This window comes from Cavia porcellus, unplaced genomic scaffold (assembly GCF_034190915.1).
Source record: "Cavia porcellus strain 051 isolate PalLab524CR breed Dunkin Hartley unplaced genomic scaffold, mCavPor4.1 scaffold_19, whole genome shotgun sequence".
Taxonomy (NCBI): domain Eukaryota; kingdom Metazoa; phylum Chordata; class Mammalia; order Rodentia; family Caviidae; genus Cavia; species Cavia porcellus.
The window spans coordinates 30,722,721-30,966,284 of NW_026947502.1; the positions used below are offsets into that span (position 1 = coordinate 30,722,721).

General features: G+C 39.8%; 3 protein-coding genes, 1 non-coding gene and 1 pseudogene across 23 annotated transcripts; 4 read left to right on the forward strand and 1 right to left on the reverse strand.

Annotated features, from left to right (window-relative positions):
* Positions 1–9,913: 9,913 nt before the first annotated feature.
* On the reverse strand, positions 9,914–144,943 carry Uimc1 (ubiquitin interaction motif containing 1). 8 transcript variants are annotated; one of them, XM_063230831.1, is made up of 16 exons: positions 144,758–144,943; positions 119,012–119,163; positions 111,029–111,113; positions 77,781–77,905; positions 76,889–76,994; positions 75,846–76,582; positions 69,114–69,178; positions 67,068–67,144; positions 52,440–52,543; positions 45,886–46,039; positions 17,457–17,535; positions 13,735–13,897; positions 12,161–12,224; positions 11,086–11,128; positions 10,883–10,909; positions 9,914–10,369 (listed from the first exon to the last, which is right to left on the reverse strand). In XM_063230831.1, the coding sequence occupies exons 2-16, from the start codon at positions 119,153–119,155 to the stop codon at positions 10,165–10,167; spliced, it is 2,178 nt and encodes a 725-aa protein (XP_063086901.1). In that variant the 5' UTR covers positions 119,156–119,163; positions 144,758–144,943; the 3' UTR covers positions 9,914–10,164. The 8 variants fall into 8 exon arrangements, 7 of the variants coding, with proteins under 7 accessions (XP_063086901.1, XP_063086903.1, XP_063086902.1 ...); XM_063230833.1 differs by having other exon boundaries at positions 144,677–144,911; XM_063230832.1 differs by lacking the exon at positions 144,758–144,943 and adding an exon at positions 144,345–144,670.
* Positions 144,944–157,823: 12,880 nt separating this feature from the next.
* On the forward strand, positions 157,824–157,960 carry LOC111757852 (small nucleolar RNA SNORA2/SNORA34 family). Its single transcript, XR_002792113.1, has one exon. It is a non-coding gene; the product is annotated as a small nucleolar RNA SNORA2/SNORA34 family (small nucleolar RNA).
* A 12,484-nt stretch (positions 157,961–170,444) lies between these two features.
* Positions 170,445–221,314, forward strand: Znf346 (zinc finger protein 346). Of its 10 annotated transcripts, XR_010041123.1 has the most exons (9): positions 170,445–170,650; positions 178,867–178,950; positions 180,945–181,048; positions 181,726–181,818; positions 184,040–184,184; positions 188,939–189,124; positions 189,662–189,704; positions 199,130–199,223; positions 202,124–202,171. XR_010041123.1 is itself a non-coding variant. In XM_063230838.1 (8 exons), the coding sequence occupies exons 1-7, from the start codon at positions 170,476–170,478 to the stop codon at positions 189,685–189,687; spliced, it is 813 nt and encodes a 270-aa protein (XP_063086908.1). In that variant the 5' UTR covers positions 170,445–170,475; the 3' UTR covers positions 189,688–189,704; positions 202,124–202,171. The 10 variants fall into 10 exon arrangements, 9 of the variants coding, with proteins under 9 accessions (XP_063086908.1, XP_063086907.1, XP_013011646.2 ...); XM_063230838.1 differs by lacking the exon at positions 199,130–199,223; XM_023566459.2 differs by lacking the exons at positions 189,662–189,704; positions 202,124–202,171 and adding an exon at positions 202,487–203,647 and having other exon boundaries at positions 170,447–170,650.
* Positions 200,540–200,636, forward strand: LOC111757840 (U6 spliceosomal RNA; annotated as a pseudogene).
* A 3,908-nt stretch (positions 221,315–225,222) lies between the features above and the next one.
* Positions 225,223–237,879, forward strand: Fgfr4 (fibroblast growth factor receptor 4). Of its 4 annotated transcripts, XM_063230841.1 has the most exons (18): positions 225,223–225,362; positions 228,579–228,722; positions 229,355–229,618; positions 229,698–229,778; positions 229,880–230,046; positions 230,841–230,964; positions 231,504–231,694; positions 231,803–231,941; positions 232,831–233,024; positions 233,109–233,254; positions 233,337–233,458; positions 234,614–234,724; positions 234,817–235,007; positions 235,414–235,536; positions 235,623–235,693; positions 236,233–236,370; positions 236,804–236,909; positions 237,036–237,879. In XM_063230841.1, exons 2-18 carry the CDS (start codon positions 228,632–228,634, stop codon positions 237,180–237,182), a joined length of 2,406 nt encoding a protein of 801 aa, XP_063086911.1. In that variant the 5' UTR covers positions 225,223–225,362; positions 228,579–228,631; the 3' UTR covers positions 237,183–237,879. The 4 variants fall into 4 exon arrangements, with proteins under 4 accessions (XP_063086911.1, XP_063086910.1, XP_023422247.1 ...); XM_023566479.2 differs by lacking the exons at positions 225,223–225,362; positions 228,579–228,722 and having other exon boundaries at positions 228,748–229,618; positions 237,036–237,208; positions 237,549–237,879; XM_063230840.1 differs by lacking the exons at positions 225,223–225,362; positions 228,579–228,722 and having other exon boundaries at positions 228,746–229,618; positions 233,121–233,254.
* Positions 237,880–243,564: the final 5,685 nt, after the last annotated feature.

The following is a 243,564-nucleotide window of genomic DNA, read 5'->3' on the forward strand; positions in this document are numbered from 1 at the left end:
CTTGAAAGTACAAAACCACTGTAGATCAGACACTCTGCAACCATACAGGCACTTAGGGAAGTGAAGCGTGGTGCTGTGGAAGGAAAGCAGAGTGGTTTCCACCCACAACAAAGCACTCCGCCTAGCCTAGGGGACTAATCTCTCAGCTTCTGTTTAGTTGGGGGAAAGACTATGAAACTGAATACAAAAAGCCTTGTGATTCATGCAGCAACATCTGTATTCTCTTGGGCCACAGGGAGGATATGATTCTGAAAAGCATTGCAGGGTCATCTTGTGACTGTCTTGGAAGTGCTACGTAGATTCATCACTAGGAATTGGGTATCCTGACCCCTAGTCACACTGTCAGTAAAGGTTTGGCTCAAGATTGGTAAAGGGAGGCTGGCCTTGGTGGCACACACCCGTAATTCCAGTACTCAGGAAGCTGAGGCAGGAGGATCATCATGAGTTCGAGGGCAATCTGGGCTACATAAGCAAGTTCAAGGCAATTTTCACTACATAGTGACACTGTCTCAAAAAAGAAAGAAAGAGGAAGAAAGGAAAAAAGGAAGGCAGGCAGGCAGAGAAAGCTGAAAGGATTTTGCCCTAGGTAGGATACTACAGCAGTGGGAGGCCAAACCAAGGGGCTTTATCCTGAGGTCATCTTCCCTGCCCCTAGGCAATTTACCTGTGGCTCGAAATGGGTTCCAGTTGGCTGCTGACACATCAGTAATGCCCCTTTAGGTACCACCCCAGACCAAAGCTGTATGTGTTCCCCCATACCACGTGTCTGACAGAGAAAGCCAGGCCCCAGTGGTCATGGAACTTCTCTCTGCATCTTTAAAATAAAGGCCACTTTACTTTATATTCTGTCTTCTAACCGTGCCGAAAATCCTTTCATAATGGTGCCGTGACTCGGATGGCAGGGTGAGTGGCTCCTGGGAATCCCTCCCAGTTTGAGTCCCACTGCCTAAGAACCACCTTTTTCTTCCTCCAGGACTGCTTCCTTGCCGCCGCTAATCTGCATGCAACAGGGACTTTCCTTACTCCACACAGGTGAGCTGCCATCAGGGTTTTTTGTTTCCATCCCTTAGCAAGCTTGTGACAAAAAACCCATCCTGCGATCCCCAAACAGGGGTACCAGTTTTCACACTCTTTAGGCTGCACGGCTTGAGACAAGACTGGCATTTTTGTTCACTGGGATCCGCCCCGTACCCTTCGGTGACCAGGCCAAAGAGAACGGGTGTGAATGTTCAGTGTCAAGCTTACAAGACAGGTGACGACCTCTTTTGTTATGTGACCCAGAACAGCTTCCAGGCTCCTTGGGGGGAGACATTACTTCCCAAGGCTAAGTTGGTCTCTCAGCTCACTTATAATTCAGTCATGGGGACCACTTCTTGTCCCCCAAAAAACACACCTGTGGGGTGCCTGGTTCAAAAGGCTACCAAAAACCAAAAAGTTGACCTTTTATTTATGCTTTTATCACAATGGCGGCAAGTTGGCAGAAACGCTCCATCTTTAGGCCTTTGTTTTGAGGATGTGTCCTTTTCTCACTCTGCTCCTCCAGGATCCCTCCCCTTCCCCACACTTAGGAGGCTCCTTTCTTTACAACTTCTCCCCCATGTCGCACACACCAAATCCCGCAGCTTTCCCAGGCAAAGGCTGGGACCCTTACATCATCCTCTCCACCCGCTTCACCCACTTCTCCCCTGCTGTACGCCAGCCTGCCTCTCCCGAGCACGTGCAGCCAGGATGGGGGGATCTGTGCGCGGACAGTGGTGGGCTGCGCGTAAGCAGGGCACAGTGTGCACGGACTGGCCCAGCGGGCTGCTCTGGGCTCTCACACCACACGCTGGCTCCGCACCCCTACTGCCGGCTCCGCATGCCTCCCAGGAGACTCCATCCCCTGAGTGTGACTTGACTCAGGCCAGACCCTGCAGTGAAGGAGGCGTCAGGATGTGGCGGAGGAAAAGGCGCCATGGCTGCCCGGCGAGGAGGCAAGGCGGGGGCACCTGGCCATTCCTTCTTAACTCTCTCCGCTAACTAGGTTCCTTTCTGGTACTCTTATTTAAAGAGATCTCTATTAACTGATCTACATAAAAGTTTCATACTAGTCTTATTTATTATAGTTCAAATTGGCCAAATATATTTGAGTGCACTTTAATTTTATAAGATGATCGTCAGTCTATATATCTGTGGTCTGTTTGTTCAGTCCATTTATAATGTACAGAACATCTGTCCATGTTTGTCCATTTGCCTGCTCTGTAAACAGCTGCTCCTTTTTATTTTAGCTCAACAATCATTTTTCCTTTTTTTACATTTTCAAACCACTTAATCAAGGTTTATTTCCATTACAGATTTAAAAAACATGCTTCCACCTAGTTTGCCAGCTGATCAAAATGGTGCTAACATTGGTTAAACAAAATCTCTTGGGGTGAGGAGACATTGGACAAGACTTCAATTAATAAACAGGAAAAGTGGCCACCTGGTAATTTTATCAGCTCTTGTTTATTAATTGAAACCTCCAATAATCTCCATAGCCTTATGGGAGACACCTCAACTAAAGTTCATAGGACTAAGACAATTCATTGTTGCTGATCTGATGATATATTCATGCCTTCAAATATAAAATTGGGATTATTTCTACTGCCTTTTTCTTGTGTTCCAGCTAAGAGATTCAGATCAAACCAACATGAGGTCACCAGTCAAATAATAACTTTTAAACAAAAATTTATGTAATGTATAATGACAAGTGTTTTCTTTCCGATCCAGACGTATGCTTAGAGATGCTTCACAAATTTCTTCAGCGCTCAAATGTTAAAACACCCATGGTTAATAGCCACTTAATGTTCTATGTTAAGCTACTGTTATCAATCTTCTGGATGTTCAACAACTGAAATTAAGAGATAATTATAAATTCCTTTTGGACTTCTTTTGCTGGGATCCACCAGATCTTTTCCAGAAAAAAGGTTATATGATACACACAGAACAACGAGAGCAGCACTGGGGCAGAGGCCAGGTTTGAGCCTTTCCCAGCCTGTCTGCCGGCCCTGGCTCAGCCCTCTGCCAAGCCATAATTAACTATACTCAACTGGCGTTAAATGACACCATAGCTGATCTTTCTCCTAAATAAAAAGGTAAAATTAATAAAACAGGCCATCCTCCAAAAATCAGATGGCTTTACACATTCTAACAGCATAAAGAGGTACTTATATATGACAAATAAATGACATGTCAGTTCCTAAAATTCCCTGGACCTTATCTTCTTATGGGAAGCCATTACTAAAGTTATGATCATAAATACCCTGTTGATTATATTACTTGACTCCTGCATACTTAATTGATTCTATAGATATCTTCTACTGTGGGCCAGATCCCAAGACAAAAGGCTAAAGTTGGCCCTCAAACCCCACAAGGAGACCTTCTTAATATAGCTTTTTGTGTTTTCAACAACAGAGTTAAAAAATTACAATCTGATCTTTTAGCAGTGACACTTGGAGCTCTGAGACAGGTAAACCAACACAAGGTGGAGCTGCCTTAGCCCCTCCTGGACCATGCTTCAAATGCAGCAAAAAGGAATGTTGGGCAAGAGAATGCCCCAATCTTGGAGTTCCTTTTCCCAGGGCCATTAAAAGAGCAACTGTCCTAGCCACCAGGGTTGGCAAGCCATCCTCTTAACTTCTAGCCCTCACAGGAAACACCATCACTGCCAGATTCATCGCTGACTGCGTGGACTTGCTGCTGAAGACTGACAGGGCTCAGGGCCCAAGGCTCCATTAAGGTGTCCTTCTCGGAGCCCCAAGTCCAACTAGAGGTTTCAGGTAAGACATTCTCTATACTTGTGGACATAGAGGCCATGTATAGGGTTCTTCCTGAATTTTCAGGCCACTATGTTAAGTCCTCAGTCTCTATAGACGGTGTTGATGGCCATCCTATGCAGCCTTTATAGACAGGGCCTATTTCATGCAGGTTCCAGACTTGCTTCTCCTCTGTTGATACCATAGTTTGAGATACCTCCAATCCCACCTACGCTACCCATGCCATCCCTATTTTAATTTGTCTCAGGGATTTTTCAATTTTTCCTTGTGTTCCCCAATATCCCATAGCTCCCAAACATTTATAGGGACTTAAACCTATAATTAGGTGCCCTTTAGACAATGGTTTTCTTAAGCCTACCCATTCACCCTATAATACTCCCATTCTCCTGGTACTCAAGCCTGATGGGTTTTACCTTCTAATACAAGACCTTAGGGTACTCAATAGTGCTGTTACCCCAATCCACCCAGTGGTGCCAAACCCTTATACCATGCTCTCCCATATCCCTTCCTCCACCACTCACTTTACAGTCTTAGATCTTCAAAATGCCTTTTTATTCCTTTGGTTTATGCAGACTGACCCAGACACTCAGAGGTCTCAACAGCTTACACCTGCTATGTCTAGTAAATGCTCTCCTCAGGGATACTTAGCACCCCCTTTCTTTCCTATTCATCAGTTTCTCAGACACAACCCTGGTCAAGACTGACAGATAAGTTTTATACACATGTTTTGACACAAAACTCTCAAATATCTTCCCACCTCTGTTTGTACTTTTTCAGGGTAGGTTAAAGCCTTTCCCACAACCAAGGAGACTGCTGATATACTTACTAAAGTCCTGTTAGAGCAAATCATCCCAAGGACTAAAACCAAGGTGGAGCAGCCCATACCTGGTCTTCTTGGCAACCCCAACAGCGGTCAAAGTTGCCAGACTGCCATCCTGGTTCCACATCACTCAAGTGGTGCTCTCCCAGCCCTAAATCTAACCATCTTTTTTGCCCACTCATTTCTGCCTCACCAAGGCCTCACAGCCACAACTCTCAGGCTAAGTCATGTTTTTTGTTATCCAATTTGGTTCCTAATTTCTTACATTCTATTAATTATCCTTTTTATAGCAGGACTCTCAGCAGTCTTTCCTAAAGACTCCCCCATCATGTGTAAGATCGTCTACATACTGTTCTACGTGACAACTGCCTTAGTTCTCTCTACCCTCAGCTGTTTGGTCAAACGTGACATCCCTAAAAGCCTAGGCTCTTATCTTCCTTCTAGTGACCACAGCACGGCCATCCCACCCCTCCTATTTCCAGCTCAATTCCTAGACCAGAGACAAGCCCTACCTACCTACCCTCTTAACTTTTACCCTTTCAGATGGGGAAATAATCACCTCTCATAACTTCACTCCTCTTAACCCCACACTTATTTTTCAGAATTCTACCTCACCCTGGTAATGATTTTACATATCTAAATCAAAGGCACCTTTTCTTCTTCCTCATTTGGGTCTTTAAATATGATAGTGGCCTGCCTCCTCATGACACCTTGTCTCTTTGTTTTTCCAATCTAACTTGCAGGCATTCATCAATGATAAAATTGTCCTGGCTAAACACCCGACACCAGCTTCTGCATGGGCATCAATTGTCATCCCGTCAACCTTCCTAAACCGCAATATGGTGCCCCGCCTCTCAGCAGGAAGTAGTAAGAGAGAAAAAACTTCACCCTTTTCCTAACAATAAAAAGATGGGAATGAAAGGATTTTGCCCTAGATAGGATACTACAGCAGTGGGAGGCCAAACCAAGGGGCTTTATCTTGAGGTCATCTTCCCCGCCCCTAAGCAATTTACCTGTGGTGCAGAATGGATTCCAATCAGCTGCAGGCACATCAGTAATGCCCCTCTAGGCACCACCCCAGACCAAAACTATATGTATGCCCCCCACACCACATGTCTGACAGAAAGCCAGGCCCTGGCAGTCATGGAGCTTCTCTCTGCACCTTTAAAATAAAGGCCACTTTACTTTATATTCTGTCTTCTGTGCCAAAAACTCTTTCAAAAGCAAAGCAAAGTAAAGAAAGAAAAAATTAAAAAACAAAGATTAGTAAAAGGAGGAGGCTGGCTGGACTTGGTCTTGGGGGAGTGAGGGAACTGGGACAGACCCAGGCATAGCAGAGGCACAGAGCTGCCAGCAGTAGTCAGGCACACACCAGATGGCCACTGATCAACAAGGGGAAGGACAATCAAGACAAAGTTCCCTCATCGTTTCTTAGTGCAATCTTCAGCAGTCCAGAACAATGGAATGGGAAAAGGTACGCACAGCAGTGTAAGGCACCACTGCTGAGCTGGGAGCCCAGGCCCTGCCTGTCAGGAGTGTGCCCTTCTCTACGCAGGTCCTGCAGGCAGGCACAGGGCTCTCAGCAACACCCCCCCCCCCACACACACACACATTACGGCACCCTTTATATTCAGCTTTATACTGAGCTGCTTGTTCTGTTTTTGTTCATGCTAATTTGTCTAGAAAGATTCTCTCTTTGACCTCTCCAAGTTTTTCACCTAATTTTCCCTCTATTAAATTACAGCTCAGTCGTCAGTAACAGTGGGAAGCCCTTCCCTGACAAGCTCCTCTAGGCCTTGATCCCAGCTGGGAGCCTGAATACTGATTCCTTAGTACTTTGGATTTGCTAGTTATCATTGTACTTACAAATTTATTAAAATCATGTATTTATGTGTTCTTATCATGTGCACAGGTGAGTCCTAGATAATGTTTCTTATTCACCTTTGGAGCCCCAATACAGAATAGACACAAGTAATTTTTGTTGACTGTGAAGCACTACCATATCACAACCACTTCAGTAGTTCAGGACTTTTGAAATGGAAAGGTAGTAAGTAATCTCCTGCTTTCTTGGTGCACATGGTTTCATCAGTCTTTACGCCCGGGTGACCATATTCTTCCATCTTTCCCTACCAACCCTCCCATCTGTTTATTCTGTGTCTTCTACTCTAAATTCCCACTTGGCATCAAAGCTGCCCTGCCTCATAGGCCAGAATGAGTCCATCTACACCTAAACTTTCCATGGAGTTTTGTGACTCAAATAGGAGGCTGAAGGAGTGGGTTTAGCACACACAGTATCTGCTCTAGTATCAGATCTGGGTTCAAATTCCAGCCCATTTACCAGCTTTGTGACCAAATTCTTCGTAACTCTGAGCTTCATATCTCTGCAGTTTTCAATGCAGATTTGTGTTAAGTTGAATCTCCTAGAAGCAGCTCTAACTTGAATACATATATGTGGGAAGGATCCAGGACAGCACCAGAATCAGAGTGGAGCAAGTGAGATGTTTAGGATGCAGAATTCTCTCAGATACACTCAAGTGCTAATTGTAAACTTTCATGAACCCAACAAAAAAGGAGGCCCCTTACCTAGTTCTGGTGCTAACAGGGAAACTGGATTCAAGTAGCAAGGGAAAGAAGCCAACAGAGTGTTTACAATTAAACTATTGCTGGCAGCTATTGTGTTTCAATCCCACAGGGAATCCTGAGAGAAGGATACAATGTGCCTCACTTATTCTACCTGAGGGGTAGTAAGGAAGATGAACTTACCTTCCAAATTCCTTCACTGGCTAAGTGTTACCCTAGGACATTTCTTCCCTGGCACTTCAGTGTCTTTGCCAACATTACCCAATTTCTCAGGCAGTCACAGGTATTTGCAATAAGTCCAGGTAGACATGGCCAAGAATGAACGACTAAGTGAAATAAGCTAGGCACGGCCTCTGCTGCAGGGTTATTATAAAGATGAAACGAAATAATAACACAACTGCCACACCGAACACAAGTCCCCATATCTCACCCAATCTATAGCAATACACTATAAAGTTCATGGAGCTTCCCAACTTTCCATGAGTTAACAATACCAGCACACACCTCCTCGGGGCCTTCAGAGAGCTCTAAATGTCTAGGATCGAAACTTCCTGGGGACGGTCCACAAGGTTAGGGTAGATACTTTTAAATGTTAACTCAAAAGGACTGTCTCCTCTTGCACCTGGTACTTCACCTTTCTGGCCCTCACTGCAATCAATACTACTTATGACTCATCAGACTAGCATCATATTAGTAACCACTCCTGCCACTAATTTACCATCTTCTATGTGAGAGATATTGTGCTACAGCCATTATACACATTATGTTAGTTCTTAGGAGCCCATAAGGTTGAGTAACTTCCATCAGACACAGTGCAGACTTGGGTAGCTCTGACACACTTTCTACTTCATATTCATTCTTTCACTAATGCTCCAGGTCCACAGCATGGGGAGCATAAGACTGGACAAACAAGTAGCCTTTACCAAAAAACAACAAAAAACAAAAAACAACGGGTGAGCTAGAAAGGAAGTGCTGTTCCCTTAACTCACATTAGCTAATAATTAAGACTGTAGTTTCTGGTCTGGCTGATTCATACGATGGGCCCCTGATCCACATTGTATAGACTGTTCAATGCTAAGCCAAATAATTCACCTTGCAGAAATAGCGTTTTCCTTTTTCTTATCTTCAGTTGGACAGATAAACACACTGTTTATAGAGCTCCCTGTTTATAGAGCTCTTTCTCTAATAAATTGCCATTTAATAAGAGAGGAGGTGAGCCAGGGTTAAGCTGATGGGACATAACTGATAAACTACTTTCCCTTAGAAAGCAAAACAGGAAAATAATCAATACTAAGAGTCAAAATATAGCATTTCCTGTGTAAAGAACAATGTGGTCCTTAGAAAGGAAAACAGGAAAAAAATAATATTAAGAGTCAAAATATAGCATTTCCTGTGAAAGAACAATGTGGTCTTGCTGCCATGGACAAACAGTGGCTTTATTTGTACCTCTAGTCTTTTGTTTCCTCATTTAAAATTAGTTGTAATACTTATGCAGGCATTTCACTGCCTACAATATATAGCTACTATTTAAAAAAAAAAAAAAGGCTACTACACAAGTGATGCTAAACTGGGTGTGGTAGCTTACACCTATAAACCCAGCACTTGGGAGGTTAGACAGGAGGATCACTTTGAGTTCAAGACCAGCCTGGGCTACCAAGTGAGCTCAAAGCCAACCTGAACTGTACAGTGAGACCCTGTCTTAAAAAGACAAACAAACAAACAAAAAAGTGATGCTGGCTGTAATTATCAGTGTCATACAACAGCAAAACATCTATGCAAGAAACAGACAGTGAGCCTGGGAGCGTAGGTCCTAGGCAGGACCCAGAGTGCCAAGAGTGCCCTAGTGTCTTTCCTGGGTGTTCTACCCTGTCCTGTGAACTCCTCAGACTCACACATACCTCATTTTCAATTTAAAATCAAGGAATAGGTAACTCTGGACATGAAAGATCAGAAATTAGGATAATCTGAGTTGTGTGGGAATTTATTCTGGCCTAAGATCCTCTCCCGTCAATAGGCACCTCCCACACACTTTTGCTACATCTTCAAATCAGCTAGCTCTTTTAACACTTTTATTTGGTCATCTCCTTCAGTTATTCATTCCCTTCTCCCATTTGACCACCCCTCAGCTTTGGAATCTTCCCATGTGCTGAGGACAGACCACCCTGCATGCTCCCAGGTGACACAGTGTAGAAAGTGTACTGCTCTGGTAATGTTACTGAAATAGAAGCTGCTGCTGTGGCTATGACCTTTGGCATCAAGAGAACCAACCTTGGTTTCAACAGATGATTACGCATAGCACCCCAACTGGCTAATCTACAGTATTCTGAAAATAATAATTACATAGACACTTATATCCAGACTGGTCATTTACAAATCTTGGGGAGAATGGTAGGATACATCTCGCAAAGGTCCTATGCTCTGCTTGAAAATTTTTCTTCAGGACAACAAAATGAAGTAACAGGTCACTGAATGAAAGAAATAGAATAAGTAGTGAGAATCAACATCCCAGAACCTTCCAGAATAATGTAAGGAACAGTGATGGGAGTAACTGCACAGTGTTCAGAACTGTAACTATAGACTAAGTGAATATAGGTGCTGTGTCAAAGATTAGTAATGAAAGTCCATCAGAACCATGAGTCTAAGAACTTTCTCTACAATTAAAATATTCCCACTCCAAATTCCATGACACACAGAAAATAAAAATCTCCATTAATTGAAATAAGATTTCATACATAGATAAATATATTTAAACTTTCTTTTTAACTGTAAGTAAACAGAATGTTACAAAACACAATACTGTTGTCTGTACAGATCACAGAAAACAAAGAACAGGATGACTGATGAGTGGGTACTGGTGACAAAAATGGTACAATCAAAACTTGCTCAATAATTAACTGGAGGATGCTATGGCTTTATGAACATGGCCTGCCCTTATTATTAACGGTTTTGTCAATGCTTGGATCCAAAAAGTCAGTATTTTCTCCTTCTTCCTCTGCTTGCTTTGGTCCGTGTCCGCCCACCTGGCCGGACTGTAAGCTGCTTTTTGAAGTCTACTAAGCAATCTTTAGCTTCTGAAATGGAAACAAAAGACTTGATGGGCGATTCATTTAAGTTGAGACGTATGAGGGAACTCTGCATCTCTCTGCTGCAGCCTGCCTCTTCCTCTGAAAGTAACCTAGAAGGCAAAACCCAGGTTCAATATATGCACTAAGAACATATTATGCACTAAACCAGGACTTTAACATAATCTTTACAGTAATCCAACCACATAAGTACTATCATTTTGCTTTTACAGACAAAGACACTGGGTAAATCACATAACCTAAAGCCACATGAGGGTTGAGAGAATGAAGATTCACACTTAAATTCCTGATCTGTCTGTAATCTAGGTCAGAAGATCAGGGTTGGATGGTGACAGAGGTACAGAGGAGAAAGGCATAGCTTCTGCTCTACTTGTTTTTAACACCGGAGTAAATGGAGCTATCCATATTAAAAGTACAGGAACACTAGAGAGGAACACTGGAAAGGGAGAGGGGGGAGACAACGGAGTGGGCGGGACAGAGGAGGAGGGAAAAGAATAAATAAACAGACTGCTCATTTACAAATTTCTAGGAAGAATGGAAGGACAGATCTCTCAAAGGTGCTACACTCTGGTTGAAAACTCTAACTGGCTGAGAATGCTCCTTACCTAAGACCATTGCCTGTGGAGAATAGACTGTGGAGAGAAAAGAATACAGGGAAGAGGAGGGAGAAGAGAAGAGATAGTAAGGAAAAGGGAAGAGCAGGAGAGGAAAAGTTATCTTTATATGAACAGTTTTTAAAGTATTACATTACACACAGAATCCAGGACCAAGCCTAAAAGAACTACACTTCAGTGCACACCCCACTCACCTGAAGGTTCCTATTTCTGAAGACTTGGTTTTTATCTCTGCATCTGTGACAAGACAGAAAGTAACAATGGTAATCACACCATACTTTTCTGGTGCTTCCTATGTCCTAGGCACTGCTTTCTATCAGGCCTATTCAAGTAACTCAAATCTTCAATTGTCAGATCAGTGGAATGTGAGTACTAGCATACAACAGATTCAGGTGCTATGAGGTGAACACTTCTGAGTAAAACACTTCTGAATAAATCTGCAAATCTGGACATGAGCAATAAGTACTTGACAATGGGAAATCTGCCACCTGCAGAAGTTCACAACCTGGTGATCTACAGGCAGAAGATTATGCATGGACAGGCTGTTGCCTTTTCATAATTAGGAGAAGACACAACAGATTTGTTTTGTGGGAATAAACTATTAGAACTAGACAGTAAGCAAATCTCATTGCACTCAAGCAAAAGCTCCCTTTCTATAGTCATCTGGTGAATATTAACAGCAACTAGTAACAACAGCAATAATAGCCAATAACATTTATCATGAGCTTACTTATATCAGGGAATAGTTTTTGAGTTTTACTAGATATAACTCTTGTAGTCCGTAAAGTTGGTATTACTAACTCTCAATGTTCTCAATCCACTCTTAACGCTATTTAGAAATAACAGGCACAAGGAGGAGTTACTTTCTCCAACTCCTCAGGAACATACGCTGGAACACTAAACTAAAAGCTGATAATAAAGAAACATCAGGAGGAGATAGTAATGTTTGAATGTCTGCTTTTCCACTCCTGTTCCTTCAGAAAGTCTCCCTGGGGCTTGTATCATTCCCTTGTGATTTAGAAATGTTTTTTCGCAGTTCAACAGGCAGTCCCAATCCCAGGTTTATAAAGCCTGAAATAAAACACATGATGAATAAGGCAGGGTTATGTCTCATCTTCTTTAGGGAATGATGACCTAGATGAGTCTCAAAAGCTGGCCAACTGGGTCAAAAACATACTTACATAACCCTAATAAAGAAGGATTGACAGTGGGTATCTCCACTGGAAGACCTTACACAGAAGCCTAGAAAATCCATCATGGGAGTCTCACCTGTGGTCTTACGCTCAGACTGCTCCAAAAGACTAAGGAGTCGGCCTTCATTGTGGCCTTTTTCCTGTATTCAAAAAAAATAGATGAAAAAGTTACTTACGGCAGAGTCTAAAATATAACTGCCCTTTCTCAGATCACATCTTTTTCCAGAAGAGAAGAGGTGTGGTAGCACAGTTCTAGAGAAGTTTTTCAGTTTCTAATAAATGAAGGTAGACAATCCCAAAAAAGCAAACTATAATGCAGATAATTATATCCCTATGCCAAGACTACATTCCAAGAATATATAGCAGCATCAAGCCAAAACAGTTCACCAAAATCATGTCAAAGAACAGCAGCTTCTAATCTATGACAGATTGGTGGAGATTTAAAATACAGAATAACAGTTTGAGACAGCTTCTTCAGACAGTGACACCAGAAGAACAAACTGCCTCTTTGGTATAAGTAAGCACACACTGATAAACACCAACTCCACATCACCACCTCAAAATCCTCTCATTCACTGAGAAGTCCCCCTTTTCTGGCATGACAGAGGATGGTGTCCTATCTTAGTGCATGCAGTGATTGCTACATTAGTAATCCTAACATGGAATTGCTGGTTTATTTTTCATCTCTAAACCAAGACTTAGTTTTTCTGTTCTCTAATCACAAGGCCCATCTTCCAAATGACAAGGGCCCATACTCTGCAGTTTCCTAAGGCTGGGGACACAAGAAATTCAACAGAATTGATTTCACATGTGTTCCTAGCAGTGTGGGTATGAATTTAATATCCTTTTGGGAAAGAAACTTGGCAGTAATTCCAAAAGATTTTAAAACATTTATATTCATTGGCCTAACAGTTCCACTTCAGGAAATCTAGTCTAAGGAAATAACTGCTGGTAGCAAGTTGACTAATGCTTGCTTGTTTGGTACTGGGAGTCAAACCCAAGACCTTATGCTTGCCAGACAAGCGCTGTGCTACTGAGCTACATCCCCAGCCTGACTGATGTTTTAAATAATCCTATGATACAGAAATATGGTAGAAAAAAACCTGTATCTTAAATACTATTATAATGATTAAGTTACAGTCTATGTGATACAAACAGTAATTTTTGAAAAGGTCTAAAACTAAAACCAGAAAGATGTTTATACTAATAGTAAAATTTTATAAACCCAAGATGGAAAATTATACAAGTACAGTTCATATAGTATGTACTGTGTATGTATGTTAGAGAGAGAGACAGAGAGAGAGAGAGGGAGAGAGAGTATAAAGATAGCACGAGGAAAGAAAGAAAAAGTCTGTGAGAAAGATACAGAGAAAATGAATTACATTAAAATGCATAGGAAAAGGCTGGAAGAAAATAGGCCAAATATTAAAAGCTATTATCTTTGAGTAGCTAAACTATGGGCAATGATTTCCCCTGGTTCTTCAGATTTTTGAAAAATTTTCCTTTTTTGTTTTTTACAATGAACATATATTGCCTTTTAAAATAAAGAGGAAGAAGGCTGAAAGGGAGGGGAAAAACAAAAGCCCAGAATAGAACTTTGGTCTCTTAAATGAAGACAGTTAAGTAGCCTTTTCTCCAAATAACACATACCTTTGGATTCTTCAGCCTCTTCCCTTTCACAGTTGGATATGCTTTGCCACTCCCTTCAGGCCCATCTCCTTGGTCACCTCTTGCAAGCTGGAGACAGGAGTCAACATGACATTGATACTCTCCAAATGGGACCAGGGATTTACAGAGGTAACACTTCTCAAGCCTAGCCAATCAGAAGGGAGAAAAAGCAGTTTTAAAATTTGCTTTTGCCTCTGGGCTCCTGAACATGCCTTAAATTGCCTTTCTACATCTCGAAGTCATTCTAAGGAGGAGACATGTCAACCAATGCAGATTCACTCAGCAGGATCACCAATAAAACTAACCCAACGCCAATCAAAAGGACTGAGTGATTAGCAGTTTCCCTGGCTGTTTCTCTGTACCCTGCTGTTGCAGCAGTGGGATGGTAATGAAATCAGCTCTTCTAACTATCTCAAACAATGCCTACTGCTCCTCAGACATAAAATATTCTGTCAAACTTCTAAAATTAAGTGTAATAGTTTTTTCAAAGGGAAGTTAAAATTTCAACTGAAAAGAGAATACAAAGAGCATTTAGCCAAAATGACACTTCTACTGGGATGGATGAAACTGTATGATTAGTAAATCAAGCCTATCTATATGCTAACTTCTTACAACAACTAGGTGGTTACTAAAAGCGTTGTGTCTGCCACAGACTTTTACATAGTTTCACTAGAGTTATTTTTGCTGTTTTACAACACACAGTTTTGGGAAAGAAGGTGTGTCCTTGAAGTGAGGTTTATTGAGTATTAGTGAAAACAAAATTTTGGGGGCAAAAGAAAAAAAACTGACACTAAGTGTTCACTTTCTCTATGGTCAGTATATGTGTAAGGCCTTTTGAACATAATTTATCAATTAATTCTTCAACACTATTAATAAAGAACTATTTTCCCTAAAATACTTTAGCTATGAATTATCAGAATCTACACATACTTGACTAGTAAGATCATGACTATATTAAACACCTACAGAAAACTTTCTGAAGCATGCCATCTTAGCCATCACTATTCACTAACTACAGCAAGATAGCACTAAGGAAGAATTTCTCTGGAGGTCTTTAAAATAAGAGAAACAAGCCACTCAAGTACTTAATTATCTGGAAGAATGCAACCAAATTCTGCCTTATGAGAAAAGCAACGTAAGTATCCTTCTTCATGTTTTATTAATGAATGCAAAAGGCATTTATTGATTCCTACTACTTGAGAGACAAAGAGAAAAAATTTTAGCCAGTCAGGCTTTGCCACTTTGGTCCACATGATCTTAAAACAGTTAAACATAATTTATCTTTATTTCTTGAAAAAAGAAGAGGAGGAGGGAAGAGGGGAGGAGGAGGAGGAAGAAGAGGAGGAGGAAGCAGGAATAGCTGGGCATAGTGGTGCAATGCCTATCATCCCACCTAAGGAGGATGAAGCAGGAGAATCACAAGTTTGAAGGCAGCTTGGACAATTTTGCGAGACATTGCAAGGATGGAGAGGACAGGGACAGGCACAGGGATGGGACAGATCAGACCAAACCAGATCAGACCAGGTGACAAAATGAGGATATGATTTGCAGTCCCAGTATTGTAAAACTACATAAATTTAAATAAATAGCTAAACTGCTATTGTTGTCTCACACATTTTATTAGATACAGAAGATATAAACATGAATGAAGGCAAATGCATGCCTACAAATAATTCACAGCCTAGTCAGGGATACAAAAATGTTAAAAACAAACAAATCTGCACACAGTCCTAAAAGAGTGTTTACAATACAGTAGAATTCCAAAGAAAGAAGTGATAAGTTCTGCACAACTGGATTAGGGATGACAACTCTGTAATTTAGGGTCTAAGGTCTTTGTTTCAAATATAAAAGTTTCTAGAATATCTGCAAACTATATATGATAAAAGGCTCAAAATTCAACAGCAAAAAGACAAAAAATTTGATTAAAAATTGGGTAATAAGCCCCATTAGACATTTGTCACAAGACATATAAAGCAAGGTCTGATGGCGTATGATGGTAATCTCAGTGCTGAGGAGGCTGAAGCAGGGGGATCACCCTGAATTCAAGGCCAGCCTGGGCTACATAGTGAGTTTAAAGCCATAGCAAGACCCTTCCTCAAAAAACAAAGGCATACAAATGGCCAACGAAGTACATGAAAATATATTCAATGTTACTAATAATCAAGAAAACGCAAATGTATAAACATGAAGAGATACTACTTCACTCTAGTAAGGATGGCATTATCAAAAAGATAAAAGATGATAAATGCTGGAAAGGATATGGAGAAAAACAGAACCCTTGCTCATTTTTTTTTTTTCCTGTCTTTTTCCTTTTTATCGGTACCGAACTCACAATTGCCTGCTTGCAAGGCAGGCACTTATGCGGCTGAGCTAAATCCCCAGCCAGAACCCTTGCTCACTGCTGGTGGGAAAGCAAATTAGTAAATACCATTATGGAAAAGAGTATGGCGGTTCCTCAAAAAAACAAAAATAAACTTCCATATGATCCAGCAATTGTACTTCTGGGTATATGGTTAAGGAAATAAAATCAGTATGGCAAAAAGACATCATTCAGTATGGCACTCTCAGGTTTACTACAGCATTATTTATAATAGCTAAGAAATGTAAATGACCTAAGAATTCAGCAAAGAATGAATGGACAAAGAAAATGTGGTGTATATACACAGTAGCATACTATTCAGTCATAAAAAATAAAATCCTGTCTTTCATGACAACATAAACAGAACTGGAGAGCATTGTATTAAGTGAAATAAGACAAGTCCAGGGGCGAGAAATACAGCTCAGCAATACAGTGCCTGCCAGCCAAATGTGAAGCCCTGAGTTCAATTCCCAGTACTCAAAATAAAATAAGATGAGACAAAGCCCAGAAAAACAAACATATAATAAACTTAGAATACAAAAAAGTTGATCTCATACAAGTTGAGAACAGAACAGTGGTTACCACAACCTGGGGAGAGTAGGCAGTGGAAGGATGAGAGAAGTTGATCGATGGTCACTAAATAATAGGAGTAGGAAGTTCTAGTACACTATTGCACAGTAGCTGACTACAGATAATGCACTACACATTTCAAAAAACTAGAAGAAAGGAAATTAAATGTGTTCACTAAAAAAGAAATGAACATTTGAGGAAATATGTTTATTTGACTTCAACATTTTACAATGTATATATGTATCAAAATACCACGTTTTCATTTATCAATTTTGAAAAATGAAAAAAACTGAAAGTTTCCGCTCTAATATACTATTGATAAAATCTTTGCTTTTAGGAAGCACAACCTACATCTGATCCTTTCCTTAGAAAGGGTTTTCTTAAGTCAAGCTGTAACCAGCAGCCCAAGGAAGTCTGTGTTGCCCAACCTTTCACAACTCAACTTCTGCACCATTGCACAATACGTTCACTGCTTCCCCAAAGCACTAAAAACCAATTTACAAGTTTAACAAAAACAGAAACTTGAGGGCAATGTGGAACTCGAGTAGGTGGCAGGATCATTTTTAGTATTTTAGTTTCATTTTTAGAGAAAAGGGTTACAGACATGAACTATGCTGCCATAAACTGGGAAGGAGAAAAAGAAATTCAGGCATCCACGCAATGCAGCGAATGGCAGGCCAAAGAAATACACGATGAGATAGGCAGTGGGGTCTTTATTTGGTTCAAGCAATGACATGTTAAACAAGAGTTCAGTGAAGGCAGCACAATTACTTACTTGTCAATGTCTAGGGAAGTCTGTGCAGATGTCCCTTTGTCAGTCTTGCTCCTAGCCTCTCTTTGTCTCCGAGTCAACACTTTAAAAAAATACATATTTATATATATTGTTAGCCAGGAAGAGACTCTGAATATAAAAGACAAAAATGTATAGGAAAAAGCAAAGTTAAAGCGTTATTCTGTGAGAAGATGCACACTGCCTGCAAAGCCTCAATCTTTCAGTATTTGAGGATAATACCTGTAATACCTATACTGAAATTGCCAAACACAAGACATTCTCCTATTTGCTAAGCCTTGAGATCTAAATATCTCGTTCACTCCAAGAAAGGATTTTGTGTACTACCTCAACCTGCAGCAATCAAAGGAAAGATCTGTACTTTTCCAAGCAGTATTCTACTTGGTATGACACAATGCAATGAAGTACTCTACAAGATACAGTAATGCTAGCTACATCTGAGTACCTACATAAACTCCAATCTACAAAATTCTGACAAGTGCTCCATTTGTAAGTGAGAAAACTGCCCTATGGAAGGGCAGTTTAACACTACCAGTCTCTTTGACTATACTAATCCAACCTTCTACTTCTAGCAGATACAGATGGCTTTAGCCCAGATAATACACAAATACTTTGTCTTCCACCAAACAATACCTATTTATAAAATCAATTCCTTAAGGGATCTTGAAATTTATTTAATCAATTGTTTTCCAAGATTTATTCCTTGCCATAACAAGGAAACTGATCATTTCACTTGAAATCCAGGTATGTTATCCCCCTAATATGTGAAATGCCCACAACAGAGAACTTAGAAAGGCACCAGTTCACAGAATAACTTAGGCTGTGAATTATTTAGCTAGTCATGGATACAGCAAACTTTTTCTGTGGGTCCACATGGCAAATATTTTATGCTCAGAAAGTCTCTATTACAACTATTCAATTCTACATGGCAATGGGAAGTACTGACTTGGAGACAATGGGTGTGACTGCATTCCAGTCAAGATTTATTTACTTATTGATTGTCTTTTTCAGACAGGGTCTCCATATGCAGCTCAAACTGGCTCAGGCTTGTCTTGAACTTGTAATGATCCTCTTGCCTCAGCCTCCTGAATGTGCCACCATGCCTGGTTCAGACTTTATTTATAATAACCAGTCTCTGGCTGGGTTTGGCTCATGGCCGGTCATAGCTTTTTAGTCATAGAAAAAATACATTTTATAAATATCCCTGACAAACAATCACATAGTCTAATCTTGAGTATGAAGGAAATTCACTTTCTCCTAGGACAGTGGTGGAGAATCTATGGCACATGTATTTTCTTTTAAGACAAACATGTTTAACGTATTTAGTTTTTTTTTTTTTAAACTAAAACTTCAGTATGAATACTGAAGGTTTAGTAGCAGTGATGGCACTTTGTGATAAATAAGTGGGTTTTGAGTTGCACTTTCAATATCTGTCTCTGAAAAGTTCACCATCACTGTTTTAGGGAAGCCCAGTATATTACTATATGGCAATCTGGTTCATTATGCATTTACTGGGGGATGTATCAATAAATTTACTACCTTTTCCATAAGTTACAAGTTTCATTATAATCTTGAATTTACTCAGTTGTCTGATCCTCTAAAATGTAACCTCTTGCAGAGATGAGACTGTATCTAATCCCTATTAAAATTTGAACTATAGAACCTTAAATTGCCTGTGTTGGCTCTAATCCTTACAATGATCCTCCAATTGGTATTACTACTTATGCTAAGGGATGGAAACAAAATGAAAAGGCTGACTTTCTCAAGCATTCACAAATGTTAAGTAGTAAAACCAGAACAGAACCTATATTCATGCTTTCCTTTCTTAAATTATCTTGACATACGCAAATTTTTCCATTTTTCTCTGAAAGTGTACCCAAACTGAACCCAATACTCAACAAGGAGTCTGACTAGTAAGGAGAACAGAAGAGCCATAAGCTACCCATCTGGATTCACATTCTACTAACCCAGTCACAGCTCTGCTTGCTTTACTGACAATCCTAGTATTCTATTAGCTTTAACTGAATTTAAAGATAATTAAAATCCATTCACTACCCTTCTAAATCATCTTCAAAAAAGTGTTAGCAAGAGAGCTTAGTTCTAGAGGTAACTAAGCTGCTAGGTATTTTTATTATATTAAATACAGTACTATGTATTTGTCCCTATTCTTTTCAGCATATGATCATCTGCATTGAGATTAGTTCTTTTCCAGCTTTGTGTCAACTGCATACATGATAAACATGCTTTCTACATCTTCATCTATCACTGGGAAAAAATGATTGTAAAGAATACAGTCAAAGGACTGGGGATTTAGCTCAGTGGCATAAGCGCCTGCCTAGCAAGTGCAAGATCCTAAGTTCAATCCCCGGTACTGCAAAAAAAAAAAAAAAAAAAAAAAAAAAAAAAAAAAAAAAGAATACAGTCAAGGACAGAAAACTATGGCATGTTATAAGAGAAGCCTGTCTTCTCTCTGGTGTAAATTTCCTTTCTGCAATGAATCTTCAATGTGCAAGTAATTTGGGGAGGTATAGAAAAACTGAAGCGGGGCCCTTCCTTTCAAGGAGCTTACAGTTTACTGAAGATAGTACGTACACTCAAATAACTATAACATATATAAACAATAGGCACAATAAGCACAAATATGAGATATACATGATAAATAAATATTACACATAAAAGTAGTTAATGTTTATGCTACTGGGAAGAATGACAGGAACACTTGGGGATTAGAAGAGGAAGAAACATTTTTACTTTGTACTCTTTGTACTGTTGAATTAAAAATTAAAAGGGGAAAGACAGTATTAAGCACAGGTTAGAGTATGGGATCTATTTCTAAGGTTCTTTCCAATTCACAAATTTTATAAGAAAAATTAAAGTACTACAAGAAAAAAACATCCATAACACAGATGTAGAACCAGCTTCAAATCCATCTTCTATCAGCCAGCCTATACTTCTCTATGATATGTGTAAGAAATTCATGAGAGATTCATCAAGTGCTTTCCTGAAACCAATTCTTAAAAGCCTGGCATATGAAAGATTACTGAATCTCTTAAGGACTTTCTCCTTGCCCCTTTATATTTGTCCTCCATCTTTACTACCAAGTATTAAAAACAAAATTGGAAACTACAGACAGGGCTGGAGAAAGAAATAATTGCTTTTAGCACCTTACATATTCCTCCATTGCACTTAGCACATTTCTGTTCTTACTCACTCACATGTCATTCTCCCTTCTTACACCATGCCATTTCTGAATTCAGAGATGCTGTTTTTGTTAAAACGAAAAGTATGTGATCAGTGTCCTCTCAGCAGAGGCTAGGCCAGATTAGATGCTAATAAATACTTGCCCAATTAAATTGTATCAATAAAGTCTAGAGAAAAAAGTTCATTTTATGAAGACCTACCCCATGCCAGAGAATTAGAAACGTAAGCTCTAATCTTTACAACAAATCCCAGCATTTCTATTTTATGAATTATAAAATATTAAATAACTTGATCAAGGTCACAAAGCTAAAAACAACTAACAAGCACAGGGAATGTTACACAAGTCTGACTGGAAAAAAGATATTCTACCACAGTGGGCTGCCTCTTCTGGGAAAGAAGGTAAAGGATGGGAAAAGAAAAAGTGGTAAATGGTAAGTGACTAGTCAAGTAGAAAAGAATCTGCCAGGACAGGCTTGGCAGATGGCTAGGAACTACACAGCAACTGTTATTAAATGTTATGATTCAGAATAGCCTGGACCAGTCTTTGCAGTACTATTCCTTTGAAATTGTTTCTTCAAAACTGAAAAAAAAATTAGCTGTTCTAAAGGAGCCACCTACTGTGGTTTCTGAAGGCTGAGATAGACATGTCATATAGATGTATGCAGAGAATTCAGTATGAAATCTAGTCAGGCACTGTTAAGAGAGATTGGGCAGAATGACGGTGGTTAAACTCATCCTCAACCTCAAAACCACCTCAGAAGAAAACAACAAGAAGCATATTCTAGCAAGGGGGAGTATTTTAAGAGGGGTTAATGGTAATGTTCCTTTTATTATAACAAAACTTGAAATTTTAACATTCACTGTATTTTTGGAATAGTCTTCATATTTTATCATAGATGGTAATAAAGTTTTAGTGAAAAAAAAAAGGTAACAAGTAGCTACAGAGTTGTGTGTGTTCCTACAATGACCACTGCTCCTCCAGCATAGCACTTCCTCTGTGGGACAGAGGGAAGAAGGGTAAGTGCCCATCACCAGTACCTACTGAGGCACTTAACTCCCTCCCTGCCCCTCCTTCCTATACAGTCTACAGAGACTAGTTTCAACACAAAGGCTATTAAGAGAGGTAATTATCCACCACTCCTTTAGCATGTGGCTACTTTAATCCCAATTAGAATTAAATATAATTTAAAACTGAACTACTCAGTCCCATGAGCCACATTTCAAGTACTCAACAGCCACAGGTAGCTACCTTATTTGACAGCATAGATACAGAAATTTTCTATCATTGCAAAAGTCCTACTATAGTGTTTCTCCTTTAAGAGATAACTAGTACTAATCTTAGCATGCCTTAAAGCCATTTACTTTGGTTACTACAAGAAATCCGAGATATTTTTGACATACCCTCATTATCTGAATACTTAAGAGTTCATTTTGTTCTAGTGGACCTTTTATGATTTACCACAATCATTTGACTGAGTTTCTGTCTTTCAAATATGTATGTTTTGGGGGCTGGGGTTTTAGCTCAGCGGCATAAGCGCCTGCCTTGCAAGCAAGCAGTTGTGAGTTTGATCCCCGGTACCAATAAAAAGGAAAAAGAAAAAAAAAATGTATGTTTTTATGTCATTTTTTCCAAATTGTTCTATCTACAATCTCCAGTGCCATGTTGAACAGAAATTCCAAGAAAGGACAACCTTATCCTATTCCTGATCTTATGAAAAGCTTTTAGTCTTTCACCATTAAATACAATAAGAGCGTGAGTTGTTCACAGATGTTCTCTATCAAGTTAAGAAGTTCCTATACAGTTCTACTTTACTGAGTATTTTATCACAAAGATATGTGTAATCTATCAAATATCTTTTCTGTGTCCATTTACTTGATCACCGGGGATTCTGTCCCTTATTTTATGATACAGTGTATTATATTAACTGACTTCCAATATTAAACCACCTTTTCAGACATTTTTGATAACAAAAAGAGAAATACTTTGGAAAACTTCTATATCATTCCACTACCTGAACTATTAATCTACCTGAATGTATTCCCATATACTCTATCTTCTCTCCTTTTCATAAGATGAACTGCCCACAAGGGTATTTAAGGCCCCAACTTTTCCACTTGACCCTGGCTCCTAATACCTCTTGCTTTGTTAAAGATACCTTTCTTGCTATCTATCTTACTTTTCTTGTTGCTGGGAAAAAACCCAACACCCAAAGTTAAAGGAGGAAATGTTTATTTGGTCAGTTTGTAGAGGTTTCAGTCCATAAGTGACTGGCTCCAACGTAGAGTGTCATAGCAGACAGAACTCACAGAGGACAAACAGTTCACAGCAGGTAGAAGGTAGCCAAACAAGAGATGACCATAGCTCTTTCCCTTCCTTATATGTTATCCAGGCTGCTTAGAGGAGGTACCACTCACACCCTTAATCCTAGTGCCCTTGATCCAAGCACTGCACCATGAATTAATCCCATCATCACAAATCCAGCCACCTCTGAAATGTTCCACCTATGACTGCATGAAGCTTGGGGGTACATGTAGACACAAACCATATCATCATCTCTCCTGAAACATTAATTGCTCCATTTTTTGTTTTTAGTAATTCCCATTAGCATACAAAGATGCACCAATATTTCTCACTTGGTTATTTCTAGACTTGTATATCACTATTCAATATCGCTAGTCATTCATTACAGCATACTAAACTGATGCATGAAACCAAAATTTTAATTTCTTCCTCCAAACCTGATACTGCCCCAGTATTCCCAGTCTCAGGAAATGAAAACATAATAATCCAGTTCCTTAGGGGTAAAACCTCAATTTTACCTAAGTCATCTCTTTTTCTCATATTCCATGGATTTTACAACGTATCAGCCTTTAAAATGTTCCCAATCTTCAACTCACAGTTACTACCATGAACAAGCAAACATCAGATCTTGTCAGGAATAATGCAACCCACCCCTGCTGGGTCTCTCCAATTCTATTTCTGATCCTGTTTCTCTAGACTATTTTCCATACATTTACCAGAGTTAGATTACATCACTCTTATTTGCAACCTCAAGAGGGCTTTTCATCACATTTAGAATAAAGTACAAAAGTGCCACATGATCTGACCACTGCTTATCGCTTCTTTTTTACCTGTTGCCCTTTCTAATTCAGTCACTGTGGCTTCCCAGCAGCTCTGAAAAACATGCAAAACATTGCTTTAGGACTTTTATATTTATTCTTTTTTTACCTAGAATGACTTGATTTAAATGTCACCTTTTCATCCTTGAGTTTCTACTTAAAATAGTCCCCCCAGCCTCCGGTCAGCTCTAGCCATTCTCTATCCTCTGTGCTGGCTTCATTTTTCTTAATTTTATTATCTGCTTTCCTCACAAGAATATAAGCTTCATGACACAACAAACTTCTCTTTTGTTGAAGAAATTCTCAGTTTATACAACAGCATCTGGGTCTCCCTGTTTTTACTCTCAACCCCTCAAATCTACCCTTTCATACTGCTCCATAAATAATCTGGGGCTAGCATACCACAGATAGTACCAGAAAGGCTTCTCTAACCAAAGAAGTCCTCAATTTCTATATTTGATAGGACCCCATGTGCACATCTCACACAATGTAATAATTATTGCTTTACTTGTTTATCTCTTCTCGCAGACTATCTTTTCTTTTTTGTCTTTTTCGTTTTTATCTGTACCAGGGATCGAACTCACAACCACACACTTGCAAGGAAGACACTTATGTGAAGGAAGACACTTTAGCTCACTTACGCTGAGCTAAATCCCCAGCCCTCAGACTATCTTTTCAATATTCTACATATCTGGGCATAAAACTGGTAATGAATATAAATATATATTTAATTAATCAATTGGTCAAGGTAACTTCTTATTCACAAATCTGCTGGAGTATGTCCTTGGTTTTAAGAGCAACAGAATATTTTTATAACTTAGATGAAAATGCCTCTAGAGCTCAATCTAAAATAGAAAGATCCTATTTGCCTCAATCCATTCAAAAAATAAATTCTTGTTGTTCTTTCAGGTACTAGACTAGATAGTCTTATTCTACTAGAGAGAGATTTTAACTTGGGAATCTGATATAACTATATTGAATTTCTAAATATAAATGCTTACTGCAAAGCCAAATTGTATTCTTTGCTGCAGGGAATCTATCTAAGCTATCCCTCCATAAATTATAACAATTCCCTTTCAAATTTAGATGGGTTTGTGTTATGGTTTGTGTCTAGATGTCCCCCAAAGCCACATGCAGTCATAAGGGTTTTTTGGAGGTGGCTGAATCAAGAATGTGTGATTGATCTGTATTGCAACTCTGGGATTAAGGGTGCTGGGATGAAGGATGGGTGACTGCTGGATCAGTCCGCTGGACTGGCACCACCCTAATCCTGGTAGACAGGATACAACATAAGAAACAGCAAAAGGGCTGGGGATTTAGCTCAGTGGTTCAAGCTCTTGCTTGGTAAGCAAGCATAAGGTCACGAGTTTGATCTCTGCTACAAAAAAAAAAAAAAAAAAAGAACAAGAATAAAAGCTTGTCTTTTCTCCCTCTCTTGTTGCTTTTGCTGGAACTAATTATCTACTACATGGTTACTTAAATTTAAATCTCAGTAAGAATCAAATAAACCTGAATAAAGCTTTTGAGATCCAGCCATGGTGGGGCTTAGGCAGCTTATTCTTCTGCCCTCTTGGTAAGTACCCTCACCAGGAGGAGAACCAGCGCTCCAAGATCCAGCCATGGTGGGACTTAGGCAGCTTATTCTTCTACCCTCTTGGTAAGTGCTCCAGCCTGGGCCAGGAGGAGAACCCGTGGCTCCGAGAAGCCTACCAGCACGTGGGTTGAGAATCAAATACACTCCCCCACCCCACCCCACAGCTACTGGGGATAGATGTCTCAGCATCTCTTGGGAGGATGACCACATGCAATACAGCAAATATGGAGGATTTCCTTCTATCTTCTGTTTGAAGGCAAAGGTTGTTTTCACTGTTTTGTTTTGCTGTTTCTTTTGCTCTATTCAATACTCTCAATTGGTTTTATAATGTTCTGGGTTTTTTAAACTTTGCTATAACTAATTGACTGGACAACTATTGTGAAGATAATGATATACCAAAGTACCTATTACTACCATCCCAGTATCCTACTGTGACGTTCTGTACCAATTTCACTGCATTGTCTTGACTGGCTTTGTTCTGTCTTGTTCTGTTGTATTTTTACTACTTTCAAAATAAAACTTTAAAAGAAACCTAAATAAAATAAAACCACTGGAAAATAAAACTGATAATCAGACTACCTTAACACTTTTGTTCATGAGGTATAATTAGGAAAACAGACAAGTAAAGCACCATATCTGAGTATTTGTATAATATATAGTTAACAAAACTAATTGGTACTCAGGCTCTATGAGGAAATCCTGTCTCAATAATAAGTCAATCGATTTAAAAACACAAAACATCTGAATACTCTGCAAAAAATATACAAATAAATCAATAATCACATGAAAAACTGCTCAATTTTATTAGTCAAATTAAGACAATTAAAATTATGGTGTGGAAACCCAGCAAATACCAAATGTCAGCAGAGAGTTCTATAATTCTCACATACTGTTTGTGGGAAGTTATGTAAAAAATGTCATGCTAAATGGAAGAAGCATTACACAAAAGAATATGCACTGACCCTCATTTCTCACCAGTTACAAAAATCAAGTAAACATGCAGTTTAGACTTAAGCGCAAGACCTGAAACAATGAAAACTTTTAGAGGAAAATGTAAGGGAGATGCTTCAGTACCTTGGAAAAAGTAAGGATTTAAATGGCAATACTCTAAAAGCATAGGAAACAAAAGCAAACACAGACAAATGGGATTACGTCAAACAAAAAGGCTCCCGCACAGCAAATAAAATAAGCATACAAATGTGGAAACATACTACAGAATGGAAGATATTTTGCAAACAGAGAAAAAGAGGTTAACAATTCAGAATGTATAGGGAACTCACCATAACAGCAACAACAACTATTCTAATAATAATTTGATTAAAAACAGAGCTATATATCGTAAGTAGACATTTCTTTTAAAAAAAGACATACAAATAGTCAATAAGTACATGAAATATGTTCAATGTCAGTAATAATCAGAGAAACGTAAATCAAAACTACAAAGTGCTATCACTTTATTCTAGTTAAAAATGGCTATTATCAAAAAGACAAACAACAACAAGTGTTGGCAAAGATTTGGAGAAAAGAATCCTTGCTCACTGTTGATGGGAATATAAATTAATAAAGCCATTACAAAAAACAGGATGGAGATTTCTCAAAAATTAAAAAATACATCTACTGTGTGATTCAGGGATCTTACTCCTGGGTATATGGTCAAAGGAAATATGAGGCATGACTAAAAAATAGAGTATGTCTAAATTTTAAAAAATTATTAGTAGGGGCTGGGGATTTAGCTCAGCGGCATAAGCACCTGCCTTGCAAGCAGGAGGTCGTGAGTTCGATCCCTGGTACCGATGATTAAAAAAAATAATAATAAAATAAAAAAAAATAAATAAAAAATTATTAGTAGAAGATAGTTGCTATGAATCCCCTTCAAAATACTCTTCCTTGCTTTGGTCACACTTATCCCATCATTCTTGCCACTTCCTAAAGATGTTCTGAAAGTTCTTTCTTACAAATGAAGTTCTTCCTTAAAGTTCTTTCTTTAGTTGTACTGTATTGACAGTCTTGATGTCCTGAATTGATTCAAAATATTTACCTTCCATGGTCATTTTGACTTTGGAGAAGAGCCAGAAGTCACACAGTGCCAAATCTAGTGAATAAGGTGGTTAAGTACATATCACATTTTCAGGAGCCTGTCTTTCTTTGCATAACACTCAGCAGAAGTATTCACCATATTTTTTTTATCAGTTTTACCTTTAAAGACACACACAAAATAGGACTTCCAGAACTGCCTCAGACAGTGGCAAGAATGACGGGATAAGTGTGTTGGAAGTTAGGAGGATTAATAACAACATGTCTTTAACTGCAATAAGTTTTTAATTTAAACATTCACCATAATTTTTTTATCACTTCTTGTAAAATTAGTATGTCAAAGACACATCTATATTCACTGCAGTACTATTCCTAACAACTTAGAAATGGAAACAGTCTAGTATTCATCAAAGGATGAATGGATAAAGAAAATGTGGTACATATTCATAGTGGAATACTATTCAGCCATAAAAATAAAATCCTGTTCTTTCTGACAATGGGAATGGAACTGGAGATTATTATGTTAAGTGAAATAAATCAGACACAGAAAAATATATAATACACATACTTGACATATTAAAAAAAAAGCTTACCTCATACAAGTTGAGGGGTAGAACAGTAGTTATCAAAGACCAGTGAGAATAGTAAAGAGGAAGGGTTGGGAGAGGTTCGACAATGGGCACTAAGTGATAATTAAGATGGCAGTAAAAAAAAGTTCTTTGTGCTATTGCATAGTAAGGTGACCACAGACAATGTATTTTTAAAGATTACATGATAATTTCATTTTTATTATAGAGAAATAATAAATATTTAAGGAAATAGGTAATTTAAATCTGATAGAAGTGTTACACAATGTATACATGCATCAAAACATGGTGGGGGGAACAGAAGTATATTTCTGTGGTAGAATCCTTGCCCAACATGAGCAAGACTCTAGGTCTTATTCCCAACACTCAAAGACAAAACAAAGATACCTCATACTTGATTAGTATATATAATTTTTATGTTTGTATGCATCAGTTAAATTAAATCTTAAAAGAATATAAGGATACAAATCCATTTTTGTGAAATTCTAGAATAGATAAAAACTAGAATTTTTATAGAAACAAAACAGAACAATGGTTGCCTTTGGGTGAAGGAAGAGATGAAGAATATCTAGGAATAGGTCTGAGAGAACCTTCTGGGGGTGATACTAATATTCTATTATGTTTTGCAAATACTTGGGCAAATTTGTATTTAATGCATTTCACAGAAATATTGTTCATGATTTTCATGCTTAAGTAGTTCAGGGAAAATGAACTGCTATTTATAATTAATTCTCAAAATCACCAAAACATAACCCAGATTAAAGGAGGGCTATAGACAGATAGACATAGATGTGATAAAATATTAATGACAGGCTCTAAAACAGTTACTGTACAACTTTATTGAATAGTCAAAATGTTTAAAAATAAAATATTAAGAAAAATATCTGAAGAACCTTCTAAAGATGACTAAAATAGTATGATGACTAAGTGAAATGATCCTAAAGTAGATACCTAAGAAAAACAGTAAAAGGTATTTTGAAGATAATCAAGAAAATATGAACTTAAGATGTACCTTAGATAGCAGTATTATATTAACATTAAATTCCTTGAATAACGATATTATGATTTTGTGGGGAAACAATCTTGCTATTAAGTGACACATGCTAATTAAAGTATTTAGAGGTAAAGTGTCATAATGTCTACAACCACTATCATAAAGGAAAAAAAATGTATAAAAACGTACTACACAAAAAAGAGAACAGGAATAAAATATTCTACTATTGTTTCCTGTACTTTTGAAATTTGAAAAATTTCAAAATAAAGAGAAAATACAGGCCCCAAATAAAACAGTTTAAAGTCCTAATTCCTACTTTACCTTACTAGCTTAGTGATTTTGAGCAAGTTACTTATTTGTCCCTCAGGATAGCAAGGCTAACTTGTAAGCTTGCTGCAAAGATACATGAGATAGTGTATGGTACAAAGCAATAGTAAGAGTAGTAACTGTTATTATAAAGACTAGGTCTGTATCATAAATCCATAAATTTCAACTTTAAAAAATAAGGAGTACTGTTTTTAAATAAAATCTCATATAAATGGCAATACCCTATATATAAAATAGTAAAAGGCTGAGTGTTCACTGTGGTGGACAGTGATGCTGGAATGTTATGCTAGTACTCATTCTGCCCACTCTCCCTCCCTTTCCCTTAACTTCTCAGAAGCCTAGTGATACATAGAACACATTCTGAAAACCATGCTGTACAACAAGGATAGTCAAACTACAGGCTGGCTTCTTGTTTTCCTAAGTAAACGTTCATTGGACATATTGTCTGACTCACAAATCATCTATCATGCTTTCATATTACTAAGGCAAAACTGAATAGATGTGTGCAGAGACTTAAACAGTTATGACAGAGATCATAAATATGGAAAGCCCAAACTATTTACTATCCATTCTTTTGAGGATAAGCTTTGATCACCCTGTACTGGGAACTGATCCCAGGGCTTCACATTGAGCTACATCCCCAGCCCTTTTAAAATTTATTTTAATTTTTTTTTTCAATGGAGGGTCCTAAGTTACTAAGTTACTTAAACTTGTGATCCTCTTGCCTTGGACCCCAAGAGTGCTGGTATTACATGCCTGCACCACCAATATTCAGGATAACAACTGTTTTAAAGTGTACTAGTTTTGGAGTCTTACCTGCATAGTGTGGAATCAGATGCTTTAGAGGGAATAAAAAATTATGACAATTTCTGCTAACAATAAAATTAAAAACTTACGTGTGAATGGTTCAGTCTTAAAAACTTGAAGTTTGATTCTTCCATAAATTAAGGAGCCTGACATTTTAGCATCAAAGTTTATGAAATGTGTGACTTCATTTGGATCCTGATTTCAACAAACCAATTATAAAAATAATTAGGAGACTCGAGGAGATATAAACAGACTGGATAGTAGATAATATTAAGGAAATAATCATCAGTTCTTTAGGTATAATAATGGCATTATGGTTAGTTTTTCTTTTTTTTAAAGATTTTATCTTTTTGGGATACAAAGTAAAATAATAAAATGATTATCTGGGATGTGATTTGAAGTAATCAGGGGAGGTTCTAGATGGAGTGTACTGTAGGTAAACGACAGTGGCTAGGAACATGCCGGTTCAAGATGCTACAATCCTCTCAATTTTAGTGTTCAGGATTTCTGTAATTAAAACATTTCTTCCATGTAACTAAAAAAGCTGACAAGGTCAATTCTGAGAGATCAGATCTCATATCTGTGCTCAGAAGTAAAAGATTCTACTACTCTGCCTCCCTGAAATTAAGGGAGGCTTCTGTAACTTCACAAACTTTTCCTATGTGGGTTTACCTCTATATAAGGGTAGCAGAACAATGAACTGCTATGAAAAAGAACGCCAGTTATGAAGTTAGGCAAGCTAGGCTTGGGCCCCAACTTTACCCCCTATTAAGTTCTAGGCAAGTAGTAAACCTCTCTGATAGTAGTTTCATCACTGTTAATCAGGATAATAATACTTATTTTACTAAGAAATCATAGCCCTTTCTGTGGCTCTAAGATAGTTCAATTCACATCACTGATCTAATAGTAATTCCTTGAACTTTGCTGTTTCTTAAAATGCTCTAAATGCCTGAATTAAAAAGTGTGACTAGATCCTAAAATGAGAGAACTCTTCTAAAATGGTTTTCAACTGTTGGTACTCCTTCACCACATAATGCTTTGGTATTAATTCAGGTGTTAAAAAGAACTACTTTATTTTTCAAGAAAGGAATACAAACATCTGGCAGCAGAAAACTGCTAAAAGAATTTTAAGCCTGCGTCTCTGACACAGGCACAAAGAGCAGAAGTTAAAAGGAACAGAGAGGAAGAGCAAATACACTGAAAACTCAAGCAGGTACCAGCAGCAGGCAGTCTACCATTTCATATCCTACACCACACACTATTTCATTAATGCAGCATAGTGGAGCTAACATGAGGAAATATTCACTAAAAGGTTGAAAGCTGTCAGAAGATAAATGAGACCATAGTGAGGGTGCTGCAGTTCTACACTCAATCCACGTTACATGTGTAACACATGTGTGGGCTGGAAGTACTGGTTTAAAGTTTATCCAGTAATTTAGCTATGAGTGAGGATATATTTCTATGTCCAATAGCATGGACATTCAAATATGATGTCTCTCTAGAAAACAATGAATAGGTCTGAGGTGAAGCCTGTTAGAAAGTAATGTACTTTATAGCTGATAAGACAGCCTAGGCTGTATTCCAAACATCCTTTTCTTAAATGTCCTTTGTTTTATCTGCTGCTCCTGCCTTGGGACAATAATGTGAATTGAAATAAACCAGATACACAAGGTTAAATATCAAATGGTTTCTCTTCTATGAGAAATCCAAAGTATAAATAATGTAAAGATCAAAATAAAAGACAGATAATAAGAAACAGGAAGATAGATATTTTGTAACTGGGAAGAGGACCAAGAGATGGAAGGGGCAGAAGGGGAGGAGAAGGTGAAGTAAAAGGAAGTAAAATGTGTTATGTACATGCACGAATTCTCCAAAATGAATGTAGTCATTATGCACTGTAAACATGTACTAAAGGGCCAGGCTTGGCAGCATATGTCTGCAATCCCAGCACCCAAGAGGCTGAGACAGGAGGACTGCCATGAGTTCCAAGCCAGTCTGGGCTACACGGTGAACTCAAGGCCAAGCCTGAACTACACAGCAAGACCTTATCTCAAAAAAAAAATTATTTTTAGAAAACTGCTTGTCATTTTGTTTTTCTCTGTCAAAAATATAATGAATTAAGTGCATTTATATAAAGTTAAAAATCATAAATAAGCTTATGAACATAAAGGATTTCTAACCAAATGAGACACTTGATAAATGTTTATGATACTGGGATTGGGAGGAACCAAATGTAAAACCAGAACACACAAACATACTAGTATCCCTTTTCCAGAATGCTCTGAACCAGAAATATTTACGATTTGGTATTTTTTCAACTTTTGGAACATGTACATCTTAGGCAAAGAAGCAAAATTCATTTATGTTTTATATACACCTTATGTACTGAGCCTGACACCTTATTACCCAGCCTAAGTCATTTTATATAGTTTTAGTGTGCCTATGGTTAGACTGTAACCTGTTACATCATGTCAGGTGTGTAATTTTGTACCTGTGGCATCATGTTGGTGTTCAAAAAGTTTCAAATTTTGGAGCCATTTCAGGTTTTGGAGTTTTGAATTAGGAATAGCTAACTATGTGTGTGGGGGTGCTTGCTCCAAGTGCCCTCAAAATAAATAAATATACCAAAATATGTATGGTGGTATCAGTAGCTGGTTTTCTTTCTTTTACTTTTATGTTTGGGAGCGGGGCATGTGTTTTTAAATCTCCAGTTGCTCTAGAGATACAGTATGTCCCAATTCCCTTAAATATACCACTTCAGACATGCAACTCTCACTGACCTCTGGACTAGCCCACCTCTTCTTACTTCTCCAGCTTCCTCATTTCATCATCAGTGGCAATGAAGTCTATTCTTTTTACTTACTGCCCACACAGTATCTCCTTAATTCTACATGATTCTAGTGCTCTTTCCCCCATATCACTGCCATTTTTGTTCACAATGTTTAGATTTTTTTCCAGGATCAGCACTGCTTCTGCTTCAAGAATAAAAACTTTGACAGTGTTCCCTAAAGCAGGCACAATGGTACACGCCTGTGATCCTCCTGAGGCAAGAGGATTAAAAATTCAAGACCAGACTGGGCAACTCAGTGAAACCTAGTCTCAAAAAGGTCTGGGGATATAGCACCGTGATAAGAGTGCTTGTCTAGCATGCGTAAGGCCATGGGTTCCATCCCCAGGTTTGTTTCCCCACCCTACCCCCCAAAAAAAGAGGAGGAAGGGATGATTATTGATTGCTGTCTATTCTCGGCTGTATAAATCGAGAAACTTGGTAAGTAAGTAGAAAAAACCTGGAAAGCATCTTTGAGGCAAAAAGTAAATAATTAAAAAGAATTTATACACACTGGTAAGGACTATATTCAGATCCCAAGAAATGCTAGGGCAAACTTCAGAGAATACAGCTATCTTGGATGTTTACCTTTTTTTATCGGTACTGGGGATTAAATTCATAACCACCTGCTTGCAAGGCAGGTGCTTATGCCGCTGAGCTAAATTCCCAGCCCGGATGTTTACTTTTAATACAAAATGTTAAAAAGTATATGCCCATTATTAGGGAACAACTAATTAAGAAACTCTTATCATAGTAATTGGAATTAAACTCTAATATTGTAGGTGGTCATCACCTTTTTTTTTTTTTCTTTTTTTGCGGTACCGGGGATCAGACTCACGACCTCACGCGTGCCAGAGAGGCACTTATGCTACTGAGCTAAATCTATGGTCCCATCACTTCTATTTTAGTATATCAACCAAACTGTATTATACTTAATCGTGCCCATGTCTGTCTCCTCATTGGACTGTAAATTCCCTGAGTATAAATTTAAGATCCCATGAATCACATTCCTACTACTTTTGACACCCTCATTCCCAGCATCTATCACAAGACTGAAGCAGGAATGTTGGATAATGCTAGCTGTGAAAAGAGGTGTGACAAGATCCTGAGGGACACATACAGAGCAATTCTCAGGATCCTGCATGGTCTTCTTGCAAGAACTTGACAGGACAGCCTGGATGTTGTATCCATGTGGGAAATACACAAAAACGATTAAGCACTCACTATCATACCTCTTCATGTCAGCCCATCCTACACTATTGGCTGTATTTTTATTTTTTTTTTTCTTCCCTTTTTACTTGGCTCAAAGTCCCTCTGCAGAGCCAGTTTTTCCCTATCTTTCTGGTTTTCTCCTACCTGTAATAAATATGAAAATGCGGCACTATTTATGTTTGCTTTGTATAATTCTTTGTCCCGGACAGAAATAACCTAAAAGCCTGGTACCTATCTACTGAGGGGTTAACAATCGTGTAGGATAGATTTAATAGAAATAACATGGATTTTGGAGACAGGCTGACCTGTCAGGGGATATATAAATCAAAGGAAACTGCAGCACCCCAAAACTTAGGAACAATATTTCACTAAAAGAAGTATTTAAGAAAAATTTTAAGTTGAATCACTTGTAAAAAGTGACTTCAGAGACAATATAGTTTCACAGACAAAAAAGACATAAATATATCTAAATAATAGGAACAAACATTAAATTTAGAACTGACTCAATTCAACCATAATTTAGAATAAGCCAAATTCCATGAGATTGCAAGGAATAAAAAACAGATCAAAGTAGTCAGAATCAGCAGTCATATCCTATAGGATTTCTCCTTTCTGCCCAGAACACAGATATGACGGCTAGAGATCCTGCAGGTCATCTTGAAACCATACAGTCTCAAATTCAGGACTGGGAAGCCAAAGGGCAAAAACCTAACTAGATCACTGAGCCACTACCTCTTTTCAGACTTCCTATGTAAGAAAAAAGAAATCCCATGTATCAAACCCATTGTTAATGTTTTCTGTTATTGTGACTACTGATAGAATTTTCTAATATTGTAATACTAAAGAATTTCAAATAGTTTTTACTTGTTTTGACTCATAAATGACACCTATCTATCAACTTGGTTTATAGTGCCTAGCCCAGGAGTAGATAAGTACATCAGGTAAGGTGTGTCACATTCTTCTCCTACCAGTGGTAGTGAAACCTATGATGCATGTTGGTTTTTCTTTTTAGGATAAAGGATGTTAACGTATGAGTTATTTTTTTTTAAACTAAAACCCCAGTATTCAGGTTTAAGGTTTAATGGCAGTATTGGCACAATTTGTAATAAATAAATGGGTTTTGGGTTGCAATTTGGGCATTCCTCTCTAAAGGGTTCACCATCACTGCTCTACACTCACCTATGGCCTTAGGGAAAAAGAATTCCTACTTTCCACTAAAAGCAAAAAGTCTGTAGCTGGTAGCATACATTTTAGTTGCTCTTCAAAAAAGCCTAATAGTGACAAAAGTAGTCAAAAGATAGAGATATCACCTAAAATCCAGCATTACATAAACCTAAACAAGGTTTCTCAGTTATGCAAACTAAATTATGACACATACAAAAGTTCTGTAAACAACAGTGGGTAAAACACAAATAATTCTCTTAAGAGTTAAAAAAAAGTGCCCTATACTAACAAATATAATTACATTTGTCATTCTTTAATTACCTACTCTTTCCTTTCACAATGCTTACACTACAATCACACTGAATTGCTACATACCACATTTTTCGATATATGTGATTTTTGCCTACTGTCCTTTTACACTGATATCCTTCTCTCTCAATCTTTAATCACATTTTCTCTGAAACAACACAGATTTTATTTGTATATGCTTTAGTAGTTTTGACCTTGTTTTATAAGTATTCATGTGCATGTCTTATCTACCCAACCAAACTATAATCTCAATTATATCAGAGCCTGTATTTGATTTAAATATTCCCTGACAGGGTAGCCTGTCTCCAAAACCCACGTTATTTCTATTAAATCTATCCTACTTCATGACTTTAACCTCTCAATAGACTGGCACCAACAGCAATCTCTTACTCTTACTCTAATCATCTTGGTTACCATAAAAGCCACAATAATACAAGTGAGAAAACTGAATAGTATACAAACTGCAATCAGTTAGGCAAATACACATACTATATACACATACTGTATATAAAACAGGAAAGGTCACTGCTTTGAGAAGTAAGTCTTACTTACAAATGTTCAGGCCCTACACATTTTTGCTGAGTCACCAAAGTCAAATCTATGCTAGACCTTAGTCCTCTCTGTTACCTCCCAGGCATGTCTATAAGAAGGATCTCTACCTCCCCAAACCAATCCAGCCTCCCATCATTACTTTTCTGGAGATAACCCTGAAGAATCAATCCATTCCTCTCCTAGCAATATCTGAACTCTAAGGTACAACCCTCTACGTAGGCCTGAAGCATATACAGTTAAAGTATTCAGCTTCCCTAGCTCTTCTATGATCTATTTCTCACTAACTTTTTTTACTGCTTTCACTCTTATGCACTGCATTTCATCTTCCTCTTAGATCTACCTAGCTGATGGCTTACTTTTATGTACTAGCAGACAAAAACACAAACCTTACAAAACTATATGGATAGTTTTAAATAGTCAATAATAACAGCTACCATTTATTATTTAGGCACAGTACAAAGTATTTTATAAAATATCTTGAATTATTATGGCTTTCTTGATACTGTCAGATAAATTTTATTAATGAGGAAACTAATCCTCAAAGAGATAAGATAATCTGTTGAATATTACTCAGTTAGTAAACAGTATAGGTGAAATTTAAGTCCAGATCTACCTACATTCAAAGCCCACATTTTTCCTACTCTATCATATTGCCAAAAATTAAGTGTTAACTTTGTTCTCCCAGCTTTCACCCTTGTCCTCTACCTCAATATTCTACTTTCCATACATCCAGAATGATTCTTTGCTTGCATACGCATTCTCTGTTCAAATCTCTCCAATAGTTACTCTTCCCTAACAGTCCTGTGCTCTGTTCACCACCTGTCCCTTACCCAGTTATCTCTGGAATCACCGTTCATTTTCCCCACATTTCCTTCAACCATATTCAAATCTGTTCATAGCTCAGGGTCCTTGAATTTACTGTATTACTCTCTGCTTACATTACTTTCTCATTTTCACTGAAATTCTCTAACTTCCTGCAGGTCCCTGCCCAAATGCTATCTCCTAAATGGAACCTTCCTGACAATCTATTTTAAACTGCTATCTCCTAAACTCAGTGCTCCTATACCCCTCGTTATTATATTTTTTCTTCTAAATTATTTATTACTACTTGATGCATTGTGTATTTATTTTTTTCACTATTTGTCTCCCACTACTAGAACTTAATTTAAACCCCATGAAAACAAGGACTCTGTATATTCTGTTCACTGTATCTGGTATACAGCAAGTATTAATAAATATTTATTGAATGAATAAATCAGAAGTTTTATTTTTATAGGTATTTAAATAAAAATAATCTCAAATATACTTTACAGAAAACAAGGCAACTTTCCTTTGTTCCAGTTTAGAACAACTTAGTGACTCTTATCCCTTCAAACACTACCTTTTTATTTTTGGTATCGAGGACTGAACATATATAACTTTGCACTTGCCAGGCAGGTGTTTACCCCACTGAGCTAAATTCCAGGCCCCTCAAACACCTATCATTAAACAATATTTCCTCAGCCAGGCGTGGTGGCTCATGCCTGTAATCCCAGCACTCGGAAGGCTGAGGCAGGAGGATTGTTGTGAGTTCGAGACCAGCCTGGGCTACAAAGTGATCTCAAGGCCAGCCTGAATTGCATAGTGAGACCCTGTCTCAAAAAGACAAAAAATAAAAAATATTTCCTCTGTTTTTTCCTAGTTCTGGACACCTGTGTCATCAAGCAAACTGAGCAGATAAGCCAACTTAACCAGACTGTAGTATTATGATCAAATAAAACTTACAGCAAAATCAAGCAGACACATAATTAATTATATGCATAACTGATATTGTACTATATGATAACTAGGCATAAATAGTACACATTTCATGTAAATGACTCTAATTACTATTTCTTTTACACAGCCAAACCAAGCATGTCTACAATCAGCTTCAGGGGGAAAACAGGAACGAGAGGACCTAACTTAGAGATAAGTCTGTTGTAATCAGGGGTTGTACACAAAGAATAATTAGGATCAAGACATGGAGTTTATAATATTATTTTTATAATGGTCACCGGGACTTAACACAGGAAAACGTAGGAAATCTATCCCCAACACCAAAGACATAGAATATTTAGTCAAGAGCCTAAATCCCACAGCAATGTCCCATATGAGTCCAGATAAAAACCCAGAGCTCAGGACAGTGCCTCCCATGAGTCCAACTGGAGGTCCAGAGCCCACAAGAAGGACTCATGCCAGTCTCTTTTACGGATTCGTGCGGGGAAGACCCAAGGATCAGCGGTGGAAGCCAGAAAGTCCATGCCAGCAGGATGAAGGAGCTGTGCTAGTGGGATGAGGGTTCTACGCTGGAGCTGAGAAGTCACACTCACAACAAAGACCAGGGCTATCCTGAAAGGCACCACAGCCATACTCAGCGACACAGAGGCCCCGAGCTCCTCCGACGACAAGTACAGTCGGGTACATGCAAGGAAGCAGCGTGACGAGTTCATCCTGGAGACCAAGCGACACACGTCTTCGCCTCCGGAGCCATGAAGCAATGCTCGATGTAAGAACCAAAGCTTCTCCAGAAGAACCAACAGCTCAAACAGCAACTCATAGGAGAACCCACAATGCCTCCACACAACAATGCATTAACGCCTCAACCCTCAACACCTCCCTTCTTCTCTACCTATTTATCCTGGCAACTTTCCTCAGGCGGAGCATCTTCGCTCAATGCCATGCTGTGTAATCCAGCTGGTGTTAAGTTGACCACCAGTTTTTAATACATAACAAAGTCCTCCTTTATTCTACCCCCTAGGAATTGGGCCAATGGTCTCCTAGCCTAGGTTATGTGTCTTCAAAAACAAAAACAATTCCCTTCTGCAAAAGGAGAGATTTCCTTTAACCTAAGATTCAGAAATGAGGGTGGGGGCCTGGCCTCTATTTCCAGTCATAAAAAGTAAAAGGAACAAGAAACAGTCTCTAATTTGTATTTCTGGCAAGGAAGATGAGGGCAGCTAAGCTGATGTTATGTCCCCCTAAAAGCCTCATGCACTCATAGGTGGAGCTTTAGAAAGGTGATCAAATCACAGGGGCACTATAGTTAAATGTGATCTAAGAAGAGTTGGCTCATTGAGGTCATGACCTAGAAGGATATTTCTCCCTCCCAATTTCTTTGCCCTCTGCTTCCTGGTTGTGATGATTTAAGCCACTTTCCTCTGCCCAGGCCCTTTCACTACCTGCTGAACTTTCTAGGACTGAAACTTCTGAAACATAAGCTCAAGTAAACCTCTTCTCCTTTAAGTTGTGTTAAGTATTGTGTCTCGATGATATGGAAAGTGACTAAGACAGAAGTCAAATTTACTAAGGACATACTATATGCCACACACACTAATAGATACCTCATATACTAATAAATGCCTCACTCAAACTCTATTCCCAAGAAAGTAAAAGATTAAGAAGACCAGGAGAGGGAAAGAAGGAAAAGAGGATGAAAAAGGAATTAAGCATTATGTACCTAATCCAACTTCCCACAAGGCATGTAAACATGTGCTATGCCCATGTACTAATAAACTACAATTTTCAAAATTTTTTTAACTCTAAATTTTTTTAAAAAGAAAAAAAAAAAGACTAAGCAGACATTGGAGTCAAGGATTCGCTGTGGACCTAAAATGTTACCAAGACAGTTATTGAGAATAGGAGAAACTTACTGATTAATGGTTGTTTCCCTGATGTCTATCTTTTTGAAACCCACAGGAGGATAAAGGGACTACTTGCCTTCCTACGCATTTATCCAATCCTACCAAGTTTTCATAGTCTAGACTACACTCACCGTATCTCTGGGTCATCATCCCAATTCACTGTACTATTTTCTCTCCTACTATATTTACTGTTGGGACACACACTTGGGTATAAACCATTTGTATGATACATATATCATACTGCAATCAATTTCTTAGATAAATGTTTATTTCCCCCAATGAGATCACAAGCCCCATAAATCTTACCTAACTTAAACGTCTTTAGTAAGTCACGTAACGCCCATCACCATTAAAAACAAAAGATAATACATAAGTATCTGGATACATTCAAGGAATATAAGAATAAGTAGTAGAAACGAATCACATTTCTCATTCAATAAAGCCTTGTGTTTGCAAACAATTTAGTTTGCAAATGTAATTGTTTAGCAAAATTTGTTTTGTTTACAAACTGCATTGGATGACAAACACAACTGTGGCCATCTTTCCCACACAAATATGGTCATATTTTTTTTAAAAAATCATAAAACAAATTAAGTTTGTGAACTGAGGTACCACTGTTACCTGTGGGAAATAACCCCAGAATAACTATTCTTGTTAAATAATCCCAAAATAGGGGGATTTTGGGCTGTCAGTGGAGAGCTGAGTTCCAGCACACTGGTGATGGGCCAAGGAGAGTTTAAGATCATCGCTCCCTGTGGTTAAGAACCCACCCAGCTTGGAGCCACACTAGACTGGGCTCTGCAGGTTTCAAGCCTGCCTGGGCCACGCACAGTAAAATTCTTTCAATCCTGGGAACTATGCTGCCAGCAGTGAGTTTCTGCACCCCAGCAAGGGGGTGGAGTTTAAGATCATCACTCCCAGTGGTCAAGGACCCGCCCAACTTCCAGCCACACTAGACTGGGCTCTACAGGTTTCTCTGCCTGGCTGGGCCATGTCCAGTGACCTCCTTTCAATCCAGGAAACTGGGCTACCAGAGCAAGAGAAAAGAAGCATATCACCTATAAAGGAAAGCTCATCAGAATCATAGCAGACTTCTCAACACAGACCCTCAAATCAAGGAAAGCTTGGAGTGAGGTTTCTCAAGCCCTAAAGAAAAACAGTCTTCAACCCACAATGACATACTCTGCAAAACCGTCTTTCAAAATTGATAGAGATAAGCCGGGCATAGTGGTTCACACCTGTAATCCCAGCACTCGGAAGGCTGAAGCAGGAGGATCGTTGTAAATTCAAGACCAGTCTCAGCTACAAAGTGAGCTCAAGGCCAGCCTGAACTGCATAGAGAGACCCTGTCTTGACAAGACAAAAAAAAAAAAAAAAAAAAAATTGATAGAGATATAAGAAACTTCCATGACAAAAAACAACTGAAAAAATTTATGGCCACTGTAATTGCTCAACCTAATTCTTGGAGAGACATATTAGTAGGAGAAAACAAGGACCACAAACACATGAACCCCAATACAAAGAAGCTACTATGCAATCAAAGCAGTTAAACAGAAGAAAAACAGGGAACAAACAACAGGAAATCAACATGAAACAGAAAAGCTAATACATATCAGTTATAATCATCAGCAGAAATAGTCTCAACTCACCAACTGAAAGAAGCAGACTAGCAGAATAGACCAAGAAGCAAGATCCAACAATATGCTGCACTCAAGAAACACATTTAACCCCTGAAGAAATTCGTAGATTAAAAGTCAAAGGATGAAGAACAACACTCCATGCCACAGGGACCCAGAAAAAAGTAGGGATAACCATCACATTTGCTTGATGCAACAAATCATCAAGATTATACATCCTTATCAAGTAGGATCCATCCAGGGATGCAAGGATCATTCAACGTATTACAAATCAGTAAATATAAAACACCATATTAACAAAACCAAAGACAAAAATCAAATGATCACATCAATAGATGCAGAAAAAGCATTTGAAAAAACTCCAACACTCATGCATGATAAAAAAAAAAACCTACAGAAAATCAGAATAGATAGTATTGACCTAAATCATATAAAAATTCATCTATGACAAAGCAACAAATAACATTATATTAAATGGTCAAAAAATAAAACATTTAACTGTAAAATCAGGAACAATAGAGGATGTCCCTTATCATCATTCCTATTCAATATAGTTCTGGAAACTTCAGCCAGAGCAATTAGATAAGAGAATACAAATGAAGTAAAGATATGAAAGGAAGAAGTCAAATTATCATTATTTGCAGGTGCCATGACACTCTATAAAGAAGATCTCTCAAAAATTCACCAAAATAACTCCTAGATTTAATATCCAAATTCAGTAGTATAGAGGGATATAAAGTCAATACTCAAAAATCAATAGCATTATTGTACATAAGCAACCAAGTCACAGAGACAGAAATTAGGGAAGGCATACCCTCCTTCATGGTAGCATCTAAACAAATGAAATACACTTTGGAATCTATTTAACAAAGGATATGAAAGATTTCTATACTGAAAATTACAGTAACCCAGTTTCTCTTATTATACTGAAAAGAAAGGTTTGTGTTAATATTTTTGGACAGATATTTTGCCTATGTCTTGTGCTCTGAGTAACTACTATGAAGACAACAATACACAATATATTAATTATTGTAACTGTCCAACTAACCTGATTTGAAACTATTTTTTTATTTTTACCTTTTTTCTCTTTAAAATAAAATAAATTTTTAAAAATCCCCAAATACAGCAACAACTTGAGGCTCAATACCATCTAATTATATAAGGCAACATGGAAGCATTCTAACTAAATATACAACAGTTAAGTAAATGGACACAATTCATACCATAGAATATTATGCAGATATTAAAAACATTTTTATAAATAACTAGTAAGGTGAGAAAGTTTCTGTTAAAAGTTTAAAAGCATGGGGGCAGAGAGAACGATGGCTGCACCAGCAAACAAGTTCAGTCTGGGAACCTGTGCCATGCACAGGCCACCGCTGGAATGGAAACCAAGCCTTGCCCTGTGAGTCAGTGCCATTCATGGACTGGGGGGAGAGAGAACATTGGCTGTACCAGCAAAGAAGCCCAGTGTGGAAACCAGTGCCATGCACAGGCTGCCACCAGACAGGAACAGTCAGACCCCAGCCCCTTCCAGCACACAGGCTGGCAAATAAGAAGTATCAATCTCCCCACTACCTACCCCAAAAGCAACCAGCTTATCTGGAGAAACACAACCTGAGATGATAACTATTGAGGTGAAGTGCAATTGGATGCATGTGGTGCTTTGGTGTTTCATTAACATTGCAGATGTAGGGCCAGTGATCTGATCACAGGTTCAGAGGATATCGGTATGCAGTGTGACATCTAGGGGGGATTTCCTTCAGAGGGATGTAGACATTGTTGTTTCCTATGGTCTTGCCATTGTTTTATTGGGTTAGGTTTTATTCTCTTTTGTTTAGTTAAATCTAATAGTAGGAGAAGCTATTTCAAAGATAGCAAGATATATTATGGTAGCAATTTTGGATTTATTATTGGTTTGTTTTGAAGTCCTTTGCTGCTTTCATTATTTTGTTTTTATTGTTTCTATTCTATTGTGTTCTGTTTGTTTCTACTATATCTGAAGGTATCTACAACTATTTTGAAGACATTAAAAGGCATTATGATAACTGTTGTTGATTTCATAATGTTTTGAAGTTCTTTATTTCTTACACTGGTTTGTTTTGATTGATTTTATTGTTTTATCCTCTTTAAAATAAAATTTAAAATATAAATAAAAGTTTAAAAAGTAAAGTACAAAACTTGACAATTACATTTCAACTACATAAAAAACACATCTGCAATAGAAAGATCTAAAAGCATATACACACAAAAAAAAGGGCCTGGGGTTTAGCTCAGCAGTGTAAGTGCCTGCTTGGCAAACAGGAGATTGTGAGTTCAATCTCTGGTACCCAAAAAAAAAAAAAAAAAAAAAAAGAGCCATCTTTCCTGGTAAGTGGCACAAGTGAACCACAGGTGCGACAGGGACAGAACAAGTCCGCATCTTCTGAGAATCAGCCATGCTAGAACTTGGGGAACTGAGCAAGAAAGCAACGAGCCAGCCTTCCTGGTAAGTGGCGCAAGCAAGCCCGCAAGCATGCCAGGGAGAGAATAAGTCAGCGTCTCCTGTAAGCCTATTGACATGCAGGCTGAGTATCTAACATTCCGTGTTCTCCGCAACACCCACTAGCAACTGGATAGTTTCAAGGTCAGCCAGAGTTGATAGCAACTAAGGCACATAGAGCAACCAAGTGCTTGTATTGTTAGGTTGACTTTGCTGACCTGGGGCCAGAGGTCTGAGCATCTCTTGGGAGGATGACCCTATGCAATGTAGCAAATATGGAGGATTTCCTTCTGTCTTGTCTTTGAAGGCCAATATTGTTTTCACTGTTTTGCTTTGTTCTGATGAATTGTTTTGCTCTATTCAATATTCTGTTTTGATTGGTTTTATAGTGTTCTGTTTTTGTTTGATTTTGCTACACCTGATTGATTGGACAACTACTGTGAAGGTAACAAGACATACTATGGTACCCATTACTGTTATCCCGGTATCCTGCTCTGAAGTTCTGTACCAACTTCATTGCATTGTCTTGATTGGCTTTGTTTTGTTGTACTTTACTATCTTTAAAATAAAAAAGGGGGGCTAGGGATTTAGCTCAGTGGCATAAGCGCCTGCCTTGCAAGCAGGCAGTCGAGAGTTCAATCCCCGGTACCGATAAAAAGGAAAAGACAAAAAAAAAAAAAGATCTAAATGTACTTTTTAAAAAAGTGGTTTTCAGAATTTCATAGGAATATAGATATATAGGTATATATAGAGAGATAGGTGTATATAGATATAAATGTATATATATATATTGCCTGGTCCTATTTATACAAACAGTGCCTACCAGTGCCTAACTCTAATTTAATAAATGTAAGCCGCTGTTACTACAATTAACATGTACCACTTTATAATCAGAAAAATCAAACTATTAAATTATAAGTTCAGGTATTTAATAACTAAAATGTGTGTTACTTCAGAAAAATAAATAACATGTGCCTTTTGTTCTGGCAATTTTAACTTATAAAATAATTTGCAATTGTTAGGCATCTCAGCATTTGGGAAGCTGAGGCAGGGGGATCACTGAGTTTGAGGCCTGACTGAACCATACAATGAGGTCCTACCTCCAAAAAGCCCACAAAAAACCTAATAAACAAAAAACTTCACAACTATACAATTTTAAACACATCTAAACTGTGGGAACTGAGTAGCACTAAGAATGTTGCAACCCTTCCAGTTACCTAAAGGTTACATTCAGTGTGTTGGATGTAGATAGCCAGCTATGGTGATACTATTATATTTAGAAGTTAAATTCATAAACTGTACAGAAAGGCAAGATCAGGGTTTTCAATGGATATAATTAATAGGATTTTCTTACTATCTTACAATATACCAAAACTCTATTTTGTTATACTCATAGAGAAGATAAACCAATGCTCCAGGGTAATTCAGCAGACATATAGGACAAGAAAGTAAATTCATTATATTTTTCAGCTGCACACTGTTCTAGGAAAAAAGACACTTATTTTGAGTGAAAAATACACAACTCTAGAATTTAAGTCCTCAAAAGTTCTGTAAGAGTCTCAGTATTGCAAGCATATAAATTAAAAGGCAAAATCCATTGCTTTGTACTAGCTTTTAGCCTACCTATACCAAAATATAAATTAAAAAATTAAAAAAGGGAAAGACTTTCCCTTTCCTCTTTTCCTGTGGTACATGTAATAACAAGATAATATATCTACTAAAAGTAATAAAGAACATGAAAATGAAACATCAAAAAGAACATGAAATGTTCTTAAAGAACTAGAATTAGACAGAAAACAAAACTTTAATTTTGAAGAGTTGTCCGTTTCTCTGTATTATATTGCATAAACCACTAACACACACACAAAAATAGTAAGAATTTGTCTGTCATGATGAATCTTTTACCTGCATCTTGTTCCATTAGACCATTGCAGTACATAGCATGTTGCTCAATCTTTGTGGGTGGGAAGCCTTGGTCACACAGTGGACATGATACTTGGTTAGTAGATGAAAAGGTAGAAGTAGGTGTTTCCTTCTCAGCATCTTTCCTGTTACCAACCTGAAGAATACATCAAATGGCAATTGTATATGTATGTTTTTGTCCAAAAACCTGCAAAAGACTGCATCCCCCATTTCATTTACTTTCAAAGGACCTACCAATCAAAATGACAAATTCAGGACAATATTAGCACAGTTAATATTCATGTTTTCAATGCCTGCTCACTATACATATTAAGTACTATGTATATACTATACGTGTAATCCTCATAATCTTACAAAGGTACTGGTATACTCTTTTTATAGATAAAAAGTATTATCCAAAATAATAAAATAATTTGCACAAAGTCACAAACAAATAAGTGGGTAAACCTTAAATTCACACCAAGAACTATGTGGATCCAAAACACGAGGATACTGTTCTCTGCCACATTGCAAGGCACAGTCCTCATTACAAAAGTGCATCACACTTTGGTTCTCAATAGCATCTTAAAGATAATTTCTCAATCACATGCACATGCATGTATGCACATGCACACACACACAGTGATCACTGTGATTAAGATATAAAGAATTCAAAAACAAAAGAGCTCTAAGTCAAAAGGAACACAAGCAGGATTTAACTTAAGTTAGATCTGTGCTTAGACCAAGAGAAACATAACACTTCTTGTGTTTTGTGATTTTCTTTTTAAATTAAAAGCAGAAACTAAGGCCTAAATGTTTAAAAACCTAAAGAAATGTCATCAGTTAAAACAATCAATTCTATGAAGTTACTCTTAAGCTCAATGTTTTTTATATAATTTTCCCTACAACTGCTTGTGTCTCTCAGAGGCAGCTGTATTTTACCTGTACTGGTCAGTTAACGCCAAAAACTCTGCAGTGATTAATTCAACAGTATGCATGAACACTGCAGCACTGCTGCCTACTCTTGCTTCAAAGGACAGCACGTCCTATCCAATCAATGTGAAACTGCTCTGCACAGATACTGCTTCATTTAAAAGCAAAGAGCACCTAGACTATCATCACACCTTTTTTACAGTGGGAGAAAAAATTCTCTCCTGGTTAAGAACAAAACAGGACTAAAACTGCAATGGGTAGATAACTTCTAAGCCAATTAGGTTTTTGTTTGTTTTGGTCCATAAGTATAGACCATCCCTAAATCAACCACTTTTAAGTGTGAGGCAGCAGAGAGGCAAAATGGCCACAAATAACAAGTCAAACAGTTTCTACAACTGCCAGAATATATCCTATTTTTAATACATTCACTTTTTAAAAAAACTCATACTCTAACAAGAGGGAAAATAAGACTGGTTAAGTTCTTACAGCATACCAGGCTCTGCCAACCACTTTCCTCATGATACCCAACTGGACAGAAGTATCACTAGCTTTGGTGTTACAGAAGGAGAAACTGAGGCTTGGGAAGGCAAAATAAACTGCTGATCACAAAGTTAAAAAGTAAACAATCTAGACTCAAAATGGGCTTGTTTCACATCAAAATTTTCAATACTTCCATTCTATTGAGAAAGAAAATCCTTCCTTCCACTTCCATTTCAGATTCTGAAAGCTGACCTTACAGGTCCTGGGAGTCTATCTGGCTTTACTTTTCTCTAGGAGGTGAAGAGTTAAGAGGTTGGAAGGTCTAAGTGCTATTATGCCAAGCTTAGTCATAGAGTTTCTCCCAAAACCAGGTTCTTCTTATACATAGAGCTTATATGAAAAAATTTATCTTGTGTACACAAAGCTTTTTGACCAGAGGGGAGGAAATCAATATATTATCTCCCAAAATCACAAGCAGTCTTGAGTTACTGAAAGTTACGGTGACTCATTAGTTACTTATTGTCTTACTTTTCTTGTTGCTGGGACAAAATATTTGACACCCAAAGTTAGAGGACGAAAGGCTTATTTCAGCTTACAGTTTGTAGAGGTTTCAGTTCATAATCGTCTGATTCCAAGGCAGGGTGGATGGCAGAAGGGCATCGCAAAGGACAAACACTTCATGAGAGGGAGAAGACAGCAAAAGCAAGCAAGAGACAAGCAACAGGCTTTTTACTGTCCCTTACATCTTACCAGGGCAGGCAGCACTCATACCCTCAATCCTAGCACCCTTAATCTGAACACTGAACCATGAATCAATCCCAGCATCACACACTCTAGAAACAGCCACCTATGAAAAGCACCACCTATGACTGCATGAGGATTTGGGAAGACATCTAAATATAAGCCATAACACTTAAAATTTAAGATTCTCTAAGCACAGAAATATAACAAGAATGTCACCGGCGCTCACAGCAGCCATATACTCCTCTGTACTTATCACCGGCTCTATAAAATATAGAATGTACTTATAACTATTAATGTATTCAAGAAGCAGTCTTTCTGTTACCACCTTATTGTGACTATGAGATCAACCACATTCATAAAGAATCCAAAAAGTTTCTGAAAATTCTTATATTAAAAATATTTTCCTCAACATCATTAAAAAGGTCTATTTAAACATTAACTTCTACAGAAGAACCTCAAGAGGGAAAATACAAACAAAACGCCTTCTACTAGTACAAGTCAGAAATCTGGTCTCTGCAGAGCTGCTTTTTCTTTTAAAATACTATACAGTGATTCCTCAAAAGTGATAGACTCACAAATTTCTTAACCACTGAACAGTTTAACCTGAGCATCATGGGCAGCATGTTTGTTTACATACTGACTATCCTAAGTACCACTCAGGCAGGTGTCATTTCAATCATGTGATTCTTGTTTGTAGGCCATACATTTGTACATCTGCTGATTTGTAGTGTATCAACTACATTTTGCATACTTTTTTATTTAGAATACTGTATTTGCCTTTGATGTTTTTCTAGTGAAATCTAATAATAACTGCTGGTGATTTTCTTTTATTAATTCATATTTATTTTATTTGTAGAAAATAACATAATTTTGTGCTACAATCTATAAAAACTCTTATTGCAAGTACATTAGATATAATTTTTATACTTCCTCAGAAGTAAGTAATATTTTTTTATAATATAAAACGGACACATTTGGGTCATGGAGACTGAATAAGATGGAAGTGCCAAAAGATCTGCAAGAGAAAAAACTGAAAAAGAGAGAAATGTTAACACACCAGACAAAGAAAGTCTGTGCTATGAAATGGAAAGACAGGGCTGGAGATTTAGCTCAGTGGCATAAGCGCCTGCTTTGCAAGTGCATGGTCGTAAGTTCAATCCCCGGTACTGATAAAAAAAGAAATGGAAAGACAAAAAAGATGTCTTCCTTCCTGTCAACTATTTATAATACAGAAATGATAAAACTTGAAAGGAAAAAATGAAACTGAAAGAATTTCAATAGTGGTCAATGATTATAATTCCACAGCTGGTGTTGACAGAGTTGACTAACATTTAATAAGCTATCAAATAGTGAAGGAAAATATTTTAACAAAATATTTATGTACTTTCTGGACCAAAAAAAATATGGTGCTCACTTGTTATTTATTCAAAACAATGGGGTTTAAAAAGTTATTTACAATTTATATTAGGTATAATAGACCAAATAATTGAAAAATATGGGGTAGCAAAAATGCCAACCAGGACATCCATCACTGACATCACCATTTAGTTAGGTAGGGAGATAATTTATTGAAATTATACCACCCACAGAACAAAAGAAAAGACCAACATAACAGTGTAAAGTGTGTTGTTCAAATAAAGACAATGTTGCAAAAAGAGTTCAGAAAGACTCAATACTACTGTGCAGATTATAATGATTATATTGTGTATTGAATGTTTAAAATATACCATACATAGAAAAATTATTGAATAAATTTGGTAAAATTCTCATTTTTATATTTCCTGTTATCTTATAAAAATTAATGAAAAAATATGTGATTGTTGATGACCTTGTGTTTAATAACTGACTGGTGACACCAGGATCAGTCTTTACCTTCTTGCCTCGAAAGAAACCTCATCTCAAGAAACAAACCTAGTGAAAACAATACCGTGTTTCAAAAATTACCAAACCCTCTAGCCTGCCTCCATCCAGTGTATATGTAGCTAGACATTTGTTTAGAACTTTCGCCTTACTATAGTACTCAACACAATTAATTTATAACTTACTGACTAAACTCATTGCTTGACTCTGAGTAACTTTTATGAACTCTTCAAAGGACAGAATCCAGCTAACCATGTAAAAGTCTAAGGGAAACTTTCAGATATGGTATTGAAAAAAAACATTTTTTCAAAGAAAAGAATAAATTGATTACTATGGGAAGTCAAACCAAGAGGGACTACAGTTCTGCCATGATTAGCCAGGACTAGTAAACTATTCTTACTAAATAGCCACAATATGTGTAAAGCAGTAAAATAACTATTTCCACATGCATACTTTTACTTATGCTATTATGTATTTTATATTCTTTACCTAATTTAATCTGAGCAACCCAGTAAAATAAGTAATTACATATCCATTTTACATATGAAGAGCTGAAATTCAGAAGAGTTCTTTTGTGATGCTCTAATGCCAAGGAATCTACCTTGACATTTATCAAACCACATTATAATTATCTACTTAGGTGTCAGTCTTCTTCCTTTACAGAACCATGTGAGGGCAGGGACTGTGTTATCTTGGCATCCTAAAACTACAGATAGCACCAAGTATACAAATTATAAATATCTGCCTAATAAATGGATAAAACATTTGCCCAACATTACAAAGTAGAAGACTGGGATTCAAAGCCATGTCTTTTAATTCCAGTGGGCAAGTACACTACATTATGCCGTGCCATCTCCTAAGAAACAGTATTTTAAGACAAGTGACAATCCTCTTCAGACTCCATGAGTAAGGGCACACAGCCTTTTATGATACTACTTTCATACACATAAAATATTCATTTCTACCTTTCCAATAAATGACTTATAAGTAGTAAGTAGTTATTACTCAGGACTTAAATATACAATACTTCTAACTTAAAGGAAATTTGTAAGAGTACTTAAAAGAGACATCTACAGTGAACAATGATGAAAAGAGGACACCTATGTAGAAAATTCCACCTATCTGATGTGCAATAGTATAGACATGCACACTATAAATTCTAAATAGGGTTCATGTTCTTTCACTCAACAAAGAATAATATCCTTTGCAATCATGGATGGTAAGAAATCAGTCTAATTAACTAAAGCCTTTAGGGTTTCTTCATACATTAGAATGACTGTGTTAATAATACTTTGTCCTCACAATGCCATTGAGAAGGCCCTGATCCTTCTCTAGGAAAAAGGACCCAAAAGCCATTTTGACATTATCTAGCAGGATCCGTCCTCAGTGGCTTTACTGCAGGGAGTGTCATCATCTTTCCTACCACCACTGGCATCAGGAAATCCTAGTCTGTTGGTTGTGAAGGATGAGGCTCCAGGAAATCAGGGAGTATGCATGACTGCTCAAAGCAGAACTTCAACCCAGTTACCTGCAGTGCAGAGACTAGAGAGGGGACCTAACTTCTACTGCAAAAATTGTTTTCAGAAAACCTAAAGTATAAAAAGGAGTACATAAGTTTCAGGTGCTCAGATAAGATAATAAACACAAATATACCAAAATCTTATTTCAAACAGAAAAAGCTGTTTAACTCTTAAACAGTTTAAACACTTTAAAAGAATTTCTAAGCGCCTGCCTTGCAAGCGCACAGTTGTGAGTTCGATCCCTGGTACCGATAAAAAAAAAAGAAAAGAAAAAAAAAGAATTTCTGATATTTAAATTGTTTTGTTAGCCTAAACATAAAAATACACACGAATATCTTAATCAGGAGCGTGAACTTCTACCAATCAGTTTTATGGCTGTTGCCAGACATGGGGAGTTAGTTAGGAAAGATAATGATACAAATAGGGATCTGCCTGTTTTAACTTGGTTTTGTATTTAACATTTAGAAATCAGAGCTGAAAATTATGTTTGTTACATAATGATTTTTCCCCAAGTCTAAATCTCTGTTACTTATCAGTATTTAATGGAAAATGTCTTAGAAATACAGAAACAAATCTAAGTTCAACTCTATTTCTACCGCTAGTAGCAGTATGAATTATTACAAATTCGCCAGGTATAGTGGCTGATGCCTGTAATCCCAGCACTCGGGAGGCTGAGACAGGAGGATCGTTGTGAATTCAAGACCAGCCTCGGCTACAAAGTGAGCTCAAGGCCAGCCTGAACTGCATAGCGAGACCCTGTCTCAAAAAGACAAATAAAAAAAAGAATTATTACAAATTACTTCAATGTCCTCAGCCTCTGTTTCGCCATCTGTAGTAGAAATAATGATGCATATTAAGGTCAGTGCTGAACTGACCTTAACTATAAAAATTTCTCCCCAAGTGTCCCCAAAGCTAAAATCCTAAGCCATGTAAATCTTTTCAGCCAAGGTCAACACTGCATTTGAGAAGACAACCACCAGAAAAAAATGACTGAGAAAAATTATAATGGAAAATATTCACCTCTTTTTTCCCCATTATTATTTGTACTTCATCCCGAGTCTCCCCGCCACCTGAAGAGTCTTCTCTTTCAAGATCAAAAGTTTCAGGGGAACTTAACTGTGTCTCTGTAATTTCAGAAAATTAAAATATCATTAATTTTCATTTTGGGTTTCCATAATTTAAAAAAATTCTACTTTCCCCTCTAGTTGAGAGTTCTGATAGTGCTGCAAATGATAATGCTGCAATAACAATGTAGGTCTACTCAGCCTTTTTTTTTTTTTTTTTTTTTGGTACCAGAAATTGAACTCAAGGCCTCATGCTTGCCAGGAAGGTGCTATGCTATGGAGCTGTATAGGACTGGTGCTGTTTCTTCTTAAAGCACTACAGAGTTCACCACATAATTGCTTGAGTTTTTACAAATATAAACCATTTTTACATGGTACCATTTATACCATGTCACTATCACCGTAGTAACAATAAAGAAGAAATAATTTCTTGCAACTCAGAAAGTTTTTCTTGAACACTTTAGCCGCCAATCATTTGTTTTATTTTGTTTCGTTTTTTAAAATTTTATATAAAAGGAAAAAGAGAAAAGACAAAACCAAACAAAACAGTGTAAGGGTACAAGTAATACACAACTACCAAAAAAAAAAAAAAAACCAGTAAGAAATCACCAGTTAATAGATTACACAGTATCATCTTAGAGATAGTTGCTCAAGTCACAGGATCAAAGCATACAAAGTGGACAAACAGCGAGACTGCAAACAGTTGTGTTCAATGATCCAACCAAAAACGTTAATACGGTCAGCTATTTAACACCCCTAAACACACTTGCTGTTGTATCCTTTAGAGCACTTTTTTTTCCCTCTCTTTTTTACAACAAAATTTACACATTTTGGGTTTTATTACTCCATAGTTCTTATTACTTTTTTTTGGAAGACAATAAAGTCAAATATGACAAAACAAAGCTGTCAGTCAAAACCAAGGATAGACATAGTACATGATGTAAAAACAGAGTACAAGGTTATCAACAATGTGCCTCTTGCTTCCTTAAAAAGAATTGTCTATCTCATTAGGTATTATAAACTTGAACAAGGGGCTGGAGATTTAGCTCAGCGGCACAAGCACCTGCCTTGCAAGCAGGCAGTCATGAGTTCGATCCCCGGTACCGATAAAAAGGAAAAAGACAAATAAATAAATAAATAAATAAAGTTGAACAAAACAGTAGAGAACAAGACCAATAAAACCTAAACCTTGTAAACATTACAAGACTTCAAAAGAAGATAATAGTCAAACCAGAATGGGCATCATAGTGAATCTTATTGCCTTCAAAGTAGTTGCCTATACCCTCAAACTTGATACTATCATTCAGAACGGAACAGAGTCTAATCAGTCAAAACAAGATAGTGGGAGTATTACAGGACTTCAAATCAAGTTAATAGGAAATCAAAAAAGTTACTATAATATATCCTGCTAATTTTTTTGATTTTTCCCCTTAATTAAAAAATCATAAAAAATAACTGATTTTTTTTAATGAATAAGGGAGAGATTGAGATAGAAGAGGACATAACAACATAACAATGCAGGTCAAAGCATGACAGTTTCAGCAACCTAGTGCTTCACCACCAAATAACCTGACTTAATAGTAGTTACCATAGTGTCCTTTTCCTTGAAATATTTGAATATAACTTCATATACTATAGCATCAAATATATCAAGTCAGTGTAAAACCATTCAAGTGGATGAAAGCATTGTAGGGTAATTAGAACCAGCTAACAGAAAACGAACAATGGTTTCTATATTATCTCTTTGCCTATAACAATTTTTGTTTATACTATCACATATAATAAAATCCAGCAAGATACATCATTATAAAACCAATGGAGACAGGCTGGGGATTTAGCTCAGCAGCATAAGCGCCTGCCTTGCAAGCAGGCAGTCGTGAGTTCGATCCCTGGTACCGATAAAAACGAAAAAGACCAAAAAAAAAAAAAAAAAAAACCAATGGAGACAGAAGAATCAATAGTTTGGTGGGGCTTCAAAACAAGATGATAGTAAATCAGCACTAGCTATTATGATGACTTGTTTTCTTCAAAATAGCTGTTCATTTCATCACAGGCAATAATATCAAGCAGCCAGAATAAAGCCTTTCCAATTAATAAGCGAAAACTTTATAAGGCTTCAAGGCCACATAATGGGGAATCATGATTACCACACACTTTTATATATTTGAATCATTTCTTACATTGGGGAAACTATTCGGTATTCACACATGCAAGATTGATTTATTTCACTTATGAGTATGGTCTCAAGCTGCGCCCATTTATTGATAAATATCTCAATGTGATCCTTCTTTATAGCTGAGTAGTACTCCATTGTATAGAAATACCACAACTTTTTTATCCATTCCTCAGTTGATGGACACTTGGGTTGTTTCCAAGATCTGGGGATTACAAATCGTGTTGCTATAAACATAGGTGCACATATATCACTGTGTTTATGATGCTTTCAATTCTTCTGGGAATATGCCTAGAAGTGGAATAGCTGGAACAAATGGGGCTTCCAATCCCAGCTTTTTGAGAAATCTCCAGACTGACCTCCACAAAGGTTGTACCAGTCTATACTCCCACCAACAGTGTAGGAGAGTTCCTTTTTCCCCACAGCCTCTCCAGCCTTTGTTGGTGGTGGTTTTCTTGATCTTGGCCATTCTTTCAGGAGTGAGATGGAATCTCACTGTGGTTTTAATTTGCATTTCTCTAATCTCAATGATGATGAACATTTTTTCATGTATTTGTCATTTGTATTTCTTCATCTGAGAAGTGCATATTCATCTCAGATGCCCATTTTTGGATTGGATCTTTGAATTTTGGGGGTCTGAGGTTTTTTTACTTCTTTATATGTTTTAGACAAAAGTCCCTTGTCTGAGGGAGAGTTCACTAAGATCTTTTCCCAGTTTGTGGGTTTTCTTTTCACTATGCTGGAGATTTCTTTTGACATGCAGAAACTTTTTAATAAGAGGTGGTCCCAGTTATTGATTCTGGGAAATATTTCCCGTGCGGTTTGAGTCCTGTTCATGAATTCTCTACCTACTCCTATGTCTTCAAGGTTTCTACCCAATTTATCTTCCAATAGATTTAGTGTTTCTGTTTTAATATTCAGATCTTTGATCCATTTAGATTTTAATTTAGTACATGGTGATAGGCATGGGTCTAGTTTTAATTTTCGGCAAATGGAGAGCCAGTTTTTCCAACACCATTTTATTAAAGAGACTGTTGTTCTTCCAGTGAACCTGCTTGGCTCCTTTATCAAAGATAAGATGGTTGAGTGTGATTGTACTTGTGGTTGTATCTTCTAATCTATTCCATTGATCTTTGGCTCTGTTTTGATTCCAGTTCCATGTTGATTTTACTACTGTTGCTTTGTAGTATAACTTCAAGTCAGGGATTGTGATGTCTCCTGCCTTGCCTTTGAGCAGCCAATCATTCGAATCTACTTTATGCTCCTATAGTTTTACCTTTTACTTATTTATTTATTTTGGAGACATGGTCTTGCTTTGTAGTCCAGACTGGCCTCAAACTCATAGCAATCCTTCTGCCTCAGCCTCCCCAGTACTGGATTAAAGGTGTGCACCACCACATTCATCCAGTTTTATCTTTTCTTTAATGTCATCTCAATGTAATTGCACAGTGTATAGTCTTTGGTGTCCATATTCTTTCACTTTACAGATGTCATATTATCACATATTATTATATGTCATTCATATTATCAAATATATCAGTGGTTCATTTCTTTACACAAATAAGTAGTTCTCTATGATATGGATATAACATAGTTTTGTTTATCTGGTCATCAGCTGATCTAGTTGGCTTATTTCCCTGTTAGTTCTAGTTTCAAAATACATTAGTTTTGACAGAAAATAAAAACCTGCCAAAGTTAATGCTAAGGTTAAAGGGATGTTTTTAGGGAAAACAGAAACTAGGAACAGAAATAGATGTGTATTCTACACAAAGATATACTTTTTTTTTTTTTTTTAAAGATACAGTCTAACTGCATAGCCCAGGCCAGCCTCAAACTTGTAGTGATCCTCTGCCTCAGCCTCCCAAATGTTAGGATTACAGGTGTACACCATGCCCAACTTCTTCAGTATATTCTTTAAGCAGCATTACTAATTCCAAATTAATTCAACAAATATTGTATTAATTAAACAAGGCCCAAGCATTGTTCTGGCTACTGTTAATTTGGAGATATCAAATGGAGGAATTCTGTAGTCTAGTTTAGGGACCAACAAGTTATGGCCAAATCCAGCTAGCTGTCTGTTTTGTAAATAAGGTTCTACTATAACACAGTCACTTTCATTGTTTGTGGCTGCTTTTGTACTAAAATGGCAGAGATGAGTAGTTTCAAGAAACTATAACCCCAAAAGCCTAAAATACTTATTAGTCTTTTATTTGAAAGTTTAGGGGATAAGGGTTGAAAGTGGAGGGAAATAAATGAAAAAAAAATCTTTTAAAATTTGCTAACCTCTGCTCTAAGGACCTATTCCTTAATATAATAAATAAATAGTAATTATATTTCAACAATAAATCTAGAAAAGAAATGTTACAAAACTAAATGTTTGTGTCTCTCTTCCAAACTTCCAAACTTGAAATTATATGATAGCATTAGGAAGTGGGCTTTTCAGGAGAAATTTGGTCATAAAGATGGAGACCTCAAGAATGTAATTAGAATCCTTATAAAACAGACCCAGAAAAACTGTCTTGCCATCTTTCTATCATGTGAGGACCAGAGAAAAGGTACCATCTATGAACCAGGAAGGGGGTTCTCACCAGACACTGAATCTGCTGCTGCTCTGATCTTGGATTCCCCAGTCTCTAGAACTGTGAGAAATAAATTTCTGTTGTTTACAAGCCACAGTCTATGGTACATTGTATTGCAGCCGAACTAATATAAGATACTTATCTGAGAAGGCAAACCCTGTAAGTTCTGCTGTTTGACCCTGTATCTACTACATCTTTATCTGGTACTTTTGTGCTTCACAAAAACAATGAATGGAGTTCAGCAGGGCTTGGGCCTGCCTGCACCAACTTTCTGGCGGCTGTGCTTGGCCAGCTCCAGGGATTTGGATCTGCCTGAGCCCTGGGAGGAAGTTTAAGATCTTTGTTCCCACTGGCCAGGGAACTTTGCAGCTTCCTGCCACACTGGACCAGCTCAGCAAGGCTTGAGCCTACCTGCCCCACCCCCAGTTACCCTATCTCAATCCGGGGAGCTGGGTGGCCAGAATCCCAGAAGCTGAGAACATAGAAGATTTCTATGAAGGCCCAGGGGAAACCTTGGAGTAACACTTGAAACACGGAAATGTGGGAAAATGACAAAACGAAAGACCAAAATACAATCTCAAGTCTCCAGTCCATTCCAAGAAACCTTAGGAGCTATGTACATAGAAGAAAACATATGTCATATACCTGAAATAACTGAAATAATAGCAACTGAAATAAAGAAGCAACTCCGGGAAGCTTTAAAGGAATTCAAACTCAAAATAATCTCCCAGGTAAAAGAAGAAAAGATAAAAGAAATGAAAGAGATGCTGAACATATCTAAAGAAGACACAGTTAAAAAATTGGAGGAACTAAACAAAAAGATAGAATCCCTGGATGAACAATATAAGAAACAAACAGAATACATGAAGCAGGTACAAAGAGATATACAGGAAATCAAAAATTCCATTGAAAGTTGTAAAAACTGCCAATGAAAGTGAAGATAGAATTTAGACCTTGAAAACAAGATTGCAGCTAGTGAACAGGAAGGGAAAGATCTTTTAAAAATAACAAGGAATCAGGAAATAACAATTCAACAGCTGCAAGATGATACAAAGAAAAACAACGTAAGATTGATAGGGATAAATAAAAAAGAAGGGGACAACATAAAAGATGTCAAGAGGATATTTAGAGAAGTAATAGCTGAAAATTTCCCTGATATGAGGATCAGTGAAGCCTATAGAACTCCAAATAGCCATAACCAAAATAAAACTACACCCGGACATATAATAATCACCATCCCAGAAATCCAACTTAAGAATAAAATATTAAAAGCCTTCAGAGAGAAAAGACAGATCATCTATAAAGGAAAACCTATCAGAATCACAGCAGACTTCTCAGCACAAACAATAAAGTCAAGAAGAGCATGGAGTGAAGTATTTCAGATCCTAAAGAAAAATGATTTCCAACCTAGACTGATGTACCCTGTAAAACTGTCCTTCAAAATGGATGGAGAAATAAGATTCTTCCATGACAAAGATCAGCTGAAGAACTTCATGATCACCAAGTCAACCCTGCAAAGAATACTAAAAGACAGTTTAGATACACTTAGGAAAAAACCATAAGCAAAGCAAACAATTAAACGGAACAGAAAGATAAAGATGCAATAGCAGAAAGATAACATGTCAACAATAAACCAACATATAGCAGTTATAACCATTAATGTAAATGGTCTCAATGCATCAATTAAAAGAAACAGACTGGCAGAATGGATCAAGAAACAACATCCAACCATATGCTGTTTATAAGAAACCCATCTAACACAAACGGATACTCACAGACTGAAAGTCAAAGGATGGAGAACAATACTTCATGCAACAGAAACCCCAAAAAAAGCAGGGGTAGCTTTATGTTTGCAGACAAGGTGAACTTCAAACCAAGAATGATCAGAAGAGATAAAGAAGTTTATTACATACTAGTAAGGGGAAAACTTCAAGAGGAAGAGATAACAATCTTAAATATATATGCACCAAATTCCAGAGCACCCAGTTATATAAAGTAAGTATTAATAGAAATGAAAAACCAAATTAGCAATAACACAATTGTAACAGGAGACCTTAACACACCATTGACACTAAGGGACAGATCAACCAGACAGAAAATTAGCAAAGAAATAACAGAACTGAATCACACCTGTGAACAAATGGACTTCATAGACATATATAGAGTGTTCCATCCAACAACATCAGAATACACATTCTTCTCAGCAGTACATGGGTCATTCCCTAAAATAGGCCATATCCTAGCCCACAGAACATATTTAAATAAATGCAAAAGAGTTGAAATTATCCCATGCATATTATTGGATCATAGCACCATGAAACTAGAAATTAATTGATAAAAGACACTGCAAAATTCCCACAAACACATGGAAACTGAATAACACACTCTTGACTAATCATTGAGTCACAGGAGAAATTAAAGAAGAAATTAAACAATGCCTACAAGCAAACAAAAATACAAATACAACTTACCGGAATCTGTGGGATACAATGAAAGCTGTCCTCAGAGGAAAATTTATTGCACTGAGTTCCCACATCAGGAAAACAGAACAAATACAAATAAATAACCTGATGTTCCACCTCAAACATCTAGAAAAAGAAGAGCAAGTCAAGCCCAAAGCCAAAAGAAGGAAGGAAATTATAAAAATGAGAGCAGAAATTAATGCAATAGAAACTAAGAAAACAATCCAAAGAATCAATGAATCAAATAGTTGATTCTTTGAAACAATAAAAAAAATTGTTAAGCCCCTAGTCAACCTTATTTAAAAAAGGGAAGAAAAAGCTCAAATTCATGCGATAAGGAATGAAAAAGGTGAAATCACTACAGACTCTTTAGAAATACAGAAGATCATCAACACCTATTTCGAAAACCTCTACTCTCATAGTATGATAATACAGAAGAGATTGACAGATTCCTAGAAACATTTGAAGTACCAAAGCTAGATCAAGAGGATGCAAAACTGTTGAATAACCCAATTTCTATTAATGAAATTGAAAATGTAATTAAGTCCTTACCTACAAAGAAGAGCCCAGGCCCAGACAGATTCACTGCAGCATTCTACAAAAAATACAAAGAAGACCTAATGCCAACACTCCTCAAATACTTCAATGAAATTGAAAGGGAAGCAGTCTTTCCTAAGTCATTCCTGGAAGCAAATATTACTCTAGTAACAAAACCTAAGAAAGACCCCACTAAAAAACAGAACTATAGGCCAATCTCCCTAATGAACACAGACGCAAAAATCCTCAATAAAATAATGACAAATAGGATACAGCAAATCATCAAGAAGATTATACACCATGACCAAATGGGATTCATCCCAGGCATGCAGGGATGGTTCAACACACATAAATCAATAAATGTAATATACCATATCAATAAAGCCAAAAGTAAAAATCACATGATCATTTCTATAGATGCAGAAAAAGCTTTTGAGGGGCTGGGGATTTAGCTCAGCGGTGTAAGCACCTGCCTTGCAAGCAGGTGGTTGTGAGTTCGATCCCTGGTACCGATAAAAATGAAAAAGACAAAAAAAAAAAAAAAAAAAAAAAAAAAAAAAAAGAAAGAAAGAAAAAGCTTTTGATAAGGTCCAACATTCATTCATGATAAGAACCTTACAGAAAATTGGAATAGATGGTCTTTACCTCAATATGATAAAGGCCATCTATGACAAATCAACAGCCAGTATCATTACTGAATGGCCAAAAACTAAAGGCCTTTATCTTAAAATCAGGCACAAGACAAGGATGTCCCTTATTCCTGCTCCTATTGAATATACTACTGAAAATACTAGCCGGAGCAATTAGACAAGAGAGAGAAATAAAAGGGGTAAAGATAGGAAAAGAAGAAGTTAAATTATCATTATTTGTGGATGGACATGATACTCTACATAATAAAGACCCCCAAAACACCATTGAAAGACTCCTAGATATAATAAATAAATTCAGCAATGTAGCTGGATACAAAATCAATACTCAAAAATCAATAGCATTTCTATACAATAACAGCAAAATCACAGAGAGAGAAATAAGAGAAGCCACACCCTTCACACTAACAACCAAAAAATGAAATACTTAGGAATTATTCTCACAAAAGAAGGGAAAGATCTATATAAGGAAAATTATAATACACTGAAAAAAGAAATTGAAGACAATCTCAGAAAAATGGAAAAGACATCCCTTGCTCATGGATAGGAAGAATAAGTACTGTGAAAATGGCCATTCTCCCAAAACTGTTACACAGATTCAATGCAATCCCAATAAAAATACCATCAACATACCTCAATCTAGAGAAATCACTCCTAAAATTCATCTGGAACCAGAAGAGACCTAGAATAACAAAGACAGTCCCAAGCAGCAAAGGCAAGGCAGGAGGCATCACAATCCCTGACTTGAAGTTATACTACACAGCAACTGTAGTAAAATCAGCATGGTACTGGAATCAAAACAGAGCCAAAGATCAATGCAATAGACTAAAAGATACAACCACAACTACAAACACATTCAACCCCTTATCTTTGATGAAGGGGCCAAACATGTTCACTGGAAGAACTACAGTCTCTTTAATAATGGTGTTGGAAAAACTGGCTCTCCATATGCCGAAAACTAAGACTAGACCCATGCCTATCACCATGTACTAAATTAAAATCTAAATGGATCTAACATCTGAATATTAAAACAGAAACACTAAATCTATTGGAAGACAAGTTGGGTGAAAATCTTGAAGACATAGGGGTAGGTAGAGAAATCATGAGCAGGAAGCAAACTGCATGAGAAATACTTCCCAGAATCAACAACTGGGATCATGTCTTATTAAAAAGTTTCTGCATGGGGCTGGGGATTTAGCTCAGTGGCATAAGTGCCTGCCTTGAAAGCAGGCAGTCGTGAGTTCAATCCCTGGTACCGATAAAAATGAAAAAGACACACACAAAAAAAGTTTCTGCGCATCAAAAGAAATCTCTAGCACAGTGAAAAGAAACCTACAAACTGGGAAACAATCTTAGTGAACTGTCCCTCAGACAAAGGACTTCTGTCTAAAACATATAAAGAATTAAAAAAAAAATCAGACCCCCAAAATTCAAGGATCCAATCCAAAAATGGGCATCTGAGATGAATACACAATTCTCAGATGAAGAAATACAAACGGCAAATAACTACATCAAAAAATATTCATCATCATTACTCATTAGAGAAATACAAATGAAAACCACACTGAGATTTCATCTCACTCCTGAAAGAATGGCGAGGATCAAGAAAACTACCAACAACAAACGTAGAGAGGCTGTGGGGAAAAAGGAACTCTCCTGCACTGTTGGTGGAGTGTAGACTGGTATAACCATTATGGAAAACACTCTGGAGATTTCTCAGAAAGCTGGGATTGGAAGTCCTATTCCACTTTTAGGCACAGTCCCAGAAGAACTGAAAACATCGTATCACAGTGATATATGTACACCCATGTTTATAGCAGCACAATTTGTAATAGCCAGATCTTGGAAACAGCCTAAGTGTCCATCAACTGAGGAATGGATTAAAAAGTTGTGGTAGTGTCTCCTGAGATCCACGCCATGTTGGAACTTAGGACTCTGGGAAGCCAAGCCAGCACCTCCCCTCCCTGGTAAGCGGAGGCAGGCTGGCAGACTGCAGCCCTTCCAGGGGGAGAACTAGCAGTGTCTCCTGAAATCCACGCCATGTTGTAACTGAGGACGCAGTGAAAACAAATGACCATTCTCCCTCCCTGCTTAGCAATAGTGAACCTACGGCTACATGGCCTAGAGTCAAATATCCCACTTCCCCTATCCTCCTTCTCCTCCCCCTCCCCGTCCATTAGCAAGTGGGAACCAGAAATCTGAGCATCTCCTGGGAGGTTGACCATAGCAAATAAGGGGGACTTCCTTCTACCATTTCTTTGAAGGCAAATATTTTTATTACTGTTATGCTCTTTTCTGATTAGTGGTACTGCTCTATTCAATATTCTGTTTTGATAAGTTCTATAGTGTTCTATATTTCACCTCATTTTGATATACGGGATTGAAAGAACAACTATTATAAAGATAACAAAATATACTGTGATACCTATTACTGTTATCCTGGTAACCTGCTGTGAAGTTCTGTACCAATTTCACTGTACGATCTTAGTTGGCTTTATTCTGACTTATTCTGTTGTATACTTTCAAAATAAAAATTTTTAAAAAAAAGTTGTGGTATTTTTACACAATGGAGTACTACTCAGCTATAAAGAATGATCACATTGAGATATTTATAAATAAATGGATGCAGCTTGAGACCATACTCATAAGCAAAATAAATCAAACTCACATGTATAAACCGAATAGTTTCCCTAGTGTAAGAAATGGTAAGAATACATAAAAGTATATGGTAATCATGATTCCCCATTGTATTGCTTTGAAGCCTTATAATGTTTTCATTCATTAAGTGGAATGGTTTTATTCTGGATTGTTTGATTTTATTGTCTATGATGGTATGAACAGCTATTCTGAAGAAAACAAGATATTATAATAGCTAGTGATGATTTAATATCATCATTTTTTGAAGTCCCACCAAGCTTATGTTCTTCTGTCTCTATCGGTTTTACCATGTTGTATCTTACTGGATTTTATTATATGTGATCGTATAAACAAAATTTTTTATAGACAAGGAGATAATATAGTAACCATTGTTCCTTTTCTGTTAGTTGTCCCTGAATACCTTGTAATACTTTTATTCTCTTGAATGGTTTTACACTGTCTTTTTATGTTTGATACTATAGTATATCAAGGTATTCTCAAATATTTCAAGGAAAGAGACACTATAGAAGCTACTGTTATGTCAAATTGTCTTGTGGTGAAACACTGTGTTGCTTAAATGTTCTGACCTGTGTTGCTATGCTTCTTTTATATTAATCTTTTTTTTAAATAAATAAAAAAAACAACGAATGGCCAATGTTGGGCAAATAAACTAACAGAAGTTTCTAAAGTATCTTCTGAATCATTAAAGAAGTTTTAAATAAAATTCTTCGATTATTAACTGTATTTTAATATATCACTATTTTTTTTGAAAATGAAAGACATTGATTTCAATTTTAATTCCTGTAAGGAAAAAAGTTCAGAGTGCATAATCTTCAAAATATCTTTTTTTAAGTTTTCCTAATATTATCAACAAAAGACTTTCAGCTTGTTCAAAATAATAGCTGTTCCCTCCTTGAACTACTGCAACAATAAAACATATTCAGTTAAGTTTTCTGAGAATGGCTGAAGTGTACAACTATAAATACAACTTAACAGGGCACTAGGTCTTGAGAAATATTTCTGGGAGCATGTACAATGTGGGCAGAATATGTCTGTAATCCTACTTTTTCAACAAAACAATTAACAATATAAAATACTATTAATTATGAATATCAGATCTTTGAAACTGTCTGAAATATAAGGTAAAAGGAAACAGACTACCACATTCAACTTGTGCTTCAACTATTTAGAACAATTTTCTTCCAGACAATTTAGGTGTACTGCTGCTCAATTATATATGTAAAGAAACATGGCCATTTTGCTTGGCAAAAGGAGCATTAATATTTTAGAAACTTTTTATAGTCTCATATATTACTGGCTAATGTCAGCAAACAGCTGAACCTAATTCACAGGCTAATAACAGCAAGTCATGATCAAAAAAACTATCCTAACTTCAGTTATTAAGAGTTCTTCTTCCCTGTCTCATTAAGCAGGACATTCAAGATCAATGTATTTGCAGATTTCTTCTACAATATCTAAAGATGATGTTACATGACATCATCCTAAACAGGTAAACTAAGTAATATCCTAGAAAGATAACATAGGTCAGTAGTATATGTCTATAATTCAGCTTCTTCAACGAAGTGAATAGCAATAAAAACACTATAATGGTAAACATGACATGCTTGACACTGTCAGAAATACAAGGCAAAAGGAAACACAGAATACTACCCAAACAGTAAGAGGGTAAAGCTTTGTTTCCACAAGACAGTAAAGCATTCTTGCGTGCCCCTGCCAAAACCAGAGCTCTTGGTAGTGAGGTCTCTTGGTGAATATCATTAGGCAGTAATCCAAAAACATTTCAAATGAATTAAGGAACCACTTCAATAAAAACTAACATAATTACATTTTAGACGTTTATGATAGGCTGCCAAATATTTTAAAATATTTACAGGACTTTCCTAGAATACATATTAACTAAATCTGAGTTTCTGTGGGGGGAAAAAACTGAAATTGAAAGCAAAATAAGAAAACTCTAAGCATCTCTGATTCTGAGACTATATGAGATCTGAAGAAAAAGCCAGATATGACTTATAATAACATCTGTACTACACTTGTTATTTAAACACTATTGGGAAATTCTTCAACCTCACACAAAGGAAGTTTCAGATAAATACAATCAGCACCAGCTTTTAAAATACAAAAAGCATATAAACTAAAACAAATTCCTTAGAAAGCAGTGGTTTGTAACACAAAATAATTCTTCATATTATGCAATAATTCAACTCAAGTTTCCTGGGTATCGTAGGTTCATTAGAAACTAATTTGTAAAAAAAAAAAATTTTTTTGTATGTTTAAATCTAGCTATAGACAACTTTGATTTAGTACTTTTTATACCTAAAGCAGCAATATATCTTTTAATCTCTACAATTAATGAAAAAAATTAAAGAAATTAAAAATAAGTATCTCTGTCTAAGATTAAAAATAAATCACAAAGTCAGATGTGGTGGCACATGCCTGTAATCCCAGCACGCAGGAGACTGAGGCAGGAGGCCCACTGCAAATATGAGACAAGCCTGAGCTACAAAGTGAATTCAAAGTCAGTCTGAACTGCAGAGTGAGACACTGTCTCAAAAAAGACAAAAATGGGTCTGGGGATTTAGCTCAGCGGCATAAGTGCTTGTCTTAAAAGCAGGCAGTCATGAGTTCAATCCCCAGTACCGATTAAAAAAAAAAAAAAAGACAAAAATAAATAAATCATAGAACTCAGCACAAAATTCAATTTTTGGAATGTCTATACACAAAAACACAGCGAATGGCAGTATCAAAACTAATTAGGGGCCAGGCATGGTGGCTCCTGCCTGTAATCCCAGTACTCAGCAGGATTGCCACAAATTCAAGGCCAGCTTAGTGTTCAAGGCCAGCCTGGACTGTGTGGTGAGACCTTGTCTTAAAAAATAAATAAGTAAATAAAAATTAAAAACAACTCAATAAAAGACTCGGAGAAATATTTGCTTAAAAACACAGACTTGAAGATGGACCAATTTTGAGAACACGTAAGCCAAAACATAAAAGTCCTCTGGCTCTGATCATGTAAATTAAATAAAGTTATTCTTGGGCATTTTGTTGCCATGAGGACAATAAAAAGAAAAAATAGCCATGCAAATTTCAAAATTAATTTTCTTTTTTTTTTTTTTTTTTTTTGTCTTTTTTATTTTTGTCGGTACCGGGGATTGAACTCACGACCGCCTGCTTGCAAGGCAGGTACTTATGCCGCTGAGCTAAATCCCCAGCCCCCTTAATTTTCCCTAAAAAAAAAAAAAGAATAGGTTCAGGCCAGGGGTTTAGATCAGTGGCACGAGAACTTGCCTGGCAAATGTGAGGTCATGAGTTCGATCCCTGATACAAAAAAAAAAAAAAAAAAAAAGAAGAAGCTGAACATTAGAGCCAATGTCCACTAAAACAAATATGTATGTATGTATATAAATGACATTTTTGTACATTAATCACACATAAACCATCCGAAGCAGTTTGAATAAAGAAAAATTAAAAGAATGAAAAGGTAGGTTGCTCAGTTTCAAAACTTCAGTAAAATCACAAGGTACTTACCAGGACAAACAGTGATTTCTTCTGCAGAACTCTCTGGCATAAGGAGCAAGCTTTTCTTACTGGTCAAAGTAGCAATGCTGAAAAAGAACCAAACTCCAAGTGAATCCACAATAAATCTAAACACAGTGCCAAAAGCAACGGTGAGTCATTTACAAACCCACAGGTAATCTGATACCTGCTGTCCAACACCACAAAAGCACAACAGGGAACAAGGAAGCAGTAGTGAAAACGCCAGGCCAGAAATAGGGAAAATAAACATGCTTACAACTTCATTTCTAGTGAAATTACTGACTGAAAAGAAACCTCTTTTTGGAGTCTACATAAAAGAAGGCTGAAGGGTAAGAACTATCTGTGAATATCACAGAAGACAAAAAAACTCCATTCCAATATAAAAATGTCAAAGGTATTTTATCGCCTGTCTCAGCTTTCTGAAGCCTAGAAATGTATAAATTTCTAAGAGAAGACATGGAGATACTCCTGACAGTACCCTAGCTTTTCCTTCACCTTGCAGTTAAATTTCCTCTTTATTCCAAGATGTAACTTTCCAAACAACAAAAATAAAGTATCATTTCAAACTGTCCTACAGCAAAAATTTGCCCACACAAGTTGAATAACTTTTCTGAGGAAAACTTAAGGGCTTCCCACATTTATTTTCAACTATCCCTTCCTATTCATGGAATGTTACTACTTCCTGACACAGGGCTAATAAGAGATCTGAGACTGTGAACTAGCCCCTCATGCTTCACAAGCTCTATGATTAGTTTGATCAAGTATGCAAGATGACACTTAAAAAATACAAACTCTCATATCAACAAAGAACCACAGAGAAAAGAGAAGAGCCACCACTAACTCATAAATAACTAAATCCTGACAGAAAGCCACAAGTGATTTCTCTTTCTAAATAAAATATCTGATAGCACATGTTATAAACTCAAGCCAGACGCAGTTTAGTCTACATGTAACATTAGAACTCTATTCAAAGGGACAATCACAAAACAATTTGCTGACACTTATAAAATGAGCTAATCTATTTGAAGTTAAACCACACTGCCTGCAATTTCAGCTTTATCCTGGTGACAAAGCATATGATCATTTATTAAACCTACATCTGCTCTGCATAGGCTCACCACAATAAAACAGAGAAGTCTACAGGGAACAGAAGGTCCACTCCAGAAACTCTTCCAAACTGTCATTAACAACAAGAGAATCAAAGCCATTTTCTTCAGCTCAGGAAGAAATACCTAATACTATCTACCAAAAGCCTAAGAAAGAATATCATTTAAATTATAACAAATGGCAACTGGACCTCAGCTTCCTCAGCTTTGAGAGATGACAGTCATCTCCCAAAAAACTGAGCTTTTATGAAATCCCCAGAATTATTAAATGATTGAAAACCTTCATGCAGTTTAAAATTAATCACTATTTACTATCACAGTAAGAAGACAGAGAAGATAACCTCATAAACAAATTAGAAAAATAATATAGGAATACAAGTATAACCATTTCTAGGAAAGATGAGTACAAATAGATTATGGCACAACTCAAAAAGTGAGAATAGCACAAATCTGTATGGCATGACTATGAAAGCTTCAGAGCATATAATCTTAAAAGTAGACTTAACAGGTTTATAAAGCTTAGAAACATAGATAAAATAAGCATAAACAGAGGGAATAAAAGGAGAAAAGGAATAAAGGAATAGAACCATGAAGAAATCAGTAGAGACATTAGATTGGCAGAGAAAGTTAGTGTAATTTAAAAAATAGCCAAAATGATTGCTTCTCAGGAATAAAGTGTATCAGACTATGTCAAGATGCCTAAAAAAGATTTAAAAAAAAACAACCCTCTGAGATCTATTCAATATTGTAGGCTTCTATAACACACATATTGGAGAATTTGGAGATAACAATTTCTCATAGTCAGTGTTTATAGAAGATCTAAAAGTTCTCTGGCAAGTTGTCTAGGCACAGTTGCACCCACGTAGTGTCATCCTCTTTATGTTGGTACCATCAGAGGAGAATTGAGATTCACAGCAACATATAATCTCACCTTTGTGAACCAGGCACAGAGTTGCCTTCTTCAGAAGTTTCTTCAACAAACAGCCCTTGGGAAGACTGCAAAGAAACATAAATATCTTAAATATGCAGGAACAGATGAATTAGTTTCTCTTCCTTTAAAAATATTAACTGTTCAATGTCACTGCTCGGCAATTAGAATAAGAACATAAAATTTACATGAGCCCTTATGTTTCAGTAAAAACAGTGTACCCTTTGTGGAGTCAGACTGGCATTTAAACATCTAAATCACCAACTTTGTAATTTTGTGTAAGTCTTATTTGAATCTCTTTTTCTTAACAGAGGTATTAACAAAGTGCCTGACAAACTATTACTGTGAGGATTAAACATTATATGCAATACACTTTGTAAAACACAAGGCCTGTATCAATATTGATTGGTAAGTCAAGTGAGTTATGATTTCAGAAAAGTAATTATAAAGCTTTTTTGTAGAAGGCAGAAACACAGAGAGAAGGCCAGTTTTCAATGGAAATACAGAGCTGGAAAACACTTCAGCCCATGAAAATCTCTCAGAGCACATCCAAGATAAAACAAAGAATATTCCAAAGGAAAAGTTACAAAGATTTTTTGCTGCAAATCTGCCACTGCAGTTTTTCAATCTGACCACACCAGTACCTTTTAAGAAATGCAAAGACACTTGGTCTGGTAGCACATGTCTGTAATCCTGGCACTCAGAAGGTTAAGGTAAGAGGATCACCATGATTTCCAGGCTAGCCTGTCTACAGAATGAGTTCAAGCCAACCTTAACTTCATACTGAAACCGTATTGAAAAAAATTGAATGAATGAAAGCTGCAACAATAAGGACTGTATAAGACAAAGATTATTTCCATTGATTCATAGTAGAGTTAGTGCAATATCAACTCATTAAATGCAGACACAGAGAAAGGCAGGCATGTAAAAGCAGCTTATTACTTAAAAAATGGACTTGAGAAAGTGCCTTGGCTGTGACGCAGCTTCCAATAAATGTAAAAGCTACCAGCCAAAGTTTTCAGTACTTCCCAGTAGAGTATTAAAAAAATCTAAACAAGCAGTCATTTTTCTACCACTCAGGTAAATGATAAGATACACTTAAAAAGGGGAGAGAGCACTGAACTGAGTCTTCTGTCAAAAAGTAGGTAAAGTTGTGCAATGACCAGGAATGTAATCATCAGGAAAAATGAGAGTTGAACAAAACTGTGAAAAAGACTAAAATATAACAACAATAATTACTTCACAAGACTGAACTCTACAGTGTTTTTAAAACCTCAAAAAAGGTAGACACTGACATCTAGTGTTCATTTAATAGAATTCTGTGGACAGACCTCAAAAGTAATTATGAGATACACTAATAGTTATAAGACACCTCCATCTCTACTTTACGTTAATTAAAGCACATTTTAAACTTTCCCAGGATAGCTGTTCAATAATTATTGTGCACATACTGTCAGGGCTATGCAAATCATTTTCATGCATTATCTCCTTTAACTTCATAAGAATCTTACAAGGCAAAAAAAAAAAAAAAAACCCTATTTAAAATTTTAGAAATAAGGAAAATGAAATTTCGAGAGGCTAAATAATTGCCCAAAATCACATAAATGATAAAAAGAGAAGTTGGGATCTATCTGATCCCCAAATCCATCCTCTAAGCACTATGATGTTTTCACAAATGATCCTCTTCCCAATCATTTCAATAAGGAATCCCAAGAAAATCTTCATTTAGTAAACTTTTTAATTTTCTAAATTCACACCTCAATGGTAGTAATTTTATTTTTAGGATTAAAGTGAGAGTCTTCCAGAATATGAAAATACAGCAAAATATGCTAAGAAAATGAGACTAGACTACCTAAATCTAAGTAAAATGAACAGGAAAACTTATGAGGAAGAGGTAGCCTAACTGAATGAAACACTACATTCTGCCCGAAGAAATATGTTCATGGAAAAGTTCACACTGAATCTATTGCTTTTTTTGGTCTTTTTCCTTTTTATCAGTACCAGGGATCGAACTCACGACTGCCTGCTTGCAAGGCAGGCACTTATGCCGCTGAGCTAAATCCCCAGCCCTGTTCACACTGAATCTAAGAAAAATCTAAAGCTCTAGGCTCAAGTAGTGTCTTTAGCACAGTGGCCTAGAAAGTGACTAAACCATCAGCTGGTCATTACAAAATGGTAGTGGTAGTTTATCAGGCCCTTCCACAGACTAGTCAAACTCCACTGAAAGTTTCCATATTCTGATTACTATTTCAACTTGCCAGGTACATTCATTCTAGAAAAAATGGTATACAGTGGATTTGTGTATTCTGGTCACTGAAAATGTTTCTATTCCATAGTAAATTAAATAAATATAGACATAGATACAGGTATAGATATAGATAAGCCTGAGCTATACATATATAGTTCAGCTTGATGTTTAGGTAGTAAAAAGTCAACTCTCGAAATTCTGCAGTCTGGTCATTTCTGGCAAACAAGTTTTAGCTTCCTGACTGAAAAATTAATGATCAGAATGAAAAACAAACAACCACAATCAACACCTTCCTGCCATAACACCATCAAAGTGATCTCCTGGCCTTTATTAACAATTTTCCTTGTCTCACAGATGCCAGAAACAAGTTATCATCTCATCCTACAGTTTTAGTAACCTCATTACAGATTAATCTGACCCAACGTGTGTTTCTGACTCTCAATTTCTGGAACTCTCTTACTATCTCTGTCAATGAAGGAATCGCTAATGTGGGCAGTTACAGCGAAGCCATGAACAACAGGAAAAAAAAAAAAGTTTTTAAACAGAAAATGTTTAACAAACCCATGAATTTTTCCACCTAACATTCCTGGGAGCAAAAGATCAGTATGAGAGGTAAATCACAATCACAAGATTTTCATCATTTGCCTATAATGTAGACACATTTCTCTGTACTTTAAAGGCACTACTCTGTTGGCAAGGCTGTGGTGAAGCATGCATTCTCATACATTGTCACAGAGTGAATGCAAATTTGGAAAGTCTTTGTGAAAAATAACTTGGCAATAAATAGTATATATATTTTTTTGTTTGTGTTTTGTTTTGTTTTTTGTCTTTTTTGAGACAGAGTTTCACTATGCGGTTCAGTTTGGCCTTGAACTCACTTTGCAACCTAGGCTGGTCTCAAACTTGTAGCAATCCTCCTGTTTTAGCCTCTCGAATGCTGGGAATGTTTATAATGCTAACCATTTTCTGGCTCCCTATTCATAAGGACACTGATTTTGAATAAAGAAATTTCATGTAGAGAGATGTTTATCACAACAAAAATAACCAAATAACCAACAATAGGAAAATATTTTTAAAATACTATGGCTGAGACAGGAGGATTTCAAGTTTGAACCCAGCTTGGGCAACTAAAGAATTCAGCAAGACCCTATTTCAAAATAAATTTTTAAAAAATGTATGTATGGGGGGAAGGAAGAGAGAGAGAGGGGTAGTTCTGTATAAAAGCCCCAGGTTCAATCTCCAATACTAGAGTAATCTACTAAGAGATATATCCAGTAATCCAGTAAGAGATATATCCAGTAATCCAGTAAGACATGTATGTATCTCTTGTAAGTCATAACTCAGAATGTTATTAAAAGTGAAAGCTATAGATAATTTTAATGTAAGAAAATGATTACATAATATTAAGTTGCTAAGTTGAAAATATAGTAGTACACCACATGAGGCCTGGAGAGACAGCTCAATGACAGACCACCTGCCCAGTATATATGACAGCACATACCCAGCACTGGGGGAAAAATAAAACATGAAAGAACTATAGTAATACACTGATATGATCTAAACCATACCAAAAATAAAGGAATAAAAAATGAATACATCATTGATATCACTGGAATGTTGGGATTATGGATGGTCTTAACTTTACACTTTTTAGCATTTTTTAATGCTAATGCCTATGTTGGGCACTTACTAGGTTGTCTGCTTTGTCTTTTATACTAAGAGCTATGTCTCACCGCTCTCATTATATTATCAGTGGTCTCAAAGCCACTTGAATAACTTGACACATACACCCTTCAGGTTATTATCAACTGGACTGTTAAGAATTACTAACCCTTTGGATTTCATGCACCTCATAAAAAAAAAAAAAAAAAAAAAAAAAGAATTACTAACCCTAAATGGGCCATAAGCATTTCCTGAAATTTTGAAACTGGAAGTAGGAGATAATAAATTTCCCATAGCTGATAATATTTAAGTTTGAAAGCTATGGGATCAGTGTATTTTATTTAAAATGAGAACAAAGCAAGTGAAGCCAATCTGCAGCGAAAAAAATGAAACAGATACGTTACAGAGATGAGAGTGCCAAAAATCACAGATTTTCTAGATCCCATACCTTCTCCAGACTTGGTTACAGTCCTGTTTTACAATTTCTGAGATACTGGTTTCATTTTTTTTTTCCCCCTTTTTATTGGTACCGGGGATCGAACTCACAACTGCCTGCTTGCAAGGCAGGCCCTTATGTGGCTGAGCTAACTCCCCAGGCCCTGGTTTCATTTCTTTTGTCGTTGCTGTTGCTGTTGTTGTTTCTGAGATAAGGTCGCACTCTGTAATTAAGGCTGGCCTTGAACTTACAGCAATCCTGTTTCAGATCCCCAAGTACTGGGATTACGAGTAGGAGCACCATGCCCAGCAGTCTTCCTTTTAATTAAACTAGTTTGGTTTATCTTCTTGTAGTGACCAGTGTCAACTAACAATACCATGTGTAATACAAATATGAAAGTTAGAAAACTCCAACCTAGTAAGACCAGCTGCTAGATTTTGACCAGTTCAGGGTCACCCCAGTAGCACTGTTGTCAAGTTTGACACAATACAGCGTTAACACAAATATATGCTCTAAAACTCTGGCCCCTGGGGTTTGTCAGTTTAACAATATGAATTATATTAAACATTAAGAGTTACTCTTTGGACTTTTTTAAGGTGCAGCATCTATGAATTATAAGATCAAATGAAACATAGTATGATAAGCATCAATTTTCCTTGAAAAAGAGGCCACCCACTAAAAGAACTGTTATGAAAAAATGTCTTTTCTTTCCATATAAGCCTTTTGAAAATGTGGATGAAGAGGGTTTCTGGGAAGAATGATCCCTGTAGGTGCTCTCAATAAGTGACTTTCTGGTCCCTTTGAGAGAACTACTGTTTTCTGAGAGCTTAAAATCTCATAAGCAAGGGGCCGGGGGCTTGGCTCAGCAGCACAAGCACCTCCTTGGCAAGCGCAAAAGTCATGAGTTTGATCCCTAGTGCCAAAAAAAAAAAATTATAATGGGTTTGGTAATTATATGATTGCTTTCATAATATTCAGAGGATAAAAAATAAGATACAAGTTTTCATATTAATACAACCTCACTATCTCAGAAAAAAGACTGAAAAGTAACCTAAAAGTTCCAAAGTGGAGACTAGTCAGTAAACTAGAGAAAACTACAATAAGCAAAATCAGAAATATATCATTTTGGAGGTGAGGGGGATTTAAACTGGAAAACTACCTGTACTTCGTATCAAAAAGGATTACAGCCCTTGAACATATAAAGCATGCTTGAAAGGGAGGAGCAAGAAGAGGAGTGAGGGGAGAGGTAGGGAGGATCACAATATCTAAACAGAAAAGGAAATATAAATGAGTAAATGGGTAAATGGGTTTAGGCTGCGGAAAAGAAGTTTAACCTCATAAAGAAATAAAAACCAAGACTATATTGAGATACCAGTTTCATTCCTTAACTGGCAAAAATCAAGAAGTGTGATAACACTGCATTAGTATAGTTGTAAGGAAGTCAGTATTCATATACTGCTAATAGGAGCATAAACATATACAACCGCTATGGAGGGCAGTAGATCAGCAAACAAAACTGTAAATGTAGATATCCTTTGACCAATCAATTATATTTATATGGAATTACCCTACAAATCTCTCCAGTATGAATGAAATGTCCTCTCTTCAAGACTAATCACCACAGTACTGTTTATAATAGAAAACTAAACCTAAATGTTCACCAGTTCGTCATTTGATAAAGTGTGATTCATTCATATACCCTATACTCCACATCAAAAAGAAAAGTTTAAGATACTATGTATTACTGTGGAATGATCTCACAAGAGATATTAAATGAAAAAGACAAGGGCAGAATAATGATAGGATGCTATCATTTGAGTAACTGAAGCATTCATAGATTGCTTATACTATGTAAAATATCTAAGAATATTCTGGAAACTAGTAAAACAGTTTGAACCCAGAGAATACAGTTGGCTGGAAGGTGGAAATAAGAGAGATTTTTAAAATTTACATCTTCTTGAATTCTGAGCCACATAAATATTATTATTCTAAAACTTAAATTTTTAGAAATAAAATTTTCAAAGAACAAGATATAAATTACAGTATAGTCATATGATAGACTAATGTTTTCAAGTATACTTATAAATAGCAAAAGTCCTAGGATAAACTAAAAAGAGGGAGAAAGGAAGAGTTTGTACAGAAGTTTTTGTTTCATTGAAAAATTTTTAGAAAGGTATTTTTATATGCACAGAAATAATAGTTACTGATGCTAGGTACTGGTATTGTAGATATTTTCTTCTTTATAATCTTCTGTACTTTCCTCATTTTTTAGAGTGAGTATGTATTACTTTAATAATGCAGGGAGACCACAAAAAGAACAAATAGCTAAAATAATCCTTGTTTAATCTGTAAATAAATCATCCTTAATTGCAGCATCACTGACCCTTACCTGACCGTGACTGGTTGTTGGTTCTTCCTCCAACAAAAGTTTCTGTTTCAAGCTTTTAATTTGGTTTTCTTGGATATCCTTGGTTTCTGAGTGCCAGACAGATGCCCTAGATTCCTGCCTCTCCTCTTTGTCTTCATCTCCCATATCTTCTGAGATGCCTTCATTTTTTTCACTAGCCTGATCTCCTTGGGCACATTCATTCTGGATCAGAGAAGGAGGGCTAGGTAACACTGGTTCCCCAAACCCCCTTTTTTTAAAAAGTTGCCTCTGAGCCATTTTTAGGCTTTTTTGATAAACCTCCAACTGACAGAGAATGACCTTGGTATACTGGTTAGGGTCTACTCCAGCAGGGCAGAATGGAATACCCCAGAAGTAGTGCACAGTGTCTCCAATGTCCTGGAGGCCTTTTGTATCTGCTGGGTTAGGCAAATAGTGCCTAGATGTGTCCCCCCTACCCTGGGCAGCCTGGAGAACAACACAACCCCTCCCAGTACTTTCCTGTGGCTTCCCACACTGTGTGTGCTCAGCCAAGTGGCCAGTACATCTGTCAAAACATTTAACGTTCTCATTCTCAGACACTGGCTGGTTTGACTGGTCCCAGCTTCCTGAGCTGCCAGAGACCGGCTCCTCTTCAGTGTTTTCAGTGTGGTCCCAAGGATCCTCTCTTTCCTCAGCCTCGTTTCCCTGACTGACATGTGAGCCTTTAAACAGTGATGGAGGTACCAGCTGCCATATGCCTGTAGATATTTGAGAAAAAGTAGGGCTAAGGACAAACTTTTTTATTAAGAGGGGTTGGTAAGCTATCACTTACCAAGAATTATAAAATGTGCCTAAGAAAGTTTCTTCTTTGGGTTTAACCAAAGGTTGTTTTTCCTTGGAGATAAAAGTATGCTGGATATTGTGAGATCTCAACTACTTTCTCTTTGAACCTCTTTAATATCACCAAAGGGATTTGGGGTATTTCTGCATATCTATTCTCAGCATGAGATTCTATGATATGGTTATACTTGATGAATGGAAGAAGTCACAACAGGGAGACATGCCTTCAGTGGTCCCAGAGTCTGTGGTTTTCTCTTGGTGGGACTGTGAAGATGGTCCAATGGCCAGAGGGCGAGTTCTGGTAGCAGAAGCATCAGAAGGCCGGCAACTCTGAAACAAGTGATCCCACACCAGACCAGGTTTATTATTAAAATAGCTATACATGAAGAGTCAGGAAGAACAACAACGGGAGGCCGCTGTCCCTAGGAGTTCCTCCTTCTCAAAAATAAAGATGTTCAATTCAAATAAATTCCTTAACATGTACTGAATGTTTATGTGCAAAATGCTGTATTGATCAGTATACTACACTCTTTTCTAATATAGAGAGATGAACAGCATAAAGGATGGCTCAGACTGTACTGCTTAAACACACAAGACCAACCACAGCCAAGGCAACACTGCAAGATTTCCATCTCTAAAACCAAGAATCAAAGATGGCTCAAAACCTGCACTTGTATTATTAACATAGAAAATAATTTCAGTTACATGCATTCAAATCACAATTGAACATTATTTGATTGTTTTTAAAGCTGCCCATTCTTTTTCTCATTTCTTTGCTCTCTCCACAGAACAGGAGGTAAACAAGTTATCTTGCTTCCTTTAGGATTCTTGGTACTCTGCAAGTCTTTTCAGAAGCAGTCAGCTTACTATAATTCTTTTAACTTATGTATTGAAAATATCTGTGGGGTAGAAGAAAACTCTTTCATATGCTAACAAAACACTTCAAACTAGGTTAGCCAATAATTCAACATAGACTTTAAAAATTAATATGGTAAATATTTAATTGAAAACTGTAAACTACCATAACTAGTTCCTAATGCAGCCATAACACTGTAGAAAGCAAAGAACGAACATTGCTAATAAAACTCACAATTTGTTTCAACATAATATATTTACATTCAGGCTTTCAGCAATGGCTTTCCTCAAGAGCTCCTCTTCTTCCTCTTCCTGGTTATTCATCTCCTTAGCTTCCTGCTCACTCATTTTGAGAGCCAAGGCAAACTGTTCTTCTTCTGTCATCTCTATAAAAAGACAGAGAAAAAGAGAGGGAAAGATACCACCAACAGCTAATTAGTATATAAGCAAAAAACAAAATTATTAAACTTTTCACCTGAAGACACTGTACATCACTTAGCACAGTTTTGTAAACTAATAAATGAAGAAAGCCTCAAATGGTAATTTATTGGTCAAGGTCATCAGTAGCTGTTATATTAAGAACTCTGGGTTAACTAAACTATTAGCTCTCATGAAGGCACAGTTCTTATTTGTATCCTTCATTGTTGCACTTCCAATACAAAAGAGTACCTGGCACAAGACAGACAATATTTGGTGAATAAATAAATAGAGAAACCACTCCACAGGTTTTTTGCTAAATAGCACAATGCTGTGTTTTCAACTTTTAACCATGTGGTTTTATTCTTCAGAACACACTGGTTTGTAGAACAATAAAGAACATTCCTAGTAACCATAATGTGATTTTCAAACACCGTTTTCCATTAAAAGCAAATGCAACATATTGAAAAAATGGATGATTCCAAATTTGGAACATGAAAGGTACAAGATGAGCTAGAGTATCTATCAAAGCTGTGAGCAAGGAATCTGTCAGACACTATTAGGGTCATACCAAAAGAACTCAGAAGCCGATTTAAAAAACAAAACAAAGCAAAAACTACACTTTTCCTGGCCAAAAATGGAGCTGGAGCTTCAATAAGGACAATGAACATAATGGGCCAAAAGACAATAAATAACCAGATATGGCAGCACACGCTTATAATCCCAGCACTTGGGAAGTTGAGGCAGAAGAATCACAAGTTTAAGGCCAGCCTGAGCTACTTACCAAGATCCTATATAGAAATTAAAAACAGCTAGCTAGCTAGCTGAGGATGTAGTTCAGGACAAAGGTCCTAGGTTCAATCTCCAGTGTGCATGTGTATGGGAGAGAGAGTACACATCAAATATATCCCTAGCTACTCAATCAGTACCTTATATGTAATGGGAACACAATAGACATATATATATATACACACACAAAATGAACGGAAAATTGAGTAAGAGTCTCTTGGTTGGAGTAGGAAGTGAGAGTTCCAGAGCAGTTTATAAAATCTAGAGCTGAAATCCAATTAAAGAGCCAGTAGCCCCACTATTTCTATCAGAGGTCTACATAGTGGAACACTTGGTAGATTTTTGCCTTCAAAGGGTCAATTTTTGTCCCGAGGATGATATCATCACCATTCTGAATGCATAATCCAAGTTGACATATTATTCATATAAAATCACTCACAATATTCCTTTATTATCCCTTAGATGACTATAGAGTCAGATGTGTTATTCCTTCTTTTAAATCCTGATACTGCTAATTTGTGTACTTGTTTTTTTAGAGATATATTACTGACCTTTACATAGAATAAATTTTTGAGACTTTTTTCCACCTACTGTATGCTCATTTTTTTATTTCATCGATTTTTCCTCTGTATTTCTTCCTTCCACTTACATTTGGTATTTTCCTCTTTATATTTCAGTTTGTTAAGGTGGAAAGCTGGAATCACTTTTCATATTAGAGCACATAAAGCTACAAATTGCCCTCTAAATACTGCCTTGGTTGTAGCCAACAAATTTTACTATGTTTGTACTTTTGTGAAGGTCATTTCAAATTCAGTTTGGTCCATTTTTTTGCTTGGATTCAAATTTAGGGATCCTATCCTTGTTAATTTTGTGTTACTTTTTAAATATGTTTAATATTTACATTTCAGTTCCTAGAGCAGTGATGGTGAACTTTTTAGAGCTTTCAAAAGTAACGAACAGCTGGCTGCACATGTGTGCCACAGGTTTGCCGCCACCACTGGTCCTACGGCAAGCCATTAAGTCTCTTGCATTGAGATTTTCAAATGTTTTTCCCGTTCCTGGAACCCTCTTCATACTTATAACTGGCTAATTTTTATTTTCCTTTCAGAGTTCAACTGAAAAATCATCTCCAAATTACAGATTTCTTCAACTTTCAGATAAGGTCAGTTTCAAAGGGGTTTGTTTTGTTTTTATCTGCTATTGGACAGTAGGGGCTGAACCCAGGATCTTTGTACTGAGCTATATCCTCAGCCTACTTTTTAAATTTTTCCCTTGGAGACACAGTCTCATTATGTTATTGAATTGCCCAGCTGGACTTAAATTTGTGACCCTTTTGATTCAGCCTCCCAGAGTGTTGGATTACAGGCACATGCCACTGCTGAATCTGAAACTGAGATAGGGCCCAGCCCAAATCTCTTAAGGAGCCCAGCAGCCGTGATGCTCCCTGACTCTTGTGAATCAGTCTTACCTTCTACCTTATTACTGTATTGTGAATAAATCCTGGCTCAACAGTTTTCATTTAAGTACGTTCTCTATGGTCTTCTGAGGTCCTAACATTATCTTATTGTAGTTTCACCGCTTTTGTCGGCCATATCCATGGTAACTTCTGTTAGTCTTATTCTTTTGCTCTGATAGTTCTCTGCACTGTTCTCCTCAGCCTTTACCCAAGTTACCTCTCCTCTGAATTACTTCTACTTAGCTTTGGAAATACTTTTCCTATGAATCTTTTCACTCTCCATAAGCCTACCTCCTAAGAGTTCCAACCTACTCTTGCTGCATAACACCTATCACACTGTATTTTAATTTCCAGTTTTAAGAATTCCCATTTATCTGCAAACAAGTTATATAATAGTAACATCATCAGTCAAAACTATATCAGTTGCAAGTATCATAAAAAGGGCTCAAAATAATGCTGTGTATATATACCCATATGTGTTTATCTGTATGTATGTACATACACACATAGTTAATTTTAGAGCCTCACATTTCTAATAAGAGTCCAAAATTGGTTTTCACTTTAAGCACAGCTGGTACAAACAGAGTTGGTTTTATGCAACTGCAGTCCCAGCTGCTCAGGAGGCTGAGGCAGGAGAATTAAAAATTTGAAGCTTGCCTAGACAACATAAATAAAATACTGAAAGACTGTCTCAAAAAAAGAGTATGCCCTTAACATATAACCCTATCTCATTCACTGCTTCTTTATCACATTTGGCTTTAACTTCTTGACTATAGGTTTAATTCTTAAGCATTTTCTTTTTACCTGGTGACAAAATGGTCCACAACAGTTCTAGGGAACAATTTTCTCTCAGGATATTTAGTAATATTGACTGGCAGTTTTGTCACAAATTATAGAGATGGGGAGTGCGCTTCACATTTAGCATTGTACTAACCTCGTAGGCCAATAATTTTTGTCTTATGAAGTTGGGTGCAACAATATTCATGCGTAGATATTTATAATTGTTCGTTCTTCCTGTTAAGGTGTTCTCTTTCTAGTATGTAGAGGCCATCTTTCTCTCTTCTGATCAATTTTGGCTTGAAGTTTGCTATGTCTGAAAATAAGATAGCTGTTCCTGCTTGTTTTGGTTCGAACTGAATGCAGTATCATTTTTTCTTTTACTTTCAGTCTCTGTACTTCATTTTGGATCAAATGTGTCTCCTGTAGGCAAGATATGGCTATTTTTTTTTCATTCAAACTGCTAGACTATGTCTTTTGATTAGGGATTTGAGACCACTGACGTGGACAATTATTATTGTATTATTATAATGAATCCTTTTTATTATTGCATTATTTTCTCAGTCCTAATTCCTTGATTTTTTTTCCTTTTAACTACTCTCCCAATTATACGCATACTTTATTTGGGCTCTCTGGTGCTGGTGACCGCCCTATCTCTGTCTAGGATTCTCTTAAATATTTTCCACAATGATTTAGTGGGCATGTATTCAATTCGAATTTCTTTGTGGAAATAAAACTACCAAACTTTTTAAAGAAGCTAAAGATGTGAATAAATATTTCACAAACACATAAAAAAGTTTTCATTAGTTATTGGGAAAATACAAATTAAAATCAGAAAGACGTAGTTTTTCACTAGCAGAACAGATAAAATGAAAACAACTGACAACATCAAATTTGGAAGTCCTTTCAAAACCTCATACACTCAAGAGGCTTGTAGGTGACTGGATTACAGGGGCACTGCAGCTGACTACGTGCTGAGAGTGTTGAGAAGTGACACCTAGCCAGAAGAGACAGGTCACTAGCATATGACTTGAAAAGCACTTATCTCCTTTTCTAGCTCTTTCCTTCACTGTCTGCTTCCTGGGTGACATGAGCTGAGCAACTATTCCTCTGTCATGCCCTGCCCCCATGCCATCCTGCCTTGGAGCCAGCCACCACAGACTGAAAAAGAGCCCAAATAAACCACTTTTCCTATAAATTATGGGTATTGGGTATTGTCTCCCAGAGATAAGGAAACTAAGACTTGAAAGCAGTAATGGTGAACCTTTCAGAGCTTTCAATGATACAAACAGCCCACTACTGCACGTATACCACAGATGGGTCACCACTGCTCTAAAGCATCATTTTAAAACAAAGATAGTTAGGGGCCGGGAATACAGCTCAGCTGTACAAGTGCCTATATGGCAAGTGCAAGATCCTGAGTTCAATTCCTGATAATGAAATAAAATTAAAAACAAGGATGGTTATATAGTATGCAGCTGAGAATACCCATAATATTTAAGTATTATTTGAAGATGGTCGAAGGTGATTCAACATGTATAATGATTCTGAATTGGTGGTGGTTTCTGCAGTATAATTCCACGTAAAGTCCCTAAAGATTGCCATAAATGAAGTCGTTGTTATTTATGTACTATTTGTTATACTGGAATTAAAAAGCAAAATATATAACTTGTTAAAAAAAAATATCTGGGCATAGTGGTATATGTCTGGAATCTCAGTACTTGGCTGAAGTAAGAGGATCACTATGTGTTTGAGGCTAGTGAGTCCAAGGTCAACCTGAACTACCTATGGAGACTCTGTCTCAAAAAATACACAAATAAATAAATTTATTTTTAAAAATAAATGATGCTCTCATTTCCATTAAATAAACAGACAAGATAGTAAGCTTTTTTTTGGAGGATTAGAAACATAGGTACTGAGTTACAGCTGGAAGAAGCAATGTGAATTTAATATTTTCTACAGAGAAGATACAAGATGCAAGTGGGAACTTGTTTCCATAACAAAGCTGAGGCAACAGCACCAATTCTGCTCTACTGTATGCCTCTGTTCTAAATCAGGAAGAGGTGACAGGCAACTGCATTTGTTTTCTATAAATTCTAATCTTTGAGGGCAAACTTTGACCTTCCTAAATATATGGCACAAAAGCCTGAAGTTTCAGAGGACCCTCCTGACTTAAGTGTTTTACTTTAAAGAAATTAGATGCAATACTTGAAGAGTTGTGCTAAATACATGTTTCAAAAGATGAAATGTTCTGTCTAAAGCTAAAAAAGAAAAAACAAGTCTGTCTAATGCAGAGACCCTCAAAGAACTTATTTTGCATTTGTAAAGCAAGAGATGATTTCTTGTGTATAATTTTCCCTAATTAGAAAAAATACAACCTGTTTCCATCTAGCAACAAAGTATCTTCTAATATGTAGTAGTATGTGAAGGCTGTGGCTAGAGCACTCAACTGTGAACAACGTTCATGTTAGAATAAATGTGGGTTTTCTCATTCAAGTCCAAACTGGTTATTGGAATTTTTAAAAGAACTGTTAATAGCTGAGTGGTACAGCGCCTGCCTGGCAAACACAAGGTCCTGAGTTTGATTCCCAATACCAAAAAAAGTTGTGAAATGGGAAAAGAACATTTCTCAATACTTAATAAAGATACACTATCCACGTGTTAACATTTGTTTGTACATTGTAATTTGAACTAATGTACTTTATATTTCTCTGTAGTAAAACAAAACTCAGATTTCTTTTTCTTTTCTTTGTAATTTTATTTTAAAGATGATAAAACCAAGGAAAATAAAAGAGAATAAAACCAATTAAAACAAACCAGCACAAGTAATACAGGACTTCAAAACAATATGAAATCAACAACAGTTACCATAATGCCTCTTATTGTCTTCAAAACAGCTACAGACATCTTCAGAAATAATAAAACAAAACATAACACAATAGAACCAGTAAAAACAAAACAATGAATGCAATAAAGGACTTCAAAACAAGACAATAGTGAGTATAAAATGGCTACCATAATAGATCTTGCTATCCTTGCCATCAGATATAACAAAGTCAAACAAAACAGAAGAGAACAAAACTCAACCCAACAAAAAAACAAAAAAACGATAGAGATAGGACTCCAAAACAAGACAATAGGGAATCAACAATGGCCACCACCCACAGAAGGAGATCCCCCTCCCAGATGCCACACTATGCACTGCCATCCCCCAGAACAGACAACAAGACCACTGGTCCCCAACCTGCAAGGTCAGTGAAACACCAAAACACCACAAGCATCAAATTGCATTTCACCTCAATAGCTATAATCTCAGCCTGTGTATCTCCAGATCAGCTGGTCGCTTATGGGGGATGGGGGGAGGGGGGAGACTGGCTCTTCTTGTTTGCCAGCCTGTGCAAATGAAGGGGCTGGGGTTTGGTTGCCCCCCTCATCAGTGGCGTCCCACACATGCCACTGATTTGCGGCGGGGGGGGGGGGGTGGCTTGCATCTTGGTGAGTCCTTGTTCTCTCCCACCATAATTTGCGCGTGAATGGCTCTGACTCATGGGGAAAGGCTGGGGTCTGGCTGTCTCCACCGCAGGTGGCATTTTGATCCTTCTGCCTCAGTCTCCTGAATGAAAGGATTTTGGCCCATTTGGGACACTGTAGCTGGTAAAAAGCTTGGAGGCAGAACCAGGGGGCTCTATCTTGAGCTCTATCTTCCCCACCCCTAGAATTTACCTGTGGCACAAAATGAATATCAATGAACTACCTGCACATCACTAATGCCCCTCAGGCAACACCCGAAACCTAAGCTACATGTATGCCCCCACTCCACGTGTCCAACAGAGAGATTGCCAGACCCTGGAGAGAATGCCAGCCCCCGGAGACCCTGGAGGGTCAGGGGCTCTCTCCCTACATTTTTTAAAATAAAGGTCATTTATATTGCATACTTCTTATCTTTTCAGCTGCGCCAGAATTCTATCATATGGTTCCCTGACTGGGAATCCAATTTATCAGATGGTGCCGTGACTCGGGTCGGAAGGCAAGTGACTTCTGGAATTCCCATTCCGAGTTCCCTGCCGATTCACGAACTGGACTGCATCCTGGATTCATTCCTCACTTCTCAACACTCGGGAGCTGCTAAACTTGTTGCTGCTGTTGTTGTCGCAAACAACACCAGTCTAATTCATTTACCACAGGTGAGCAACCTCCAGAGATTACTCGATCGCTGGGCCAGGCCCCACATGGGTTTTCTCCACCTTCCCTGGACTCGGGTGATGCTCTCACATCCTTAGCCCAAGGCAGAGCCTTCCTCCGTGGGCCGGGCCCCACACTGGAAAACTCTCACATCCTTCAGAGCTTTAAGCTCTCATGGGCAGAGCCATTACTGAAATCCACAGGAACTCATGCCTCTGGTAACTGTACTGTCCCCAGGCACCATGGTCCATTGCCTCATCCAACTGTGACTCCATGGGCCAGGCCCCACACCAGATTTTATCTTGGGAACCACTTCCTGTCCCCCCCCCCAAAACCATACCAATTTATAGCTTATCACACTGACAAGTTTACAAAACTCTCTAAGCCTTTATTTTAAGAATGTGTCTTTTCTCACTCCTCCATGATTCCTCCCCCTCCCCACACTGAGGATAGCCTTTCAAAGCTTTCTCAGCCTCTCCTCTTTCCTCCCCGCTTCCCCTCCCCGTGCTGTGCGCCAACCCATTCCCCACCGAAATAGGGGAGGTACGCACGGGCTGCTCTGGGCTCTCACACAGCGCCCTAGCTCTGTGCAGGGTCCCGGCTTCACACAGTGTCCCAGCTCTGCACAGGGTCCCAGCTCCCTGCTACACCCCTCGAGCAGTCCCATCCTGCACACATCTCTGGAGCAGTCCCAGCTCCGCCCCACATGCTGTGCCCCAGCGCTCGCTCGGCCCTCACTGCGTGCACCATCCCCACCCTGGGCGCTCCACCTGCCCTGCGTGCGCTCACCCACCCTTTGTGTTCTACCCCAGCCCTGGGGCTGCGCCCTGCACGCTGCGCCCTGCGCGCATCACCCTGTGCATGTTGCCCTGCACGCGTCACCAGTCCAGACCCAGCCCCTGCCCCCAAGCATGGGTGTGGCTCTGACTGCAGGCACGGCTCTGGCTACCAGCACAGAGACAGACACAACAGGTCACAGTAGACAACTCGTTGTGGCTGATCTGATGGTGTATTCATGCTTTCAAATATAAAATTTGGATTATTTCTGCTTCCTTTTTCTTGTGTTCCAGCCATGGCAAATGTTTTCTTTCAGATCCAGACATACGCTTAGAGATGTCTCACAAATTTCTTTGGCGTTCAAATGTTAAAATGTTCATGGTTAATAGCCATTTAATGTTTTATATTAAGCTTACTGCCTACATTTTAATGTACTGTTAACAATCTTCTAGATGTTTAACAACTAAAATTAAGAGATAATTATAAATTCCTTTTGCTGTAAACCACTAGATCCAAAAAAAGGTTACATGATGCAAAACACACTGTGGCAGAAGCCAAATTTGAACCTTTCCCAGCCTGTCTGCCTGCCCTGGCTCTGTCCTCCACCGAGCCATAATTAACTATATTCAACTGATATTAAATGACACCATAGCTGATCTCTCTCCTAAATAAAAAGGTAAAAAAATTAATAAAACAGGCCATCCTCCAAAAATCAGATGACATTAGACATTTTAACAACATAAAGAGACACTTATATATGACATAAATAACATGTCAGTTCCTAAAATTCCCTGGACCTTGTCCTCCTTATGGGAAGCCATTACTAAAATCATAAATACCCAGTTGATTGTATTTGACTCCTGCATACTTCATTAAATTTTACAAATACCTTTTACTATAGACCAGATCCCAAAAACAACAGGCAAAACTTGACCTTCAAACCCCACAGAGATCTTAATATGGCTTTTGGTATTTTCAATAACAGAGATAATACTGATACTTGGACTTCTGAGACAGGTAAACCGACACAAGGTGGAGCTGCCTGGGCCCCACCATGGACCATGCCTCGAATGCAGCAGAAAGACATTGGGCAAGAGAGTACCCCATCCTGGCATTTGTTTGAGATCTTACCCCAGGGCTATTGGACTGTCCTAGCCACCAGAGAGTGGGTAAGCCATCCTAACTTCTAGCCCTCACGGGAAATGCCGATACTGCCAGATTCATCGCTGACAGATCTGCTTAAACTTGCTGCTGAAGACTGACGGGGCTCAGGGCCAACAACAGCCCCCTTTAAGGTGACCTCCTCAGAGTCCCAGGTCCCACTAAAAGTCTCAGGTAAGACATTCTCTATACTTGTGGACATAGAGGCCATATATATAGAGTTCTTCCTAAGTTTTCAGGCCGCTATATTAAGTTCTCAGTCTCTTTAGGGGGTATTGATGGCCAATCTATGCCATTTACAAAAAGGGCCTATTTCATGCAGGTTCCAGACTGCTGCTTCCCAATCCACCCAGTGGTGCCAAATCTTCCCTCCACCACTCACTTTACAGTCCTAAATCTTAAAAATGCCTTTTTATTCCCTTGTGTTTATACAGACTGACCCAGACACTCTGAGGTTTCAACAGCTTATACCTGTTATACAAGTAAACCTCTCCTCAGGGATATATAGAACCCCCTTCCTTTCTTATTCACCAATTTCTCAGACACAACCCTAGTCAAGACTGACAGATAAATTTTGTCTCTCACTTTGTTTGTACTTTTTCAGGATACATAAAAGCTTTTCCCACAACTAGAAAAACTGCTGATATACTAACTAAACTCCTGTTACAGCAAATCATCACAAAGGCTACAACCAAGGTGGAGCAGCCCATACCTTGTCTTCTTGGCAACCTCAACAGCAGTCAAAGTTGCTAGACTGCCATCCTGGTTTCACATCACTCAGGCTGTAGTGCCCTTCCAGCCCTAGATCTAACCATCCTTTTGCCCACTCATCTTTACCTCACCAAGGCCTCACAGCCACAACTCTCAGGCTGTCATGTTTTTGATTCCTAATTTCTTATCCTTTTTAGAGCAGAACTCTCAACAGTATTTCCTAAAGACTCCCACATCATGCATACCAGAGACAAGCCTTACCTACCTACCCTCTTAACTTTTACCCTTTCAGATGGGGGAATAATCACCTCTTATAACTTCACACCTCCAACCCCACATTTATTTTTCAGAATTCTACCTCACCATGGAAATGATTCTCCTCAACATGGTCCTGATAAAATGACATATCTAAATCAAAGGTATCTTTCCTTTTACCTCACCTGGGTCCTTAAATATGAGAGTGCCATGCCTCCTCATAATATCTTGTCTCTTTGTTTTTCCAGTCTAACATACATACATTCATCAGTGATAAAGTTGTCCTGGCTAAAACACCTGGCACCAGCTTCTACATGGGCATCAACCTTCATCCCGTCAACACTCCTAAACCCCAGTACAGCGCCCCCTTCCAGCAGGAAGCAATAAAAAAAAGAAATCTTCTCCCTTTTTCCTAATAATCAAAAGATGGGACTGAAAGGATTTTGGCCCATTTGGGACACTGTAGCTGGTAAAAAGCTTGGAGGCAGAACCAGGGGGCTCTATCTTAAGCTCTATCTTCCCCACCCCTAGGAATTTACCTGTGGCGCAAAATGAATACCAATGGGCTACCTGCACATCACTAATGTCCCTCAGGCACCACCCCAAACCTAAGCTACATGTATGCCCCACTCCACATGTTCGATGGAGAGATTGCCAGAACCTGGAGAGAATGCCAGCCCCCAGAGATCCTGGTGGGTCAGGGGGTCTCTCCCCGCATTCTTAACATAAAAGTCATTTATATTTCATTCTTCGTATCTTTTCAGCTGCTCCACAATTCTATCACTAAGTACTGGGATTAAAGGTGTGTGAGTTTTGCCCTAGAATAAATTACAGGATTGGTGGTGGGAGGCAGAATCAGAGGACATTTACCTTGAGATCACTTCCTCCTTTCCCTATTACAACTTCCTTTTTCCTTTCCCAGGCCACACAAATAAGTTTCCAATCAGCTCAAGTCATCGATGCCTGCCCTAAGCACCACCCCTGGTCAGAGGTTTTGTATATATATATATATATATATATATCCTACTTCCCACATTCTGGTCAGAGAAACCCAGGCTGCTTATGATCAGACTCCTCTCCACATCCTTGAAACAAAGGCTACTTTTTACTTTATATTTTGCTCTTTTATCTTGCCAAAAACACATAGTATGCCACCATGCCTGGCATAATTCAGATTCCTAAATGTCTTAAAACCAAAGATATTGGTTCTTATTTAAACTGTCTTCTATAACGAATTACAATAAAGCTGGAACAACTTATTAAAATAATAAAAACAAATATAAACATGAGCTTGTGTGTAGGTAAGGATGTCTATATTTACACACATCTGTACCCTAGCTTTATCACTGAGAGGGCCCCAGCATAGCAACACTAATATGGTTCCACAGCCAAAGCCACAATTATACTCTGACCTCCAAATACCACTCTGAAAGGCATTAAGACTCTTAAACAGCTGATTCCAAGCCTAGCAAAAGGATTTTTAATATTGGCCTACATTATCTTACTTGCCAGGAAGCAAGTAGGTGTTCAAAAAAGATGACAGTAAGTCTAAGATAAACAATTGGTTTCATTTTGAATGAGCTCCCACTAACCAAACTGGGGATATTGTTTAACATGGTTGTTGTCAGCTGGATCCTCCAAAAAGCAGATACTGAGAAGGAGTGAGAGTATAACAAGGATTTATTGGAAGTAGGAAGAAAGAAGAAAGAGGAAGCAGAAGTAGGCAGGAAAAGCCTGCAGATTAAATGCAAATCTGACATCTATAAAAGGAAAAGAGGAAAAGAAGTAAACAGGATTGGGCATGGACTTTCTCACACAGCAATGCAAATCTGACATTCAGAGCCAATATAATAGGGAGTTCTAGAGCAGACTGACCATTATAAACATCCTACTAGGGGCAGAAATAACTAGCCCTAGTTTCTCATACTTAATTGCTGCTTACAGATTGCTTGGTAAAAGCACAGCCTTAGCTCAAAAGTTGAAGCCAGACTAGGACAGTGGAACATACCTGCATTCCCAGGCACTCAAAAGACCAGAAGAGGTCAATCTCAAATTAAAAGTCAGTGTTGTACACTAGCAAAAAGAGCTTCATAGTGGAGTCTGGAAGAACATGGCGGATAGATAGCAGCAGCCTTGAAGGAGTGAGAAAGTATAACAAGTTTCTCTCTGAGAAACCGCACTTGAAATCTAAGAATGGTGCTGGGCAGGAAGTCCCAGGCAAGGGAGGATATTCTTTGCTGACCCAGGAATGAACTAAATTAAGAGAAACCATCTGGAAACGCAATCCTGGTGATACAGCAGGCATAGGTAAGGTCTCAACATGGAAGCCGGACCCCCATCACTGGAAACTGCAATTTAAATTACCTGTAGCCGCTGTTGCATCCCGGTCAGTGCAGCGGGGAGAGAGGCACGAAAGCTCAGAGAGTGGGAAGCGCTGAAAGGAGTTGGGAGCTGGACTGGCCGGGTGCCCTGCATCAACCCGCGGTGAGTGAGCGAATCGGGACCCTTCCATAGAGAAGGAGGCTTCAGCGGAGAACATACTTGGACCGGGCAGACTTCCCGGAATGAGAAGCTGCAGTGACTTCAGTCACATATCCCCCTCTCAAGCGGGATTGGTGAGGAGTGCCTGGCCTGTGAGACACCACTCGCTGAGACCCAACAGGCTAGCCCAACTCAGGTCCCAGTGCCTGGAGGTGCACCCTCACAGTGAAGCCTTTGGTAGGTTGACCTGGAGGGGCGGGCCCAGCAGAGGCTGCCCAGTTCTGTGTCTCCCTGGTGCCGCTGCAGTGGGTGGGAACACCTAGCCAGCACAATTCAAACCAGACTGTGGCCGACAGGGAAGGAAGCTGGGCCTCCTATACACGCTTAAATATAAGGAACAAAGAATATGGGAAGAGGGAGCAACAAGAAATGGTCCTCGGCCCCCAAACCTGAGAAACACGCAATAGCAGACATGGCACCAACAGACATAAAGCACTATCTCCAGAGCCTCATAGACGAGTTCAGGAATGAAGTTATCAATGACCTGAAGCAAGACATAAGCAGAATAGTTAGAGAAATGCTAAGCACCGCCCAAGAAAAAACAGATGGTAGAATGGAAGAACAGAAAAAAAGGGGAGAATTGTTTGATGGAGAAGATAGAGAAAACATAGAATACGTAAAGCAGGTTCAAAGAGATTACCAGGAAACTAAAAACTCTATCGAAAACTGGCATAACAGCTTGAAAGAAACTAAGGACAGATTATCTGAACTGAAGGGCAGATTTGTAATATGGGAGCATGAAATGAAAAACTTCTTAAAAATAACAAAAAACAAACAGCAACAATACAAAAACTAGAAGATGATAAGAGGAACTATAACTTAAGAATTAAGAACATAAGAGAAGTGGGGACACAAACAAATGGACTACAAAAGCTATTCACAGAAATAATCCAAGAGAATTTCCCTAATTTGGCAAATGGTAAAGATACTCAGATATATGAGGCATACAGGACTCCAGCCACCTACAACCCAAACAGAGCTACCCCCAGGCATATAATAATCAAAATTCCAGAAATCCAGTATAAAAACAGAATATTAAAAGCTGTCAGGGACAAGAAACAGATCACTTACAAGGGAACACCCATCAGAATTACAGCAAACTTCTCAGCACAAACCATCAAATCACGAAGAGCATAGGGGGAAATAATTCAAGCTTTGAAAGATAATAACCTCCAGCCAAGATTGATATATCCTGTACAACTGTCCCTAGAAACTGATGGAAAAACAAGGTGCTTCCAGGATAAAGAGGAACTAGGGGAATTTGCAACCACTAATTCAACTCTACAGAGAATACTGCAGGATAGTCTAAAAAAGGAAAATACCAAGATTCCAGAAATAGTGGCAGAGAGGCCACAATGAATGGAGCAGAAAACGAAATGAAGACAAACTGACAATAAATGACAGAAAAAGAGCTCAACAGAAATGAGGCAGAGAAGATCAGAAGGTAGGAACAGCAATTTTGGAGAAAACAAGACATCATAATAGCTAGTGCTGATTTAGTATCATCTTGTTTTGAAGTCCCATCAAATGTGTATTCTTCTGTCTCCATTGGTCTTAAAAGGCTGTATCTTATTGGATTTTATTATATATGATAATATAAGCAAAAACTTTTATACACAAGGAGTTTATATAGAAACCATTGTTCATTTTCTGTCAATTGGTTCTAAATACCCTGTAATAATGTCATTCTCTTGAATGGTTTTATAGTGTCTTGATATGTTTGGTGCTACAGTATAAGAAGTTATACTCAAAGATTTCAAGGAAAGAGACACTATGGTAACTATTTTTATGTCAGGATATCTTGTGGTGAAACACTATTTTGCTTAAATGGTTATGATTTGACTTGCGCTGTTCTGTTATGCCCTCTTTTATCTCAATCCCCCTTTTTAAAATTATTTTTTTCTTTTTATTTTTTTAATTAAGGGAAAAATAAATTAAAAAATAGGATACATTATAGTAACCTACTTTGATTTCCTATTAACTTGATTTGAAATCCTGTATTGCCTTCACCATCTTGTTTTGACTGATTTTCCTCTATTCTGCTTTGCTTGATAGTACCAAGTTCGAAAGTATAGGCATAACTGTGAAGACAATAAGAATCATTATGATGCCCATTCTGGTTGACTCTTATTTTCTTTTAAAATCCTGTATTGTCTCCAATGCTTTGGTTTTACTCTTTATTGTTTAGTTCAATTTTATTATAACTGCCAATTCTTCTTAAAATAGCAAGAGGTGGGGGCTAGAGATTTAGCTCAGCGGCATAAGTGCCTGCCTTGCAAGCAGGCAGTCATGAGTTCAATCCCCAGTACTGATAAAAAGGAAAAAAGACAAAAAAAAAAAAAAATAGCAAGAGGCAGTATGGTAACCATTGTTGATCACCTTATATTTTGTTTTTACATTATCTATTATGTCCATCCTTTTGATTTGACTGACTCTGTTCTGATATGTCACATTTGGTTTTACTCTCTTCAAAAAAAGTAGTAAGAACTGTGGGAGTAATAAAACCCAAAATGTGTAACTGTCATTGTACAAAAGAAAAGAAAAGAAAGTGCTCTAAAGGTTATAATTGCATATATGTTTAAGTGTATAAGATAGATAACCATATTACTAAGTGTTTTTTGGATCATTGAACAAAACTGTTTGCACTCTCACTGTTTGAAAGTCCACTTTATATGCTTCAATTTTGTAACTTGAGCAACTATTTCTAAGATGAGAATATGTAATCTATTAACTATTGATTTCTGTTTATTTTTTAAATTTTGTATTACTTGTACCCTTTTTGTTTTTTTCCTTTTTCTCCTTAAATAAAAAAATAAAATAAAATAAATTTTAAAAAAAAAAAGAGCTTCGTCATCCTATACTATGTTTGCCAATGCCCAAGTTATACAACCAAATTACTTGTTAATTCCCTTTGCAACACATCACTTGGTGTTTCAAGCTGCTCCTGAGTCCAACCAAGTCTTTACCTAGCATACAGCACTGGTCCCAGGCCTGCTAGTGTCTACACCAGGCCCACTTGCCCCACATCCACCATGGTCCTATGGGGTCTCTGCTGGCAACGTAAATCAGTCCCAAGCCCACCTGAGTCCTGACTGAGCACCTTAGGCCCACACAAACCTCCACCAAAGACCTCAAGTTGGTTCCACGCATGCTACAGTCTCCATCTAGCACCCTACATCAGTTCTGAAAGTATCTCAGTCTCCACTGAAAATTCCAAGTCTTTCTGACTCCTCTCAATCCAGTCCCAAGGCCCCTGGAGTCTGTGTGGCACTATGCACTGGTACCAGGTCTGCCTGAGTCACTGCCTGGCACCTAGCATTGTCCCTGGGCCCACTGGAGCCTTCATTTGGCACCTTACATTAGTATTGGACCCATGTGTGTCGCCTTTGAGTGCCCCAGGGCCACTTGAACCTCTACCTAGTGCTCTGAGTTGGTGCTAAATTTGCCCAAATTTCTGTCAGGCACCCTGCACTAATTCCAGGCCCATCAAAGTACATGCCAGGCACCATAGAGTCTCCACCCACTATCCATCACCCCACCACTCCCTGCATAGGCCCAGGTTCACATGCATGAGTTCCCACTGAGTGAATAGGGCCCATCTTAGTTACCACCTAGTCTCTCACTGGTCCCACAGTGAACAGTCTCTCCATCATGCACACAGTACTGGTCTCGGGCCATCCTGAGTTGATGCCTGGTGTTTCAGCACACTTGAGACCTCTCCTGGAGTCCAACAAGCTATACCTTCCCTATTTGACTGGTACTTTGGGCCCCCCTTACTTTCCACCAAGTGCCACATAACCCCCCTACACCAATATGAAATCCCATCTGAAACCCCACACCTGCCTTAGTCTCAGGATGCCTACATCTGCCAAATTTGCTACAACATCATGAAGCAAAAAGGTTCCTAACACCAGGATCAGGGTCAGATTCTGCCTCCTGGATAAAGGGGTCAAAACTGAAAAAGACAGAAATTCATGTAGCTACATGCAAGAGACCACAACTAAGCCAGGGGAACTGTGTGAATAAACATCACATAAATATACAGTATAGTGATATAGATATATAGATGCAAACATACACACAGGAATATAAGAAAACAAGGCAACAAAAGGGCCCCAAGGTCTTCCAACTACCCCAAGTCAGATCTAGGGGGCACCAACTGAAAGGTAAGCATATGTAAAGTAGCATAGCTGTACAAAAAGTTTAAAGAAGAAATGAAGAAATTTGATGAGTTCAAAGAGGAAATGACCCAAAAGTTTATGCAATTATTACTCAAAATGCTCAATGTGGATTCAGGGAAAATAAGTAAAAAATTGGGGAAGCTGAGCAAAACAGTTCAAAACATGCATGACAAATGCACTAAAGACACGGGATACAAGAAAAGTATTGTTACTGAATTTTAGTGTACTAAAGTCTTCTTCTAAAGGTTTCTAGGTTCTTTCTGTCCTGAGCAAAGAATTGGTCAACATAAGTGCAAATGGGAGCAAAGTTTTATTAAAGGTAGGAAAAGGAACAGGTGTTGCAAAGCAAGTTTGGGCCAAGTTAAGAAAAGTACACCCATCCTACAGTGGGAGGCCAGCCCATCACGCAAGAGTGAACATGGTAAAAATTCATTTTTGTATTACCTACTCCTCAAGCTGACATCAGGATTAGGCCATCCTATCAAAAACCTGCTTGATTTCTCACAAAAAGTCCACATGGAAGGCTCTAAAACTGCTCTGTACATGTGTTCTGGGATTTTGTAACCCTCAGCCAGCTTTGCCATGCCCTAATCTCCTGTTTCATTTTACCTGAGACATGAACCCCATAATTCTTTACAGGATGCTGAGTCAATGGAAGTCACTGTCTTTTATAGTGTCTTTCAGCTGAAATGAGCTGTATACGCTAAGTAATGGGTATTATGTGGTCTCCAACTACCTTGGGGTATTGTGGCTCATTGGCTGGGTTGAAGAAAAAAATTGTTGTAAGAAGACAATGAGAAAGAATCAGTGGTTGTTAAAGCTGTCTGTTCAACAGGAGAAACAAAAAAAATTGTTCCCATGTTAACCACAAGTAATCTTTGGTCTCAAGAACCACTCGGACCTGATGAGGAGTCAGGACTTCTAATTTCTGTCCTAAAGTCTTCCTCTGTTAGAATAGCTGTAGTTGCTACTGTCTTAGGCAGGGTAGCCATCCAGCAGCCACCCTACCTACCTTTTTGAAAAGTACACTACTAGGTCCAGTTCTTATCCTATCGGTATCACTGTATCAGTATACTATCTTAAGACACCCAAAGCAATTCCACTCTTTTCTGATAAGCAGAGAAAGGAGCATTTCCTTAATCTCAAATACTGCATTATATCATGCAATAGGATCCAACTGTTGCCTAATTAGGTCATGGAGACTTACAGTAGTCCCAACAGGAAAAATCTGTTTTGGCCTTCGCTAGAATTTGAGAATTGTCCCCTACTCCCACTCCCCATTAATTTTGTTAGTAAATTTTCCTAACAAGGAAGTAGGACACTGTGGAACAACCAGAAACTGATGGTCAAATACTTGGTCTTCAAAGTGATGCATCAGAAAAGGAGAAAAAAATCTCTGCTTAGGGGTCCCATTGATCCCAACTATAGCTATGCATCTAGAAGAGGGTTTTCCAGAAAAAGAAGTCAAAACTGAATAAAGTAATTGAACTGGCTCACTCAGAACATCCAGTGTTACTCAGGGCTCCTCATAGGAGATGGCAATATCCATGGACAGGTGCATTGCAGGCTCCCTTGAGCCTCTTCAGAGCAGACAATGAGTATTTGGGTTGGCCTAGCCCCTCTCTGGAAGCAGGGACAGTCAATCCTCCAGGCCCACTAGTCAGGCACACTGGCTGCCTCACATTCCGAGCAGGGCCCAGGAAGTGGACTGGTATACTTGTGTGTCCCATGTCCAGACTTCTTGCACTTGAAACAGAACCTCAGTTGTCCTTGGGTTTCCCCTTAGACAACTTGGGTGAGTTTAAAGTGTTGCCAACAGCGACAGTTATACAGTTAATACTTTGGTTCATGAACACCTGTTTGAGAAAAATTTGGCTCACAAAGAATCATTTGGCAAAATTTTGCTTCTGTTCTCAAGGTCTGCATCATGTGATGAACATGACAACCATATTTCCCCCATGAACATGAACAATCATGGAACAAATTAAGTTTGTGAATGGAGGTACCATTGTAATTTTCAGACAGTCCTCCAGAGTAATGTCCAACAAATGGATGATAGCTATCTGGATTCCCACCTGAAAAACAGTATCTCAGGACATCTTTAGACATTTTGAGTAATTTGGCTCTACTAAAGCAGGGCAGAGTCATTTGAGAAGCAGTATCTCTTGCATTAATCCTGACAGTAAAAACTTTGATACTTTAAGGCAATAGAGAGGGAAACTTCTTTTTTTAAAAGATACTTTACTTTTGGGGCTGAGGATTTAGCTCAGCGGCGTAAGCACCTGCCTTGCAAGCAGGCAGTCGTGAGTTCGATCCCTGGTACCGATAAAAAAAAACGAAAAAGACAAAAAAAAAAAAAAATACTCTACTTTTAAAAATCCTAAGAATGACTCACAGTCACTGAAGTATGTATATTCTGGGATTCTGTAATTCTGGGATTTTGTAGGTCATACCTACATATCCAGCCAGCTTTGCTACCCCCTAATCTCCTGTCTCATTATCAGACAGAAGTATATGAAATGAAAAACTATGAAATTTAAGAAAAAACTATACAATTCATAAACTGTAGAAATTACTAATGGTAAGACAGAGTGTCTGAAATAAGGATGAAATGCGAAGTTACGATGAAATATTCATAAAAGCCACACTAAAAAAAAAAAAAAAGAAAAAAACCATCCAGCAGCTGCTGATACTAAATAGAACAACCTAAGGCTCACTGAAAAGCTAGATGATAACAGTCAGAATTATTACTTTGTTTACAGACATCACAACAGAGAGCTTCCCAAATATGAGAAAAGAATTCAACATGCCAGGTAAGTGAGGCTTGCATAACACTAAACTACTATACCCTAAGAGCAAATAACGTTCACCCAGATTAATATACCTAGCAAACCTGGCCTTCAAAATAAATGAAAAAATAAGAATACCTTGTGAAAAAGAACAACTTCAAATAATTTATATTTACCAAGCCAGCACTTCAGAAATACTGACGAATATCCCAGACAGAAATGGTAAAATTAATAAAACTAAAACCCCAAATGGAATGAAAGTACCATGCAAGATCAATGGATAAAAAAATAATAAAAGACGACAGGGATCAGGAAAAAAAAAAAAAAGACAAAGGAGTCAACAAAAGAGAAAGACTGCCATAATAGGAATTAATATTCTCAGTAATATGTTAATTAACGTTAATGTTCTCAACTCTCCAATTAAATGACACAGATTGGCAGACTAGATTTAAAAACAGACCGCTGGACTTAAGAAGCTTATCCAATCCAAAAAGATATTCACAGACTAAAAATCTGGTTTGGACCAGAACCCCAAAAACCAGCAGGGATAGCAATGACTGAAATGTAAATTTCAAGCTAAAACTGATCAGAAGAGACAAAGAAGGTCACTACAAACAAGTAAAGGGCATAATTCAATGAGAAGAGGTAATGCTTACAAACATACATTCACTAGAGCACCTAACTTCATAAAACAAATGCTAAACATAAAAGATCAAATAAATACTAACACATAGTAGAGCCTCTTAACACTCGACTTTCACCAAAAAATCAACCAAACAAGAGAAAAATCAATAAAGAAATAAAGCAAATCAAAAGCCAGGGATTTAGCTCAGTGGCATAAGTGCTGGCCCAAAGTAGCAAGCACAAGGTAGTGAGTTCAATCCCCGGTACCAAAAAAAAAAAACAATGATGAAATCAGTTTGAAGAAATAAAGAACCATACCCTCGAACATATGGGCTTACCAGATAACTACAAAGTGCCACACTTGTATAATAGACTATTGTGCTGCACATGGCATATTCTCCAAAACAAGTAACACATTAGTCCACAAGGCCTTCTTAAATAAGTATAACAATTGAAATCACTTTGTGTTTACTATCAGACTACTCTGAAATGAAAATAGAAATCAATCGCACAAGAAACCTTGGAAATTGTAAAGGCACCTGGAAAATGTGTAGCATATTCATGAACAACCAGTGGGTCACAGAAATTCTTCTAGAAGTTAATCCCTGTACAAACAATGGAACCTTTGGGACACAACGAAAGCAGTCCTAAGAGGAAAGTTCACTGCAATCAATGCTCACATCAGGAAAAGAGTGACTTAAATAATTTTATGAGGTACCTTTAAAAAAATGAGAAACAATCCAGGCCCAAACTAAAATTAAAAGGGGACCATGGGTAGGTAACAGGCACACCCTACCATACTTTGCTAATGAAAGTATGTACTTTATTATAACACTAGCCGGCTGTGTGTTGCAGTAGCTGCACTGGAGGAATACAGGACAATTTTTTTTTTTTTTTTTTTTTGGTGCCAAGGATTGAACAACCTCACGTTTGCCAAGGAGGCACTTAGGCCGCTGAGCTAAACCCTCGACCCTTGGGAAGCAATCTTTGTGTGTACTCACTTAGTACAATGAACGGGCAAAGTGTATTCACATGTGTCAAAGTCTCAACAGGAGAGTTTTGCCCAAATTACTTATATTATAGTTTTGTGCATTTCTAATTCTTTTACTAAATGTTTTAGCCAATATTTTCTATTTTTTCTTTTAGAATGAGCCAAATTCGGTACAATATCACACAAAAATTCTCTTTTACAACTTTGGGAGGAGGCTGAAATTTGAAAGTAAGTCATCTAGTAATTCAGCTACTGATGATGACTTGGATGGAGTAAGGCAAAGAAGTTGTGACAGTAAGACAGAGCAAGATATGACAGAAGTACAGGATGACTTGGATTCAGATATGAAAGAAAACAGAAATGTAAATGACTATGTAACCAGTCAAAATGCTACAAAAAACGGTCATGTATGCCTGAATAATCCAATGTTAGAAGTAGGTCAGAAAATGTTGTTGGGTTCTTGCCAGAGATGAAACCTACTGGATGGAGGGTCAACAGTGAGATTTAATGTTGGAAATTATTTGTAATGGAAGATAGGCTACAAGATGTTTTAAAATAGACTAATAATGAGATACAAGCAAAACACTGTATGCATCAATAGTACTACTTAAAAATACATTTATCATGACACCTCACTTATCTGAACTAAAAGTCTTTATAGTAGGACTTTTATCATTCTAATCATCTGAATCTAGAAGATTTATGAAGAAGAGACAGATATGGCACTGAGATTTCTAGAACAATAATGACAATCGATATTTGGCTTCCTTCAAACTGCCTGTATTGAGAAGAGAAACCATGTCTTTCCATGAAGCAGGCTCCACCATGTGGATTGGGAAAAGACACAGCCAAAAGAGAAATTACACCTTCCCATGCAGCAGGCCTCACCATGTGGATCTGAAAGACATTCAACCAGTAGAGAAATCATACCTTCCCATGAGCCAGTGTGCAGGCTGAAAAACCAGAAGAATATCACATCCCTCCCCTCACTGACTGAGAGGACTCAAGAGTGAGATGATAACCACTGAGGTGAAAGAAATAGCTTGATGTTTGTATTGTTTGGTTGACTCTGCAGACCTGGGGCTGGTGGACAGGGCATCTACTTGGAGGACAGCAAAGTACACTGTGGCAACTGTGGGGAATATCCTCTGTCTTGTTTTTGAAATCCAATGTTTTGTTCCATTTTACTGTTTTATTTTATTTTTGTGTCTGGTAACCTGAGCAACTATTTTGAGGACAACAATGTGCAGAATTGTTCACACTGCTTTGTTTTGTTCTGATTTATTGTTTTGTTTTATTCAATGTTATGTTTTGATTGATTTTATTCTGTTTTGCTTTGTTTGATTTTGCTATGTCTGATACTATGGACAACTACTGTGAAGACAGCAAGAGATACATGGTAGCCATTGTTGAGTATCCTGTTTTGAAGTTTCGTGCCACTTTCACTACTTTGTTTTGATTGGCTTTATCTGTTTTGTTTGGCTGAGCTTTATTCTCTTTAAAATAAAAGTTTTTAAAAACTACCTATATTTTGATGACAAACATGCCATGAAACAAACAAAAATATCAACAATTTGGCTGCTTTCTGCTCATTTTTTGAAAGCTTGGTATGCAATTGTCAAGCAATCCAAATACATGACAACCGACAAACAACTTGCATCATTTCATGGTTTTTGAAGCTTTTGGCAATACATGCTAAGTAAACCTTCCAAATATAGCATAAAAATATATGCCATATATATGCCTACTAGATGAAAGACATTTTACATCTTGAATTTAGAAATGTATCCTGGAACTGAGCCACCAGGTCTTTTTTTTTAAATTTTATTTTATTTAAAGAAAGACTAAGCAAAACAGAAAATAGGTAGAAATAATACACACATTCAGAGAAAAAAACAGTAAGAAATCACTAGTTGATATTTACATATTGTCGTCTTACAAATAGTTGTTCAAGGTACAAGAGTGGAATATGTAAAGTGGGAATTCGAACAGCGAGACTGCAAATAGTTCTGTTCAACTGTCCAACAAAAATTTAGTAACATAGTTGTCAGTCTTTACACTTAAACATACATGCAGTTATCCATATCTTCATTTATGTTTCAATTAAACAAACTAAAGCAAGTTAAAATCATTCTGAACAAATAATAATAGTACTGCTGGATTTCACATCATGACACTCTGTGATCAGCCCTGGGTACTATAGTGCCTTTTTTTTTAATTTAATTTAAAGAAAGACTAAACAAAACAGAAAGCAGATAGAAATAATACATAATTTCAAAGAAAAAATAAACAGTAAGAAATTAGTTGATGACTACACACTGTCTTCTTACAAATAGTTATTCAAGATACTAAAGTGGAGTATATAAAGTGGGGATTCAAACAGTGAGTTTGCAACCAGTTCTGTTCAACTATCCAACAAAAACTTAGAAATATGGTTATCAATCCTATACACTTAAACATACATGCAGTTATCCATCTCTTCAATTATGTTGACATTGAACAAACCCAAGCAGGCTAATATCACTCTGAACAAAGAATAACAGTATTGCTGGGTTTCACATTAAGACACTCCAGGATCAGCACTGGTTATTTTAGTGTCTCTTTTTCTTCAAAGTATCTGTTCATTTCATCGTGTGTCATAAAATCAGTTCTCATAAACTGTTTATAGATTCTACACATGCATGAGACTTAACATGTATTTCTATTCTTTCTATATTAGAGGGAGAAACAAAACAAAGCATGGCAAAACAAAACATATTCCTATAAACACATGAAACGAAATAAACATATAAAACCGTTGTATGAAGAGTTCTACCATGGTTACTGTGTTGTCTCTTGTTATCTCCAACAAGAATTCCACGTGTCACATTTGACAATTGGTTCATTAGTTACCCATTAATATTACATTTGCTAAAAGAACACCAGTTGACCAGCACAGGAACTATCTAAAAGAACAAAGTAGAGATTCCTGAAAAAAAGTTCAAGTTTATAACAGAGAAATCTTTGGATTTCAGAAAGACATAATATTGGCCTCCCACATAGGGAAGAAAAAGTATATTGATACTATCAAGATTACACCATGATGATAAATTGATAGTGAAGCCAGGCGTGGTGATGCATGCCTATAATTCTAGCACTTAGGAGACTAAGGCAGGAGGATCCTCTGAGTTCAAGATTAGTCTATGCTACATAGTGTATTCCAGGCTAGCCTAGATGACATAGCAAGACCCTGTCTCAAAAAACAAAATCAAATCAATGATAACAACAACAAAAAGATTGATAGTGAATCCTCAACACAAATCAAACCAGAAATGGTCACATTTTACAACAAAATGAAAGGCAAGTAGATGTTGTTGATCAGTTATGCAGCACTTATGATGTCACTTGAAACACAAAGCATTGACCAATGTTTGGGTTTTACTAGATCCTAAACATGTCAGGCATAAATAGTTTATAGTTTACAAAGAAAATAACAAGCACAAAATATCACAGAGAAATATTCTTAAAAGGATTGGGACCAGAACTGATAAATGATGGGTTACGGCAACTAAAGAAAGCCAGGGATGGTGGTGCATGCTTGTAAATCCAGCACTTGGGAGACTGAGGCAAAGGACTGCTGTGAGTTTGAGGCTACATAGTGAGCTCCAAGATAGCCTGAACTATAAAGCAAGACCCTGTCTCAAAAAAAGAAAAACCAAAGGAAGATCAGTATGACATGCCCACAGAACTCTACAAAAGAATTCTGGAGCAGGCTAGTGAACAGACAGGTGACACATCAAAGAACCTCCTAAGAAAACAGGGAGACTAGCAAGTGTGCCCTACCAAAAAAGACAGGAAATCAAAACATGCTATCAGTGTAAGTGATACTTATATAGGGAACATACTGTTTTCACGTATGAAAACTGCCTGAAGTGTGATAATTGAAGTAAAGATTATTTTTGCGGTAGTTTTATTTTTACTTTCATGTAGTTCACATAGGAATTTATGTTGCTACTTTTTAGATTTGGTAAGCAAAAAGTTGATGTTGAACACATTGATATTTATTCTAAGTAATACATATTTGATATTTTATTTTATTGATATTTCCCTAAGTGAACATTATAAAATAGGAATCTCCTGACAAAACAGGAAGACAAGAGAGGTGACAAGTATGCCCCACCAACCAGGAAAGGAAAGCTAAGCACACTTGCTGTCAGTGTAGGAGAGATCTGTGCATGGATTATGCTGCTGTCATGTGTTAAGATGTGATCATTGAAGCAATGATTATTTCTGTGGTAGAGTTTTGCTTATATTTTCAGTGTAGTTCACATAGGAATTTATTTCTGATGTTATTTTTTAGATTTTTTAGTAAATAGTTGATGTTGAATATCTTTGTGTTCATTCTAAATATTAGCTATTGACATTTTATTTTATTGATAATTTATTTTCCTATTAAGTATACATGTTTTAACATAATAAAACTCATAAAGTTAAAATTAATAATTCATCAACAGAAATACTCCTAAAAAATAAAACATGGGTAAAATATACCTCCCATAATGTACCTTTCAAAAAATTTACCATGATGCTCCTTATGGAAGAAAATCATAGATCAGAGCAGAAATCAACAAAATTGGGTCAAAAAAATTATATGAAGAGCGAACAAATTGATTCAATAGATTTTTTTTTGGTCTTTTTCTTTTTTATCGGTACCAGCGATTGAACTCATGACTGCCTGCTTGCAAGGCAGGCGCTTATGCCGCTGAGCTAAATCCCCAGCCCAAGAGTGAACGAATTGAAGAGCTGGTTCTTTGAAAAAATAAAGCAGATAAACGCTTAGCTAAACTTTCTGAGAAAGAGAAAACTCACATCAATGCAACTAGAAATGAAAAAGGCAAAAAATCACAGCAGACATCATCAAAATCCAGAAGACTGTAAGTTCTACAAAAAATTATATTCCAAGGAATTGGAAAATTTTGAAGAAATGTAGATTCCTAGACTTACACTGATTTCCAGTGATAACCCAAGAAGATACAAAAATGCTGAACAACCCAATAACAAGCAATGCAATTGAGACACTAACAAAGAATCTACCAACTAAAAGAAGCCAAAGATCTAACAGATTCACTGCTGAATTCTACAAAAAACATTAAGGATGTTATATTTTCTATACCCCTTGAACTCTTCAAAGAAACTGAAAAGAATGTTTACAAACTTCCTCTGTTTCTAATACCAGATAAAGCCCCAATGAAAAAGAAATTACTGACCAATCTCCTTAAGAAGATGCAAAACTTCTCAATAAGGTATTAGCAAACAGGATGCAACACTTCATCAAAAAGATCATATACATCATGACTAAGTAAGTAGGTTTAGCTCCAGAGACGTAAAGATGGTTCAACATATACAAATTAATAAACGAAATGCACTACATGAACAAAGAAGAAAAGTCAAAAACCATATGATCATATGCAGAAAGGGTTTTTGATAAAATCAAATATCCTTTCACAATAATCCTGAAAGAAATAGGTATAGAAAGATCATATCCAAATTTGATAAAAACAATTTATAATAAATGACGGCCAACATCACAGTAAATGGACAAAGACTAGAAGCATTCCCTCTAAAATCAGTAACAAGACAAAGATGCCTACTATTGCCACTTCTATTCAACGTCATACTCAAAATATTAGCCAGAACAATCAGGAACAAGAAATAAGTAAGAGATAAATATAGGAAAGGAAGAGCTCAAATTATCAGTATTTGCAGATTACGTGATACTATACATAGAAGACCCAAAAAATTCCACCAATAAACTCTTAGAATAACTAACTTAAGTAATACAGTATGCAAAATCAACACACAAAAATCAATAGTATTTGTATACACCTATCATGAATTCAATGACAGAAGATATCAAAACAATACCATCCACAGTAGCATCAAGAAAAATTAACTATCTATGAATTAACCTAAGGAAGTAAAAGGTTTCTTATAAAACTACAGTACCCTGAAAAAGGAGATTGAAAAGGAATCAGGAAATGGAAAGATGTCCCTACTCCTGGATAAACAGAAGTAATATTGTCAAAATGCCCATACTCCCTAACTATTAAGCAGATTCAATGCAATCCCAGTCAAAATACCAACAGCATACTTGAAAAATCTAGACAAAATAGTCCTAAAAACCACGTGGAAACAGAAGACACTCAGAAAACAGCAAAAGAAATAGTACATAACAAGAAGAAAGCAGGACCCATCACAATACCTGACTTCAAGCCATACTACAAAGCAACAGTGATTTAAAAAAAAAAAACAACTACATGGTACTGGTATAAAACGACATGTGGATTGATGGAACAGAACAGAGGATGTAGAAACATTGCCAGATATACTCAGTTATTCGATCTTTGACAAAGGAACCAAAATCACATGTTGGAGACAGACATTCAATTCTACAAATGGGAAAACTGGTAATCTGTTTATAGAAGAGTGAAACTGAATTCATATCACTAACCACATACTACATTAAAATCAAAATAGATCAAAGATCTCAACATTGAAACACAAACTGGATTCCTTATGTACAGGAACATAAAAAACAGCCACTACAAAAATATAACAGTATGGTAGTTCCTAAAAATATTAAAAATTGGTTTATGATATGATCCAGCATTTCAATATACATACCCAAAAGAAATAAAAAGAGGTTCCCAGAGATACTTGATACATAAGGTCATAGTAGCATTATTCACAGTTGCCAAGGGATGGAAGTAACCCAACTGTCCGTGTAACAAATGGATTTGTGTAACAAATGGATACACAAAATGTGATATATAATTCAATCTGACATAAACAATGGAATATTACAGGGCCAACCATTAAGGTTATGGACTATATCTCCACAGTCACAGATACATACTGTGTATATATATCATCAAATAAATTATTAAATCTTTCTCTTAAAAGTAAAAGAACTGGCTGGTCCGATGGCAGTAGGTTATCAGAACTTATTAACATTAGTGTCACTAAAGTTGGTATACCACCACCCCCACTGCTAAATTTGACTGGCTTTAAAAAAAAAAAAAAAGTAAAAGAACTGCTAGATATCAAAGGGAAATCACTAAAGTTCTAAACTGAAAAAAATAACTTGAAGAAAAAAATTTAAGATTCCCAGTCTGCATGAGGGGAGAGATCTAGACCTCACTGGGAAGCAATCAGGCAGGGAAATCGTATCATTTTCATTGTTTTCTTGGGTTGAGTTTTATTCTCTTTTATTTTGTTTGGTTATGTTAAATCTGATGGCATGAGCAGCTATTTAAAAAAGACAGCAAGACATTATGGCAGCTACTTTGGATTTACTATTAGCTTATTTTGAAGTCTTTTATTGCATTCATTGTTTTGTTTTTATTGTTTCTGCTCTATTCTGTTCTGTTCGATTTTTATTAATGTCTGAAGGTATCTGCAGCTATTTTGAAGATAACAAAAGGCATTATGCTAACTATTGCTGATTTTGTAAGGTTTTGAATTCCTGTATCACTTACACTAGTTTATCTTGGTTGGTTTTATTCTGTTTTATTTTCCTTTGTTTTATCCTCTTTAAAATAAAATTTTTAAAATGTAGGGGGAAGGGGCTGGGGATTTAGCTCAGTGGCATAAGCGCCTGCCTTGCAAGCAGGCAGTCATGAGTTCGATCCCTGGTACCGGTAAAAACGAAAAAGACCAAAAAAAAAAAAAAAAAAATGTAGGGGGAAAAAGTTGCCAAATTTAATAATTTTTATTATCATCAGACAAATAAGTTACTGTATCTATGAAACAAGCTCTGGATGCCATGAGGAGGAAAGAACATAAAGGAACAGTAAGAAATTCTTTAAAATTAAAACCTAAAATAAGTATGAAAAAATAACAATCAAAAACTACAAAAAAGTTTAAGAATTGAAGGGTGTAAGTTTCTAAGTTGGAAGGTCTAAATTACCTATGAAAGGTCTAAATTACCTATGAAATGTGAAAATAAAGACATTTCATTCATGCAAGACTCCAGAGATTTATCTTTCTTCACGTTTCTCAAGAAGCTAATAAAGGATGCATTCCACTAAAACAAGATAGTAAACCTTGATAATAAGGGAGGATTAGAGAAAACAGGAGCAGAAAAGGGAATCTTTAAGAAGATAAAGAAGAAAAACTCAGAATGTAATAAATATAACACAATAAATAACATTCCTGCAAAAAATGACATCCATTATGGTATAAGCTAGGAATCATTTAAAAAGTTTACTGCTGAGTAAGAATCACAATCATTTTCAGTTCCCATACATATGAAATAAGCAGTTCAAATCAAAACAGTATGCCTCAAGTTAAAAATGATGACTACTATTATCATTAAGACTACCACACATGACTGATCATTTATGTACATCTAACATGTACCAATAAAATGACTGAAGAGGAAAAAAAAAGATTACTACACAATATTTCAAATTGAGGACAGAATGGCTCAGTAAAGCTAGTCCAGATTATTTATACTTAGCTTGTTCTGATCATGTGTGAGTCCTTCCAGACCTATTGTTTGTATAAAGACATTTAGCAAAGACAGACAGACAGACACACACACACACACACACACACACACACACACACACACACACACAAAGGGTTCTATTTATAAAAGCTGCAGGTAGATCATGACCTTAAAAACAGAAAATACACAACAGCCAACTCTTCTACTCTCATTCCTAGCAGATGACAAGTACTTGGTCCACAGTGCAACAGAGACTGACATCTAACTATAAGGAGACTTATATGTTGCACAGCAGACTTTCAGATAGCATTTTTCATACTATCTTTAAATATTTCTCCTGTAAAGTATCAAGGAAGATAAAGGCTATGACCCAGTGGGTGTTCAGTTTTACTTTTTCCTAGGGCCCTTTATCTGACAATAAATTATTATTCTTACTTCATTTAACTAGGTGAATCACTTCTCACATCCATTCTTGTGAAAATATTATAAAATATTTGAGGAAAAACAATACAACATTTGATTCTTGTCATTCATAGTAGTTATATTCTAAAAAATTACTGGTAACACTGACTAGCAAATAATGAACGACTGCCTCTAGGGCAAGGATAGGGCTAATTCTTGTGAGCCTCTAGTTACAACAGTCTCACTAATCAATCAAAACATAAACTTGCTTCATGTGTGTTTCCATTTAAATACACCTTCCTTCATACATATAGTAGATTTACCAACACTGAGATCATGGCCTACAACACTGCAACTCCTGCCTAAATGAAGTTTACTCTACCAGTAACACTCATTTTCTCCACAAAGTACTGTCATACACTTAGGAACACTGGACAGAACTTTGGTACTAGGCTTGAGGAAACATTTTAAACTGTAAAATCACCAACAAAAACCATAAAAATCAAAAAAAAAAATATGGCACAGACTAGGAAAAAGGATATGTTTGTAGTCTAATAGCTAACATATGAAGGCACAGCATTACTATCCTCAATCTCAACTGAAGAACGTGCATATTGAAGCCCACCTGAATTACACAGCAAGGCCCTGTCTCAAACCACCCCCCAAAAAAAGTACAGAAAAGGTATTTGACAAAATTCAACATGTCAGGCTGGGGATTTCGCTCAGTGTTGTAAGTACCTGTTTGGCAGCCTGTGAGTTTGATTCCCAGTACCCCACCCCCCAAAAAAAAACAAAAAAGCAATTGAAAACTTCATGATAAAACTTTTTAAATGGGGATTTAGCTCAGCGCATAAGTGCCTGCCTTGCAAGCAGGCAGTCATGAGTTCAATCCCTGGGACCGATAAAAAAAATTAAACATTTTAAATGGCTAAAATGGTGTATGTTACATATGGTTCACGACAATCTTTAAAAACTGTTTTAATGAGCAAAGGAAATAAAATCAGATATTTCTGCCCCTCCAAAAAAGACATATAAATGGTCAATAAGCAAATGTTCAACATAAATAGCTATTAGTGAAAAAAAAAAGTGGCATAAACTGTAATCCCAGCATTCTGGGAGGCTAAAGGGGATCATAAACTCAAACCCAGCCTTGGAAAGTTAGTAACCTCTGTCTCAGTAAATAAAAAGGGCCAGGAATACAGCTCAGTGTAAACGCTGTTTAATCTTCAGCACCAAAAAATTAATCAACTGGGGGAAAGGGGTATACAATGGTGCATCCCTTTTAAAAATGTTCTGGGAGCCAGCTGTGGTAGAGCACACCTATAATCCCAGTACTTGGGAGGCTAAGGCAGGAGGCTAAGTTTGAGACCAGCCTGAACTACACAGTAGTGCAAGGACACCCTAAACTACACTGTGAAACCCATTCTCAAAATAAGCAAAAAATGAGCTGGGGATTTAGCTCAGCGGCATAAGCGCCTGCCTTGCAAGCACCGCAGTCATATGAGTTCGATCCCCAGTACTAAAAAAAGGATTTATAAAATTTGTGTATCAGCCATAATAGCCACAAAGTAGAAACAATGTATGTCACATATATTTGCCAGTTTAAAAAATGAAGTAATGATGCATACTAAATCATGGATGAACCTGAAAACATATTAACTAAAAGAAGTCACAAAAGACTCTTATATGATTCCACTTATATGCAAAGCCCACAATAGCATATCTATGAAAAACAAAACAAGTATCAAGCCAGGAATGGTGCTGTATCCCATGATCCCAGCACTTGGGAGGCTGAAGCAGGAGGATCACCATGAGTTCAAGTCCAGCCTGAGCTGCACAGTGAGTCCAAGCCAGCCTGAACTATATAGTGAAACCCTATTTCAAAAAGAAACTACATAAAATAGGTCAGTAGCTGCTTGGGGCTAGAGGAGGTGAAGAGTGTGGATTACTGGTAAGGACATGAGATGTTTTTCCTTCAGTGATGAAAGTATTCTAGAATTAGACTGTGGTAAGAATTATACAACACTGCTAGACTAGAAACCAATATATCTGTTTTTCTTTTTGTTTTAGTACTGGGGATGAAAACTAAGGCACTCTGTCATTGAACTATATCACCATCCCTTTTTACCCATTTTTTGGGAGACAGGATTTCACTAAGTTGCCCAGATAGGACTTGAACTTGCAATTCTCCTGTGTTAGCCTTCCTCAATAATGGAATTAGAGAAGTGAGCCACTGTGCTCCACTGTACTATATGTTTTAAAAAGTGGAGTCGGATAATACATGAATTAATATATCAATAAAAGAATTCCCACAAAGAGAAAATTGCATATAGCCAATTCCCATCCCTCTATGTTATTTTTGTCATATATTTTCCATTCACATATATTATAAACATATGTCAATAGTATTGTTTTAGACAGTTATCTTACAGACCAAAGTAAACAAAAACTAAAAATTCTGTACTTTGGGGCTGGGGGATTTAGCTCAGCGGCATAAGCACCTGCCTTGCAAGCAGGTAGGTGAATTCAATCCCTGGTACTGATAAAAAAGAAAAAGACAAAAAAAAAAAAAAAATTCTGTACTTTGCTTTATAATGAGCCATTTCACGTACTGTTTTTATGTGTACTTATTTGTTGTGCACACCCAAGTGTCTGTCCTTTATCATGTTCTCTATGCTAGAAGAACTTCCTAGAATACTTAAATGCAATGTAGGCTGTTTGGCAAAGATTTTTCTTGCCAAAGTGAGCCACATATACCTTGCCCTTTGAAGATCACATTTTTAATTCCAATGCTCCTCCTCTAACAAGTAAAATATATAATCTGTAGGCAGCACCATATGCAATTTCAAGAATTTAATAAAATCTCAAACAGGATGTATACATATCCTTAAGAATTTTCAAAAAATTCTCTTTCCCCCCCCCCAAAAAAAACTAGTGTTGATTAAACTAAAAAAAGAACACATACGTGCAATTTTTCTTTTAGCCAAACAGTTTGTTCTATTTGACTGTTTTGTCTTCATTTTCTGCAATCCAGTTTCCTCCTTTGGTTCCTGTTGCAAAAGAACAAAATACTATCAGGGTGATGGCCATGATGAGTATGGCTAAGAGAAGTCTCTAAAGAATCAGTGATTCTTACAAATGTGCACTTAAGACATCAAAAGAGGCCCTTTTCCCCATACCCAAAATAAAAAAAGAAGCATACAAAATCTGGAAGCAGTAATACCATAAAATTTAAAATGTATAATAAACTGATGTTATCTGTCACACACACAGGCACATAAAAACCGACCAATTAAAAAAAAAACTGACCAATTTGAAAATATCAAATCAGTATTTACTCAAGACTACAGAAGCTTGTTCAATGCTTTAAAAATAATAATGTTTAAATTAATCATATATTTATTTTAAATCATTCTATGGCCACTAGGTGGTAAAAGAGAAAGAAGGTAAATGAATTCTATAGAAACAAGAGAATCAAATACATCAACCACATGCCCTCTCAAAATTTAACAAGAGGCACTAAAGATAAAAAATAAAATAAAATTAGGACAACAGGAAATAATCAAGACAGTAAAAATGAGCAGAAAGAAAGTAGCTGAAATAGACTATAGGGAATGATGACCCTGAGGCAAGAGACTAGGACATGGTCAACTGGCTGAGCAAGTGAACATGACTTGTCAGTCACAGAGGTCCAGGACACACGGAGAAAACAGTTCCCAAACCCTGCACCTGGGACCAATCACAAAGTACTATCTTCAATTCTTCTAGCACAAAATCAAGCAAGTTTCTGACTTGCTTGGTGTGATGTCAACATGAAAACTGGGAAAGACAAAAGACGTCAGCCAGGGGGCTGGGGATTTAGCTCAGCAGCATAAGCACCTGCCTTGCAAGCAGGTGGTGATGAGTTCGATCCCCGGTATCGATAAAAAGAGAAAAAGAAAAAAAAAAGACGCCAGCCATTAACCTCATAGCCACTGTGAACTCCCTCAATGACCCAATCTCACTCTCCAGTGTTTGTCTTTCCCTACCTTTAACTGGCCCTCTCTCACTCTGCAGAATGTACTTCTTTTCCCACCTTTAATAAATGAAAACCAGGGGTGGGTTTAGTTCAGTGGCATAAGCATCTGCCTGACAAGAACAAGGTCATGAGTTCGATCCCTGATAACAATAAATTAAATAAATAAATAAAAACTAGGCACAGTGGAGAATACCTGTAATCCCAGCACTTGGGAGGTTGAAGCAGGGGAATCACCATGAGTTTGAGACCAGCCTGTGCTACATAATGAATTTAGAGCCAGCCTGCACTACACAGTAAGACCCTAACTCAAAAAAAATGTAAAACTTCACTACCTTTTTTTATATGTCTGCCCAATTCTTTGTTCATGACATCAAAAATCTGGAAAGAATCCCTAAAAAGAGTCTACTCAACCCCAGAACCTGGCAACAACTCTGTTAAATACTTTCAATTATGGTTACTATGCTAATGTGTGCTTTATAGTACAAAAATGTTAATTTCTAAATCTTATGTGGTCCACCATGGTGGTAAAAAATCTATAATCCCAGCATTCAGAAAGCTGAAGATAGAGGGTCACTATGAGTTTAAGGCTAGCTTGAACTACATAGTAAGACCTGTCTCAAAAAAACAAAGTCAGTAAAATACAATAATTGTGAAGACACTCTGGGAAGCTGAGGGAGAAAAATCAAAAGTTCCAGCTCAACCTGGACAAGGGGCTTGTCCTCAAAAAAAAAAAAAAAAGAAAAGAAAAAAAGAACACAGTGAGGGAGTTGGAGATGTAGTTCAATGTAAAGGCTCTGCATTCAATCCCTAGTGCCACAAAAAAATTGACATTTCTTAGAGTGCTAAAAGTTTCACAAGTTTGTATTCTTTCCCAAATGTGATGAGGGAATTTGTGCATAATTTTCACAAATTCTAAATTTATAGATTCTTTTTACTGATTAGGAATTTTGCAGAGGTTGAGGAATATTATACTACATAAAATGTTACATAAATAAGCCCTGACTCCCTTTCATTAATTTTAATCTAGTCTATCTAATCCAACATCCTGCTTCTGTATAACTGTGTAATCTATTCCTTTTTTGTAACATCACTTAACATTCAATTAAACATGAATCAACAATTCTATGAAGTACAAAACTAACTGCTAATGTTTTAGTTTTGTTCCTGAGAATTCACTATCATAGAACTTGGTTACAGAATACAAAATGGATTACATATTGAAATGAATCTGGCTTTAGGTCATTAATCCTTTTCAAATCTGTTATCTGAGATATTATACAAAGCACCAGTAGATAAAATGAAAAACCAAATGAGACAAGTTTATTTTTGAGAAATGTCTCAAGCTTTTTTTTTTTGGAAAAATTACACTCATTAGGAAAGTCTTTTGAATTGGAAAAACATAAATCCATGATGTTTGTACAGTTAAACATAGTTATCCCCTAGTGCTACAGTTTGGATCTTAAAAGTCCTCCAAAGGCCCATGTGTTAAAGGCTTGGGATGGTGAAACTTTCAGGAGGTGGGGACTAATGGGAGGACTTTAGGTCATTGGGGATATGCCCCAAAGCCTCTTCCTCTGTTTTCTAGCCATGAGATGAGCATTTTCATTCTGCTATGCACACCTGCTAAGATAGTCAGCCTAACCACAGCTCCAAAACAATAGGGTCAATCTAGCATGGACTAGAAACTCTGCAACTGAAGTCAAAATAAACTGATCGAGTATTTTGTTTAGTGACAAAAAGTTAACATGCCCTGTATGCACTGGAGATTGAAATCCAGAAATCAACCCCTACCCTTGTGAATACTAAAATCTGAAAATGGTCAAGTTTGGAATGCAAAATGGCATATACTCTCATATACTTTAAGCACTTTAGGTCACATGCTTAATATAAATGCTGTATAAGTAGTTATTATACTGTATTGTCTAGGAAATGATGTTTTGAAAAAGTATATATGCTCAGTAGGGAACCAATCATCTACTGTTTTTGTTTTTGTTTTTTTTTTTTGAAACAGGGTCTCACTATGTATGATAGTGAACCCCTGAACCCTGAACCCCTGAACCCTCTATATATCCCTGGCTGGCTTCAAACTCACAGTAATCCTCCTGCCTCAGCTTCCCAAGTACTGGGATTACAGGTGTGCACCACCATGCATGGTTTTTTTTTTTTTCCACCTACATTTTCCATCACAGACGCAAAGCCTCTGTATACAAAGAGTCAACTGTGTGAGTGATGCCACATAAGAAAATTAATCTATTTGAAAACATGAGTATCAGAAATTTTATTCTCATTTCTGAATCAAATATGTGACAAGACTGCAAAAAGTGAAAACATTCATTGGTTCAAGACACCCTAACATACATGAATGAAATCAGGAGGAATCAATGTTAACATAAAATTTAACAACATATTACTTAAAGGACAGCATTTCTAAGACATTTTAAATATTAGCTCACTTGTTAGCTTTCAATAGTTAAAAGATATTTCACATATACTGAAACCAAGGAAACGTAGGGGAAAAAAGGCCTTAATACAAAATACAGTTACAACTTGGAAGTTTGTTTCATCAGTTTAAAAAATGTTGTATATGATATGCATTAAGTTTTGGCCTCATGGATAACTATTTTCATCTACAGAATGGTCTATTCTACATTATTCAATAATTGGATTTTCTGTTTTTAAGAGTTCTTACAATGAAACTATGAGCCACTTTTTTCAGAGAATCCTGTTACCTTACGTAAACTGGTTATATGTTTGGTAATCTAATTTTAAACTGGACAGATTTAGTCTATTCTAGTCAAGTTACAAATGTTAAAATGTAAATTTGTTTTGATTAAAGAATTTTTCTGGGGCTGAGGATTTAGCTCAGTGGCATAAGTGCCTGCCTTGCAAGTGTGTAGTCATGAGTTCGATCCCCGATACCAATAAAAAAGAAAAAGACAAAAAAAGAATTTTTCCACTAAAGAATAAAAAAAACAAGGAAGCTATAGTAGGTATAGTAATATTAAAGAAACAGATATCAGGTCTGTAAGTACAATATGAGAGTAGAGCACTTGCCAAAAATGTGTATATAGTACAGTATTTCCTTGGTTCAATCTCCAAAAAAAGGGAGACTAGATACTAGAGCAAAGATTACTATTAGTGATAAAAAAAGGTTGGTTCAGAATCAGTCATGGTAATGCATCCTATAATCCCAGCACTCAGGAGGCTGAGGTAAGAGGATTACTCATAGTTAAAGACCAGCCGGGGTTATATACAGTTGAGTTCGAGGCGAGCCTAAACTATGTCTCAAAAAAAAAAAAAAAAAAGTAATGGCAGCAGCAGATACATCAGTGGAGAAATGTAATCATCACTACTCAGTAGGCTGAATCAGGAAGATCAAAAGTTCAAGATCAACCTAGGAATTTATTGAAACCTTGTCTCAAAAAAATTTTTAAAACACTTTGGGTATAGTTCAGTAATAGTGCACATGCCTACCCTGCCCTGCATAAGGCCCTGGATCTAATCGCTGGTACTATACAGGCAGACAGTGAGAGAGAGACAGACAGACAGAGAGACAGATAAGACAGAGAGAAGAACCAAGAGAGGGAGAAAAAGAGAGAGAAACTAGTTAGCACATATTGTATATTTCAATGTGCCACTTAATATACATTTTGTCTAATTCCCCTCTAAAATTCCATGAGATTATCAGTGATAATCTCACAGATAAGCAATGTGAGATTCACAGATGAGAAAACTTCACAGATGAGTAAAGTGAGGTTCAAGCAGTTTTAAGATCAGGAATAAAACCATTTCTGTTCATCTATAAAAGATGTCCCTTTCTTTTCTTTTAGATTTATTGTAGTTATTTTGTTTGGTTTCTTTGGGGAGGTTTGTTTTATTTTTGTTTCTGTTTTTGTTTCTGTTTTGCAGTGCTGGGGATCAAAACCATGGCCTTGCCACTACCCAGCAAGCCCTCTAACACTAGGCACATTTTGTTTAACATGAAAGAATGTGTCAGAGGGAAAAATATGATGTTTGTGTGCATAACTCAGTTTTATTCGTTGGTATTAGATTATAACCTGAACATTTACACTGACCCAGTTCTCATTTATTAAAGTATGACTGTAGGAAATTTTACTTACATTATTTCTAAATCATTACAACAGCCCATAGAATATTACTAGTTTTACAAACAGGAATAAAAAGTTCAGAATGTTTCACACAGTAAATGGCAATAATTCCAACGAAAAGATTAGGGTTTATAAAGGTTCACCACTGTTCTTTTAGGGATCTGGGGATAATAAGAGAACATAAGACTGTATCAACTCAAGTAACATTACTCAGCAGAAACAAGTTATATGAACATGAGGCCTAATAATGGATATTTTATGCTATTATTTTTTTTCCCAATGCTGGGGATAGAACCCAGTGCCCTGCTCTACCTCAATTATATCCCCAATCCAAAAGCTATTACTCGTTACGCACACGTGCAAACACACACACACACACACACACACAAAATATCCTGGCTTCAATGGTTAAACAGCAGAAGTAAAATCAAATGCAGACTTTTTTGAGAGCACATTCTTATAAAAGCAAGTATTACTAAGTTATGCAAGACACAGAATTTCTGCCCTTTGGGAAATGATCCAGTAAGACAGAAAAAAAAAAATACAGTGGCAATTTCAAAACAGTGTGATAAATGATACCACTGAAGTAAGCATAGGTTCTGTGGAAGTACAAGAGATGACCAACTGATGTAATCTTAGAAGATCTGTAATGATACTCAGAGGAACTGCTGTCTAAGCTGAAAAACAACCTAGGAAGCATTGCAGGCAATGCAAAGATCAAAAGAAACACCAAATAATTCATTTGCTGCAGGTGGTCATGGGTGGAGTTCGATCCCTGGTACCAATAAAAAGTTAAAAAAAAAAAAAAAAAAAGAGCAAAAAAAGTGGTCAGAGAAAAGAAACAGAACGCCCATAAAGGAAAATCCATCAAAATAACTACAGACTTCTCGACACAAACTATCAAATCAAGAAGAGCTTGGAGCTAAATATTCCAAGCCCTGAAAGAAAATAACCCCCAACCCAGATTATACCCTGCAAAACTGTCTCTCAAAACCCAAAAATAGCAGGATATACTACGGTAACTATCCTTAATTTCCTATTAACTTAACCTGAAGCCTTGTATTACTTACACTGTCTTACTATGACTGATCTTATTTGAATCTGGTTGGTTAGATCGCTGTTTTGTCTTGACTGATTTTATTCAAATTTGGTATGTGTGATAGTACCAAGTCTAAGAGCAGAGGCAACTACTCTGAAGACAAGATGCAATAGGATACCCGTTACAGTTTGATTATTAACTGCCTTTGAAGTCTCCAATGTTTTGTTTTTATTAATATTGTTAAGTAGTGCTATGTTCACTTATATTATGCCTGATGATATACACAATTTTATTGAAAATAATAAGAGACATCAGAGTATTGTGGTTTTATGTCTTTTTTGATTCATGTTTTTCTTGGAATTTGTTGTCTTGTTTTGATTTGTTTTTCCCTCTAATACAGAAGGATAGGTATACATGTAGAGATTCACGCATGTGTAGAACTTTTAAAAAGTTTATGAGAATAGATTATATAATGCACAATGTAATGAACAGATACTTTGAAGAAAAGGAGACACTAAGATACCCAGCACTAATTCCATAGCGTCATGATATAAAATCTAGCAATACTATTAGTCTCTGTCCAGAGTGATATTAGTCTGTTTTCTTTTGTTTAATTTCAACATACGTGAAGATATGGACAGCTACTTTGAAGAGAACGAGAGACATTATGGCAACCATTGTAGACTTCCCTATTGTCTGCTCTTGAAGACCTAAAATGCCTTCATCATTCTGTTCTGATCAGTTTAGTACTATTTTGTTCAGTATGAATTCACTGTATGTGAAGACATGGACAACTATTTGGAAGAAAACAAGAGACAATATAATAGGCAGTGAAGATCTCCAGTAGTCTTGCTTTGAAATCTGTGTTTCTTAAATTGTTTTCTTATGATCTGTTTTGTTCTGTTTAATTTTAGTCTCTTTAAAATAAAAAAAAGAAGAAGAAAGGTTAAGATCTACCAACCCTGTCAAAGCTTTCAATATAGAAATTCCTAGCCACACTGTCTAATACAATAGACATCAGCTTCTTGTGGTGCCTTTGTTCACGTGACTATAATGCATACAATAAACTTTTAATTTTAATTTTTATTTAGATAGTTATAGGTGGTTAGTGGCTACTATATTAAAGAAATCATACCTACAGATTTAATAGTATTTATAATTTCTTTTTCTTTTCTTTCTTTTTTTAACATTTTTGCAGTGCTGGAAATTGAATCCAAGGCCTTCTGCATGCTAGGCAAATACTCTATCATTGAGATACATCTACAACTCCAGTCATACTTTTCTTTTTTTTTTTTCAGAACTAAAACCTGAACCCAGAGCCCTTGTTTGAGCTACATCCCAACCCTTCCTTTTTTATTTTGAGAGAAAGTCTCAGTAAGTCACTAAGTTGCCAGTCACTAAGTTGCTTGAACTTGAGATCCTCCTGCTTCAGGCTTCCAATACTGAGATTAGAGGCATGTGCCACCGTGACTAGCTTGCACCCACATTTTATTTCACTTTCTAGACACATGAAAATATTCTTTATTCAATTTAGTTTAATCAACAGTTCTAAAATATCATATTGGGTTAACCTATAACAAAACCGAAGAGCTATAATACAATCTAACCTCAGCCAAATGGCATTATTTAAGTAATTTATAACTCCATTTCAAATCAAAATAAAACTGAGCAAAAATTACATGGTTTTGAGAAGCTAGCAGGATGATTTGGTCACTCAACAAGCCACTTGCGGATACACAAACCTAGATTGAGACTTACAACTTTATTTTTTAAAATACTGACCTCTCCATCACTATCAGATATCACAATGAATGTATCTTCAACTCTACGCTTCCTCTTCACACTGACAGAACTGGTGGTTTCTGCATCCTTTTCCAGATTCTCAGATTCTGAAGCTTCTTTAACTTTTTTCTTTCTCCGTGGCATCCTTTTGTCTAGAATACAAAGTGAAATCATTTATTCAAAGTATAAATTTTCTAAAAACTATTCAATCTGTTCATGTAAAAGAATGGAATCAAAACTAGGTTTCATCTCTGGGGTAAAATTTCAATAGCAATAATAAAATAATTTTATCATGATTTTTTATATATTAACATAGATACCAGATAACACATATATTAATACACATACCTGGTTTCTAGATCATACATTAAAAATTTTCCTAAATTTTTTTTCTAAAATACTAATGCCTTATAACAAGAGGCATAATGGTAACCATTGTTGATTACCTAGTAATCCCTTTTTTTTTTTTTCATTTTATGCTATGTCCATCCTCCTGATCTAACTGACTCTGTTTTGCTTTGTCACATTGGGTTTTTCTTTGGTCTGTCTTGTTTTGTTTTTTGGCCTTTTTTTAATCTTTTTTCTTTTCCTCTTCAAAGAAAAAGTTAAAAAAAAACTGCGGAAGTAATGGAAACTAAAATGTGTGATTGTTAGCGTAAAAAAAGAGAGGAAGGAAAGTGATCTAAAGGATATAATTGCAAGTTTATTTAAATGTGTAGGATAAAGAACCATATTGCTGAGTATTGCTTGGATCATTGAACCGAACTGACTGCAATCTCACTGTATTAATCTCCGCTTTGTATGCTTTAATTTTGTAATCTGGACAGCTGTTTGTAAATTGACAATGTGTGATCTATTAACTGGTGAGCTCTTACTGTATATTTTTTCTCTTGAAATTCTGTATTACTTCAAGCCTTTTACTGTCTTGCTTCGTTTAGTTTTGTTTTTCTCTTTAAATAAAAAAATATATATAAAATACTAATGCCTTGATCTAATAAAAGGAATCTACTCAAAACCCACAGCTAATAAGCTAACATCATATCCAAAAGTAAATGAATGAAGGCCTTCTCCTTCAGACAAAGAACAAGACAACAATGTCTGCTTTTTCCTGGGCACTGTACCTATTTCTATAATCCCAGATACTTGGGACACTAAGACAGGAGTATCGTGAGTTGGAGGCCAGCCTGAACAACATAGCATGATCCAATTTTGAATCAAAGAGAAAAGAAAAAGAACATCTATTTTCATCACTGAAAACTATATTGGAAGTTGCAGGCAATCAGGGAAAAAGAATTTTTAAAAATTCAAATAAGAAATGAAGAATCAAAACTATCACCATGACATGATCATGTATTAAGACAAATTTTTAAAAAACTAAAGAATCCACTAAAAAATCTAGCAAGAACTTGCCTCAAAGTAACAAAAAGAGCTGAAGATGTACTTAGTGTGAAAGTCTTGGGTTCAATATCCAGCACAAGAAAGACAGGAAGGGAGGGAAAGGCAGAAGGAGGCAGGATGGCAGGTAGACAAAAGGAAGCAGGCAAGCTAGGATTCCATTTATATGATATATCCAGAATAGGTAAGCCACTGAGACAATAAATTAGTAATGGTTAGGAGTCTGGGAAAGGGAAACACACAATGACTGCTTAAGGACTACAGGGTTTCCTTTGGGAATAAAAATATTCTGGAATTACACAGTATAATGACTATTGTACCACTGTGTGTTTACCAAAAGCTACTAAATTATATACTTATATAGTTAAAATGGTAGCTTTTACTTTTCTTTTTTTTTTTTTTTTTTTGGTCTTTTTGAGACAGGGTCTCACTACACAGTTGAGGCTGGCCTTGAGCTCACTTTGTAGCCCAGCCTGGTCTCAAACTCCCAATGCTCCTCCTGCTTCAGCCTCCTGAGTGCTGGGATTACAGGCATGTGCCACCATGTCCAGCTCAATTTATCTTTAACTCTATTTTTTTTTTTTCAGGACTAGAGTTGAATCCAGCCAGGGCCTTTGCACTGAGCTACATTACCAACCCTTTTTGAAATTTTTGAATCAGGGTATATTGCTAAATTGCCCAGGCTGAACTTGAACTTGTGATCCTTCTGCCTAAGGCTTCTAGGGTACTTAGATTACAAGCCTGCACCACCACACCTAGCAAATTTCACCTTAATGTTTTAAAAGCAGGTATCTCAGGCAGACATGGCGGCACAAGCCTTAATCCTAGCACTTACAAGGCTAAGGCAGAAAGACCAAGAGTTTGAGGCTAGCTTGGGCTACACAGTGAATTTAAGGCCAGGCTGGCCTATATAATGAGACCATGTGTCATATAACCATAAAGAAAAGGGGTTGGGGGTATCTCTAATTGGTTTTACTTTCTAGCAGAGGTAATCACATTCTTAAATACAGCAACCTTAACTTTATTACAAATTTCTCAAATTGATTAATCATTCAATTATCTCTAAGGAAATTATTATTATATCTTATCAGAAATCTACAATCTTAGCATTAGGGATACTAAAAATGTTTCAGGGACAAAATATTATAACAGAATTGCTAGTAATAAATTACAAATCCCAGATATAACCAACTGACAAATAATTCTCTTTATGAATAAAAATACAAGCAAATTTTTTTAGCTAACACATAAAAACTCTATGCATTAATTGGGGCACAATGTAATGTTTCAATACCTGCGTACATTCTGTAATGTTTAAATCAAGTTAAACATAACTATATCTCTAAATATTTATAATCTTTTCTTCCGGCTCTCTGAAATGCATGATAAACTTATCTCTAGTTACCACCATGTGCAATAGGACACCAGAACTTATTACTCCTAACTACTATAATTCAGTAGCACAGATCAATTAACTTTTCTCCCATTCTTTCTGACCCCCACTATCGGGCTGCCACAATGATAGAATTTCATTCTGTTTTATGGTTGAATGGGATTCCACTGGATATATATACATTTTCTTTACTCATTCATCCACTGATGGACACTTAGGTTGTTTCCATTTCTTGGCTATTGTGAATAGCACTGTAGTACATTAGTACAGACATCTCTTCAACATACTGATTTCCTTTGTGTATATATATTCAGTAATGGAACTGATGGATTTTGGAGAAACAGTTACACTTTTTAGTTTTGTGAAGATGCTCCATACTATTCTCAATCATGGGTATTCAATTTACATTCCTATCAACAATGTGCAAGAATTTCCTTTCTCCACACTTGTTATCTTTCATTCTTTTGATAATAAATATTCTTACAGAGATGAAGTGATAGCTTATGGTGGTTTTGATTTGCATTTCCCTGATGATTAACATGTTCCTGCAAGCTTGAATCACTGGTGATACATGCATGACTGTCCCACTGGGCAGCTTGTGCTACTGGTACTACAAACAGATCTAATCACTTTCATCAGTCTGTAATATGGTAACATCTGGTCTGCTGAATCAATTTCTTTCTTCCATTATGGTAATCAAAGACCCTCTAATAAGTAGTGCAAGTCACCCAATAGGACAGTCATACATTTACTACCAATGGTTCAAACCAAGGCAAACAACGGAATTCAAATCAGGGCCACCCAGGTGCAAGACAGGAGACAAATCACACCCTCATCAAGAACATGTTACAAGAACATGTTAATGATGTTGAGCACTGGCCTTTGTGTGTCTTTTCTTTTTAAATTCAATGAAATGTTTATCAATCAAATGCAGAAAAAAATCATCTAAGGAAAAATCTTAAGATATAGTAACTTCACATATTCAGAGGGCTGTCACATGAAGAATCAAAGATTTGTTCAACATTTCTGCAAAGTCTGTAATCTGAAACAAGAGAAAATATAAGCAAACAAAAACCTAGAGGAGAGTTGCACAAAGTGCAGCATTTATCTTAATAGCTTTTTCCCACATAATGTGTTCCATACTTAACCCTTTTGCTAAAAGGACTTATTGTACTAGAGTTTAGTACTTCCCATGATTAAGTTGCTTTTTTAACACAAGGTCTCACTGTGTAGTTCAGGATGGCCTTGGACTCCCTATGTAGCCCAGGCTGGCCTCAAAATTGCAACGATCCTCCTGCCTCTGCCTTCTGAGTACTGGAATTACAAGCATGTACCACTCAACCCAGTTTAAATTACATTCTTGTGGCAAGCTCTCTACTGCTATCAACAAATATATTCACACAATTGGGGGAAAAAAACCTAACACTGTTTTACTCAGAAAATAGTCTATTTGTTCCTTAGCTATATTTCAGTAGTCTATCTAGGAAATCAGTAGTGATTTCCAGGAGACAAGGAGAAAAAAGAACACATTCTCCATAGGATGAATCACAGTCTCAGCAATTTAGACACAACCCTATGGAAAAGTCCTCCTCTAACCCCAAATGCATCTATCATTAGAACTATTATACAGCTATCAATCAGTAGTGTGGATGGGAGTGTGGGATGTGCTGAACAAGAAGGCTGACAGCCACTGCTCTACATGAGGCAGTATAGCTTATTTATGAATTACAAAGAAATACAAACTAACTTTATAATATTGATTACTCCAACCAAATTGTTACACATTACAGAATGAGAATTGCTTCAATTATTCAGCATGTTTAACCACTTAACAGTTCACCCTGAGCATCATTTCAAACAGTCAATTTTTGTATTGAATAAATTATAAGTCATTTTTATATTTTGTTATAAAAATTTTTTAAATACACAATTTTTGGTCAACCTGTGTTTAAATAATTGGATTGGTAAATAGTCAAGGACAATATACACAATAAGTGATGATGGAGTGGATGGTGCCAGGCATGATGGCATACACCTGTAATCAATCCAGGCGCTCGAGAGGCTAACGCAGGAAGATCACTGCAAGTTCAAGCTCAGCTTGTGCTGCATAGAGAGTTCAAAGCCAGCTTGAACTACATAGCAAGACCCTATCTCAAAAAACTGAAAAAAAAAATATGGTAAAGTGGTAAGTAGCAGTTAAATTTAGCTTTACCAAGATTGGGAAACCAGATACTCAAAAATAACAACTTGGGGAAGAAAAAAAGAGAGAACTAGATCACTGGGGATCTGGAAGGAACTGACAGGAAAATTAAGTCACAGATAAATGTGGGAGACAGACCACAACACAGAAAAAGAAACAGTCTGGACTCTCTTCCTTTGGCTCATGAGGAAGGGAGGCTGGCTCTGCATAAGCAAGGTAAGCACTTGGGGATCCAGGGAAAAACTGCAATGACAAATAGGTAAGGCAACATGGCTTCTGGGGGAAGCCCACAGACATGATCCACTAGGACAGTGTGGGGTTTTGCTTAGAAGGAGTCTCTCCTTCCACGTGGCAGACAGCTGAATGGCGATCCCAGCACAGGCATTCACCGCACTGCTGGGGAGTGCTTCAATGTAAGTCAGCCCAGGAAGGGGTTGACGGGTTGAATCTAGGACTCAGAAGAATTGAGGGACAGGTCAAGTTCACTTTAGCATTCCCACTGTTAACCCTCCCACAGTAAGTAACTGGATGAGAGACAGTCATGGGAGACAGCTACAGAGAGGCAGACCACCCTGAGAGGTTTGGGCTCTAACTGAAAAGGACACAAGCCCAGCCCCCACCCCCATAGTAGGAGGCCAGGCCCACTATAGATGTACTAAGTCTGATATTACCAGCACTGAGTAGTTAAACCATCACTCTACTGCCTATATCTAGCACAGACCTGGGTCTGACTACCTTCCTTATCTAAACACCACAAGTGTGGACACATCTCTGCTTGGACATTGCCATAGTCCAGGGTAAACAGAGGAGCCTCTGTAATAGAGGGGCACCTCAAGAACCCACAGGTCATAAATCTAGGCAGAGAAAACTGTGACTTGCTATATTCCAAAACTGTGGATCCAAGAAAAAACCACTCATTCAAATGAAGAAAAAATTTCTGGTTTTGGTCTTTTTTTAATTTCTCCTTTCCTCTTTCTTTTTCACTCATTTATTGGAGGTGTGGGTAACTTTCCTTTGTCTTTCTTCCTCATTTTGTGGAGGGTTTTATCTTCTTTTCCTTTAATATTTTTATTTTTTATCTTCCATATTGCTTTTTTATCCTCTCCCCACCCCACCCTTTTTTAGCTTCTATTTTTTTTTTTTTTTTGCTTTTTGTTGTTTTTGTTTTGTTTTTTCTTATTTTGTTACCCTTACCTAATTTCTTTTACTGATGCTAGATTTAGGATCACTAGGAGCTGCATGTTCCTGCAGAGCAGTGGCACGGACTGGCATGGTGTTCACCCTTCCCCAGACATTACATTTACATATCCCCCAAAAATTTCTTCAAAATTGATAAAGAGTGAGTATGGTGGCACATGCCTTTAATTCCAGCACCTGGGAGAAGGCCAGAGGACTGTCAAGTTCAAGGTCAGCCTGGGCTACACAGGGAGTTCAAGGTCAGCCTCAACTACATAGCAAGACCTTGTCTCAAACGCACACACACACACACCAAAACTGATGAAGAAATAAGGTATTTCCATGAAAAAAGGCAACTCAAGAAATTCATGATCACCAAATAAGTACAAAATTCTTAAGAATATCCTGGAAAGAGACAAGCCAACAATGCCAAACAAATCTAACAGAACGAATCTACCAGACAGAGTCAACACTTAAATCAGAAAGGAGAGAGGGAAGAGAAAAAAAAAGAAAGAAAGAAAGAAAGAAAGAAAGAAAGAAACCAGCAACAGGAAAACGCAATGATGTGATATGGACAAGTCAGTACTAAGGTAAGCGACTGAGATGTGAGACTGAAAGCTGGCTGAGACAGTAAGCAGGACCTTTCAACTACAAGATCCTGGACACCTTCAGAACAGTTCTCAAAGTCTTGCACATAAACTTCTCCAGCAAAACTCCAGCAGGTGTGCAACAGGAAGACTAGACCTGACATCAGCCTGAGGCACGGGATCCCAGCACCACCTCTCACAAATACAAGTGCAATTCTCCCGGGTTTCTGCACGATTTGGACAGCATAAAAGAAAGGTAGCCACTAGGAGCTGGTGCTAAGGTAGCTTTGTTTCCTTGACACTGTGTACTTTTATCTTTCCTCTTACCCTTTTTTTTTTCTATTCACTTAGTCCAAGCTCACACTGTAGAGCCAGTTTCTCTCCCACTCTTCACTTTTACTTTCTCAAATAACTTTACCAATGCTTTCTGCTCACTTTGTTGAATTTTTGGTTCTGGACAAGAAAATTCTGGAATCTATCTCTGGAAGTAAACAATCCCAAATGGTACTTTTTAAAAGCAAGCTACCGCAGAGAACAAAATGAAGAAGACAAACTGACAGCTACTGACAGAAAAAGAGCTCAACAGAAATGAGACAGAGAAGATTGGATGATAGGAAAAGCTATTTTAGAGAAAATGACATCTTAATACGTAATACTGATTTAGTATCATCTTGTTTTGAAGTCTCATCTAGCTTTTGTTCTTCTGTCTCCAATGGTCTAAACAGGTTGTATCTTATAGGATTTTATTATGTACGATAGTATAAGCAAAAACCTTTTAAAGACAAGGAGATTATACAGAAACCATTGTTCATTTTCTGTTAGTCGATTCTAAATACTCTGTAATGCTGTCATTCTCTTAAATGGTTTTACATTGTTTTGATATACTTAATGCTACAGTATATGAAGTTGTACTCAAGGACTTCAAGGAAAGAGTCAATATGGTAACTACTTTTAGGTCGAAATTATCTGGTGGTGAAACACTATTCTGCTTAAATGGTTATGTTTTGATCTGCGCTGTTTTGCTGTTAATGCCCTCTTTTTTCTCAATCTCCACTCCATTATTTACTTTTTTATTTTTATCCGTTTAATTAAAGGGAAAAAAATAGCAGGATATAATATAGTAACCCACTTTGACTTTCTATTATCTCGATTTGAAGCCCTGTATTACTCTCACCATCTTGTTTTTGACTGATGTTCCCCTATTCTGTTTTGATGGATAGTATCAGGTTCAAAAGTTTAGGCATCAGCTGAGAAGATAATGAGATTCATTATAACGCCTATTCTCGTTGACTTTTATCTACTTTTGAAGACCTACAATGTCTCCAATGTTTTGGTTTTGTCGGTTTTGTTCTTCACTATTTTGTTCAATTGTATTATAACTAATGATATAGGCAATTCTATTAGAGATAGCGGGAGGCATTATGGTAACCATTGATGATCACCTTGTATTATGTTTTTATATTATCTATTATGTCCACCCTTTTGACTTGACCGATTCTGTCCTGTTATGTCTCATTTGGTTTTACTCTCTTCCAAAAAAAGCAATAAGAACCGTGGGAGCAATGAAACCCAAAATGTGTAATAGTCATTGTACAAAAGAGAGGAAAAGAAAGTGCTCTAAACTATATAACTGCATGTATATTTAAGTGTATAAGATAGAAAATGATATCACAGAGTTTTATTGGATCATTGAACAGAACTGTTTGCAGTATCATTGTTGGAATGTCCACTCTACAAGCTTTAATTTTGTGACTTGAACAATTATTTTTAAGATGGCAATATGTAATCCATTAACTAGTGATTTCCTACTGTTCATTTTTTTTCTTCTGTAAATCTGTATAACTTGTACACTTTCACTTTTTTTTCCTCCTTAAATAAAAAAAAAAGTCAAAATAAATAAATAAAAGCAAGCTACCCAGTACCAGTATCCTTCAGTAGTAACTCTCAATGTGAATGGTTCCCAATCAAAAAATACAGATTGGCAGCTGGTGTAGCATGAGCCTGAGGAAGGACTGGAGCCCAGGGGACCCAGGACCCACCAAAGCAGCAAGTCCAGCCTCAGACAAAGGAGCTGGTGGGGCCAAAGTCATGCAAAGTCAAGTTCCCACAGAGAAGGTACCAAGAGTCGCTATACCAAATGTGACAAAGTTTATGGGAAATCCTCCCATCTCAAGGCACACCTGAGAACTCACTCAGGCAAATAACACTTCACCTGCAGCTGGCAAAAGTTTGTGCACACCAACGAGTTGGCACAGCACGTACATGGAGGGGAGAGAGAGAGAAAGGAGAGAGAGAGAGAGAGAGAGAGAGAGAGAGAGAGAAAAGAAGAAAAAGTAGTAGTAGTAGTAGTTCAGCTGCCCGTATTTGAGAAGCATTTCATGCACATCAACCACCTGATGAAGCATGCATGACTCCATGCCAACTTCCACCCAGGCATGCCTCTGTGGCCCACCAGGGGTCAAAGACTGGTTTGATCAACAACCATAGTCACTTGGATGCCATCAGCCCCGCCAGCCTGTCAGTGCCACCCGGTCATGGCTTTGTTTACGTAGCAACACAAATATTTTTACTTCTGACAGGTGTCACTGAATTTCTTTTAACTTATTTTTAAAAGATCATTCATTCAAAGGCTCAGTACCGTAAGGTTTTAAGGCTTGAAATGTTGATCACATCACAATCAGTAAGAAATGCTTCAAAAGTCACCCACTTCGGATGCTGCTCAACTTTTCCACATGTGATTCTTGGTGACCCTATCTTCCAAAGCTAACATCCAGATGTGGGCTGATGGGTTTTGAAATCAGGATAGCCCCACAGTCCAAATTCAGAAACCTTCCAGAGTTTATCCTGGACACATTCCAGAGAATTTTGTACCCAAATTTGGATGCGCAATCCAGCTCACTCCTGAGTAACTTCTGAGCAACACTGAGGCAGTGCCCCTCCCTTCTGCTGGCTGGCTACAGCCTTCACTACTCAGAAGAGTGGAATTGCATATTCCCAGTGACCACAGGGAAAGGAACTGCCCTAGGTTTCTGCTGATCCCCTACTGAACTGCTGGACTTGCAGTGCAGCCATCTGGTCCTACCCAGCCTCACCTGCCCTCATAGTTTTAAAACTTTACTACTTTTACTTAAGGACAAAGAGGAGCTGGGCATGGTGGCACAAGCCTGTAATCTCAGCACTAGGGAGGCCGAAGGAGGATCATTACAAATTTTAGACCAGCCTGGGTACACAGTACGCAAAAACCCAGCCTGAACTGCAAGAGACCTTGTCTCAAAAGGACAAAAATAAATAAATAAAAATAAAAACAAAGAGGATAGGAGATAAGCAGCCTCCCCATTTTTTTCTGTCCTTTTGAGACAAGATTTTGCTATGCAGTTCAGCTGTCCTGGAACTGACTTTGTAGCACAGGCTGGCCTCAAACTCACAGCAATCCTCCAGCCTCAGCCTCCCTAGTGCTGAGATTACAGGAATGTGCCATCGTGCCCAGCTCACTCAGAGGTCCTCCTAGAACATCTGATGACAAGTTGCTGTTCATGCGCATTAGGAAGCCTAGCATGTGACCTTAGTGTCTTAAAGGAGGCCGCCCCAGGTCAGGTGGTCCATACCATATAGCTCATAGCCTGTACTTCTCCAGGGTTGCCAAACACCCCCAGAGGAAAAGGAGGCCACTTTGCAGTGTGGCTCAGACACCAAGGGTGTCATGACCCTAGCACCTATTCCTGCCTGCCTCTGGGTCTGTGAGTTGCAGACTGTTTCCCAGTCTCCTTATGGGTAGTCCACAGGTACCCAGTGCTGGGAACTTTATCAGTGTTAGCATCAGGCTCTGCTGGGTGACTGTGTGTTGTCAGGTTCAGAGCTTGCTGTAGTTTTGATTTGCAGCTGTGGTTGTGTTGGTTACACACATGCAACTTTTTCGATCCAAAATCATTGGTGGAGAGTCTGGAATCCATAGCCAAAATCCCAAGGCAGAATCCATGAGTCCAAGACCATTTCCACTCAGGTCACATTTTCCTTTTCTGTAGGAACTTTTTTCTTTTCTTCTTATCCAGCTCCTTAACATGCATTACAGTTGTGCTATTCCCAATCTAGCCTTGGTTTGCTGAAAAAAACTTTGTATGTATTTTTTAAGGCATAGATTCTATATTGTAATGATATCCTATGTAAAAAGAAGCAAAATTAACAAAATTTTAAAAGCCATTGTTTTAACATGTATGTATACTTAGTGACACATTTTGAAATAAAGTTTATGATTCATTATTTTTTTAAAAAGAGACACAGATTGGCAAAATAGATCAAGAAAGAAAGTCCAAAAATATGCAGTATATAAGAAACACATTTAGGGGCCAGGGATATAGCTCAGCGGCATAAGTACCTGCCTGACAAGTGCAAGGTCCTGAGTTTGATTCCTGGTACCCGCTCCAAAAAAATTTTTAAAAGACCCAAGAGACACATTTAATTCAAAAGTAAACACAGTGATTGAAAATCAAAGGTTGGAAAATAATATTCCATTCATCAGGAATCTAAAAAATGCAGAGTAGTTACCCTATTTTCACACAAAGTAAATTTCAAGGCATAAATGATCAGAACAGAGAAACACTGGCATTAAAAATTGGTAAAGGAACAACCCAATAGGAACAGGTAACAATTATAAACACATATACCAAACCCTAGCATAAATATTACTGGATATAAAACAAATACTACTGGTTACAAAAATCAGATAACAACAATTACAATGGAGCACCTCAATATCCCTCTGTCACAAATAGATCAACTACAGAAAAACTAAAGAAATACAATGGAACCAAACCTTCAAATTAATGGACTTGATAGACAGCCACAGAGTGTTCCACCAAATGATAGAATATACATTTTCTCAGCAGCACATGGGACTTTCTCCAAAACAGACCACATGCCAGCCCATAAAACAAGTTTATGCAAAGAATCAAAATTATACAATGCATATTATCAGATTATAGTGCAGTGAAATTAGAAAGTAATGGCAAAAGAAACTATGGAAACTAAACAATATTCAAGCAATTGATCAGTTACAGAAAAAAACAAGGAAGAAATAGTTCTTAGAATCAAATGATGCCAGTATCACCTACCAGAACCTATGTGCACCAATAGAAGCATTCTTTTCTTTTAAAAAGGGTAAAATTAAACACAACAAAACAACATAAGAAAGCAATGTAAGAGATAATTTCAAAGCAAGACAACCAGAGATCTTCACTATCTATCATAATCTCTCTTATTTTCTTCCAAATAGCTGTTCCTATCTTCACATACAGTGAATTCATACAAAACAACATAGTATAAAACTGATCCAAGCAGAATGATGCAGGCGTTTTAGGTCTTCAAGACCAGACAATAGGGAAGTTAACAATGGTCTCTCATTCGCTTCAAAATAGTTGTCCATACCTTCACGTATATTGAAATTAAACAAAACAAAATAGACTAAAATCAAAACATAAAAATAAAAAAAATAGACTAAAATCACTCAGAACAAAGAATAACAGTATTGCTGGATTTCACATCATGACACTATTGAGCCAGCACTGGATACTGTAGTGTCTCCTTTTCTTCAAAGTAGTTGTTCATCATGTTTATATAATCAGTTGTCATAAACTGTTTACAAGTTCTACACATGCATGAATCTCTACATATATAACTATCCTTTCTGTATTGGAGAGAAAAAACAAAGCAAGACAAAACACAACAAATTTCTAGAAAAACATGAAACAAAAAAGTGAAGGTGATGTAAATGGTTACTATGATGTCTCTTGTTATCTTCAACAGAATTGTCTATATCACCAAGCATAGTATAACTGAATATAGCAATACATAATATTAATATTAATAAAAATGAAACATTGGAGACATTATAAGACTTCAGAAGCAGGTAATGATCAAACTTGAGTGGATATCCTAGGGAATCTTTGTCATTTTCAGTGTCATTGCCTATACTCTCAGATTTAATATTATCAATCATAACAGATTCAAATAAAATCAAGTCAATACAAAAGAGCAATTTGGGGCTGGAGATTTAGCTCAGTGGCATAAGCGCCTGCCTTGCAAGCTAGGTAGTCGTGAATTTGATCACCGGTACCGATAAAAAGGAAAAAGACCAAAAAAACCAGCAATTTAACCAACCAGATTCAAATAAGATCAGTCATAGTAAGACAATGTAAGTAATACAAGATTTCAGGTTAAGTTAATAGGAATTTAAGGATAGTTACCATAGTATATCCTGCTATTTTGGGGTTAGCAGTCTGTGCCCTCAAATCTAGTACGAGTAGACAGACTGGAACAGAATAAAATCAAACTAAACAATGATAAGACTAACGTGGCTTTTAAATCCTAATACACTATTAACAATGTCTTCTGTCTTCCTTTTTAGACAATTCCGCCCCTTTCCTTTTCTCAGGGTGCTTTGTACATTTTGGGTCCCATTAACTCCTTTAGTTTTTAGAGTAGGGGAGCAGCCTGCTATCTACTTAAGTGGTTTACCCCTAAGCTTGATCTTGAACTGTATTTCTTTACCTACAAAAGCCTCAAAGTTTTCCTTCATTATAGCTAAGTAGTTCTCTACTGCACTAAAGTATTGTGTCTTTCCAACCTATCTGAGGTGCTGGTCAAGTTGCCCCTACTTCTCTCTGGTTCCCTGTCACATGGAGCATTGTTTTCTCACATTTGATTTTCGGTCCATAAACCCTCTTTCAGGTTAATTATATTTCTCGATGGACCCTACCTCCTGATCTAGTCTGCCTATGTTTCTTTTTGTTAGTGTATCAAAGCCATCTATGTTAGAGATTATAGCCAACCATCACTGCCTCATTTTTGCTATTTTTCTGCCATTGGTTGTCTACTTGTCTCCTTCATTCCACTATCTGCCCCATTCATTGAGGCCTCTCTGCCACTGTTTCTGAAATCCTAGTATTTTTTTTTTCCTCTTTCTCTAGAATGTCCTTCAGTATTTTTTGTAGGGTTGGACTGATGGTCACGAATTCTCCCAGTTCCTCTTTTATCATGGAAGCATCTTGTTTCTCCATTAATTCTGAGAGACAGTTTTTCAGGGTACATCAATCTGGGTTGGGGGTTATTTTCTTTCAGGGCTTGGAATACTTAGCGCCAAGCTCTTCTTTGTATCAAGAAGTCTGCTATGATTTTGATGGGTTTTCCTTTATAAGTGATCTGTTTCTTTTCTCTGATGGTTTTTAATATTCTGTTCTTGTGATGAATTTCTGGGATCTTTATTATTATATGTCTGGGTGTAGCTCTATTTTGGTTGTTTCTTTTCCTATGCTTGGGAAGTTTTCTTTAATTATTTCTGTGAATAGCCTTTTTATTTCCTTTGTACTTACCCCTGCTTCTTCATTCACTTTTTTTATTCTTAAATTATATATCCTCTTGTCATCTTCTAGCCTTTGTACTGTTACTTCCTGTTTCTTTGTTATTTTTAAGAGATCTTTCCTTTCGGGATCAGCTATTGCAAACCTATCTTCAAACTTTGTTAATCTATCTCTAGTTTCTGTGAGGCAACTTTTCCAGCTTTCCATGGAGATTTTAATTTCCAGGTAATCTCTTTGAACTTGTTTCATGTATTCTAGGTTTTGTTTATATTCTTCATCAAATGTTTCTCTCCTTTTTTTGTGTTCCTCCATTCTTTCATCCGTGTCTTGAGAGGTGCTTAGCATTTCTTTTATTAATCTCATTATATCTTGCCTTACTTGAATTAGCATTTCAATTTTGCGCTCATCTATAAGATCACGAAGATATCTTTATGTCCCCTGATTCCATGTCTGATATTGCATGTTTGCTGCCTCAATCTCTTTTGTATTTACCTCTACTAGATCAATATGCACAGAGTTGGGGGCTGGGGGCTTTTTCTTATTTCTTTCTCTTGTCATGTTTTTTATTTCTTCCATATAGGTGTATAGTGGAGGTCCCAGGCCCTTTCCTTGTTGACTATGGTTCTTCTGAAGCACTCTGGCTAGGGAATTCTGCCCTCTCCAGTTTGATGCTGGTCACTGAGATGCAAGCAGGGGCAGCATATACTGGGCCCTCCGCTCAGAGCCAGTCAACCCACAGGGTTCTTCATCACAATAGTGTGTGCCGCACATATGGAATCAGTTTGGGACAACTCACTGGGTACTGGCCAGGGCGTGACCCAGGCCAAGAAGATCCCACCGATGTGCTCTGGGCAGGAAGCAACCAACTGAAGTCACTGCTGTTCCTTGTTCATGCCCGTCCTGCCCAATTCCAACATGTCATCCAGTTGGTCACCCTTTCCCATGGGAGAGTCTTATTCCAAGCACTCACCACGGGTTAGTGCACATCTCCACGCTGGCTCCTTTCTCCATTGGGCTCTCCAACCCCAACCTCAGTGCAACCGCAGCTCTACTGGCAAGCGCGCTACAATTTTGAGTTTGGGTAACTCCAAGGAGAGTGCCATGGCCATGGATCTGCGCTGCTTTGATGGTAGCTCGGCAACTGCTGGTTTGACCACTTTCCCTTTAGTTTCTTCGTGGGTCGAGAGGGTCCATCTCCCTCTGTCTAGACCTCTCCAGGATGTTTTATTCCAGCATTTGTATTTTGCTGCTTACTGATCCACCATCTTTAGCTCCTCAAGCCAATGGAAGCATTCTTAAGAGATGTTTAAAGCTGTGAATCTCCACATCAGAAAAAACAAAAAGTCAAAATAAACAGTCTACTGATTCACCTCAAAGTCCTAGGAAAACAAAAATGATCCAAATCCAAATAAAGATCAGACAAGACATTAATGAAATTAAGACTAAAAAAAAAAATCAAATCAAAGAGCTGATTCTTTGAAAAAATAAACAAAATAGACAATCCCCTAGCTAATTTCTTTCCCCCAAAAAAAGGAAATAAAAAGACACAAATCAATGCAATCAGCAGTCACAACCATCCTTTCCAAAATCCAGAAGATTACTACTACTTCAAGAATCTATACTATGATAAAGTGGAGAATTCATAAAAAATGAATCGATTTCTAGACCATGAACTACCAAATGAAGATTTCTAGACTACGTATGAACTACCAAAGTTGAACCAAGAAGAAAAAAAAAAAATCCTCAATAATCCAGTATCACATAACGAAATCAAAGAAGTAACAAAAACCTACCAACTAAGAAGAGTGCAGGTCCATGGATTCACTGCTGAATTCAGTAAGAATTTCACAGAAAATCTAACACCAACCCTTCTCAAACTTTTTAAATGAAATTTAAAGGGAAGAAATATTCCCAGAGTCATTCCTGGAAGCTAACACTGCTGAAAAAGAAAAAAAGAAAAAAAAAAAAGAAAAAGAAAAAAGAAACTAACACTGCTGATTCCAAAACCCGACAAGGACTCAACTAAAACACATGACCACAGGCCAATCTCTTTAATGATGCAAAAATCTTCAGTAACAGAATGAAACAAATCATCAGACGGAGCACACATCATGACCAGACAGGATTCATCTCAGAGATGCAGGGATGGTTCAACATACACAAATCAATAAACATAATATACCACATAGCCAGGCATGATGGTACGCACCTGTAATCCCAGCACCTGGGAGGCTGAGACAGGAGTATCACCACAAGTTTGATGCCAGCCTGGGCAACACCATGAGTTCAAGGCCAGCCTGAAGTAAAAAGTGAGACCCTTCCTCAAAAAACCAAAAAGAAACAAACAGCACATAAATAGGAGAAAAATGTACATGATCATCTCAATCGAGGCAGAAAAAGCCTTTGATAAAATTCATTTATGCTAAAAACCCTGAAGAAAAACAGTTACAATAAGATTTTATCTCAATTTGATAGAAGCCATTTATGGCAAAACCTAATGGCCAGTTCATACTAAATGGGAAGAAGCTGAAAGTTTTCCCTCTGAAATCCAGATGTCACTATCACTATTCCTATTCAATATAGTTTAAGATTAGCTAGAACAATCAGGCAAGAGAAAGAAATAAAAGGAATAAGTACAGGAAAAAGAAAAAAATAAAATTAACATCATTTGCAGATGACATGATTCTCTACATAGAAGACCCAAAGAAATTCCACCAAAAGACACACAGGATAACTAATGTATTCAATAATGTAGCAGGATACAAAGTCAACACACAAAAATCAAGTGTTCCTGTACACCAATAATAAAACCACCATGAAAGAAACTAGGAAAATAAAACCATTCATAATGGCATCAAGAAAAAAATTAAAATACTTAAGAATTAGCCTAATCAATGAAGTGAAACACTTCTACAATAAAAACAGTGCTCTGAAAAAAGGAGATTGAAGAGAACATCAGAGAATGGAAAGATATCCCTTGTTCCTGGATAGAAGAACCAATATACAAAGCAACTGTATTTCCAAAACTGATACAGATTTAATGCAATCTCAATCAAAATAGCAATTCTCACAAAATAAGCATTCTACATAGAATTAAGAGAAAAGAATTGTTGTTTTTGTTTTTGTTTTTTTTGTCTTTTTTCGGTACCAGGAAACGAACTCACAACTGCCTGCTTGCAAGGCAGGCATTTATGCCGCTGAGCTAAATCCCCAACCCCAAGAGAAAAGAATTCTAACATTTATATAGAACCAGAAGATATCTAGAATAGCAAAAGCAATCCTGGGCAACAAAAGAAAAGGTACACTTTATACCACAAAGTTACAGTGATTTAAAAAAAAGTGTCAAAAAAATTTTTAAACACATGTTGATCAAGGATATACAAAAGAGGACCCAGAAACAACTCAGGATACATTCAACTACATAATTTTGGACAAGGAAATCAATGTATATTTAAGTGTATAAGATAGATAATGATATCACTGAGTTTTGTTGGATCATTGAACAGAACTGTTTGCAGTCTCACTGTTGGAATATCCACTTTACAAGCTTTAATTTTGTGACTTGAACAATTATTTCTAAGATGACAATATGTAATCCATTAACTAGTGGTTTCCTACTGTTTATTTTTTTCTGTAAATCTGTATAACTTGTACCCTTTCTCTGCTTTTTTTTTCTCCTTAAATAAAATTTTTAAAAAAGATTTTAAAAAAAGGAAATTAAAAACTTGCACCGGAGGAGAAACAGCCTCTTTAACCAACAGTGCTGAAAAAAACTGGATATGCACATACAGAAAATCAAACCTAGACCTGTATCTCTCACATTATACAAAACTAAAGTCAAAATGGATTAAAAATCTAAATATTAGAACAAGAACACTTTAACTTTCTTAAAGACAAAATAAGTAAAACTCTTAAAGACATAGGTATATGTAAGAACTTTCTAAACAGAAACCCAACTGCACAAGAAATGACACCAAAAATCAATAAACATGATCATATCAAATTTAAAAGCCCCTGTACAGCAAAGCAAACAACCATCAGAATAAAGAGACAACCTACAGATTAGGGAAAAAAAATTTGCCAGCTATTCATCAGAGGACTAATATCAAAATATATAAAGAATGCAAAAATTTAGAAAACCCAAAATAAAAGACCCAACAACAAAATGGTCAATTTAAATGAATAGACACTTCAAAGAAAAAAATGCAAATAACATAGATCCCAGGGAAATATACCTCCAGATAATTTGTTCTCCTGACCAAATATTTGTTGTATAGCTGTAAGTACATGAAAACATATTCAACATGTTTGGCCATTAGAGTAATGCAAATTAAAGTAATATTAAGACTCCATCTTACTCTAAGAAAGGACACCACCAAGAACTCAAGAAACAACAAATGCTGCCTGGAAAAAGAACCCTTCTACACAAACTCAGTAATGCTGAGGTACTTCATTCATTCAGTAAATTAAAAATAAACATTTTACATTTCTGCTTCAGCTTAAAGTTTTCTCAAGGTAGCTTCTGAACTCTATAATTTAAGTCAGCCTGGAAAATTGTTGTTCACTAGGGATTGGTAGAACTGGGGCAGCTTGTGATAAGGGACTGAACCTGTTAAAGGTAATATCCAAGGCTCCTGAAACTGGCTTTCTCAGAAGAATCATATTTGCAGTGGAGCACCCTTGTTCTATCTTTCAGAGTCTCTTCTATAGGAAAGCCAACAAAGGCTGCAAAAACACTGGCAATTGGGCCAGGGGTATAGCTCAGTGTCACGAGCATGTGCCTCCTGAGTTCAATTCCTGGTTAAAAAAAAAAAAATTTATATATATATATATATATATATATATAAATCAGGAGCAATTGTCAATATACACACTTGAGGGCAGAAGTCTCATCTGCCCATTGCATTTCTAGGTCTTTTTGGGATTGACTGGACCACCTCAGGTTATTGGTGGCCACTGACAGTCACACAGATCCCAGGGAAATATACCTCCAGATAATTTGTTCTCCTGACCAAATTCCCCAGTGTTCAGTATTTGCAGATTTTATAGCACATGGTATTTCGCATTACGCATTTTGCAGTACTATGCATGTTACAGCATTATCCATGTTGGTAATGAATTCCTCTTTCTCAACTTTTTCTTTTACTTTCTTTTAATATATCATTGCAGAGCAAATATAAAGCTAGAAGCTGATCATATACTAGTGGGGTGAGGGCCTCCAGAAGACACAAGCTCTGGTTTTCACACTGATTCAACAACTTTTTGAAAATGAACACACTTTCTATCATTGTGACCACTGACATACTCCCAGCTGGTATCACAGTTCACCTTGCTAATGGCAGGACCCCAAAATGTCTCTTGCTCTGACTGTCCTCCTTTGAGAAATGCATATAGAAATGTATATAGTTCCCTTGTTAACTGGGTTACTATTGAGTTTTTGGAGTTCTGCAACATTCTGGATATTAACTCGTCAGACATTTATTTGCAAGTGTTTTTTTCAATTCTATTGGTTGTTTCTTCACTGTTTGTGTCTACATGTGCCTCCAATGCAGTTATGGAGGGCATATTTTTCAGGAGTAGCTGAATCCAAGAGTTTGTGACTGATACACGGTCCAATGCTGGAATTAAGGGTAGGAGTGCTACACCTGCTGTAGGGCAGTTAACCTGCATACACTATAAAGGACAGAAAGAGTCTTGTTGCTCACTTGTTGCTTTTGCTGTTTTCTGCTGCCATGAACTGTTGCTCCTCTGCCATTTGCCACTCTGCCTTGGAGCCAGCTGACTATGGACCAAAACCTTTACAAACTGAGCTGAATCCTTCCTCCCTTAACTTGTGAGCATTGAGTAATTTTGTCTCAGCAACAAGAAAAGTAACTAAGACACTGTTGTCTCCTTTGCTATGCAGAAGCTTTTTAACTTGATGTTACCCCATTTGTTTACTTTTTTGTTTCCTGTGCTTTTAGGGTCTTGTCCAAAAAAAATCTTGCCCATTCCAATGTCCTGAGTTGTTTCCCCTATATTTTCTTCTACTAATTTCACTGTTTTGAGTCCTACCTTTAAGTCTTCCTCTAACCCTTTTATCTTGCCACTGAGCTAAATCCCCAGTCCTCAATTTTTTTGTTATTTTGTTTTTTTGTACCAGGGATCAAACTCATGACCTCACACTTACCAGGCAAGTGCTTGAGTCTCTGAGCTAAATCCCCAACCCCTCTAACCCTTTTAGAGCTAATTGTTTTAACTGTTGAGAGACAGTAATTTACTTTCTATTGCGGCATATGGATACCCCATTTTCCCAGTATTTACCAAAACACCTGTCCTTTCTCCAATGTGTATTTTTAGTACCCATGTCATGAATCAGTTGGCTATAGATTCTTGAGTTTACTTCCAGGCTCTGTTCTGTTCCATTGGCTAATGTCTGTTTGTCTCCCTTGTTATACTGTTTTGATGACACATTTGTAGTACATTTTGAAGACAAATAGTGATTCCTGTACTTTGTTGCTTTTTGTTTGTTTGTTTTATTTTTGTTTTTTTGGGTTTTTTTTTTTTCTCAAGATGGCTTTAGTTATTGGAGGTATTGTATGATTCCAAATAAAATTTAGGATTTTTTCTTCTATTTCTGTGAATGTCACTGATCCTGTGATAAGAAATAGCAATGAATTTGTAAATTGATCTGCATAAACAGACATTTTAGGCTTCTAATCCATGAACACTGAACGTCATGCTGCATTTCTCTGTTCTCTTCAATTTCTTTAATCAATGTTTTATAAATTTCGTTGTAGAAATCTTTCACCTTTTTAAATTTATTCCTAGCAAGTTTTGTTTTTTGTTCTTTGTTTTATTTTGTTTTGCTTTGGATGAGGCCTTTTTGTTGTTGAGGTTTGGTGGGGGTTGCTTTTTTTTATTGTAAATGGGACTGCTTTCTTGATTTTTTCTTAGCAACTTTGTGTTGTATATTAAAAAATTTGGTTTTATATCCTGCAATGTTTTTTATGCTAGTCTTTACATTTTTGGGATTTTCTACATATGTGATTATCACTTTAAAACAGTGACAATCTGACTTCTTTCAATTTGGATGTTATTTCTTTCTCTCAACAGAATGCTTGTAGCTTGGACTTCCAGCACTATGCTGAATAAAAGTGGTGAGTGAAAGTGGACATCCTCATCTTGTTTTAGGTGTTAAAAAGCTTTCATATTTTCCCTGTTCAGAATGGTAGCTGTCGATTTTTTATAAACGGCCTTTTTTATGTTGAGGTATGATCCTTCTATAATGGATTTGTTCAGCATTTTTATTATGAAATGGATGTTGAATTTTATCAAATGTCTTTTCTACATCTATTAACATGATCATATTGTTTCTGTCCTTCATTCTGCTAAGCAATGTATCCTATCTATGGATCTGCATATACGGAGCCTTCCTTGTATCCCTTATATGAGTACAACCTAATTGCAGTGAATAATCTTAATATGCTACTGGATTTGGTTTGCTATCATTTTACTGAAGACTTCTGCATCTTTGTTCATTAAAGATATTGGCCTGTAATTTTCTGTTGTTGTTGTGTTCTTCTCCAGTTTTGGTATTATGGTGTTAAAGCCTCACTGAATATGTTTAAAAGAAATTTCACTTCTGTTGTTTGGAATAACTTGAGGAAATGACATAAGTTCTTTCTTGCATGCTTGGTAGAATTCAGCAATAGGGGCTGGGGATTTAGCTCAGCGGCATAAGCGCCTGCCTTGCAAGCAGGCAGTCGTGAGTTGGATCCCTGGTACCGATAAAAAAAAAAAAACGAAAATAGAATTCAGCAATGAAGCCATTTGATCTTGGCTTTTATTTGATGAGAGATTTTTACTAACTCAATCACGTTTTTATACAGGTTTTCTATTTCTCCAAGATTCAGTCTTGGTTAGGTGTAAATATGTTTAAGAACTCATCCTAGGTTATCAAATTTGTTAACACATAGTTGTTTATAATAAGTCTGTGGTGGCAGCTGTAATATGTCCCTTTTATCTCTAGATAAGAGGATATATCAGATAGTAAACAGTCGAGAACAAATATGACACCTGATTTTCACCAAAAGGCCAAAAAGTGGCACATTTTAAACTTATGATATTCAATTTACATCCTTTTACATTATCTATCTCTTATTAATGTAGTTACTATACTTTCTAATTGTTCTTAGTTTTTATATTAAACACCAAATAATTTATGTTATTATTAGGACATGCTTATATTAGGACATTCTGCATAATTTTTTTACAAGTGAATTTTATACCTTCTTATGTTTTCCTCTTACCATTTACATCTCTTTATCAGTTTGAAGTTTTTGGATTTCTTTTGTTTTTCCTGCACTGTAAATCAAACCCAGGAACACTCTACCACTGAGCTACTTTTTATTTTCTATTTTGCAACAGGATCTAATTTAATTATACCTCAAACTTGGGATTCTCCCACTTCAACCTCAGAATAGCTGGAATTAAAAGCATCCCTACCACACAGACAATAAAATTACATATATATATATATATATATATATATATATATATATTAAAAACTGGGAATTGAACTTACTACCTCACACTTGCCAGGCAGGCACTATCCTCTCCCAATAACATATACTTGATGAATATATCAACTAAACCTGAGAAAACTGAAAAGTATATATAATTGTTTTGAAGAACCAGAGCTTCAGAAAGGTAAAGACGACACTTATATACTTCTGTCTTCTGACTCTAAAACTTTACTGTAATATTCCATTATCTCACATAATGCTACTTGATGAATGGTATACACACATAAATATTTGTTGAATGAGCATATAAATTTATTAAATGCTATATAAAGGCACTGGGTTAGAGTTCTGTGGTAGAGCGCATAGTGAGCAAGTACAAGACCGAGTTCCACTCCCCAAACCTAAACAAATGCCACACAAGGGCACAGAAGGATAAAATTAATGGCAGAGCTCAAGAAACTTATTAGGAAGATATAAAATATACAATTATCCTTAAATCTAAAATAAAACCATAAGTAGGACACAAAAGTAGGGAATATAGGAAAAAACTAGAGAAATCATAATACCTTAGGAAAATATCTTATATGAGGTGTTTTCAATCTGTCAAATAATTCCTGTACCATTAACAGGTTTTCCTTTGGTTGGTTTGGGTTTTTTGAAACAGGGTCCCATTATGTAATTCAAATTGGCCTTGAACTACAGTTCCACCTCAAACTCATGGTCATCTTCCTGCCTCAGGCTCCTAATGCTGTTATTACATACCTGCTACCATTCCTGGCTTTAAACTGACAGGCTTAAAGTTGGTAGCAATAATAACTATATCACCAAATAGAGATAATTTCTTAAAAAGCATATAAACAAATACCCTTTTCCCTGACACGGAACCATTGTAGAATTCATATAGGTCTTTAAAGAATCATAGCACATTAGAGGAATTAATAAAAAAGTACTATATGTATACCACAGATAAAAATTCCAGTACTGCTTCCACATAAATTCCACATAAATTTGTTTTTGGTACTGGGAACCAAACTCACAACCTTGCCAAGTAGGCCCAGTACTGCTGAGCTAAAACCCCTAGCTGCTTGTGTTTTTTGAGACCAGGTCTTGCTATGTAGTTCTGATTGGCCTTGAACTCACTAGGCAGCCCAGGCTTGCCTCAAACGTGGGGCAATTCTCCTGCTTCACCCTCCTGAGTGCTGGATTACAGACCTGTGCTACCACACCTGGCCTGGATTGGCCAACTTAAACAAGCAAGCCATCAACCTCTATGGGGTTTTTCTTGTTTGTTTTGTTTTGAGACAGGTGCTATGTAGTTCAGGCTGACTCAAACTCATGGTAACCCTCCTGCTCTGCCTCTCCAGTGCTAGGATTACTGGCATGCACCACCAAGCCTAACTGATTTTGTTTGGTTTTGTTTTTTTAAACTGATACCTTGTTCAAGATGAAGAGCTCACTAAATAATGACTTGTCTTTACCTTACCTGAATTAAAGTGATAGAATGAATGACACTGTCTGTGAAAAAGGAATTGAGTCTAAAAGCCAATAGTGATCATGCATGATAGTGAGAAAGACTGTATTTCTAGAAGAAAGCAGAAACAAAAGCAACTGGATATGGAGAATTGAATTTATTTCACTGGTAGCATTTTTGGTGATGTCCTTGAAAAATCCCTAAATTGGGGTATTATTTGTCATTTTCTTTTACCACATCCATCACCTTGATCCATCTGAACAATCACTGACAGAATAATTTTAAATCTTAACATTCTAGATACCAAACAACAGCTTGGAAAGCTTTGGGTGATACAGGGTTTATGAACAATTCTTTATAAATTATTGACTCTTACCCCTAAACAAGCCAGTATTTTATAAAATGTGGTATAAATGTTTCTTTATCAACTGATTACAATGAGTCTAAATGCTTGTGACTGGGGAAAAAAAAGGTAAACATAAACCTATACATACTACCTGTATACATATACATATATATACATACACATGCACACACACACAAAAAAAAAAAACAAAAACCCTTGCTTTCCCGTTTATACTTGGCTTCAGTTTAGGGCAAGTATGTAGAAACAATCCAAACATACTGTGAGCAATAACTATAGTTTTTGTTAAATCCTTGAACACCGTCTATATACTTCATACACATCCAAGGTTATTCTTCCCAATAATACAAGATAAATATCCACATCAATACTTAATATGTGAGCAAACTTAAAACAGTTAATAAACTGGTAAATGACTCTGCTGGGAATTTAAACAATGTATCTGAATTCAAAACCAGACTTTCCTTGATTCAACTACAAAGCACTGCTTCCCACGACAGAAAATATAAAGGCGGGAGCATAACTTTTCATTTTTTTCCTCGGTGTTACTTATATTTCTGTATGATATAGTGACTAAATGCAAAAACAATGAGGACTGATATATATCTGGACTCATATCCAACTCCATCACTGACAAGATGTACATCTTTTCTCACAAGGCTGTCGTGAGGACTAAGTGAACGTGTATGTGTAAAAGGCTCAAAACGCTGCCTGTCACAGTACACAAGAGAAATGCACCTTCTGGAGGCTCAAAACTCTGCCTGTCACAGTACGCAAGAGAAACGCATCAGTTCTTCTAGAGGCATTAAGCGGCAAGAGATAATAGAGATCTCCAAAAAACGCTCCCCCCACCTCCCGGGGTAAAGACCTAGTGAAAAGAAATTTCACCTGACAACCAAAAGTAACTAGACGATAAGCTGTGGGCGCGAGGAGAGCCATCCGGGGCGCGAGGAGAGCCATCCGGGGCGCGAGGAGAGCCATCGGCGGCGCAGTCTGGTCACCGTTACTCCAGGAGAGGTCCGCGAGGCCTCAGCCTGTCCCGGGAGTCCAGTGAGAGCGAAGGGGAACCACAACTCTTTCCGCAGCGAGCGGGACTTGGCAACCCCGGCAATGCGAAGCACGCAGGCCGCCTCCCGGCACCCGAGGGAGAAGCCCACCACGGCGTCCCAAGAGGCCACCTCAGGAGCGGCAGGAGCCCACCGAAGCGTCCAGGGGCCTACCTGGGCATCGTGAGAGGCCCACGTCCGAAGAAGCCCACCCCGGCGCCCACAGAACCCTACACGGCGTCTGGAGAGGCCTACCTCGATATCCGGAGACGCCCCTAGAGTGAGAAACCGGAAGGGGCCCGGCGGAGAGCCACAAGGCGTTAGGAAGAGGGCGGGCCGGCGCGGGCGAATATGCAGAACCCCTCCCCCCGACGCGGGAGGGCGGAAGCGGCGGTCGCGCCGACCGGTGGTGGCGGTTCGGGGAGGGCACCAATAGGAGACGCGATCTCCCGCAGGGCGCAGGCGCAGTTCGGAACCAATTGCATCCCTGGGAGGGAGCCGTTGCCAAGACTTACTGGGCGAGAGACTGTACACCACGGCGCTTGAGCTGTCCTAGTTGGTCTAATTATACGCGTGGGCTGAATCATTTACTGGGGCTCTGCAGTGATGGAAGTGGAGACGAAGGAATGACAACAGGGCACCCGCTCCGCACTAAGGAGTTTGGAAGGCAAGGATGTATTACCCTAGCGGGCTGATGGGAATCAATTCTAGCTCACCAGACCAGCTGTAGAGTTTAGTTTACATTTTGCAAGCAGGAAGTGGCAGATGGCCACAAGGCTCGTGGTAGGTTGTTATATGATTGGTTACATTAATTAAGTCATGTGTTGTCAAGCAGGCCTGTTGTAAACAGGTTTACACACAGACATTACAGCCAGACGCAGGTTGACCTAGTGCATTATTTGGGAGGAGCAGCTAGAAGCAGTCAAGGATAATGGAAATTACCAGTTAACTATGTGGCAGGCAACGTGAACATGGCCACTAAGAGATTTTTAACTTCTGCTATAAAATATCTGTAAGTTTGTTATTCTATAACTTTGCCTTTATGGAACTATTACCCTGAACTTTTTTAACTCAGCCACTGCCATGCCGACCCTCCTCTGGCTCTTCGTTTTCACAGGACTACTTAAAAACTCTTTCCTTGGATAGTAAAAAGTTATGGTCTGATCATTCAACAGAAAGAGAAATGAAAGAGATGGCAGATGGCAGTGTAAAACTAAAACTACTTTTTTAAACAATTTTATTGGCGCACTTTAGATATATATCATGATCACAATCATCATAGGAAATTTGCACCCATACATATATATCTTGATTCCTTTTCCCCCAATCTCCTTCTCTCCTTTCAACGAAGCTTTTTCATTTTTTCCTTCTTTTTTTCTTTTCCCCTCCTTTCCCAGCTCCTCATTTGTTCTGCTTTCCATTTGAACATTTTCTTCCTATTTCTGAATATCTATTGTACATTTTGGTCCTTATTTACCCTTTCAGTTTCTCAGTGAAACAATGTGATATGTTAACGTGTCTGATTTATTTCACTTAGGAGTGTGGTCTCAGGGTACATCCATTTACCTAGAAATGTCTCAAATTTATCCTCCTTTATAGTAGAGTAGTACTCCATTGTATAAAAAAAAAAAACACATGGCACTTGGGCTGTAGAAAGCTACTTATATTTTTTTTGCACTTTTAATTTACTTTTTTCTGTCTTTGAAATAAAATGAATTTTTAAAAGAAAAAAAGAGCAGCTGCTTTTGAGGACAATTCAACATGATGAAATTTTAAATATGCATTTCATGACTCAGAAAGTTCACATCTAGAAAAATACAGAAACTTTTACAAGTATGCCAAATAAGGTATGGTCTAGGAAGAGAGGCTTTACAAAAAAGTTATGAATAACAGAAATATCCAACAGACATGAATGAATAAGCCAAAAAGTGTTCTATGATAAAACACTACAACAAATCTAAAAAGATTCCTATTTGTTACTATTAATAGCTCTTAACTACATGAAGTATTAACATAGCAATATACCAAAAAGTATGCATATTGTAAAGTTATTTACATAAACAGATACATAGAACAGTATATGCTTCATGCTTTGTACCTTATGAAAAATATAGGTGTGAAAGTGTAGAGAATGGACCAGATGCATCATAGTATTGATACGGAGATAGTAAAGGGGATAGAGAAGAGAGGACAAACAGTACTTCAGAAAGATACCAGGAATTATTTTTAAAAAAGAAAAACCTAAGCTTGTGGATACAATGATAGAGTGTTTAGTATGGTGTTTAGTATGTTCAGGTCCTGGGTTTTATCCCTAATACAAAAAAAAGAAAACACTAAAACCAATCTTCACCAGTTGGGTAGTAGAACATAGGTCCATAGTACTCAGTATTTTTCTGTCACATTTAAGTTTTGGAAGGTCTTTGCCTTATTCTCCAAAGTCACTGACCTCCAACTAATCTTCTAAACCTAGTTCAACCCTTTATTTCACTGCCTCCTCTAACCCTAGTTCATTTCTCCTGCTTGCTTCCTCAATTGCTAGGACAATTCAATCTCCCAAGGTATACAAGCCAGTTAATCTTGATGAATTAAGACATTCTTGAAGGGCTGGGGATTTAGCTCAGTGGCATAAGCGCTGCCTAACAAGTGCAATTTACGAGTTTGATCCCCAGTACCGATACAGTCCTGAAGAAGTGACTAGATTGTGAGGGTACTAACTCAATGGGCAATATAAAGGGTGAAGCCTAGTTAAAGGAAGTGGACGAAGGGGGCATGACCTTGAGGACTATATCAGGTCCTTGGCTTCTTCCTCTGGGGCTCTTCTCATGCTCTTTGTCAGGTATCATGAATTGAGCTCTTTGTTTCACCAAAAGTAATAAGACAGCCAGGTATGGTTGGTACATGCCTGTAATTACAGCACTCAGGAGGCTGAGAGAGGAGGCTTATCATGAGTTCAAGGCCAGCCTGGGTTACAGAGTGAGTTCAAGGTCAACCTCCACTACACAGCAAGATCCTGTCTCAAAAACAACAAAAATAAGTAATAAAACACACCAACTTATGTGCACTCTGATATGATGGTATTGATGCCAAAAATATATAATCTTAAATCTCTTAAAACTCTTGAGAACAAGACAGCTCTGGAATAAAATAGTTTATCAACCTATTACAGATGCTAGCCTAAAAGAAAAGACCAGTTCTGGGACAAATCCTGCAGCACACTAGCAGCACAGGTGCTTAGCAGTTGGAAAAATGTCAGCTGAACCAGAGATAAGTCATTTCTTTTTTTTTTTTTTCCTTCATTCTTTGTTTTTTCTTTCTTTGTACTGGGGCTTCGACCCAAAGAGTACTGAATTACATCCCCAGCTTCTTTTTTTTTTTTTTTCAGGAGACTCTAAATTGCCCAAGATAACATATAACTTGCAACCCTCAATCGCATTATAAAAAAAAATTCTCTGTGCTAGTGAGTTTTTTATAATGAAAATCCTGGGGGAAGAAAGATATAAGCTGTTAACATTGAGCAAGAGATAAGGGCAGAACAGGTCAGGGACAGCTTTGGGATAGGAGGGCAGTCCATAAATATAACTGTTGTTTCTAGATTCGATAGAATGGTAAACAGAATGTTGTGGCACCTAGAGCATTGTGTGACGGGGTTCAGGAACATGAAATGATGTTCTCTTCCAGCCCATAATTTAATCGCCCCTATTCCTTCTCCCTTCCAACCTCTGGCTCTATGTAAATTTAGGACATCCCAAAATTTTTCACTTTTCAAATCTAATAGCCAAACAGAAACCAAAATGAAGGGCATTTTACAAAATAAGTGGCTTTAAGCCCTGTACTCGGAGACTAAGGCAAAAAGATTTCAATTTTGAGCTCTGCCTGGGTAACAGTGATTTAACAACACCCTGTTTTCTGGTAGTTTCTTTATAAATGGCTCTCAAGTACTCTGGGTCCTTCTTGCCTCAAACAAAGAATTGGATGAAACAAGCAAAAACAGTACCTAAAGTTTATTTGAAAAGTGAAGGGTAAAGGATTGAAGGAAAAATTAGCTTTGTAGGGTGAACTTCGGCCAAAGAGGGGGGAAAAAAGCATAAAAAGAGCAAAAATAAAAGTACACCCTGTGTCTGGGAGACACAGAAAGGGTTACCATAAAGAGCAATAATAGGCTCCTCCTGACCTCTGTGCCCTTATGTGTCATCCATGTATCATGGAAGCCCACAAGAAGTTCTGTTATAGTGTAGTTTCTTTAGAAATGGCTCGCCAATCAAAAGTATTCCAGCTTTCAGTGAACTGGTCTGACAAACAGGCCTATGGGGACTCTCTTTTAACATTGACTTTTGTCCTAACAAACCTTTCTCAGTGAATCAGGAGAGTGGGAATATTTTGTAGCTATTAGATCTATGAAAGTTAGGATGGGGCTAACTTTTGGGACAGACGGTGGGAGCCTAAAATAGGGGTTAGGATCCTGGCCCAGTAAATTTATCAAGACATATCTGAAGAGGGAGATCTGTCATACTGCCAGAGAAATAGAAGTCCAAACTTGTAGCTTGACTATTGGTAGAAGTTTAAAAGGAGGCTCTAATAGAATAATCTCCAGTCACCCTGGAAAAGGAGTATCTGGAAATCACTAACAGTGTTTTTCCTCTCACCCCCACCAAAATAGTACAAATGGGGACAACAGATAAGTGGAGACCTCTTTGCAGGTTACCTGTTTGAGCTGTCAGAATTCAGCTTCCAATGGGGGCCTTTAAGTGCCCCACCATGAGTAGGCATGGTCAAGGATCTACAGTAACCATCTGGAAAGGAATCCAATTGTCTGTCTGGCTAACAACCCTACTGGTTTCAGCAGGAGGTAGTGGGAAGCTGTTCTCTTCTATTCATGTGGCAGCTGCTCTAAAAAAGCTTTTAATGCTTTTTTAAAGAGAAAAAAATTTCAGAGTACCCACTCTTGCTTAGGTTTATATAAAGGGACAAAGAGAGAGAGAGAGAGAATGTGTATGTGGCATTTCCACCACACTTAACCTCTATAGGAAAGACAAAAGCTCCATGTTAGGTGTCAAAGATGTAACCACTTCTTTTGGGGTCCTTGTTCTGAGGTGAAGCAGAAGAATATGACAAAACAATAAGTGGTGGAGAAGGCTGAGTGTGTGTGTGTGTAGTTTATTAGAAAGAACAGAAAAAAGTCACTAGTAGATAAGGTAGGCAAGAGAATGCCAAGAAGCACCCAAATTGAGTGTATGTATAGCTTTTTGGAGGTGAATGGGGCAGGGTACATGTAGAAGTAGGGTTTGAGGACAAAGCAGAAGACAGGAGGAAAGAGTAAAGGAAGAAATAAAAAGAACATAACAGCAACCACCACCAAAAAAAAACTAGGAATCATGTTCATATTTTTACAAAAACAAGAACAAGAAATGAAGAAAAAAAAAAGGTTCACTTCAAAGTATGTGTCTGCTATGCTAGTAGACAACATAGGCAGAGTCCAGATCCTTGTGCTTTTATCCCAACAAGCCAGCAGTAGCTTCATGGAAGGGTAGTGGATAATCCCAGCAAGTTGAAGATCCCATTTGACCCAGTTATTCCCCTTCTGTGTATCTTCCCAGAAAAATTAAAAATATCATACCACAGCAGTATATGTGCACCCATGTTTATAGCAGCACAATTTGTAATAGTAGATCTTGAAAACAACCTACACGCCCATCAACTGAGAATGGATTTAAAATGTGGTACTTTTATATAATGGAGTACTACTCAGCTATAAAGGATATACTGATGTCTTCTATAGATAAATGGATGCAACTTGAGACCATGCACATCAGTGAAATAAATCAGACACACATGTAAACGCTGTATTGTCTCACTAGTATGAGAAGCTGAAACTAAAAGATAGTTAAGACAGTTATATTACTGATTTTCTCTTGAAAATTTGTACTAGTGTTGTTTCGACAATTAAATGTAAATGTCTTGTACCGAGTACTGATTTGAAGATAACAAAATGCAACGTGTATACCATTATTACCCACTAAGTGTTCTGTTTTGAAATTTTTTTCTCTTTAAAAAAAAAAAAAAGGTGCACTTTAAGGTGTGTGTCCGCTGTAACTGGTGGACAACATGGGCAGAGTCCAAATCCATGTGGATTTATTCCAGCAAGCCAGCAGTAGCTTTATGGCAGGGGCAGGATAGTCCCCAAAACCCTGCACCTTTATTTCCCTTGAAGTTCACACTGGTTTCTGGCCACAAGGTTGGAACCAGACCCCTGCAGCCTGCAGCAGTTGGTGCATCTTCTGTGAGCTTGAACTTGGCTGGGTACCACTAGACAGAGCCAGCAGTTGTACTGAGTTTCCAACTCAATTGGCCCCTCTCAGAGGACCCCCCAGCCAGTCACCCTCTCCCATCGGACATCCATACTCACACCAGTCACTAGCCACTGCAGTCCATGGCATCCACTGTTCTGTTGCACCTTCTCGGGGAGGCCTCTGGGGTCACCAGCAGTCACTGTGCATCTGCAGATTTGAGTGGCCCCTCCCTTGCATTGAGTCCAGGCCCAAGGAGAAAGCACAGCCTGCCACCTCCTTCTCATTGAAGCTTTTCTCTTTTCTATCCTTGTGGGCTTAATTCTTACTTCAGAGCCTTCCTGAGTCCACGTTGATATATTCCCGAGTCTAGACACCAATTTTGGAGAGGCTTTTTCTGCTGTTTACCATGCCACCATCTTCCCAGAAGTCTGTTTAGGCTTTGTGTTGTCACCAGATTTTAACAGTCTTTTTCACTGTTGCTTTAGTTTAGTTTTGTTTTGTATTGTTTTGTTTTTGAGGTCTTATTTTAATATTGGTTTATTTCATTTAGTTTTGTTTAGGCCTTTATTTTTGTCTCTTTATTTTTGGTCTCATTGGGACAAATAACATTTAAATAAGATCTCAGGTTAGGTAGTCCTATTCTGTCAATGCTAATTTTTTACTTTGATAACTATCCTGTGGTTATATACATAAATGTCCTTGTTTATAGGTATGCACGCACCACGACATCTAGCATACTGAAGAATGCAAAATGGTAAAATGATATTGTACCTGTATCTTGATCTCAAATGATTAAAAGATAATATGTATAAAGTAAATGTAGAGAGAATAATAAATCTAATAGAAAAAACTGGAAATTTGGGGGCTGGGGATTTAGCTCAGCAGCATAAGCACAGGCAGTCGTGAGTTCGATCCCCGGTACTGATGAAAAAGACTAAATAAATAAATAAATAAATCAAGGGGCTGGGGATTTAGCTCAGCGGCATAAGCGCTTGCCTTGCAAGCGGTTGTGAGTTCGATCCCTGGTACCGATAAAAAGGAAAAAAAAAAAAACTGGAAATTTTCACTTGGAAAACTTGAGCAAAGGATATGTGTGAATTCTTTATACTTCTCTATCAACTTTAATGAAAGTCTAAAATTATGCCAAAATACAGAATTAAAAGAATAAGAATTAACTGATGATTTTGAAATAAGACTTCAACTGCCAAACTTTGAGATTTGATTTTATCAGATTACTCCATGGTTCTATTTAATTGATTTTATAAATAACTTTTAATTTTGAATTCATAAATGAAGCACTGCATTCAATCCCCAGTACCACACACAAAAACACTATATGTGAACAACTACTATTTTATCTGTTTCAAACAACTAAGGATATATATAGAATCATGTTTAGAGAAAGAATTCTGGTGAGCACAAGAGAGGAAAAGGGATTCCCACAGTCACAACTGTAAACAAAGTTGGGATTGTAAAACACAGAGAGTTAACCTATAAAAAAATGTTCAGGGGCTGGGGATTTAGCTCAGGAAACCAGGGAAGCAGTGTAAGCCCCTGCCTGGCAAGTGCAAAGTCATGAGTTCAATCCCTAGTACAAAAAAAGTTCAAATTAAACAAGCAATAAAAAATGTGTGGCATCACTAATGATTAAAGAAATATTTTAAAAGTCTCACCACACATTTATAAGCAAAAAATAAGCAAAAAAGAATAAAATTGACAAAATTCAATGCTAACATGATTGTGAGAAAATATATTTCTGCACTGAGAGCATATTATAAACAAATATAATCTTTCCAGCGAGAAATTTGGCAATAGCAGTCAAGAATCATAAAAATAATCATACTCTCAACCTGAGTAATATCACATTGGAGAACACATCTTAAGAAGATCATTGAAAGGAAAAAACAGATTTGAACAAAGATGATTAGAGCTGAACAGTATGTTACAGCTAAAAACTAGAAACAATTCAAATGCCTCTGCCTAACTTGAAATAGGCCATAGTAGAGCAATACAGTAAGTTATTACATTGTATTACCACAGGCAATATCAACCATGTTTGGTAAGAACTGTTTCAAGTATGAATAAGTCAAAAAAGAGTATAATCCCAAAAGACCTATACACAGTGCTCACAGGCAATGGATAATTTAGTATGAAAAGCCAAAAATTCCTCGGTTTATGATTAGCAGATGATTTGCAGTTAGAGCCTTTTAAAATATATGAAAGGGGGGTGACCCCCCACCAGAAGCCAATGATTACAACAAAACATTTCTGATGCAACAATGTAAATGTTCTCCTTTTAATAATTACTTCATTGCTCTGTTTAGTGGAGCATCTTCATACTGTCATTATTTGAGTTGGACTTCAAGTAATGTTGGTGAAAATTACTTTTAAAAACACCACTTAGAGCCCTGAAAAATATGCCTAAGTTTAAAAAAATAAAGATTATTTTTAAAATCTACAAAAATTCTATACAGGGACAGGGATGGAACTCAGTGGCACAGTGCTTGCCTGCCTAGCAAGTGTGAGGCCCTGAGTTTGATTCCCGTGGGGGGGGGGGACTATCTAATTGGGCATGGGGGTGCACATCTGTAATCCCAGCACTTGGAAGGCCAAAGCTGGTGGACTGTCTCATGATTTGTGTTTAGATGTCTCCCCCAAGCCTCATGCAGTCATGAGGCAGGCTCTTAAAGTTTGTGATTCACGGTCCAATGCTTTCTTCTGCCGCCATGAAATATTATTCCTGTGCTACACCATCCTGCCTTGGAGCCAGCTGATTAGGGACTGAAACCTCCACAAACTGTGAGCTAAATAAACCTTTCCTTCCTTAATTTTGGGTGTCAGGTATTTTGTCTCAGCAATGAAAAGAAAGTAACCAATACAGATTGTCACAAGTGCAAGGCCAGCCTGGGCTACACAGTGAGCTCAAGACCAACCTGAACCACATAGCAAGACTTTGTCTCAAAAATAAATAAATAAAATGCTGTTTAAAATATGAAAATCTGTGAAATTTAGTTATTTGGTTGGTTGGGGTGGGGGTGATAGACACCAAACTGAGGTCCTTAAGCAGACTAGATAAACACTCTACCACTAATCCACACTCCTACTAAACCTGCTGATTTGAATGAAAACCACTCCCTTGTAGCTCAATGAGATGGACAGTTCCCTGAAGGCTGGTGCAAATAAGAACTCAAGGCTCTTGTCTCCCCCAAATTCATGGTTTCATCCAATTAAAGACAAAGAATTGGACAGTGCATACAACAGTAAGGAAAAAGCGGCAAAGTTTGATGAAGTTTAAAAGGTGAAGTAAGTTTAAAGGGTGAGGCCAAGCATGGTGGTACACACCTGTAATCCTAGCACTCAGGAGGCTGAGGTAGGAGGATCACTGTGGGTTTAAGGCCAGTCTGATACATAGTGAGTTCAAGGCCAGCCTGAACTACTACATAGTGAGACCCTGTCTCAAAAAATAAACAAATAAATAGTGAAGTTACACTCAAAACAAGTGGACTCATGTTTGTAGAAAGGAAAATGGCAGCAGATCTAAGCGACCAGTAGAGGGCCACCAAGATGGCTCCCCCTGAAAGAAGGCAATTTGTCTCCATTTTAGCTCGCCCTTCCTCTATTTCCTAGTACTGTTACATACAAAGCTGGTTAGGAAAATACTCTACGCCCTCAATCGGCTTTAAGAAATGCAAATGGGCCTAACTGAGGCGCCAAAGTGTAGCCTTTGAAACAAAGCAACAGGTCACCTATAGCTCCCTACTACTAAGCATGAGCTAGGCTGAGAGACACCATGCTGTCTGCACGGTTGGCTGGGACTGAGCCTCATGAAAGAGACAGTGAAGTCCCAGGGCAATAAAAGCTAGATATCAGAGCTGAAGCAGTGGACCCAAAATCCAAGATATTTCCTCAAACTGTGTGGTGCACATTACTCTGAACTTACTGACCATCTGTTACTGAAAACCTCCAGTACTCTCTCTGCATACTACAGAGGTGCTATTATGCCTCCTACCTAGCCCAGTTCACAGTACTCCTGTACGGCACGCCACTCTCACAATCACTTAACCTTGAGCCACTCTCCTCTTCACGAATTAATAAAACCCAGGTTTGGCCATGGGTCATGGCCTTTGTTCTGGTTACTTTGGTTCTGACTGGACTTAGGACTCCCTCATCTCCCCACAATGTAAAAACTAATCATTACACACAAATCCCCGGAACTAAAGGAAATAATAATTAAAGAAATAAAGGAACATGTGGCAATGCCTCATCAGATATAGACCATCACTATGAAGAAAGAATCTTTAAAAGAATCAACTGGAAACTCGGGGGTTGAATAGTACAATAATTGAAATTTTAAAATTCACTAGACTGTGAAGGCTGACACAGGAGGGTCACAACTTCAAATCAGCCTGAACAACTCTGTGACTTTGGGACATGTTATCTCTAAATAAAACTTAAGCCAGGCATAGCAGCACATACCTGTAATCCCAGCACTCAGGAGGCTGAGGCAGGAGGATTATTATGTGTTTGAGGCCAATCTGGGCTACAGTGAGTTCACGACCAGCCTGAACTACACGGCCCTGCCTCTAAATAAATAAATAAAAGTTTTAAAAGGCTAAGAATATAGTTCAGAGAAAAGATCCTAGACTCACCCTCCAATACCAAAAGGAAAAAATCACTATTGAGAAAAAAAGCACAGTCCAAGCAGGGTTTTGCTAAACCTGAGACTTCTCTGTGGGAACAGAACAGAGAAGGTGTTTCTTCTAGGCTAAGAAGCTTTCTTTCCCCTCTTTTCCTCTAAGAGTCTTTTTTAGTAGCCTTTTTTGGTGGGCTTTTGAAGGGATGGGTTGGAGAAATGGTGGGCTGATAAGTCCTCTGTGTCCTCTGTAACCTGCTGACACATGCTGGGGGACTGCTGCTAAACTGCTGAACATGTTCTCTGTGACAAAACCTGTATTTCTCTAATGTAAGGAAGAACCCAAGGCAGAGACCAGTCAAGTTCACCAGATTCATATAAAGGCAACATGGTATGGAATTTACTGTGCCTGGGTGCAGACAGACAGACAGTGAAAAGGCCATCTTGTAGGAAGCAAACAAAAGTGAGCTTTTTTGGGATTCCTGATACCAGGAATCAAACTTAGGAACTCGCACTTACCAGGCAAACACTGTGCCACTGAGCTATTTCCCCAGCCCTGGGCTTTTTTTGGGGGGTGGGGTAGGGCTTGAAACAAGGCAAGAGACATCAGGTGGGAAGACCTTGGTAAACCTCAGTGGTCCAAGTACTCAGGATGTCTTATGCCTCAGTGGGCAAAGTCTTTGGGGCAGTCATTGCAAATGTATCTTCAAATGTCTGGGTATTTTGGAAGATTCCATGATCCATCTTACCTCTTTCATCACATCCTGTGTTTGCCAAGGGCACCCCAATGCTGTTAACAACTGGCAAACAGACTGGGTACTGGAAGAATCAAGTTCCAATCAAGCTTTAATCTAAAACGGTAGGGGACTTACTTGAACTGGCATTGTCCCTGTCCAGGCTCTATCAACTAGAAAGGTTTTGAAAAACTTATAGTATGCACCTAAAGTAGTACAGGGAAATTTATAGCTACACTGCTTTATTAAGAAGGGAAATGGGAGCCAGATTTTTCTTTTCATGTTTCTTTGAGACGGGTTTCACCACGTAGTTCAGCCTGGCCTTGAACTCACTATGTAAACAGGCTGGCCTCAAACCCCCAGCAATCCTGCCTCAGCCTCCCAAGTGCTGGAATTGCAAGCGTGCATCACCATCCCTGGCTGAGTGTTCTGATATTTGGCAAAGGCCCAAAAACATAAGTCAAATAAAAAAGACACCTGCTTTAACAAATGTGGCTAGGAAAACTGGCTATCCATTTGCTGAAGATTGAAACTATATCCCCACCTCTTGCCCTATACTAAAATCAAATCAAAATAGGTCAAAGACCTAGACATAAAAACAGAATTTTTTAAAAAATTAGTGGTGGACTGGGGATCAAACCCAGGCTCTTCTCACTAAGTTATTTCCTCAGTTCTTTTTTTAATCTTTTTTATTTTGAGAGAGGCTCTCACTGAATTGCGAAGTTGCCCAGACTAGACTTGAATTTGTAATCTCCTGTGTGAGTTTCCCAGAGTCCTGGGATTACTGAAATGTGCCACCACATTCGTGTTTTTAAAAATTTAAAAACTTTGAAATAGTAGGAAGATAACATAGGGGAAAATACTTGAAACCATAGGCACAGGCAAAGATTTCCTGAATAGGATCCCAATAGCACAGGAAATAATATCAAGAAACAACGAATAGATTATGTCAAATAAAAAAAGCATTTTTAGCCATTAAGGAAATACAAATCAAAACAATTTTGAGATTCCATCTTATCCCAGTCAGAATGGCTATCATCAAGAACACACACAAAAAATAGGAGCCAAGTGGGGTGGCACACGCCTGCAATCCCAGCATTCAGAAGGTTGGGGCAGGAGGATCCACAGGAGTTCAAGGCCAGCCTAAACTACACAGCAAGACTATGTCTCAAAAAACAAAAACAAAACAAGAAATGCAAAAACAATGAATGCTGTAGAAGATGGAAAATGTTGTTTTTGAAAATAAACTAGTGCACCCAATATGGAAATCAAGATGGAGACGTCTCAAAACTAAAAATAGAAATACCATTTGATCCAGTTATACTTCTCTTGAATATATTCCCAAAAGAATTAAAGACACCATACTATAGTGATACAAGCATACCCATGTTTCTAGTGGTGCAATTCACTGTAGCTAAACACTAGGAAGAGTCAAGATGTCTGTCAACAAATTAATGAATAAAGAAAATATGGCATGTATGTATAAACAATAGAATATTATTCAGCAAAAAGAAAAATAAAATTATATCCTTTGCAGGAAAATGGATAGAACTTGAGACCACCATGCTAAAAGAAATATGACACAATTGAAAGCTAAATATCACATTTTCCCTTGTATGAAAAACCTAAAAGATAAATAAATAAATAAAATACAGAAGAAATGGTGGCTGACCCTGAATCAAGGCCGGCAGCTTCCTGATGCTGTTGGTTTCAAGCAAGAGCCTAAAGAGATGTCTTTCTAAGATCTGTTGGCCATTTCAGAACTTCGGCAGTGAAATGGTCAATTCATTAAAAAGAAACAGCTTAAAGCAACCCCTCCCCCTCATCATGAGCAGCTATGAGTGTGGCAGGCTATGGCAGTCCAGGACAGGAGCCACCAGCGTTTACTGCCATGCTGGGACCTGGAGCACCGGGAAACCAAGCAACCCCTCCCCTCACCTGTTTTGTTTTGTTGAACTTCAATATACATGAAAGTATGGACAGCTATTTTGAAGAGAATGAGAGACTCTATGACAGCCATTAGTGACTTCCCAATTGTCTGGTTCTGAAGACCTAAATCGCCTTCCTCATTCTGTTCGGATCAGTTTTATATTGTTTTGTATGAATTCTCTGTATGCGAAGATATGGACAACTATTTGAAGAAAACAAGAGACAATATGATAGACAGTAAAGATTTCAGGTCATCTAGCTTTGAAATTTATATCTCTTATATTGCTTTCTTTTTAATTTTTTTTTTTTGTCTTTTTTATCAGTACCGGGTATCAGTACCGCTTATGCTGCTGAGCTAAATCCCCAGCCCCTTACATTACTTTCTTATGTCCTGTTTTGTTGTGTTTAATTTTACCCGTTTAAAGTAAAAAAAAAAAGAAAAAATGGTAGAAAAAAGGATGGTAGACTCTTTGAAGATTAGGAATGGGCTTGGAAAGGGGGAAATAAAATGAGGGGAGAATAAAATATTGAAAAAGATCATGAGATGTATTATGTACATGTACCAATTCCCCAGAAGAAACCACATTTAATTGCAGAGCACGTATAAGTAACAAGCTATGCAATCTAATTCCAAGAGCTTTCAAAAAATGAGTGTTTGCTCTGCAAGTCATATCATAAGATGCTAAAAATATACCATGCTTGAGAAACAGGAGAGTAGTAGATATTTTCTGATTTGAATTTTTTAGATGAATGGAACATCACTATTCTGTTACAAACATGCACTAATAAAAAAATGAGCAAAGGTCTTAAGGAGACATCTCTCTAAAGAATATACAGTATACAAATGTATAACAAGCACATGAAAGGGTGTTCAACATTATTAGCCATCTCAAAGCCATAATGATATAATAATTCAAAGCCATAATGATGGTTATTACAAAAAATGGAAAATGACAAGTGTTGATAAGGATTTGGAGAAATTGGAACATTTGTGTATTGCTAGTAGGAATGTAAAATCATGTAGCTACTATGAAAAACAGTTTAAAGATGAAATTACCACACTATCCTACAATTCTACTCCTAAGCCAAAGGAACTGAAACCAAAGACTAAAATACCTGGAAACCATTATGGACAGCATCACTATTCAAAATATCTAAAAGTCAAAAATCTTAGTGTCCATGAACAGATGAATAGCTAAACAAAATGTACTATATCCGTACTAGAAAATATTATGTGGCCCATAAAAAGAAATGAAGTACTGACATGTGCAATAACATGGATTAGCCTTTAAAACATCATGCTATTTGAAGCCTGGTGTGGTGGTGCATGCCTGTAACCTCAGCATTCTGGAAAGCTGAGGCAGGAAGATCACAAGTTCAACCCCAGCCCAGATACTTAGTAACTTAGCAAGACCCTGTCTCAAAATTAAAAACAAAAGAATTATTAAGCACAGGGCCCTTGGTTCAGTCCTTAGAACCACACACACAGAAAAAGCTATTTAAAAGAAGACTATCACAAAAACTCATGATTCACCAATATGAAGTGCCCACAGCAGAAAAATCATAGAGACAAAAATATATATTAGGAAGTACATAGGGCTGGAAAGAAAATAAGAGAGGGATGGACAATCCCATATAATTAGTATGGAATTCCCTCTGAGGTAATAAAAATATGAAATTGACTCTGTTTCCAGTCCCTATTCATAAATACACTAAAAACTACTGAGTTGTATATTTTAAATAGTTAATTGTATGGCATATGAGTTATGCCTCAGTAAGTTATTTAAATTCACTCATTTAAAGTCTATAAATTTTTGGTATATTTACCTGGAGAGGTAAACACAACCATCACCATAACCTTGTAACACTTATAACCTTAGAACACTTTAGTTACTCCCCCCAAAAAAGAAAAAAGCCCACCTATCTGCAAGTATCTAAAGGGTTACATTCCTGTGTCTTTATTCATTTACTCAAATCGAGATTCTTCTGTCAGGCACTATGCCAAATGTAAGAATAAAACATGAGATAATAATCAAGCCTTTGCCTAAGGCTATTATCAAGCTGATTCTAAAATTTATATGGAATAGGGACTGGGGATTTAGCTCAACAGCACAAGTGCCTGCCTGGCAAGCAAGAGGTTGTGAGATCGAGCCCTGCTACAAAATAAAAAAAATTACATGCAGTGTAATAACTACTATTATACTTTTTATTTAGATGTCACCCAAGAGCCTCATGTGTTCGTAAGTGGGGTTTTTGGAAGATGACTAGATTAGGGTGCATTTCAGCTGACTTGCTGTTAGGAAGTGGGGTCTGGTTGGAAAAGGCAAGTCACTGAGAGCATGTTACAGAAGAATGTATCTCCTTTTTTGGTTTCTCCCTTCGCTATTCTGGGCTTCTGGTCTGCTATGTGGTCTCCTAACCATGCCACTGGCCTTGAAAGGACTAAAACTTCTAAAACATGAGTCAAAATAAACCTCTCCTCCTTTACATTGAGGTTGTCAGATATTTTGTGGCAGCAACAAGCAAAATGACTGATATTTTGGTACCAGAGAATTGGAGTTGTTGCTGTCACGCTACCTGACCACATGGCTCAGACGGTTTTAAAAACGGCTCATAGGAGAAGTTTGGAAAGGTTTCGAGATGTCTGCTGGAGAAGGCCTAGAACCCTGTAAACTGAGCTTGATGGGAGATTCTGATTGGAGCTCAGATGGCCAGAATGCTAATAAAAGGTCAAATGGTAAAGACCAGGCTCAGAAGGTTTCATTTTGGAACAATAACTCCTTTGGAAGGTAGACTTGAGACCATGTCTGTCATGGTCCAGCAGAATATTTGGCTACATTTTGCTCATGTCCTAAGACCTGTGGGAGTCTGAGGTTAAAGGCAGTGAACTAATTAAGCTGATGGAAAGAAATTTCAAGGCAGCTCAATGTTGAGGCTGTAGTGTATTTTTTTTGTCTTTTTCTTTTTTATTGGTACCAGGGATAGAACTCACAACTACCTGCTTGCGAGGCAGGCGCTTATGCCGCTGAGCTAAATCACCATCCCTGAGGCTGTAGTGTATTGTTGGTAGCTTTTAGCCAGGTCTACACTGACAATCAAAAGGATATGGTACAGTTAAGTGATTTTCTTTTTTGTCTTTATGAGACCAGATTTCACTGTGCAGTTCAGGCTGGCCTTGAACTTACTTTGTAGCCCAGGCTGGCTTTGAACTTGCAGCAATCCTGCCTCAGCCTCCTGAGTGCTGGGATTACAGATGTGCACCACCACACCTGGCCCAGCCAAGTGATTTTAAAGATTTTCAGTTTCACCAGGAAGGAACAGCCAGCAAAGCCAGAGCAGAGGAGAGTTTGGCTGCTAAAAATACTGTCTTTAAAAGGAAGCCCCTCCAAGCATGGTGGTATATACTTGTAATCCTAGCACTTAGGAGGTTGAAGCAAGAGGATTGCCACAAATTTGAAGCCAGTCTGCGCTAAATAGTGAGTTCAAGGCCAGCCTGAAGTACATTGAGAGACCTTATCTCAAAAATATGGGGGGGGGGGGCATGAGATTGGAATTTAAAGTGGCAGAATAGAGACTGGTAACAAAATACAGCTTGATTGGAACTCAAATCAAGACTCCTGGAAAACAACAATTTTGTGAAGTGAAAAAATAGAAGTGGAGCCAGGTATGGTGGTACACATCTCTAATCCCAGCACTTGAGAGGCTGAAGTAGAGGACTGCTGTGAGTTCAAGGTCAGCCCGAACTACATAGTGAGACCCTGCTTCAAAACACAAAAACAGAAACAAAAAAAAATCTCAGAAGTAGATATCTAAGTATTGGAATGGAACACATAGAAAAACTAGAAACTGCAGTAAAGGTGAAGAAATAGAGCGCAAAGAACAAAGCAGCCTAAAGAGTCAAGCCCAGTTCCTGGGGAGAGAAACCTGCCTCCACTAACACAAAGTAAACCCACAGAGGGTCAGTAGCCCCAGGGAAAAACAATGGTTTGGGCTGGCAGTGCTAGCTTCCAGAAAATCCCATGGCTAATGTAAACAGCAAAAACAGCACGGGATTTTACTGTAAAAGTGACTTCATCTCCATGGTAAACTAGATTTGGAAAAGAAACACAGTACAGTGACTGGCATAGTTGAGAAGATTTAATCTGAAGTCATTTGGGGAAGGTGTTAATTGTTTAAGACAAAGTTACAAAACAACTTTACAGTTTCTGGTGTTACCCTATTACAGTAACTGAATGGGAGACAACCACAATAGTTTTAGAGAGGGGAGCAGACTAGATACAGACACCCCCTGAGAAGTTTAAACTCAGGCCAGGAAGAATGTAGAGGTCTTGCCCTCTGTGGCAAGAAGCCAGGCCAGTCACGTGTGGCCTTCACAGTATGCTGGGTCTGAAAGTGTTGGCATTAAATTTAGCAGTCTGCTTGAAACCACACCCTGCTGCCTATAATCAGCAGAGAACTCAGTAATCTGTTTTTTCTCCCCATCTACCAACATAAGCAGGGATATAGCTGAGCTTACGTAATTGCCACAGCTTAGAGTAAATGAACAGAGGGGTCTTTGGAGAGGGGCAGGCAGAGTACCTCACAAACCCACAGACCATAAGGCGAGGCAGGGACAGCTGTGACTTGGGGAACACAGAGTAAGGCAGGAGATAAGGATGTGGCAGGATGGCTGGGAAAGCTCCAGGACAAGGCGACAGGACATTCCTCAAAGCCCTGCACACAAGCAATTCTGGTCAGGACAGTCTAGACCTGAGGTAAGCCTTAGGAGTACAAGATATTGAACTCTCTGCAACTGTGTTCTTGCTTTCACAGTAATCCACTCTCATGTTGCAGCATATACTTTTTTTCTATTCCTATTTGGCCAAGCTCAATCTGCAGAGCACATTTCTTTCCCTACTGAAAGGGTTTTGGCCCAGACAGGACACTGTAGCCAGTAAAGCCTTAGAGGCAGAACCAAGGAGCTCTGTCTTCCCCGCCCCTAGGAATTTACCTCTGACGCAAAATACCAGTGAGATACCTGCACATCACTAATGCCCCTCAGGCACCACCCCCAAACCTAAGCTACATGTATGCCCCCACTCCAGGTGTCCAATGGAGAGATTCCCAGACCCCAGGGAGAGAATGTCAGACCCCAGAGGGTCGGGGGATCTCTCCCCGCATTCTTAAAATAAAGGTCATTTATATTTCATACTTCTTTTCAGCCACGCCACAATTCTATCACCTACCTTTAATAAATATATGCCAGGCATGGTGGTACATGTCTAATTCCAGCACTTGGGAAGCTGAGACAAGAGTGATAGAACTGGGGGGGGGGGGGGAGGACTGGCGGCGGCTGAAAAGATAAGAAGTATGAAATATAAATAACCTTTATTTTGGGAATGCGGGGAGAGACACCCCCGACCCCCTGGGGCGTGGCATCTCCACCCCGGGCCGGCAATCTCTGGCCGGCAATCTCTCCGTGGAACACGTGGAGTGAGGCACAGAAGTAGCCTTGGCTTGGGGTGGAACCTAAGGGGGCATTAGGGATGTACAGGTAGCCCATTCGTCTTAGTTTGGCGCCAGAGGCAATTCCTAAGAGTGGGGGAGATAGGAGCTTCCTGGCTTTACCTGCTACAGTATCCGACCTGGGCCAAAACCCTTTCAAAGAGGATCACAGAGTTCAAGGCTGACCCGTAGTACATAGTGAGTTCAAGGCCAACCTGAACTGCATAGAGAGATACGGTCTCAAAAAAAAAAAAAGAAAAGAAAAGAAAGTAAAAACATGCCACCTTTTACACTTGTCTTGACCAATTTTTGGTTTACAATAGAAAGAATTTAGAAACTTCTAGAAGACGCCAGCATCCCAAAACTCATTAACAAAAGAGGCTGGTAGGGTAACTGCAGCTCTAGGGTGGAAAACATAGGCTGACCACGTCTAGTGGGAAAGGCAGAGCAAGATCTAGCATTCACATACAAAAACATGACTGTGGAAACAAAATAAGTCTTGCCAGTGACTCATTTCTCTCTCATATCTGATGGACTCTAACACTGTAGATGCTGGAAGGAAGCCACATATTGAAAAACATGGGAGAAATTCTCTTTTTTTCTTTCTTCCTATTGTTTGACTTTCATTGTTTTTATGGAAGTTTGGAAACTTTTTCCTTTTTTATTTTTTTCCCTTTTTTTATTTTGCTCCTTTTGTGTGAGAGTGTGTGTTTTATCAGTAGTTTAGATAAACATAACATTCAACATAGAGAATTTAATTGCTTTTCTTTTTTCCCATTCCCCTCCCCAATTCAACCCTTCTTCTCCTCATAAAAGCTTTGTGTTTATATTTTCTTTCAGGGGCTGGGGATTTAGCTCAGCGGCATAGGCACCTGCCTTGCAAGCAGGCGGTCATGAGTTCAATCCCCGGTACCGATAAAAAGGAAAAAGACAAAAAAATATATATATATATATATTTTCTTTCTATTCTTTTTTTCTTGTTCCTTCTTTCCTTTGCCCCTCTCTGGTTTTTTGTTTGTTTGTTTGTTTGTTTGTTTTTATTTGGTTTTGGGTAGGTTTTTATTGTTTGCTACTTTTAATTATTTGGTCTTTTCTGGTACTATTATCTAATTGTATTAACTTTCTTTTATTCTTACTAGGATAGTTATCTCACTTTTGTCTTTTCAATTTTTATTTTTCAAATTTTTCTTCTTTTTTTATTTCAAAGATAATAAAATCTCACAAAATAAAACAGAATATAGCCTTCAAAACAAAACAGTGAAAGTGGTTCAGAACTTCAAAACATAATAACAGGAAATCAACAATGGCTACTATTACATATCTTGTTATCTTCACAATAGCTGTCCATATCCTAGTAATTTTACATAATAAAATCAAATAAAAACAATAAAACCAATCAAAACAGAACATTAAATATGGAACAAATTGGAACAATAAATTGGAACAAAACTAAACAGGGAGAACAATATTGGATTTCAAAATCAAGACAGAAGGAAATACCCATATTTGCTATATTGCACACAGTTGTCCTCCTAATAGATGCTCAGACTACCAGCCTTAGGCCTGCAAAGTAAATCAAACAGTAGAAGTATTTAGTTGTTTTCATACTTCAGTTGCTATCAATTCAGCCTGTCCTTCAAACCAGCCAGCTGCTGGTCAGCTCACAGGGGTCGGTCAGCTCATGGAAAGGGCAAACTGGCTTCTCTCTTCCTGGGCCCTATGTGGTTTGCACGGCTTATGGGAAGAGCAAACCGGCTTTTTTTTTTTTTTATGCTAAGGACCAAACTTAGGGCTTCCAGCTTACTAGACAAGCGTTCTACCCCTGAGCTAAATCCCCAGCCCCCAAACTGGTTTTTTGTTGTGCTCCTCCGATACCCAGCATGGATTCTCAAATCTTCCTTCTTTCATTTTCCTGTTCCCCACCCACTGCCTCTTTACTAGTATTATAATAATCCTTATTAATCTTTAGATATTCAGCTAACTGTACGGTATTATTGCTTTGTTTTTGAGACAGGGTCTCACTATACAGTACAAGTTTACCAAAAACACCAACAGAAAGCTAGTTAAGCTAGACAAAATGAAAGAAAACATGAATGACCATTTTAGCAACAAATTAGTGTCCATGAAAAGGTGCCAAATAAATCCAGGAGATTAAAAAAAAATTCTACTGAAAGTATGGGGAGCTTTTTTTTTGTCTTTTTCCTTTTTATTGGTACCAGGGATTGAACTCACGACTGCCTGCTTGCAAGGCAGGCGCTTATGCCGCTGAGCTAAATCCCCAGGCCCCCCCCCCTTTTTTTAAGTATGGGGAGCTTAAGTGACCAATTTGAAGACAAAATTAAAAGAGTTAATGTCAGTGACCATTTACTCAATAATACCTTAAAAACAAGAAAACATGGAAACTAGAGCCAACCACTGCTAGTTAACACAAAGAAGATTAATCTAAGATTAACTGGAATTAGTGAAAAATCAAGACAGCACAAATGGAATTTAAAAACTTGTTTAATGTGCCAGGGATATAACTCGACAGTGCAGTGCCTGCCTGGCAAGCTCAAGGTCCTGAGTTCATTCCTGGTACTCATCAAAAAAAAAGCAAAACCTGTTTATAGAAATAATAGCAGGTCACAGATGACATTAAAGAAATCAGACAACTTCTACATTTTTTTTTTTTTGTCTTTTTTGAGACAAGGTCTCACTCTGCAGTTCAGGCTGGCTTTGAACTCACTTTGTAGCCCAAGCTGGCCTCAAATTCACCGCAACCATCCTGCCTCAGCCTCCTGAGTGCTGAGATTGCAGCCCTGCTAGAGAGTTTCTTCAATTAAACAATAATGCCAATATGACATACTAGAATTTATCGGACATGATGAAAGCAATCCTACAAGGGAAATTTACAGCAGTGAAGTCTCACATCAAAAAAAAAAAAAGCAGGGACTGAGGATTAGGTCAGTGGCATAGGTACCCGCGTGGCAAGTGTGAGATTGTGAGTCTGGTCCCTGGTACTGAAAGAAGGAAAAAAAGAAAGAGACAACCTCAAATAAATAACCTAGTGTTAAACCACAAGCTGCTAGAAAAAGAAGAACAAGTCAAGCCCAAAGCACATATGAGGGAGGAAATTATAAAGATCAGAGCAGAAATTAATGCAATGGAAACTATGAAAATAATATAAAGAATCAATGAATTAAAGTGTTGGTTCTTTGAAAGACTAAATAAAATAGATAAGCACTTAGCTAATCTTACCAAGAAAGAAAGAAAGAAAAAGAAAGACTTCTCAGCACCCGGGAGGCTTAGGCAGGAGGATTGTTGCTCGTTTGAGATCAGCCTGGGCTATGAAGTAAACCTCAAGGTCAGCTTGAACTGCATATCAAGACCCTGTCTCAAAAAGACAAAAAAAGAAAAGAAAGAAAAGACTCAAATCTATGCAATTAGGAATGAAAAGGGCAAAATCACAATGGATCCTGCAGAAATCCAGATTACTGCCAGGGACATAGTTTAGTGGAACAATCACCTGCCTGGCAAATACTAGGTTCTGAATTCGATTCCTGCTACCAAAAAAAAGAAGAAAGAAATCCAGATTATCAGTATCTACTGTGAGAATCTGTACGCTAATAAAAGATTAAAAATGCAGAAGAAATGGACAAATTCATTGATATGAATTAACAAAGCTGAATCAATAAAATATAAACATTCTAAATAATCCAATATCAGTCAATGAAATTGAAGATGGAATTTAAAACCAACAAAGAAAAGCCCAGGTCCGGATGCATTCACTGCTGAATTCTACAAGAAATTTAGAGAAGATCTAATGCCACTACTCCTCAAACTCTTCAATGAAATTGAAAGAGAAGCAATACTCCCAAACTCATTCCTGGAAGCAAGCATTACCCTGATATCAAAAATCAGAGATGTATCCAACCTTGAAAGAGAACTACAGGCCAATCTCCTTAATAAACATAGATCCAAAAATCCTCAATAAGATGCTGGCAAATACGCACCTAGAGTTCTCCATTGTCTCGGTGTCTTTATTCATTTCTGAGACAAAATGCCCAATACCCAAAGTTAAAGAAGGAAAGGTTTATTTGGCTCACAGTTCATAAAGATTTCAGTCCATTGTTGGCTGGCTCCAAGGCCAAGTGGCATGACAGAAGCTATCAAAGGAAAAACAATCCTTGACAGTCAAGGGAGGCAGACAGCAGCAAGCAGAAGGTCCAAGCAATCTTAGCAGCTTCTCTCTGCTCTGTTTATAGTCTCTCTAGGCTAATGGGTTTATGGTGGTTGCCAAACCAATAGTAATCACACACCCTAAACCCCAGCATTATACGCTTTAGAATCAGCCATGTCTTAAAAAGCCCTCACCTATGACTGCATGAGGCTCCGATGGGACATCTAGACACAAACCCTAAAACCCATGATCTTGAGGAATCTCATGAGGATATCCACATTTGAACTTTGGTCACGCCACATGCTTATAATTTATGTATTCTTCTATGTCAATGTTTTAATTCAATAAAATGTTTTCTCAAAAATTAACAATTAACTTCAATGAACAAAGAGGCTTCCCACAGTAGTTCATACACTTTGACTTGCAAGGAAGTTTTATTTCTTCTAACTTTTAAATAGTACAGAAATTTATTACTTGTTGCCTGTATCTAGATGGCAAAGCCCATTATTCTGAGGGGAAAAATATTTAGCTGAGCTCCACTTTGGGTGCACCATTATGGTCAGCTAAACTTTATGTATTTAGAGACAAAAATATAGTGTATCTACAGTTCAGTACTAACTCAGTTCCACGCATCCATGGAACATGTCCCTGTGGATAAGAAAAGACTACCAAGAGCCCGGGCATAGTGGCACATGCTTGCAGCCCCAGAATTTGAGAGGCTGATGCAGGATGATCATTATGAGCTGGAGCCCAGCCAGGACTACAGAGTGAGTTCAAGGTCAGCCTACATTGCATAGTAAAACCCTGACTCAAAAGAGAAACAAGAAAACTATCATATAAATAAGTAAATATTTGTGGTATAAATAAGTAAAGTACCTTGGTGATCTCAGGGAAGAACAGTCTCTTTCTCTTAGACCTCTGCTACCACTTTTCCCTTTGCTAGGCTGAAGCCATATTGTCCATTTTCCTGTTCCTCCAACACATCAACTCAGTCCTGTTTCTCCCTGAAATATTCTTCCCCAGCAGTTTGCGTAAGTATTCATTTTTCCTCAATCGGGTCTTAGCTCAAAAGTCATTTCTTCAGATACTTTTCTGGGCACCTTAATGTTTCTCCGTCATAATTTATTCAGTGTTTCCTTGTTTTGTATTCTCTTTAAGACTTTTTATTATGTTAACTTTTTTATTATACTTTTCTCCACTACAGTAATAAAAATACACTAATAAAAATATCAGAGCTTGGGCTGGGGATTTAGCTCAGCGGCATAAGCACCTGCCTTGCAAACAGGCAGTCGTGAGTTTGATCCCTGGTACCGATAAAAAGGAAAAAGACAAAAAAAAAAAAAATCAGAGCTTATCAGTTCATCCCCCTATCTTGTTCACCAGAGCCCCAAGTATCTAGTTCACAATAAACTCTCAATAAATATTTTAATAAATGAGATTGAAATAGGTAATCACAACTTTCATTCACTCAAATATTTTGTGTGTACTTAGGAAGATTCAGCCTCTATTTTAAGGTGCTGTAGATCTAGCTGTGAATAAAGTAGGCAAAAATGTATGCTTTGGGGCTGGGGATTTAGCTCAGCGGCATAAGCACCTGCCTTGCAAGCAGGTGGCTGTGAGTTCGATCCTCCGGTACCAGAAAAAAGAAAAAAATGTATGCTTTGCTGGAACTTGTCTTCCAGTAGGAAAATAAACAATAAACAAAATTAAAAACTAAAATATATACTATGTGCAAGAAATGTCGAGGAGAAAAAATAAAGCAGGAAAAAAGGATACGGACTAGAGCAGACTGTGTGTGTAGAGAGCTAAGAGAAGAGATGGCGTCATTGTGATATACAGGAGAAATATATTCTAGGTCACTGGGACAAGAATTAAGGGTTTGAGACACATTAGATGATGTTACAGAGATTAGGGAAAATCAAACCGCATAAGGTCTTTTCGGTCAAAGTAAGGACTTTGGCTAAAAAGGAGACAGCCACTTAAGTAGAGCATCAGAACAAGTCACTTGACTTTGTTGCATGACACTCCCTGGTGCTCCAGTGCTGGGAACACTTGCAGTGTTAGGGAAGGGAGCTGCTAAGATACTATACCATGATAAATAACCTAGACAAGAGATAACGGCTGCAAAGACTGGGGGAGAAGCAAATCTGGAATTAGAAGATAAAATTTTGTGTCTGACACTTGATGTAGGGAAAAGCCTGTTAGCCATCCAAGTAAAAGGTTCGCACGGGCAACTGGATAAACGGGTCACGTGTTTAAGAGACAGTCTGAGCTGGGGGTTGGCACTTGGAATTCAACAAGTGGTACTTATTATTAGCAGTAATTGACGAGGTCGGGATGGTATGGGCTTAGCAGAAATCTTGGCCACTTAGCAGTAACGAACTCGACCAAGCCATTTCTAGGATCTGGGCCATAGTTTCCATACCCGTAAAACATTGTCAGCAGCTGACCGTGAGTAAGGTGAGAACCCTGAACCAAGAACTGCACCTGCCCGTCTCCGAGAGAGAAGCCTTTATTGTAGAACCGACTGCAGGTTCCCGAACACACCGCACACGTACGAAAATCCCTGAGGTAGAAAACCAAAATAAACCTCAGCTCCGGAACCACTAAACCATCGGCGGCGCCCAAATATCGCGAGATCTGTGGGCCAGGGTAACTCTTCCTCCCCGCCCCCGCGCCCTTGCCCCTCAACATCTCGCGATACCAAGGCGCAGGAGCCACTCTACGGGCTTGGGCTTGCGGGAAAGATGGAGTATCCAGTGTTGGGAGATGTGGATGCTGCGGATGGCGGAAGGGCCGAGCCATACAACGGCTCGGAAGAGCGGGAGGGTGGGGAACCGGACGGGGCGCGCTTCGACCGCGAGAGGGCGCGCCGGCTGTGGGAAGCAGTGTCCAGTACTCAGCCGGTGGGGAGGGAGGAAGGTGAGTCGGGGTCTTAGAAGCTGAAAACCCCTCACCCGCCTGCTCTGCTGGCGGGGAGTGGCGCCGGCAGTGGGGCGGGACCGCAGACCTGCCCCTGGGGCTCTGGGCACACCCCCTGGCACCCGAAAGCCTCCTCGTGTGAAGTGCCCCAGGACTCCCGTACTCTTAGTCCCCAGCGCGAGCCCCGCGCCCCGAGATTCCAGGCCTGTCACGCTCAGGCCCTGGGGTGTTTCCCCTCTCTAGGACTGCCGTCGCGGAGACCTACAAAACCTTCTTTGCCATATCGGCGGCCAAACCAAGTACCATTTCCCTCTACCTTTCATCGTCTCATTCTCGAGATTTCCCTATCTCCATTGTTTCTTGCCCCTTTTCTCTCAAGGCCTACATTAGTGAGGGGACCTGGAGGCACCCCGTGTTCCTCCTGGCTTTGGTAATGTGCCCTGGCTTACTGCTGTTTCTAGGTATCTGGCCTCTTCCCGGGATTTACTGTGAAATGAGGACTAGGAGCCTGAGAAAATGGCCTATATACGCTTTTCGGTTCCAGTTTTTGTTTGTTTTGTTTTGTTTGTATCGCACACTTAATGGTGAACTGTATCCAAAGCCATGCCTGGTCACGTCTTACTCTGTGTTTGATCCGAAACTGGGTAAGATGAGAAATTTAAAAAAGAATGGGAAGTTCTGGGCTGACCTGCTTGTGTGACCTCCTTCAACAGCTCTTTCTCTTAGAGCTAGCTACATAACACTAACCCAGATGTACAGGAATTGTATTTGAGCTTTGGTACTAACCCTGTGAGGTATTTACAGGGAAATCATATTTCTTTCATGGCTTGTTTGCTTGCTGAGCAGATTAATCTTGGAATGTTTAATGTGTTTGTAAACTGTCCTGTATAGAATTGAATTTTGAACAGGAAGTCTATCCTGACTCCTAAATGATGTGCATATTATTTCTGAGCCTCTGTATCTTTTTGAAACATGTTTGGGGCAAAGTTTTCTCCCCTCTGATCCTTGCTCTCTTCCCAAACTGACAGGGCATCAGAACTAGAGATGAGGACGATACTATCCTTGCACTGGAAAGGCTTGCAGACATCAAAATATATCATATTCCAAGATAATATAAGGGATACTGTGAATAAGAGTGTCTAAGAATTGAGGAACACAAAAATTAAGTGACCTTGGGGTACAAGGAAGGTGTGCCCTGTACCTTGAAGTAGAGAACACGGTAGCTATGCTCTGAAAAATAATCTGTCTTTATATGTTTATAAATATCTGGTGTCACTATTGTGACCTACATCATTTCCCTATTTTCACTTCTCCCATGCTTATATGAGATCTAGGTAGACCTACAACACTACTCTTCTCTCATAGCAATTTCATTAAACTATTATATCTTTTATCAACTATTGTAAGCGTACCATTCAATGATTTTTAATAAAAGTATAGAGATATGTAGACATAGCCACAATCCACCTGGATGACCACTGATCCATTTTCTGTCTCCATAAATCTACCTATGTGAATATTTAATACAAATAGAATCATATAGTGTGTGGTATTTTAAGTTTGACTTCTCTTGACATTGAGGTTCACCGAGTTATTGTGTGTATTAGTACTTTCTTTTTGTTGCTAAATAGAGTTCCACTGTAGGGCTATACCACATTTTGCTTATCCACTCATTGGTTGTGGACATTTGGAACTCTTGTGAATAATGCTACTGTGAATGTTTGTGCTCAAGTTTTTGTGCAAACATTCATTTCCCTAGGAGTGGAATTGCTGGATCATGTAACAACTTGACCTTTACCTTGGTTTTTTTGTGGTGGTAGATACTAGCTATTGAAACTAGAGCCTCATACATGTTAGGTATGTGCTCCACCACTGAGCATTTTTTAATTTCTTTCTACGTTAGAGACAGGGTCTCACTAAGTTGCTCAGCCTGGCTTTGAACTTGAAATCCTGGCCAGGGATTTAGCTCAGTGGCTTGAGCACCTACCTGGCAAGTGTGAGGTCAATCCCTGGTACCAAAAAAATAAGAACTTGTGATCCTTCTGCCTTAGCCTCCAACTTACTTAAACATTTTTGAGGAACTGTCAAACTATTTTCTAAAATGGCTTGCCAGGTATGGGGGCTCACATCTGTAATCCCAGCAATCAGGAGACTAAGGCAGGAGGATTGTTTCGAATTCAAGACCAACCTGAGCTACAAAGTGAGCTCAAGGCCAGCGTAAACTGCATAGCAAGAACCTGTCTCAAAAAAACACAAACTGGGCATGGTGGCTAATACCTGTAATCTCAGCATTTGGGAGGCTAAGGCAGGAGGATCATTGCGAGTTCGATACCAGCGTAGGCTACAAAGTGAGCTCAAGGCCAGCTTGAACTGCACAGTGAGACCATGTCTCAAAAAGACCAAAAAAAAAAAAAGGCCACACATTACAAAAATGAAAAAAAGAAAAGAAAAAAATGAAAATTTATAAATTTTTAAAAAGACCATAAAGTGGCTTCACCAGTTTACATTTCCATCAATTTGTGAGGATTTAAGATTCTCTATCCCCTCCCCAATATTTGTTATTGTTTTCTTTTAAATGTTAGCCATTCCAAAGGACATTTTAGTAATTCCTCATTGTAGTTTTCTAAACACTAATAATTCTGAGCACCATTTCCTGTGCTCATAAGCTATAGCCTACTTGTATTTCTTGGTGAATTATGTATTCATGTCTCTTGACCATTTTGTAATTGGATACTTATTATTGAATTATAAGAGTTTTTCATATATATCCTGGGTACAAGTCTTTTATTACAGATAAGATTTCCAAATATTTCTTGCCTATGACTTGTCTTTTCATTTTCTAAGCAGTTCTTACTGATGTACAAAAGTCTTTTTTTTTTAAATTGTACCGAGGATCAAACTCTTGACCTTGTGCTTACCAGGCAGGCACTTGTGTCACTGAGCTAAATCCCCAGCCCTATTGCCAACTATTTATTTAACAATTAATATTCCAAAATATATAAAGAACTCAAAAAATTACACCAAAACCCCCCAATTAAACAAATACAAAAATGAGCAAATGACCTGAACACATTTCTCAAGAAAAACAAATTGTCAACAATTATATGAAAATTTAATGTGAGGACTTTGAGGGAAAAAAAAACAATTATATGAAAAGACACTCAATACTATTAGCCATTAGAGAAATGCAAATCAAAACTATAGTCATATATCATTTCATTTCACTTAGAATGGCTATTACCAAAAAACAACATACTAGTGAGGATGTGGACACAAAGGGAACTGTCATCTAGTAAGGATGTAAATTAGGATAGCCATTATGGAGAACAGGGTTTTTTTTGTTTTATTTTGGGTTTTTTTTTTTTTTTTTTTTTTTTTTTTGGCTTTTTCCTTTTTACCGGTACCTGGGATTGAACTCATGGCTGCCTGCTTGCAAAGCAGGCACTTATGCCGCTGAGCTAAATCCCCAGCCCCAGAGGTTCTTTAAAAACTGAAGAGAGATCTGCCAAGGCTGGGGATTCAGTTCAATATGTAAGCGCCTGCCTGATAAGTACAAGATCATGAGTTCAATCCCTGGTACCAAAAAAAAAAAAAAAAAAAAAGAGATCTGCCTTATGATTCACCGATTCCACTGCTGGGTATATATCCAAAGGAAATATAATCAGCGCACCAAATACCTGTATGCCTACATTTACTGCAATACTATTCAAAATAACCAAGATACAGAATCAGTCTAGATGTCCATCAACAGATGAGTCAATTAAGAAAACATCATGTGGGGGCTGGGGATTTAGCTCAGTGGCATAAGCGCCTGCCTTGCAAGCAGGCAGTCATGAGTTTGATCCCTGGTACTGATAAAAACGAAAAAGACAAAAAAAAAAAAGTCATGTATACACAATGGAATATTTTTCTATGAAGTATGAAATTCTGTCATTTTTAGCAAAGTGAATGAACTGGAGGGCATTAGGTTAAATGAAATAAACAAAAAGACAAACACAAGCCTGGCATGGTGGTGCATTCCTGTAATTCCAGTACTTGAGAGGCTGAGGCAGGTGGTTCATTGTAAGTTCAAGACCAGCCTGGGCTACAAAGTGAGCCCAAGTTCAGCCTGAACTGCATAGTGAGACCCTGTCTCAGAAAGAAAAAGAAGAAGAAGAAGAAGAAGAAGAAGAAGAAGAAGAAAAAAAAAAAAAACAGCATGTTACTTCTCATGTAAAAGCTAAAGAAAAAAGTCAACCTGAATGTAGATGAAAGATGGAGGTTGAGAAGGAGTGGAAGAAAGGGAGGTTGAATTTTATCAGTCTGTGCCATCTCTGTATGTGCTCAATATCACATTGAGCCCAGTGTAGAAGTGCATGCCTGTAATTCCTACACTAGGAAGCTGAGGCAAGAGGATCTCAAGTACAAGCCCAGTTTGGGCAGTTTGCCAACATAGTGAGACCCTGTCTCAAAATTAAAACAATAGTGTGTTCTTCAGCGACAGACTAGATGTACAACATTGGCTGTGTAAAAGAGGAACTGAAGAGTTTCTGTCATAGTGATACAGCCATTGTAACATTGTGAATGCATTGTTCTCCTATGAGATGATACTGGAATAAACAAACATATTGCAGGTCAGTCTTAATAAAAAGGTAACAGACTAATCCCAGCACACTGGGACAGGCAGGAGGATGGCAAGTTCAAGCCCAAAAGCCCAGCCTGGGCAACTTAGTGATTTAGCAAGACTGTCTTTAGAATTTTAAATAAGGACTGGAGATGTAGCTCAGTGTGAGGGCTCAGTCACCAGTGCTACCATAGATATATATGTATCACCTGTAATTATATATTACTACTTGATAATGAACAAATACATTACCAAGTTATATATTTACTTTCTTATATTGCACCTTTGGAAGACAGGGTCTTGCTATGTAGTTCAGGCTGGCCTTAAACTCACCTTGTAGCCCAGGCAGGCCTTGAAGTTGCAGCAGTCCTCCTACCTCAACCTCTCAAGTGTTGGGATTATAGGCATGCACCACTTCAAATTAAAATCTTCCTTTCAGCTGGTCCAAGTGCAGTGGTGTTTACAACTAATTGATCACAACCAGTTATAGATTTCATTGTACCTTCTCCACTCCTACTGCTTCACTTGACCAGCCTTAAAATTTTTTTTTTTTTAAATTCTTCCTGCTTCAATCTCAAGAGTAGCTGGGATTACAGATCTGCACCACCACACTGAATATTTTTGTTTTGTTTTCTTTTGGTTTGGTTGTGGTGTTTGGTGTTTTGTTTTGAAGTTGGGGTGGGGTGGGGTTTTTTTTTTTCTTTTTTTTTTTTTTAGACAGTCTCACTATTAAACTGGCCTTGAACTTACTATGTTTTCCAGGCTGGCCTTGCAGCCATCTCCTTCTTCATCCTCAAGTGCTGGGATTACAGGCATGTGCCACCATGCTGGCATAATTTTAAGTTTTAAGGCTGTATGTAGGCCCAAATAATAGCAAGTATTTTGTACTACTAATTGGAATATAAACAGTGATATAGTCATTCTGAAACCAGTCATCCTGAGACGACTCAGTCAAACTGAGACAACCTAAAATACCATAAGTTGCTCAAAAACAGGTAAAACTTGAATTAAAATATTATAATAATTTTGTGATATTTTGCTTCCCAGATACAGCCTCCTCTAAGTTTATTAAGTTTATGAGTTATCTTTCTTTTTTTTTGTCTTTTTCTTTTTTATTGGTACCAGGGATCGAACTCACGACCACACACTTGCAAGGCAGGCACTTATGCTGCTGAGCTAAATCCCCAGCCCCAAGTTATCTTTCTTTTGAGTAGGAGTGTTAGAGATTGAAACTAAGGACTGGTGGATTCTTGCACTCTAGCCCTGACTCCACCCCAATCTCCTGTTTTAGAAATTATCTTGCTGTACCATACTAGTTCTCTGTGTCTATATTACATTGACCCTGGTGAAAATCAGCCCTATGATTGATAGTCCAACTTTCTTCTCTATCCTTCTACCCTATACATGTTTTAATTTAACTATATAGTAAATACAAATCAAATCCTACAACTCATGACTTCTCATAAGATTTGGAAGGCAAGCATATAGTAAAGACCATATTCCTGTAACCTTTGGCCATTGTTACTCTCAAGAGATGCCATAGTCCTGGGTACAGTGATACATAGCTGAAATCCCAGTTACTTGGGAGGTTTAGGCAGAAGGATTGTAAATATGGGGCAGCCTTAGCAATTTAGACTCTGTCTCAAAATAGAAAGGGCTAGTCATGGTGGCACATACCTGTAGTCCCAGCACTCTGGAGGCTGCAGCCGGAGGATCACTGCGAGTTCAAGGCCAGCCTGGGCTACAAAGTGAACCCAAGGCCAGTCTGAACTGTATAATGAGACCCTGTCTCAAAACGACTAAATAAATACATAAGGCTGGTAGAGTGCTTACCTGCATGCACAAGACAGTGAGTTCAAATAAAAAGAAAGATCATGAGGGCTGGGGTAGAGCTCAGCAGCACAGCAGCTGCCTGGCAAGCATGAGGTCCTGAGTTTAATTCTGTTATCAAAAAAAAAGGTATGGAACTGTGAGATATTTGTATGTCTTTTCTAGCTTCATAAGTTGAAGGGTAGGTTTAGTTGATATTAAGCTGCTTTCTTCCATCAAAGCTGAGAAGGAAATCTCAGATTTAGTATTAGCCTACTGCAGAGGTTTTGCATTTGTTTCTGGAGAGCTCCAACCTAGTACCAATCCTTTTGCCTATCTAGTGATTTTCTTTTTTTTTTTTTTTTTTTTTTGTCTTTTTTGAGATGGGTCTTGCTATGCAGTTCAGGCTGGCCTGGAACTCACTTTGTAGCCCAGGCTGGTCTCAAACTGGCAACAATCCTCCCACTTCAGCCTCCATACTCACCATGTTCCACTCTCTGTCTAGTGATTTTCTTTCTTTCTTTCTTTCTTTCTTTCTTTCTTTTTTTTTTTTTTTTTTTTTTTTGTTGGTCTTTTTCCTTTTTATCGGTACCGGGGATCAAACTCACGACTGCCTGCTTCCAAGGCAGGCACTTATGCCACTGAGCTAAATCCCCAGCCCCTGTCTAGTGATTTTCTAACCACCTAAATGCCTGTACCAAATCTCTCTGATGTGCTGGGTTGAAGTTGTATGGGGATATCCGAGCAACAGTTATTTGTAGTCAGACTACATTCTCAGAATTCTTGTATTTGCCTAAGTACTTTTTTTTCTCTTATTGACATTAGCTTCCCACATCCTGATAGAACTCTCTTGGTTTTGTGGATCAGGAATTCGTGGAAGGCTTGGCTGAATAGTTCTGGATCAAGGTTTCTTAGGCAGTTATAATCAGATAGTGACTAAACCTAAAACAGTGAGTGAAGGGAGCTTCTGGGAGATGGCCAAAAGTCTCTCACCATGAAGTATCAGGGCTTCTCCATATGGTCTCTTTTGGTACTAGGAATGCAACTCAGGACCTTAGACTTGCCAGGCAGGTGCTCATGCTGCTGAGCTATATCCCCAGCCCTCCATGTGATCTTTACACATGGACTAGTTAGAGTTTCTTTTTTCTTTGTTTTGTTTTGTTATGTTTTGGGTTTTTTTGGTACTGGGGATCAAATGCACAACCTCATGTTTGCCACACAGGCGCTTATGCCACTAAGCTAAATCCCTGGCCCTAGTTGGAGTTTCTTATAACCTGGTGGCCTCAAAGTAGTCAGACTATTTACATGGTGACTGAAGACTTCAAAAGCAAATAGTGTCATTTGGTTATTTTGTAATCTTTTTTTTTTTTTTTTTTTTTTAGAGACAGGGTCTCTCTATGCAGTTTCAGGCTGGCCTTGAGTTCAGCCTGTAGCCCAGGCTGGTCTTGAACTTACAGCGATCCTCCTACCTCAGCCTACTGAGTGCTGGGATTACAGGCATGTGCCATCATGCCTGGCTTTGTAATCATTTCTTGCAGTCATGATGGCACACATCTGTAACCCCAGCAACTTGGACTACATAGTGAAACCATGTCTCAAAAAGATAAAAAAAAAATGCCTGGATGTATAGCTTAGCAGCACAGTTCCTGCCTGGTAAGTGTAAGGTCCTGAGTTATCAATTCCCAGTACCAAAAAAAAAAAAAGAAAAAAAAAAAACCTAATCATTTCTTTCTTCATATGTCTTTGTTATTCACTGATCAGCCAGTAATGTCTCTCTTTCTCTCTCTCTCTCTTTTTCTTTTAGACCCATTGTCTCACTATATAGCCCTCTCTGCCCTTGAAACATTTAATCCCTTTTGCCTCACCCTTCCAAATACTGGAATTAGAGGTATGTGCCCCCTGAAAGGTATATTCTACTGTTGAATCTGTGTGTCAGTAGGGAAATACAGTCAAAGTTCAGACTATTTTAAGGTCCATCCTGGCTTTTACTTCCCAGTGGGTCCTTTTGCATGCAAGTGCGTTCACCTCAGATAAACTAGAAATATTTGACTAACTTTCACCTTTTTGGATCTCCCTTGCTACAGTCTTACCCAGGGATATGCTTTTTGGCTTTTCCTGCTTACCTGCCTTTGAGGTCATCACTTCTACCAACAATATCACTGAGGGTGGGCATTACGTGTCACTCAAAGTCGAGTAGTAAAATCCTTCCTCCGTGGGGAAGATAGTGGTTCTCATAACCTATTCTTTCCTAGTAGACTCTGCACCAACCAAGTATGAGAGGAATGGAGAGTAGCTTCACATAAGAAAACTAGATCTTCATTCTTACTCAAGTTCAACAGTTTTGTAAACATAATTGCTTCTAAATTGTTGAGTGCCTTTTGTCAATTTCTAGGATGCTGAAGTGGTTGTTCTGTCCAGTTATATAGTTGATTTTGCAGAGAGGATTTCTTTACCTTGTAACCAGATTTCCCACCCCTCTCATTTTGCTTTATATTCAACTTTACTTCCTCTGCTTAACTTCAAAATTTGGAGGGTTCCAAAATTCCTACCTCAGAAAGGCAAAGCCTTGTTATCCAGGACCAACAATTAAGCACAGGCTAATAGTGTGTTTTCTACAGTGTGAAACTAGTATAACATACTAGGCAATTTTAGGTATATCAACTTTAGGTGTATCACTGTCAGACTCAGAACAGTGAGAAACTAGACATGGTGGTCCATGCCTATAGCCCTAGCTGCTTGGGTGGCTGAGGCAGAAAGATCATAAGTTCAGGGCCAGCCTGGGCAACACTTTTTTTTTCAGGGAGAAGAGAGATCAGGAATCAAACTCAGAACTGCACTCATGTCAGGCAAGTGCTGTGCCACTGAGCTAAATCCCTGGCCCACTCTCTAAAATAATTAAAAAAAGAGGAATAAGAAAATTGCTGTCTTTTCAAGTCTTTTAGTTTCCTATTCTACCTGGGAAGAAGTTTCATATACTACCATATTTTAAAACCCCTCTAGCTAGACATGGTAGCATATGCCTATAATCCTAGCACTTGAGAGGCTGAGGAAAGAAGGTTGACGTGAGTTTGAGGCTAACTCTTGGACTATCTGGTGATTTCACAGTCAGTTTGAACTACATAGCAACCCCCTGTCTCGAAAGAACAAAGCAAAACAAAAACCTCTCTTCACAGTTGCTACTCCCTTGTTCCTTTTTTTTCTCTTTGAGATGGGGTCTTGGTGCATTGCCCAGGCTAAGCTCCTGGGCTCAAGGGATCCTCTGGCTTCAGCCTCTCGAGTGATGGGACTCTTGGTGCACATCGTCATGTCTGACTTCTACTCTTTTTAGGGAGTGTGCCAATCCTCTGACACTAACATCTCACTAGAGCTTTTTCATTTTTATTATATTTATTTTTATTAGTGTCTGTGATCTAAAGATTCATCATCCTTTTCTTCTATATGTGTGGTTTGTGTATATGTGTATGTGATAATGAAGATTGAACCCAGAATCTCATGTATGCTAGGTAAGCTTTCTACCACTGAGCTAAAGATCCCTTTGTAAAAGGAGTTAGTAAATAAAAAAAGTTGACATGCATAAAATTATAAAATAAGTAAAGTACAGATGGTGTTGGATCTTAGCAGTCATGAATGCAGTAGGAGATGCAGTTAACATCTTTTTTATTTTTGTCTTTTTCCTTTTTATCGTTACCAGGGATCAAACTCTTGACTGCCTGCTTGTAAGGCAGGCGCTTATGCCGCTGAGCTAAATCCCCAACCCCACAGTTAACAAATTGTATGTACTGTTAACGTATTTCTCCACTCAGTTCATGTGTCTGAGACAGGATTCAAAGACGATGCTGTTGAGGTACTGTTAACTCACATTTTTTTTTTCCTTCTCTATAGTGGAACACATGATCCAGAAGAATCAGTGTCTCTTCACCAACACCCAGTGTAAGGTTTGCTGTGCCTTACTGATTTCTGAGTCCCAGAAGCTGGCACATTACCAGGTAAGCCATTGTACTTAATAGTGCTTTATTTTTCCAACCAATGGCAAGCCCACACTTCTACCTGGCTTACATAGTGAAGGGAAATTCTTTCTTTGAAACTAGATATTGCCTTCCTGCATATCGGCTTGTACTTGAGGACGGATTTGATTTCCCTGACTCTCACCTCACATACCAAATCGGAACCCCTATATGTGTATCTTCCTTTGCAGTGTGATATAGTAGCAAGTAAGAGGCATTGCTTTATTTTTTTTCAAATCCATTTTATTCAAAAATAAATAGAAAAAAAAGAAGAAGGAGAAGAAAAAAGAACAAAATCTCAAAGCATGTCAATCAGGAGTTAACAATGGTACATACTTTGTACATTGTCATCCCGAATTCATAACATTGCTTTAAATTAACCTGAATTTGAATCACAACTCTGATATTCATCTTGGGCAAGAAACTTCACATTTTCAGCTTCAGTTTCTTCACGTAACAATTTTCTCATAAATTGTTGTGAAGATTAAATTTAACAGCTTATAAAGTGGCTCCACAGAGTAGGAATTCAAACTTTCTTCCCTCACTTTCTCCTCAGAAGTTTCAGAGAGGATGAATTGAATAAAAATGTAACATTTTTTAGTGCCTTCAATATGAAATGGCATTTGGCTATCTTTGATCTTTTCCCTGGGTTCTTGCAGAGCAAAAAACATGCCAACAAAGTGAAGAGATACCTAGCAATCCATGGAATGGAGACATTAAAGGGGGAAACGAAGAGGCTAGACTCAGATCAGGTAATGCAGCTGCCACACTGAGACCACGCTCTTCCTGATGAAGCCAGCAAGCAGGTTGGTGTGGTAAAAGAGTCACACTGACTTGGCTGCAAATCCCAACCCTGTTGTGTATTTTGGCCAGGTCTTAATACTTCTCTGAGCGTTGATTTCCTCCTGTATAAAAATGAGGATAACATCCTTTCAGGATTTTTCCTAACTAAAACAAGAAAAGTTTTATAAAAAGCACGCAACACAGAACCTGGCACATAGTAGAGAATTAGTAAATGGAACTACTGTTGTATTACCACCCAGTGATTTGTTGGTTCAGAACAAGAAGCTGCCCAGGAGAACGCAGAAGGAAGCAGGCTGCATACTTTCTTTAGAGCCATAGAAAAGAATTGAGTTCAGCACATCAATGTTTTGAATAAATTAGTAAAACCAATGCTTGCTCTGACTGAGAAGTAATTGCATTAATTTTTTGGCTCAGAATCACTGTGAGGATTATGCTGAAACAACCCCTAGTCCCTCTGGAGTACCATCATTTTTGTTCTGTAGTAGGCTGTGCACATCATGGAATAAGAAGTAAGCAGGCTCTGCAGCTTACTAAGTGAATGACTTAGGGCAAGTTACTTAGCCTCTCTGAACTTCACTCATAAAGTGAAGATAATGCCTACCTCTTAAAATACTCTCTGCTGGGCATGGTGGTACATACTTATAATCTTATCACTTGAGAGGCTGAGGCAGAAGGATTGCCACAAGTTTCAGGCCAGAGTAGGCTATATAGTAAGTGCAGGGCCACCCTGAACTACATAGTAAAACCCTGTATTAGAATAAAAGAAAAAATAAAACAAGATACTGTGAGACAAATTCCAGTTCCTAATAGATGCTCAGTAAATTAAGAGTTTACTCTGCTGCCTCCTGTTATAGGAGCTAGTAGTTAGAAGAAAAGGCCTTGCTTGTCTTTCTTAGAGTTCACTGGATTCATCTCCCGCTTGCCTTTTTTATTTATGATTTAGACAGACAAGTTCAACTCTGTGACCTTGGGCAAGTCACTTTCTCTCTTTGTACTTCAGTTCCTTCAACTCCTGGCAGGGTAACTGAGTAGTTCAAATGAAATATCTGCCACCAACAAAGAAATACTGAGCCCAAAATGTCAACAGTACCAAGGTTGAAAATGCCTGTAAATGAATATCCTGTTCATGTGTCATTTTCTCAGAAAAACTGGCAGATCTTAACATAGGCTTAAAATACATTTTTTATCCTAACCATAATCAAGAAATAAAATCCAATGATGTTCATGTTCAGAGAACCCTAGGCATCTACAGTATGCCAGACTCTAGCAGAATATGAGGCTAGGAAATGAAGAATCAAACAGTCTTTGCCCAAATGCAACACATGAGTTCTCAGAAAGAGTTCCTAAGCTGACACACTGTCAGTTTAGGGCAGTGATGGTGAACCTTTTTAAAGTTTCAATGATACACACCACCTACTGTGTCACATGTGCCATTGGCTTTTTTTAGGGTATTAGCCAGAAGTATAGTAAAGATCTGTTTAGTGCTCTGGGATTACAGAGAAAAAACAACATTAATTCTTCTTGAAATACATGAATAAAAATCTCCCAAATGAAGAGCTAATATTTAAGCAGGGCCTTGAAGGCCAAGCAGAGATAATGCCAGGCAGGAATGAATGCAAAAAAGAACATTCTAGGGGCTGGGGATTTAGCTCAGCGGCATAAGTGCCTGCCTTGCAAGTGTGTGGTCATGAGTTCGATCCTTGGTACCGATAAAAATGAAAAAGACAAAAAAAAGAACATTCTAGACAACAAGAATAGCCCAAAAACAGAGCTAGGTGTGGTGGTACACACCTGTAATCACAGCACTCACGAGGCTGAGACAGGAGGATCATTGCAAGTTTGAGACCAGCTTGGGCTACAAAATGAGCTCAAGGCCAGACTAAACCCCATAGTGAGGCCCTATCTCAAAAAGACAAAAAATAAATAAATAAATAAATAAATAAATAAATAAAGAATAGCCCAAATAAAGCAGGGAAGCAACAGAAAACAAAGGGGAATGATGAGTAGACCTAGAACAAAATAGCTGGAGAAGAATCCAGAAAGGTAGGTTGGGAGTTAATATATGAAGGGGATCTTAAATGCCCAGTATTCTATGGGCAGTGGGGGACCATTAAAGATTTTCTGGTTAAGCAGTGGCGTGATCAGACCTGTGTTCTTTCTCCCAACCAGAAGAGCAGCAGAAGCAAAGACAAGAACCAGTGCTGCCCCATCTGTAACATGACCTTTTCCTCCCCTGTTGTGGCCCAGTCGCATTACCTGGGGAAGACCCACGCAAAGAACTTAAAGCTGAAGCAGCAATCCACTAAGGTGGAAGGTACTGGTTTTCCTGAGTAGTGCTTTGTTGGGACCCCTCCATCTTCTGGGAATCATTGACAGGTGCTCCCAGAAATACTCACTGGGGCCACGGACTTGGAGAGGTTGAACTAACTGCTTTTGAGACCCCTTAAAAATGTCACAGTAGATTTATTTCATTGGAATGCAGCCTCGGAGTTGTGCTCATCTAACCTCCCTTTTATCGGTTCTATTGGTTTTTCTCAGTAGAAGCTTCTTACCCTGAGCTTTTGTCCTGACCAGTAATTATAATTCAGAAGCACCAAAGTCTTCCAGGCCGTGCACATAGTGAAAATGTTCTATCCACTGCTTCTCCCACTTAGATTTTTCCCTCCACCATCCACCTGCTTTTATTACTACATGTTCCTAGTTAAAAGCTAAATCCGTGTCCTTTTCCATGTGCTCAGGTTATGCCCTGCTCACTTTAATCCTCAAAAGCTCCCTGTTCCCTCGAGACAGGGACTTGCCTTTCAAAGCAGAATACTTCAGTGCTGAAATTACTGCCCTTGAAGCTGTTTGCAGCTGCCACAGATTCATTCCCAGTGTAGTGACTTCTAGAATAACCTCCTTTATTTTGTCAGCATTGGGTCTTTGCCCTCACTTTCATCTCATTAACTCCTGACTTGCTGGGGTTTTTACCTGCTAACTGTAATTAGTTAAGAGTGAGTTCTTTGAAGCCGGGAGTGATGGCTCATGCCTGTAATTAATGCTAGTACTTGGAAGGCTGAGGCAGGAGGATTGTTGCAAGTTCGAGACTAGCCAGGGCTACAAAGTGAGCTTAAGGCCAGCCTGAACTGTATAATGAGACCTTGTCTCAAAAAGACAAACAAAACAAAAAAAGAGTGAGTTCTTTGATCTTTATTTCATTTTCTGCTTGGTAAAATTTTGCTTTTTTACTCTGGACCAAGAAGTAAACTACACTATTTATAGTACTTATTATCCTTTTTGTTTTATTTTATTGTGAAAACAATGTTTTATAACAATGTTTTAGAAGGCTTTGAAGGTGGGGTGGAAAATCACTCATAATTACACTCTCTTATCATGTCCAATTCTAGTTATTCACAGTATTAAACAATAAAATATGGACTTTGAAGACACACAAGCCCAGATTTGAATCCTGGCACTGCTATTTACCATTTGTGTGATTTCTTTGTGTTTGAGTTTCCTCACCTGTAAAATGTTATGCTGTTTACTTCCTAAATTATGAGGATAAAATAATGTACATTAAAAAAGAGGGTATAATAGATATTCATGAGTGACAGCTTCTGCTACTATTCCATTAAGAGAGCCAGGGACGCTGAGTGTGATGAGACATGCCCATAATGCCAGCATTCTGAGAACGTCTGGGCAGTTTAGTATCTTAGCACAACTCTGTCTCAAAAAATAAGTAAAAGGCTGGAGATTGTAGCTCAGTTCCTAGTACTGCACCACTTCCGCCAAAAAAGATAGCCAGTGGGTAGAATTCCCTCATGAAATACAATAGCTGATAGGACATCTATGACCTGGAGCATGACTTTGGCCTTGCCAATGGTTGATTCATCAGTAACTTTTATGAATGCTGATTGCTTTTGTTTAATGTTGATATCAGTATGGTACCACAATGTTTAAACAGTAGGCCAAGGAAAACTAACTTAAGAACTGAACTTTAAGTTATGAACCTATATTTTCAATAATGGGAAAATTTTCTGGAATAGGCCCAATGCTAGAACTTCACTGCTATGGCTGGACATGGTGTTGTATGCCTGTAATCTCAGCACCTGGGAGGCTGAGGTAGGAAGAGCACTGCAAGTTCCAGGCCAGCCTGGGCTACAAACTGAGTTCAAGACCAGCCTGAACTGCCTAGTGAAACCCTGTCTCAAAAAGACGGAAAAAAAAAAAAAAAGCAAAGGGCTGGGAACTTAGCTCAGTGGCTCAAGCACTTGCCTTGTAAGCACAAAGTTGTAAGTTCAATCCCTGGTACCAAAACAAAACAAAAAGACAAGAACAAATCCTCGGATTTATCCAAAACTTCCATACTAAGGATGTGTTTTTCATATTCACTTTCAACCTTTATAGTATGAAGATAGGTTTTTATTTTTATTTATTTATTTTGGTACCAGGGATTGAATTCATGACCTTGAGCTTGCCCGGCAAGCAGATGCTTATACCACTGAGCTAAATCCCCAACCCTGAAGATATGTTTTTATACAGCTATAAATCATAGTGCATGAATCATTTGTATCCTTTTACTTTTCACTTACTATTTTAATTGAAGCATATTTCCATGTTATTACACATTTATAATTCTATTCCTGAAATTAAGTACTTTTCTAATATAAAAGTAATAAAGCATGTTATAGGAAATGTGAAAAATATAGATAAATGGAAAAAATTAAAACAATTTACCATTGTGTGGTAATTAGAGTACTATTTCTCCTATAATCTTTTGTTGTTTATATGTGTATATATCTGTCTGTATATATTTGTTTTATGTGTATTTAGATGAGCTCTATGTTTCTGTGCTTATAAATAGAATAAGTTTTTGTTTCTGTTTTTGTTTTTTGGTATCAGGAATCAAACTCAGGACTTGGACTTGCCCAACAGGTGCTTGTGCCACTGAGCTATATCCCCAGCCCAGAATATGTTAAATAACTTTTTTTTTTATAAAAATGACACATACTCATTGTACATAATTTTAGAAAAAACAATGCAAATGATACGAAGAAGAAAGTAAAATATTGCCTACATTCTACCACGAAGCGAAGTACTATTAATACTCGAGTGACATTTCAAAATGATGTCTATAGATTGTACTGGTACCTTTGAACAGTGACATGACCATATTGTACCTATAATTTCTTTTTCTTTTTTTTAATTAATGTGACATTTATATTTCCCCGTTACTAAATAACTTTTGTAAGCATTTGAGTGACTATATTATACCAGATTTAATAATTACTCTCATGATGAACATTTAATTCCCCTCCCATTCTTGGTGTTACAAATGACATCAACAATGAACATTCCTATACAATTCTCTTTCCATATTTCAGGTTATTTCCCGAGGCTCTGTAGCTTTCACTGGTTTGGGATGTCCATGCAGCAGTTTTTCCATTCACTTCTGATGCTTTCAAACAATGTCTTTCCAACAATGCTCTCTCTTGCTGTCTTTCCCCCTCTACTTCTCCCTCTCCCTCCCTCCCTCACTCTCTCTTCCCTTCTCTCCCCCCCCCCCTAGGGATTGAACCCAGGGCCTTGTACACAGTAGGCAGGCACTATTCCACTGACCTACATTCTTTATCTTTATCTTTCTGTGACTATTAATATCTCTTTTTTGATGTTAAAAATAAAACTATGTTCACTGTAGAAAATTTGGAAAATACTGAAAAACACTCTAGTTTCTATGCTTTTTATCTTTTTTTCATGCAGTTACCTGTATGTTTTGGTTCTTTTATAAAGTTGAAATAAGAAAGAGATTGCTTTTTAACTTGCTTTTTTTGTAATACAACAAACTGAATATTTTCTCATGAAATATTCTATATTCACTTTACTTTTTCAGTGACATATTGAAACAAAATTAAAAGCCAGAAAATATTGTATTTCCTATATTGGAAAAGTAATGTGGGAAAAACTAGCAAACTATCTTCTGGCTTGCTAAAAATCCTCAAAACATCCCAATTGAAGTAGAATAGGGATAAAAGGGAAACTGTGTCATCATCTACCTGTGAGTGCAGCTAAGCCCCACCCCTCCTCTATTACTGGTGGGGATTCTGGGCCCATTTGTCTAGCAGTGCTTGCTAAGTTAATACCATTCTAGCCATGTAAACTTGTTACTGAGTCATGGTACTCACTTCATAAGGTGCACAGCTTACAGTCAGCATCAGAAGGCTCACACATACGCCCCACCAAGCTCTGACTAACTGAACACAAGGTGAGGGATGTTTCTTAAAGACAAAAACTATACTTTCAGATCTTCTTGCCTGGCAGATTACCAAAGCAAAAAGATCATGTACTTCAGGACCACACAGACCTGGGTTCACTCATGAGTTAGATGATGTTGCACAAGCCATTTTATCTATGTGAGCCTCAGTTTTTGTCTAATGTGTCAAAAATCATGCTGCCCTCATTGGAATAGTTGTGAGTATTAGAGGAAAATATATATATTTATAACGTGTAACTAAATGTTGTCCTCTTTCTCCTTCACTTAGCATAGAGTGTAATGAAGCCCAAAAGACACTACTAGCATGGTTGCCTCACCCTGTATAAGCTCAGAACCTCAATGTCTACACGAGTGCATTGGTCTTGCCTAGGTTTATAACTGGGATGCCCTGAGGATGAGAATTAAATAGACTCTTTATCCCACAAACTATGAAACTTCAGGAAATCCTGGAAAGAAAAGACTACAAGTGTGCATCTCTATTACAGTTGGCAACTTGATGGCAGAAGTTCAGAGCCTCTTGAGTGTATGAGTAAATCAGGATTTGTGTGCCTGGAGTAGTTAAAGCTGCTGAGCAAATTAGCTGCTCTTTGGGCTCCCCCCAAGTCTTCCAGTTTTCCCAATTAGAGAAGGTGTTCATTGTGTGATTCACACAGGTAGTGCCACATCTGCAGGTGTGATTAACTAGTGACAGTGCCTTTCTTTTTCTTCAATGTCCCTGAAAGCCTGGCATGGGAGTTTTTGTTGTTTCTGTTTGAACTCTCCCGGTGCAGCTTTGTCAGAATACCTTACAAATCTTCTTGTTGTGTCCTCCACTTTAGCCTTGCATCAGAATAGAGAGATGATAGACCCAGACAAGTTCTGCAGCCTCTGCCATGCAACTTTCAATGACCCCATTATGGCTCAACAACATTATGCGGGCAAGAAACACAGGAAGCAGGAGACCAAGCTCAAACTCATGGCACACTACGGACGACTAGCAGACCCTGCTGTCACTGATTTATCAGGTGAGAGGGTCCAGCTTACATCTGGAGCTGGATCAGAGCTTGATCACTGGGGTTCTGGAGTCTAACCAACTCTACTTCTCTGCCTTAGGTCTTCTGAAGGAGAGTTTGCAAACGCAGATGCCTATAAAAGCTACACAGGACATTTTTTGTTTAATTTTTTTTTTTTCTTTTTATCGGTACCAGGGATTGAACTCACAACTGTGTGCTTGCAAGGCAGGTGCTTATGCCACTGAGCTAAATCCCCAGCCCCTTTGTTTAATGTTTTTAACGTTGCTGAGAATCAAACTCAGACCTTCACACTTGCTAGGCAAGCACTCTACTATTGAGCTAAATCCCCAGTCCCAAGGCAAGTGGGCAGTTTGTTTATTTTTATTACCAGGAACAAAATCTCAGTGAGAGCCAAGAAGGGATATGATCGACTAAAGCATGCATGCCACTCCTCGGCAACTCTAGACTGCTGTTATGATGTATTTGAATTTTTCAAAAGATTATTGTGAGCTGAATTTGTATAGAAAATTCTTTTATTTCTTTTCTCAGTGCCAGGGCCCAAGCCCAAGACCTGACTTGTTAGGCAAGCCAGGTAAGTGCTCTACCATTGAGCTATATCCCTACCCTAAATTTCCCTAAATTTTAAATGTGCAACTAAATTTTTAAAATTTTCAAGCCAGACATGGTGATGCATATCTATAATCCTGGCATTACATCCATCATCTGGGAGGCTGAAGCAGGAGAATCATAAATTCAAAGCCAATCTGGACTGCATAGTGAATTCAAGGCTAGTCTGGGGGGGCTGGGGATTTAGCTCAGCGGCATAAGCGCCTGCCTTTAAAGCAGGCAGTCATGAGTTCGATCCCTGGTACCGATAAAAACAAAAAAGCCAAAAAAAAAAAAGACTAGTCTGGATTATATAATAGCAGGACCCTTGTCTTGAAACAACAACAACAAAAAGCCAACCTTGCTAGTGCCTACCAGTAATCCTAGCACTCTGGACAATGAGGCAGGAGGATCCCAAGTGCAAGCCCACCCTGAACAATTTAGCAACTTAGCAAAACCCATGTCAAAAAAATACAAAAGGGGTTGGGTGTTAGCTCAGGATAGAGGCCCTGGATTCAATCCCCAGTATTTCCCCACCAAAAAAATTTTTTAAGCTGTATATGGGTAAAATCCTCTGTACATGCTAAGTTTAGGCCACCAGCCACCAGTTTATAACCTCTGATTTAAGCTCCCTAGCTATTGTCCATATTTCTTATGTGGAGATCTCAACAACCTCTACTTCTTCCCTGAGCAGCTGTGGCTTACCTGTATGCCTGAGACAGTATGGTGAAGAGACTTTTCTGGCTCAGAGAACATTGGTTATATCCTTGACTTTGAGATGTAATCGATATCACAGGAATAGGCATTCGTGGGCACTTAGGGGCCCTTCCCATTATAGTAACTACTCACAGCCTATAGGAGAAGATTATTATTATCTCATTAAGTCAATAAGTATTTATTAAGTGACTATTGTATTTCCTCATTGGAGTATAGTAGTGACCAAGACTGACACAGTCTTATGTCTCACAGAGCTTCAGGAGCACTGGGGCTTTCTCTGGAGACAAGACATATAATAATTAGATCAGGTAGACATTGGGAGAGAAAAATCTAAGTGGAAGATAGAGTACTCAAGACGTGTGTGACCTGGAGGACTTTAATAGTTCAGGGAGATGCAGCCACAGGGCTGACACTTAAGACCCCTCAGCATCCAACTGCGGAGCATCTTGGCTTCCATGAGCCTACTACTTAGAGTCATCTGTGCTGTTCCCATAATCACAGGGACAGTGATCAACCAGGTGCTGTGGATGTTCCAGATCACATATGGACAAGGGGAGATCAGACTTCTTTGTCAATTCCCCAAAACCAAAGGCAGCCATATAACACGGGCCATCTAGGCTGTACTGACATTGACGAAATGGGTACAAACCAGTGATTGAGAAGCAGAGGGAAAAGAGTGAGAGTCAGGGAAACAGTTCAGCAGCATAAGAGCCTGCCTGGCAAGCCCAAGAACCTGAGTTCAATTCCTGGTAACAAAACAGAACAAAACAAAACAGAAAACAGATGTCAGAGTTAACCCATCATAAAATTCAGCTATAGTTCCTTTTTTTTTGGTACTGGGATCAAACTCACTACTGCACGCTTGCCAAGTAGGCACTTACGCTGCTGAGCTAAATCCCTGTAATGACTTTTGTCTATATGATGACTTGTGAAAGTGCTGGCAAGCCATTGTTGAATTGAAGTACTGTATTGCTTTCATTGTTCTGTTTTGAATGGGTTTATTCTGTTTTATTTTGTTTGGTTCTATTCTCTTTAAAACTTAAAAAAAAAAAATGAAAAGGCTAGCAAATTTAAACCACATGTTTTGAAGATTCTCTCAGCAGCCAAGCTTCTATAAAGCATTCAGAAACTTTATCCCATTGGTTCTGCAGAACCAGACTCCATGCTTAGTACCACACCCAGCTACAAGTACCATAGCTACTCTTACTGTCTGTTCCCGACGTCCCATAGTGTAATGACTGTACAGTTGGAGAGTGTTAGACTTTTTCCAAGGTCCATTTCAGTTTTTATAACTTATATATGGCCCCGCTGGGTTCTTTGTCATCTGCACCAGCAAGATATCTCTACTGTCCTTAGTTATTCCTATCACTAAATGAAATGTGCATTTTAGACCAGTTAGAGGTTTTTTCGGGGAGGATTGGCTTTTGTTTTTGTGATGCTGGGATGGAGCCTAGGACCTTGCATATGCCAGACAGTACTCTACCATGAGCCACATCCCCAGCCCTGCCCCAGTTGTTTATTTATTTATTTATTTATTTATTTATTTATTTTAACTTTTTATCGGTACCAGGGATCGAACTCACGACTGCCTGCTTGCAAGGCAGGTGCTTATGCCGCTGAGCTAAATCCCCAGCCCCGCCCCCAGTTATTTATTTTTTTCAAATTCATTTTATTCAAGCATAAAAAGAAAGAAAGGAAAAAGACTACAACAAAATTTTAAAACACATCAGTCAGGGAGCAACAATGGTACTTGTTATATATGTTGCGCACTGTCACCCCAAAATCATTCATGCAGAGCATTAGACGTCTACATTTAAATATGCTTAGCAGTGCTCTACCATGAGCCATACCCCAGCCCTGTCCCAGTTTTTTCTTTTTACTTTTTTTTTTGTCCCAATTATTTCAACTTTTAAAATGCACAGGGGAAAATATTATGAAAGGACCTCTTTTTCTTTTCCCTAAGTATTTTTTATTCCTCAGCCCTTACGTGGAATAAAACTCTAAAACTGATTTATGCATTAACCAGCCAAGTGCAGATGAACACTATTTTATGGTCAGAAATTCTGCAGTTATTCCAACATAATAAATTTGAAGAGGATATGTATTTTAAGAGATGGCACATTTGTATTCAAAGACCCAGCTTGGGAAACTACATAGCCAGTGTTTATCTAAAGGCACATTGACATTGTAGACTTCATTCAGTGCAATATGAATATGTTAAATAGGTTGAGTATAAATTTCAAATTTTTATTATTTGATTTGTACCCACAATAGTAGCTGTTTCATCTGTATGTGTGCATGGTAGATGTGGGTGTATGGTACTAGGGACTGAACCAGGGCCTTTGCCCTGAGCTACATCCCTAGCCCTTTTTTATTTTTTGTTTTGAAAAAGGCCTTGTAAATTTCTAAATTTCCCAGGCTGGGCTCAAGCTTAAGATCTTCTTGCCTTAGTCTCTCAGAGTGCAAGGATTCCAGACATGTGCGACCATAGCAGGCTTATTGTGCCACCTTGATTATGTACGTTTTACAGATGAGAATTTTAGGATCAGAAAGATAAACTTGTTCAGCCAGGATCCCACACTAGGAAGTAGCAAAGCCAAAGCCATCCTTGGAAGCCAAGCCTAGGTTCCTAGAGGGGCCTGGGCAAACGTCTCATGCAAGAAGTGGTCAAATGTACGATAGCCCAGAATCTTCAGGTCTCTCCCACTAGGGTCAGATGCATTATCTACTAAGCAGATCTAGCACTACTTGGTTTTATATTCCAGGCTCATACTTCTCTCATATTTTCTTACAAATGCCAGAACAAAAACCTACATATCATTTAAGGTGCCAAATCCTTCTAGTCCCTGAGTCACTTGGGGTCCTCCTCTGAGTTACTAGAATCCTTCTCTTCACTTCATCACTTCCTCCTCTACTCAGAGCCTTCCCTCCCATGCAGCAAGTCTATTTCTTCTGCCTATGCAGGTCTCATTTCTTAGCCCATATATATAGGACAAGTCTTTTGGGTTTGGGTTTTTTTTTGTTGTTGTTTTGTTTTGTTTTGTTCTGTTCTGTTTTGTTTTTCTCTTTTTGAGACAGGGTCTTGCTATGAATTCGGGCTGGTCTCAAACTCGCAACAGTGCTCCTACCTCAGCCTCCCAAGTGCTGCGATTACTGGCATGTGTTACCATGCGAAGCTTGGTTGTTGTTTTTTATAAGGCAGTTATAAATTACAGCCAATTAGGGTTTTTGTTTGTTTTTAGTCTTTTTTTATCTTTTTTTTTTTTTTTTTTTTTTTTGTCTTTTTCCTTTTTATTGGTACCGGGGATCGAACTCACGACTGCCTGCTTGGAAGGCAGGCGCTTATGCCGCTGAGCTAAATCCCCAGCCCCTCTTTTGAGACAGGGTTTCACTAGGTAGTTTAGGCTCTCCATGAACTCACTGTGTCGCCCAGGCTGGCCTCAAACTCTTCCTGTCGGAGCGTCTTACGTGCTGGGACAGGCATGCACCCCTACACCCAAACAGAACAGGTTCTTACTATTCTTATTTAGCGAATCTTACTAAATTCACTCTTACCTAAGACATGCTAAGCATTATACATATGACAGATATCATCTTACAGAGCATAAAGACTGCACAGAAGACAGATACTGAGCAAATAATTGAAACTGTGATTAACTTTAGAAAAGGAAACAAATGCAAGATTGTATGCACAAAAATTAAGGAGAGAGGGCCAGGAATATAGTTCAGGCACAGTGCCTGCCTAGTAAGCACGAGGTCCTGAGTTCCATTCCCAGTACCAAAAATAAATAAATAATATCAACCAGGCACCTGGTACACACCTATAATCCCAGCATTTAGGAGGCTAAGGCAAGAGAATTGCAGAGAGTTTGAGGTCAGCCTGGACTACATAGTGAAACCCTGTTTCAAGAAAACAGAAAAAAGATTGGGGAGCATCAAGGAAGGCCTCTCAGAGGGCAGTGGGGATAGTGTGGGGCACAGCAAGCTCAGGAGATGAGCAGGTATCCAACAATGGCATGGGTCTTGACAGATTCAAGTCTGTATCCTAAGAGCATTGGGAAGGCACTGAAAATGTAAGCATTATAAGTAGATCATTCTGATTATAATATAGAGAATGGGTTACAGAAAGGTGAAAGAGTGGTAGAAAGAGACTAACTATAAGGTTATAGTAGAAGTTTATACAGGGGAAGATAGAAGCTTGGACTAAAATAGCAGTGGAGAAGATGGGCACAAAGAAATGGAGTCAAAGTTGTGACATGCTGGGGCACACCTGTAACCCCTGCTGCTTGGAAGCTGAGGCAAGAGGATCTTAGGTTCAAAGTCACCCTGGGCAACTCAGTGAAACACTGTCTCAGAATGGACTAATAAATAAAAAGAGCTGAGGATGTAGCTGGGCTCTCCCTGGGCCTTTCCCCTAGTGCTAGGGGGAAAAAAAAGAAAAGAAAGAAAGAAATAGGTGGTTTTAAGAGGTATATAGAAGGAAAATTGTCAAGATTTGACCATCAAAGTTCAGGGATATAGCTCTGGCACAGTATCTGCCTGGCAGACACAAGGTCCTGAGTTTGATTGTCAGTACAAAAAACAAAAAACGAAAAAAAACCTATCCCAAGACTTAACCACTTACATACTTAGCAAGGTCAAAGATTTGGCCATCAAAGTGGGAGAATAAGTTGAGGACAGTACCAAATTTTAGTCGTAAGCATTAGAGCACCAGGTTTTATCAATTTAGTTTCTTGGTAGGTTGGTTTGTTATGGTTATTTGCAGTACTTGGGCTTAAACTCGGCCTTACATATATTAGGCAAGCAGTCTACCACTGAGCTGCATCTCCCTTTTTTTTAATATTTCATTTTAAACCAGGTGTGGCGACGCATCCTTGGGGAAGCTGAAGCAGGACAAGGACATCTTGGGCTGCATAGTGAGTTCAAGCACAGCTTGAATTGCATAGCAAGATCCTGTCTCAAAAAACCCATAACTTTTTTGTGTGTGTGTCTTTTTGAGACAGGGTCTCACTATGCAGTTCAGATTGGCCTTGAGCTTACTTTGTAGACCAGGCTGGTCTTGAACTCACAATGATTCTCCTGCCTCAGCATCTTGAGTGCTGGGATTACAGACATGTGCCACCATGCCCAGCAGGGAAGTGGTTTTTTGAGATAGCGTCTTGCTATGTATTTGTTATTTGCTGGGATTAGAGGTATGCATCACCACCTGGCAGGAAGTATATTACTAGTTGTTGAGGACTACATGTCACCCACAAGTCATGAGTTGGCATGCCTAGTTTAGATAGTAAATTTTGGTATAGGCATGATTTATCACAGTTTTGAAAAATTGACTGGACTGGGAGTATAGCTCAGTAATAGAGCCCTTGCCTAGGGTGCACCAGGCCCAGAGTTCCCTTCCTACCTCCACAAAAAAAAAAGGTAAAGACAATAAAATAAAATCATCATAATCCTCAAGAGACTAGGGAAGCCGAGTGTGGTGGTTCACGCCTGTAATCCCAGTACTTGGGAGGCTGACGTAGGATTGCTGAGGTTTGAGGCCAGCCTGGGATACTTAGCAAGACTTTTATCTCAAAAGACAAAAAACAAATTCTAGGGAAAAAAGGATCACAAGTTTAAAGCCAGCCTGGACAGCTTAGTGAAACCCTGTCTAAAAATAGGACTGCGGATGTAGCTCAGTGATAGAGCACTTGCCTAACGTACATGAAGCAATGAGTTTAATCCTCAGTAACACAGACACACACACACACACACACACACACACACAATAGTAAAAAATTAAAAGAAAAAAATTAGCCCTCCAGAGGGCCAGTATAGTGAAATAAAACAGATAGCAGAAAACAGATAACAAAGGAGGCTGAGAAAGAACAATCAGGAAAAATTTCAATGTGGCCCTGGAAGCCAAGGGCTGGAAGTTTGAAGAAGAGAGTAATTACTAGTTCTGTCAGATGCAGTGTGAAGTCACCTATAAGGAAGCCTAATAAGCCTCCATTTTGTGCATTAGATTGAGATGTATAGAAGCATCTCTACTGATTACAAAATGATTGAGGTAAGGAGATGAGAAGCAAATGCTGACATCTTTGTCCAGAGTCACAGCAGTAGCTGGACGTGATAACACCCATTTGTACGCCTACACTGCTGAGGCTGATGCAGGCCTTTGAGGCCAGCCTGGGCTATACAGTGAGACCCTGTCTTAAAAGAAAAAGAAAAAGAAAAAAAGCCAAGTGAGGTGACACATGCCTGTAATCCCAATACTTTGGAGGGTTAGGCAAGAGGGTTGCCACAAGTTCAAGACCAGTGTAAGACCCTGTCTCAAAAAAACAAAAGAAGAGAATAAAGGTGTAACTCAAGAAGAGAAAGTGAGATAAATCAAAGGCTGACATCATACTTTTCTAAATAAGCCAGATATTTTAAATGGCTGATGGAAAATCCCTTGTATAGACACTGGACAAACTTTTTTAGACGAATAAATTTTGTAGTTGCCCCAAATGATGATCTGATTCTGTCTTACGACTAACCATATGCTATGCTAAGATCTTGTACATAACAGAGGAGTTAGGAGAGCCCAGAGACTTGTGGTATAGAAATAAAAATGGCGGGGCTGGGGATTTAGCTCAGCGGCATAAGCACCTGCCTTGCAAGCAGGCAGTCGTGAGTTTGATCCCTGGCACCGATAAAAAAGAAAAAGACAAAAAAAAAAAAAAAAAAAAGAAAAAAGAAAAAAGAAATAAAAATGGCTTTACAGTCAGTCCAAAAGATAAATCCAAGCTCTGACCCCAAGTAAACCACTAAAACTCTCAGACTGTTTCCTTCTCTGGAAAATGGACATAACCACCTCATAACCATATACAAAGACCTGACATGGTCCCTGATACTTAAGAAGATAAGAAGAATGGGCTTTATAAGATTTGAATGTGGGAGAACACTTGACTAGCCTGCATGAATCTCTGGGTTTGATCCCTAGCACTGGAAAAAAAAAAGTGGGTTTTATAATCTGGGCATCATTGGCTCCTAAACCAGTGGTGATTGTCAAGCCTATACCAGCCCAGATCCAACTCCTGACCTTAGCGAAAGAATAGTTCTGATAGTCCATTATGATATCTTTTCCTTTTCCTCGATAGTATTTGTCTTAGTTACTTTTCTCATTGCTGAGACAAAATACCTAACACCCAAAGTCAAAAGAGGAAAGATTTATTTGGCTTATGCTTTGTAAAGGTTTTAGTCCGTAATTGACTGGCTCCAAGGCAGGGTGGTGTGGCAGAGGAGCAGCACAGAAGAGAAACAGTTCATGGAAGGTAGAAGACAGCAGAAGCAAGGCAAAGACAGGCAAAGAATTACAAGTAACTGGCAGCAAGCTTCTTTCTTGTATCAGGGTATCCACCCTTAGAGCAGATGGCACTCACACGCTCTAAATCCAGCCTTCTCTGGGGATTTAGCTCAGCGGCATAAGCACCTGCCTTGCAAGCAGGCGCTTCGTGAGTTCGATCCCTGGTACCGATAAAAAAGAAAAAGACAAAAATAAATAAATAAATCCAGCTTTCTCTGAAAAAAACCCACAGGAAGTTTTGGAGGTCATCTAGAGGCAAGCTATAACAGTGTTCTACCATGGTACTGAACCTAGATATCTAGAAAAGTCCTTGAATTCTAATTGCAGTTCTTCTACCTCAGTGTTCTAGATGGCTGGGATTATAGGTATGTATCATCATACCTGGCTTCAAAATAAAGAATTTTAGAAAGGGCTGAAGATGTGGCTCAGTGGTAGAGCACTCGCCTAGTATACTTGAGGCCCTTGGGGTCAATCCCCACTACTGCAAAAGAAATAAAAGTTACAATTTTCAAAAGATTATTAGAGCCAAGCATGATGGCACACACCTGTAATCCTAGCACTCAGGAGGCTGACACAGGAGGATCGTTGCAAATTCGAGACCAGTCGGGGCCATAAAGTGAGCTCAAGGCTAACCTGAACTGCATAGCAAGATTGCCCTGTCTCAAAAAGATAGAAAAAAAAAAAAAAAAAAAAAACTAGGAGCAAGCAAAATTATATGAAATTCATGGGCTATGTAAATTTGGTAGATAATACTGTAGCTGTTTTTATGCTAAGTATATAAATTGAGAGGTGATTGGTTTGCAGTTTAGAAAAGCTTAAGGATCAAAGAAAGGAATACACATAAACACCAAGCCAAAAGTCCAGTCTCCTGACATACTGATCACCATGCGGAGAAAAACTACTTTATCACAAGAGCATCCCTGGTAGTGAGTCACAGTGTCTGTGAACCCCAAAGTAAAAAGATGAATTAATTTGCATAACAGTCATACTAATTACTATTACTACAAAAATGAGGAGAGTGGCATCTCCTTAGCAGTCTCCGTGAAGAGCGTCCTTAATGAGGCTGCTCAAGATAGGAAAGACAGTTACACTGAATGTCACCTCTTAGTTCTCTTGTTTTATTTACTCAGCAGGCAATCTCGACAAGCTGTTTGCTAGGACCGGAGACATAGAACAAGGAGCTCCCCAACCAGGGTGCACACAGGCACAATCTGTGCCTTCCAAGCAAAGACACCTGGGATTCTCATCAAGGCCTCAACTAGTCTCACTATCGCTCCAAAAAGGGCACTGGCACACTCAGCGCGAAGCACCAAGCCACTGATCCCTTCCAGTTTAGTAACCATGTATCTTGATTTTGGTGTGTGTTTCAGCCGGGAAGGGCTACCCCTGCAAGACGTGTAAGATAGTGCTGAACTCCATAGAACAGTACCAGGCTCACATCAGTGGCTTCAAACACAAGAACCAGTGAGTAACTATTCTTTGAAATTCAAGGGGCTCCAGCAGGAGCTCAGGGCTTCAGAGTCAGAACAAAGCCAGGCCTAAGTGGAACCTAGGTAGCCTTTTCAACAGAAGATGAATCAGTTAAAAGTACTTCCTCTCTAGTTTTGAAAGTATCTCCTCTAAATTTTTCTCCCATCAGTTTCCCCCAGCCTTTGATCACCTAGGTTGAGTGGTTAGAAGCAAAGGATGGATGATTTGCTTTGTGGTCTCATAAGAGTACTCGGATATCTTGGCCTGTACTAAGTCTGACTAAAGAAGCAGGGGCCTGTAAACCCCAGCCATCCCCCCACTGGCCTGAAGCCCAGTCTTCACTGCCATCAACTGTGTAGCAGGAGTTCCCTCTGCAGGTTATTACTGAATGCCCCGGTCTTTGAGAATTACTGAATGCCTTCTAAGTAGTGGCCAAGATAGACCCAATCACTGCCCTTATGACCTTACATTCTGATGGGAGAAAACAAGCAAATAGAAGTTGTGATTAATGTGAAGAGAAACAGTGAACATAAAGTGATAGCAATCTTGCCAGGTGTGGTGGCACACACTGTAATTCCAGCATTCAGGAGGCTGAAGCAGGAGGATCACTGTGAGTTCAGAACCAGCCTCAGCTACATATAAAATTCAAGGCCAGCCTGAGGCACATAGTGAGACCTTACCTCAAAAAAAAAATTAATTGATCTTAAAACTTTGTAATGTTCACTGAGCCTGTCTTCTATTGTAATCTATTAAGTAAATTCTCTCAAGTTATTCTCACAACAGCCCTGACATTCTCTGAGCAAGGGATTATTGCTCATTTTACAGATGTAGGCAACAGGCATTCAAAGTGACGTGCTCTGAGAGAGGACTTGATTCAAACTAACGCCTGTCTAGCTCACGTCATTCCCCCCCCCCAGGATATCATGTTGAGAAGAAAGTTATATCACTATGTGATATGAAGAAGATAGGGCTCGCCAAAAGAGTCCTGTGGTTCTGTCTTCTCTTCTCCAAAAGAAAATGTATAATGTGAGCACTGTGTTACAGGATAACCTGAGACAGGTATCACTGTCCCCATTTTACAACGGAGGAAACAGCGTCAGGCAGGCAAGATTGCTGAATGATGCCTCTGAATTTGGTGGTTGATTCTGTATTGCACCTTGAGCCTAATGAGTTAAAAGTAGTATGGGGCTGGAGATGTAGTAATATAGCACTTAAGTAGCAACATTTAGTCCCTAGTACCACAAAAAAAAGAAAGAAAGAAAAAAAGGAAAGAAAGAAAGAGAAGGAGGGAGGGAGAGAGAGAGAAAGACATGCTTGCTTCAACAGCAGCATATATACTGAATTTGGAATGATACAGAGAAGATTAACATAGGCCCTAGGCAAGGATGACATATATTCCATATTTTTTAAAAAGTCATGAAAATACAAAATGATGGAATAAAAAAATATCTTTGGTTTTCTCTACTCTGCCTGGAGTCTACTGTCCCATGATAGAGCAAATCTGTGGGTAATTGGAGAATTCTTGGGCTCATGTTAGGTGAAGATTTGAGGCAAGCCCCAGCATCCCAGCCTGGCCCTGGCACAGCCTTTCAGCATACCCGCCTTGCAGTCTGGCTAGTGGCAAGTTCAGTAGACAGCCTAGAGCTGCCAGAGACCTGCCCTACTTGAAACCACGGGTGCTGTTTATTGGTCTCATCCTTGACTTCCTAGCCATATAACCTTGGGGAAGTCAATAAACCTCTCTGAATATCTACTTATTATATAAGATTAAAGCTATGGTTTGTTGAATAAATCAGTAATTGGATATCATTAACTTCTTCTCACCAACAGCTCTAAATCAGGACATTCTCCTTTTACAACAAAAGGAAGCCTAATGTCATGTTAAATGATTAGCGCAAACTTACATGGTTAGTTGGAGTTAAACCAAGGATTCATATCCATTTGATTCCAAACCACATTTATTTTGTTCCATCACTATCCAATGGAACTGATTACCTTGGCTTTACAGGCTGTGTGAGGGTTAGAGATCATGTTGAGAAGTGACAGTGCTAGTAAGTTTATTTACTAAAGATTGACTTCCATTTACTCAACAAGCATTTATTCGGCATCTGTAATGGTGGTCATGTTTGGGGCACACTGGGACTATAGGTGAACCCTGTTATCCCTAATTCCTTTGAATCTTCCCTATAGAGGTGGAAACTGACCCTGAACAAATTCATAATCGAGTGAGACAATGTTAGGTGCTCTAGTATCTAGAGAACCAGAATAGATTCCATCATGAAAGAAGAGCCAGTTGGTGGTTTTGGTTGCTTTGTTTTGTGTTTTGTCCAGTAGAAGGAATTGCACCCAGGCCCTCACACTGAGCTGAGACAGGACCTCGCTAAGACATTAAGTTGCCAGGCTGGGTTTGAATACGATCTTTCTGCCTTAGCCTCCCAGAGTGCTGGGATGACAGGCATGCACCTCTGTATGTGATCTGGAGAGCCACCTTTGATTGACTGTTAGAGGGAGGATGGTACAGAATGAGACTGGTAAATTAAGTACCCTCCAAGTCATCCAGGGCTCTGTAGGCAGAGTCAGTGGTTTGGTATAGTAGAAAAGTACAGGCTACAATCCTGAGCCTACCATTTAAAAACTTACTCTGAACCAGCCATTTAAGCTCTCTGAACTTTAATTTCCTTGTGTATAAAATGGGGATGCCGTTTTGTAGTGTAGAATTGGCACGAGGTTGAGATGGGCTGATGTGTAGCAATGGACCTCAGTAAAGGGATGTGGTCCTACTTATTGTTCCAAGGTACTGGAGAACTGTACTACCATAAGAATAAGCCATTTAGCACACCATTACAAGTGTGCCATTCACTGAAACAGTGTCTTTGTTCCTTCTCAAATTACAGATCACCAAAAACAGCGGTATCACCCTTGGGCCAGATTCCAGTGCAAAATCAACTCATTCAAAAAGACTCAAGCACCTTGAAAGACTAAAGGTGTCTCTGTCCAATAACTCATATTGGACCTGAGCCAGCTTCCTGTGACTGGTTACTCCCTGGTTCTCTTTTTCTCCTTTCTTACTCCAGAAGAGTTTGTAGTCTTGAACCTGTGACAGGCCCAGGCAAATCCTGCTATTCCCCTGTGCTCTGGGCCCTGTCAGTCATTACAGGGAGGCAGGCTATCAAGAGGACTGGTGTTGGAGAAAGGCCTTCCTCTTTCTCCCTCCGAACCATATATTCTGAGGCCTTAGTGCCTGTTTTTCTCTCTAGGTCAGTTTTGGGCAAAAATACCTGCAGCTAAAGACCAGAATGGCCCCTGTGCTCCAGGCATTTCCTGTTGAAGCTCGAACTTTTATGCAGACTTTGCCAAGATGGAAGTGGCTGCCACAGTGGAGCCTGGAGCTTACATCACACTCCCTCACTCTCCAGAAAGTGCGAGCTTCCCCAAGCCTTGGACTGGATGCTAGCCAGTGATGCAGTTCTGCCAACCATGATGCGTCCTCCTGGAGCACTAACACAGTTCTGGCAGAGCATTCGCATCCCTCCTGTTGTCACCCCAGTTCCTGGATGGTGCTAAGGATATGTAACAGCTGAGGACAAGCTGGAGCTGGAAGAGGCCTCACTGCCCAGTGGAATCCTAGGAAGCTCCCACAGAGACCTTTTCCCTTCTCCATCAGAGGTGCTCTGGCCCAGGGTCATGTGGGAAAGTCCTCTACCTGCCACTTTCTTTATGGTTCTGTGCCCTTAAAAGCAAACTGCCTCATGCCAGCCAGAGAGGTTCACTGTTGCCCTTCAGCCCTATGAAGCGTTTCCTTCCCCTTGAGCAGCGGACCGCCCTGCCCAGGTGGCTGTGGTGCTATCCTTCACTCATCATCCACAGAGCAATTCTGGGTATAGGAGCCAGGGGCGCCCCAGGGAAAGAAACTGAGCTGATGCAAGTTTCTACAGGGAAGAGTTGGCATGGTGACCCAGGATTATAATCCTAGCCTGTGGGAGGCCGAGGCAGCAGGGTCACAGAAAGTTTGAGGCCAGCCTGGGTTACGTAGTAAACTCAGGGCTCACCAGAACTAGGCAGTGAAACTGTCTCAAAAAAGTTTCTACAGTGAAAAAACATGTTTCCTGGAGCCCAAACCCAGAATTCTCTTAACCCTACTCTTCTCTGGCCTGGTACTTACCTGAGAGAGCAGTTTTCCCAGGTAGCTTTTGAGTAAGAATTCCAGGGAATGTCGTCTGAAGGCTCCTCTTTGAGTTAAAGAGGCCTGCAGCTGCTGTTGTGGCCTCTCCCTGGATGTCTAAACCCTTCACCTGAGAAATGGTTTGCGAAATGTGTGTGTGTGTGTGTGTGTACATGTGGGTGTATGCGTGTGCCTATTCACTTAATGCTCTGTCTCTTGATCACCAAATTATCCAAATAAAGACCATCTTCCATGAGCCAGATTAAAGTTCAACAGATACGAGGGGCCTTGGCACCGTATTCCCCTCGGAACTGCCACCTGTCTTGATGTCCTATCCCCATGCGCTTAGGTTCCCAGGGCCCTCAGTGCTGACCTTAGAAGTTGGGACAGAAGGGGCTGGGGATTTGGCTCAGTGGCATAAGCACCTGCCTTGCAAGCAGGCAGTTGTGAGTTCGATCCCTGGTACCAATAAAAGGAAAAAGACAAAAAGAAGTTGGGACAGAGATAGACACCCAGATTGCTGCACAACCCAGTAAAAGTCCCCCAGGAGCCCTAAGTTGAACAGAACTTCACTGGTCCATCTTCCCATTTCCCCTACAGCACTGATGGAATCCTTGTAGAGCTTTCCATAACAAACAGCCCATTGTGGAACACTTGCCCTGGGCCTTCTAGAGGCCTTTGAAGGATTTACACTAGGGGTCTGCCCTATGCCTGAGAGAATTATTCTTGCTGCTTTGTGGAGAAGGAATGCAAGAAGAAGGGAAGGAGATGGATCATTGTGGATGCTGTGTTTTGTGTGTTCTTTCTCCTGTTTAGCTCTTTACCTAAGTGGCCCATTCTTCTCCTGGCAGACAACTCCTCCTACCCAACAGTGGGATGTCCTATGTTGTCCCCAGAACAGGGTCTGAGCCTTCAGCCTCAAGCTCACTACTGCCTCAGCAGTTTATCTCAGAGCATTTTCCCTGATTACCAACAAGTAATGGGCCAAGGCATGAATGGCTGCCCAGCCATAAGTCTCTGGCTGCAGGACATCTTTGGATTCAGGCGTCCCTGCAAACTGTGTGGCCAGCACTGTTGGTGTGGGGACACCAAATGAGTCCTTTATTGCCCTTAAGGGAACTCACACACTGTAATGATCATTATGACAGTGGACCAGAGGGTTATGTGGGAGTCTGTGGAAATCCCCACAATGTAGGAACTAAGGAGTATGAAAAAGTTGGAGAAATAGGGAAACTCAGGCTGGGGCTATAGCTCAGTGGTATAAGTGCCTGTCTGGCGAGTGTGAGGTCGCGAGTTCAATCCCTGGTACCAAAAAAAAAAAAAAAGAAGGGAAACTTGTACTTGATCTACACAATAATATTTTGAGCTAGACTAAGATATTCTGCTTAGAGGGGCTGGGGATTTAGCTCAGTGGCATAAGCACCTGCCTTGCAAGTGTGTGGTCATGAGTTCAATCCCTGGTACCAATAAAAATTAAAAAGACAAAAAAAAAATTTTTTTTAAACTGTATTTTTTTTAAAAAGGGGGAAGGGCTGGGGATTTAGCTCAGTGGCATAAGCACCTGCCTTGCAAGTGTGCAGTCGTGAGTTCAATCCCTGGTACCGATAAAAATGAAAAAGACAAAAAAAAAAAAAAAAGATATTCTGCCTCAGAAAAAAAGGCTTAAAGAACTGTAGTAAGTTGTCAAGATCCTACCTCTTAAGGAGCAGCAAAATGGAGAGTATTATTCAGGTCTCTATTCTCCCAGTTTAGAACTCTTTCCGAACTGGAACCAGTGTCCTTCCCTTCAGCTGGTCTTGCCCATATCCTGGCAGTGGCATGGTCTCATGAAGCACACAGCCACTTGGGCCAGGAGCAGCACCAGCACCCACAGAACAAATTAGGCAGAGCTTAATTTCTATTGCAAGCCTCCCCATACTGCTCAGATTTTTACACTATTCAAGCCAGAAGTGGTGGCACATGCCTGAAATCCCAGCACTCAGAGCAGAGATGGGAAGATCATAAGTTCAAAGCCACCATGAGCTACATACTGAGTAGAATGCTAGCCTGAACTGCATAGTGAGGCCCTGTATTTAAAAAAAGAAAAAAAGAATTTTTACTATATTCCAAAAGTATTAGACTCTCATAACTAAGAAAATCAAAGTGATTCACTGAAAAAGGAAATGTGTTGATTCACCTGATGAAGACTATGGTAGCTAAATCCAGGTTCTGATACTGGTTTCTTTTTTGTTGTTTTTTTTTGTTTGTTTGTTTGTTTTTGGTCTTTTTCATTTTTATCGGTACCAGGGATCAAACTCACGACTGCCTGCTTGCAAGGCAGGCGCTTATGCCGCTGAGCTAAATCCCAGCCCCTGTTTTTTGTTTTTTGTACTGGGAATCAAACTCATGACCTATATTTGCCAGGTAGGTGCTATGAGGCTGAGCTGAACCCGGCCCCAGGTTCTACTACTATCATCAGGAATAATTTCATCTTGCTCTGAGTGGCCTCCTTCTCAGGCAAACTCCAGCAGGTGGCATGATGCCCACTGGCCACTCCAGGTGTGTATCCTGATATATGAGTAACAATGGTAGTTATCTCTGACAAAGGAGCCGAACACCTTCATGGGAAGAAAGATAGCCTCTTTAATAAATGGTGCTGGGAAAACTGGCTTTCTACCTGCTGAAAATTGAACCCAGACCCATGTATCTCACCATGAACTAAAAATGGATTAAGATCTAAATATTAAAAAAAGAAACAATCTGCTGGAAGATAGGCTGGGTCAGCCAGGAATGGTGGCTCACACCTGTAATCCCAACACTCGGGAGGCTGAGGCAGGAGGATCCTTTGGAGTTCAAGACCAGCCTGGGCTACAAAGTGAGCTCAAGGCCAGCCTGAACTGCATAGAGAGACCCTGTCTTTAAAAAAAGGCTAGGTAAGGCTCTTGAAAACAGGTATGGAAACTGAGGCAAGCAAATTACTATGAGTGTGAGGTCAGCATAGGCTACATAGTGAGTGCCAATCTGAACTATGTAGTAAGACCCTGTTTCCAAAAAAAAGGCCCGAGGGTTTAGCTCAGCCACACAAGTGCCTGCTTGGCAAGCACAAGGTTGTGTGTTTGATCCCTGGTACCAAAAAAAAAAAAAAAAAAGAAAGAAAAAAGTACCAGGGATATAGCTCAGTGGCACAGCACCTGCCTGGCAAATGTAAGGTCCTGAGTTCAACTTACAATACCAAAAAAAAAAAAAAAAAAAAAAAAAAAAAAAAAAAAGATGTAGGCAAAGGCTTTACAAACAAAACCTCCATCACACAGGAAATAGGGGACTGGGGATTTAGCTCAGCAGCATAAGCACCTGCCTTACAAGCAGGCAGTTGTGAGTTCAATCCCTGGTACCGATAAAAAGGAAAAAAAAAAAACACAATGGTATCATATAAATGAAAAAGCTTTTGCACAGCAAAAGAAACCACTGCTAGAGTGAAGAGATACCCTACAGTGTGGGAAAAAATTTTTACCAGCTACTCAGAAAAGGACTAACACTTAGAATATACAAAGAACTCAAAAAAATCGGACCCCCAAATTTAAAACCAACCCAAAAATGGACATCTGAAATGAATAGACATTTCTCAGATGAAGAAGTACAAAGAACAAATTATGGAAAAATGTTCAGTATCATTGGTCATTCGAGAAATATAAATTAAAACAACACTGGAAATTTCATCTCCAAAAAAGAATGACTAACATCAAGAAATCGACCAAAGGTTTGAAGAAAGAAGAACTCTTCTCCATTGCTAGGGGGAGTGTAAATTGATACAACCACTGGGAAAATCAGTATAAAGATTCCTCAAAACACTAAAACTAGTGATTCCATTTGACCCAGATATTCCCCCCACCAAGGTAAAGTGTACCACAGCAATATATGAATACTTATGTTTATAGCAGCAAATTTATAATAACTAATTCTTGGAAATAGCTCACATGCCCATCAACAGAGGAGTGGATAAAAAAAAAAGTGGGTAGTGGTGGTGGTGTTTGTACAATGGAGTATCCTCTCATAAAGGATAAACTTGGTTTCTTTTTTAGGTATATGAATACACCTTAAGACCATAATTCTAAGTAAAATAAGTTGGGCTCACAGGTTTATTTTTTTGAGACAGGGTTTTGCTATGTAGTTGAGGCTGGCCTTGAAATCACAGTGATCCTCCTGCCTCAACCCGCAGAGTGCTAGGAACACAGGTGTGCACCACCATTCCCAGCCAGGCATGCAAGTATAAATATCAATTATTTCACTTGTGTGACAAATTCAGGGGGTAAACTAGGAGCACAATGGAGGGCTAGATATTGGGAAGTAGGAAGAACATGCTCTAATGGGAAGGAGAACAAGGAAGAGGGGCAGAGTAAAGGAAAAGGGAGAGAAAAGAATGGAAGAAAAAATACCGAAACAAAACTTTGTTTGTTTGTGACACCATCTTGCTGCGTAATTCAAGCTGACCTGGAACTCACAGTAATCCTCCTGCCTCAGCATCCTGCACAAGCCATTTAAATAGGGAGCCGAAGAAGAGTTAGAGAGAGAGAAGAGAATGAAGAAAAAGAATTCTGATATATTATGTACAGGTACAAATACCCAACAATGAATGTGATCATTATATATGACAAATATGTACTAATTTTTTTTTGGTACCAGGGATCAAACTCAGGACCACGCGCTTGCAAGGCAGGCACCTATGCCACTGAGCTAAATCCCCAGCCCACTAATTAAAAAAAAAAAAAAAAAAAAGGAACAATGGTGGAAAAAAATCTTTACTAACTAGTTCCAACTAAAGTCCTGGATGAACTCAGTAGCCAGCTTGGGCCTTCCCATTCCTAAGCCAGCCACCGTGGCTGGGGAAATCAGTGCTCTGATTTGAGGTCTGGTCATGTGCGTAAATCCTGGGAAGGAGTTAGCTCTACCTAAAGCACATCAATTGAGAAGGAGATGAAGACGCAACCCAGAAAGAAAATTGTGGGATGGGCGTGGTGATGCACTCCTATAATCCTGGCACTCGGAAGGCTGAGGCAGGAGGATCACCACGAGTTTGAGGCCAGCCTGGGCTATTTGATGATTCAAGGCCAGCACACACCATAAAGCGAGACCTTGTTTCGAAAAGAAAATTGTAAGATTCTTGCTAGACTAGAGGGACAGACAAAAAGTATTCTATGCCAGACCAAGGACTGTCCGGAAAGCCATTTCGTTTTTTCTCTAACTTTGAGAGCTAGCATATGTTTAGCAGTGTACACTAGTTTTTAGGGTGATGAGTCATCTTATGTGTAAATATGTGAGCAGTCACCTTCTAGGTCAGGACACAGAACGTTTCCTAGCATACACAAGGCTTCTGTTCCATTCTCTGCACCAAACAACAACAATAACAACAAAAGTACACAATGCTGCCAGCTTTCCAGAAGTGTTCTTGGTTCCTCTAATTAGTCACAACCCCTCAGAACCACTGTGTCCACTTGTATCACCATACACAAGTCTTGCTTGCTTTGTTTTGTTTTGTTGTTTGTTGTTGTTGCAGTTTGTTTTGTTGTTGTTGTTGTTGTTTTGAGATAGGGTTTTGCTATGTAGTTCAGGCTAGCCTTGGCAGTCCTCTGGATGCTGGAGTTACAGGCATGTGTACTCCTGGCTTGCTTACTTACTCTTAAATTTTATAAAAATGGAAATACACATATATATACATATATATATTTGCACAGCATAATATCTGAAGCTCATCCATATTATTGTACCAGAAGTTCACTTTTTTGTGCTGTGTAGCAACCCATTATTTGAAACTACCACAGATAAGCCTTTCTACTGCTTTTTTTTTTTTTTTTTTAATGGTACCGGGAATGAAACTCAGGACCTTGAGCTTGCCAGGCAGTTGCTTATGTCACTGAGCTATATCACTAGCCCAGCCTTTCAACTGTTTGTTGAATAATTGGGTTGTTTTTCATTGGGGATTATTCTAAATAAAGCTGCTGTGAAGAATTCTGTACATATTGTTTGGTATACATGTGCACTTAGGAGTGATTTTGAGGGTTTTTTTTTTTTTTTTTGCTTTGTTTTTAGTTGTCTAGTACTGCCAAATGGTTTTTCAAAATGATTCTACCAATTTACATTCTTTTTAATTTTCAGCCATTCTGTTTGTACTCAAGATTTGAACTCAAGTCCCGACTTCCAATTAGGGCCTCTTAAAGAACTCTCAGCACTCCAGAGATCAGATTTGGATTTCTCTACCCTGGAACAGTGTTAGTGACAATGCGCAGGATCTATGGATAGTCAAGCAGTTAAACATCAGAGGAAGCTCCTGCTCATGGCACTGGTGGCCAGGGAAGGTCTCATCTCACAGAGAGGCATCAGCTCCGGAGAGGTGGTCTGGTGTCATGGTAAACTCGAACTTGGAATTAGGCAACCAAGGTTCAGATCTCAGCTCTTCTCTGGCCAAGCTGTGTTCTCCACCAGACAGAAGAACTGTCCAGTGATCTTGGTTAGTTAATTTATACTTCAAAGAGAGACAGTTAAAGGATAGCTAACTGTAATCCCAGCACTTGGGAGGCTGAGGCAAGAGGACTGCCACGAGCTCAAGGCCAATCTGAGCTAGGGTGCGTTCAAGGCCAGCTTGGTCTACATAGTGAAAGCCTGTCTCAAAATAAAAAATAGGCTGGGGATACCTGGTACTGCTAAAAAATTAAGTAAATAAATAGTCATATTGGGCAGAGTGGTGCACACTTGTAATTCCAGTACTGGGAAGGCTGAGGCAGGAGGATTGCTGCGTGTTTAAGGCCAGCCTGGACTATATATCAAGACCCAATCTCAGTCAGTCAGTCAATCAATCAGTCAATGCCACCACCAAATTCATGTGACCTGAGGTCTTGATTCTGTAAAGTGTAAGTTGGAAGAAGCCACTGTTCCCAGCTGGATTCCTGAAGTAGTCGTGATGGACAGTTATGGGTTCTTCCCAAAATGAATAAAGAAGAAACCATTCCCCCACAGCAGCCTCTGCCAGATAAACTGTCCCTCTCTCCACCCAGACCCATGATGCAGTCACTCGCTCCATCCACTTAACAGCCTCTGCTCTATGCCAACCCCGCATCCCCGGAGAAGACCGGACATTGCTTTTCCTGCGCGCCCCATCCCACTCTCTACACACGGTGTCACAGCAGCCCGGCTCTCTGCACAGGGAACTCGGTGGCCACTAGATGGAGAATGCGCCTTTGTGCTGAGCACGGCAGACTGGCCTCAGGACCTCACTACTGACCAGAGGAGAGCTCTTCTGCAGCTCCATCGTATTTGATATTTCAATTACCCGTCCAGACAACTGGAAAAGACTTGATTTCACATGAAAAACAAAACAAAACAACCCAAGGCAAAGAATTGGCAGAGCTTGCAAAACCAAATAGCCCTGGAGAGAGCTGACCCATGCTCCCAGTTGTTCTTTGCCTATCTGCTCCCTACTTCTTTAGGAGCCTTAGGACATTTTGGTCAGGACTTCTCTTGGGGAAGGCTATAATTTAGTGACCTCCTTGGGAGCTGCCTGATGTCTGGCCTGATCCGCATGCTCTACACTGTTCCTTTTGGGCATAGCTGCTCTGTTCTTAGACTCTGAGCTCCTGAGGCGCAGATCTCAAGCCCAGATTCCAGAAGACAAGCCTGAGACCCAGCGTGAGCAATCAGAATCTAAGTGTAGATCAGCCTACCGACATCATAAGGGAAATCTGCCTGAGCATTAAGTCAACACAGAGAATCACCCAACCGATAAGACTGATTTCTTGTTTTTTGTTTCTGAGTTTTTTTGGTTGTTTTATTTTTTATTTTTGGAATGGGCTTCTTCTATTTTTTTTTTTAATCTTTTTATCGGTACCGGGGATCAAACTCACGACCGCCTGCTTGCAAGGCAGGTGCTTATGCCGCTGAGCTAAATCCCTAGCCCTGATTCTTCTATTCTTTGAGACAGAGTCTCACTGAGTCACCAAATTGCCCAAACAGACCCTGAATTCAGGATCCTCATGCGTCACCCACCCATCCTCGTAGAGTCCTGTAGAGCAGATTGTGTTTTTTTTTTTTTTTTTTTTTTTACTTTGCTTTGACCTTTTTGGGGTGGGGGCAGTGGAATTATAGGCAAATGCCCTAACAAGCAGATGCTGCTGACCGCTGAGTACCTGGACCCAGTCTGGCCTAAAGCAAGTATCCCCAGGAGTTGTTGGTAATGATTTTGCCTTAAATCCTTTTGAACTTGGTTTCTTTCTTTCCACTTTTTTTGGGGTTTTTTTTTGGGGGGGGTTGTTTGTTTTTGAGACAGGGTCTTGCTGCATAGGTCAGGCAGGCCTTGAACTCATTACATAGCCTAGGCTGGCCTTGAATTTGTGGTGATTCTCCTGTCTCAGCCTCCTGAGTGCTAGGATTACAGGAGTATACCACTATACCCAGCTGAATTTGGTTTCTGCCCCTTCTGATCCACAGCTCTGCCTAGGAAGTAGAGACATAGCTCAGTGGTAGGGTGCTTGACCAGTATGCCAGGGGCCCTGGGTTTGATCTTCATACTAAAGGGAGAAAAAAACTGCCTGTTACTTCTTTCCCTGGCTTTTTCAGCTTAGAGACCTCCTCTCATACTAAAAAGATCACTGACTCCCAACCTTGAGCTACCTGGCTGCCCTTTCTAAATGGAATTTCCCTGTGATCTCTTCTGGCATTACTCTTGATATACTGTTATCATCTATTTAATTCCTGGCTTCTGAGTTGAACTTGATGGCTCATGCCTGTAATCCCAGAAGTTGGGAGGCTGAGGCAGGAGGATCCTCACAAATTCAAGGCCAACCTGGACTACATAGTGAGTTTGAGGCTAGCCTGGGCTACATAGAGAGACTCTATCTCCCCAAAAAATCCTGACTTCCTTGTTTTTTGTTTTTGATACTGAGAATTGAACTCAGGACCTTTTGCTTGCCAAGCAGGGGCTTTCGCCACTGAACTATATATATTTGGGGGTGGGCTGGCCTCCTCTTTTAGATTAGAAACTTTAGGGTAGGAACTAGATCTTATTCATCATACCGGATCCCTGGTGCCTAGAAAAGGGCTGTGATTATTTTTCTTTTTGTTGTCATGCTGGGGATCAAACTCAGGCCTGTACTCTAGGCAAGTTGGGCAAGAACTCTACACTGAGGTACACCCCAACCATGTAGGACTTCATGTAGATGAACCCCTACATGTAGATGAACCCCAACTGCAGGGTTGATGAACCTTTTAGCAACCAAGAGCCCATCCTGCAACCCAAAACCAGTTGATTTATTACAAAGTGCCAACCCTGCAATTAAACCTTAATACTGATGTTTTAGTTTAGAAAGAACAATTGTTTTCTGATGTTTGGCTACTGGGGTTGTGTGGCTCACAAGCCAATTGAGAGGCCTCTGCTTGCCATAGGTTTGTCACCATGGTTCTATTGGTTATGAAGATCAAAGGAGCCAGCTTGCTGGGATGAGACTGGTGTCAGTGAAAGGGTTTAGAAGAGCTGGGTTGTGCCCGTTTGGTGGTGCATGCCTGTCATCCCAGCTCTCAGAAGACTAAGGCAGAAGGATGGCCATGAGTGCAAGACCAACATAAGCAAGTTCAAAGCCCACCTGCACTATGTAGGGAGACCTCGTCTCAAAAAAATCAAAAAGAAAAAAAAGAAAATGTGAGTTGTGAAGTATAATAGATTGGTTTTTGTTTTATTTAGGTGTTTGTTTGTTTAGAGAACTGGGAACTGAACTCATGGTCTTTGCACTGAGCTATATCTCAACCCTTTTTATTTTTGATTTTGAGATAGGGTCTAAATTGCCTAGGACAAATTTGCAATCCTCCTGCCTGAGGCTCAGAGTCCTGTAGAACAGATTGTGTTTTTGGTTTTTTTTTTTTTTTTTTTTTTTTTTTTGCTTTACTTTGCTTTGACCTTTTTGGGGTGGGGGCATTGAGACAGGGTCGCACTATGTGTCTTAGGCTGGCCTCAAACTCCCAATGATCCTCCTGCCTCAGCCTCCTGAGCACTGGGATTGCAGGTATGTGCCACCATGCCAAGTTTAGAATAGATTATTTTCAAAATGACTTCCCATGCACCTTGCCTGTGCCCTCTTGCAATGTGACAGTCCCCATTAAAACAGAGTGGTCTATTTCCCAATCCCTTGAAGCTGGGCCGGCCTTGTGATTGTCTTTGATCAGAGAATGCAATGACATGACATGAGATAACTTTGAGGGCTAGGACGTAAGAGTCCTCAGAGCATCAACTCCTGCCACTGTGAAGGGAAGTCTGGGCAAGACTATGGAGACAGGAAGAGCACACGTGCAGAGAAGCCAACAGCCAGCTCCATATGTGCAAGGAGACCAATTTAGACACTTACTGCAGCCAATCTAAGGCATAAGCAACCCCAGGGAGAACAGCAGGTCTGAGCCCAGCTAATCCACAGGATTTCAAGAACGATAAAGTGTTTTAAATAACAAAGTTTGGGAATGGCTTATTGTGCAATGAAGCCTGATAGTCACAGGTATAGTAATCATAGTTTATTCTGTTCATCCCATTATCTAGTCTCCTTTCTTCCAATGATAGGATTTTCCTTGAAGAGACCCACCTTCTGCTTTTGTGATCTGGGGGAAGGTGATCTCTGCACTCCCAGATTGTCCTGGAACCACTGAGAAGGTATTTCAAATGGAAAGCCTTGAACCCAGAGCTGTTCAAGGTCTTCTTTGTCATGGAGCAGTTCCTGGAGGATGGAACCAGAGGGAAAAAAACAGAAGAGAGAATGGATGCTGACTGCTTTCTTGGGTCTGAAAGATATAACTGTCCTGAAGCCTGATCCATGCCTGGACTTTAAAATTGTGTGACCGACCTAATAATTTCGTGTAAAGCAATGTATGTTCCTTGCCCCTGAATGAAAAGGCTCCTCAGGTTTTATTGAGACTAGGAAGGTCCAAGGCAGAGGAAAGACAGAGAATGTGGGAAAAGGAATTTCCTTTTCCTCAGCTCCTATTGAATGTCAGGACCCTAAGCTGAGATGCAATCTCTGCCCTGTAGGGCCTTCTGGGTACTGGTGACTCATCGCCATAAAGTGCTGAAAGAGAAATTCCAATTCAACCAGGCAGACAACAAGAAGATTGAGCGTAGACGGGGGTGGGTGAGACGGGAAGGTCTCTAGGAAGTGACTTTGGTTTGGTTTTGATTTGCTTAGGTTTGGTTTGGTTTTTGTAGAGCTAGTGATCAAATTCAGTGTTTTGTCTATGCTAGGTCCAGGTTCTACCACTGAGCTATATTCCCACATACCACAAATAGTTTTATATCCTTCCTTTCAAGCTGTTAGGGTTGTTTTTTGTTTGTTTGTTTTGGTTTAGTTTTTCTTTGGTACCAGGGATCTAACTCACAACCTCACACTTGCCAGGCAGGTGCTTATGCTGCTGAGCTAAATCCCAGACCCTATATTAGGCGGGTTTTTTGTTCATTCATTCATTTTTTGTTTTTTTGAGACACAGTCTTCCTGTGTGGCCCAGACTGGCCTCAAACTCATGGCATTCCTCCTAGTTCAGCCTCCCGAGTGTACCACCATGCCCCAGCTTCTCAAGATGTCAAATTTAACCCTCTTGGGGCTGGGGATTTAGCCCAGCGGCATAAGCACCTGCCTTGCAAGCAGGCGGTCGTGAGTTCGATCCTTGGTACCGATAAAAATGAAAAAGACAAAAAACAAATCAAAACAAAATTTAACCCTCTTGCCTCAAGTGTAACTGTAATTAATGACTGACTTCTAATCAGTAGACTAAGACAGAAATAATCAGTGTGACTTCCGAAAATAAGTCGTAAAAGATATTGCAGCTTTGGTCTTTCTGTCTTGGATCACTAGCTGACATGTTGTGGGGCACTCAAGCGATGCTATAGAAAGGCCTTTTGAGAGAAATGGAAGTCTCCTCAATGACAGAAATGCTCAAACTTTTGTTAGGCTCCTGAATTTTCTGCCAGAGCTCTCTAAGCACTTCCTTGTAAAATCCAGTTTTACCAAATAAGCCTGCTAAATCAGTTTAGCAGGAACTCCCTCTCCTGTGCCTTCTCTATCTGATTGGATTCCTCCCTCCCACCATCCCCTAGCTGGTATCTGATCTTTCGGAGCCTGTGTTTAGCAAGAATCCTGTTAGTTCTGTTTCCTCAGTCAGTTTCCTTCCTTTGACTTTCACCCTGCTCTTCAGCTATAAATTCCTGCTCCCTCAAGTTGTGTCCAGAGTTGAGCCTGCCCTTTTGTGCCCCCTACAAGACCTCATTACAGTAGTCCTATGCCTGTCACGATGGCCCAAGGTAAAATCTACACACCGAGGTACAGCCCCAGCCCTGTGGCTTTTTTTTTTTTTTTTTAATCGGTACCGGGGATCGAACTCAGGACTGCCTGCTTGCAAGGCAGGCGCTTATGCCGCTGAGCTAAATCCCCAGCCCCCGTGGCTTTTTGAGATGGAGTCTTGTTAAGCTGCTAAATTGCCCAGCTCAGCTCACACCTGCAATCCTCCTGACTCAGCCTGAATACAAGGCAAGTGCTCCTGAATATTCCCAATGGGTTCAAACCTTGGTGCCTTTGCAACTGCTGCTCTTGTAGCTAGAAGTGTCCTTTTGTCCTGCCTGTCCCTTCTCCCCTCTTTCCAGTCCTTCCACTAGCCCATTAGCCACTCAGGTTTCTGAATTTCCCTCTTTAAGATCCATCCCAGAATAGATGGATATCAGCCCACTTCCTCTCACTAGAAACAGCCCTCAGTTTTTCTTTTATGTCCTGGTCCTCCACTTCACAGACCATGAGGGTTAGAGTGAAGGCAGCACTTCACCCTTGGCTGTTATGGTGTGCATTTGCTCCCAGTCTATTCTGAGGCAGACATGCTAGGTGGTGCATGTAATCCCAGCTGCTGAGAAGGCTGAGGCAAGAGAATCCAAATTAAATTGCTGGGGCAATCTAATGAGACCCTGTTTCTAAACACAAAGTAAAAAGGACTGCCAAATTAACTCAGTTCAAGAACTAGGCTTTAATCGCCAGACCAAACTAAAAGAATATTTCATCTTGGGGGCTGGAGATTTAGCTCAGCGGCATAAGCGCCTGCCTTGCAAGCAGGCAGTGGTGAGTTTGATCCCCGGTACCGATAAAAACGAAACAGACAAAAAAAAAAAAAAGAATATTTCATCCTCCAGACCACTGTGATTGGGTGTGATTAGCCCAAAGATGACCATGTGACCCAGCAGGGCCAATGGGAGCCAGGTTTGGTCTTTTTTGGGGACTCATGGGAAACTAACTGAACTATGAATATGGTGGTCTGATGCTGCTTAGTAGAGTCTCTCTGCAGATGAAAATAACATAGGAAAAAAAGAAAGAGAAAGAGAGAAAGAAAAAGAAAGAAAGAAAAAAAGAAAAAGGTCTGGGGTTTAAGCTCAGTGGCATAAGCACCTGCCTTGCAAGCAGGCGGTCATGAGTTCAATCCCCGGTACCGATAAAAAAAAAAAAAAAAAAAGAAAGAAAGAAAGTTATTACATAGCAAAGAAGACCAGGGGATGGGACATACCTAGAGTCATCCTGAAGTCAGAATTATCTCTTTAATTTACCATTTAATTTAATTTACTACTACAGGGCTGGGGATTTAGCTCAGTGGCTTAAGTGTCTTCCTGGCAAGCACAAAGTCATGAATTTGATTCCTGGTACCAAATAATAAGAATAATAATTTACCACTACATTTAGGTAGGCCAAGTAGTATTAATGGTAGGCATAAAATTAAAGAGTGACTCGGTTAGGTCTTGCTTTGTTTTGTTTTTGCTTTATATTACTAGAGATTGAATTCAGGGTTACATCGCCAGCCCTTTTTATTTTTTTATCTTATTACTTATCTTGTGTGTTATGGATGGAGCCCAGGGCCTTCACACTGAGCTATCCCTGACTCCCCATCCCTTTATTTATTAATTAAATGTATCAGTACATCTTAGATACACATAATGATCACATTCACCATGGGGAATTTGTGCCTGTGCACGATACAACTTGATTCTTTTTTTCCCAGTCCCCTAGCTCCCTTCGACTCCTCTTCCCTTCCTTATTTACAAAAGGCTTCTTTTCACTTTTCCCTTTTATTCTCATTTTTCCCCTTCCTTTCCCCCTCTCTCCTCCCTTGTTCCCCTTTCCATCTGAACATCTTCCTATTTCACAATATTTATTATACATTTTGGTTCTTTTTTATATTTTTAGTTTCTCTCCTGAGAAACAAGATGGTATTTACACGTGTGTCTAATTTATTTCACTTACGAGTATGTTCTCAAGGTGCATCCATTTACCTACAAATCTCTCAAGATTACCCTCTTTTATGGCTGAGTAGTACTCCGTTACATTAAAGGAACCACATCTTCTTTATCCATTCACCAGTTGATGGACATTTGGGCTGTTCCAAGATTTAGCTATTACAAACTGTGCACTGCAAACATGGGTGTGCATACATCACCATGGTACAATGCTTTCAGTTCTTTTGGGAGGATACCATGAAGAAGAATACTTGGGTCCAATGGAACTTCTGGTCCTAGTTTTTTGAAGAATTTCCACACTGATTTCCACAGTGGTTGCACCAGGCTACATTCCCACCAACAGCAGAGGCAGATTCCTTTTTCCTCTCAGCCCCACCAGCATTTGTTGTTGGTTGATTTCTTGATGATAGCCATTCTTTCTGGAGTGAGATGAAATCTTATCATTGTTTTAATTTACATTTCCTGAATAATCAGTGTGTTGAATATTGTTTCATATATTTGCTATTTGTACTACTTCATCTGAGAAGTGTCTACTCATTCCAGATGCCCATTTTTGGATTGGATCTTTAAATTTGGGGACCTTGAGATATAGCTTAGTAGCATAAGCACCTACCTAGCAAGCATAAGGTCCTGAGTTTGATTCCCAGTACAAAATAGTAATAATAATAATAAATGTGGGTGGTCTTATTTTATTAATTCTTTATATAGTCTAGATATCAGTCCTTTGAGGAAGAGAGCTGGCAAAAAAAAACTTTTCTACACTGTAGATTGTCTCTTCACTCTTTTGGTGGTTTCTCTTTCTGTGCAAAAGCTTTTTTTTTTTTTTTTTGTCTTTTTCCTTTTTATCGGTACCGGGGATCGAACTCACGACTGCCTGCTTCCAAGGCAGGCGCTTATGCCGCTGAGCTAAACCTCCAGCCCCACAAAAGCTTTTTAATAAAATGAGAACCCACATGTGGATTCTTTGTGGTAATTCCTGAGTGACTAGAATTTTGTTCATAAAGTCTTTGCCTACACACCAATATCTTCAAGAGTTCTACCTATTTCACCTTCTAGCAGATTTAATGTTTGTGTTTTAATATTTAAGTCTTTGATCCATTTTGACTTTAGTTTAGTGCATGGTGAAAGATATTAGTCTAGTTTTAGTATTCAGCATGTGGAAAGTTAGTTTTCCTAGCACCATTTATTAAAGAGGCTATCTTTCTTCCAGTGAAAGTATTTTGCACCTTTGTCAAAGATAAGGTAGCTAAGTATGTCTGGAGTTGTTTCTGCATCTTCTAATCTGTTCCATTGATCCTCTGGTCTGTTTTTGTTTGTTTGTTTTTTTTGCTTGTACCATGCTGTTTTTATCATAGTAGCTTTGCAGTATAATTTCAAGTCAGAAAGTGCAGTGCATTCTGCCTTGCTTTTGTTGCTCAGAATTGCCTTTACTATTCTAGGTCTTTTCAGGTTCCAAATGAATTTTAGGATTAATTTCTCTAATTCTGTAAGATATGCTGTTGGGATTTTGAGTGGAATTGCAGTTAAATCTGTATAACAGTTTTGGAAATATGGCCATTTTCACTATATTAGTTCTTCCTACCCAAGGGCAAGGGATACCCTTCCATTTTCTGACATCCTCTTTGATCTCTTTTTCAGATGACCATAGTTTTCAATGTAAAAGTCTTTCACTTCCTTCATTAGATTGAGTCTTCATTTTTTTAGGCACTATTGGGAAAGATGTTGTTTTCCTAATTTCTCTCTCAATGAGTTTGTTATTTGTGTACAGGAATATTATTGATTTTTGAGTGTTTATATCCAGCTAAAGGACTGAATTTGGTTATTAAATCTATAAGTCTTTGGTGGAATTTTTGGGGTCTTCTATGTAGACTATCATTTCATCCACAAATAATGATAGTTTAACTTCTTTCTTTCCTATCCTTGTTCCTTTTTTTCACTATCTAGTCCAGGCGGCCTCAAACTTGCAGTGATTCTCCTGCCTCAGCCTCCTGAATGCTGGGATTACAAGCATGTGCCACTGCACCTGGCAATCTCATCTCCATTTTGGCCAGTCAAGCCAGCTTCATCTGTGTAATATCTTTCAATCAGTACGCAGCTTCATCTGTGTAATATCTTTGAATGGATTTACATAGACCTAGGTGGTATAGCCTAATTGTCTACCTAGGCTCTCTATATAAGATTTAGATAGATGATAGATAATAGCTCATTGCTCCTAGGTTATAAACCTGCACAGCATGTTTTTGCACTAACATTTTATTTTATAAAAAATAAAAAGGGCCAGGTGTGGTGCCACACATCTGTAATCCCAGCACTCAGGACTCCGAGGCAGGAGAGTCACTGCAAATTCGAGGCCAGCCTGGACTACAAAGTGAGTTCAAGTCCAGCCTGAACTGCATAGTGAAACCCTGTCTCAAAAGGACAAAAATAAATAAAATGAAATGAAATAAAATAAAATAAAAAGGGATGCAGATACAGTTCAGTGGTACAGCATCCCTAGGTTCAGTCTCCAGTACTGCACACCTACATACAAAGTACACAAGAAATACTGAATGATAGAAACTTTTGAGCTCCAGCTCCGTTAGAATCTTTTGGGATCACTATGACCTACGCAATCTGTGCTTGACAGAAGCATCCTTATCTAACATGTGACAGTATTTTAAGTTTTCTTCAAAATAAAAATTGCTTTAAAAGAAAGAAATGACCAGTGCTGCATGAGAGGATGGGCCCTGAGCTTGGGCCAGCCTGGAGCCAGAGCGGGGCCTGGGCTGGGGCCGAGCTGGCGCAGAGACGGCCCTTCCGCACAAGAGCCCCAGTGTTCCCTGGACCCGGCTACTGTCCAAGAGCAACATCATTGGCACCAGCCAACCTCAGCCTCTCCCCCACGACTCTGCTCGCAGGCAGGTGGGCTTGGCCTCAGGAGACCCTCCTGGCATGGCAAGAGTGCAGTCTGCCTGGGGCCTGACACATCACGTGTCCTCCATAGTACTGGCCACGAGGCAAGGGCAAGCAGTTTCCAGACACAGCTCCCACTCCCTCCCATGCATGTAGCTTCAGGGAATTCAGGGCTTCGCCACCTCTGGAAGCTGTCACTAAGAATGCTGAGGGTTGGGGTAGAGCTCAGCGGAAGGACAAGGGTTTAGCATGTGCATGGCCTGAGTTCAATCCCCAACACCAGAAATAAGTAAATAAATAAGAAAAGTTTAAAAAGAAGAAGAAAGGCATGGAGGCACATGTCTGTAACCCCAGTGCTCAGAATCATCGTGAGTTCAAGGCTAGCCTGGGCTGGAATACATACGGAGACTGTTTCAAAAAAATAAAAAACAGGAGAAGGAGTCACTCATGAGTATGGTGACACCCCTATAATCCCAATAATCTGGGAGACTGAGGCAACAGGATTGCAAATTCAAACCCAGCCTGGGAAATTTAGTGATTTATCAAGACCCCGTTGCCAAAAAAAGGTTTTAAAAAATAAAAAATTTAAATGCTGGAAGCCATGTGTGGTGGCTCACGCCTGTAATCCCAGCACTTGGGAGGCTAAGGCAAGAGGATCATTTCGAGTTTGAGACCAGCCTGAGCTGCAAAGTGAGCTCAAGGCCAGCCTGAACTGCATAGGGAGATCCTGTCTCCAAAAAAAGACAAAAAAAAAAAAAAAAAAAAATTAAATGCTGGAGATGTGGCTCAATGTGAAGCCCAGTTTCTCAAACTGACGGAAAAGGAGGAAGGCAATAGAAAATTTTTATTTATTTATTTGGTTTTGTTGTTGTTGTTGAGGCAGGGTCTCACTTTATAGTGCAGGCTGGCCTTGAATTCACTATGTAGCCCAAGCGGGGCTCAAACTCAAAAGGATCCTCCTGCCTCAAATTCCTGAGTGCTGGGGTTACAGGCATGCACCCTCATGTCCAGCAAAAATTTTAAAATTAACAAACAAAGATGGCAACTTCACCTCCAAAGAATCACAGCACAGATCATCTGATGGGACCAGATGCATGACATGCATCTGTAGTTCCAACTACTGTGGAAGCCGAGGCAAGAGGGTCACTTGAACCAAGAGTTCCAGGCCAGCCTGGGGTACATACTGAGATGCAGTTGAAAACAAAAGAAATGTGTTGGGTGGGAGGTGTGCAAATATTGTAGCTCAGTGGAAGAGGATTTGCCTAGCATGTTTGAGACTCAGGTTCAAGTCCCACTACAAGAAACAAAATTATGTGAACATCAGTGATTCAGTTCTGTGGCCAGTTGTCCTGAGTTCTCCTCTGCCCAAAAAAGACCAACTTTTTTTTGGTTCTGTAATTCATTTCACTCATTTGCTAGTTAATCTCAGAAAAATTCCAACTGCCTAAGCTGCTTCCTCACTTAAAAAACGGTGAAGGAACCAGGGTACAGAGCTGCGCTTGGGAGACTGAAGAGTCCGCTTGCAATCCCAGCACTCAGATGGCTGCAGCAGGAGGGTAGCCAAAGATAGCCAGGAGCTTGAGGGCAGCCTGGGACCCATAGTGAGTTCAAGGCCAGTCTGAACTACCCAGTGAGACCCTGTCTTGAAAAACAAAAAAAGTTAGAGTCCTAATGGTTAACTTAGTAAGACCCTGTCTCAAAACAAAAAATAGAGTTGAGGGTGTAGTTTAACGGTAGAGCGCTCCTGGGTTCAAGATACCTAAGCCATCTAGCTCGGTGGAAGGCTCAAAGCATATAAGGCAAATACAACACTTACTGTGATGGGGTGTCTGGCACATGACAAGAGCTCAACCAAGGCAAGGATTTTTTCTTTTTCTTTTGTTCTTGGTACCAAGGATTGAACTCACAACCTCGTGCTTGCCAGGGAGGTACGTACACCGTTGAGTTAAATCCCCAGCCCAAGGACTTTTTCCTTTGTTTGGTGAAACCCATTTCCATCTAATTCACTTCCTCCAATATTCCAGAGAAGAAAGAAGCTGCAAGTGTGCCCACTTTCTGGATGAAGAAACTGAGACAAGCTGCAAGCATGATTTTAGGATAGCAGGCTTTTACCTCTGCTGAGATACTTAGACAAGATTGGCTGCGTTCAGAGGCATCATGGTCACAGGAAAGATTCGGAATGTCTCTAAGGAACAGACTGCAGATGTTTCTGAACAGACAGCATGTTAGCAAGACAATGGGACAGTGACAGAAGTTCCTCACCGCTGACTCCTAACTGTTCGATTATCTGCCCACAGGTGTGGTCTCATTGACTGCTTTCTCTCCAGGATAGAAAGCAGTGCACGCCGCATAACTGGATTCCAATAAGTACCTTCCCTGAAGGAGTCAATGAATGCAGAGGGTCAGTTCCAGAGGCTGTGGGTATGGACACCCCCCCTTGCCCCCGGCAAGAGGAAGGGATGTTATCTGGCTGGAGCCTGGGGTTTCAGGCTCGAAGTCTGACGGACATGAGGATCTTTTTTTTTTTTTTTTGGACATGAGGATCTTGCAACAAGAGGCTGCCATACTTCAAATCTCTAGTTTGCCTGGGAAATGCCTTGCAATTTAAATAAAGACCATGTCGCGGGTTCAGCTCCTGCCAGTAGTGGTAGCTTACCCTGCCCTGGGCAACCCAGGTCAGCAAGGGGGGCCAGCAGAAGGCCACAGCAGAGAGCTCAGCCTCTCTCGCAGCCTGAAGAGGCTGCTGCTGGATGGCAGCTCCCAGGGCTGGTGCTGTATTCTCCCTGGGATAGCCAGTGAGACCGGACTGTGGAGGAGGGGATCCAGATAAACTGTTTTTAAAAACATAATCAGTGATTTTCTGACCTATCTTTGGGAGGAGTCCATTCTTTTGTTTGAGAAGGAAATACGGGAAAAAAATTTAATGCTTTAATGGGCCTTTTAGTTATGCAAAGCAGTGCCTCTACCCGTTGGGAACCAGGGGAGAAAGACATAGACTTCTCTGTATAACAATGCGGAGGGAGCCCTGGGTTAGATCCCCAGCACCAAAACAAGACCAAAACAGTTGCTGCAGAGCGAGATGCACCCCTCAAAGGGGGAGCCAGGAGCTAGGTCTGAGACCCAAACATTTATATGCCATCATCCCAAGGAGCCCTCAGAGGAGCAGTGGCAGGGACTTCAGGAGAGGGGTGCAGAACCTGGTCCCCTAGATTTGTCACTGCCTAGGTGCTAAAAACAAAGACATAGAGGTGCATCAGACCTGAGCCAAGGTAGAGTGGAACTATGTGGGGGGCACCAACGATGCACCAGGCACTGGACATGTACAGGTGAGGCTGGCAGTTCTGACTTTCTAAGATCTTAACATTTCCCTGTTTACATAATCAACCATTCTGTTACAATTCTGGCAATGTGTTGAAAAATAATGGGTCACAAAAACAACTGTACCTCAGTTCATGAACTTAATTCATTCCACTATTCTGTGGATGAAACCCAATCGAATGTCCCCATAAGGTCAACATGGAACCTAACCACTGAATTTGATTCAGTTCTCGGTCAGTTGGCCACCAGAATCATAGAAAGGATTAAATCTGTGAACCAAGGCACCACTGTAATCACATAATAACATGTGAACCCTGCTTTTTGCAGGAACTTGAGAACAGTACTAGCGTGTGCCCTTTTTACCATTGAGAACATGAAGACAAATGGAGTCCTCTGCCAAGGGTATGTGTGGCGGTGCTGAAGTCTGAGCCCAGCAGCCCAGCCCTGCAGTCTGCACAGGGGACCACTTCACTCTGCAGCTTTCTGTATCCTCACAAGGAAGAAGGCATCCAGAGGAAGTGCGGAGGGCTTCCCAGAGCAAATGAGCTGACACCTAATATTAAGAGGAAAGGCCACCCACAAACAGAGACTGGTGGGTGGCAGCAGAAGTGAACGGAGGCTGCATCTGCAGATGTGAATGGGGACCATGTCATGATCAAAGTCTACCTGGATTAAGCCAGGCACAGTGGTGCAGGCCTGTAATCCCAGCACTCTGGAGGCTGAGGCAGGAGAATGTGAGTTAGTGGCCTGAACTACATAGCGAGACCTTGTCTCCATAAATAAATTTATCTTTATAAAGAGCTATGAGAACAAATGAAACAACAAATAAAGAGGTGGTTGATACAGTCCGATTTGGGGGTGGCGGTGAGACAAGATCTTGCCATGTAATTTAGGCTGGCCTCAAACTTTCGGAGATCCTCTTACCTCAGTTTCCCAACTGCTGTGATTCCAGGCATGGGCTACCAATTTGTATTTTAAATATCACTCTGAAGGTTGCTCAGGAAATAAATGAAAAAGAGTTCTCGTAGCCGCCGCTACAGAGACTGCACAGAAGACAGGGGAGGCAGACTGGGCCAACGTCTCATTCCCAGAATGGTGAACCGCAAGGAAGAAAGCAGGCAGCGGACTAGAATTTGGGAGCCTGGTCAGGGCCCATAGAGGGGCGAAAGAGGCGAAACTGAAAGGTCGCATAGTAAACTGTGCAGGGTCCCAACACCGAATGACCTAGTCGGTCACGGAGCACGGCCGGATTCGGGAGCCGGCGGGTTTGGGAGCTGGGCTGGGGCGGGGCGGGGACTGGGTGGCCCAGAGCCCTCCTCCCCAGATAGAGCTGGTCCAGGCGGGGCGGGGCGGGCCCGAGGAGGGCGGGGCCTGGCGGCCACGCCGCCTTGGCGGGTGCATTCCTGACTCCCACTGGGGCCGAGGAGCTCCGGGGCTGCAGACCCCGCTGGGACCGGGATCGCGGCAGCCAGAGCTAGGAGCGAGATTGCCGAGGAGCCAGGTGAGTCCGGGACTCTGTCCCCAGAGGGACGCCACGCAGGCTCTGGCTGAGCCGGGGCCCGCCGCCAGGGGGCGAGCGGCGGCGTGGCTCCGGAGGGCAGCCCCCGCCCAGCACGGGGCACCTGGGCGTCCGCTCAGCGGGGATGCGAAGGCGGAGGGGCGGTAAATCAGTAACCTGCAGTGCACACAGGGCCTTTTGTCCCGCTGCGTCCAAAGAGCACCCTGGCCGCGGAGCTGGTTACTTATTGCCCACCAGGGCAGGAGCGGGCCAGCTGTCTCCGCTGCTCCGCATGGGAGACCCGCTGCCTCGCGCCTCCCCAGGAGGGTGACCTGGTAAAGGCAGGGGAAGAGCGCACTGGTCCTTGAGCAATGATCGTCTGCGCGCGGGTCTTAGATAAGGGGACGCTGACGTTCCTAGAAGTTCAGTCACTTGCGCAGGGTCCTCAAGCGCGGGAGCGCGGGAGGCTGGGGACCCAGAACTGTCAGACTCCAGGATCTGGCCCTAGGACCCCCTAAGGACTCCTAGGTTATCAGATCAGGGCAACCTGGGGTTGGGAATGAATCCATGGGCCCTTCCTCCTCCACTCCTAGCCGGAGCTACGGGGCGAGAGTTACCCTCTGTGCTTAGCACAGTGTGCTAGAGGGTGTTTCAGAGGAGACAACGAAGCTGGGGCTGGGCTGGGCTGAGTCTTGGTATCAGAGCTAGGAAGATGAAGGAGAGAAAGAGAAGCACAGAGGAATATGCAAGAGAGCAAACGGGCACGGTTTTTAAAGCTGCTGGGGAGGCTGAAGAGACAGTGTGACCGTCGGGGAGGGATGGTGAGGGAGGCCCAGGGTGCAGGGAAAACAGTGTGGACTGGATCCTGCTGGACACGTTTAGCCCTATGGCCTTGTAAACTGTGGTGGAGGAGGTGACACTGCAGATTTTTTAAAGCCCTACTTAAGGTGGAAACTGAAAAGCCTAAGGGAAATTTGACAACTCTCCAAACAAGAGATAATCCCGACCTGGGTAGGGGTAGGAGGCAGGATCAACTCTCACTGAGAAGGCAGGATGGACTGAAAGTGTGGTGGCAGCAGCTGAAAAGAGGAGTGTAATGACTTACTGGAAGAGGTTCCCAGTTTGGTAGAGTATGGAACACACCTTTTAAGAATCCTGCTCTCGGGCTGGGGATTTAGCTCAGCGGCATAAGCGCCTGCCTTGCAAGCAGGCAGTCGTGGGTTCGATCCCTGGTACCGATAAAAATGAAAAAGACAAAAAAAAAAAAAAAAAAAAAAAAAAAAAAAGGAATAAGAATCCTGCTCTCACTGGGTGTGGTGGCACGCACCTGTGATCCCAGCACTCTGGAGGCTGAGGCAAAGGATTGATTCCAGTTAAAGGGCTGAACTGCATAGCAAGACTCACAAGACTCTTGTCTCAAAAAACAAAACAACAAACCAAACAGAATCATGCTCTGATTCAAAGACACTTGTCCCTCTTGGCTATCGTATGGCCCTGGGTAGTAAGTAAGCAGTCAGTAGGACCCTGGTCCTATCTGTGTCACTTATTCTCCTGCTTAAACTGAGACTCAGTTCTGACTGCCCCATTCGGAGCACAGAGACATTTGGAAAAGGGTAACAGGAGGATTAGGTGTGTATATAATACCGGACAGGAATGGTTACAGACCTGGGATGACTGGCCTGGGGCAGCCACAGATTGATAGCCTTTGGGAAAGTAGTGGGGGAAACATTGTTCTAACATTGCATGCAGCCAGATACTTTGTTGTTTTGTCCTCGAAGCAGTCCTGTAAGGATAGTAACCCAGAGCAGGACAGAGACAGGGACTTGCAAGTTGGTAAGAGTTAGGATTTGAATTTGGCAGTCTGACACTTAGAATAGACTTTATTTTTTCCTTCACTTGTTTTGAAACAGGGTTTTACTGTACAGTTGAGGCCAGCCTCAAACTCACTTTTGTAGCCCAGGCTGGCCCTGAACTCACAGCAATCATCCTGCCTCAGCATCCCAAGTGCTAGGATTACAGGTGTGTACCACCACTCTAGCAGAATCTACATTCTTTATAAAATAAGACTGGAGGTGTAGCTCAATGGTAGACCACTTGCCTGGCATATGCAAGGCCCTAGGTTCCTTCCTAGGGTGGCCACAAAACAAAACCAAACAAAATCCTAGTAACCGAGTGTGATATGCAACTGTAATACCAGCTATTCAGGAGGCTGAGGCAGGAGAATCAAGTTTGTTGCTGGCCTGGACAAATTAGAAAGACGCTGTTTCAAAATAAAAAATTTAAAATGGATTGCAATGTAGTTCAGTGACAAAGCGCTTGCCTAATATTTGCTAAGCCCTGGATTCAATCCACCAGCACTGAAAACACACACACACACACACACACACACACACACACACACACACACACACATTGCCAGGAGTAAAAGCACATGCCTGTGATTCCAGCACTCATGGGGCAGAGACAAGAGAATAGTTGTAGATTCTAGCCTGGTTTGGGCTACATAGTCTGAACTGCATAGGAGACTCTATCTCAAAAAACAAAAGAAAACGAAAAGAAACAAACAAACCCATTAAAAAAAAAAAAAAAAAAAAAACTTTGCTTTAGGTGGCACTCTGACCCAAAAGGCAGTAGTGTCTTTGGGATGCATTGCTGGTTTAGAGTGAGGGAGAATGTCCTGCTTGACCTGGAATGTACTACCCTGTTAGTTATGAGCACTCAGCCACTGGAGGGATCCCAAGCTGAATGTGGAAATGACAGTAATGTCATAAAGAGTGGAGGTCAGCTTAGATAGCATCCAGATGCTGAGGTTTGGCTTGTATTATATTTCATATACCCCCCCATTCTTCAGCAATAAATTCATTTATTCAGCAAAAACTAAATGATGTGTGCTGAGAGCGAGGAGAGGCTGTGTTGCCATCCCTGCCTCCTTCCAAGGAAAGAATCCCAAAACTGCTTTGTGTGAACTCATGCCAGGGTCTCAGCAGGACCCAAGGAGAGGAGGAAGCCCAACCTCGGCCCCCTGCAGAACCTCCTGTGGGGAGGCCTTGGGCTCTGGCAACAGCACAGATAAACCCAATGTCCATCCTGCTGCAGCCTGGGTAGGGGGTTGGATGAGCCTGCTGACCACTTCCTGCCTCAGTTTCCTCATCTACAAAATCAGAGAAGAGCGCCAATGGAGACATGAGTAGTGTGAGCTCTTTTTCCTCCCTATTTTAGGAGGACAGTCAGTGGGAATTCCAGCCTGAGTCCCTGAGACGAGCAGGAAGGAGATGCGGCTGCTGTTGGCTTTATTGGGGGTCCTGCTAGGGCCACATGGGGCTCCAGCCTTGTCCTTTGAGGCCTCTGAGGAAATGGACCTGGGTATGGCCTCTGCGGTGGGAGAGGGTGGCGGGGTGGGCTGTGTGGACACCAGCATGGGGCTGCTAGCTAAGCAGAGCTGGAGAGGATCCTGGTCCTGGCCCCTGAGAAGGTGGCAGCGGGCAGGGCTCGAGCAGAGATTCATTATCTGGCTCCCAGCCAACATCTACCTATCTCTGTCTACAAGAGAAGACTGGGCTTGCAGAGTGCAGGGCTCCAAGCTGGGCTGCAGAGTTGGTGGTGAGCCTCTTGGCTGAGTGTGTGTGGTGTGTATGTGTTGTGCATTGGGTGTGTGCGTGGAGGGCCAGGCAGCACGTGTGGTATGTGCACTATGAGTGTGATATATCCCAGAAGTAGGACGTGTGTCCTGTGCATAACACCTATAGCATGTGCCCTGTGTGCATGTGTGTGTGTGTCTTGAGCAGTGATATGTCTAGCATGTGTGCCAAGTACCATGTGTGTGACCTGCCCCAGAAGTTGTGACTTTAGCCCTGTGCATTGGCATGTGGTTATGTTGTCAGAGGGACAGCAGCTTGTGCAAGCCTGTGTTGAAGTGCTCGTGCAGCATGTTGTTGGGTGCAGGGGGCTCTCAGATGGAACTGAGGGGCTCACTAACTTCTGCTGTCTACCCATAGAGCCCTGCCTGGCCCCCAGCCTAGAGCAACAAGAGCAGGAGTTGACCATTGCCCTTGGACAGCCTGTGCGGCTGTGCTGTGGGCTGGGTGAGCGTGGTGGCCACTGGTACAAGGAGGGTAGCCGCCTGGCACCTGCTGGCCGGGTACGGAGCTGGAGGGGCCGGCTAGAGATTGCTGCCTTCCTGCCGGAGGATGCTGGCCACTACCTCTGTCTGGCACGCAGCTCCATGATTGTCCTACACAATCTCACCTTGGTTGCAGATGGTAAGAGGGGATGGCTTAGGGTGAAGGGATGCCAAGGAGAGACTACCCCTTCTTGGAACTCCCTCTGTCCCTAATGTAGATTCCTTGACTCCAAGCAATGATGATGAAGACCCCAAGGTCAACAGAGGCTCCTCAAATGGGCATATTTACCTCCAGCAAGGTTGGTCTGAGTTGCTAAAGACTCACGTCCCCACTGAAGAGATTTGTGTGGGACCTGGTGGTCATTTTGGGGGCACTAAATAATACTTCCTCCCCTTCCAGCACCTTACTGGACACATCCCCAGCGTATGGAGAAAAAATTGCATGCAGTACCTGCTGGGAACACCGTTAAGTTCCGCTGTCCAGCTGCAGGCAACCCCATGCCCACCATCCACTGGCTCAAAGATGGACACGCTTTCCATGGGGAGAATCGCATTGGGGGCATTCGAGTGAGTCTTGCCTTCAGAGATTGTCTGCCAGCCCTTTTACATTGCCCCACCTGGCCCTTTCATATGTGTAAAATCTAATGAGGCTGACAATTGTGGGGCCCTTCAGTCCTGGACTGTAGATCTGGGCAGCTAGGATTCAGTAGCCTACCCCACTCTGCAAACCAGGCGTAGTGGCACTATTCCTATAATCCCAGCTTGAGGGAGACTGAGGCAGGATGATAGTGATTTTGAGGCCAGCCTGACAAGTTCCCACACTGCTACCCTGGCGAGTGATTTTTAACCTCTTGGTCTTAGCAAGGCTTTTTTTTTTTTTTTTTTTTTTTGTCTTTTTGAGATTACGCATTCAAGCTGGCCTTGAGCTCTCTTTGTAGCCCAGGCTGGTCTCAAACTCGCAATGATCTACTTGCCTCAGCCTCCCTAGTGCTGGGATTACAGCCTTGCACCACTACATCCAGCTCAGCAATTTCATTTGTAAAGTAGAAGGTATCATTAACTAGTAGGTATCGATAAGCTTCAGCACTTCATTCTCAGGATAAGACCCTACAGGGTCAATTCCATGCTAGCATGAGAAGGCAGATACTGGCCTGAGATGGCACAAGTACAGAGAGATAGAGCTAAGACTCAAAAGTAGGGCTCAAGGCACTTTTCTTGGCCTGAGATCCCTGGCCTTGGAATGACCCCTAGAGGCCTCGGTAGTGTGAGAATTCTGTGGGCAGGATCTAGTCTCCTCCTGCCCCACTTTCCTGGGTAGACATGGGTTGGAGGGCCCATAGGGATATCCCTTCCACCCTCAGCTGCGCCACCAGCACTGGAGCCTGGTGATGGAAAGTGTGGTACCCTCGGATCGTGGCACGTACACCTGCCTTGTGGAGAACCCTTTGGGCAGCATCCGTTACAGCTATTTACTGGATGTGCTGGGTGAGCGGATGGGCAGGGGCAGGGGTGATGGTGGAGGGGGGGACTGACCTGTCTTGGGCTCAGTTCAGCCTGTGGGAGGGAGGGTGTCTAAAGAGGACTTGGTTTTAGATGAATTGAGTAACTCAGAGTGATCATGTGGGTCAGAGGGAAGCACAGGGGACGTGGACCTGGAGGACCCGAGTCTCATAGAAGAAAGGTGAACAAAGCATACAATCAGAGGGCCAGGCTGAGTTGAGGCCCTGAACATGAAGAATGCAGTGCATCTGTAAGGAGGTGCATTGCTGGGATGCAGCATTTATGTGGGGCATTAGGAGATGGAGACTCCCCTCTTGAGTATTAGTATTAGCTGAGAAGTTGTCTTGGACCAAAAGCCAGTGGACAGCCACAGAGAGTTAAGCAGGGTAAGCAAGAGATGGATGTAGTCTGAGCTGTAGATCCAGAGGGTCCCTCCCTTAAGGTGGGGGATGACTGGAGGCAAGGAAACAGGACGCTTCTGTGGGTACCACTGGTGAGGGTTGACGGCCTGGCCTGGCCCCCAGAGCGGTCCCCGCACCGGCCCATCCTGCAGGCGGGGCTTCCAGCCAACACCACAGCTGTGGCAGGCAGCGATGTGGAGCTACTGTGCAAGGTGTACAGCGATGCCCAGCCCCACATCCAATGGCTGAAGCACATCGTCATCAATGGCAGCAGCTTCGGTGCCGATGGCTTCCCCTACGTCCAGGTCCTAAAGGTACCATTCCCATCTCCAAACTGGCTGGGTGGGAAGGTCCCCAGCCGCCCTTTGGCCATTCTACAGCAACAGGCCCTGATATCACCTGAGTGCCTGCCTTGTCCCTAGACAGCAGACATCAATAGCTCCGAGGTGGAAGTCCTGTACCTACGGAATGTGTCAGCCGAGGACGCAGGCGAGTACACCTGCCTGGCAGGCAACTCCATTGGCCTCTCCTACCAGTCAGCCTGGCTCACGGTGCTGCCAGGTGAGCCCCTGAGAGGCAGGAGAGGCTGCAGGATTTCACTGTGGCTTGGCAGTGGGCTGCGGCCTGTCCTCCTGGCCTGTGGGGTCTGGAAGTGGTGTGTGGATTTGCAATTGCATATATTTGTGGTACTGGGATTAAACCTGGAGCCTCATGTGTGCCAGACACGTGTACCACTGAGCTGCACCCCTAGGTGGGATTTATGTGTTTGCTTCTGTGTGTGATCATGTGTGACCTTCTAGCGCACTGATGGCAAACCTTTTAGAGACAAGTGCCCAAACTACAACCCCAAACCCCCTTTTGTTTCTTTTCTTTTTTTTGTTGGTACATATTAGATATGCGCAGTGATCACATGCATTATAGGGAATTTGTTCTTTTTTTTTTTTTTTTGTCTTTTTTCTTTTTATTGGTACCAGGGATCGAACTCACGACTGCCTGCTTGCAAGGCAGGTGCTTATGCCGCTGAGCTAAATCCCCAGCCCCAGGGAATTTGTTCTTGTATGCAATGCATATTGCTTCTTTTTCTCCTTCTCTCCTCCCTTCAACCTCTTTTCCCCTCCTTATTTACAAAAGCTTTCCAAAATCCACTTATTTATTGCAAAGTAATTAAACTGCAATTAAAGCTCAATACTGAGGTTGTAGTTTAGAAAAAGCAGCTTATACATTAACATCTTTTGTTTTAAAAGAAAAACAAAGGACACGCAGTGCCATAGTTTTGCCACCGCTGCTGTGGGGCACAGGCACGTGGGCTGCTGCTTACACTCGCAGGTTTCTTGGTGTGTGTCACTGTGTGTGTTGGCAACTGTGAGGACCTGCGGTGGGGCAGGGCCTAGCAGGTCTGACCACTGACCAGTGTTTTTCTTGATTGTGTGTGTCCTATCTGTGAGGGCAGAGGAAGACCCCACCAGGACAGCAGCAGCGTCCGAGGTTAGGTATACAGACATCATTCTGTATTCGTCGGGCTCCCTGGCTTTGGCTGTGCTGCTGCTGCTGGCCGGGCTGTATCGTGGGCAGGCACTCCACAGCCAGCATTCCCGCCAGCCCGCCACTGTGCAAAAGTTGTCCCGCTTCCCTTTGGGCCGACAGGTACCCACCCCGTCTCCCACACCCACCCCCCATAAGGCTCTCAGCCTGACCCCCACAGGCAGAGCCAAGTCCTTCACTTTGCAGTTCTCCCTGGAGTCCGGCTCCTCTGGCAAGTCAAGCTCATCCCTGGTTCGAGGTGTCCGGCTCTCCTCCAGTGGCCCCCCCTTGCTTGCTGGTCTCGTGAATCTTGACCTACCTCTGGACCCACTGTGGGAGTTCCCCCGGGACAGGTACACTGAGCAGAAAGAGAGTGAAGATGCCAGCTGGGCAGTGAACCCCAGAGGTCTGAAGTGTAGGCCTCCTTCTTCGCAGGCTGGTGCTCGGGAAGCCCCTAGGTGAGGGCTGCTTTGGGCAGGTGGTGCGGGCAGAGGCTGTCGGCATGGATCCTGCCCAACCTGACCAGACAAGCACCGTGGCTGTCAAGATGCTCAAAGGTGTGTGTGGTCTCCTGGTGGGGGGTGGCACTGAGGCACTGGGGCTCACAGAAGGGGCTCCAGTTATCTGAGCAGTGGGGGCTGGGAGAGGCTACAGCATGTCACTTTGGGCTTGTGATCTGTCTCTGCTGCTGACCTTGCCAAGTCACTCCTGAGCCTGACTTTCCTTTTGTCACATGGGGTAAATACTAGCCCCTACATCTTACCCTGTGGTTCATGGGACATGCCAGTGACTATGAAGATTTGGGGTGGCTGGAGCCTAGTTTCCCCCTTTAGCTATTGCCTATGCCAGTCAGCCTCAGCCTCCTTGTTAGCCTCATAGGCTAACCACCCTGTGGTTCCCCCTAAACACAACCTCAGTCCCCTTGGATCATTTCTAGATCTGTCCTAGGCACAGAAGAGCCTTCTAGGTGAAAGCCCCAGAACACAAGCAGCAGCCCTGTGTTCTGCAGAACGCTTGGAGGCTGCCCATTGGAGCCTTTTGCTGAAGTCCCCGAGCCCCCTCTGCAAGAATGGCTCAAACCATGCTCTCTCTCCCTCCTATCTGCACAGCTGGGGCCACCTGGCATTTTCTGGGAGGCAGGGATTGAGAAATATGCTTTATGATACTGGTGTGTGAATGAGGGAAGTGTTATGTCATTGCCCAGGGCCACAGGTCAACCCTGGGGGCCCAGTCTCTGATCCTCAGACTCCTTGAGAGAAGCCAGAGCAGCCTTCTTGCCAGCTTCTTCCAGCTGTGCCTTGCCAGCGGCTCCCTGAATTCCCAGGCCAGATGGACACCAGGTCCAGGTCTGACCCTCCAGGGCGCCAGCCTGCTTCCTGCCCCTAGGAGCTCACCCTGATGGGGGACTAGCGCCAGCCTCTCCAGATGCAGCTTCCTTCCTGCTCAGAGAGCTTCCCCATTGCCCTCATTTCCTGGGTGCGCACTCTAAAAGGCTTACGTCTTTCAGACCCTTAATCTGGTATTCTTGCCACTGCTATAGGAAGTAGGGTGTGATCTATTGTTCTGTTTTGTTCAACTCAACCCTGAGTTTCAGAGAGGTTCAGAAACATTTTAAGGCTACACAGCCTGGTCCCATGCTCTGTGACCTGTGCCCAGTCCTGCAGCCTTTCCTGCCTCAGGCAGCTTCCTCAACCCCGCTGTTGCCTTTACAGACAATGCCTCTGACAAGGACTTAGCAGACCTGGTCTCTGAGATGGAAGTGATGAAGCTCATTGGCCGACACAAGAATATCATCAACCTGCTGGGTGTCTGCACCCAGGAAGGTGGGGCAGGGGCCAGGTCGGCCGTGGGGTAGTTGGGGTGTGGGCCATAGCCTCAACAGCCTCCCTGGCCTCCGCCCCGGCCTCCCACCTAGGGCCCCTGTATGTGATCGTGGAGTGTGCTGCCAAGGGCAACCTGCGGGAGTTCCTTCGTGCCCGGCGTCCTCCAGGCCCTGACCTCAGCCCTGATGGGCCACGGAGCAGCGAGGGGCCCCTGTCCTTCCCCGCTCTGGTCTCCTGTGCCTACCAGGTGGCCCGAGGCATGCAGTATCTGGAGTCACGGAAGGTGTGGACTCCTAACTCCTCCATCTCCACACTCTCATGCTGGGGGCCTGAACTGGCCCCAACTTTTCTTTTTCCTGTCTTTCACTAGTCTATCTACAGGACTAGTCCTACTACAGGACACCCCCCCCCCCAATCCTGATGCAGCCAGCCCTGCGGGTCTGCATTCATTCCTCACTGATCCCCAGCCCACAGGCAGGGGAGGGGAGCTCTGCTGCAAACAGGCTGTGGGCTCTTGAAGTTAGATGCCACGAGTTTTCCTTTCCTGAATCTTGACTTTCTCTTTACCTGTAAAGTGGTGGATGAGCCCAGCACCCAGGCTTACTGTGGAATGGTGTGGGCACAGCTACCAGCTGTGGGGGCTCATAAACCTAAATCGGCTTCCTGTCTCCTGCCCGGCCTGCCTCCAGTGCATCCACCGGGACCTGGCTGCCCGCAATGTGCTGGTGACTGAGGATAATGTCATGAAGATTGCTGACTTCGGGCTGGCCCGTGGTGTCCACCACATTGATTACTACAAGAAAACCAGCAACGTGAGAAAGGCTGGGCCGAGCTGTGGGGATGGGGTGGGGAGCAAAACCCATGCAACTCAACACAATGCCCTTCTTCTCCCTGCCAGGGCCGCCTGCCGGTTAAGTGGATGGCACCAGAGGCCTTGTTTGATCGCGTGTACACACACCAGAGTGATGTGTGAGTCCTGGAAGCACAGGTCTGGCACGCCTGCCAGCAGTCACTGTCCTACCCCACAGAAAGGGCAAGGCACTTGCCAAGATCCAACATCTGCAGTCAAGTGTTCTTTCAGAGTTACAGGGGATTCAATGAAGAAACACAAATGAGCCTGTAGAAACATGGCCTGTAGGTCAGGTCCCAGAGAAGAGTTGAGACTATCAGAACAAGAATGTCTGTTCTTACTAGGCATGGTGGTGTGCGCCTGTAATGCCAGCACTTGGGAGGCTAAAGCAGGAGGATCACCATGAGTTCAAGGCCAGCCTAAACTACACAGCAAGACCCTCTCAAGAAACCAGGGGGGAAATTGTCTATTATCCTGTCAAACCCAGACTAAGCTATGAAAGGAAAAGGGCCTCGTCACATCAGGCCTGAGTGGGGTCAGACTCCAATCTCTGTCCTCCCCGTCCCCCTGTAGTAGATTATGCTGCAGTGTCCCCTGTCCCAGCCTCCAAGAGCTAGGAGGGAAGCTGGGCCCTTCTGAGCTGTGGTCCTGCCTCCAGGTGGTCATTTGGGATCCTGCTCTGGGAGATCTTCACACTCGGGGGCTCCCCATATCCTGGCATCCCTGTGGAAGAGCTGTTCTCACTGTTGCGGGAAGGGCATCGGATGGATCGGCCCCCCACCTGCCCCCCGGAACTGTGAGGCATTGTCCCGCCCTTCCCCATTTGCAGTCTTTGCCCCCTGCCCTGACACTGGCTTATGGGCAGCACTGACTCAGGGCTTCTGCTATCTCCTCTTCCCTCTCTGGCCAGTGAGGAGTCCTAGCCTGGGGCTCCTGTGTCCTCCCGCCAGTGGACTCACCTATCTCTCTCTCTCCCATTTTTTTTTTTCTTTTTTGGGATACTGGAATCAAACTCAGGACTACATGCTTGCCAGGCAGGCACTGTGCCACTGAGCCATATCCCTAGCCTCCCCCCTCTTTTTGGGTACCAGGGATTAAACTCACAACCCCATACTTACCAGGCTTGTGCCACTGAGCTAACTCTATGCCTCTTCATCCCCTAGGACCTAGTAACCTCCCCCACCCCAGGGCCTGAGGCTCCTCTGACCACCCCCTCCCACCTCTGCCAGGTACGGTCTGATGCGTGAGTGCTGGCATGCGGCGCCCTCTCAGAGGCCCACTTTCAAGCAGCTGGTGGAAGCACTGGACAAAGTCCTGCTGGCTGTCTCCGAGGAGGTACTGCTCCCATCCTGTCCCACGACCTCCCTCTGCCAGATCTCCCAGGCCTCCTGGCACCTGGCTGTATGGACTGGAGCATCTCACTGGGCTGGCTCCGGGACTGATCAGCTCTTTTCCCTGCAGTACCTTGACCTCCGCCTGACCTTTGGACCCTACTCCCCTTCTGGTGGGGATGCCAGCAGTACCTGCTCCTCCAGTGATTCTGTCTTCAGCCATGACCCCCTGCCACTGGGACCAAACCCCTTCCCCTTCCCTGGAGTACAGACATGACCAGCAGCATGAAGTTATTTGGGCAGGTAGGCCAGTGGCCTTGGGCCACCTGGCTCAGCCATACCTGACACAGCATTTGACTTTGGCAGCCCCAGAGACCTGTCAAGAGTGCCATCCCATACCTCTGGGTCTCCTTTGGTTTGGTTTGGTTGTGTTGTGTTCATTTGAGAGAGTCTCACTATGTAGTCCAGGCTTAGCATGTAGTTCAGTCTGGCCTTGAACTCAGAGCTGTCCTCCTGCCTTGGTCTCTGGAGTGCTGGGATTACAGACCTGTACCACCACACCTGGCTGGTTCCCTTTGGGAAGGTGCGTCTGGGACATCCTCCGGTGCCTAACTAAAGCTTCTGCTCTGTCTTTGGTTCCCAGCCCAGAGTCCGCCCATGTCCCAACATCCTGCCTGCACCTTGGAGTTGAGGTGCCAGTGCCCTCTCAGGGTCTTGACTTTGGCACTCAGTTCCTGCTCCTGGGCTTGGCTGGCCTGGCCACAGAAATGCTGCTGTCCTACCCTGCCTGCTCCACAACACGAGAGGTTAAAGACCTCTGACCTCCATTTCCCCAAGTCCCCTCTGCCCTGCCCCCCTGCTTGTCCCAGTATCTTGGTGGAAAGAGCATTGGTTCTCATGCCCCTGGGAGACTGGAAACCTGCCAGAAGCACAGGACCAGATGACCTTTTATAAATTATTGTTTTTGAAATAAATCTTTGTGTGCCTGGTGTCTCCCACAAGGGGCATAGATGGGGGATAAGATGCAGGGATCCCCAAGCTGGGCATAATGCCCTGGAGACACAGACTGGGGGCTGTGGCCAGGCTTGGGATTGCTGTCCCAGGGTAGACAGGAGCCTATGTACACCTGTCCATCTGTGTCCTAGCAGTACTGTCTTGTGTAGACAGCGGTGTGGGTATATTCTCCGGCAGAGGCACACACGCTGTATCGTCCACAGGACAGGAGCCTGGTTCTGCACTGGCAAAGCTGTCCCCAGGGAGCTGGTCACCCCCTGCCCCATCTGCTCAGCATTAACCAAAGCGCCTGTTGACACAGCATGAAAACCTGAAACCGACCCTCCAGCCGCTGCCTGCTCCCACGCTCTGCAGACTTATGCTGGGGGGTTTCGGGGGCTGTGCCCATCCCGCCCCGCCCTGGCCAGTCTCCCAGGCAGCAGCTGGTTGCCGCCTAGCTGGACTGCAGCTGTCCTGGCTTGCGTAGTCTTTTGCTGGAGAGGCTGTCACAGCCCTCTCCAAAGACCTGCTCTCAAAGAGATCAGCTTCCCAGACCTCTGAGCCTGAACTCTTCTAAGGCTCTGTTCTGCCAGTTCCTCCTGTGCCCCAGCCCCTCAATCTGAAGGTAGGCCATAGAGAAGCCTGAGGTGTACCGGGTCCAGTGCTTGGTGCTTTACCCTGTTCCTGCAGACCTCAAGCCTAGAAAAGGACTGCTCTATAACATCTGCCTGCATTGTTCCTACTGGCTGCTAGGGAGTGGTGGCTCAAAGTACATTTAGGGTCCAAGAGACTGGACATAAGAGTGTGAGGCTGAGTCCTCAGCAGGGGACCGCACTGGAAAACAGCAGCAGCTTGGGAAGAGAGCAGCTTCTCCCAGTGCTGAGGCTCCCAGGTACTCTCTGGCTCACTATGTCCCAGTCTGTACCACCAATCTCCCCCAAACCTGGTACCTCCTCCAGGGCACTGCATCTGAGTGACAATGGGTCGGAGAATAGGGGGAACACCCTGAGCACCTTGTTTCCCTCAGGAACTGTCTTCCCTCATGGGGCACAGATGGCACTGGATTTGGAGCCAGGAGGACAAAATCCTGTCACTTTTTTTTTAAGTGTCCAGCTTTGGTACCTGAGGCCAGCACTGTCACTTCACTGATGGTCACATTCACCTGAGGAATGGAGCACTCCTGCTCTGCCCACCTCCCAGGGCGTGGAGTCCTGACCACTGGGAAGGGCGTGCTGCGGAGCCACGTGGCTTATGCTGCAGTAATTCACTGAGGTTTAAGCTTTGTGACCCTGAATCACCCCCTGCCCAGCCCAAGCTCTCCGGCATCCTTTTTGCTCCCTATTCCCATGCAGATAGTTCCAGAGCAGGATCCCAAAGCAGCTCTTGGCTTATGGTCCTTTCTGCACTGGCTCCCTCGGACAAACTTTCTGACAGCCCCATTCCCAGACTTAAAGTCCCCCATTGGCAGCTACAGATCAGTAACCAATGCCTCACCAGAGCAGCTAGTCACAGGACAGGAGCCCTCCCTCACACATGCCTGGGAAAAGGGAGTGGAGAGGGGTTGGAATAAAACTATGTAGATGCTCCACCATGAGCCCACTGTGGGACCAGACTCAGCCAACCCAGTGGTTTCCCTCAGCCAAAGCTCTCCCTCACCACCAGTGAATGGTGACCAAATGGAGGAATGTTCGAGGTGTGGGGAAATACCTTCCAGCTACATGGGCAGCTGAGGCAGGAGGGTTGCAAGTTTAAGATCAGCCTGGACAATTTAGGGAGACCATGTCTCAAAAAATAAAGACTGACAATGTAGCTCAGTGGTAGCTGGGTTCAATCTCAGTACCAAAAACAAAAAAAAAGCAAAACAAAACCACCCTGAGCTTAGAATAGCTCAGTGATAGAGGACTTAGCTAGGCATATACAAAGCCTTGGGTTTGAAATCCAGCACTCCAAAAAATGTGGGGTTCCATAAAGAGCTAGGTGGCACCTCTAGTTCCCAACAGGCCCTCTGCACATTGAAGGCCACAATCGGGTCACTCAGAGTGACAGACGCAACTGCTGCCTGGTACAATATCTCCTGAGGGCCAAGAGGAACTCAGCTGCCCACCCTGCGTCTCCTCCCTGGCAGCATCCCTGGCAGGCACACACTTGCTGAGGCTATTCCACATTCCTGATGTCCCATGTCAGAGGAGACAGATGCTGCTAACTCCCATGCAGGCTTTGCTGCTCCATCTCGCCTGCCTTGGGCATCGTGCAGCAGCTGGGGCGTGGGCCCCTTGATCTGCCCAGGTTCTGAGCGGTTTCCAAGCCATTGAAAAGCACTGGGCCTTTCTCCAGACTCTGCTACTTACCAGCCGCTTGTGTCAATCAGGGCTCTGGTCAGCAACAGACAGCCCCTCTGATCCAGAAATCCCTGGCCAAGGGACAGACAGCAAGCTGCTGGCTAGGGACTGTGTACCTGGGAGGGAGGGTCAGGTTGTGCAGTGTGAGAGGGACAGAGGGATGTCCCCTCTCTGAGCTTTCATTTCCCTACAGTGACAGAGGAATGAATGATGATACTTTCTCAGAGTGCTTCAAGTGCTTAGTAAACAACAGCTGTTGCTGCATGGAGATTAGGAGGGAATGAACTCCAGGCCCAGGCTGCTGCATGGAGCTGGTGATCTCATTCACTTCTCACAGCAGCCCCTCCAGCAAGGTCTCTTTGTCTCCATTTCCCAGATGAGGACACTGAGGCTCAGAAGGAATAAGTCATAGGCCCCAGGTCAGACATGGGAAAGTAGGGGAGCTGATGCCTAGGGCCAGATCCTCTGTCCACAGCAGAGTTCACCCTCAGCCCAACAGTTCTAAGGGTCAGGAGAAACTCCAGGTGGGCTCGAAACAGGGAGGTGTGTTAGGGGGATGTCTGTGCCCCAGGCCAGCACTTCACTCCAGCCTGTGACTGTCAGTCCCTCCATCTCAAAGCCTCACAGAGGTGCTTCCTTCCCACGGGTACTGCTCCTCCCAGTTCTCAAGTGGCCAATCCCTACTTGTTCTGCAAAAAGTCATTTCTTGGGGCAGCCTCTGTGGGCCCATTATTCTAGGCCAGTTCTCAGGCTGAGTCCTGCTGTTTCGGGGTTCTCCTCCTGTAAGGAAGGATTTCTATAACCGGTGCTCATCAGAGGCAAACACTGCTTAGCACTCCTTTAGGGGGTTGTTTTTTGGTGTGGGAATCAAAGTCCAGGCCTCATATATGCTAGGCAACTGCTCCTCCACAGTTACACCCTTGGCCCCTAGATAGTGTTTTTGTAAGCAGTCACTCTCAAATTGTAACACTTGTCATAGTTACCTGGAGGGCAGTGTGTCTGGAGTGCAGTCTGGGAATTTGCATTTCTAGTCTATTTACAGGAGATACAGGTGCTACTGAAGAAGTGGGAGCTTTATACCTGCAAACCACAGTTTAAAGAGCCACCACAGAAACCCAGTGTGGTGGCAAATGCCTGTAATCCCAGCACTGGAGAGGCTGAGGCAGAAAGGTCACTGCAAGTTTGAGACCAGCCTAGGCTACACAGTGAGTTCAAAGTCACCCTGAACTACATAGCAAGACCCTGTACCAAAAAACAATAATAAATAAAGGGAAAAAAAAAACCAATCAAATAAAGGGCTTGGGGACAGGGATTTAGCTCAGTGCTGCAGCACCTGTCTGGCAAGTGTGAGGTCCTGAGTTCCATTCCTGATACTCAGAAAAAAAAGTGGGAGCTGGGACTATAACTCAGTAGTACACAGCTTGCCTATCGTGGTAAGGCTGAGTGTTCCTCAGTGCTATAAAATAACTATGATGATGATGGGGATGGTGATGGGGTTTTTAAGGTTACTTTTTAGAAGGTTTTTTCATTTTTGAAAAAGTATCTCAAGGGGCTGGGGATTTAGCTCAGCGGCATAAGCACCTGCCTTGCAAACAGGCAGTCGTGAGTTCGATCCCTGGTACCGATAAAAACGAAAAAGACAAAAAATTTAAAAAAAAAAAAAAAAAGAAAAAGAAAAAGTATTTCACTATGTAGTTCAAGCTGGCCTCAAATTTGCACAGATCTTCCTGCCTCAGCCTCCCAAGTGCTAGGATTACAGGTATGCACCACCACACCTGGTTGAAAACATTTTGTACTACTGGAATTCTTTTTTGTTTCTTTCTTTTTTTTTTTTTTTTTTTGGTACTAAGAATGTAGCTCAGGACTTTGTGCTTGACATGCAGGCGCTGTGCCATTGAGCTACATCCCCTGCTCTTTACTTGTATTTTTTTTTTAAAAAATTATTGCTCTCTAGGCATGGTATCTCAGCACTCAAGAGCCTGAGGCAGGAAGGTCATCATGAGTTCAAGGCCAGTTTGGGCTACATAGTGAGTTCAAGGCTGGTCTGAACTACATAGCAAAATCATGTCTCAAAAAAAAAAAAAGCACGCAGTTGTGAGTTTGATCCCTGGTACCAAAAAAATAAAATAAACACTTCGTTTTTCAACAAATGGCTGCGAATGTAGCCTAACGGTGGAGCACTAGTGTGAGGCCCTGGGTTTCATCGAAAAAACAACTCTTTTCGGTGAAAATCAATCCCCCACCCTCGTTTCCACTCTCTTCCCCACGCAGGAGAAACCCGATGGTCCCCCACCCCATTTGTCTGCACAGCCTTTAATGCACTTTAGCGTTCTTGCTCCCTGCTCCCAAGCCCCCATCCAGAGCAGCACTGGGTACAGTAAAGCGCGTGGTGGAGGAAGGAACAAAGGTGACCACCCCGGGGTCACCAGGTCCAGGCACGGTCAGGTGTGCACATAATCAGGCCTGTACACACTTCGCCCCAGTTGCCCAGCGCTTCCCACAGCCCCAGGACCCTGACTGGGAGCCCCGCCCCCCTCCACCTGCTGCGGGATTTGGCCTAATCCTGGAGGACATGTGCGGGCAGCTGCAGCTCTCCAGGGAAGAGGGCTCTCCCTCCAGAGGAAATCTCCTTTTCATTCTCTCGCTACCGAAACCTGACCTTCCCGGGCACCTGGACCCCTCGGCTGGGTCTTGTCCCCAAGAAGTGACTGAGGAGGGGGCGTGAAATCACCAACAGCTGAACTCTGCTGGCTTTGCCCACTCCTCCCCAGCCGCCCCTCGCTCACATTCCACAGCGCCAGCGCTTTCCCGGCCCTGCAGAGCCGGGCGCCCGCGGTCCTTGGGCGGCCGCTGGGGGCCGCCTGACTCAGCCGGCGCTGAGGGGGCGTGGCTGCGGCTCCCCAGGTCACCCTTGCGCGGCTCGGGGCTCAGAGACTCCCCCCGCTGGCCCAGCCCCAGGGACCCGCCCTGCCTGGCCGGCACAGCGCACGCACACTGCGGCGCCGCAGCGGTCTCCGCTCGCCCAGGCCAGGGTCCGTAGGGGCCGGGCCGGAGCAGACCACCCGGAGCCCCGGCGGGTGACCGAATGACCTGGCTACGGGGCGGGCGATGTGGCTCCCTCCCGCCGCGAGGTCCTAGTGGGAGGCCGCTCCCTCTCACGGCCGAGGCCCCCAGGAAATCAGACTCCCCGTCCTCCTTCCTGGGAGACAGAAAAGAACAGTTGGCTGGCAGAGCTGGCACAGCCAAATCCAGCTTGTTGTTGGGTTTTCGTTCGTTTCTTTTGTTTGCTTGTTTTTCAGTGCCGCCGCTCCTCCACTCTTTCTTTCT

Coding starts and splice junctions, on each gene's coding strand:
- Fgfr4 (XM_023566479.2), top strand. CDS start 229,174: ATGTGTGTGACCTGCCCCAGAAGTTGTGACTTTAGCCCTGTGCATTGG. Junction 231,695..231,802: donor CCTACGTCCAGGTCCTAAAG/GTACCATTCCCA, acceptor CCTTGTCCCTAG/ACAGCAGACATCAATAGCTC. Junction 233,255..233,336: donor TGGGAGTTCCCCCGGGACAG/GTACACTGAGCA, acceptor CCTTCTTCGCAG/GCTGGTGCTCGGGAAGCCCC.
- Znf346 (XM_013156189.3), top strand. CDS start 170,476: ATGGAGTATCCAGTGTTGGGAGATGTGGATGCTGCGGATGGCGGAAGG. Junction 181,049..181,725: donor AGAAGCTGGCACATTACCAG/GTAAGCCATTGT, acceptor GGGTTCTTGCAG/AGCAAAAAACATGCCAACAA. Junction 189,125..199,129: donor TGCTGTCACTGATTTATCAG/GTGAGAGGGTCC, acceptor TGTGTGTTTCAG/CCGGGAAGGGCTACCCCTGC.
- Uimc1 (XM_063230831.1), bottom strand. CDS start 119,155: ATGCCACGGAGAAAGAAAAAAGTTAAAGAAGCTTCAGAATCTGAGAAT. Junction 111,114..119,011: donor TATCTGATAGTGATGGAGAG/GTCAGTATTTTA, acceptor CTTTTGCAACAG/GAACCAAAGGAGGAAACTGG. Junction 17,536..45,885: donor TCTAATGGAACAAGATGCAG/GTAAAAGATTCA, acceptor ATTTTTTTAAAG/TGTTGACTCGGAGACAAAGA.